General features: G+C 39.9%; 17 protein-coding genes, 2 long non-coding RNA genes and 2 other non-coding genes across 52 annotated transcripts in view; 10 read left to right on the forward strand and 11 right to left on the reverse strand.

Moving 5' to 3' along the window:
• Window positions 1–491: 491 nt before the first annotated feature.
• rerglb (RERG/RAS-like b) lies at window positions 492–11,581 on the reverse strand. The gene is made up of 5 exons (XM_037105936.1): window positions 11,235–11,581; window positions 8,035–8,091; window positions 6,886–6,959; window positions 4,482–4,630; window positions 492–3,724 (listed from the first exon to the last, which is right to left on the reverse strand). Exons 1-5 carry the CDS (start codon window positions 11,284–11,286, stop codon window positions 3,439–3,441), a joined length of 618 nt encoding a protein of 205 aa, XP_036961831.1. The 5' UTR covers window positions 11,287–11,581; the 3' UTR covers window positions 492–3,438.
• Window positions 11,582–20,031: 8,450 nt separating this feature from the next.
• Window positions 20,032–31,017, reverse strand: LOC119023847. 6 transcript variants are annotated; one of them, XM_037106068.1, is made up of 11 exons: window positions 30,895–31,017; window positions 25,457–25,648; window positions 25,105–25,294; window positions 24,609–24,813; window positions 24,332–24,435; window positions 23,819–23,996; window positions 22,999–23,735; window positions 22,398–22,521; window positions 22,037–22,111; window positions 20,992–21,144; window positions 20,032–20,258 (listed from the first exon to the last, which is right to left on the reverse strand). In XM_037106068.1, the coding sequence occupies exons 4-11, from the start codon at window positions 24,774–24,776 to the stop codon at window positions 20,055–20,057; spliced, it is 1,743 nt and encodes a 580-aa protein (XP_036961963.1). In that variant the 5' UTR covers window positions 24,777–24,813; window positions 25,105–25,294; window positions 25,457–25,648; window positions 30,895–31,017; the 3' UTR covers window positions 20,032–20,054. The 6 variants fall into 6 exon arrangements, 5 of the variants coding, with proteins under 5 accessions (XP_036961963.1, XP_036961965.1, XP_036961964.1 ...); XM_037106070.1 differs by having other exon boundaries at window positions 25,105–25,269; window positions 25,457–25,498; window positions 30,895–30,960; XM_037106069.1 differs by lacking the exon at window positions 30,895–31,017 and adding an exon at window positions 30,171–30,528 and having other exon boundaries at window positions 25,105–25,269.
• Window positions 26,952–30,712, forward strand: rpl27a (ribosomal protein L27a). The gene is made up of 5 exons (XM_037106078.1): window positions 26,952–27,034; window positions 27,668–27,731; window positions 27,816–27,891; window positions 28,880–29,054; window positions 30,535–30,712. Exons 1-5 carry the CDS (start codon window positions 27,032–27,034, stop codon window positions 30,661–30,663), a joined length of 447 nt encoding a protein of 148 aa, XP_036961973.1. The 5' UTR covers window positions 26,952–27,031; the 3' UTR covers window positions 30,664–30,712.
• Window positions 28,382–28,511, forward strand: LOC119025192. Its single transcript, XR_005076733.1, has one exon. It is a non-coding gene; the product is annotated as a small nucleolar RNA SNORA3/SNORA45 family (small nucleolar RNA).
• On the forward strand, window positions 29,773–29,902 carry LOC119025193. The gene has a single exon (XR_005076734.1). It is a non-coding gene; the product is annotated as a small nucleolar RNA SNORA3/SNORA45 family (small nucleolar RNA).
• Window positions 31,018–31,358: 341 nt separating the features above from the next.
• Window positions 31,359–34,235, forward strand: akip1 (A kinase (PRKA) interacting protein 1). Of its 3 annotated transcripts, none has more exons than XM_037106075.1 (5): window positions 31,359–31,521; window positions 32,544–32,735; window positions 32,847–32,921; window positions 33,010–33,150; window positions 33,831–34,235. In XM_037106075.1, exons 2-5 carry the CDS (start codon window positions 32,577–32,579, stop codon window positions 33,978–33,980), a joined length of 525 nt encoding a protein of 174 aa, XP_036961970.1. In that variant the 5' UTR covers window positions 31,359–31,521; window positions 32,544–32,576; the 3' UTR covers window positions 33,981–34,235. The 3 variants fall into 3 exon arrangements, with proteins under 3 accessions (XP_036961970.1, XP_036961972.1, XP_036961971.1); XM_037106077.1 differs by lacking the exon at window positions 31,359–31,521 and adding an exon at window positions 31,649–31,833; XM_037106076.1 differs by lacking the exon at window positions 31,359–31,521 and adding an exon at window positions 32,052–32,075.
• Window positions 34,236–34,276: 41 nt separating this feature from the next.
• c8h11orf16 (chromosome 8 C11orf16 homolog) lies at window positions 34,277–39,146 on the reverse strand. Of its 3 annotated transcripts, none has more exons than XM_037106065.1 (8): window positions 39,009–39,146; window positions 37,549–37,813; window positions 37,024–37,386; window positions 36,795–36,913; window positions 36,508–36,658; window positions 35,412–35,634; window positions 34,717–35,112; window positions 34,277–34,520 (listed from the first exon to the last, which is right to left on the reverse strand). In XM_037106065.1, the coding sequence occupies exons 2-8, from the start codon at window positions 37,744–37,746 to the stop codon at window positions 34,297–34,299; spliced, it is 1,674 nt and encodes a 557-aa protein (XP_036961960.1). In that variant the 5' UTR covers window positions 37,747–37,813; window positions 39,009–39,146; the 3' UTR covers window positions 34,277–34,296. The 3 variants fall into 3 exon arrangements, with proteins under 3 accessions (XP_036961960.1, XP_036961959.1, XP_036961961.1); XM_037106064.1 differs by having other exon boundaries at window positions 34,717–35,196; window positions 39,009–39,144; XM_037106066.1 differs by lacking the exon at window positions 39,009–39,146 and having other exon boundaries at window positions 34,717–35,196; window positions 37,605–37,751.
• LOC119023852 lies at window positions 35,534–39,909 on the forward strand. Of its 2 annotated transcripts, XR_005076349.1 has the most exons (6): window positions 35,578–35,649; window positions 36,254–36,326; window positions 36,528–36,873; window positions 37,003–37,098; window positions 38,984–39,171; window positions 39,777–39,909. It is a non-coding gene; the product is annotated as an uncharacterized LOC119023852 (long non-coding RNA). The 2 variants fall into 2 exon arrangements; XR_005076348.1 differs by having other exon boundaries at window positions 35,534–36,873.
• LOC119023849 (nuclear receptor-interacting protein 3-like) lies at window positions 39,909–51,529 on the reverse strand. Of its 2 annotated transcripts, XM_037106072.1 has the most exons (9): window positions 51,396–51,529; window positions 50,671–50,839; window positions 42,525–42,857; window positions 41,022–41,195; window positions 40,846–40,928; window positions 40,624–40,763; window positions 40,452–40,504; window positions 40,251–40,339; window positions 39,909–40,073 (listed from the first exon to the last, which is right to left on the reverse strand). In XM_037106072.1, the coding sequence occupies exons 3-9, from the start codon at window positions 42,690–42,692 to the stop codon at window positions 40,049–40,051; spliced, it is 732 nt and encodes a 243-aa protein (XP_036961967.1). In that variant the 5' UTR covers window positions 42,693–42,857; window positions 50,671–50,839; window positions 51,396–51,529; the 3' UTR covers window positions 39,909–40,048. The 2 variants fall into 2 exon arrangements, with proteins under 2 accessions (XP_036961967.1, XP_036961968.1); XM_037106073.1 differs by lacking the exon at window positions 51,396–51,529 and having other exon boundaries at window positions 42,525–42,753; window positions 50,671–51,028.
• On the forward strand, window positions 44,587–56,690 carry znf143b (zinc finger protein 143b). The gene is made up of 15 exons (XM_037106062.1): window positions 44,587–45,062; window positions 47,187–47,302; window positions 47,689–47,877; window positions 48,074–48,154; window positions 48,930–49,123; window positions 49,444–49,512; window positions 49,598–49,714; window positions 49,895–49,970; window positions 50,295–50,420; window positions 51,416–51,595; window positions 51,723–51,950; window positions 52,873–53,021; window positions 54,266–54,418; window positions 55,099–55,227; window positions 56,313–56,690. The coding sequence occupies exons 2-15, from the start codon at window positions 47,197–47,199 to the stop codon at window positions 56,394–56,396; spliced, it is 1,881 nt and encodes a 626-aa protein (XP_036961957.1). The 5' UTR covers window positions 44,587–45,062; window positions 47,187–47,196; the 3' UTR covers window positions 56,397–56,690.
• Window positions 56,691–57,875: 1,185 nt separating this feature from the next.
• On the forward strand, window positions 57,876–64,307 carry wee1 (WEE1 G2 checkpoint kinase). Its single transcript, XM_037106063.1, has 10 exons — window positions 57,876–58,860; window positions 59,556–59,770; window positions 60,187–60,253; window positions 60,451–60,623; window positions 61,244–61,512; window positions 61,634–61,723; window positions 61,823–61,908; window positions 61,996–62,166; window positions 62,520–62,665; window positions 63,130–64,307. Exons 1-10 carry the CDS (start codon window positions 58,372–58,374, stop codon window positions 63,284–63,286), a joined length of 1,863 nt encoding a protein of 620 aa, XP_036961958.1. The 5' UTR covers window positions 57,876–58,371; the 3' UTR covers window positions 63,287–64,307.
• Window positions 64,308–66,372: 2,065 nt separating this feature from the next.
• Window positions 66,373–93,253, forward strand: swap70b (switching B cell complex subunit SWAP70b). Its single transcript, XM_037106405.1, has 12 exons — window positions 66,373–66,569; window positions 68,992–69,132; window positions 75,976–76,149; window positions 77,082–77,309; window positions 78,916–79,062; window positions 79,354–79,462; window positions 80,165–80,346; window positions 85,430–85,537; window positions 86,424–86,590; window positions 88,231–88,429; window positions 88,904–89,000; window positions 91,363–93,253. The coding sequence occupies exons 1-12, from the start codon at window positions 66,474–66,476 to the stop codon at window positions 91,479–91,481; spliced, it is 1,767 nt and encodes a 588-aa protein (XP_036962300.1). The 5' UTR covers window positions 66,373–66,473; the 3' UTR covers window positions 91,482–93,253.
• LOC119024030 lies at window positions 82,721–134,937 on the reverse strand. 2 transcript variants are annotated; one of them, XR_005076386.1, is made up of 5 exons: window positions 134,615–134,846; window positions 130,669–130,814; window positions 127,565–127,685; window positions 85,394–85,519; window positions 82,721–83,157 (listed from the first exon to the last, which is right to left on the reverse strand). It is a non-coding gene; the product is annotated as an uncharacterized LOC119024030 (long non-coding RNA). The 2 variants fall into 2 exon arrangements; XR_005076385.1 differs by lacking the exons at window positions 82,721–83,157; window positions 85,394–85,519 and adding an exon at window positions 88,353–88,483 and having other exon boundaries at window positions 134,615–134,937.
• admb (adrenomedullin b) lies at window positions 109,539–112,736 on the forward strand. 3 transcript variants are annotated; one of them, XM_037106408.1, is made up of 5 exons: window positions 109,539–109,639; window positions 109,972–110,087; window positions 110,757–110,891; window positions 111,315–111,416; window positions 111,526–112,736. In XM_037106408.1, the coding sequence occupies exons 2-5, from the start codon at window positions 109,984–109,986 to the stop codon at window positions 111,656–111,658; spliced, it is 474 nt and encodes a 157-aa protein (XP_036962303.1). In that variant the 5' UTR covers window positions 109,539–109,639; window positions 109,972–109,983; the 3' UTR covers window positions 111,659–112,736. The 3 variants fall into 3 exon arrangements, with proteins under 3 accessions (XP_036962303.1, XP_036962301.1, XP_036962302.1); XM_037106406.1 differs by having other exon boundaries at window positions 111,315–112,736; XM_037106407.1 differs by lacking the exon at window positions 109,539–109,639 and having other exon boundaries at window positions 109,913–110,087; window positions 111,315–112,736.
• On the forward strand, window positions 114,706–132,567 carry ampd3b (adenosine monophosphate deaminase 3b). Of its 3 annotated transcripts, none has more exons than XM_037106403.1 (16): window positions 114,706–114,957; window positions 118,278–118,346; window positions 123,218–123,440; window positions 123,551–123,722; window positions 124,262–124,427; window positions 126,252–126,471; window positions 126,666–126,795; window positions 127,493–127,687; window positions 127,985–128,116; window positions 128,348–128,511; window positions 129,006–129,132; window positions 129,262–129,425; window positions 130,008–130,128; window positions 130,651–130,824; window positions 130,907–131,017; window positions 131,829–132,567. In XM_037106403.1, exons 2-16 carry the CDS (start codon window positions 118,289–118,291, stop codon window positions 132,003–132,005), a joined length of 2,334 nt encoding a protein of 777 aa, XP_036962298.1. In that variant the 5' UTR covers window positions 114,706–114,957; window positions 118,278–118,288; the 3' UTR covers window positions 132,006–132,567. The 3 variants fall into 3 exon arrangements, with proteins under 3 accessions (XP_036962298.1, XP_036962297.1, XP_036962299.1); XM_037106402.1 differs by having other exon boundaries at window positions 118,283–118,346; XM_037106404.1 differs by lacking the exons at window positions 114,706–114,957; window positions 118,278–118,346 and adding an exon at window positions 119,616–119,912.
• Window positions 134,938–135,773: 836 nt separating the features above from the next.
• Window positions 135,774–142,679, reverse strand: rnf141 (ring finger protein 141). 2 transcript variants are annotated; one of them, XM_037108221.1, is made up of 6 exons: window positions 142,526–142,679; window positions 141,353–141,550; window positions 139,641–139,749; window positions 138,995–139,176; window positions 138,248–138,355; window positions 135,774–138,154 (listed from the first exon to the last, which is right to left on the reverse strand). In XM_037108221.1, exons 2-6 carry the CDS (start codon window positions 141,487–141,489, stop codon window positions 138,004–138,006), a joined length of 687 nt encoding a protein of 228 aa, XP_036964116.1. In that variant the 5' UTR covers window positions 141,490–141,550; window positions 142,526–142,679; the 3' UTR covers window positions 135,774–138,003. The 2 variants fall into 2 exon arrangements, with proteins under 2 accessions (XP_036964116.1, XP_036964117.1); XM_037108222.1 differs by having other exon boundaries at window positions 142,518–142,630.
• Window positions 142,680–146,847: 4,168 nt separating this feature from the next.
• LOC119024189 (alpha-1,3-mannosyl-glycoprotein 4-beta-N-acetylglucosaminyltransferase C-like) lies at window positions 146,848–198,693 on the reverse strand. Of its 5 annotated transcripts, XM_037106715.1 has the most exons (6): window positions 187,284–187,406; window positions 187,118–187,175; window positions 180,281–180,366; window positions 148,869–149,011; window positions 148,622–148,769; window positions 146,848–148,242 (listed from the first exon to the last, which is right to left on the reverse strand). In XM_037106715.1, exons 4-6 carry the CDS (start codon window positions 149,001–149,003, stop codon window positions 147,077–147,079), a joined length of 1,449 nt encoding a protein of 482 aa, XP_036962610.1. In that variant the 5' UTR covers window positions 149,004–149,011; window positions 180,281–180,366; window positions 187,118–187,175; window positions 187,284–187,406; the 3' UTR covers window positions 146,848–147,076. The 5 variants fall into 5 exon arrangements, with proteins under 5 accessions (XP_036962610.1, XP_036962608.1, XP_036962612.1 ...); XM_037106713.1 differs by lacking the exons at window positions 187,118–187,175; window positions 187,284–187,406 and adding an exon at window positions 198,651–198,693; XM_037106717.1 differs by lacking the exon at window positions 187,118–187,175 and having other exon boundaries at window positions 187,284–187,398.
• Window positions 179,007–216,655, reverse strand: borcs5 (BLOC-1 related complex subunit 5). Of its 5 annotated transcripts, none has more exons than XR_005076416.1 (7): window positions 216,109–216,655; window positions 215,262–215,405; window positions 214,391–214,548; window positions 213,428–213,726; window positions 198,651–198,760; window positions 180,281–180,366; window positions 179,007–179,316 (listed from the first exon to the last, which is right to left on the reverse strand). XR_005076416.1 is itself a non-coding variant. In XM_037106719.1 (4 exons), the coding sequence occupies exons 1-4, from the start codon at window positions 216,164–216,166 to the stop codon at window positions 213,493–213,495; spliced, it is 594 nt and encodes a 197-aa protein (XP_036962614.1). In that variant the 5' UTR covers window positions 216,167–216,654; the 3' UTR covers window positions 211,659–213,492. The 5 variants fall into 5 exon arrangements, 1 of the variants encoding a protein (XP_036962614.1); XR_005076414.1 differs by having other exon boundaries at window positions 179,007–179,878; XR_005076415.1 differs by lacking the exons at window positions 179,007–179,316; window positions 180,281–180,366; window positions 198,651–198,760 and adding an exon at window positions 211,659–212,741.
• A 309-nt stretch (window positions 216,656–216,964) lies between these two features.
• smc1b (structural maintenance of chromosomes 1B) lies at window positions 216,965–229,580 on the reverse strand. Of its 3 annotated transcripts, none has more exons than XM_037106710.1 (25): window positions 229,193–229,580; window positions 228,661–228,849; window positions 228,190–228,302; window positions 227,730–227,933; window positions 227,011–227,249; window positions 226,441–226,699; window positions 225,922–226,062; window positions 225,353–225,435; window positions 224,726–224,933; window positions 224,001–224,186; window positions 223,733–223,924; window positions 223,173–223,319; window positions 222,862–222,999; window positions 222,592–222,708; window positions 222,148–222,254; window positions 221,613–221,754; window positions 221,188–221,333; window positions 220,619–220,772; window positions 220,210–220,308; window positions 219,972–220,128; window positions 219,579–219,733; window positions 219,022–219,173; window positions 218,257–218,326; window positions 217,559–217,693; window positions 216,965–217,462 (listed from the first exon to the last, which is right to left on the reverse strand). In XM_037106710.1, the coding sequence occupies exons 1-25, from the start codon at window positions 229,299–229,301 to the stop codon at window positions 217,364–217,366; spliced, it is 3,741 nt and encodes a 1,246-aa protein (XP_036962605.1). In that variant the 5' UTR covers window positions 229,302–229,580; the 3' UTR covers window positions 216,965–217,363. The 3 variants fall into 3 exon arrangements, with proteins under 3 accessions (XP_036962605.1, XP_036962606.1, XP_036962607.1); XM_037106711.1 differs by having other exon boundaries at window positions 217,559–217,669; window positions 229,193–229,578; XM_037106712.1 differs by lacking the exons at window positions 216,965–217,462; window positions 217,559–217,693; window positions 218,257–218,326; window positions 219,022–219,173 and adding an exon at window positions 219,217–219,404.
• Window positions 229,581–230,467: 887 nt separating this feature from the next.
• cpa4 (carboxypeptidase A4) lies at window positions 230,468–235,696 on the reverse strand. The gene is made up of 11 exons (XM_037106718.1): window positions 235,518–235,696; window positions 234,712–234,793; window positions 233,957–234,091; window positions 233,531–233,629; window positions 233,258–233,359; window positions 232,938–233,039; window positions 232,589–232,699; window positions 232,257–232,347; window positions 231,645–231,844; window positions 230,987–231,071; window positions 230,468–230,757 (listed from the first exon to the last, which is right to left on the reverse strand). Exons 1-11 carry the CDS (start codon window positions 235,679–235,681, stop codon window positions 230,570–230,572), a joined length of 1,359 nt encoding a protein of 452 aa, XP_036962613.1. The 5' UTR covers window positions 235,682–235,696; the 3' UTR covers window positions 230,468–230,569.
• Window positions 235,697–250,785: 15,089 nt separating this feature from the next.
• The window catches only part of LOC119025062 (copine-8-like), a 63,827-nt gene continuing 41,372 nt past the window's right edge, over window positions 250,786–273,240 (reverse strand). The window contains exons 7-20 of one of the 5 annotated variants that reach the window (XM_037108373.1): window positions 272,957–273,020; window positions 271,073–271,176; window positions 268,821–268,925; window positions 267,630–267,671; window positions 266,679–266,754; window positions 265,059–265,115; window positions 264,304–264,365; window positions 263,998–264,044; window positions 261,235–261,416; window positions 257,268–257,395; window positions 254,353–254,455; window positions 253,183–253,240; window positions 252,350–252,423; window positions 250,786–251,579 (exon numbers count right to left, since the gene is read on the reverse strand). In XM_037108373.1, the coding sequence (XP_036964268.1) occupies window positions 251,367–251,579; window positions 252,350–252,423; window positions 253,183–253,240; window positions 254,353–254,455; window positions 257,268–257,395; window positions 261,235–261,416; window positions 263,998–264,044; window positions 264,304–264,365; window positions 265,059–265,115; window positions 266,679–266,754; window positions 267,630–267,671; window positions 268,821–268,925; window positions 271,073–271,176; window positions 272,957–273,020 (1,315 nt within the window). In that variant the 3' untranslated portion in view covers window positions 250,786–251,366. Of the gene's footprint in view, window positions 251,580–252,349; window positions 252,424–253,182; window positions 253,241–254,352; window positions 254,456–257,267; window positions 257,396–261,234; window positions 261,417–263,552; window positions 263,558–263,664; window positions 263,673–263,997; window positions 264,045–264,303; window positions 264,366–265,058; window positions 265,116–266,678; window positions 266,755–267,629; window positions 267,859–268,082; window positions 268,221–268,820; window positions 268,926–271,072; window positions 271,177–272,956; window positions 273,021–273,240 lie in introns of those variants that run through there. The other 4 variants (XM_037108374.1, XM_037108375.1, XM_037108372.1 and 1 more) reach the window with 4 other exon arrangements.

Raw genomic sequence — 273,240 nt, forward strand, 5'->3', positions numbered from 1 at the left:
TGGACTTTGGGCTTTAACATTTACATGCACCTTTAACATGCACAAACATGCTGCATAAAAAAACAAAGTAAATGCAAAAACCCAAACAGCATCATTTTAAGTAAGCTTTAAGATTCCAAAAGATGACATTTTAGTCAATTGAAGTTGATTTATTTTCCATTTCATTGTTTACTTTCATTTTTATATTGATTGAGTGTGTAATAGGTCTCATGAGCAGGAAAATCAATGAACATAGAGGGAGAGGACACACATCTTTAGGGTGTTTTGATACCTGTGCTGCCATCTAGTGGAGACTGCAGGAACGTTTTTCCTTTTAAAGGACAAAATCTAGTTCAATACTGCTGCATTTCTCACCTCTCCTGCCCCCAAACCAGTTATTTTTAGCAGGTACACACAGGAAATTCCTTCTTTCTGAAAGCTTTAGAGAAATGCCCCCTCTGAAGATCATCTAATTAAAGTCAAGCTGCTCTGAAAAACTTAAACAGGAATGGTATTAAGCAATGTAACAATGCAACTTTAATTTCCTCTGAAACATCCAATGTTTTTACAGTATATACAACAGGAACATTCATCTACAAAAAACTTCATATGTCAACTTATTTTTCACAATGTGTTACATAACTAGGTTTAAGAAGAACAACAGCAAAGAATAAAATGAGCTCAAGCTCTTGATAGGTGTGTGATTGTAGGGTTTTAAGGCAACGCTCTATGATGAGGTACACAAAAGTGTGAGTAACTACTGAGGATTGAGTAAGGAATTAATCACTTGATAGAACAACTTGACAGTAAATAATTAATTAATGAGTGATTCCTTAATAGATGTGATTCCAGAACTGTATAGTAGATAATGATGGATTACTGGAGAACAGACTGGAAGATACAACATTGTTGAATCATTAGGCAATTGATTAACTCATAAATATCTGAGAATCAACAGAGTGACCACTTTCTTCATGTACTGTCCCTGATTAACAATGAACCAGCTGCTGAGTGGAACAAACTAGCGAGGACTCATTAATTACTAATTGCTTAATCATTAGTTTCTCTCTTTAAGTACCTTCAAGGGAAGTGAAACGTAATATGGAGTAGCTACCCAATAGACTCATTAAATACTAATTACCTAATCATTAATTAATGTTGTATATAATTATGTTTCACTTTGCTAAAGGGTACACAAAAAGGGTAAATAATGATTAAGTAATTAGTATTTAATGAGTCGTGCCACTGAGCGGCTGGTTGATAGTTAATCAGGAACAACTCATTAAGAAAGTGGTATCTTTGTTGATTCATAGGTACTTATGAACTTATCATTATGTAATGATTCATTAATATTGTACCCAACAGTCTATTTACCAGTATTTCTTCATTATCTACTATGTTCATTACAGCTACTCCTGAATAACTGTAATGACTCATTATCTGTTCATCAACTATCAAAGTTTTACCACTATTACAGAGGTCAGAAGTCACATGCAAGAGAATTTTCAATTTTTCAGAATCTGTGAAAAGACCAAATAAATATAATGATAATAATAATAATAATTAAATTGACCAGTTGAAATGGTTACATGCATTGTAGTACTTGTGAATGAATATTAATGATGCCTTTAGTAAGGGCTACCATAGAGAGTATAAGATATGACAGTCATCAGTATAGTAATCTACTATAAACAATCAAAATGGCTTTCAAAGAGTAGCAACAATAAAATATATACACACAAAGTTCATTAAAGTGTCAGTAAAATCCTTTAAAACTGACTCTTTTTTACCTCAGAAAACATTATAGACCTGCACAGCACTGATCTGAAGACACATTTGCTTGCATTATAAATGCAGACAAGATAACAAGATACTTTCAGTAACAACAGGGAGAGTTTGTAACCCAGAGTTCACAATGTGAGCACAGTGGGAGTTTAAGGGGGAACTGTTGATGAAAAATTGGCCCGAGTTGAACGTTTCACTGTCACAAGCTAATCAACAATGTATCCGTCTCCTCCATGTTGTGATTTCTGTTAATGATAAACAGTTGTGTCTGATAGGTGAAAGATGGAGGAGAAGCTGATTACAGCCAATCAAAGCTTCCCGGTCCTCTCCAGACTTCATATGAAAAACTGCAGCTATAAACCAGACAGGAAATAGGCTGGGAAAGTAGCTGTTGACGCCAATAATACGGTTTTACCATTTTTTGAGTATCTGCTATATCAAAACTTGCCAAGCAGTAAAAGTTGCCGCTGAATGATTGGTCTTAGTCTTATATGGTGTTTGGTGAGGAGATATTTACTGATTGTAGCCACAATTTTGATAGTTTTAGGTCATATTTATTCAAAGTTGTGCAATATTTGAGATATTTGTCTTGTGTTATGAAAGGCCCTATGTACACATGGTTCACCTGTTTGTGAACAGTGTGAAAACGTGCAACTAACTGACATTTTCCTCACAATTTACCATTTCATCATTCTTATTAGCCCAAGTAGTTTAATACGTAATTACATAATAAGAATAAGTGAAACATTGTTTCGTGTTTGCAGGACCTTTAAACAAAATATAAATCATAGAATAATTTGATAATAATCAGAAAAGTCAGGTATTTCTTATGTAAGATATGTGGTAAATGGACCACTTTTACACTCTACTGACCACTCGAAGCACTTGACAACACTTGTCACATTAAACCACAGCTGATGGCTGCCATGCAAGGTGCCAACCTGCTCATCAGGAGCAATTTGGGCTTCAGCCCAGGGGTACTTAGACATGCAGCCGGGGGATCTGGGGATCTAACCACCGATCATCCCATTAGTGGATGACCCGCTTCACCACCTGAGCCACAGCTGCCCCATACTGGGAAAAGGGAATTGTGTTCCTGATATTGAATATTTCTGAGGAGCTTGTGGCCCCTTAAAACTAAGCAACTTGGAATCCCTCTTAATGGTTAAATTTACAAGTTTAGATATCTCTTTTTTGTCACTGCACAAATCTAAAAATACTGTCAACAACCATATAAAAAGAACTATTTTTGCCATTTTTAAAGAACAACATGTTGTATAAATCAGGCTTTGAGAGACATCTGGAAAAATCCCTTCGCATAAATGTTCAGAAAAAAGACAAATAGACATAAAACTGTTAAGTTTGGTCTGTGTAAGTGCTCTGGCTCAGAGTATGAACAAAATAAAGCAGAGAATTATATTATGGCCAAAACCAAGGCAACAGAAAGCACAAAACCTGCCAAAGATTTTTTTTTTACAAGACTAATGTTTGTCTGTAGCTGCAGACACCATCCAAACTTTCCCACCCATTGTCTAGGTTGCTCACAGTGTGAAAGATTAATGTGCGCATACTGATCAGTTTCGGACCCTGCATGTAACCTGTTGGCCAGTTCCCTTTATCGTGGGTCCACACACACCGGCCTGGTGCCTCCAGCTGTTGACTTCACTGGGACCATCACACTGACTTCCTCCTCTTGCCAAACACATTGTTGATGAGCTTGGCCATGGACTTGGAGCCGCTGTAGCGTCGTCGGTCGGCTCTGTACTTGAGGTGCTCCATCACCTGCCGGATGAGCTGGGTGAAGAGGGTGGCGATGTCCTGGTAGCTCTCAGCCGCTGAGACCTCCTGGAAGTGACAGCGGTTCTCCTGAGCCAGGCAGCGGCCCTCGTCCTCACGCACCTGCCGGACGTGACACAGATCCTGCTTGTTCCCCACCAGACACACGGGAACCTCATTGTCCCTGAAACACAGACAAGTCAGCAGCGTGGTGAGATGAAGAGGGTGAGGAGCCAAATAAATCAGCTTTTGATTCACTCGAACATAAACACAAGAGTGTTCTCAGTCCTTATCTCCGAGAATTACTGATGGCTGATCTACATTTATTCTCACATTCTTGTCACTGACTAAATAAATCTTTTCCCTCCACGTTATCAGGCAGCTTCACCGCCTGACAGGCAGCCTGATGGATTTTTCCAGCAGACTAGATGTTTGCAGGTTTGCAGTGAATCCTTCACATGTCATCATGAATCATTTATCAGTTTGTGTCTGTCAGGCTCAGTCAGGACTCCCAGCATTCCTCAGATTCAAGACCGCATTAGGAGCCCTGCTCAGCTTCAAAAAAAGTAGAGCAACCATACTCTGTTTTGTTCTGTTTTTCCAGTTACAGCACACTCGGGTTATATACTATAGGCACTGTATATGATTCTTTGCATTTTTCTGTGCAACAGTTCTGAGGGAACATTTTAAACAGATTCTTGTCATTGTTTATGCTTTTTATCCTCCATCTTAATGTAGCTGACCCCTACGAGAGTCACAAGTCTGAGAAAATACTTGCAACCACTACTTCACCTCTGAAGGATACAGTTCATGTGACCTCATCCAGCTACAAAGTTTCTGGAATTAGCTTGAAGCAACAGCTGCACTGACCTTACATCAGCTCCTGTCCACTGTCAGACTCTGAACACTTCAGAATAAAACAAGCTCATTGTGCTTCTGACCCTTTGCAGTTGTCCATGCGCGCCTCCCGGATCTGCCGCAGGATGTTCTTGGCATTGATGAAGGAAGTGCGGTCGCTGATGTTGTACACCACCACAAAGCCGTCTGCCCAGTCCACCGGCTCCTCCAGTATACACCTGGCCTCCGAGCTCTGCCAAGGATAACACATGTTTTTATTTTGATTTCACTGAGCAGATTAAATTCAGGTTCCACAGTATGCGTGCTTGTGTCCTGTATGGCTTGTTTCCACTGGGACAGATTTAATCGAATGTTCTTCCCTTTGTGTTTTTTAGTAGATATCGTAAAAATTTGCTTTAGGCAGAACTGGCTCAGCGGCAGACTGGCAGTTCTGGCCACTGCCTGACACCACAGATGACTAGAATAGAAATATTCAATAGATTTCACCATGGAACCACCCCAGCTGATTACTTACGTTGCAAAATATTTTGTATATTAAGTTTTCGGATATTTTTGTGTTTAAACATGCAAATGAGTATTTCAAATTAAACGCATGGCGGTTTGAGTTTAAGTCCAGAACAGAGACCTGAACTAAAAATGAACATCTAAATATGTAATTAAGAATTTAGAAACAATATATGTAAAATATAACCCCACAAATATGTTAAATGATGGCATTCAGTGGCTTTATATTACAGTGAAAAAAACATAATTCACATCCCCTGAAAGTGTTCATATTCTATTGCTTTGTGAGATGTATAATTTATGAAAATGGTACAGAACAGTTTCAATATGACCTTTAATTCCTCATTTATCTGTTAGTAGACACCAAACGTATGCTAAAAATGTCTTGAACTCAGCAGGGAATACATTAATTTATTGGCCACTTGACTGTTAGCTAGTGGGTCCTAGCAGCTATCAGAGTGAAGTCATTGGTCGTAAAATATTCCTTCTTCCTCATAATTCTTCTCATGTAACAAGGCCAACAGTCCACAACAGCACCCTCTCTCTCACCTAAGTGATCTAATAATATCTAAAGGACTCTGCCCACATATTCTGCACAGTTTTCATTCATATATGTGTCAGAGTGACTTTACATTTTGCAAACAAATACTTAAAACTTCTAAACAGGAGTTCAACATAAATCTAACAGACTCAAACAATCCTTAGAAAATAACATTTTAACACATCATCTCTTTTTTGGCAAGTTGTCATGATAACTACATGGGAAGGTTTCCAGATTTAAAAAAAAAAAAGAAAGAAAGAAAAAGAAAAAGAAAAACAGACTTAGACTCAGTTATTTTTGTTCTGAGAGGTGATTTTAGCCTTTGAGCTCCCAGTAATTGTTATCCCTGCTGTTGTCCGACTTCTTCAAGAGCTATTTTTACTGCTTCTCTTGTTACCCTGAACAACACCAGTGTGCAGGCACGTGCAGAGTGAAAACAGGCCTCTGTGCAGGTGACCTTGAGGAGAAACAAACACTGCAGGAAGGACAAGAGGCCTGAGGACATGTCTGAGCCCTTAAACAATGATGCCTCCGCACTGTAAAAACTCACTTATCCCTTTCTCTTTATTGACTAACAGTTTCTTTATGCAGCGCAGGTCAGAAGGGCAGGACATGATTCTTATGAGGGGCTGATGTTACGTTGAGTCTAACCGACAAAGACAATGATCGGCTCTTGTTCTGCTGAGCCAAGGGGTATTCCAATAAATACTGACTCTGTAGTAAAAAAAAGGCCTCTCAGGACTTTGGGCTCGTTGAAAGAGAGGTAAGCAGGTTATATGGCTTCTTTTCAGCCGCTGGCACACATTGCCTCAGGATACACTCATAAACTTTTTAGACTTCCAACTTTGAGTGCTGGACGGATCGTACACGTGCCGACCACAAGGTAAATACCCGACCATGGTTCATTCAAGGTCGTGACATGTGCTGCAGGCTGCAGAGCAGACTGAAACCAGACAGTTTTATTGTTGTTTTGTGAAACTCCTGAAGCTCCAAAACAAGGAATTATCGTGTTTATCTGTTTTCCTCAGCTGAAGGACTGCATCAAGCTTCTCTTGGCCGTTGGAGACAGCAGGTTGTCTCCCAGCACAGACGATGTTGCTATAGCTAAAGTGATTATTGACTGAGGTCTGACCTTTTCATCATATGTTATCATATTATTATTTAAGTCAAACAAAATGCTGGCATGGGAATTCTGATATGGAAAACATTTGGTGTATCTCCCTGAAAAGACATCATTCTCATCTCAGATTCTCATTTCTGCCTTCCGTGCATTATGTCCGAGGGGAAAGATGCGATGAGTAGATTTCCAGCCCACCTGATGGAATGTCAGAGGAAACCAAAGTACTGAAAACAGACAGAGTCCGACCTCAGCTCTGCTTTTCTAATAAAATGCTCTGGAAATATTACATCATAATATTCAGTGTGTTAGTGATTTGACGCACCTGAGAGCACGGGTCAAAAACCTCCAGATTCAGCTGCCTGCCGTCGATTGACAGTCGTTTATGGTACAGGGAATCTGTTATAGTACCAGAAACACACAAAAGTAAATAACACCATATTATTACCATTGATTCAGTTATTTAATTATCGTTGAATATAGGCTAACCTGGAAGTTAACATCGCCCTGGTTCCCCTGACAAAAAGCCAATGGGATTTTTGAATCGTATCTTGGATTACAAACTCTGCCACCGACAAATGTTTATGACACTTGATAACTGATATGGATTTTCAGAGCTTAAATGAAATCACCAGAAGTGAAAAACTACAATTAAGCTAATAAGTCTATAATTGAACATTTCAATTAAATTTAAACCATTTTACTACACAATTAGAAAACAAGCATGATACTACTTGATCAATGTACAAGTTAGAGTCAGAATAGTTTGTGACTGAAGTCCGCCTGTCTTCAGGTTTGGTGTGATGACGTTTTATGTCCCCAACAGCTTCTGTAGTCTCATTTAGCCACTTGTTAGCAACCACAATTGTAAGCCATGTACACGCTTTATATTTCCAACGTGGGGAATTTACTGATTTATTTTATGCCATTGACGTCAAGACAAGGAAACCTAAAGTGCAATCATTTATTTCAGGGTTTAAGGACTCTACAGCTCTACAGAGTGTTTTAGCACCGTTCAGCACCTGACTCTACTTTCAGGGTCTATTTGCATTATTCCCAACATTATAACATCATCAAAGTTGTGGGATTTAGCGGCTAAAGAGCCAAATATTTGCCTCAGCAATTGGAAGTTGGTGCTTTGATATTGCCTGTTGGCTGATAAAGGTGACTGTTTTCTAACAGCGTTGCAACAACTTTATAGTAACATAGTATGTTAGTATTGTTGTATTTACTACTTGTTTCACTCTTCTAAAGTGAACAAAAAAGTCAATTAGCATGGCTTTAATTAAATAAAATGAGAGAAACCATGGAACAGTGGTAGAGGGGGACTAGAATATGGAATGAATTGTTTTGATCGTCTTAATCTAACTGACTGAATAGCAACAACCACGATGTCTGAAGATTAATTTCATCTCCAGGACCAAAACCAAACCCCAATCAATCCACAATCACCATCAAATCTGGGAACACTTACTGGCGTTCGAGGCATATTCACCGATGAAGCGCCTTGTCAGGAACCGCACAAGTACAGCTGGAGAAACAGATGAAATGAAAAGCAATGAAATGAATCATGGCATCATTACACTCTCATCCCTCACAGGTGGCAGCAGTGTGTGTGTGTGTGTTGGGGGGGTAATGACCCTCATTCACTCCAGCAGGCGCGACACATTGCCAAAAGTCTCTGAGATTGGAGTAGTGAAACCGAAGCCTCATATTAGAGAGGCTGCATGGCTTTTTTGGAAGGTCTGTGTGCATATTTGGCAAGCTGAATGGTTATATTTCCTCCTCTGCTTTGCCTCCAGACTGCGATCTACAAATAAAAATGACCACCGACAATCACTTTCAATTAAGGGCAGAGGTTTCAATTGCTGGCAGCCAAGTTGCTGATGGTGGTCACGGGCGTCTGAGCGGGTTATACAGGGTTATATTAGGCTACAGGGACACGCACATATAGATCTGGCCAAACAAGTTACTCCTGCATTCATTCAGGAAAATTACATTCAAGTTTGAGGACTTTTGGGAAATAATTACAACTAATATCGATATATCTAGAGAACAAAACAACAAAACAATGAGTAGTATTAATATATAAGTGACAAGCAGAGCAGCAAAGAGCAGAAAAATAACCGTGTTTAAATAATAATATGTGTATACACATGCACATACAGCCTCCAGAGGCTCTGGTATCTCCACAGTAACAACTCTGGTTTACAACCAGGCAGCGAATGGAGACGTCCCATTGTTTTATGGAGCTTGAACACAGCACAGAGCCAGTCAGTCTTAACCAGTACCACAGAGCCTGAATACTGATACATCTAAGACCCACAGCAGCAAAAAGGGTCTGATTTCTCCTCCTCCTCTTCCTCAGCAGCATTTTTCACTGAATAAAATCTGAAAAGTACGTAAACTGTTTTCTTCTTTGGAAGCCTTTGAGCCCAAAATACAGATCGTTTTCACCTAACACTTATGTCAACAAAGAGTAAGTGGCACAACTGTCGGCACAGTGCAGCAACATGGAGCCAAGAGCTTGATCTAGATAATTACAGCATAAACAAAATCAGTAGTTGGGAATTTCGGCTCACCTTTGAGATTGATCAAACCTGGACAGGCTAGAGCCGACGTTTGTGTTTTCCGTTTTACAACCTTGAAATCAGCTCCGTTTAAGATGAAATTTAATTTAACAAAGGTCATTCAAAGGCACGGATTCTCCGGAGGCTACAACTGTTAAATCTCAAAGGATGGAGCCAATAGACTGGTTATGTAACATGAAACCAAAGCCCAGTGAAAATAAAGTGTTAGCTCAATTTAGAGCTGTAACAATATCATATTTTTACACAATTACTGTGGACAAAAGAATTTGTAGTAACAATAATATTAAGTTGTCTACCTACACTGTGTCTAACTTTTGCCTGTAGTTTTCATTTGACAGGATTTTGTGCGGCAGGAGGCTACAACACCCCGAGAATCATGCTGCGTTTCATTGTGCTCGGAACTCTGAACAAAACAAACCACTAATGTGGCAAAGTGCTGTGGAACGGCCAGCCAAGTCTGGCAAGATCTGCACAGCCCGAGTTCGCCAACACAAATGACATCACAGCAGTATGGCGGCACACATAGTGAATGATTACTTTTTACCTCTTCATCACTTTTTCGTCAGTGTTGTGTTTGTGAAATGTAAATACAGCTTTGTTTTCTTTTTTTTTTTAAGTGCGCTTCAACTGTTGAATACGCTGCTTTAGTTTCTTGTGAAGTTCATAGACTTTCCATCAAACACCTGTTTGCAATGAGCGTCCATCCAGCTTCCAACTTGCAATGGCACCATTTGGCCCACTGCATCGTCTTCATATTTTTTCCATTTTATGGTCAGTGGCAACAAGCGTTAATGGGCATTACCGCCATCTACTATGTAAATGCAAAAACGGAGAGAAATATAAATCACATAGGAGACGCTGGATTATTTACACAATGTTGTCGTGTGTGGTCTATAATTACCATGATATCGATATCAAAATTTCAAATATAATATGTTGGTACAGTATATCGTCACACCCTACATGAAAACATGCAGCTTTACCAGTTAAAGTTAGCCTGTATGTATGCTTTACTGTGGGACATTGCTAACGGAGCTGCAAGTCGTGGTGTGTTCCTGTCAGCTGACTGTTGGAGCTTTATCAGCATCTCATCTGAGCATTATCTCAGCTAGTCCAGATCAGAGTAGATCCAGCTTACATCTAGAAGGTTTTCTCTGAAGCATTCATACACAATGAGACACTGAGCTGTTTTATCTTCCAGCCTCTTTACATGTTCATTAGCATACAGTAGGTTACACACAGTCACTGCTTATTGAGGAATCCTCTGATAAGACTAAATACTCTCGAAATTAGATTTTAGAAAACACAGACCTAAGCAATGTGTGAGTAATCACTTAATATATTTTTCACCTCAGCAAAGAGAACTTCTTACAGCCAACATCAAACAAAGACTGAGGTTATTACATTTAAACCAAATGCCTGGAGGGGAAAACTGGGGCAAGTTAACTTGGCGTGAGTTAAAAGGTTTTGTCAATTATCAATTAGGTGATGCATAAAAAGTAAGTTTAGCACTTTTTTTTAAAAGCAGGTATCTGTTTAAGGCATTTCTCTTTTAAATAAGTAATTTTCTTTCTTTGGGTTTTGGACTGTAGGATTGTCAAAATAATATTTTTCTATTTATTTAGTATAATTTTGAAATCTGGGAACTTGATGGATATTTTTCTCTATTTTGTGATATTTTCTCTAAGTGATTAATGGAGATAATAGATTAATTGCTATTGAAAAAAGCCATTGGCTAAAGCCTTACACTCAGATGTGATGACCCTCCACAAAGGTCTCAAGACATTATCTGATTGTCATTTGAAATATCAACACCAAAATTATTAAATAAGTCTTACTTTCTGGTAGTTTACGACACTTGTGTTCTTTTTAGGTAAAGACAAACGTAGAGAAGTCGGAAACAGCACTTCCAATTATGCACAAAAAACCAGCCTCATTTCAGAAGCACTGACTGTTGCAGGTAGCAACAAAAAGGAACAGCATGAAATAAACATTTAAAATGGCATCATACATAGTACACAGGTGTCGACAGAAGAAACACAGGTATTTCATCTAAAGCTCGTTGAAATACAAATCACCTCACCTGATTTCCCAGCCCCCTGGCTTCCCAGCAGGGCCAGCTTGATGTCGTTCATGCCTGTGCTCTGTCAGGTCCTCAGCTGGCTCTCTGGCTGACGCTCTGTGTGTGCGTGTCTGGTATCTGGGTTAGCGTCGGCACACTAAATGCTCTTTACAGTCCGGACTGGATGGGAGTACAGGAGTACAGGACTGCCCCCCTCTCTTCCTCTTCAAAGGGCTGTTTCACTTTATAAAGCCGATGGGAGAGGAGATGGGGGGAAAACAAGCGCCCCCCTCTTCTCTCTCTCTGTCTGTCCGTGTGCCAAGTGCTCCTTTACTCTGTCACACCTCTCTTTTCTCTGTTTTCTCTCTTTCTCTCTCTGCTCTCTCTTTATTCTCTCTCAATCAATCTGTTTTCCTTCCTTCTTTCCGCTCTTGTGCCTATATATCTCTCTTTTCTGTCTCTTCCCCCTCCTTCAGTGAGGTTACCCGAAGGTCACGGCTGACTAAACCCATTGTGCTGTTCCAACTCTGGCACTGTAACTGTAGTCTGGCTGCCATCTATGGACATTTGTGTTATCATAGTGTAATGTTATGGAAGCCCATTCCCACCAGGAAAAGAAAAAGATGAACTGATGAAATGTCAGGAATGATGAATATGAAAAATGACTCACACTAATGCAACTTTGTTAAGAAAATATGTTTGTATAAAACTAATTTGCCACAGCAAACAGATTCGGAGAGAAAATGCCCCCTGAGAAAAGCATTTTGGCAGCGCTATGAAGAAATGTTTACATCATACATAGCTGGCAGTTGCAAGATAAAGAATGCATATAGGAAGGATTCACTGACGTGTTTCAGTTGCTAATGATTTCCCTGCTTCAGATAAAATATCCAGGCCTATATCGACTCAAACATGGCTAAAGTTTCTCATGCTAACAATGCTGTCAAAGTCAGTCCATGCTGTGCAGTAAAACCAAGCAGGCAAAGAGTAAGAATAGCCAGGCAAAGTTATGCAGCCTTATACAAAGGCAAAATTTTGAACCAGAATTCAAAATCATTTTCTTGGTCTGATTTTTAGATGTTAAATTGTGAAAGAGCGTTTTCAGTAAAAATGACTTTTTATGTAATGATAAAATGTTATGACTTATGTTACGATACGATCCATCACAAAACACTACGATACAATGTCAAACACTTCAATATAATATGCTATGACATCAAAATATGATGTGCTACAATACGATGCATATATTATTATACAACAAGATATGATACACTACAATTTGATACACAAAGCTACAGTACACAACACAAAACAACGATACACTACGATAACATACCAGACATCACAATATTAGGCAGTTCCGTTCAACAAGTTTGCACATAGGTTAACCTTACAGTTACAGATGTAACACATATTCATAAAGGCTTACAAATTACTCATGACCATAAAACAAATCTCATCTTTTCTTCAGATTCAGTTAGTTGCACACTGATTTTGAGTGACTCAACAAACACCTCTGTAATTGCAAACATTTTTGACTTACTACCTGTAAGTGGGACATAGTTTTAATATTTAAATGTGTCAGGCAAGTTGTCAATGTTCATACTCAGCATTCCAGCAGAACGTTCAGTGATAACAGATTTCCTTTGTTTGTCTAAGATATCATGCAATACAGTGTCCACCAGTCATAACTTGGTATGTACGATAAACGTTTTTTGTTATGGTTATGTTTAGGCACACAAAGCACTTTTCTAGATTACAGAGAGGTTATTGTCTCAGTTAAATATTGAAAGAGTCAACAGAGACTTGAAGCACAAGAGACATTGTGTTTATTTAACTTTCAACTGAAACCAGTTGTCTAGACCACATGCAGGACTTGTGGAAGCCAAGCCCCAGTCCTTGTGTCAAAGGCGGACACTTTGCACTGATTTGGTAAGTAAAATGATAACCTGTGACTTAATATTAATGTTCTTATTTTGTAATTCACAGCTTTTATCTTTTTGGTTACTTTTTCTGTCGGCATTAGTCTTCTATATAAAGTGTCCTCCTTTTATTTCCTCAGGTGGTGGACTGGTTTTTGACTGCTCTGGGATAAGATCTGGCAACTTCCCGCTGAGTCCAGTGTTAATAATCTTCAGGCTTCAAGCGAAGTCATTTTATTGAAACTGGTCGATGTATTTCAGCGAGGGGAAGGCAGTGATACGATGGGGAAAAAATGTTGATGACCTCGGTTATGTACGTGAGTCACAGCTCACCAGACTGAAGCAATATAGTAAAGCTGAGTGGCTTTAAGTGCAGTGCGGAGGCAAAAAACCATGAGAAGGCCGGCAATAAAAAAAAACACTGATTAGAGCATCAGTCATTCTCCTGACATCAAACTGAATCGATTCAGACGAGCAATCCATTTTCTTCAGCTTCAGCCACCACACAAAATGTGGCACATACAGCCAATAAATCATCCTCCAGTAGCTTCGATTTCACACGCTAACATCAGCCAACGAAATGAATATTCTTCAGACTGAAACCACATTTTTGTCCCCCCTGACCCTCTTTGCATGCTCGGTCTGGGCATTTTGGGCCCATTTCCAAACTGGCTTCATTTGATCTGGTATCTGTTTGCATGCAAAGTCGGTGACCCTCTCCCAAGCCTTAAATTTTACCCTCAACTTTTAAGAGGGCTGTCATAACTTGGCTTCACTTCAGAATTTCACAAACACACTGTTTTCAGCCTTCATCTTGGGTTGTTTTAGTCTATTTACATGGTTACTTGATGATCATAATTGCTGGAATGAATACCCCAAAACTTAAGATCTTCATACGGATCCTTTCAAGCATTACATAACCAAACAAGGTGTTTACAGTCTGCTCTAAATACTGTGCATACTTACTCCAGATGTTATTCTTTGTATCAAGAAATCTGTCAATCAGTGTGAGAGTGAAGTCATTCTCCCTTTTTGGAGTTTGTGCCAATCTCTTCGTTGGACCTTTTAAATACTGTACAACAAAAACTGTAATGATGAAAAGAAAACAGCCTGACCACATTATATGCGTCCAAATCCGCCAAAATGCACGGCATGAAGACTGGATGGGCTTTTGAAATGTTTGCAGAGTTTTGCTCTTTCAACCCGGTGATGTTTAGATATCATATACCCTGTAAATCAGCTTGCGTGAGGCAAAATAATCGGTTCCATATAAGTTTTAGGGGGTTCAGATGAGGACTTGTGGAGAGACAAATATTGCATATTGGGGAAATATGTTCGCCACAGTCATGCCTAATCTAAAACCAGTGTGAAGTAAGACTTCTAATCAGCCTTGAATGCTGAAACACTTGAGCTTGCGACCTCAATCATAAGAGCACGAGCATCAGGAAAACAAAATCCTCCAAGAATACAAACATTTTATGAAATCACTTTTCTTTTCATGCACCTCATCAAAACTTCTCAGTGGACATCCCTGTTGTAATCAGGAAAACACAAATTCCTGTGTATTTACTTCTAAGGCGAGCACACAGTGGAAAGCCCAGCCATCCATGGCAGCTTTTAATCAGGCAGAGAGTGAAAGACCGTTTCTTACTGAGCTGATCAACACGTGGCTGCAAAGAGGCTTTCACATGGGACGACGTCATGTGCCCACTAAACTAAACACACCGGGAGACACATTATTCTCACCAGCTGCATACACACACACAAAACCTCAACAAGTCAACATCAAAGGGCACCACAGCACATCGGCAATATCATTACATAACGTCTGTGAACCAGGAATCTGTCTGGAAGCTTTCTGTTTACTCTGTGAAATGAGATTATCTTCCATATGTGACATGGGAAAAGTTATGTTGGGCTGGAGGTTTCCTCGTGGCTGATAGCCAAACACGAGATGCCAGTTAGAAACTAAATGGTTGCTGTTATTAAATGTTGATTACATGATTATGTGGGTAGACTGGGATTCTTTTACACAGATCCTGGGAAAAACAATCATCAGAGGTTTTATTTACATGTGGCTCTGATGTACCATTATTTAATTTAGTTATTTTTAATTGTGCTTATCTTACTTTAGAGTACCTTTCCTCTGACCTGTTTTAGTGACTTTGAGAAAAAAATACTAATAAAAAAATGTGTAAAAAAAAAAAAAAGAAGAAGAAGAAAAAATGCATGTACATATATATGTAGATTCAGTTTTGACATCAGATTAGTTTAACTTGATTTAGTTGAGGCCAGTTATTTGTTTTTTTGCAGCCTAGCTTAGTTTCGCTTTAACGTAACCTGCAGGTAGTGTGTTATAACTTAGCTTAGTGATGTTATGTTGTGAAAACAAAATAGAATAACAACAATGCAAAAAGGTTCATTGTATTGGGTTAGCATTAGAGTTTGGTTAAGTTGCTAGCCTAGTTCTCTCATTTATATCTTAGCCTTAGCTTAACTCACAGTTACTTAGTTGAGTTTCATTTAACTTGTCTCAGTAAGCTGGAAAAGTGTTCACAATAAATACAAAAACTTTTTTAGGGTGAGGCTTGAGGTCAGTGTCTCTTAGGTTAGCATCTGAGTTTGTTAGCTCTGACTTTCTCTCATTTGTATGTTAGCCTAGCTTAACTTAGTTTAGCTTAACTGAACTTATATTAGTGATCTATTAAATTGTTAAACCAAAATTCATAGTGTGGAGCATATTTTGTTGTTTAGTTCATGATAGCTTAGTTCGGTTGTTTAGTTTAGCTTAGCCTTGCACCAAATTTGGTATTATCTGACATATGCTAGTGATTTAGTTGGTCTATGTCGCCTAATGAAAACAAAACAGTCAAATAAACAGAAAGACTGACGATTCAAACATATCAACATGAACAGTACACAACACGGTATAAAATGGTTGCACAAGATACAGACAATGTGACTTGAGTCTTTTAATCATAAAGAATAAATACAACAAAGGTTGACTTTAAGACAAATTTTAATGAAAGTGTGCATGCATGAATTGCTTTATGCCACAACACCAGAAGAGGGTCCTGTTCTTTTTGTGCAAATCATCCATCCAGCAGCTGCAGGTGATGGAAGGAGTGAATACATGGAAAAATCCCAATTAGGTCTATTTGTCTTTTTCCAGAAAGCCAAACAGTGAGGACCGTTGATGTTGTTGCAGGAGATTACGATATATGTGACTTGAGCTGGCAGCCATCAGTCACTTCGACAGAGGTCTCACTTGGTAATTGTTTCAAGGAATATGAGTTAATGTGACTTTGATGTTCAAAATTGCACCTTTAAATACAAAACCCATGTTCATCCTTTGTCCAGGGCCTGTTGGATCAGTTGAAGTCGTTCCTTTCCCTCGTAGTTCACGTAAACATCTTGAACATGTTACTGTATGAACCCTAATCCTGACAGGAACAGGCTGGACTGATGAAGTGCAGAGGCAGCGGCAGTCCGACCCAAAGACATTGTACGACACCCATCGTTCTCGTCCTTGTGATTGGCCCCCGCAGCCCCTTTTTCTTCGTGTTCGTTCTCTCTCGTTTGATTCCCAAATTTGGGCATCAGTCGAGATGTTTCTGAGATGCTGAAATTATGAAGCGAAATGACTGATGACTGATGGTGTTGTGCTGGTGGTCTTTGAGCTGAAGTCTATTTTGAGTTTTATGGCCTCAAAAGCATCCAAATCTCCGTCTTTGGCTGGAGAGCATTCTCAAGCTAAAGACGAAAAATTATGTGAAACATTATCTTCTTTTTGTGTTAAATCCTAGAGCTTTTACACTTCAGATACGGTCAGAAATAGGATAAAATATGTCTTTGCTCAGCCAACTTCCAAAACTAAGTGGTAGAGTGTATATATCAGCTCTGCTCTTACCACTGCCCAAAACAACATCATACACTTATCCCACTCCCAGACAAGATAATTCAAGAAAATACTTTAATGCAATAACTTATCAAGACTGTAAGAGAGGAAATGAGGCCAAATGACCCTGAAAAGTACCAACCGATGTTGGCGGACGGCTTCTTGGAGGAATCTTAAACAACAAAGTGATGAATGAAAAATATCAGGTGTCTAATCGTGGCCAACGCATGCTGTCGTGTTTGGTGTAAACATTAGATGTAGGTGTTATCGCCTAAAGAAGACCACCGTAGCCGGAGGAGCGTCCTCCTTTCTTGTGGGATTCACAGAACTTCAGACAATCTTTCTGATGTTTTTAAATGAAACATCTGCACATTACAAGACAAGAAAAGAGGAGGAAAGAGGGAAAAGAAAAAGGGGGCAGACATGTGACCGAGGTTTACTGGACTGAATGAAGTGGGTTTAAAAGACACAAGAGGGGAATAAACTTCCCTTTGAGAACATCTCATGGTCAATTTCCCTGGTTTTATCTTAACATTAGCCACAGGGCTGCTGGCCCCTGAAAACTCCCTCTCATGTTTCTCTGTATATCTTCATTCAGTGGCTGACAATTTATACATCCTAGTGGATGTAAACACAGATCAAAGACACCGTACAGGCCGGAGTCGAGTGGGTTTTTGCAACAGATTTTTATCCATTTGAACCTCTTTTTATTAGGTTCACGTAGTAAAAGCAGTCTTTTCTTGATAGATTATATTTCATAGGAGAGCATTTTGGCAAAAAAGTATGAGCTGTCCGGTTCAAATAGCAGCCACTTTGTGCTTTTTCCTGTTTGACAAATTACGCTGAGCTGAATCTTGGAAGAACAAAATGTCCTGAAACACTTTTTTTTTTTTCTTTTTTTACAAAAGAATATTATGTTGAGGAGCTGAAAATTGAAAACCACAATCAGACACTGAAAGCAGCAACCCGCAGTGAGCGGACCGCTGAGGAGTGCAGCAGAGTCCAGGAGAAACACAGGCTGTCACATCTGCTATGAATCCACATGAAGGCCGATCAGAGGAGATCCATGGCCCGCTAATTCCAAAGAAAACGTGACAAGAAAAGAGACGTGTACTCTTTTAAATCGTGAATCTGACACCCAAGTTTAAATACTCCAGCAGTTAAAGTTTCTACAGCTGTGAGCATGACAAAGAGGCTGTTTGTGAAAAGACTTGATTTATTGAGAATCTACATATTATGACAAGATATCTTAATAAATGCTCTGGGCTTCTCAGTTCTGATAAGCCGCAAGCAAAAGTTCACCTGTAAACTCGCCTGTGTTTATAAATATTAATGGATTATAAATAAAGAATAGCAATCCATTATTTCTGCAGTTTTAAGAGTGCAGTATGTAAGAATATAGGTAAGTAAATGATGGCCTCTATTTCTTTGGATTATGAATTGTCCAGGTGGCCACTTCTTATATATTGCATCTTTAAATGTTTATAAGTTGTTCAACTTAAATAAACTATAGATAAATACAGTTTGGTCGAGATGTTCTGCAGTCCTTTTTCCAGAAAATTAGTAGTTGGTACATTGGATTTCATGATGACTTGATGAGAGAGCTAAAAAGACACTTTCTTATCATTAATATCAATACTGACATCATTAATAATGATTAAAAACCCTCAATCTTGGTCACATTTTGGAATGTGGAAGGTGAGTTTATATATTTTTTATTATATTACATAATAATACATCATAATATATATCAATAATAGAAATAGGGGTGTATTTTTCTATTTTTCAATTGTGTATTAGTATTTTGTCTTGTATCATTTTTTTTTATACCTATAAATCAATCCCTGCTGTAACAAGTACATTTCTCCAGTGAGAGATCATTGAAGTCTTATCTTGACAAAGGGTGACATCAGAAAGTGCTGGCTTACCATTTTTTCTTGTTATAACACGTCTTTTATTATGTTGTATTATGAAACATTCAGTTATGACACAAAGAACATAACAACCATGTGTCATTTTCATTTAAATGCTTCACATTTTTACTTGTGTGGGTGTGCGGGTGAAAAATGACGCGTGTGTTTTTGAGCGCTCATTTCCTAGAAGCGATTTTCATTTTTATCTTACTGTGGTTGTCGGGTAATTGACTTCAAGCAGAGAGTTAATTACAGAGAGATTCATCAGCTTTAACCACAGCCTGTGTCCCTGATTGACTTGTGTGTGTTAGATACAAGCACGCCCCCTGGTGGAGGAGAAGCACACTGACAAACAACAACAAGCAGGGGAATCGACCTCAAATCTGTTGAAAACATCAGAAACACAATGAAGTTCGAATCGAGAATCAGTATTTCTGCTCTGCTGCCCACTCAGCATAATTCTTATATTCAATCAATTCTCTCGTCATCACTTCGGTGGATTCATTCAGAGATGTCTGTGTAGTTCCCTTTTAGTGAAATATTTATTTAGTTTTTGTTTTGTTTGGAGGGTCATAGACATTGTGTTTTTCTTTTTTATCCTTTTGGGAAATAATAAGAAAAACCTTTGTAACTTAATGAACATCAGCCCCATGTACAAGAACTAAGACAGATTACAACCCCTTTTATGGGGTTGCAGGGTTTGTGCTGGAGCCAATCCCAGCTGTCCCTGGGCGAGGGCAGGGTACTCCCTGGACAAGTCGACAACTCATCACGGAGCCCTCACTGATGGCATGCCAGGTGCCAACCGCACATAAGGAGCAATGTGGGGTTCAGTATCTTGCTCAAGGACACTTCCACATGCAGCTCAGCTCGGCCCGGAGCTGGGATTTGTAGCAGCAACTTTCCGATCACTAGCCGACCTGCTCTACCCACTGAGCTACAGCCGCCCCATGATAAGATGAAAATAAAAATAAAAAAATAAAAAGGTAACAATAAAAAATAAAAGGTACAAAAGGGTTTAACAGCTTTCAGTATGATTTTACGTGCTCTCCGCTAATAAATAGGCATTCACAACCTACAGCTCTGCATGTATTGTTTAATCTAGTTACAGGTAATATTTTTTCCCACTGAACACGAGTCTCTTCCTCCTGTGGGTTTCCTTCCTCTTCCTGCCAAGCCACCGCAGCCGAGCTCTGTCCGTTGTCTCCTGGTTGGCCGATGGGAATGTCCGCTCAGGAAAAATCTCCCTCAGTTTGTTGAAGAAAAACACCTCCAGGTTTCGACCGGCCTGAGCCACCTCTGAGTCTGGCTGCACAGCACAGAGAGATAAATGTATTTTGTTTTTAAAAAAAGATCTGAAACTGGTGTACTGATGAATTATGTGCAGACATTCATGGTCGCCAGAGGAAGAATCCTACTGACTTGTGATGACCTTGTGACTTTTTAACTCTAAGTACCAAAATTTCACCAGATAAATGTCCGTATGGATCGTGGAAGCGTGGTGCAGCAATGACCCAGAAGTTAGCATCACCCTGGTTCCCTCCACAAAAAGCCTGTGGGGTGGGATTTGACAAAACTCATAGACTGTGAGACGAGGGAACTGGACGTGCAAACTCACTTCTGGGTTTCAGGACTACAGACTGGACCACTCTCTTAAACTCACATGTATTTCCTTGATTTCTAATAATCGGTATTGGCCCTGAAAAAGCCATATCGGTCGACCCCTAGTTTTGGGAGTCACTGGCAATCCATCTATTGAGTCTTTAAGGTATGAATACATATTCCAGCATCCAAGACTGCAGACTAAACGCCAGAATCAATATCGAGCCTGAGATTTAATCTTTACTGGCAGATGGACACGGCCTGATTGACAGTCTCTACGTAAAGAAATCAAAGTGAAGTAAGTGGAAAAGTGACCCAGTTTTCTGCTCCATGTGGAACTTATTCCCACAGGCTATAGTGCAGAAATAATTCAATTACACTAGAAATTAGATTAAAGCTGTAAATCCACTCAGATTCCAACGACCTCATGACAAACTTACGTAATTGAAAGTAGCACAGTTCTTGAACATCAGCAGGACGTCATCGACGAACTGCTCGGCGGTGAAGTAGTGGAGCGTGTTGCTCTTGTCCAGTTTCCTGCGGATCACTGACAGGTTGATGGGCCTCTTAATGATCTGGTAGTAGTTTCGAGCCTGGAGCACATTCACAGAGATGCGGTCATCGTGGCAGAGATTATTTTCATTTCAACATCACGGTTTGTTATGAATGTTAAATGGATCATTTTTTATGCACAGTACAGTAAGCCAGTGTTTTCTTAGGTAACTTGTTATAAGTATTACATTCTGACATCTCTGTGTGCTGTCTTAAATGAGGCCAGCAGTTCAGGTCTGCACTGCAACATTACTAAGTTGTTCTTTATAGGTCCCTTTGTTCCTTTCGATCAACGGTACTTGAAATAAAAAGCCTGGAAGAAAGGAGGCCATGTATCAGGATGAACAATAAGTGAATTTGATGTTTGCCACAGAGGCTTTTTTTCACTTTAGGTTCATGTTCAAAAGGAGAAATATTATCTCTTGTATAACATTTGGAACTTTGTAGACAGACATGTAATGTTGATGTGTTACTCAGAAACACCTTGCAGTATTTTTTCTGTGTATTGTATTTTTAAAAGTGACGTCATATAATCCTGATCCTGACGGTCATGACATGAAAATAGTACAAATGGATTATTGGACTTCACAGGATTAGTGATGCCTTTTAAATCACACTTCAAAAATTCTGTTTTAGTAAAAGGATTATATAAATGTTATCATACCATTTCATTTTGAGCATGTCGTCCTAGTTTTTGTATAATTTATTTTATATTATTGTTGGGTATCAAAATGTCAATATTGTACTATAAATTGTCTGATTTTCTTTACTTTGTTGTGTTCCTGAAATGTTTTAATCCTGGCTAAAAACATATGACGCACTTTTTAGCCTTGCTTAGAAAAGTGAAGTATAAATAAAGTTTATGCTTTGTAAAGAATAAACATGTTACAGGATTAAAGGGTAAAGGTCTCAGTGTAAATCTGTTGGACTGACCAGGGGACTGACAGGTTCGTGGAAAGGAGCACTGAGTGTGTGACTGTACAGCAGCAGAGTCAGCTTCTCACACCTCTGAATGAAAAAACACAAAAACACACATGTCACTAAAAACTGCCTGTTCATCCCCTCATGAGCTGATATCGTATCGGAAACAACTGTTGAATGAGAGTTTGCTGCTGTGAAAGCGACAAAAAAAAATGGATTTTCTCACTTTGACTCAATTATAAAAGAACTGTTTGCTTCATGTTTGCTGATCACATAAGCACACCTTAGTCGAGTAAAGACATGAATACTTCTTATAGATGGTGCTCTTATATCTGATGAGTACCAGTCAAACTGATTCCTCTCTGAAGCTCACCCTCTGGTCCTGATTGGACAGTGCATACGGAGCTTTGACTCCCCCACAGGAGTTCATGTTCTCACATTCGTAGGTCTCCACGGGCTCCTGGTCAGATCTGCACAGCGTACACACCCAGTCACCTCTGTAGGACCACACAGGTTTGTCAATTATTCATAGTGAAAAAATACAGTTTCACATTATTTGACAATTTATAATTCATCAGTTGTGTAGCAAAAGCCCGATTTTATCCTGTGACCTATGTAACAAAACTCCACTGTCTTTCAAATAGTAGTGAAAGTCATAAAGCCGCCATATGGTGCATTTAGAGTAACATACTCCTTAATAACATCTGATCTGTCTGTGAAGGACGGTGACAGACCTGACCTAGAATCCCAATGTGTCAGTAGCTGATGAGTTATGAGAGTATGCAGGCATGCATGTAAATGGGCATATAAGTGGAATATTAACTTTTCATTAGCCAACATGTTTTCTTTTTCAGAACGGTGGCTGAAATCTAAATATTTTGTGCACATAAACAAAGTCAGTGATTGTCATCATAAACATGTGTGGTCAGCTGATAAAGGTGTACAAGGCCCGCTGGGGTCCCTGCAGCACTTACAGCGGGAAGCTGGTGAGAGGAGGTATGTGACAGGCCAGGTGGTAAACTTTGGGGCAGCGGTCACAGCAGAGCAGATCTCCACCGTTCAGACACACAGCACAGAAATCTTCACTCTCCATCTCCTCAATACCGGGTCCAGGTTCAGGCTGCTGACTGGAGCAGTCCTCCACCTTCTGTGAGCAGCAGGGACCAGGTTTCTGATCCTCAATGTCGTCCACTTGAACCAAATCAGTTTCACATTTAGTTTCCACTTGAACTAAATCAGTTTCACATTTAGTTTCCACTTGAACTAAATCAGTTTCACATTTAGTTTCCACTTGAACAAAATCAGCTTCACGTTTAGTTTCCATTTGAACTATATTCACTTGTAATCTAGTTTCAGCTTCATCCTCCAGCTCCAGACATGGATCTTGATCTGTCTCTGTCTCTGGATCCAGCTCGATCACCATGGTCTGCTCCGGATCTGGATCCAAATAAAAGGTTTCTGAATCGGTCCTCGCATCCGGGTCCCATTCTTCAGATCCAGAATCAAACAGGATGTACGGCTGATCTGGATTAGATTCACAGTCAAAGCCTGAGTCCTGCTCTGGTTCTCCAGAGGAGGAGGTGTCGGGACAGTAAGGTTCGGTCCAGGAGTTCAGTGTTGAATCTGTTTGGCTGAAATCAGACGACTCTGCTGGTTTGGACTCAGCTTCTATTATCTTCAAAATGTTTTCCTCATTTTGACTGACACCATTCTGCGGACAGAGACAGAGAGAAAAAAAAGTGAGCTCATGCTAATCGCGGACTCACATTAACGCGTGTAGACGTTCATCTTCACCTGCTGATCCAAGCAGAAGGCGTCACGGTGGAGCTTGACTTGTGTGTGGCATGGCAGTCTTACCAGAGACACCACAGGCTGCAGGGATGATAAATAAACAGACTGGAAGTTCAGACGCTCCAAGCTCACTACAGGTATGCAGGAATTACCCAGTATCCTTTGAGCCTCTGGATGAATCCTGTGGAAATAAATGAAGGCTTGGGTGACTTGGGCTGAATCATTGTCTGTCATGTTACCTGCAAGACTGCTCAGCAGAAACATATTTTTCATCGGACATGATGGATTTTTACCTGGACAACATAATGCCATGAAATTTCACAAATTTCACGCACTTTGGGAAATATACTTAATGGTTTAGAGCTTGGCAGACTAGCCTAGTTTAGCCTTAAAACTAGAAACGAAAAGAAAACAGCCAATATGGCTCCCTCCAAAGTTTAATGTAAATGAATTCATGTAAAAACAACTACTTGTGTAATTAGGGTTGACTTGAGTGCTGCGGTTAGAATATTTTACCTTATTCTCTTTAATAAAGCTGCTACATCTTCTACAGGTTGTCTTTGTCGTTTTTCAGATGGAGACGCCGCCCTGCTTTTTCCATTACAAGACTGGTAAGACTCCTTTAAACGAAAAAGGAAACAATAGAAGTTTGATGTCACTTCCATGTTTAATGGAATATCAATAACCATTCAACAATCTCCTTCCACTTCCTTAACACTGTAAAACTCATGCAGCTGTTGTGATAACCATGTTAATCATTAAAGCCTCTTCTAACAGTCTATGTCTGTATTACATGTCTTGCTGCGGGGCTTGGCTCCTCTGCTGCAGTTGCTGGATGTGAAACAGTCTCAGTTTGGATGCCCTCCAGCGCCAGCTGTACTCTAAGCCTGGCTACCAGTGGCAACAGGGTGGCCCTCCTTTGGGGGAAGTAGCCATGGCGCCTGTGAGGCAGGTGTGCCATCTCCAGGAGATCAGGGGCCTCTTGGGCTGAAAAATAGCTGAGAAAAACATAGAAGAAGCTGCTGGTTTGAAATCTCCTGTGTGCTCAGTGTTTGACAGTGAAATACAAGAATCAAAACAAACACACACACACAAAAAACAACGAACAGTAGCAGACGCAGGAGAGTTACCATTTGACTGCCCATTTGTACAAGAAAAACTAACAAGAAAAACCATGTCTCTTTTGAAGTTGATTTAAGTCAAATGAATGATGATAACACAACAAAAATACACAACAGAGTATCAGCATAAAGGAATCAGGTTTAAGTTGCATCATAATCGTATCTTACCTGAAAGTGAATGTAAGCAATGATGTTTGCTTCAGAAAGCCAGGTGAATGTGTCTCCAGGTGGATGCGAGCGGACGAAGAGACGGATGGCACCGTTCCATGTGTTGAGTATCAAGGGGGACACGGACAATCTGATTGGTGGAGAGCTGATCCAACACGGTTGTCCCTGGATATTTCAACACTGCAAGTCACTGCAAGCAAGTGTATCACAAGAAGCAGGTTTCAGAGCTCATCGTGTGAGGCTATTATTTGTCTACACTATCGCCAGGGGATTCCAGGGATAAAGCGACATAGCAACAAACAAAACAATGAAGCACATCCACCTTAGAAAAAATACACATACAGGTACTCACAGGTTTGATGATCCAGTCACGAGTCAATTGTCAAAGTCTTTCCTTCAGTTGGACGTACAAACACAGTTCACTCCCAGTTATTCAGACCAATGACGAGTTGCACGCTGTAAAGTTGACTCAAGCTTTGAATAACAGACTGTAAGTCTATGTAAATCAACTTTCACTCCCTCTGATGTGGTATCACCTGATAACCTGCCGATGCAAAAAGCAGCACAGTCAACCCATTCATGTGTTTAGTATCTTTATAACTCTCCAGTGAGTATATGATTTAGTCCTGTGTTTACCATACTCCACGAAACAGACCCCAAACATGTTATCATATGTCCTGCTGTGCACATTTGTTGGCATGTTCACTTTTAGACAACATCCCTGCCAGCCTGGACCCTCACCAGTATGTATTCAGAACCAATAGATGCACAGAAGATGCCATACCCACTGCCCTCGTCTCAGTCTCCACACACATGGAGGATAAGATCGGCTTCATCAGAATGCTGTTTGTTGATTTCAGCTCAACATTCAATATAATCTCACCCATGCATCTGATTTGGAAAACTTCACACCCTGGGCTTGAAATGGATGCTTCCACCCAGTCAACTGAGAGAGGGCTTAAATTGCAAAATATATGTACTGCATACCAATATTTGTGTCAGTTTTCTCCAAAAGTTAAGGAGCCGTTTGCCACAGATTGTCCTAATATAGTATCCTGTTATAGACATGTTTATATACGTGTGCTTTAAACGTGGCTAAATTGTGTTGTTGGATATCCGCTCTTTCATTCTTAATAGTCAGGTCTCTGGTCTATGAAGCATCAACAAATGAATTCATTGTATTAGGGTGAACAATGAACATGTCTGATGTTGCAGGAAATGCAGCACTTCCAACTTGTTTCTGTCACAGCTGACCTGGTTTATATAAATTACACTGATACACAGGCGTAACCCAGATGAGGTTTCACTGTGCAAATATTAATTTCATCATGAGCTACTACCCGTGAATAGAAGTCCTAGAAGAAGGTTGTGGTGGGAAGAAAGTATCACAAATATGAATAAGCTGTGGATGTCGATAAGGAAGAATGTATCTGAAACAAACACCATGTGTGCTCAGTCATCACTGCATGGGAAAATGTATTTATTCAGTAACTTATATTTGGTCAACATAGTGGCACCTCATAAACATGTTGCAATAACACCAGTGTCCTGTTCACGTGAAAGTAGTAACAGTGGTGGAATAAAACTGAAACAACAACGAAATGGGACTTTCTAAATGATGAGAAATCATATAGCCATGAAAAGATCAACAAGGAAACCAAGTCTGGTATTACAGCTAACAGCAAAGTCTAACAAGGTACTTCAGGATTATTGATTAATAAGCAAATACTAATTTATTTTAGCAAGATTCTTGAAATTATTTCAACATAAAAATAATTCTAAGTCAAGCTGGTGTTGGGTGGCTGTACTTCTGTCAGCCATCACTGGGCGTCGCTGTGGATTTCTGTGCACTTAGTTGCCAAGAGCCAAATCTCGCACAAAACCGCGTGGTTTCCAAATCCCGTTCCTCTTTCAACTAGCCTCCAAGATGGTAGGTGTTGTCATGTATCCCTGTGCTTTCAAATTGGATGAAATCTACTCCCATCCATATTAATTCGTAGAGCAAACTATCATCATGTGGCGGTTTACAGTATATCCTTATCATACGGTCACTTACCGGACGTTATTATCGTCATTTATTACTGTTATGGGTATTTGCGAGCGATTCCATGTATGAGAGCTCGGCTCTCCTGGGCCCATGGCTGAAGCACTAACCCAGTATGGTCCTGTTTGTAGTAACTCGTGTTTTAACCGCGTGTATTATATGTTTGTAGTCTTGATAAATGCGACAGAGGTAGTGGCCGTTTAAACATGCAAACGTATTGTGCCACTCTTTCATGCTGTTAGACGAGCAAGTGCCGGTAAATGCAGTGGAATTAGCATTAGCTTCCCGGGATGCTAGGCAGCATGAAACCAGTCAGTTACAAAGCAGTGCGGTTAAACCGATATTACTTTGTTATAGAGAAGAAACGACCTGCGAATATGTCTTATATTTTTTGCCAATGCCATTAATGTTCCCCCGTTAGATGATTTGGCTAATGTAGCTAGCTCCACGGGCTATGATGGGAGCACGACTGATAAAGCCTACTAGTTATTCTAACTAATATCAAACCTGTCTTGACAGCCTACCAAGAAGACCAAGACCAGGAAGCTCCGAGGACATGTCAGCCACGGACATGGTCGCATTGGTGAGTTTTGGTGGTCTTGATAGAGGTGTAGCTCTGTCTCTGCATTTGTGATACGTGGTTAACCTGAACTTTTCTACCCTACAGGCAAGCACAGAAAGCATCCTGGAGGTCGTGGTAATGCCGGTGGTATGCATCACCACAGAATCAACTTTGACAAATAGTAAGTGCTGCATGATGACATTATGGACATGTGTTGTTTTGGAGCAAAGTTAATGGAGTCCTGTTAGCTTTCCAATGGGCAAACATGCACCTATGCAATACCTGTGGGTTTGACTTAAGAATGGCTGGTTATGGTGGTCAGCTTTTATGTGTGATTGAAAGTAGATCAGTAAATTGAAGTGCAATATGCTCTGACATTGTACAGATGGACGTTTATCTGTAGACTTTCTGACTGATGCATTGTATTGCTGTGATAATTTAAACAGTGTCAATACCGCAGATAGACAGCATTTAGGGTGGAGCATGTAACAAAAAAGATTTCTTAAATGATAAGACTTGTGTATTGTATGTCAAGCACAATAGTATCTAAATGAATGTACTTGGATGTGAAGAAGCACAGCTGGTACTGGTGTTTCAATACTGCAAGCCAAAGTCCATAGTCAAATTCTTTGCATTTATAACCACATTGGCCAATAAAGCTGATTCTGGTTGTAGAGACTCAGAGTCTCATCTTGACACTAACAATTGTCTTGGTGTGCTAGAGTTCTCTTAAAGTGAAGACTGGTCCTATTCACTGACTGGCTCTTTGTAGGCCAGTCAGCCACAAGGGCAGTTACACACTAAAATGCCTTTTCTTTCAGTCAGCTTTAGTCACACTGATGCTGCAGCCACTGTAAATCAAATTGGGGGGACTAAAAAGCACTCAAGGAAATGCGTTTTAAGAAATCATGCTTTGAAAAATGCCATGTTTTGTTTCTAAGCTACTTTTGTCTTTGGCTAAATTAGTGTGCAGTTGGATGCCCTTGTAAATTATGTGAACTCTAGAAAGATTGCAAGACAAGTCACACCAAAATATCTAAGTGTTATACTATATGGAGTTACAGAATACAGCCAGCAGGTTTCAAGTTAATGTCCCTTAGTCGCTGTTAATTTTGCCAACCTGAAAAGACAGCAGTTGACCTTTGTCCGTCCTTCCTGTGTCTCCTCAGCCATCCTGGGTACTTTGGTAAGGTGGGTATGAGACATTACCACCTGAAGAGGAACACCACCCACTGCCCCACCATCAACCTGGACAAGCTGTGGACGCTGGTTAGCGAGCAGACCAGGGTCAACTATGGCAAGAAGCCAGAGGGACCTGCACCCATCATCGATGCTGTGCGCGCTGTAAGTGTTGGCTGATATTTTCATTACTGAATGAATGTTGGTCTCCAGCCGTCACCAATAATAAAATGATGGCAGAGGGTGATTTGGTCAGTTATATTTTGGAATGTTGACTGTCCATGTCTTGCTTTTGCTCACTGTGGTAACACTGAACAAAGCCCCATCTAAGTTAGGCTAAGTTCCTATGAAACTGTAAGTAGAGTGCCGTTTGCGTACATCACCAAACACTTTGCTCTGGCAGTGTCATTAGAATTAAAGTGTTTATTGGACAACAAATGGCATGTGGCCCCAGTGGCTTAATAAGTTGACTTTAAACAAACAAACAAAAAAGCTAATTACTAACTTGAATGTGTAAATTCTCATATGGATTAAGATGTATATTAAAACATGAAGTCTAATATTCTGATATTGTACTGGTGGATATTTATTTGTGGGCTTTCTGGTTGATGCATCTTCTTGCTGTTGGTACTGCCCATTTTGCAGTTGGTCAGTAATTATAGAAAAACAGTGGTGTCAATACCATAGGCAAAATGATAACATTTAGGGCAGAACACTTCTTAAGACTAAGAACAGGATTTGTATATTGTATGTTACGCACAACAGAATCTAAGTGAATTTACAGTGAAGACACACAGCTGGTACTGCTGTTTCAGTACTGCAAAACATACTCAAATTCTTTGCATTTATAACCACATTTGGCCAATAAACCTATATTCTGATTGTAGAGACTCAGAGTCTCATCTTGACACTAATCATTGTCTTGGTGTGCTAGAGTTCTCTTAGAGTGACGACTGGTCCTATTCACCGACTGGCTCTTTGTAGGCCAGTCAGCCACATGGGCAGTTACATTTACAAATTGGACTTCATGGGAACTCAAAGTACATCAAGTACAGTTGTCTGTACAGGATGCACTGTTGAGTCTCTGACATGTGACAAGTGTATTTCCCAAGCTGGCTTTGTTCAGTGAGTGTTTTTGGTACAGAGAAAACTTAAATCTCAAATCTAAATCTGAAATCTTCCATTCTGTTTCTATATTTCTGTCCCTAGTAACGTGGCAAGTTATATTCACTCTTGGTGCACAATTGCAAATACAAACAGGAGGTTAGAGTGAGAACTCACCAATGTATTCAGATATCTGAAAAGGAGTGGCTGCGTCAAGATTTGGGGAATGGTCTTGCATACACCACTGTATATGTGTTGCTAGACATTGAATTTATTTTATGTATGTAGTTGACCCATAATCTTAATAATTTTGTGTCCAGTTCCAGTCCTTTTTTATCAGATGGTTTTCTTTAAAATGCTGTGATGCAAATCTTTCTTGAGCGAAGCAGAATATTGCAACTTAACCTACTGTATGCAGTGTTTTTTTGTTTGTTTTGTACATAGAATTGGCACAGTGGTATTATGTCAGTTAAAATGGTCTTCATGCAGATGTGTTTGGTAGTTATCCTGTTGTACTAATGTTGTGTTTTTAATTTCACAGGGTTACTACAAAGTTCTGGGCAAAGGCAAGCTGCCCAAGCAGCCTGTGATCGTGAAGGCCAAGTTCTTCAGCCGACGGGCTGAGGAGAAGATCAAGGCAGTGGGAGGAGCCTGTGTGCTGATGGCATAATGCTCTTGTCAGTGTTTTTCAAAAATAAAATGTATAAATGGGAACTACATGGTTTGTGTTTTTCTGTCTGTCTCTAATGCATTTGTATGTATGGTGTCATTTATGCTACAATTTTTGTTTATGCGCTGCCATATTTGTTGCAAACATAAGCCCCACTTTGATATTAAGTCATGCCAGCATGCGATGGAAAAAATACTGACATGGACAAAAATATATCGGGCAGTGAGTTACCTGAAGATTGCAGCAGACCTCAGGAGTTTGGATTGACAGTGGTCTGCAAACTTTTTAGCTTGTGGACCATAAAAAGTGCTCTTTCAGCCCCTTCACCCCAGGGTTTGCATCTATAAGCAGTCCAGGCACTGACTTCCCATTCATTCGTTGGGAAGTCATTCGTTGTATTTGACTCTTGACCTTATCATATGAACTAGATCAGGCAAAGAGAAATAGATCTGTTTGTAGTGCATACATATTTTTCTTAGTGAGTTCTAGTGTTCAAAATGGGGACAGGTAAAGCTTCTTTAATGTAGGAGTTGTTTTATGAAATAAACGGCAAAAAGGATTCTTTTTAAATTATTTTTAGGTAATGTCATGATCGAATACCCTTTCAACAAGATGATAAAGGAACACGTCCACGTGACTTTGGATGTCCGTGTGGGGGCGGGGTTTAACATGCAGGACTTCCTGTCCCGTCACTTGAAAACGGCACAGCGGCGGTGTGGAAGCTGAAGTTTTTAAACGAAATGAGGAAAATACGACAACGGCGTGCACACTGAATGAAGAAGCGCCGTGTTCTCTGAGAGCTGGTATTTATGGGTGTCTTTCCGCTCTGAGCCGTCCAGCTCTCCGGAAGTTCAGCAGGTAAACAGTAAATAATCTGCTCGAGGTCTGCTGTCTGCGCGTAGAACGCTAAAGTTCGTGACGACACGTTGATGGAACGTGACGTGTGCGAATGGAACGTTTTAAAGTTCTGTGGTCTAGCTGATGGGTGAAAGTGACCGCTGATCATTTAAAACTGAAAGTGGGCAACAAATCTTCCGCTTTCTACTGTAGTTCAATCGGGCGTTAATCTTCACGCATGCGCTGTGTCTCAGCATTGACCTGTACTACACAACATGGATAGTTGTTGTGTTTGGTCAGGTGTTTTTGAATGAAACCGTAAAACTTTGATGAGTATGCATTGATTCTTAACAGATAATATAATCCATTTAAAATGTCATTTATTTTAATATGAATCGACATTTAATCAGCATAACACTTTGTTTTAAATTAATCTGTTGGGTTTTTTTTTTTTTCAATTAAACGTTTATCGCCATTTGTTTGTTTTTAAAAGTTACGTTCTTTCAAAATGCGCATTTTTAAAAATAAATATATTATAAGACGAAATAAAAACAGCAAATATTCGCGATTAAGAGGCAGGAACTACTCTAATATTTGCATGTTTGCTTAAAAATAGTGTATTTTCAAAACTGTTGCTCATTAGGAGTGAACGATATGCAGTATGCGTTATTTTAATAGATGTTGCCATCAATAGCAGTATCTGTGAAAATAACGATTTTTTTATTTATTTTTTTTTTTTTTTGCATATTGTGCAATTGCGACATGATTTAAGACTTTTAGTAGAAATGTTTATTTTTGCATTTCATTTTCACTAAAATCAATATATACATTGATAATGCTGTTGTGGGGAATCATTTATAATATAATGTGACACATTTTTCTTTTACCCAAAAAATGCCAGAAAAATCCTTGGTTTTGTCCCTTTTAATCCATCTCCACAGCAAAAGTCTAATCTTGTTTAACCTATCTTATCTATTGGACTTAACTGTGAGGTAAAGGAAAAGGAAACTGACTGATTACTCTCTGCTTGTGCCTCCTCTCAGCTGAAGGGCACCTGAGCTTCACTTGACTTGCTCATGGCGAGCCAAGCCTGGCTGGAGTCTTCTCTGCGGCGCTCTGCCAGTCTGGGCCTGGAGGTGCTGGAGCGGGCCTCCAGGCGGAGCGTAGACTGGACAAGCACAGCAGCCTCCCAGACCCCCACTACTACAGATGAGGAGCCAGAAATTCCTGTCAAGGTGGCAGCTTTTTTGTGTGTGTAGTCTAACCCCGTCAACAATTAGGAATCCTTAGCTGTATTTCATTTTTACTCATCTTTTTAAAACTCTCATTCTCTGGTCATTTATTAGAGAGCACGCTCAGAGCTTGATGATGTCTTTGCAACTATCGCAGATTACATGGCACAGACGACCCATCAGTGCAAGGTCAGTGATTATTTGCCTGCTACCCCGTGCTTTCAGCTACAGACATGTAATATGATGAGCTAAAGTGTAAATGTTCTCTGTGCTGCAGAGGTTTTATGAGTCTGGCTGCTGCGCTACACCCACCGACACTGAGAGGAACCACGTGTCCAGGTTCCATACACGGGCAGCAGCTGGAATGACGATGCCTGCACTGTCGGCCAGAAAACATGCAAGGGCTCCGTCCAACAAAGTAACAATAATCTACTGTCCTGTAACACTTTCATCTTATAGGAATCATGTTTATCACCAAATTATGAAATTGTAATTTCAATATTCACTGGCATCTTAGACTTATTTTGGACCTCCAAGTCCAAAAAAATAAGCTGGATCTTAAATTTTCTCAGTAATCTTTGTTCTTCACCAGCCATGTGTTCCATCTTTGCCATTTAATGCACCAGGGGGTTGAAAGTGACTGTGCTAGTAGCAATTTCACATAAGAAAGTCTTTCAGTATCAAAAATATTGTTTATTGCCACTCTAAAAATATCATTTGTATAAGATTAGACTGATATCGGGTCTTCAAGGAAAAATTAAGACTGAAAATACTACAATTGACTGTGAAGGCTCCATCTATCAGTAATGTATCCAAGACTTCTTGAAGCAAAGTTATGTTAGAGGGAACAGTGGATCTCAAAACCACCCAGACACATTTACAGATGAGAAATAACATATTCATATATACATATACATTATTCAGTTTGTATTTTGAGACACATGTTGGTAGTTTTCTTTCAGATCCTATGCGACTGCATATTTCCTGGAGGACTTGTCTGTCTGTGAATCTTCTTTTACTCATTTACCCACTATTCAGCTGTGTTGCAACAAAAAGTATGAATGAAACCTTTCTAAGTTCACATCTCATTCCTCACAGGACCGTGTGTCAGCAGCAAGTGAAGATTTCTTCATCGAGGTTTCCCCGGGGACGTACGCCATCACTGCCGGCCTGCCTGAGTCGCAGCAGCAGACTCAGCTGGTCAGCGTCAAAGCTGGAGAGAGCGTCAACCTCACCTTCAATCTGTGACACCTCACCTGACTCATAACTAAATTGACCAATGCAATTTATGCTGTTTGTGTGTTTATTGACAGTTTTTACGCTGATTATTTTGCAAAGTGTTTCAGTTGCTGCGCATTGATAAGCCATATTTTTATTGCACTTGTGAGTATTTTATTATCTAGACTGTGTGTCCAAATTCTGTCCTAGAGAATTATGTATTTCAGTATTTTTACCTGCACAAATACCATATCAGTGTGTTTGAATAAAGTATTTTTTATCATCTTTTGTTTGTTTTACCAGCCTTACATAGGTATCTGGTGAGGTTTTGTCTTACACTGATGTATTATGTGCAAACAGCAGAAGTACTGATGCCAGAGAAAGGCCGCAGTCCAGCTGGTGGTCGAGGTTTGAAGTTGGTCATTCCAAGAACATCTCTGATGTTTGCTATTCTTCCTTTAGCACCCGGAAGTGGCTGAAACATAGAGCTGTGATTGGGCGAGGCACTGATCTGTGGGACAGGGAAGCTGAACCTTACAGGTTGTGATGTCCTCTTGGGCACTGCACTCCCTGCAGATAAATACAGAAACATAGCATGATGAGATCTCATGGGGCTGCTGATCTGACACAGAGTATCCACCAAGCAGATCCGAGCAGCATCATCATATAAGTACAATTAAATTATTTCAGTCACTGCTGTTTAAATCAAGAACCAGACTACTTTAAAACCAGCATGCATCAGTTTGGCAGTGTCTGTGTTTCCCACCTGGTTGTCTGTGTTGTGGCTCTGAACCAGTTCTTCTCCAGTACCTCCAGGGAGGACGCTGCTCTTTACTCCTCAGCTTCACTGCAGGAGGAGACGTCACTCTGGTCTCACCCACAGAGAGACATGAAGAGGAGGAGGATGGCACCTCAGGGTCACACTTTCTGACATCTGTATCGTTGTCTGCCCTCGCAAATCCATCCAGTCTTCCGCTGCTGGACCTACAGCTACATGGCCGGTGGTTTGTGACTGAGCAGCAGTGAGGTGAGGACTGACACCAGTCTCTGCAGAGCAGCTGAGGAGTGCAGGAGGAGCTGCGAGCACAAAGCCAGCTGCAGCAACGACCAGAGGCTAGTGTTGTGATCTGGAGCTCCCTGACTATTCGGTCATGGTGAGGGGCTGAAATGGGTAAAACCAGAGTGCCAGGAACCAGAGACACACAGTTGTTCCACATCAGCACCCGGAGGCTCCTAACACCATCAACTACAACCAGCAACACAGAGTGATTTACTCAGAGGGGTTGACATTCATTTATTGTTAACTAGTTCTTTTTGCGTGAATAATAATGTTATAATAATAATAAAACAGTCTCCTTTATATAAAACTAACAAAGTTAAGTGTGAGTAAAGTAAGCTCAGAAAAGCGTTACATAACTTGTCACTGTAAGTTGAATACTACTGAACACAAACTCTACTGACCATCTCTGCGCTCTGTGGCGGCCATCACTCTCCCTGGCCCATATCTCTTCAGATCTGGTTCCCATGGCGACAGCACAGCATCACCAGGTACCAGACAGCGTGTGTGAGCGCCGGTGTGGTTCACCATGTCGAGGGAACAAACCATCTGCCTCTGTGAGGAGACGACCCCCAAACTGGTGCTCCCTGGGTGGTCGAACTCAACAACCCAAACTCCTCCGCGGCTCTGAGTTTAAACGTGGTGCGAGGATGTCAACATGCATTTTCAATTGAATGACTTGAAAAGACTTGGAGATTAAGTTAATGACTTTCAGTTTTTAATTTTGGGGTTAGTTGGGTCACAAGTAAGGATGTATAAAAAAGTGTGAAAAAAAAGCATATATTTCAATCATTATTAGCCTAATATGGATCTTTTAAGCCTGAAATCCATCTGAAAAGAAAAGTTCGCCCAAAAATGAAAATTCCATCAATATCACTCACACCGATGGAAAGTCAGGTAAAATTTGGTTTTCCAAAAACAACATTTTTAGGGCTGCACAGCAAAACAGGGTTGCAGCATTTTCCCTAGACATCTGAAGTAGATGGGGACTTGTTTTAAAACATAAAGAAATATTGAAATGGCGTAATCCAAGTCTCAAGAGGCCCTGTGACTGCAAAGTGATTTGCAAATATATCATTTAAACCTTATTTAAACCTGAAATTTTCTTGACATCAAGGGAGTAAATAACAGTTTTTCAAATGAAATGGGTATCTTGGTGCATAGTGAGACTTGATGAGGATGAGACATTACAATTTTTTTTCAGTTATTTTTTAATGTTTTATAAAAAAATCTCCATCTGTTTCAGGTGTTTCAGAGAATGATGCAACACTGTTTTGACACGAATCTCCAGAAACGTTTTGTGGACCTGAAATGTAAGGGTAAGTAGACAATGATTGAATTATCATTTTTGGGTGAACGTATCCTTTAAAACAAGCTTCATGGTCATTGTTTCATTTCAATCAATTGTGCTGGAATGGACACAAAACCAGTAATGTGCTGTTGTCCAAACACCTGCCTGTAGTTATTACAGCAGTCTGTAACCATGCAGGATCCTTTCACCTGTACTTGTTGTATTGCAGTGCCCATGTAGTAGAAGCCATCCACCTCCCTCCTGGCCAGCACTCGGCATCCTGGGAAGAACTCTGGACTCAGGGTTTGACCAGACAGCATGCAGGAGGTAACAGGACGGAGAGGATTACCCAGACTGCACCTGGGAAGCCAAGCAATGTCTCACAAGTCATTGAGCTGATGATTTTTATTGACAGCAACGTTGTACACACAAATAGTATCTTAGATGTATTTCTGTTAGAAAGGTCATAAAATACGGGCCAATGTTGGTGACAAACCTGAGCAGAGGGGCTGAAGTGTTTTGTGGGACTGAGACTGAAGTGGAAGGCCAGCAACACTTGACTGAAGAGAGTGTTGGTACTGTTGATTGGCTTGACTCAATATATAGTGGAATCACCTGACAGCGTGCATGGAATTATTTCAATAAAGCATACAAAATAAAGGATTCAACTTTTAAATAATCCACTTTTTTTTTTGTTTCACCAGCCCTGGTTGGTTAAGCCATACCTTCTCCAGACCTCCATTCAAACCAACTGCAATCACGTAACAGCTCCCTCCTGTGGCTTGCGTCAGACACTGCAGGTAGTGTTGAGTGTTTCTGTCCAGCTGGCCGCCTGGGTCCAGCAGGTAGAAGATGTTCACCGGCCTCCCAGCTGCCAGGGCGGGCAGGGCTGTCAGCAGGGCGTCCAGACGGTCGGGGAGGTCGGTGCAGATCAGGTGGACGGCGTGACATGCGGCATCGGTGAGAGCCACGCTCAGGGCGGACAGGAGATCTCTGCCGTGGCTGCAGCTGATGGAGTGAATCCAGGACAGAGCCATGTAGACTGTGTCAGGAGCACAGGGAAGCATGTGGGGGGACCAGCAGGCCGACTGTACAGTAGAGAGAAAAGATCAGTTATTTCTGAAAACTATTAAGAAAACAACATCATCTACAGTAACTTTCTGTTAAAAATGATTGTCAGAACTTATTGCTGTTTATATTTTTAGTACACTTTGAATATTTTAAACTAAAACGAATACATTGAATTGCACCTTTAAGTTGTCCTTTAAGATGTTGGTGATGTAATGAGCAGTCAGTCCCACCTCACCTTGCCTGAGAATGTCATGATGTTGAACAGAGAATCCCTGAGTGAAGCCTTTGTCAGCAGTGTCTGGATCAGCAGGCGTTTCACTGACCCCAGGACGGGCCTCATGTTCTCTGAGCTGCCCACCACAAAAGTGATGTTGCATCTCTGTTTCCCCAGAAATAATGGAATCAGTGCAGCCTCAGAGGGCGACATTTGCCGGGATGCCATCCCTGTACAACAATAATGTAGAAGAAATGACACAATTTACTTTGATTCTTTTTCTAATGAGATAGTTGGGAGTAACAGGAAAAATGACATGGAAGGCCAGGATAACTTATCTAATAGTTCTTAACAACAATTTCCAGCAACTTGAAATTGTTTTAAACTACAGCAGACACCAAGCTTGAACACCAACACATTATAGGTCAAAGCAGCGAAAACTCCCAACTACAGTCAGCAACTGCAAAGAAATGAAGATGGGGGGAAATCCCCCAAACTTCCTTAACAAATTGCTTAGTGTTATGAGTTGATGAGTTAAGAGAAACTTTCTAAGAATCATGAAGCGTTGTCTATGACCAATTCTTCATTATTTGGGCCTTCTCTTAAATTCAGCATATGTTACACCTTTAGTTATTTATGTCTTGTGTAAAAAAAAAACATTGTGGTCCTTTGTCCCACCAATGTCTGTGTTTATATGCATATAGAAGGGGTGAGATCAACAGTTAAAGTAACAAAACAAGTTTTTATAATTTCTAAATCATATGCATGAGAAATGTAACTCATTATGATTGTTTTAATGAATGAAGTTTAACTATACATTTTACTCATAATTAAAGGGGTACAATGTCGTTTTGGAGAAGAACTCAGAATTTGAATATTTATAGAAGGTAATAATACTAACTCAGAAATGTTTATTTTTCCATAACTGAATACACAAGCTGTTCTCGAAGGAAAATAAGGTCCACAGAAAAGTTTGAAGCTAAAAAGGTGGCAGGGTCTGCCAAATATAAACCTTGCACAGTATGAAGTTGTGTTGTACTTTAAGGTCAGTTCATTTATTCAGTCATGCAAACAAAGAGTTTGTTCAGTTTGTTAGGCATTGACAAAATCAGTCAATGAGGAGCTTTCCCTTCTGATTACACTTCTCCCCCAAAACTACATAATGCACCTTTAAGTTTTGCACGTTTTTAATGTCATTCGATTATTAACTTTTGTCATATAACAGCTGCTGTTTGATCCCTTAATGTGCCAAACAACTACTATCTCACTTTTCTACTGAACCACCATGAGGGTCTAAAACACTCTGCTATCAACGGAAAACACATTTTTTTATACTAATGCTCTAAACAGAGAGCAGTTAAACACACAACTCTTCACGTTCTTTTTCTTTAATTTGTCAGTTAATACACAGAGTGGCTACATTACCTGCTGTTTCTATGCCGTCGGCTGCAGATGACAGCCTCTCCTCACTGTTGATGTCCGTTTCTATGGAGAACGCTTCAAGACTGAGTCAGTCTTCCTCATGGCCACTGGAGGGGCTGTTCACCCAGCAGCTGACCGGAGAGTGTCACCAAACACTGCTGTCATGGTACGGTTGCTGCGGTGAAGTCATAGGTCAGCTGAGCAATTAAAGCTGCTCTCCATCCCTTGAACAGGCAGGGGGGGAGAAATCTCTGCTCTGTATGTGTCATGATTCTTCGTCTAATTAACAGCTTTAATTGGCTCAGCTTCAAAAATTGCTCTCAGAAAGAAAAAGTGCAGATTTTTTCTGTGACGTATAAAGCAAAGACACATTTTTTTTCACATAGTTTGGGATTTTATTTGATATTCAGTGCTTCACTTTGTTACAGTCACGTGATAAAACATACCACAAGTGTCTCTGTTATTCTGTAAACATTAAAAGGCAGTGACCTCAATGTAAAGACACAGTCTGGACTAGAAAATACACTTAGAAGATTATAAAATACAGTAGATAAACAGTTGCTCTGTGCTAAGCTTATTAGCAACCCTCCTTTAACAATCTTTGTTCCCCAACGTTAACTTCCACCTAGAAATGTAGAATACTATGTCTGGAAGAACAACACAAGAGCTATAAATCACAATTCTATTAGAATTTTAAAGTCTACAGCACTACATGTTCTGTTAATAATAATTTGTTTACTAGCTAAACAATACGTACTACTGTCGTGACAGCTAAAACATGATCACACTCGAGGCTACAAGAATGCTACTCATCGGCGACGCTACATGAGGAACTGTCAGTGGCAGCAGCTTCTGTGCAAACTGCTGCCGGTACGTTAAAAAAAAACAAAAAAACAAAAAAAACAGGTGAAGTCAGCACGATGATCTGACTCAAACAAAGTGAATTTATGAGGTGAGAAATCTGCAGTTCCCTTAAGAGGCGTCTAGTTGTACCACAAACTACCGCAATTGCTTTTGGTCACTGTGTGTGTTGTAGGTGAGCATCACAGGTTGCTGAAGTCGTAGGAACTGTTGAGCAAGAACAAGAGCAGAAGAAGAAAAAGAAGGCAAGGAAGAAGGAGGAAAGGAAGAAGAGGAGGAAGAAGGATGACAACACTGGAGTAAGTATCACTTTAAAGGGGACAGCTTATGCTTTCTTGTGATTCTGCTTCTCATGCCTCTCTGTTAGAGGTAATCACATCTCACCTTTCATTGAATGGCTTCTTGACAAATTGAACTTGCTCCCTCACGTTCGTGCCAAACACCAACATCTGCTTTTCAGTGTCAATTACACACTGTGGAAGAGATAATATATCACACATTAACATGACGGTTACTTCTCCTCTGACAGCAGCCACAGACCAAATGTTCACTTGTTTTGTTCCTCCCAGGAAGTAGATGATTTACCTTAAGTTTCTTTAATGTCTTGTTTCCAAGGGACATCAGTGGTCTGTTACTCTCTGCAAATAAATGGAATTGGCAGACAATAATATTATGATATCATACTTAAAAGTGTCTTCAAATCAGTGACTACAGTTGCAAAAATCAGTTAATCTTTCATCTTGTGCTTCCTCCTTACCTATTATAGCAAAGGAGCACATAATTCGGAGTTGCCCGACGGTGAGGCTGAGCTCTCTGATGTGTCCATCGACACAAAGCTTCCGCTGAAACGGAAATCCCTCTGTCTCCATTTTGTTCTCATCGACCAGATCTTTCAAACTATGACAGGAACAGAACGTCACTCATTGAATACTGAAGGTGACCTGATGTAAATCAGATGGAAAGATCACGAACATCTCACCCGAGTCTCTCCACAGTTACTGAGGACATCAGGTTCAGTTTGCAGCCGGTGTCGATCAGCAAGTTCACCTCGTGTCCTAAACACTGTGAGAAGGCAGAGGGGAAACCGATGAGGAAGAAATATGTGTTTCACCCAAAATAAAGCACTGTTCACTGTACTTTATGATACAGACTCACCTTACTGGGCACATAGATGAAATCTTCCTCCTCCTCTTCCTCGTCTTCATTTGAATTGAAATGAGTGCAGCTCAGAAGGATCTGCCCGTTGTTTGGGCTCACCCCGCACATGTTCACCCTCCCCCGGGACATCTTGGTCTCCAGCAGGCGCTTCTGGATGATATGGTGTGGCTGCTGCAATACAGACAAAAACAATACTGTTAGAAAATGCCGCCAAGTCGTCTCATCGCTGTGGATCCAGAAATTTTAAAAAAACAATTCATAATTTATAATAAATGAAATTTCATTTTTCACAATAGGCCTACAACATTAGTGTCATCAAACTACATTATAAATTAATGCACATATTTCTACAGTTGCTTATTGACTTGTCTATATATCTGATAACAATATCAGGATTTTTTTTTTGATCCCAGCTGATTTTGCACATTTTTCATCTATGTGAAAATTGCACAGGCATAAGCACACGGATCCATCTACCCTAAAATGTATTTTTTGAATAGATGTTTAAATTTTATGGCAATAAATGTACTTCAGTATCAAAAGTAGGCTACAAGTAAAAGTAAAATTACACATACATATACTGTATACTATGGGTCAACCTGCTGTCTGCCTCGAATATTATTGGATATTCATTTTGCTTTGTTTTTTAACATGATTGCAGGTTAAATAATTTAATTCAAAAATGTACTAATTCGGCTCTGGTTCAGTATGGAATCTGCACAGTAACTGGACCTTTATAAACGTAGATTACAATGTGCTTTGTCAGACTAGTGAAAGCAGGAAACTCAGGAAGACAATGTTACAGAATAAACACTCAACAGTTCAGCACAAGGAAGCCTCGTCTGAGGTGAGTTAAAACAAGAGGGCAGAACAGAAAATGTAAAAACAAAAACAAAAAAAAAAGGCAATACGAGTCATTACAAGCAAAAGGAATGAAAGACATAAAACAGACAAAATCAGAGAAATAGACAGAGAGAAAAAGAGTAATGCAAGATAGAGGTAAATTAAATGGCAAGATGACATCACATCAGAAGAATTAAGAACAGATTAAAGGATTAAGAGCAGTCAAAAGAATAAAGGATAATAAATAGATTAAAGATAAACAAATGAAAGCAGAAAAAGACACTACGTGAAAGGAATTAAACGTTGAGATAAGTAATCAAATAAATGTAGTGTAAGTAGTTCATAAATTACAGTATATGGAATTACTCAAATAAAATAAATGCATGCCCACTTAAAATTTGCACTCAAGTAAATCTACTTAGTACCCCCACTGCTGATTGCTATATTATAAATGTAAGGCCTACATCTCCCTGTTTAGATGGTTCATAATTAAAAATATGAAATCAATATAAGATGGGAGGGCGGTAGATAAAGAAGGACACAGTGTCTCCTCCATCATTAGCTCACACTCCTGTGGTAAATCCTGTATTTTGGTTGAGGCACGAGCCTAGAAACGTGCAGCAGCAGCCTATAAGAGGCCTGTAATAAGAGGCACACCCCCTGTTTTGATGTCCCGAGCTTCTTCAGTCCATCCAAAGGCAGCAGGTCAGCTGAGTCTTTATGGAGGAACTGGATCGCCTGCTTCAGCCTCCTCTGCTGCCTCAGAGCCGCAGCATCCAGGACCACCGAGTCCCCGCGGGTCTCCGTCCGCATCCCTGTGAGCATGTCTGCGGGTGTGAGAGGCAGAGCGGGCCGGTGTGTGTCTGTGCCTGTCCGGTGCGTGTGTCTAATGAGGGATTCCCGATGGTGAGCTCAGGTTAGTGGAGGAGAGGAGACCCCCCCATCATAGTCAGTAGTGTTGAGGTTAACAGCGAGACTTCCGTTTAAATCCTTCAAAATAAAACTCGAATTAAAAGAACAATCTTTACAGACTACAGACTGCAATCTCAAGTTTTTTATAGTCATTCAACAACTGTGCTGTATAAAGTACCTTAAAATCCTAATTTAATTAAAGAAAAAAACCATTGTGTTAAGACATTACTTTGGTAAAAGTGAAAGTTACCTGTAGAATATTGGCCATCTCAAAAGTCTTGCTCTGATATTAAATACTTAAGTCTGCTAAGTTTTATTGTTAAAAAAATATTCAAATATAACAGTACATGTATAAGTCAAATTCTGAATATATTAAAGAGAAAGAATTAATTATATTTACATGTAATATATATATTCAGCATTTTTCTGATCATCGACTTCAGTGTTTTTATTTTTTATTTGTTTTGTTTTTTTTATCTGATTGCCGATAAAATTAACCAGATTAAAAAACTGGGAACTTTGGCCCTGGTGTAGCATAAAGTACAATGCTTCAAAATTGTACGGCACTAATTTGCTAAATTACGTTTAATCACTGTCCAGTGATCTATTCAAACTCAAAATCTTTGTTAACAGCTGACCAACGGTGGCATGAAAGGTTCATATATATTCATCTTTTGTTTAATGCAATTAAAGTGCTTAACATTGGAATAAAAATACAAGGTACAGTCCAAAAAACATGAACATAAAAAAGAGAACAACAAAATAGGCTATAAATTGTTCCATACTTTTGATGCACATGTAGACCTATCAATACTTGTAATATCATGCATTCACTGAACTATATATCAAATTGTAGCCCTTAGGAAGCAGCCTATTGAATAAGAGCTTTTACTTTGGCGGTTCCATCCTGTCTGTTTTTGTGTCTGATGGCAACTTCAACTTGCCTGAAAATACTGGAACCAATACCTCAGTTTATGGAATCGTGACTCCTTAATAAAAAAGAAACGATGATTTGATGGTGAAACACCAGGATTTTACTGCCAATGAATTTTGATTCCTTTAAAAATGATTAATCAGTTTTTTCACAAATATGTTAAATCTAGAAATACTGACAGAACAAACGATAAATTGAAAGCATGTTAGACAGTTTTATTGGGGAAATTCTGAGGATAACAGAGTCAAATATTATGTTTGCAAAAAGCACATTTGTTACTCTGTTATTGTTATTATGCTCAAATGTTCAATGTGGCTTCTATGGGACTCTTTAAATGAAGCTGCCCACTCTGCAGATTTGCAGTGTATGTCTGCACTTCCAGATTCACAACTACAAGTGTGAGAAGTGACATTATATCTCAGTGATCATCTCAGTAGTATTAAAATATCTCTTATTCCTCTGGTATAACACACCTGTACATGTTTATCAGAATTCTCTGCAATGGCTTTAAGTTAGATGCATCAAGCCAATAATAGGGAGAAAGTCCTTTAATACACTTAGACAGTTACAAAACTCTTCTATTAACCCAGACTACGTTAATAGACTCAGAGCTTTAGAGGTCTGAACACACATTTTTACTCTCATTTGATCATGCACAGGCCTACTATCTATCTATCTATCTATCTATCTATCTATCTATCTATCTATCTATCTATCTATCTATCTATCTATCTGTCTGTGAGTATAATCTTGTTTTGGACTACTCGATTGTTTGTTTCTTTCAGGTGTGAAGCTCTGTAGTCTGTACTGACAGATGTCAGCTGGGTGTTTCAGCCCTCCGAGCCTCTCTTCACTGCATTGCCCAGATTCCCCCTTTTTTTCCCACACGACCTTGTTTTCAACATGGATGCCGAAAAATCTCCCCACACATCGCAGTTTTTGTCGCTGAGGAACACATGTAACAACACCCTGTGGCACGACGCGGCCCGAATTCCACAGCCTCGGTTGACTGTCGTCTAACGCTTAAGTTTAAATATTTATTTTCCACGACGACGCAGCGCATTTTCAGTCAAAAGCCCGAGACAATACGAAAATCGACGCGGAATGGCGTCTGCTAGGGGCCCGGGAAGCTGAATAACAACAACATGTGCTCGAACAGGACGATGTAGGCCAATAGGAGCGGGAGCTGTGGACGCTCCAGCCAATCACCGTGGCAGAATTGCGCATAGGCGGTGCCTCGCGTGGATTGTTTTGCCGTCATACATGTTCCCGGTGTGTGAACATCACGGAGCGTTTCCTGCACTGGTGCATGGTGGTCGAACAGGAGGAATTGTTGGAAATTTTTGGAGGTTAGTATATAAATTGGTTTTTACCCAGTATGCATTATTCCCACAGCCATCTCTGCGAGAGGGAGTGACAGGATGCGGCATGCAATCAAAAGACGAGCGGGGAATACTGTTGTGCCTTAAAATAAAATTGACATCCACCGAGTCAAAATGCTTATGTTATCATTAATTAGCTCATGGATTCCCAGTTCTTGTTTCCTAACTGCGTCGCTAGTTAGACGAACGCGGTCAGAAGCTTCACGGAGACAGCTAGCTAGCTCTACTGCTGTCACACAGTCGGCTTAGATTTCAGATACGCTTCTCTAAAAGCTGTTTTCTCGTTCAAGACAGTCTTCAAGAGGCAGTTTGCTAATAAGCGCCACAAAAAAAGTCGTGACAGCGCTGGTCCGCTTACTTAGGGGCACTGTTAGCATAGCGGCTAACCACCCCACTTCGTTGTGACTATAGGTCTCGGCTGCTCGAACTGTGACCTGTCTGACAACCCAAGCATCGTGTCAGTGTGTTAACTGACCAGCATTAGTAGTGCAACAGAGCCAGTTCTCTACATGTATTAAATAGTGCTTCATTACAGAATTAAAAATGTGGCAAGTCATAGTTGTGCTACACGTTAGCTAGCTAGCCCCAAATGCTATATTCAAATGAACAAGCGCCAAAACATAGCATCGTTGACAGTTGATAAAGTAAGAGCCCTTCCAGGCAGTGAGAACTCATTTGCTCGGAAATATACTTAAATAAAATATATTCCCAAATGTTTCAGTTCATTGTGGGATCATAAACAGGTAGCATCTCTTTCAGTAATATATGCAGCCAGGTAACTCTTAAGTCAAATAAGGTAAACAAAGCTACCTTGTGTGAAAAGCCCAGGAGCTTCAAAACTCTTGAGTTGAGGTAGTCTGGTTTTCATTGTTTAATAAAACTTTTGTCCAATAATATGAACCATGAAAGCAGTCATTATCATGATAAAGGCCTTGAGGTGGTAAATGCTTCATTACGTGAACTTGAGTCCCTGACTTGAAGTGAAGTGTAGTTGTAAATCCTTCATCATTGTGTCTTGCAAATTCTTCAATTTGTGTGTTGGTCAAGTTATTGCAAGGCATTTCTCCACACGTGTCTTTCAGCATAGTAAAACTGTAAACATTGAACTTGTGCCATGAGGCCTCTTGTATGTTGACTTGGCCTTGGAAGTGGCTTGCCTGTGCTGTTCAGTGACAACACCCCACCATCTAACAAGTGATGCACTGTCTTCAGTGCATCACCCTCAGTCACATCTTGCAGAGTATTTACATTCCGAATGTTTGTGTCATTGTTTCTCGTTGTCCACAGAGTAGAACAGAAGAATAGAGTATCTCTGTCATCATTGTTCAACTACTAGAAAATTATGCAGCTTCTGTACTGGAAGCTATAAAAACAGAATAGACACGTAATAGTTTAATCAAAAATCTGTTTATATAGCACTAAAATCACAATAGGTATTTTTTGTTTAATCTCTTTAAAATAACCTGATACATATTAGAACCCAATATGTTAAAATGAAATATGTGAAAATGTTTATGAATACATACCTTGATTTTGATAATGTTACAGTATTGTAGGGATGTGGCTAGTTGTACTTTAAAAAAATGTTAACACAAAGAGATTTGCGAAACTCTTTAGTGATCTGGATATAATCACTATATGGGTAAAGGGAAGTAACGAAATATGTAGAAAAGTCTAGTAAGTTCAAAAAATGTCATCACTTTACTGTAATGCAGCCTTTAAAACCAGGAATAGACAACGCTAAAGCCATATGAGGATAAAATGATATCCAAAATCAAGATGGTACAGTCTCATAAATGGTGCTTTGGCTCAGTTTCACAAAGCCTCGACAAATCAGTAAACTGATCAGAAACTTAACACAGTATCCAGTAGATGTGGGAGTCTCCATAGAAACACAATGTAGGTGAATGTATTAATCACGCAGAACTGAAGTAATTAACAAATATCAACAGACTGGTACGAAACATTATGAACAGTGTCCGGCAGTGGTAAATTGTGCCAAAGCGCAGATGTGTTTTGGTCCGACAGCTTACTGACCTGTGAACGCCAGTATGCATTTTAACCGTGTCTCCTCTTTGTGTGTCACTGCAGCAGCTAAAGCATGCTCTTGGCCCAGATAAACCGGGACTCGCAGGGAATGGCAGAGTTTCACGATGCTGACGGGCAGCCAGTCACTCTCTGTCTGACAGAGGCTGTGACTGTAGCGGGTGAGTTAAGTGTCTAGTATATTAAACAACTGGCCATATTATTTTATATTAAATCTGACCATTTCTTTATCATATGTTATAAAGTTTGCTGTTTGAGTTAATAATGCAAACTTGACAAACTGTTTGTCCCATGCAGAAAAATTAAAATTTCACCATACACAAAAAACAAGATCAAAACACATATTATAGATAACTAGAATTCTACAAGCATATACAGAACATCAGCATTTGAGCATCTACTATAAACAGTGGATGGATAAAACCTTATTGTCTTACACCTGTCCCTTTGGAAAGGCTGAATGTACAATGTGTGTATTGATGAAGATGTAAGACCTTTAGTACAAAGTTGCCATGACAAAGCTAACAGTTAATTTTTTTCTTCCTAGATGGTGATCAGATGGAGAGCATGGACACGGTGAGCCTGCAGGCTGTTACTCTTGCAGATGGATCCACTGCATACATCCAACATGACTCCAAAGGCTCCTTTTCAGATGGACAGATCATGGACGGTCAGGTGATCCAGCTAGAGGACGGCTCGGCTGCCTATGTTCAGCATGTGACAATGCCTAAAGCAGGTAAGACACAAATGGCTTTATCTTGGGGCCGAGATGACAGTATTGGGGTTATACTCTGTTGCCTTGCAAGCAGTAATTTATTTGTAATTCATCTGGATGGCATAGTGATGTCTTGCAGGACAGAAAGCATACATAAAGTTAGCTGCAGTCAAGTAGAAGTTACTTTTGGTGAGGTCTTGCTTTTTTTCCGTTGTAGGAGGAGACAGTTTACAGCTTGAAGACGGACAAGCAGTTCAGCTAGAAGATGGAACAACAGCCTACATTCACACACCCAAAGGTACATTTTTTTCTGTTGTTGTTTTGCTACTTCTATAAAATCTAAAGTGTCTTATACCATTAATTGTATAGTTTTAACTATCACTGCATTAGGATTACAAAAGCTTTGTTATCTTTTATCAGACGATTATTTTTTGTCTGTGATGAAGTTTTTTTTTCCAATTCTTCTTATTTTCCTCTATTTAACATACACAGAAAAAACATGCAACACCACACAACTCAAAATGAGTGGATAAGGGAAAGAATGATATCAGTCTACTTTTTTCCCATGATGCCCTTTTACAACCTTGAGAGAAGTATTGCACCAGAAACTAATTTGGGTCAAAGGTTATCTACCCAGTCAGTTTGTGGACATTGGAGTATGTTTATGAACATGTGACACACATTAAACCCTTATACAGTGTCCTGTAGCTGCATTCAGCTCAAATCTGTTTCTCTGAGTGCAACAGTTGGCCATGGTGGCATTTCTTATGGAGTGAAACCAAAACCCAGTGTTTCATAATTTTCACCATGTGTGTTGATTTATCGAAATTCAAAAATGCTCCATCAAATTAAACAAATAGGGGATAGAAGGGGATGAAGGGATACGATAGCTTGAGGATACGCAGATCTCCTGATCTTGATTAGTCATGTTTTGTAGCTAAGTAGTGTTGTACAAATAAACAGTGAGTTTGACCACCATCATCATCACACCCATCTCAATTTTCAGACTGGATCAGAGCCCAGTATTTTCACTGTTTCTTTCCATTAACATCCCTATCCTTGTTTCTGTACAGATGCGTATGACCAGAGTGGCCTGCAGGAGGTGCAGCTGGAGGACGGCAGCACTGCCTACATCCAGCACACAGTGCACATGCCCCAGTCCAACACCATCCTAGCCATCCAAGCTGACGGCACCATCGCAGACCTCCAGGCTGAGGCGACGGCCATTGACCCTGAGACCATCAGCGTGCTGGAACAGTACACAAAGGTAAACATGCTACATCACTGTACCAGTGTGGCACTAGTATGTCACACAGAATTATCCTCCCATAATGTCTTGATTAGTTTGTGTCGATTTTTTAAATTTTATTTGTTGTTTTGGAATGATCTTCATGTACTGTATAGTCTTTGGAAAGTATATAGACTGTATTTATATTTGCTGATAGTACAGATAAAAACATTTTTTCAAATGTGGATGGATTACATATCTGTATGTTTCTTCTTTCCTTACATTTCTCTTGATGTGAATGTTAATATTTCTGACAGCGTATACTGTAATAAGCACTGCCCTTTTGTTGTGTCTGTCAGGTGGAGAACATTGAGAACCCTTTAGGCTCCTTTGGCAGAGTGGAAGCAGACAATGGTGTCCACATGCGGGTAGTGTATCTTTACTCGATTGTTTCATGACTTTTTAATCCATCGTTCAGGTTTAACAGCAGAGTCTAATTCATGTTTCTTTCAGATTGTGTTACAGGGTCAAGACAACAGGCAAGCAAGGGCCACAAATGTAGGCGAGAAGTCCTTTCGCTGTGAATACGAGGGCTGTGGAAAGCTTTACACCACTGCCCACCATCTCAAGGTAACTGTAGGTTGTTTGTGGTTGTGTGAGCATGTTTTGTTGTGCTGCTTTGCTTCTGCCTACTCAAGTATGGGATTGTTTAAAGACAACGTTCCCCTCACGGCATCTTCATATGATGTTGTAATCTACTTGTCTGCCGTTTCTGCCTCACTAATACAGTTTTGTTTTTGTGTCATGTAGGTACACGAGCGCTCCCACACTGGAGACAAACCATACATCTGCAACTATCCTGGATGTGGGAAGAAGTTTGCAACAGGTAGCTGAGGAGGACTGAAATTTTTGCAGAGATTTCTCATTAACTTTAAGCCTTTAAATAGTTTTTATATAATTTACACAGTGGAAAATGTTATAGTTGCATATATATTGTCAGATATTTTATAAAAAAAAACATTTTGCATGACTTTTAAGTTCGTATTGACTGCTGATGAAAATGATGTAATTACTATGGGGATGTTTTTGACAAATTAACACTTGGGGATGTAAATAAAAATCACTATAATAAATGATCGTATAGAAATAATCATGAATAAGGGCTTAACTAAAAGACATGACTCTGTTTCTTTCTTTATGGTGTTTAAAGGGTATGGACTGAAGAGTCACTCACGCACACACACGGGTGAGAAGCCATATAGATGTCAAGAGTTGAACTGCTGCAAGTCATTCAAAACCTCCGGAGACCTTCAAAAGCACACGAGGACTCACACAGGTACACACCCACATTCCGGACCAATTGTAATTTTGTTGCATCATATGTCTGGAAAAGTGTGTGAATGTGTCATAAATGTGTCATTAGTCTGGTTCAGGGTTTAACTGCTTGTCTAACTGCTTGTTAAACCCTGAACCGTTTGTTACCGTAACTGTTAACTGCTGAAATGATAACCCTCACTAACACATATAACTGATTGTCACAACTGGATTGACACTTCGGTCAAAACTACGAGGTTAGAGTCACGTACCACTGTTTTCTGAAGAATACTGATTGGGGTGCAGCGCCTCCGTCCAGAATAGGCTCCACAAATTGCAGGGTTTTGTTAGCAGTATGTGTTTGTTTGAATTTTTCCTCAGAGCCAGCAAAGTAGTTTCCATTCACATGATCATCACGGGGAGCACAACACTGTGGGGCTGCTTTTTATTTAAAAAAAAACAACAACAACAATATTCCTGCGGTTTATATCTCATTGGTTATTTAAATTTAAAACAGATGATAGTGGTATTATTGTTGCTACCGCTGTCACTAAGACAACCAGATCACGTTCTGTTTCCTCAGGGTAGCAACTGGCGACCACATGAAAAACTGGAGTTCATTTATTCATTTAGTCAATAATTAAGAAAGCAGTAAGTTAAGCGAAAGCAGATAGAAATGGAGCCAGGATGCCAGTTTGACTGGATCGTCAGTTTTACTTTTCCAGTGTAACCAACCTAAATGCAGATGCGGTCAACTTTCTATAGCCAGAATAATACACTAGAGTAAAAAGTTTTCTATTGCCTGTTTACAGAGTAATATAGCTAACAGAGATACACAGAATACTCAGAGTACTTCAGCATGGGTAATGTCTAAAACTGTAGTTATCATTTTCCTCCTCGATTTTAAATTGATTGTGAAACAACATTACAATCCAGATGGATACAATAGGTTTTGAAAAATTATGGGGACATGGAATGATGTTTGATAAACCCTGACATCATGTTTCTCGTCTGCAGGAGAGAAGCCTTTTAAATGTCCAGTCGAGGGCTGCGGCAGGTCGTTTACCACCTCCAACATCCGCAAAGTTCACATCCGAACACACACCGGGGAGCGGCCGTACTACTGCTCCGAGCCTAGCTGTGGGCGGTCGTTCGCCAGTGCCACCAACTACAAGAACCATATGAGGATACACACGGGTGAGTCCTTTTACATCACAGTCTTCAACTAATGTGGTGTTGTATCTGATTCGAGAACAACTTCTAATACTAAAAATTAAATGATGACCTTGCTTTTTCTTGTGCGACTACTTTTCCATCCCTCTAGGAGAGAAACCATATGTGTGCACAGTGCCTGGCTGTGAAAAGCGCTTCACAGAATACTCCAGCCTTTACAAACACCATGTGGTTCATACACCCTGCAAACCTTACAACTGCAACCATTGTGGGAAAACCTACAAGCAGATTTCGACCCTCGCCATGCACAAACGCACAGCCCATAACGACACAGAGCCCATTGAGGAGGAGCAGGAGGCGTACTTTGAGCCCCCAGCAGGTCAGTGGAAATATAACGATATAGAGGAATTACTTAAAGGGCAGTTTTTGATAAAAACTTTTTTGATATTCAAGAGTAAATCAACCTTGAATATCGTGCTGCAAAAATAATTGATTAACTGTTTCAGTCACTTTTCAAGCAAAAATGCCAAGCATTCGCTGGCAGCAGCTTCTTCAATGTGGGAATTTGATGTCATATATGATCGTAACTGATTATATTTAAAGTTTTGAATGTTTTTTGGATAAAACAAGCAGGTCTTTGGTATGTGGAAAATAATTCCCCATACATTTTCTGGAACAAACAACTAACAGTTCATAATTTGCAAAGGAATTGGTTACTAAAAATATTGTATAATTAGTGATTAATTATATATGATTAATTAGCAACTAATTGATAATTGCGAGAATTCAGTCATTTCAACTTCTCAAGTTTAGCTCTTTGGATTCAGTTTGTCATTCTTGATAATAATCTGATTAGCTGGATAAAAACAATACAAAAGAATTGTATTACATTAAGTCAGTCATTTGAAAATTAGAACATTTTAAACCTAATTATGTATTAATTTACTCTTGAAAATAAAGAAAATAAAGAAAGTTGCAGCCTTACTTCAATTATGTTGTCTGGTTCTGTGGGTGATATCAACAAGAAATGGGTTCCCAGAAGGAAACACCAGGTTATAAATGCATGTAGTGAAATGAGAACATACTTAGTACTAACAAGACTACTTAAACATATTAAACAGAAATTGGTGTAAATGAAGCAAAAACATTATGTTTAAACTAAGTACAATATAAGCCTGGGTTTAAAAAAGTGAACAATATGAAAAAGTACACATGTGCAATACACAAAGTGAAAATAAATTATGTTTAAAGAGGAATCTCATTATTTAAAATACTGACAAAAACTTTTCATCTCCATTCAGATGCCATCGATGACCCCAACGTCAGCTACACGACACACGTGGTTGAGGCAGATGATTCTGGCTCAGAGCAGGTTCCCGTGGAGAGCTCAGACATGGTTGGTCAGCAGCATGTTGCCTTGGTAACACAGGAGGATGGAACACAGCAGCAGGTAATCACTAATAGTTCCAAAGATTCAAAATTGCTTTATGCTGTTTGGCTGCAAGTAGGTGACACATTTGTCTTTGATGGATAAGTTGGTTAGGGTCACCACTGACTAGGGCTGTCAGCGAATATTCTAAATTTGAATATATATTTCAATATTTGAATAAAAAATATTTAATTGTGAAAATGAATACGTCAACGGCTGATTTGCGAGTGGGCGTCACTCACTGCTGAAAGTAAGATGCGACAAAAACCATGGCAGAGAGAAAAACAAAGTGGTAGAAAGTTCAGAGAGAGTGGTTTGGACTCCAAACAACCTAAAAAACTTCTTGTTCTAGCAGATTCAGCTTTTTTGGGCCAAGACTCTGAACATGTACAAGGACTCGAGACTTAAGAGTGTTTTTGTTCTTGTTTGTCTGTTTCTTTCAATTATATCCACCACAAGTTTTATGGTTTTTGCTGATATTGAGCTTTGGGTTATGTTGTTGCACCACGTGATGAAGCTCTGTATCAGTACTCTGTACTGCTTTGTAAAAATAGTCTCTAAGAGAATAAATTTCTAATGGAAAATTGCTACAGATTACTTCCATTTTGCCCCCACAATCTTTAACCCTTTAAAGAGGGACCTTGGGTTTTTTTAACCCTAACCCTTAAGACATGCAGAACAACCACAGAGCCACTAATGTGCACTAATTATGAAAGAATATAGTCATATTTTATATCAAATTAAACAGCAGAAGCTGGGCTACAATGTGTAAAAATAACATATTTATATGACCCAAACACAGTCAAAACACTACTCAAATAAACAACTAAGCATCAAACTTTGTGAATCACCCTAATCCTAGAAAATTGGCTTGGGGCTTAAAAGATTAATACTTTTATACTGAATGCCTTGAAAGTCTTCACTACATATAAGAAATGAGTCTGGACAGACATGGATGTAAGCCACAACTTTACTGATTTGCGGAGGCATGTGTGACCATGAGGTGGTAAATCTTGTTTTCTATAAAACTAGATTTTGTTACAAGCCCACTAACCCTACTTCAGGCTGCAACCCATCTTTCATTGGTCTGACTGTGATTTCTTGGGACTTCTGTCTGCTATGCATTTTTTTTCTTAAACAACAAAGAAATTAAGGGTGGATAATTATGAGGTTAATACATTTCAAAACAAATCATGTCCACGACTGAAGACATACTGTGCCAGAAGGACTGATTGTGAAACTGAATGTATTTTCTCTCACTTCAGGTCAGTATTTCTGATGCAGACTTGCAAGCTATGGGTGGCACCATCACAATGGTAACCCAAGAAGGCACAACCATAACCATCCCAGCCCACGAACTGGCCTCGCAAGGTGCTCACTCCGTTACTATGGTAACAACAGATGGCTCAGACGAACAGGTAAACAGAAACACAAGTTAAACGTTATCAAGGGCTTTCCCTCATTGTTATGTTTTTCTGTTTAAACATAGCTTCCATTAACTGAGCTGAGTATTCTCAGAATGTTACAGGAACTCTAGTTTGAAAAGAAATATACTTCGTTAGAACTGATATTTTTAGGTATTATCATATTTTATAGATATAATGTCAGATATCTCCACATCAAAATGTCTCAAAATTACTAGATCTTAGAGGTTAGCACAAAATGTCCAAAATGTTTCCAGTAATGTTCAAACAGAGAAGTCCAAATTTTACTCAAGTTAACATTTCATTTGGTTGCCCGTCACTTTAAAATTAAATGATATGTCTGAGAGTGAAGAAGGAAGTCATTGAATATGAATGAACATAACACGAATAAGACTTTGCTAGCTGATGACGTCATCAAACTACATCTTTTGTTTTTATAGATTTAATCAAGATACCCCTTGTGGCAGAGACGACATACTGTGCTTTTAACTTTAAAAAGTTTAAACTAGACGAACAGCCACACCACGACAGTTTCTTTCTGGCGCCTGCCCATTTCTGTACAGTTGTCAGAAATTCAATTCTTCGTGGTTCACGGCTAAATCTCTGCTGAACCTTCATGATGACACAACTGATTGATCTGTGAACTTTGTGTACAACGTCTCTGTCTCCCTCAGGTGGCCATCATGACACCCGACATGGCTTCTTTCCAAACGGTGGAGGAGGCAGCCTATAGCCAAGACCAGGATGACATTCATCCTGTCACATTACTGGCCACCTCCAACGGCACTCACATCGCTGTGCAGGTTGGTAAACTGACAATATAGGACTTAATAAACTGGCGTGGTGAATTCCAACCTGTGAAACTGTTAGTTCACTTGATAAAAAAGAAGAATTGAGATTTCTGCCACTCCATCAGCATTTGGGTACAGAGGCACAGTAAGTCCATCAGTGATAAGCCTCGGTATTGATCCTACAGAGTCTGCTCGGCTACAGTTGTGCTCTGATCACTGTTTTTGTGTTCTCAAGTACTCAAGTAATCCCTCCCCAGACCCCTCCCTTTTGTGCTATTTGCGTAAACGCTTAACAAAAAAATCACGAGTAGGTGGGGCTCAGCTCAGGGGGTGTAGGTGTGTCGCTGCTCTCCTGCTGGTGCATTTGACTTGGGATCAAACTAAACCAAAACTTGACAACCACATGCTGTGTCAGTTTACATGTAATCCAAATTCAAGATGACCATCAGCACCCTTTCTGCCTTGACACCAGTACAAATGCTTATCAAGAAAAGCAGAAGGAAATTACATTACAATTTCATTTTTTTCTTAATTGTGCAATGACAAACATGACATGACATTTGACACATGACAAAGCTTAAACTAGACAAACATTCACACCTCAACAGTTTCTTTCTGCGACTGCCCATTTTATTGTATGGTTGTTGTCTTTCCTGTACGGGACTAAATATAGGTTGAAAGGGATTTGTAAGTAGTTGCATTCTGATTTTATTCATGTTGTATCTCGCTTATTTTAAATCAGGGCTGCGCATATTGAATTATTGTATTCAATTTAAATAGTGTATTAACTATTCTGGCCAAAAACCCTGAGGGGATAGGATATAATCAAAGGATGCAGGTCGTCCTGAAAAGCACTGTTTTCATTTACCCCTTTCTGTTCTTTCTGTCATGTTAATTACAGAACAAACACTCTTTTCCATCTTGTGACAGTCATCAGTAAAACTCAGCAGCCTTACATTAGTCACAGTCACAGGATGGTATTGTCTTTCGAAGGGATGACAGAGTAAATTACATCAACTATAGTGATCAATGAATGGTTGTTATCAGCACGTCAATCAGTCTTTGATTTATGCACATTGTTTTCTGTTTCTCTGTAGCTCAGTGATCAGCCTTCGTTGGAGGAAGCCATCAGAATAGCATCAAGAATACAACAAGGAGAGTCGCCGGGCATGGAGGATTGATGGACTCAATACGGACTATGATTTAGGATCAAAACCATCTCAACTGGGCTATATCAACGAGACAAATCTTGAGTCTTCCTCCATGTTGTTTTTTTTTTTTTTTGTCTTGTTCCACAAAAGACCTTAGCTTTTATGTGTACATAGGATTTTGATAACTGGAGTTCTGCTATGCTATTTTGTCCCTCGACCAAAAAGATGGGAGAGGGGAAAGATGATTTCTAATGTTTATGGTGCACAGTGCACAGTGCAGTGTACAGCTAATGCTATTTCTAGTAAAAGAAAAAAAAAAAAAAATTGCGTGAATAATTGACTGTTCCTGATTTTTCCTGCTGAAAAGTTAAAAATACCTACAGCACATACAGAAAAGAGATGTTATTCTGTTAGGGTAACAAAACACAAAGGTTAATGGAAACAATTAAAATCAGTTAATGGTATTAATAGTAGAATTAGTATTAATATAAACCCATGCATTTTTATTTATATATTCTAATAAAAACAAGCCATTCTGGAGGGGAATAATTGTTTATTCAATGAAGATATTCTCTTCTCATCCAATGACTTCCCCAAAACTACATGATGCTCATTTAATGCTGGTGGATCAATAATAACCACAAATAAAACATAATATCCCACTTAAAATCAGTTGGTGATACTGAGATATGGGTGGATATATTTACTCACATGGATATGCAATAAAAGTCAAATGTGTTGCATTATTTTGGGGGATGAAAGGTGTTCACAAAACACAGCAAAAAATGTGATGTCACAGAAGAAAAAAATAGTGAAACACTAAAATATCCCAATATACCTAACAAATTGAGTACTGTATAATACAGTAATTAACTGAAGGGGGCATGTAAATAAATTATTTCAAATAGTACTTAAATAATTAATAGTTTTAAAGGTGCACTATGTAGTTTTGGGGGAGACATTTTAATCAGAAGGGAGAGAAGCTCATTGACTGTTTTTGTTTGTTTGTTTGTTTATTAGGTTTAGGTAAAAAAACAAAAAACAAAAAAAAAACCTCTTACTCAGGAGTTAAATCTCCTTGACAATTTTGACAATTTTCAACTGAATGATAAATCAACTTGTTGAGATGAACTTGATTGAGTTTTCAGGTAGAAAAAGTGAGAGAAGTGCAGTTTTTATTCACATTTAGAGGCGGCACTTGGGCTTTTAAACCACTGGAAGCAGATTTATTATTATATAATTGGCTTAGATAAATGGTTCTGTATAAACTGGTGGTTTATACTCCATTTTGACATTGATCTTTGTACGTGTTGCGGCTTCTCTCATCCTGCCGTCTCAATAATGGACGCATTGTCTCGGAGGTAATGTAACTGTTTGACTGCGGCCACATGAAAGATACCCGTTCGCGCCAGTTTGTTGCTTTGCCACCGATGACGTAACGCCTCCCGAAACCTCTCTGGAACGCCCATCTTTCAAAATTCCTCAAAGCGGTCTGATTGGCCGCGCGGGGACATGTGACCAACGGTCGCGGGAAGTCCTTTGCCACGCGCGTGATAGGAAGAGGACAGCGCTTGACTCATTCAAACTTTTTTGTAAACATTGGTTTGGTTTTATTGCGGAAAGACGTGTTTCTGTGTCGCCGGGCCACCGACAAGTTACTGACGGATACCGAAACTCGACTGGAGCCGGTAGTTTTGGTGTTTGTTTTGAGTTTAGGAACAACTTCGGACATTGCTCTCACGGTGAAGACTCGCTAACCAACGTTAGTCCGTGGCCATTTCTCAGCGTTGGAGGGGCGTGTAGGAGTTAGCAAACAAGTTAACGTTTTCTGGGATGTTAACGGACCTTTAATCTATTTACTTTGACTTTTTTAATGAATACCTTTTAGGTAAGGTAGTTATAAGTTGACTAGCTTTGTGTTTTTGCTACAAACGCCACTGCCACTGTAGTGGGGTCCAACCGCGTGATTTTTCCCGTCGACGAAGCCGGGGTTTAAATCCTGAAAATGTCGAGCTACGATCGCCATCGACACGGATCGCCTTCCCCGAAACCTCGACCAATTTGTCAGAAACTGCAGTTTACATCCAGCGATGGCGAGGACGACCCGATTGAGGATGTTAACAACAGTACCGGAGGAGAGTCCGGCTTCACGGAGATGGACTCCCCGATGCCAGTGCGACGAGACCCCGTCGACAAACGGCTGGAAGGGAGCAGCAGCCCCCTGAACCAGTCCGGTGGGGACGACGACGTGGAGCTGTGGGACGAAGAGAGTTACGGTTCTCCGTCTCATCTGCGGTCACCCAGCAGTGTTATCTTCGCAAACTGCTCACCATCACCGAGGAAAACTTCTCGGCTGTACGGAGGGTCCCCGGAGCGGTCTTACGTCCAGGACGACGGTGAAGGATCCAGCTCCCCGATCCCGGACTGCCCCGACACACCTCCACATAAGACCTTCAGAAAACTCAGACTTTTTGACACACCGCACACGCCAAAGGTTAGTATTTGGTGTGATAATCATTCCCTATTTAATTTACGACGTTTCATATAAGAAAAAGGTTTGTTTATTAGTGTTTAGTGGCAGAATTTACTTGTATACGAAACATACGATTTTAAAATTTCTGGCATTGGTTTAAGTGATCTTGCAATAACATTTTAGAATACGATTTCTTCTCTTTATTTCTCAGGGGTATGTTGATAACAAAACAACATTGTAGAATAAAATACCTTCTCTATTTCTTAAGGGAATTTTGATTTTTTTCCTGCTCATGAATCCTGTCAGGTATTGAACTGGAAAGAAATTCAGCAATCATAAGCAACATAAAGCATTTACAAACAAAAATATCAGTTTTTGAATTCCACCGGGATACTGGGATATTTCTGCTCCGTCAGTTACCACAGTGACCCACTTAATGTACCACTGTAAGATTGCATAATGCTCTCTCTATAGTCAGCCAGATGATTTGGTGACCTGGATTTTCATGTCTTGGCATGTCTTGGTCAGTGATTACAGCATTACACTGCATTGGCCTTTACGCATCCAATTTTAAACCTAAGTATTTCACAGCCTATATATTGTTTGCAAATCACACTGATGATCAAGTAGATAATATTTGTTTTTTGGGTTTTGTGAGTTTTCCTCTCTCCTTCTGCTCCCACCTATTAACAAAGCACTAAATCTTTATTTTTCAGAGTTTACTGTCCAGAGCGAGGGGCTCCGGTCCAGGATCCTCCAGCAGGAGAGTTGCCCTGTTCAAGAATGTGGAGGCTTCAGGAAAGTCAGTCACAGACAGCAGCAGGAGACAGCAGACCCCTCTGGTTAACTTTAACCCTTTCACCCCCGACTCCCTCCTCATCCAGTCAGCCACACAGCAGAGAAACAACAGGAAACGAGCACACTGGAATGAGTATGTTGCACAGATGTTTTCTCACTAATACCCTTTATCATTAGAGAGGGATCAAACCCCAGAGATATGCTGTACTGGAAGAGTTGACTACAATCAATATTTTGGCTAGATATTTCCTATCCTGGTCAGTTGGTGTGTAGTCCGTTGCATCTTTGTCATCACACTAGTGCAACAGCTGTTAATCCCACAAACCAAAGCTGTGCTGAACACCTTCACCTGTTATCCTGAGCACAGATCAGACCCATTGTTATAATAACCAGATACGTTAAAGCCGTTGACTAAGGCCAGGGGGTTTGGCTGGGAACCAGGACCTCATGGTTACTGGTGAACTCTGCCATGTGCTTGTGAAGCCCCTAGTGCTGCCCCCTACTGTACAGAATGCTGACCAACATCCCCTATTGTCTTCAATCTTTCAGCTCTTGTGGAGAAGACATGGAGGCAAGTGATGGTGAGGGAGAGGAGGAAATCTTGCCACCATCCAAGGTAATTAAATGTTCATGTGATTTGCAGTGATGATATGTAGGTGGGAATAAAATTACAACATTTTTCTTCATCAGACATAGAATTTTGCAGGATTTGTCACCTCGGTTATTGATTAATCTGTTGGTTTTTCCAACTGGTTGAAAGTAGTGGATCATCAAAAGTGTACATCTGTGGTGAAACTCTTCTTCTGCCCTCAGAGGATCACCATAATGGAAAGCAACATGATGTCCAGGTACACCTCAGAGTTCCTTGAGCTGGAAAAGATCGGCTGTGGGGAGTTTGGTGCCGTGTTCAAGTGTGTGAAAAGACTCGATGGCTGCATCTACGCCATCAAAAGATCGAAGAAACCTCTGGCAGGATCAGTAGATGAGTAAGTTGAGTTCATAACAATATAAAAAGATATTACAGAGGATTATGCCTTCTGCATGATCAATCGAGTAGTTGTGAAATATTCAATTTTAAAGGACGGGGGCTTGTCAGAAAGGCTTTGTTTACTCCCCTGTGGTTTGTGGACAAAAAAGACATCTCAGGACATCATCTTGAGCTGTAGGAAATCCTGACTGACATCACCTTTTTCTGACTTTTATAGACCAAAAATCTAATTGAATAATTAATAAATTATTGATCGCTATTTTCATTCTCAACTTACCTGATTTATGAGGCCATTACCTTCATTTGTTAAATCTTATTTTTGCGACTCATTGTAACCTTTGTAATAGTGTAAAGGTGCTATATGATTATGTGACATTTAGTACATTTCAAAGTTGTAGACATGCAGAATTTAATTCAAACTCTGACTCCTAATGCTCAGTGTAATAGAGTACATAATGCACCCAAAGTCATCAAAGTGCTCCTTTGCATGACTCCACTTGTGCGATTTATAAAAGTTGTTTACTGGGAAGACTGGAGGCACTTTTTTCCCTTCATTTTAACGACTAAACTTTGTTCAGGCTTGCCTTAATTAAAAAGGTCTGTTCCCCTCCTCCACAGACAAAATGCTTTACGGGAGGTGTATGCCCACGCTGTACTGGGTCAACACCCCCACGTTGTGCGTTACTACTCGGCCTGGGCGGAGGATGACCACATGCTCATCCAGAACGAGTACTGCAATGGTGGCACGCTTTCTGATGTCATCTCAGAGAACTACAGACGGCTCAGTTACCTGTCGGAGCTGGAGCTGAAAGATCTTCTGCTGCAAGTCACACGGGGACTCAAGTACATCCACTCGACTTCTCTGGTGCACATGGATATCAAGCCTAGTGAGTAATCATAGTCAGATTAATGTGTTGGAATATGTAGTTGATATTTGTGTAGAATTTGAGTCTTATCATTCATGTTTTCTGGTCAGAAGCTAATGAAATTGTAACGTCTTTTTCCCAGGCAACATCTTTATTTCACGGAAGTCTGTAACCAGCTGTGATGAATGTGATGAAGATGACATACTGACAACCAGCGCCATCTACAAAATCGGTAAGATGCCTTTACAGCTCTGTCATTCCTATTACTGGTATTTTTAAACTACTCACATTAGATGGCCAACTCAAATCTGAACTGTTTGTGCCTCTCCAGGTGATCTTGGTCATGTGACAAGAGTGAACAATCCACAGGTGGAGGAGGGTGACAGCAGATACCTGGCCAATGAAGTTTTACAAGAGGTTTGTCAACTTACTTCAAAACCGCCTCTGTTTTGGACCAAGTAAAGCTTCACAGAGGTGTTAATATTTGTCTGATTTTATTTGTAGGACTACAGTAACTTGAGGAAAGCCGACATCTTTGCTCTGGCTCTGACTGTGGTCAGCGCCTCAGGGGCGGAGCCTCTTCCCACCAACGGAGACAAATGGCACGAGATCCGACAGGGAAAACTCCCTGCCATCCCTCAACTGCTTTCTCCAGAGTTTCTCAGTCTGCTCAAGGTATCAGGCATCTTTCTTTCTTTCTTTCTACAGTATTGGTCTGTTGAATATACATTATACATTTTTAGGGTCCTGGTTTGCCTTCTGTCTGATGTCCCTGTGTTCATAATTATTTTAAAAAATGTTTTGATATTTTTAGATAAAGGTCTACATTCCCTAATGTTTTGAATACTCCTGAACTGAGGCAAATAACAAATGATCAATCTGTCATTTTTTTTAATGGCGACATCATTTAACATAGAGCTTTTCAGAAAATACATTTAATTACAGCTTTGTTGTTTTTTCTTTTCTTTTTTTTTAAAATTATCTCTACTTTAATTTTTCAACTTAATCTTATGTTCTTTATCCCTCAGCTGATGATCCATCCTGATCCAAATAGACGGCCATCAACTTCTGACCTCATCAAACACCCGGTGCTCCTCACTGCTGCCAGAATGAGTGCAGACCAGCTCAGAGTCGAGCTCAACGCAGAGAAGTTCAAGAATGCACTTCTACAGAAGTAGGTTTATAACAGCACAGAGCAAACTCCCTACTCACTACACCCAGGCTGTTTATCAGACATGATTACATGGTTAAAGTGGTTGGACAACTTCTGATGCAAAAAATAATCCTGAATTGATGTGTGTAGACAGTGCATTAACATATGTTCTACTGTGTCAATTTAATCGGTGATCAGTAAAAGTAATGTGCTGCTGCTTTGCTTGTAAACCCCTGGGAAGTGGGATTTTCCTTTCCCAACGGTTAAATCAATAAAGAAAATAGTCATTGGCATCCTTATTTCCTATTAAGGAGATATTTGAAGACTTATAATTGACTTTTTTTGAGACTAGTAAAGTACCTTACATTTTATTGACAAAACAATTAAATTTAAAAGTAATTGCCGTAATTTATATATTAAAAAAAAAACAGTTCTAGGTGTAAGCATCTTATCTGACTTTTTTGACCTTTTGTAATCTTCCTCAGGGAGCTGAAGAAGGCCCAGATAGCCCGAGCTGCAGCAGAGGAGAAGGTTTTGTCCACTGACAGGATCCTGACCCGCTCCACAGTCCAGTCGAACCCCAGAACCTCCAGACTCATCGGCAAGAAGATGAATCGATCAGTCAGCCTCACCATCTACTGAAACTTGAGTCTGCTCTGGCAGGAAGAGAAACACGAAGGCTCATGGACCTTTTAACCAGAACCATTCAGATGAGAGGGTGCCTTTTTGTGTTTGAGGACAACCCTGTCAGTCGTTGTGCTAGGCCCAATCAAAGCTGCAGACTGTTAACCATACCGAAGTGGAACTCATCTCGATAGACTCTAGTTGCCAACATAGTTCAGCCCTTTTCTTCCACAGACTTGGATAAACTCTCATTCCTCAAAGGTAGTTACTGTACCTTTTACACTCTGTCATTCCTTAAGTTTGCATAGACGTCAGCCTCTCTCAATTTCTGTCCTTGCACTTCTCTCGACAAAGCCGAAGCCTGTTGGCAGCGGATTGAAGCCACAGTGAAGCCCTCTTCAGTGTGAATGTACTTGCCGTAGCCGTGTGCACCTTACTGCCTGTCAAATGCCTGATGCTAGGTACCAGAGGGTCTGAGAACTGACGATTTCTGTGTTTGTAATGGAGCACTTTGGAGGCAACATGTGGAACTTGCCACATTTTTTTTTTGTTTTGTTTTTGTTTTTTTGTTTTAAAAAAGAAAAGAAAAAAGAAAGAAAAACCTGCTGCTATTGATGTTTTGTTTGTATCAGGGTTTGGCCAGTTTCAGGTTGGATCGTTCTCGAGGTCATTGGCTCTTATTTTCAATTAGCAGGAGTCCCGTTCAATGCCTTTTTGTTTGGCTCATGCTGTGATCAATGAGGAAATTCATTTTAAAACCAGTGACTTGACTCATTATCTGTGAGGTTAGAACTGATCCGTAGTGTTTGAATTCCCCTGTTGATTGGTGCTGCCAACCCTGCCTGTAGCATTAGAACAATCATTGTCCCGTTCTTTGGATTCTCATGTGTTCCGTTTTTCTTTTCCCACAAAGCTCATCTTCAGTTACTGTTTAGAAGCATTCCTCATCTTTTTGTTCTTGTAACCTCTAACACATAAAACCCTTTTCTGTTGTTGTAACCTGTAAATATGTTCTTTTAATAAATTCTTACCTTCTAAACTTTCTGGTCAGCTCAGTGTGGTGTTCTGTGATGAAGGAACTTACCTTTACTGATACTTTAAATTTAGTTGTAACAATACAGTCATCGTAAGGATCACTCTTAAAGTTGTGTCCTCTGAGCTTTAACTAAAACGCAACGTCAACCTGCAGTTACTTAATACTTAATGTATACATGTACATAAATTGCTGAAATGATTATTTAGGCAGAATGGTAATTATAGATGTAATATCTCAGTAAAATAACCAGTGAGCTAATCAAATGTGAGGATTTTTATGTTTGTGTTTATAATGTAATATGTTTTGGGAAAATTTTTGGTCAGACGGAAACAATTTTAACACATCACCTATTTTCTGTGTGATACTGACTGGATGTTTAAGTGATTAGTTAAAAAAATATATGAATCATTTGATGATCTAATGCTCCAATCATTTTCCAATTGATACATTTGTAGTCGTCAGAACTGGTAAAAGAAGGGTATTATGCTTTAATTTATGTTATGCTTTAATTATCTTTAGGGTAATACTTCATCCTGGACTCTTGAGTTGAGTACAGTTGTGACTAAATGTAGGCTCAGTAAGATTTTCCAATTTCAATATTGGCCATGTTATTCTCAAATTTTGGAATGGCTGACCTAGACCTTTAACTATTATATACATACCAAGAGAAAAGTATACTATGTCACTGAATACTTGGGAGTGCATTAAATCAGTGTGTAGCAATTTATATCAATGTACAGTATATCAAGTGAAGTGGTCTTTCTAAAGTTTATGTTGTTTCCTTTTTATCCAAAGCGTCGGTTACAATTAACTTTTAACCTATAAATACAAAATGTCAACAATATATTGTGATGTTTTCTTACAGCTTAAGATTACTTAAAGCTGTGTTGATCCCTGGGGTACATTTGCAAGCTTACCAGCTGCTACATTGAAGTGATTAAAACAAGAATACGTCATTAAAGGACAAGTTCACCCAAAATTAAATATTCAGTTATCATCAACTTACCATTGTGCAGATGGAACGTCAGTTGAGATTTCATAGTCCACAAAACTTTTCCGGAGCTACACAGAAAAATAGCGTTGCATCGTTCTCCTGAGCAACTGAAGGTGATGAGGACATGTTTTAAACAAAATGAAAACGTAAAATGGCTCCATACAGCTCTCTGACACAGTCCAAGTCTGATCGCCAGAGATATCCCCAATGGATTTGAAAAGACATTATTTACACTGTAGATGTGCAGATAAACTGATGAACTGATGCACCTGCTTCAGACAAGTGTGAGCTGACGCTTTTACCTCAGCAGCTACAGTAAAGATTTTCAAATCAATTTGGGATCTCTGGGCTTCTGAAGTCAATTTGATGTTTTTTAAAATTTCGTTTTTAAAAGGTTTTTAAAAAAAATCTATTTCAGTCACTTTGTTGTGACTGTTCATCATCCGACTTTTCATCTGCATGAGGGTGAGGAGAAAAGACTGAATGACTGTAATCTTTTACTTTTAGCTTCTTTGGGTCCTTTGACGAGGCTTTACTCTGATGGTGACATTTAGCAGATGCAGAGATTGAGATTCAGATCCAGACAACTTTATCAATTCTACCAGGGGCCCATCTTACCTTGCACACATACTAAAACATACAGTGACATGTAGACACAAAGAAAGATGAGAAATAAAATAAAATAATTTAATTAAATATGCTAGGGAGTTCAGTAGAAGAATATATATCTATAATAAATAGATGTTTGTTTGTTTTTTAAAGTTTGTATGCATTGTACAGTATTTTTACACTTTAGTATTAAGTTTAAAAATAAGTTTTCTTCTCTGACATATATATATATATATATACACACACACACACACATATATATACATATAGAAACAGTCCTCCAGTGATCCACACATAAGTCTTGTTGGGTAGTTCTCTCGCTGAGTGGTGCTGCAGCTCTTCAACATAATAATCATGCCGAACATGCAGCATTGTGTGTGTGTGTGTGTGTGTGTGTGTATGAGCGAGCGAGCGAGCGAGCGAGCGAGAGAGAGAGAGAGAGAGAGAGAGAGAGACAGCGGGTCACATGACTTTTCCTCGTCGTGTCCCGCAGACAGTTTAGCCTCACGCAGTCACAGAGGGAGAGTCTCGGCCTCAGACAGGAGTCACAGGTGAAGTTGAGCACCATGTCGCTGCGGGACGAACTCTTAAAGTCCATCTGGCACGCGTTTACAGCTCTGGACGTGGACAAGAGCGGGAAAGTCTCCAAATCTCAGCTGAAGGTAAAAAAAAAAAAACCCAACCCAAAAACAAATAAAAACAACACCGACATGTTTCTGAGGTTGCTGTTCAGAGGATCAGGAAACTCTCTCGCTGTAGCCTCACATCACGTTACCTTTAGGCTCAGATTAAAAAAACATCTTTCTGCGCTTTCTCTATGGGAAAATCAACGGCGCGTGTCTGTCCGTGAACGCAGCACAGACACACCTGTTGGTCGTTTCTGCTGCCGTTGATTCATAGAGCGACTTCTGGATGTCCTCATAGAACACCTACAAAAACAAACCATCAAATGAATAATAAAGTAAAACCAACGAAGGCTAGATGAAGAGATTTCTTTCTGTGTTTCTCAGTAAAACCACCTGCATCACAACAAGAGACAATGAAGTATTTGTTCTATGGTACCTGTTATTTCTTCACGTTCTGTTGACAGTCTTACTCAATTCTTCCTTAGGGTTGAAATCGATGGTTGTTCTTTTTTTTTTTTTTTTTTACTCTGATTTGTACTTGAGTTAATCACTGTTAGTTACATTACAGCACTGAGGGTGAGTAACCAGCCCACAGAGCTCATGTTTGATTGTTTTGCTAACACAACATTAAAGTGAAACTCTCACCAAATTGGAACCTAGGCTTTTTTTGTGAATGTATATGAGTCAAACCTTTGTGTAAAAGCATAATTGTGACGAAAGAGGCACTTTTGAGATTGACCGTATTTTTGACGTGTCGATCCCCGAGTATGTCTGGGCTGCCATGACAACGACTAGAGGAAGAAGCTACTGCTAACGTGAGTTGTTCAAAACTTTCTTTTTAGTCAACTCTGTGTACACAAACAATGTTCTCAATGCTCATGTTCATTATGTAGAGACCCTGGTTATACTGCAAGGCAAAGTTTCATGTTGCGTCGAGCCTTCTTAGTGTTTTAAAAATAGCGATTTTGATGCTAGCATAGAAGTGCCCCATGCACTCCCATTGAAAATGAGTTTGAGCCGAAAATGAAAATACGGTCAATCTTAAAAGTTCCTTTTTAGTCGTAATTAGGCTTTTATGTGAAGGTTTGACTCATATTCACGAAAGTCTAAGTTGCATTTTGGCGAGAGTTTCACTTTAAGCCTCCATGCCAGAGAGTACTCAGGAGCCTTGACCCATATTCATGTCACATACTTCACCTGTTATGACCTTTTATAGGGAAAACTAATAAATGTGTTGTTTGTATGTGGTAAGTCAGGCCTGTATCAGTGGACAGATCACAGCCAAGTAAAACAAAAGTCGACTGTTTTTAAATTTCCTGTGGCTAACTCTCATTATGTATACAACTCTATGACACACCCACGTGTTTCCAGTCAGACATTGTTCAGCAGTTTAAAAGAAATCAACAATAAAGGTCAAGTTCTGAGGTCGGCAGCCGTTCAATATGAAGAAAAAAGAGCTCATCTTTAGTTGTATTATTTAACAGCTTCCTCAACAGACACTCAGCAGTCAGACATGTTTGATGTGCTGAAAGATGTGAAACTCCCTCCTCTCTGACTGGAAGTTAGCCAATACAGTATTCCCCTCTATGTCTACTCATGTGAATGTAACATGCTGTGGAAAGGTATTCTGGGAAAAACACGAAATCACTGACTGTGAAGCAGAAACGTGTGTTCTGGGAACATTTGAGCAACACAGTTATTCCTGCCGTGCGTCCAACTTTGGATGGAAATCTACCGCACATTGTGTTTTTAAATAACTCTGTATATACTGAAGTAGCTCTGACAGTTCCTGGAGCACATCACATTTGAGGAAGTAATTATTTTGTAAGAGCAGGTGAATAATTCAAGTTTCTATTTTAATTTAAGACACTATCACACAGTAGTGAGCAGACAATGGCCGTCTGAAACCACACTGCACTGTTAGCTGAAACAACAGGTGAAGCTTTTGTTTTGTTGCGAGAAAATGTGGATGAAAGAGAAGGATTTAGTTTACAAAGGCTGGGATATCCTTACTTCGGGTCATTAAACTTGTAGTATTTGATTGAACATCCTTGGAACTGTTTGTTGGACAAAACAAGACATCATGTGCATTTAGCTCTTAAGTAATAAATATTTCATATACTCATAATGATAATTAAAAAATGAAAATAAAACAATTATTAGTCATTCCTAGGACTGGATATTGAACTCTGAACTCTTATGGCGCTAACCACTTTTCCTCTGTAATAGCGAGTATTGAAAAATATCCTGTCATTAGATACCAAATTTATCGAGGGAGTTAATCCCATCAGTGTATCTAAAAAAGATGAGGAAATGATGGGGCTCGCCACGTGTATGAGTATTATAATCTTTTGGTAAAATGCAAGGTATCAGTACTGGCATCTAAATGTATTGAACAGTACCCGGCCTTAGTCAGTCCAATAATCCATTAATAAACAAGACTTTCCCATCTTTCCAGGTGCTGTCCCACAACTTATGTACAGTGATGAAGATCCCACATGACCCCGTGGCGCTGGAGGAGCACTTTAAAGACGACGACGAGGGTCCCGTCTCCAACCAGGGATACATGCCGTACCTGAACAAGTTCATCCTCGATAAGGTATCGACACATTTCAGATATTACTCCCAACTTGACACTTGAATATTCTCCCCATGTTTTATTAGTTTTCTTCTGCAGTTCTGTTCAACCCCTGAACACAGTTAAAACCCCTGCCATGGCTAATGCAGTAACCTTAATGAATGAGAAAAAAAGGAATCAATTAATTAAAAATGTATGTTGTAAAAAAAGGGACTACATAAGTATTCACCCCAAGTTCAAGTATTAGTGAATTTGAGACCACCTGAGTGCAGTGTTTCAAGGGCCTGTAGTATAAAGACCTGTGTCTGAGGGTCCAGTCACTGGTTAATCAGTATTCCTGGCTACAATTAGACCATGAAAACAAAAAGAACACTCCAAGCGACACCATGAAAAGCTTATTGAGAAGTATAAATCAGGTGATGGATACAAAAACATTTCCAAGTCACCAAACCGAACAGCCCCAGAGTTCACTTAAATCCATCATTTAGAAATGGAAGGAATATGTACATGTGTAGAGCAGGCAATTAAGATTTGGTTAATTCCTCGCTGTAGTAGAGCACAGCCATCATTTCAGGGAGAAAGTCGACATGCCATTCATCTTGTCTACTATCCCTATCCACTCTGATTTTGTTGTGGGTTCTTTAACCTTGCAGTATTTGAAGAAGGTATTTGTCACATGGGCTGAGTTTGGTTTGAATCTTGCCTAAATATATCATACTGAAGTCATGAGTGATCTCTGAGCCAAATACTGATATTATAGCATTTCATTTGAACTGTTTAAACGTGATTTGTTGTCTCATTACTCAGCAAATCTTCAGTGAAGACAGTGGTGACACACAACAGGAGTTCCCTGATCTTTGCATAGTAATAGTTTGTAGTGCAGTGTGTGACACGCTCAATTGTGTTTAACACTCATTGTGCTGAGCGGAGCTGAGACGGCAACACAAAACCAGTTATTGAACACTGAGTCACTTCATTCAGCTGCCTCTCTGTCCCCCTGTGATGATGTCATAACGGGTCACAGCATGAATGGAGGAGCGGCGATTGTTCAGCCGGGCAGCTTGACAAGTGAAAGAGCCGTTCTCTTATTGAACTCTGACTGTTTGGAATTCTTGTCATGTGATGTCATAACGATGGAGGACTCATTGCTTAGCTGGTGCTGTCATGGCGATGGGTCTGGAATTCTGATGTGTCAAGGTATTATTGATAAAAAATAGAATAGAAAAGAATGGAATAACTAAAAGTTGGCTCTGGTCTCACCCAGGAAAACACAAACATGTCCATAGGATTAAAAAAACAACACAAAAAAGATGCATCACATCAATGAAACAAACAGTTTTACATCTGTCAGTGCATTCATACCTGTAGTGTTCAGCTCATACTCTCATATTTAAGTTCACTGCAACTGAGAACCTTCAGCATTTACTCTAACTGGTTGACTACATAAATGGGATAAACAATTTCAACAATTTCAATTTCAACATTATTTAATGTTGACAAATCACTTTTAAAAGTAATAAATCTACAATGCTTTTAGAAAGGTGCAGAATAAATAACTGTTTTCCTTATGTATTAAAATTTTCTTTATTTGTTTTGTTTATGTTATGTGGTATCCATGTTTGAGCAACAACAGTCTTGATAGTTGTCTGATAGTTTGTAGAAAAGTTGGTAAAGAAGTCGTGTCCCTTCCGGTGGACCACATGGGACCTTATTTTGGAAAAAAAAACTTGGTAGTGAACAGAGAGAGAAAAAAATTTTTTTTTCAATCCCACCTAAATTGGGCTATGAACTACACATCTGATATTTGTCAGTTTAAAAGATAATTTTCAACTGCAACAGTCATGAGAAAGGAGAGTTCTGTGAGCAGCTCTTCAAAGTTTAAGTTACGGCTTTTGGCGAAGGTTCAACGAGTCGACGCTAAAGAGACGGTTGGCTCACATCTAAAGTGAACTCTGAAAGCCTTTAAATCAGTTTTGCAATGGCATTTTAAAATGCAACAACTTGCTCACCATTTGAAGGCAGAACATGGAGAAAGAATGATTACGGACGTGTATTTAATCCGCTGCTCTCAGCAGAGAAGTTAGGCGCTTCATTAGAGACTTAAACTGTTTATGTCGGGACACTCGTGACCTCATGGTGTTGTCCCCTCCATGAATCTGTTAAACAATAAGACTTTCCCTCAGAGAGCTTTTAACAGCGTATTGTGTGAGTGTTGTTTGGAGTAGGTTCTCATGGCCAGCGCTGCTTTCAGTAAGACTGCCAGTCTCAGCAACTTCAGAGCAACTGTTGGGTTTTTTCCTTTTTAGTTCCTCATTCCAGCTTTTAAGACATTTGAAGAAAGTTGTACGATGAGTTTTGCTGCCAACAACATTGCATCACTCTTCTGTGTGACGCACACACATGGGAACATACAGTCTCCTCTTTAAGGCTTTTAAATCTTATTAAACACTGTGCAACATTATCGTATATACAGGATATTTGGTATTTAAATTAAATTCAAACCAAGACTTGTGAAGCAAAAGGAGAGACGTGACGTCATGGGCCAACGTTATTAGCCCCCAACACACGCAGACACACACACACACACACACACTCTTTAACCACACACAACCATCCCCCCCACCCATTGAAGTGGAGGTGACGGGGCCGTGGAGAGCGAGGGCGTCGGTCAGCGCATTCAACTCCTCTCACTCCCGAGGAAACTCCACCCGGTCACACAAGGAAGCTGTACATGTATGTGCCCAAGAGAGTGTGTAACCAGAAACTGAAAATACAGGAAAAAGGACTCCTCCTTTCACACATGAACGGAGCTACTTAAAACTGAAACCCTTCAAAATAAAAACAAAACAACCCCATGTTACTCCTGTGGAATTAACACTGGATGACGCGCATGTGTGTGTCATTCTCATCCTCTCTGACTCACTTCACTCGTCAGTAACAATGCAGCAGAAAATAAAGAGCACACGGCCGATACTTTTTTTTTTATTAGAGGACACAGGCTGACGGACTGTGGGGCTCAGTGATCTGAAACATGGATCACTGACGACTGTTGATTTTGCAGCACAGACAGCGGTGATGGTGAAGATCTGGACTCAGCAATTTGTGGTTTGATGGAGCCTCACGCTGAAACAAACAATCCTCTGTGACCCTGAAATGCCGTGTGTGTGTGTGTGTGTGTGTGCGTGTATGTGTCAGTGTGTGTGTTTAGGAGAGAGAAACCAACTCAATGACCAGCTGCAGACCTGTTTTACTTTATCAGGAACCAGCGTTGTTGTTATCACTACAATATTGGGAGTAAATTCAAATGGACAAGGTCGAGCTTCTCTGCCGGCACCCAGACAACCTCATCAACCAGCATCATCTGAAAGGTTTACGGGCTGTTGTATCAACGGCATATAGTTTTTCCACATTTTCTGTTTTGCGACTGCCTATTTGTCACCTAAAATGCTCTCAGAAACATACCTTAGCATACTATTTAGCTAAGGTTAAGGTTGGTAAACTGTATGTTGCAGCTGTATTGCTATAAAAAAAATAGATATGATTGAGTACAGATATAGTTATTCAGTAAATACATACCACAAAGAGTCAAGTGGTGAAAGTATTGTCATGTTTCTCTAAAAGGTCTCATAGAAACAGCGATTCTCAGTTTTGTATTGATGCATTTATCAGATAATCCAGTGGGTTTCCAGTTATTTATGTAACTTAAGAAGAAGAAGAATTTAAACAATTTAGTTTGAAATCTAAATCACTGTATTTGGAGATGCATGGTTTTACAGGACAGCGATGGTACATCTTCTGATTTGGGTTAGCAGAACTATCGCAGTCGTTGAAGTTGAACGAACAACCCAACCAACAGCTGCAGTTGTTTTGCTGATTTTGTGCTTTCGGGCATTAAAAACTCTTCTCATTTCTCCTTTTTACATAACGTTCATTTCACATCAAGTTTTCATCTGCTCAACACTCGACTCCCCCTCTCTGCTGGTGGTTTCATTTACGACAGAACTTGTCATTAAGTAGCTGATGATCCTGTTCAGCTGGTAACAAGCATTTTGTCCTGCTGCATAACCAGACACCACTTTGTCTCACAGCAGTTTTTTCCCTCTGTGGAGTTTCTGTGTGAGCTGTAAATGCCTCTGCAGGTTTGGGATGCAGGAGATAAGGCTGCAGTTTGGATCCTGAATTCTAATGAACATGTGGCAGTGGAGAAGGAACCGGAGGGGAGGCAGCAATCACAAGGCTCTCATTGTTCTAGTGGTGAGGAACAGAAAAAGAAATCCAGCAGGCCACGAGGACAAAGACAAACAAGACGAGCTCGACACAACAATGTTAGAAGAAGCTCTTTCATAACAAATCTAACCGTCACGACTTCACTACTGTCCCCTCCCCGTCTGTCAGCCTGCTAGCCCGTCTCTCTGCAGACAGTCTGCGCTGACTCAGTCAAAGTCTAACAGCAGCAGGATGATAAAGACTGAACCTGAACATCCACATCCTCACATGAGAGACAGTCACACCACTGAGCAACACCAGGACAGACCAGAGGTGTTCACAGTGACACTCCCCCATCTATTTTTAGACTGTAAACACCACCTGTATGCTGAGTTGAGCCTTTTATTTTATTTCCACAAAAGAGAAACAGCTGCTGTGTTCAGCTTGAATTAATGTCAGTTTAGAGTTTTACCTGTCACCTCGGAGAATTACTGTTAAAATGAAGAAAACTGAAAAACCATAAAAAGCACTGAGACAAAGTGAAACCATTTAAGCTGCATGTAAACAATAAAACCTCTTTAACATCCAGCACAGGCTTCCACAGTCACTCACCCTCAGTTTAGCACAATAGAGAGTTACATCAGATCCTGCGTAGCCGTAGGAAAGTTCACTCCAACTGCAGTTGTTCACTCCGGCTGAATGTCCCTCGCAGCACGGAACATAAAAATAATTCAACTGATGGGCTTGTTTCGATCCCCGCAGTGCTGTTGAAGCATTGCAGTAAAAAGGAAAAAAAAAACAAAATGGCGCCGCGAAGACGGTTATGAACACGTTTCATTTCCCAGAACTTATTCACAATAAAAGCCCTCGTCCTTTAAAAGCTTTTATCTTGAAGCAGCATTACAGGAAACGTTGTGTTTTCACCAGCAGTGACTAAACATGACTACTGAAACAGCTGAAAGACAAGACGCCAAAACGGCAAAACTCAGCAGATGTTTGAAAGTACAAACAGGACGAGAGAAACCAAAGAGATTCAGTGAGAAGCTACAAGTGTATTGAGAGCTGAACACACTGACTTTCCAAAACGCCTTTCTCTCGGGTTTCCTGCACCGACATGAGCTAAGTCTCCCTGGGGAGATGGGTGCTTGTTACGGGTTGGACGCGAGTGGTCACCACGGCCCGTTTTGGAATCGGGGCGACCGCTGCTGAACTCTGCACAGTAAAACTGGTGATGGAGAAGAAAACTGGTGCAGCTCAGTTTGACTCGGTGCTGTCCAACATTTCTGTTATAGAAGTTGGAAAATCTCCTTTATTTGATATTCAATTCAGCCTGACTGTGTTGTCTTCGCTTCAACTCAAATAAACTGTTACAGGAAGTTGTTTGTTGACCACAAGAGCAGAATAACCTCAGACCTGTCACGTTACAGTAAACATGTTTCTTTTGTGTATGTGCACTGCCTTCTGTTATAGCTGCTCACATACCTGACATATCTGATATTATTTATGTTAATGTGTGGAGGACTACATCGCGGTTATGAAAGCAGGTTCTGCATCACTGGCTGCTCAGACCACACTAATGACCGCAGCACATCTCACATCGTTGATTCTAGTAGTATGAGTTCAGTTTCAGGGTTCACTTCACGTTTTAATTGGAGCGAGAGCTGAAGTTGTTGTGGGGGTTTTCTGGTGGTTTGTTTGACGGGACGACTGCCAGCAGGACGAGATGTGCTTCTAATCGGCCTGCCAGCAGTCTCCATGGAGACGTCACTGTTCAGCGGCTCGAGGAGAACATTTCCTCTCCACAGCTCCGATTGTACCTTTTCAAGAGCTTCGCTCACATTTAACTCGAGAGATTTTTATTTTTTCCCCCGAAGGAGACCCCTCTCCTTACACAATTGTTTTGACAAGATTCGTGGCATCTCTCTGGTAAGGAAACAGCATAGAAAGTTGTTTTTATGTGGACATTTACTTCACAAGCCATGTTTTAATCTTTTTTTTTCTCTAACGTGTTACAAATATTTAATGACCTGGCCTGTTTTAATAAAGTAATATCCTAATTTGTACCAATACATCAGACCTTGTACAGGGGTTTATATGATTTATAAGCAGTATGCCATTGATTTAAAAAAAAAAAAAATGGGTCACCAGGTTGTGAAAAGTCCAGTCACAACCTGGCAACTTCCTGAACCTGGCAACCTGACAAAAATTGGTCTGATTAATGGATTATAACTCATCTATAAATGATAGGACATGATTTGTTAACATTTTCAAAGCCACTTGTTACAAAAAAGACAGAAAAGGAAAAGCGAATCATTAGAAAGTGGAGACAATGAAACATATTGCTTCGCAAATTGGGCATAAGGGCCACAGTGGTTTCCAAACTGAGGGTCAGGACCCTCTCCTGAGATAAATGAAGGGATCAATGCTCTCTGACTCACAGCCTAAAGAAATATGAAGCCCATGTATGTCACTTTTAAGGGTTGCAAGCCAACAGTTTGGCAAAATCTGACCAACATGTTATGCTATTGGAGATGTCAGCATGGAGAATATCAGAGGTTTATTCTCATCTTCCTACCAACTGTTCAGCATCTCAGAAAACAAACTGTTCTGAACTTGTGAACTGTGACTCACCAGAGCTGTTGTTCTGTTCTGCTGCAGGTGACAGATAATTTTGACCGTCAGGACTTCAACAAAATGTGCTGGACGCTGTGCTTCAGGAAAAACATGGACCAAAGCCAGCTGTTCATCTCCAACGACGATGCCTTCAAGATCTGGTGCATCTTCAACTTCCTGTCTGAGGACAGATACCCGCTGGTCATTGTCACGGAGGAGGTGAGTGGAAACCAGTATTTTCATATTTTTGCACCAAAAACAGCTTTTTGTATAATAAACCCAGTGATGATACTTTTCAAACTTAGTGCCACTTTTTTCTTCCAAACTTTAGTTTGACCTTTAGCCCATATTCAAGTGTCTTACCTGAACCACGGCCACCAGGGACTAACGTGTAAACTTGCTCAGTACTGGTTGATGAGTCTCTTGGGTCTTTAATCACTGGAAAACACTTCCTCTGAGGTTCCTGGCTATCTGTTAAATAAAGGAAGTTACTAATGTAAATTGAAAAGTTGCGATCCATTTACTCCTGTCAGAAAGAGATAACTACATGTACACACAGACGGAGACAATGTCAGGAAAGTTGAAACTCACATGCTCCTGCCAGACACAAACACAAGAAATGGACAGTATACATAGTCCTGAAATGATTCTTGTAGCGTAAAATCCATCAGCTTTTGTCAGTCTGTCAGGTGAACTTCTCAATGCTACTATGACTCTAATAAATGGGCTTTTGTTCATCTGGAGCTCATACTGGTCAGATATGAGCTGGATATGAGTTGTGCTGGTGTACATGTTGGCGCTTCACTGCAGCAGTAACCAGCCGGCTGAAAGCTTCTGTTACTCAAGAGCAGAAAAGGAAGTTTCCAGCTTCCTGTTCTTTAACAAATGCTGGAAGATTTATTGTTGTTCAACAAGCATCAGAGCTGAATCACAGGAAGATTGTTTGCAAAAGGAATATAAATATCTGTGCTGCAGCCAGCTGGTGTAGAGATGAACAGAAGGAAAAAATACACGACAGGGACAGTTATCTTCAATATAGATTCACAGCTGTATGTTTTCATAATAATAAAAGTAGCAAAAGCTCATTATCATGCTCGTGTTTTTACGTCTTTGCTCTCCCTCGTGTTCTGTGTGTGTGTCTCCATGCACAGATTGAGTACTTTCTGCGTAAGCTGACGGAGGCGATGGGGGGCAGCTGGGTGGAGGAGCGTTTCGAGGACTACAAGCTGCAGCTGAACTCAAAGCAGCAGAGTCTGAACGCCTGGGAGCTCATCAAACTGGTGGGCTCTGGTCACTTCAGTAAAGGCATGGACCGCCAGACGCTCTCCATGGGCATCAACGAGGTCTACCTGGAGCTCATCCTTGACGTGCTGAAACAGGTAGGCTCAGACAGTGTCTGTGAAGGGTCAGGGGCTAAATGCCGTTCCTAGTGTTGTCTAAACTATTTAGAAAGATGAAGGTGACATCACCACCACTCCTTTTCTTTTCCCTGGCCTAAGCAATAATATTCACCGCAATTTGGTTTCTAATGTATCATGTCAAGCACCCACATCCTCCTTTCTCTGATGTCCCAATGCCAAATCAAAAAACAAACCGATAGTGAACCGCAAAGGAGCAGCGTGGATCGTACAGGGACAAAACTTAAGTGCAGCATTTTTTTCTCTCAGCGAACAAACACTTTATCTCAGTGCTCCTGAGCGCACAGCCAGCATCTTTCTGCCTGGAAACATTGTGTGGACACTAGCCTGCAGGCTAAACTAAATGATGAGTATTGGTATCCATACTCAGAATGGGTGTGGCTTAAACCAAATCTGATGGGACTAACCTGAAATGACAGTGGGTCTATATAGAGCTGGTGTATTTATTTATTTATTTATTGGAAAATTATTTAAAGAACAGCTCACAGAACTGAGCTTCAGGTCAATGTTTTGATCAACTGTAGAAGGTAATTTATTAATCATTGTACAACACATGATTGTATGATGAAATGAAAGTTGTTACTTTTACTTAATGTTACTGAAATTACAGAACATACAGTATATAGTTGTTTATATACAAAAATACATAAATATAGTATCTTTTTAATCTGAATCAGAGTGAAGCAACACGATGATGATGATGATAATGATGATGAGACTGCAGTCGGCATCTTTACATCAAAAGTTCGACATCTGAGAAACACTGTCCATCAATTTTAACTGTGTGGGAGCACCAGGCATTGATGTTGTAAACACAGAGTCCACCTTTGCCTCCATTGTAACCCTGCGCTCTGTCGGCTGTCCCTTTCCTGTGACTGGGCATTAGCCAGAAGCAGCAGTAAACCAAGATGGGTTAGCCTGGCTCTTATTCCAACTGTCTTTCTCCCTGGAACAGTCTGGCCGGTCAGGTTGGATGGTGGAAAGACACCGCGGACTGTGATGGTCTCAAAGTCTGCTGCTCTTAATCCAAAACACTGACTTTCTTCTCTAGTGACGATGACAGTATTCCTGACATGAGCAGTATGTGTATGTCTTTTTAATGGCATTTGTTGACTATAAAAAATATAGAATAACAAGGATGACACTTGTTGAATTATTGCTTAAACATAGTCAAGCCTTTGTGTCAGCAGTAAGGTCATGACTAAAGAAGCCTTTGGTTTGACACAAGTATTTCCTTCGTCAAGTCAAATGTTTTACGTCCTTTATGAGAAAACAACTGTGCAGATTATGAAAAGATGTTTTCAGTGTTTGAAAAAGACAAAGAAGGAATCAAATGAAACACAACCATAACAGACAGAGGTGGATTGTCATGGCGAGGAAATCTGAATTAAAAGAGCTTCTTTTATAAAATAAGGAAGTGAGAGTTTGTGGTCATGTGGTACAGGGCTGTATATCTTCTTGTGAAAGCACGAGTGAATGTTACTGAGGTCACACAGAAACAGATACAAGACTGCACCTGCAGCACCTGAAAACATTCATTGTTTTCAATTTGCCTTTGTCTTTGCAGGGCTACATGATGAAGAAAGGACACAAGAGGAAGAACTGGACGGAGCGCTGGTTCATGCTGAAACCAAACTCCATCTCCTACTACGTGGGCGAGGACCTCACTGACCAGAAAGGAGATATCTTACTGGATGGAAACTGCACTGTGGAGGCAAGAGGCCACTGTTGTTATGAAAACTCTTCCACATGTCTGATTTCTTAAACCAGTGTGTGCATGATATCAGCAATATCACCTGCAACTGATACCCTTTATGTCCACAACTGGTGCCGTATGGGGGGTAAATAAAAGTTCAGTCACTGAAAGAGAAAAGTCAGATGGATAAAAAGGAAAAAAAATGTGAAAATGATTTTTTGCGCAACTGCATATTTTGGTGCACTCTTCATGTTTGCTTAAATGTTTGTGTATATATGAGCTGGTATAATCATCGTGTTTCCGCTGCAGCCTCTGCAAGATAAAGAAGGAAAGAAGTGTCTCTTCCTCATCAAGTCTCCAAATAAAAGCTTTGAAATCAGTGCGTCAGACAAGAAGAAGAAGCAGGAGTGGATCCAGGGTGAGAAACTCACAGGCATTAATCCTCTTATTACTCTAACTCTATAATCATTATTTCAGCCTCAACCTGATGTCTCAGCAGATATTTTACTCATGTGTCTCACTCATTCACGCCCTTCTGCAGCATATGCACTTTTGAACAAAGTGACTTTTTTGTCAATGCAGCATCTCAGTGATGGTGAAGAGACGATTTTTCATCTGAGCTACGTCAAGGTCATTTAAAGGTCATTTTCTGGTCTTAAAAGTGTTAATTTGGATCTGAGCCAATGTGTTGAAACACCAAAGTCAAACAACACAAACAAAGTAGCAGAAAGAGGCAGCAGTGTTCCAGCAACTACCATGTTCTGCAAGGTTAAATCCCTAATTTTTTGAATGGAATCTGGTGGCTATTTGCAGCAAATACTTACCAGTGAGAAGCCAGAAGCTGAGAATATTTGGCTTTTTTGCTTGAAAAATGTCTGAAAATGACTAATTTACAATCAAAATACTTTTGTTGGCGATTAATCCATTGATCAACTTATTGTTTCAGCTTTAAAAGCCAGCCAGTGATAGCAGATTTGTGTTTTCCTTCACAGAATTCATTTTGTTACATAATTATACTGAACCGCTGAAGCTTCTCTCCGATTATCTGGACCCTACATACATTCACAGACAGCTTTCAGTGAAACCACAACATACATTTTACGTCTCCTCCACGTTTCAGCCGTTCAGACCTGTGTGAGTCTGCTCCACCAGGGCCGGCCAGCTCCACACCGCGAGGCCCGACAGAAGCGGCGGGAGCTGCGACTGAAGCAGCAGGCCGAACAGGAGGAGCTGGAGCTGAGGATGAGGGAGCTGCAGACGGCCAACGAGGCTAAACAACTGGAGCTGGAGAACATGAGGAAGGTACGGAGAAGACACGCAAACACGCTGAATGTTCCCCCTGCGAATCCAGTCTGTTCAGGAAATGTCTGCTGCAGTAGTTCCATGTTGAAGTATCCTGAATTTAAAATAGCTCAGAGTGGAAGTGAGAAGGGCAGCAGTGATCCTTGACGACAGGGGAAAGATTGTACCTGTGCGTGCCAATAAGATGTGCGTATTAGATTATCCACAGTCTAGTATTGTTGCAGAGATTGTTCTACGTGGTTAAATTAAAAAAAAAAAATCACTAGAGATCAATTATAACAAACAATACACATGATGACAGTGATCAATCTTTGTAGCTAATGTTGTGCAGCATCACATGAACCATACGTTCCTACTGAAAACTAATGGGGGAAGTATATCGGCAGAATAGCCACTAACTGCTGCTAACTGTAGCTGCTTTTACATAGAACAGCTCAGTTAGCTGTGCAGTTAGAAATTTGGGCTGGGAGCTCGGGGACCAGAGGTGTTCGAGTCAGACATGTGACTCATTTGTGACTCATGTCAGTCTCTAAACATTTTTTCAAGGGAAATTCAAGTTGAGTCCTAACTTAGGCTGGTTTTGACCAAATAATTTGGTGTGGTAAAAATGTTTTTCCCATTAATTCTAATGAGAGGAGTCCAGTAGCTGCAGCGGTGCTGGCAGCACGGGACACGGGGACAAAAAGTTTAAAAACCACGACATCACACACACGGAGTCACAATCCCACACCGCGGCACAGTTGACTTGAGTCCAAGTCACATACAGTCGAACTGTAACACATCAAAACATCAAAACTGCTACTTCTTCACATTATATAGTTGATTTTAGTAAATGTTTTAATGCTGCAGGAATTAAAACAGGAATCTTTAAGACCAAGTAAGCGACTACATTTATCTCTATGATAGACTTAATCTTGATTGAACATTACATTTTGTTTTTAAAACTGATTTTTAATTCATTTTCAAACACTGGCAGGCTTTCTTCAGTAATGTGCATCAAGTTGTGGACTTTTTTTTCCCTCTCCATTATCACAGCGTAAAAAATGCAACCCTTTTTTTAAATAACAGGTTTAAACTGCAGTGATTTAAGACACGGAAGTAAGAGATTTAAAACTGACACACTAAAGTACACACAAAGATAAGGGGTCCACAAAAACTAACCCCACTCCCAAAACAAACAACTCAAAACAAACAGGTGGATTAGCATCATAGTCCTGTGATGTGGTGACACCACATCACCATGAACATGTCAATATTAATAATGCTGTAATTGTAACCATGGTGCACCTGAAACACCAGCACATGGTTATCTGTTAAACAAGTGATTAGCAGAAGAAAGAAATCTAAGGGCAAAGCAGGAAGTAGTTTACTGGAGTTTGTTTGTGAATGAAACTAGAGGGATTTCCGCTGAGGGAATTTCTAAAGCTGTAAGATAAAAAAAAGGCACTTCAGTGATTTAAAAACGTTAAGGACAGGGGGCATTCCTGTTCCAGGAGCAGCGTGAAGACAAGTTGTTCCCAGAGTGTATTTGAAGAAGTACAGACAGAGCAGCACTTTGTGTCCTTTTCAAGGCCCTGTGGATATTTAGACTCACATGTTGTCTTTATACAGCTGACTCAGCATCTTTTCTGTTCTACATCAGGAAAGTAAACTGATGGGATTCTTACTCATCTACTGTCCTCTAAGCTATTTTGAACTGTGATCAGACGGCAGCATCATCAATCTTATCTTGACTCAAGATGGCAAATGAGGAGTATCTGTCAGCTCAAGGAGATCAATCTTCACAGACAGAAAATATTTGTTTTATTATCACTGACCACACTTCTTAAGGTAACATTGAGACCAACTTTTGGACCTGTGAGAAAAAAGTGTAGCCCTCTCATTTATCTGTAGGAGGCAGATGTAGAGCACTTCAGTATAATGCAATCAAATATCTGCAAGCACACATTCCTCTGATAAAACCACTGCCCACATGATAACTCTCCTTTCCTATCTTATTCCAAAATGCAGTGTTTGGCATCTGATTAACCTTCAAACTCCCGCAGAGCATCATGGGCTATATTCAGAATGCCAGCACAAATCTTTCAGTTTTTTTGTTTTGTTTCAGTAAGTGTGGATAGCAAAAGCTCACATGAAATGTTGTTTTTAAGAATCTGATCTACATCTGAATCAGAACCACATTTAGAAGTGGTTTGAAACGTGATTTAAGATTTAGATTTCCACAGATGCGTGTAAAGTAAGAACAGGACCATGTATCACACATCAACCAAAAGTTTGCAAAAGAAGAATCATTTTAAAGAGAGATTTTAAATGAAGCTCGAGACTTAGTGTGTCTAAAAGAGGCAGGTAATAAAAGCCCGATCACACTTGAAAAATGACTTAATCTGGACAACACATTTAATTGGACTGTCAAAGCACAGGTTGGCGTCAACCACTGTATGTAACGACTGACAGTGACGTCACAGATATTTTACCAACCAGTTTGCTTTGTCATGATGTTTGCAGCTAATAAAAAACTCTCAAAGCTGATTCAACAACATTCCATTTCAGAGACGTCGCTTAAAATAAACGTAAACTGATAGTAGCATGAGTTGTCTCTAAAGCTCTTGTAAGAGACAAACTCATTTTTCTGCTTCACACTGTTGGTTTCAGTCACACACACACAGTAGTTGCTGCGTTTCACACAACAATCAAAGTAGGTCACCTAAAAACTCTGATGGCTCTCCTCTGAAACTCACGGCAAGCTCATGAATACCAATAATAGATCCAGTCCGCGTTGCGGCCTCTGAATGATGAATGGTCTGTCACCCGCTGCCAAAAGAGAAAAGAAGAATGTGTATTCAGCTGGGGGGGGGTGCCAATATTAGTCTCCATTAAACATGTTTTTCCAGTAAATCTCCTTAAACCGACTTGCACTTGTCTAATGACACTCTTGACTGACTGGTCATGTTTAAATTCAGAAATGAAGTGGATTCCAGTGAATCGAATGATGAAACGCTGCTTCCTGTTAATGAGCTAAATGGCACAAAGCTGAGGGCTGATGTCATGCAGTAGATTTTATGGCTGAGCATTTGAGTTGGATTGTACCAGTGTCCTTTATAAAGTCGTCACTCAGTGTATTTCAAATATAATGTCAGAGATTGTGAAGTTTGTAACCCTAACCATGAAGAACAGATGCATGGGACTATATAGACTAAAGCTGGAATAATTCACACAGTCTTTTTTGTCAAAGTTAAAAAGCTGGACTATATGCATGGTTCTGTTATATAAATGTCAGCCAGTGTGAAACTGCTCACATTTACTCAAGCCTCATTTCTGTTCCCAGTGAGCCGTAAACGATTTGCCCTTAATGACTCATTTCAGTCACCCCTACATACTATACTATATATATATATATATAAAAATAAAGATTCTAGAGTTGAACACTAAACATCCTCCAGTGATTTACCATATAAAATCAAATTGCCTCACAATAAAGTATCAAATTGTAAATAAATATTGCCTGCAATAAAAGAGTGAAAAAATGACAAAAAACTGATGAGTGAAATTTTCTAACAACTGAAACAAAAGAATATTTAGATATTATTCAGACACAGTCTCCTTATATCCACCTTAACAGTCACTCACATCTGCTCTGATGTGTTTCATATGTGTACATTCTCACTACGTGCGTTTATAAATAACAGTTTCTTTGTGGTAATCTGGTACTGAGACTTTTACTACTTCCTGGTATTTGCACCGTCGCTAAACTTTATCAAGGGGTAGACGTACTAAATAGAGAATTAAAAAAACATTTTTAGCTGAATTTTAAATATTTAAAGCATTCGTGAGCTCACAGTCTGATAAATCTCCTCAGAGGATAATATTCTTTATCTGGACGGAAGACACAGTTAATAGGTTACAGTTACAGCACAAGGTATGTTGCAGCGATCTGCAGGGTTGTGACAAACTGAGATGCAGCAACAGTCAGTCATATTAGTTCACAGTGTAGTTGTGAAACACCCAGTGAAGTGGAGAACAATGGTTTGTCTTTGTCTGGGGCAACACTGCCCACTTATAAATGCACAACAATCTGCCATTGAGGTGAAAGTCACACATAGACCGTTTCATGAATGCACAGTGAATATATGTCCACACAGACAGAGACTCAGCATCCCCTTTAGTGGTCACACTGTGCTGCTATAAGTCGAAGACTGTCACAGGCTTGAGACAGTTCGCAGCTGGGTGACACGAGTCAGCATGAGGTTGCTGTGTGAACACAAGCACAAGTTAATTAACTTAAAGAGTAATTTCTCCTGTTGTATTTGCTTTAATGTACAAAACAATACTGACGTGCTCCAAAGTTTTTACTTCAGTTTACTTCACTTCCTCTTAAACTTGGTTTTGATTTCTTCAATTGCTAAAAGCAATCAATTACAGGCAAAGGAAGAATAAAAATAAAACAACCAAAAACAGATATTGACAACGGCAACAAAAATATCACCATCACCCCTAGTATACAGGAAGACAAACTGAGTCCACGCTCCACTAGGGCCCACAGTGTGTTGCCTATCTACAATATACAAATATATAGAGTAGAACCTGACTGATATATTGGTCCATGTTATTGGCTTATATGCGTCAGTTCTATTCAATAGCAAAAAACCCAGATCCAACACAGTTCTTTGTAATCTTACATCTCAATTATTAGACAAAGAAAGACAACCTTTATAGGTTTATAGTAGAAACACTCTGCAGTTTCCTGGCATTACAAAGTTAAAAACTCCATGATTATATTTTGTCTTGGCAGTTACAATTTGTCAGTTCATTTTGAGTTTCCGTTTACTGTTTATTTTGTTTTTAGTGGATACTAGTCATACATTCTCAATTCCTCTTTAGATCTCATTTTGTTAAAAAGGGTTTTAGTTTTTAATAACTGTTCAGTAACTTGTTCAAAAACAGCACATTTGCCTCCTTTTGTGTGCTTTATCAAATATTTCACCTGAATTTGAAGCTGAAATATATGTTGCTGGACAATAGAGGTGTTTTAAAATATACTTTTATCGACCTTTATTTGACAGCTGTCTGTTTCCCTTTTGACCAGGCTCTGGAGGACTCAGCGGCGAACGCAGCAGAAGAAGAACGCAGGCGTCTTCAGACCCAAACTGAACTTCAGGACCGCTACAAGATGGACCTGGAGAGAGAGAAAATGGTATGTCACCCCTTGTCATCCTCATTACATCAGCATATGCAGTGGAGCAACTTCAATTTAAATACAACATCCTCTTTTTGGTACACTGTACGGAGACTGTGAGTTGAGGACAATACTGTAGCTGAACATTTATCAGCAGGTGTCAGGTCAAATCAAACGTGAAGAAGATTCTCAGGCAAAGAGCTAGAAACAGACTTAGAGTTGAGGTACACTACAGCTTGGGTAAAGGTCATTTAAAGCTGAACTGAAAGTTGACTTCAGATGAGTCATTTTAAGTTGTGGTGATGTCCTCATTACACTTTTAATAATACAGTACGTGGTGAAGACGCAGCTATACTTTGCTTCAGTGCCTCTGCTGATTAACATATTGACATGCTCAGTGGACAGCAGGGATGTGGGTGCACCAGCTAACGATGATTATCATCCATTAGTGACTTGATGGCTGGTTTTCATGATATACAACACGAGTTTTATCATAGATTATAGCTGAACCAACTTAAACTTTGACATTTAGAAATTATTCTTATGACTGGAATAATGCAGTGTTTGACATTTTGCTTGATAAAATAACTAAAACAATGAAGTGATCACGCCTAATCATGTCTGTGCCATTTTATAAACACCTTAGCATAGAATCTAATTCTAGATTATAGTGAGATGCTGATGAATCACAGGATAGTGTACTTCACAGTGCCAAGGAGTTACATGCATAATGCACCACTACCTATAACATAAGCTGGGATGAAAGAGTCACCTAAAGGAAAAGCTGATAAACAAAGGCAGTCTTTGGAAACCTGAAGTATTCCTGTAGGAAACTGCTTATTAAGCAAAAGTGTTAATACTGACTCCTAGATAAAGTATTTCTCTGTATTTCCTGGTCCAACAGGTACGGCAGCAGATGGAGGAGCAGGTGGCGCAGAAGTCTACAGAGCTGGAGCAGTACCTACTGCGGGTTCGGGAGCTGGAGGACATGTACGGTCAACTGGAGGACGCTCTGGAGGACGAGAGGCGTGCAAGACAGGACGAGGAGGCTGTCCGCAGGCTGCAGGCACGGTCAGTTTACAAAGAGTGGGCGAGGGACAAATGCTTTGAGGCTCCATGTATATTAGAGATTTTTAACAAAAGACTCAGAAACCAACGAAAAAGTGAATATTATGTTGGCATAAGTCAATTCAGGACATTTAACAAAAAAAAAAAAAAAAAAGTGGGCCAGTCTCACATTACAGCAGGCTTAACTTCCTAGCCTACAAGATATTGTTAAGATTATCGTGCCAGAAGTAGCAATACAGCCACTCATGTCAACTCTCTCTCTCTCAACAGAATATTTCTACACTAGTTGTGGGAAACTATTCAGCATGAAACCGTCTTCCCGTTATTTTTTGAGAGTCACACATGCAGCAAGACATTAGACTTCTGCTTCCCTCTCTCCACCACATTTCCTCCAATGTCCTTCCTTCCTCTCTGCTGACATTTGCCTTCCACCTCATGCGAATAACCAGCAGTGAGCATGTCAGCACCAATGACTGCAGTATTTAAATTAAAACACTGGGTTAAAAAGCAACCATCTTTTAACATTAACATCCTCCACACAACCCATTACACAATGGTTGTCTATCTTCTACCTCACTAAATTTCAACAGTTTCATGTAAAGCTTAGAACAGTAATAGTATAACTGCTGGGGTTACCAATTAAGCAACACAGGGCAAATTAATTATAAGGGTAAGAGACACCAGGAAAAATTAAAAGCCATTATGACAGAATAGTTGCTGAAAGATATGTCATAGCTGCACTGTCATTGTGCACTGAGCTGACCTCATCTCCCCCCCCCATGTTACTGTGGGCAGAGCTCTGTGTGTCCATTTGATTTCCCAAGATGTACAATATGCAATCTGTAGTTAGTTACACAGGAACTGTAAACTTCAACAGAATCTGTTATTGTACTACAGCACCACCTGCTGACAGATTGGCAGGCCACAACCCCCTTCAGTTACAATGAATGTATGCATTAGTTGCCTAATTTTTTTTAGTTGAACATATAAAATATAAAATATTTGAGTTGATGTTATTTATAATTTCAAATTTTGTGATTGTACTGAAACTAATGTTGTCATAAAAAAATGTTGGTTTCTGGAGAAACATATACAGTCTTCATGTACACACCTTTAAAAATATATATATTCATAGTAATACCATGGTTATCACCCACATACAGTGCTGTACTGAGTTCCCTCCCCAGACAGTTTATCAACGATTCACACCTGGGCTCACCTAGCAACCCACGTGGAGGCCAGATGGGTCAACCGCAACCGTGAACCCACAAGTGGCTATAAGACCCTGAAACTCAGAGCTCTGTAAGGACACTTCCACACAGAGTTTAAAGGCCTGCAACTTCCCCAGTTAATTATAACTGAAAAAGCCTCTTGAATGAGAGGTGAAATGTGTTCAAGAATGTTGCCTGCAATACAGCACTTAAACTTACCATGACCTTTAAAAGTGTTTTAAATATTATTAATCGGTGTATGTCGATATTTAGATTATTTAGACAACACTAGTGAATTCATGGAGCTCAGTTAAGGTTATTATATTCCTTAGCATTGTTTAATGTGACACACTAATCCTGGCCCAATACCAGCTGGAAATGGAAGAACTATTATAATCTTTACTGACCTGTGTTGATCTCTGTGTGGAGCAGGTTACTGGAGGAAGAGGCTGCAAAGAGGGCAGAGCTGGAGCAGATCCACCTGCGGCAGCAGCGCGCCATCTCAGAGACAGAGGCTGAGAAACAGGAGCTGGAGAAGGAACGTCAGGCCAAGGAGAGCGCCCTGCAGGCAGCCATGACACAACTGGAAGAGCTGGAGCAAGAGAGGCAGGGAGCGCTGCAGCAGTACCAGGTTGGCTGAGAGCACTCATAGTCATGATGTGGGGACTACCAGTAGCCAGGGGGACTGCAAGAGTGATTGTATTAAACAGTAGGACTTTTTTTTAAAATATAGAAGTATTTTTTTCTTACTGCTATAATGAACAATAACATGTTCTAACAGTAGTAAATAGTGATAATTCCCCATCATTGGTGTTATTTAGGATGTGACAGGGACAGATCTGTCTACATTTACAAAAAAACAGACTTCAGTTCTCGGTAAAGTTGTTCTGTGTCTTTACCACTGGGTGTCACTATATAACCGGTGGATGGCAGGCAGCTTTTTAAACGCCACAGAAAATCATGAGAGGAAGTTAATACTACTACATGTTATTTGTTGATGCAGTACTAAATATGCTGTTCTTAGAACATAAAAAAACACATTGTATTTCATTACTTACTAATCACTGCGGTTTGTTTTTTGTCCGCATATCCTTATGTGAACCAGACGGTGATGAAGAAGCTGGAAGACGCAACCAACAATACAAAGACCTGGAAGCACAAGGTGGCTGAACACGAGGGCATGTTACGGCTCATTCAACCAGGTAACAGCAGCACACTAACACTGTCTGGTTTTTACTTCTATCTCTAAGGGGACCAATGTGAGACAGACTTTGAGGGTGTGGACACTTTGTCCAGTCTTCAAAGGATGGTTAAAGGCATAAGACTGGATTTTAGGGTTTTTATTGTAAAGTTATAATCCTTTTCATTGCGTCAAACTGAGTGTACAGAAGGATTTATTGTCCCTATATGTCTTAAAATCAATCAGTAGAGCAGCCTGTAAAAGAACTCTACCTTGTGATCATACCTTTTTTAAATTCATCATTGATGCATTGTTGTTTCTCTCTGCTCACTCAAATGAACGAGTAAATATCCTGTTATGTATCTTGTCAACAAGCCATCACTTTATCAGACACATAATGCAAGCCATAGCAGTTACTTCCAGAGTCTGCCTTTTGAGGGCAGGACTCAAATTGCTATAGTTGTGCTAACATGCTCCTCAAAGGAATTCTCAAAGATAGTAACATTGGCTAAAATGGGTCATTAAAGCCAGCCACTCCCACCAGGATTTGAATCTGATAACTTTATTGGATAGATATGTTAAATACACCATAGGAGTTTGAGCTTTACCACCATGCTTAGCCACTTTGACCGCCTACATTTGTCACTGTCACAGTCTTTGTAATCAGAACGGCAATAGCCCTAATCAAAAAGGCAAGCTTTGATTTGGGCTTAGCATTAGGTTGCAGCTAAAGTTACCAACCATGAAAGATTTTCAGCTGCCACATTAAAACAACAAACATAACATTGGTAAAAAAACAAAACAAAACAAAAACATAAAAATTGCTCATTGCCATTTCATTGACCAATCGGCTCCTCAAAGCAAAGTACACTCATGGTTACGCACACTGTGATCACAGCAAGTGGCTGTCAGGCATTCTAGTTCAGTGTACCATGTTGGACAACATTGCTGACAGAGTAACAACACCCTTAACGTCTGCAACAGTGCCCGATCCCAGTTAATGTAAAATCAAAAATCAAAAGAGGAGTGGGGGACAACAGCTGTAAGAGAAGTGGCTTTATGGCAACAAATTGTGCAATGTAGCATTGTGGGACCATGAGGGATATGGATGACCACAGTCAGTGTGAGTCAGAATGAACCAGCCATGACAAACTACTGTCAGACTCTCCACTTGATGAGTTTTCAGTGGAGAGTCTGATGGAGTGTTGACAGTCAATAGGAGCACATTTTTGGCCCTCTGACAGAGAGAGAGTCACTGTCACTGATTAGGCAATAATGGCTACAATTCATGTATGACACTGTCTATCTGTGCTGTACGAATAGACAGACTGGTTCAGATAAAATAAAAAATAAAATGTTTTAAATCTTACGGTTGCTCTGCTTTAATTGCATGAGGGAAGAAAAATTTAACACTACATTTTAAAAGACATGGTATTGTTCCTTTAAATGTTTTACTGACTACACGGGACCTACTGAAATGTATTTGGAATCACAGCACTGTTACTGAGGTTTGACAGACTGAAGTCTCACACTTACTCATATTGAAACTAACAGACACGACACACATTTGGCCACAAAGTAAAGTGCTGCATCCGTGAGGCGGACTGTTTCAAGACAAATTACTGTTGCTACACTGTAAACTTATTCCTGTAAGAATAACATACATTGTTATATTTCATCTGATCTAAAGGAGTCAACTGGTAAAGCTTCTGTTAGCCCTGCACAGCTGTTTGCACAGTGCTAAATGTGAAGTTTTTGTGTGACACATTCAGTCTCCCCAAAGCTACAAACTGACTCCTGCTACGAATACATTTAATGGTGCCTTCATCCTACTAATTTCCCAATAGAGTTCATTAGTGAAATTATTGGAGGAGAAATAACTTGGCTCTTTTTAAACCTGGGACTCTCTTGTCATACTGTCTCAGTCAATTATGCACAGGCTGCTCCCTCAAAGCAGCTTACAGCCAAAGAAAGAAAGAAAGAAATCATAACAATGAGATATCTAAAATTCCACAAATTCTGTTGCCTGAAGGCTTCGTATTAAGAATCTCGCTTACTACAAAGCTAACTGACCACGTTAGTACAAATAATATCAGTCTGTCCAAGAGGGTCAAAGAATCTGAAATGGTTGCACAGTTTTAACAGTTCATCTGTAGTAAGTCAAATCATGCTCTGCTCAAACCTAAGAGGATAAAAGGCATTTTTTTGTTTTATCTCAAATGTGAAGTAATAGAAACATTAATGAATGATTTGTCAACATAACACATACTAGTGCTCACTTTTGCTTTGCAGCCACATTTGTATATTTACATCTGTTTTAATGATTAAAAGTTGAAATATTCCAACCGCGATGGTGAAGAAAAAATTGAATATTTTCCATCCAGGTTCAAAGGGACCTACGATGATCACCAACTGGGGCCCAGCCGCCTTTTCTGATGCAGAGCTCAGCCTGAGGGAGAAGAAATGGCAGGAGATGAAGAACCCGCCAACCCAGGCTCAGTAGAGAGCCCCTGTAAACCCTGAACCTTAAACAGAAGACAAGTGAGGACTGCTGGGATGTCCTGGCAGGTGACTGGATTTTCAGTGGAATCAAAATGGGAGATTTACAAGCATAATGTAAGGCATTTTTATGTTAAAGAGGACTGTAAGTAATCAATTACCATCTTTAGTGTTGCCCAGTAAGGCCCACCACTGATAGAACTTGTATTTCCAGGCCTCCAGGCAGGCCACCATGGATGAGGGCTACACACACTCACATTTTTGCATTGTGAACTAATTTTGGCTGGCCTCCAACAAAAATAGTAAGTGAAGAGGTGTTAACAACAGAAAAAATGAATACTGGAATAATAAAAGATTGATCTCCCTTTGTTGCTAAATGTGCTGATTGCTGTATCAGTTAATCAGTCTTGTATAACTGAGCAGCTAAGTATGTAGATTGTAGTGTGTTTTAAGTCTACTGAGGATGGAGTTTTCTTTACAAAACGGTTTACATGGGATGTTAAAAAAAAAAGTAGCTGTAAAGGCGAAAGAGCTCACTTAGTCCCCTCTACTTGAGACCATCTGGGCTACCGTAGGACTAATGGCTGGTAAAGCTACAAGTCAGACACACTGTCAAATATGTAAGCGCTTTAGTTAATAGTTAATAAGCCCCTCTAAGTCTTAAAAAGTGCTTAGTAACATTTATAAGACTGCAACTGTTAATAAACGCATAATGAAATATTTGTTACATTTATAAGCACTTATCAGAAACTAGTTAACAGTATATAGACTGCATAAGTTTTTTTTTAATAATAACATTAAAACCACGTTTGAGTATTGCGTATTATATAAATTGTATAAATTGTTAACAAGTTTCTTTTAAATGTATTAAGTTTAGAAGCACTTATAAGGGCCTTATTACCATTAACTGAGGCTTATTTCACAGACCTTGATATACAGCATTAGCTGAGAGTTGACATGATTAAAATCTGACCAAGTTAACAATATACATAATTTAAATTTGTAGTTTAAGATGTGCAGCTTATTTAAAGTCACAAGTGGAAAAAAGTGAGCAGCACTACCTTTTATCATTTTCTCCAACTTTGTCCTCACTGTCCGTTTTTTATCTATATAATGCACTACTGTTGATCACAGCCTGACCTGGCCGACGTGTGTTTTAGGTTCAGGCTGTAAATTGAATACATGGTGAAGTTGTGAGATCTACAACTCTCCTTCTTGTGACCGTTTTCCTCTCAACACTTGTGGAAAAAAATGTAAGGGATTTTTGTAAATATTTTAACAATGATTTCAATAAAGTTTTGGTTTTCTGTACTGAAGTTAATCTGTGTGAAGGCACCGTCAGTAGCACCTGAGGATGACATGTTTAATGTATGAAGTAAATGATGTTTAACAAATTGCTGTTTAAAAAAGTTCTCTTCTAAAAACAACCTGAATTGAAAAAACATGTACGATTCACTAAATTATTCATTGTTAACAAGTGCTTTTCTTATCTAGTTTGTCTGACCTAGGTTTATAGCTGTCTAAAGATCTGGCTCTTAAACATTTCCTACTTGTAAATTTTGTGTCAGAAATAGGGCATTTTGCTGAAGTCTTGTTCCAAACAAGAGTGCTAACTGCAGATCATTTGTTCTGTGTTGTACTGTAACCATCAGTGCCTTTGACATTGTCATGAATGAACATTGTGATTTATGGTTTTATAAATATACATATGTAAAAAAAAAAACAAAAAAAACCTTAAGACTTAAGTATGTAATAAAACATATCTTTAATAATTTACTGTATTGACTGTATTTTGTCTCGAACTCTGCACTACAGATGCAACAATTAATCCATTGAATTAATTACCAAGAGATAAATTGAGTAATCTTAAATCTCTGATTTCAGCTTCTTCAATACAAATATTTTCTGGGCTCTTTATTACTCTAGAAAGTAAACTGAATATCTTTGGTTTGTGGATAAAACAAGACATTTGAGGATGTTATGTTGGGTTTTGGAAAACACTGACATTTTTCACAATTTTTTGAAACTGTTTACAGCAAACAGTCAGTTTATGGAATGAATAACTGACAGGTGATTTAACAGTAAAGAACCCTGCACTAAATGAATGCAGTGAACACAAATCAGCCCGAACACTACAGCAGACCAATATGGTAGAACGCATGACGATGCATGCCTTCTACACTTTTAAAAACATGTTTGAACCCGAGTTAGACTGTGCAATACTTCATGTTGTCATTTGAGAAATTGCCTTGACCTCATATGTTCACCAGATGGTGTTAGAGTGCCACAAACACAACACCACATCACTACAGAAAGCACTCAGAGACATAAAGAATTTCTAATGGCTAGAGAGCCACATTTACTGACTATAGTAATGTGTGTTGACTGTAGATCATTTGGAGACAAAGTAATTATAGAGACATGGTGACTTCATTTCCATGACTTCACTGTCTAGAGATGGTACGTTCCAAAATAAAACCGATCGCTGTCTTCTGTCTCCTGCGACGCACGATACAGACAATATCAGGCTCATGTGCTGTTCTATAATTATGTAATCGTAATAATGCATAATTCAATTGTCATCCTCTTTTTGTAATGCCTGGTTGATAAAGGACAAAAAGTAATTTGAGATATGGAGCAAGCTGGGAAGTTTTAATTTAGACTAAGAGAGAGTAACACATTCCTGTCAATCACAGGGACATACTACAATATCAAGACAGAACAGTTATTAATTATCAGACTAAGAATTTAGGGATTTTCAATCAATTGATTAGATGACTGACAAAATGGATTACCAACTATTTGATATTGAAAATAAATGTTAGTTGTAGAATAGGCAAAAAGAAATGCCACATAATGGCAATTAATTTTGAAAGACACTGTGATTGCATTATGATTCAGAATAAGTGGGAAGCATCATTTTGCCACCACAATTTAAATTTTCATAGAAAAACTACTACGATGATGTGTACCAAACAAACATTTTCTTACATCTGGAGAACAGAATTTGTAGGCCGGCAATACTGCACTTAATTATAATGGCTCTTTGTCACAGATTTTTATTTTATTTGAAAAATTTGAAACTTCTTGATTTGGATATTTCATTCAGCTACCTAGTAACAAGAAAAACATATAATGTTATTGAGGTTTACAGTGTTTGGGGGAAAAAATGTGATCAATATCTTGATGTTTTGATTTCATTCATGTTGTCAACAACTAGCTGACCACGATCTAGATGAAAATAACAAAACTGTTTTAGTTTTCTACAAACTGGGGAGTTCATTGCATCAGGGCAGATTAGGCTGTAAATCACATGAAACAAATAAAGCAACCAAACAGAAATGTTATTGTGATGAACTAAATGGTTATGTCGGGAGACTACCTGGAGGTTTTGTTTGACCAAGATCTGACTGTCGCACTGCTTCAAACACAATGAGCATCTAATCCTGACAAGATTCAATGTGTAATGTGTGTCACTGCTGCCAGGATCACAAAAAACCCAAACTATCTAAGCGTTATGCAAAACAGACTTCCTTGTAAAATCTCCACTTTTAGATCAGTCCCCCCTCGAATGATCCCCAAGTAAGTTAATTCACTCCATCCTCCCTCTGTATCGTGCAACAGTCGTTAATTTGAGTGAGACGGGACAGACCAAACAAACACACACAAAATGCATTCCCAAAAATCTGCGAGCCAGATGCGCTCGGCACATACCACAGCTGCACTAACATTGCTTTATGCAAGAAGATGGCCTGTCATTAACGTCGAGCGCCGCGCCGGATGTGCTTGGTCAGCCCCCCCAGCCCCCGCCTCCCATCCCTCTTAACCCCCCCCCAAAACCCCCAGCAGCGTCTGTATCCCATCATCCCTCTCTCTTTTAAACATCCTCACACTCATCAGCCTGAGGTTATGAGGCTTGTGGCACGCGTGCTGCATTCCTGGGAGGTGATGCGAAACAGAAATGCATTAAATTCCCGATCTGGAATCCATCGCAGGGGGTTGTGTGTGTGTGTGTGTGTGTGTATGAGGAGCTGTGTGTGTGTGTGTGTGTGGGGGGGGGCGGAAATAAAGACAAGGCGGGGTTAAGGGGTCTCACTGCTCCCTTGAGTACTGGAGCATCTGAATTTACAAAGTGTCTGAAGGCGTCTGAGGAATTCAAAATATATAGGGTTTGAAAGTTTTAGGAATTCTGGGTATTTACAGCGAATGGGGTTCTTGGGAGCCCCAGGGCCTGTGGAGGTTTACGGAGCAGAGGGGCACTCTTGGGACGGTAAAATAAAATGCCTGCAGAACATTTAACTTCCATCACTGTATCGCATACGACAATTCATGGACCCCAAGGGTGTGATACTGCCGTATTAAGAGTTCAGGGAAGCATCTGGCAAGAGAGCAGACAAAAATAGCATATCACTGCATCTTCACATTATAGATCTCTATGGAAGATTAAAAGGTCCCCAGAGAATCTGTGTAAGGGTCAACGACGCAAACAGATGTCCTCCTCCGCCTCATAAAAATGAAAAACACAGCAAGTGGGTCCAGAAAGCAAGGAATTAACAGCAGCATTCCACTTCACACCAACTACAGTGACTATTTACAGTAAAGTCTCAGTCTCGCTGGTGGAATTTCAGCTTCAACCTCATTTCACCTGCGTGTCATCCCTCTTATCCACCAGCACATGTTTCTCTCCATCGCCCTCCTGACATTTCACAACATCACATTAAAGCTGGATTCGTGTAATGTGGGACTTACACCAGTGACTGAAGGTTTTAGTTTAGAGATTTCGTGAGGTTCAAGGGTGCAAGAAGACGGAATTTGGGACAAAGGATCTGGCTCCAATCAGCGCATCTGACTGAGGTTGACTCTGCACCCACAGGAAGGCCGAGCCCGGGGCCACAGCAGGGAAATCAAACCCATCTTTCTCAATTGTTCATTCCAGATATAAATAGCTTTTGACATTGTGAAGAGCCAAGCTAAAGGTGAGCCCTATGCCACTCTGACCTCCCATTTGTATTTTTACCCTCATAGGTCAAAAGTTACTCTGGATAGATGTGGAAGCACATGCACATACACACTTACCTATGCTAAATCATATGCTAATGCATGCAGTGTCCACACTGGATGCAGACACATTAGTGCCCACACTCAGATGAATGCTGCATGCATACAGTCATACACCTAAAAACAGAAGAGTAAGGCATACAACTGAAGACCTTTACCTAAATGTGTTACAGACACAAACAGCCGCAAAAAAACACATGCACTAATCTTTTTCCTTTTTTAAAAAAAATTCAACCCGATATAAACTGTAATAAGTCAGCACTGAGTTGACTGGTTGACTGTGGTGCTACTCTATCTGTGAAGAATGCTTTACGTGACGAGACAGAAAAACTTCAAAAGACAATGTCTCATCCTCTTCCTCCCCCATGAACACAAAAGAATGTGTGGCAAGGCGCAAATATAAAACACAAGTGTTTCTCTGGAAAAAGAGAAAAAACTGCAACCCCCATGGACTGTGCTGTACTACTGCCAGCACATGAAGTTATTCCTTTTTCACTTGAAACCGTCTGACTTACCATAACCAAGCCAAGTATGGAGCTGGCCCCCAACCAGAGCATTGTTTACCGGCATCCTACTTAATTGCACAGAGTATATGACATCGTGCTAAAAATACCCGAGCACAGCAGGCTTAAAGGAAACAAGTCAGCGAGTCAGCGGATCTCCCCTTTACCGGGTGAAAGGCCAAGTGCTTGATCAGGCGATGCCCAGGGTTACATTACCTGCACGCTCCTGTATCATCATCCCTTCAGTAAATACACACCCTTTCTCTTCCTCCAGGATAAATGTGTCATCGAGGTTAAGACTGAAGGTGCTATTTATCACCGCCGAGCAACACAACCAGCTTTGTTCTCCTTTATATAAAAAAGATATATGCGTAAAAGGAGGGAATGGCACCTAATTCTAACTGTCATGAAGTGTAGTGAAGACACAGGCCTGGAGCACTGCCAATCCTCCGCCTCCACACTGACTCCCTAATTGGCTTTGTCAAATTACCACAATTTACGGGGAACATCTTTCTGCATCAACACTACTTACCAACAATGATGTCTAATAAATTATCCAGAATTCTTTGGAAAACTGGAAAGATAGAAACATTTGAAACATCCACTGACAATGTAAAACCCTTTTCAGATGTGCGCTTTCTTAATGTGATGGCAACTTTTTTAGCCACAGCTCATAATATTTTTTTTTCTTATTCTAATTATTTTTGTTTTAACCATTAGTCTTTTGAATCCTGAGTTGATGAGTATGATGAGTATGATTCAACCAACACATATCTAGTTCATTTCTTCATGGAAATTGAAGACAAAAATAACAAAACCCCACAGCTGGTTCAGAAAAACAAAACATATACAGCCACTATATGACATGTACTGTAGCTCGCTGCTACTTCTGGGTACATTTCTAAATTTACTCTACCAGAATGTGATTTCAGTATTTTAATGTGTTTTAGTTTTTAAGGTGATTCAGAAACCAAATTCTGCTCTTCATCTTTGTGTGGTGGGTAACAAATGCCACTGTCCCAGCTTTTATTATTATAGAATTTAACAGGATGAACCTTCATGTCCTGGTCAAACTGAACATGTGTCTGCTCTCAGCTTGAGTTTACCCTCAGAAGATTCAGACTCCCAAAAGTGACCACGAGAATCTTTGATAGTCACAAGTGTGATAGCTGGCTCAGATTTGGTTAAACAGTTTCTCTTGTATGCTCAAATTGTCTGGCACACCACTGATATAATCCTTCTTTGCACACAAATCTGCTATCAAAAATCCCAATGAAATCTATTTTGTGGTCGCTAAAATTGTTTGTTATCAACATACTACCATACCTAAGACTTCCAACATGGCAACTTACAAGCTTATTCTAAGTTATTAATAATATTCTTTAGACATGCGGAAAAAAAATCTTAATTATAATTGACTAGCACTTCCTTTGTATTTGAGATATTCATCAATGTCAACTACATGCATGAATATCCAGCAAAACTGTTTGATAGCAACATATTGACAATTAAAAAGTGCATAAGTGTCCAAACTGAATGTCATGTGCCTAAACGCTATCATTTCGGATTGGTGGTGCAGGACAGAAACTGACATCTGCTAACTAATCTGCAATTATTTTGATATAAATCAACCCTTTCTCAAGCAAAATTGCAAAAAGTTCTTGTTTCAGGAATACTGTATTTGTCATTTTTCGCAGTTTTTGGATGTTTTATAGATATAACAATTATCAAAACAATAATCATTAGTTGCACTAAATGTCCATAATTTGGACATCATAAAAGAGGCAACAGAGTTAGTCAAATAATACTTAAGTGATGAGACAGATGATGCATAAGAAAATGCATTGGGGACAAGTATCCCTTACACTCTCTGTGGTCACTAATAAAGGTGAGAGCCTGATAAATACTCGATTTGTGGGGTAGATGCTGATACCAATATATTGGGGAGTAAAAAAAATCTGATATTGATATATCTGCAGATAAACAATTTGTGGCACCAATTCCTCACAAGTAGTTATCAGTGTGGTTAACACTTGATATGTAACAGACATAAGATATCTTACAATTTAGCAATAATCTGCATTGTCCAAACTGACAGCAACGCACTGAAACAGTAAACTTGGCTGGAAAACACATCAGTCGAGACAGATATATCTTTCATTGGTCAATATAGGCAGAAAAAAGGGGCAGAGAACAATATTCTTTGTTCAAATGTTAACTTTACAAGTTTCCAACACTGTTCTCTCCCATCCACCAGGTGTCAAATATCCCACAATCATTAAGGCTCTCTTATTTTACATGACAGACCAACGGCCCTCACTGCTAAGGTAGATGAAGCCATCCATGTTACATATTCCATGGCTGAAAAGGGCTCAACAAACATTTAAAACCACAACAACAAGGTGAGGTCCTATTTGAAAGAGCCTGTCTAAAACACTCACGTACATTTCACAAGTTACCCAATGCATCTCTCCACTTAATCTGAAAGTGATGAAACATGTCTTAAACTATAAAGTTGTAATGAGGACAATGTGACAGTAATCCCTTTGGCTCCAAAACTGGAGATAAACTCCCAATTTCTAATGAAGTGTTATACAATCATTTAGCTCACACGAGTCCCTGGGTCACATTTCAAAGCGTCTGAATCACTCAGCAGGAAACCAGGGTGAGTGATGGCCAGTGATTCTAGCCAGATTTAGCTTTTTGATCCACAATCAACGCAGCATCGGGTGAAGACTGTGGCCTTTCAGCGTGCGATGCCTCCATGTAAGCAGATGACTCATGACAGCAGAATGCAATAGAGCAGGAAACATCACTTCCAATTACAATGTTAACTTCCAAGGGATAACTATAGTAAACATGCTATTTTCGAAACATGTTTATGGGCCACTTGAGGGACATCCATCTGTTGGAAATAGCGAATAAAATGATGAATAAAGCCCCAAAACATCTCGGAAATGTGCTCTCTGCTTGTTGCCTTGGTACAAAAATAAAGGGGATAAACAACTGTAGGCATTGACCAACATCAACGTACCACTTCGCAATTGTGTCATAAAACAGGAAAAAGTAGAAAGTAGAATGAAGGCCAGTGACAATGTTAAGCAAAGTCCTTTTTTCCATCTTCTACTCTTGTCAATATTTGAAACACATCACCTACGGAACCATGCTTGAATGGAGATGAAAGTGGGTTTTTACCCAGTGTGATGATGTATGTCAGTGTATAGACTGTTGTGTATGGCCAAAAATTGGGTTTTGTGAGGTCACAGTGACCTTGACATCCGGCAGCCAAAATCTTGTCACTTCATCCTTAAGTCCAAGTGGATGTTCATGCCCAATTTGATGAAATTCCCTTGAGGCATTCCTGAAATATCATGCTCAAAAGAATGTAATGGACGAGCAACTCTAAAAAACAACGTCACAACACTGAATAATTAATGTTGGCCCCCAAACACACCACTTACTGTCAACGTGCCATCAAAGCTGTAATCATCATTAGAGTGGCTGTACTAAGTGTGATGAATGTACTAGACACGAAACGGTGAATGTTAAGCAGGGCGTTGCTGGAAAATATAAATGCACTATTCTTGGATAAAATTCTAGATGATTTCCATATAATTAGGCTCTTAAAGACAGTTTGTTACATAAGCATATTTGCATGTCATTGTTTGTCAGTGGACTCACACAGATGTGTTTTCAAACCAAATAAAAGCAGAGTGTTGTTTCTGAGAACAGATCGTAAAGGGAGATTTCTATAAATATTCAAAGGAATAAGAAGAAAGATATTTATTAGCCAATAGCATGAACAATGAACAATATATCTGTGGTTGGTTGACAGTATTGTTGATCAATATGAGTGACTTCTCTGCCAGGTGCAGAGATTTCTGGCTTTCAAAATCCAGTTTCCATCCTGCACCCCACCCACTGGAATGTCAGGACTGTCCAAATCGATCCCTGACGTATTTGCACTCTCAACGCAACAATGAAAGAACCAAGTGAGGAACCAAGATCACCAGGCACGTTAGCTATAAAACACAAATATGCGTCAGATGCAGGTCAAAAAGTAAATTTGGCATGCTGATATATTTCCCTTTTCTCCTCTTCTGTTAAAGTAACCGACAAGGGAACATCTCCTCATTATGAAAGATTGGTTTAATGTGTCATGGGGTTGTAAAAGCTGTGTCTAATTATCATGAAGAAATATTTAACTGTGCTGGACCCTTGTACACTTAAAACTAATAAAACCTTGAAGGGCAAAGTACAGACAACATTAGTAATCACAGGAATCAGTACATGTGTTAGTGGACTAATAGAGTACATGTAACAGCTGCAATTCTCCAGACCACAAATGCCCCTGTACACTCTGCCGTCAGCTTCAAACCAATTTTTCTCTTTACTTCAATTACCTCATTCATGACATTCAAGTGTTCCCCATACATAGGTTTATGTTGGGCGGCCAACCGGGTAAATTGAGACCTGCCCACAAAAATAAAATCCAAATTGCACTCTTTTACCAAACAACAACACAATTTTACAGCTCACACAAGCCATCTGCTCTCCAGTCCCACCCACCTCGTCAAATGCGTGCAATATTTAACTTGGTTTGCTTGATTGGAAGAAGAAAAGAAGAAGACTGCTGGCCTCATTATCGAGATCAAGCCCCTCGGAAGAGTGCCCGTTCCTACTGGCCAAACCGTGTAATTTTCACATAAGCTAACATTGTGAAAGATGCAAACAAAAATGGTGGATAATTGTTTTTTGAGCCTCACAACCTCCACAAAGAATTTGAGCCATTCAGTCCATTAATATTTGGAAGGTCTAGAAAAGCCACATGATTAAATTATTCTAACCCCATTAAAGTTAGCTGGGAGCTACACCCAGAATTAGTTGGCTCGGCTGGCGGAGGTCTTGAGTGCGCATCCTAGTTTTTATTTAAGAAAAATAAATAATTAAATAAAAAGTTAACGAATAGTTAAATAAATAATTAAGACAATGAATTCTGGGTTAAAATGAAAATTATGGCTAAAGAAAATCATTATTAAATCATTAAATCATTATTATTTACAGACCTAGAATGACCTTGTTGAAATGATGGTTCAAATGTCTGAATATCAATATCTCAACAACTATTCAACTATGAAATTGTGTCAGACCTTCATGATCTCCAGAGAAAGATTCTGACTTTGGTGATCTTCTGACTTTCCAGTAGCACCACCATGAGGCTGACCTTTTTTGTTTCTGGTAAAATATTTCAACAAATCTTGGATTGATGTAACTATCTGACTACAGATATCCAAGGTCCCCAGTAGATAGATTCTGACAACTTTTGTAATTTTTGACTTTTGTTCCATCACCATCTTCTGGTCAAATCCGTATTCAGTGAAATATCTTATTTGGAGAGATACTGGATGACTTGTTCTTAATTTTGGTAATGGTGGTCTTGCTCCCAAGAGGATGAAATGCCATCATCATCCCTGACCTTCCATTCAGCACCAACATCAAATTAAGTCAGGTTAATCTGTCAAACATTCATATTGGTTTATGAAACAATCCTTGAAAAACTAATGACATTGACATCAGCCTCATCTGTTATTTGTGTTTAGTGCCAACTGACAAATGTCGGCATTCAAACACAAACTAAGATAGGATGATGAACATGTCAAAAATTATGTCTGTTGAACACAAACATGCTAACACTTCCATTGTGAGCATGGTGATGTTAGCATTTAGTGAAGCCTCACACAGTTGCTAGAGTGGCTGTAAGCCCTTCTTGGCTGGAGTCTTTTTAACACTTCACCAGCTGGGTAATCAAATTCAATTCTGGGTAACCTCTTAAAAATAAGGACAAATGAAACATTTGATTATCAGAGACTCATTAAACGCAACAATAATGGTAAAACTCGGAGACTTCTGAGAAATGTTTTACTACCATGTGACATCTCTGAAGCTAGCCAACATCTGGAGTATGATTAAGTCAAAAGGTATGAAACTATGGGTACAGTATAAACCTCTGAAATCATAACTATTTGTCATTTGTGTTGATATCGGTGTAATTCATGAAACACGGAAGAATAGTACCATTTCAACACATAGACCCCGTTGTTTAGGAAAATATTGACTGTGCTTTTAAACCCGTTACAGAATATCAGATTAACTAACATCTGTGGCTTAACACTGTTGAGATTTCTGGCCTTCAAAAGCCACTTTCTGGTTTGTTTTGGAACAAAGTATCTCCCCCATCCCCGCTGATATTCCTACACGCCACTCACTCACATTTTTAACTGCTTAATAATGGAAAACTGTGCTACAACAGCGCTACTGGCAAATCATTTCAGCCTTAAATGATCTTAGGGTTATAAAAAATTTAACAGTTTCAGCTTTCAGGCATCATTCTATAAATGTGCACATTGTATGCCATCTGGGTGAGATTTACAACGTATCAGAGATTCAAAGACGATTCAACATGACATCTACAGTACACCAAACACTTAAGTGACGTAAAAGATATTAACCTTTGAATCTAGTTTTTGCAAAGAGCAGGCACTCCGCTGTTTATGTGGCAGTTTGGCATCTGGACACTCATCTTTACCACAGCTCAGTTTGTGGTGAAGGATAATAAAACAGATTTATCCTTTGATAAAAATTTAGAGGAGCTTTAAAGTAGCTAAGTCACATACCAATCTAATTCAGTAATTACTCTCATGAAACAGATAAACCAAAGCAACCATGGTTTTACATCCATTTAATCTTTGGCACAGCATGATGGAGTAATGCTGAAGACAAACAGTTATAAAGTCTGTCTAGTCATCATATAAGTTGCATCAATTTCCTGTTGAAAGTATTCACTTGTGTGTTTGTGTGTGTACATACATACAGTATGCCTAGGGGTGTGTATTAATCTGAGTTTAGATTGGAAACAGCATCACAGACAAAAAAAAAAGAGTGCGTTGCTGTGTGTCACATTTTCAGGTGTTAGTGAGGTGATGAAATATGTTCCAGTAAAGGTGGTTTCCGTGATAGGTCCATTGTGTTTGAAGGTTAGTCAGCCACAAAAACACAACACAGTGATTGAATAATGCTACAAGACAAGATTTCACTGGTCTGAAAGGTCATAGAGAGCTACAGCATTCACATTACCAAATAATGTACTGTTTATGTCACATGCATATGCTGATAGAGTGCATTTCCAGGTAACAAAAACAGTCAAGTCATGTTAAACCTGCAATAACTGATGACAGAATAACTGGGCAGTAAGTTTTATGGTGCATTTGCACAGCATAAGTAAAAGTAAATTTTTTTACTCTGTTTTACTGATATTATCTACTGGATATGATCTCAAGGCTCTGTGTAATATTAACGTTGAGAGGTGAAGCGTCTGTTCTACATAAGCCACATTATTAATATAGTTCATAGGTGATTTACCCACTTTTTGCATGTGTTATAAAAATAAATACACATTTTCAGCTCTTTAGATTAGGTAACGCTGCATTTAATAAGGTTTGAGCTACCAAAAACCTCCAGAACAGCTCAAAATCTAGTGTAGATTCTCCAATTTCCCTGAAGTGGTGGGACGAACACAATTCTTGTGAAAGATAGTCACTGATTTTGTGTTTTGCATTGATGCACTATTGGTAGCCTGACAAATCAAGAGCTTCAACTTTGTTGCATCATTGGTCATCGGTCTATGCAATCACCCTGCCACTGTGGACAGCACAGATCTGCAATGTGCCACCATTATTTCATCACTGAAGTAGCTAAGATATATTAAAGTCACAGTAATAAATTAAACAAAAAAATGTGGTTATATCGTACCACCCTTTACATTACAAAAACAGATATATTCATGTTCTACAGGGTCATGGATGGAATGAATCACAACAATACTGGCAGAAAGCTGTACTCTCCAAATATCCATCATTTGACACAAGGTTTACTTTATATTCTGACAAAAGGTTCTGCCCTGCCTCATTTGGCTCTGATGAACTAGTCTCTCAGGACAACTGCTGAGACATTGCTTTCTGAGTTTATGTGCTAGAATTCCCATGGCAAAGTTCTCAGGACTCAAAAGTCCCACATGGTATAAATCTGAAATGTACAGTAATAAGCCAGGTTCTCACTGGCCCGGAACAGAATATTTATAGGGGCGGGTGAACAAAATTGATTCATGTAAGAATCTCAATTCGTATATCCTGCGATGAAGACATATTCACAAAAGTCCCAAATTTACCTTAAAAAAAAAAGTTGCCAGTTGCTATCATTACTTTTATTTATTGACTAAATCATTGCCTTTGTGATACAACCATGAAGTAGGCCTGCATTGTGAATGCTTTTTATGCCTTCACACAGAGACTAAAGTTAATAGAGTGGAGCAGCAATTAGCAGTGGCAAACAAAGAGCAGTTAAGCAAAATGCTAAAAAAACATTAAAAAAATTTAAATCTGTGGTAAAGAAAATAACAAAATCTAGTCTTGTACCACAATGGCCCTCCCTGGAGCTAACAGTGTGGCAGAGAGACGTATAGCTTGAGCTCGACTGATATGTTAGTTGACCAATATTATCAGCCGATATTGGCATAGGTACCTATCTGTTTTTGTGATTTATAAGAATTTGATTTCAACACATTCCATATACTTTTATTAAAAATTTAATAAGTTTTTTCTCACTTTTAGTTTAGTTGACTTGTCTAAGTTTAAACTTTTGCTTAAAGGTAAAAGGAAAGTAGTTTATTGGCACATGCCTATTATGTGTTAGTTATATGTATATATGCTACATGCATCTATGTAACACAGCGGTCGTGCACTGACACCAATGGTGAACTTCTCTGCAGAATGATCAAATTGGTAAATGGCAATCGAATGGATCCAGGATGATGTAATCTGAAAATACAGACATTGCCCATGCCTGGCAAACTCTGACAAAACAGCTGAAGTTCATATCGTTTTGTTATATCTCTCTAACCGTATCCGTCAGGAATACGTGGACTATTGTCTTTCCCTCGGGCAAACAGACATTTTCCACCTGTTAGATATCTGATCCTGTATTCTTCCACAGAAAAACAGCACATACTGTGATTTTCCGTTGTTTGGAAAGGAACTAGACGTAGTGTTTACGTCTCACATTTAAACAAATGCATATCACCCAGTGCATTTGAAGGAAGTATTTTCCTTCTGACCCATGAAGAGCACCATGATAGTACGTACATATCAGAGGAGTAGAATTGATAACATCCCTGCAATCTCTGCCTTTTTTAAAATCTCAGTAGTAATAAAAACACAGTATGAAATGTGTAACTATAAATAGACAATGAATATCTAATAATATCACATAATGGATGTCTGCCAAAGTTGAGCTCACATTGTGTTCTACTGACCCCTGACTGTGGAAATCAATCACAGCTTCATCCTTTCCTCAACTTAACACCTTACTGTCATGATTTCTTGTACATAATTTAAAACGGGGGCCACCAACGTGGTGCCCGCGGGCACCAGGGAGCCCCCAAGGACCACATGAGCAGCCCTCAGGCCTGTTCTAAAAATGAAAACTGAATATTGATATTATTTGTCTCCCAGGTTGTTAAGTCATTGTTGATAATTATTGTGAGAAATCATTAGCGTGATCTGTGTCTTCACATAGATGAGTATCATTAATCATTAATAATCATATGTAACTAAAGGCAAACTAAGCAAATTTGTTATTTCAGAAGAGTGTATCAAACTGGTAGCCCTTCGTATGACTCGGTAGCCATGAAGTAGCTCTCAGTTTCAAAAAGGTTGGTGATCCCTGATTTAAAAGGTATTCTTGCAGCAACAATTCAAGGGGGAAAAGATGTTGGCCTACTGATAAGGATACAATGAACATTTATCAAACGGTGGTGTGATAGATTGTGATCATGAAGACACTTTGTTTTGGAAAATGAAATTCTGTAGCATGAGGTGCGCCACACAGGGCAACTAAAATTTACAACTGGAATGGATCATGTTAAAACACAGATCACTGTTACACCCCTTCTGGGCTATGAAGAAGCTAGCCGTGTTGTTGCCATGACGGCACTGTGTGTATCTATTCAAGGTATCCAACCCTATGACTCATGTGCTTCTTTAGAGCAATCAAACCGAATGTGTCAGTGGTTTTTGTAAAGTCATATCAAAACAGACCTGATGCTGGCACTGAGAGATTTTGCCTACGGACATGATGAGGATGATGATTGTGAGGGTGGTAGTTGTTGTACTGTGGGCTGGGATTGCATCAGCTGTATGCAGGTCAACACAAGTTGCTGGCAAACGTCCAGTATTACTTTAAACTGCCAACTGTCAAATCAGTTCATCAACAGACCAGGATGGTAACTGTGCTAATTCATAAAGTTTCTGTAAATCTTCTGTACATGTACATACAGATTGTCATGTAGTTGTAGTTGTATAGCTGTATGCATCAAGGTGGACTGCCCCACGTAGGGAAATCTAATTTCAATAACGACAGCAAGTCATGCAGCAATTTAATTCTTCTTATATCTATATTGATGTCCCTCGTGTCAAAAAACTTGAAAAGAAATAAGTGATATAGAGCCATGTTAGTTTTAAATGGCAAAAATAACCTGCAAAAAATTATAAACAAGTTTTTTTTTCCCGACAAGACAAAAAAGAGGCATATTATTGTGGGTATTGCTGTGATACGTCACAGATATTTCAAATCACCACACACTTCAAACATTCAGAATAAATTGTATTGTGTGGAACAAATCTATTTAACGGATTCTTAACAATCTGTCCTGATAAAAGACTTGATCAATTATTATCTTCAATTTATAAAACCTTTTTTTGGCTAATGTTATAGCTATTCAGTCTGTGCAACTGTGAGTTGGTTTATCTATTAGATTTAATGATTAGCTGATTAAAAAAACATGAGTGACTTAAGTGACAAAAGCCTTTGACGCTCACAAGTGACTTAAGTGTTCAGTCGAAACTACATTCAAGATGCCCAACTATACCATTTGAATACCAGGAAGCCAGGAGGAGGTACAGGTGTTTCCTGTGGTAATTCCCTGTCCAACAACAATTTCATACAAGCAAAGTAGATAGAAAGAGTGAGTGTAAAAGACTTCTAAGTGAAAACCCCATTAAGTAAATTGATTACATTAGATCAGCTCAGTCCTCTATAGCTGGCAACTGGGCATCACCAATAAAGCAACTGGCCATTAAAAAACCTTAGCAATTAGACTAAACTAGCAAAAGAGCTAGTTAATTCAGCATTGTGATTTTTCACAGCATGATTTCCTAAACAAGACCTTGCATTCAAAAGTTGTATGCGCTTGTTAAAAAAAGCCTCCATGGTAACACCTTACAGACATCCATTAACTGTTTAACAAGTCTTGAACTGAACAAGATCTCATCACAGTTATTAAATTCTTCTTATGGTAACCGCAAATGGGTAACTGAAGGGTTTTGAGTGTGATATTGTATTCAGTATTTCTCACCATTTTCTGACATTGAATTGCATATCTTAAAACATGTCCATTTATCAGTTCAACCAACAGGTGCCTCGCAGATGAGATTACAGATGAGAAGAGATTACACTTGAATCCTAAAATTAACCTTGGGGCCAACTAAAGCAAACTTAAACTCTTGATATGTTTGGGAGCAATATACACTTTTGCAATAGCTCTCATTAGTCTGAAGCTTACCAGACCTTAAAGAGTGCTAATCCTCACAAATGCAGAACCCAGTGCCCTTGTTCAGAATACATAAAAGTCACTACCAGAGGGTGTAAGTAACACTCAAAATGCTTAAACTGGTCATCTGGAGGTTGACAAGTTCAGGATAAAGCTCATGTTCCTATCCTTAATTTTTGCAGTGCATGCAGTTGCCGTAACAACACAGTCCCAAGTTAAATATACTTAGCCTTTAGCAGTGATTTAAAATCACAGATGGCTAACTCACACTGAAACAGAGTAATCCAAAAGCACATGTCCTCTAGAATAAATGGACCTACTGACAACAAAAAACACCCTTAACTGCCTTAAAGCATGCATGCCCATTGTTTGAACCATTTAACTTTACAAAACAACTACGTTCGAGACAAACATTAAAAAAGTAAGACAAAAATATGTAAATAGACTTGGTGCACATAAGTGTCCCATTTGCACAGCCAGAAATAACCTCGGAGAGAGGGGAAACATGTTTTAGGGCAATTTAGAAAAAAAAAACATGAAATGCAAAAAACCAATTCTTTCAACATTTTCTGAAAGAAGAGGAATTCTTTGTGTGTATTAAATTGAAAATGAGATTCACACAAACAAATAAGCACTAGTCACGCCATTTTTGGGACTGCTGACTCAATTATAATCTCTATCTGCATGTTTTTGGTTTGACTCTCTACATGTGGGGTGGATGGGTTGACGTGAACTGTCCCACAGTCCCTCCCACTGGGTCTGGCATTCAGGTACAGCTCCCTCCCTCCCTCTATAAAGCCTCTCACGTTAGGAGTGTAAACTTCAGACTTCAACTCATGGTAAACTCTTTACAGCACTTGAAACAACACCCCAACTCTTCGTAAATAGTATACAGCATATTTGGATGTGCATCATAAATTCTCTACATCACAGTAAGAGGTAAGTGACTTTTTGCACAACTTTATGTTACGATTATGTTTTACAAGTTGGCTTTAGGATTCTTCAGGCATTCAAGAATGTAAATTAATGCCCTGTCAAATTTGGGATTGGAATTTGGAGGACTACAAGTTGACTAAAAATTTAAATGTGTGTGTGTGTGTACTGATGACTGGATGATGGAACCCCAAATATCCATTAGCAATGATTTTAAATTGACAACTGTTCTCAACCATCCTGCTATAAAAGCAACTGAATTACCTGTAAGATGTTGTTGTGGCACCAGTTCAGATCCAACTTCCACAATGTAATTGTTGTATCTTTACCACTGACAGCTACCAGCCAAAATGAGATTAGCCCTGCAAACTGTCATCTGCTGCTGTGTTTTCACCACTGTCCTGCCACTGGTGAAAGGTGCCACAGAGGATCTCAACACTGGCCTGAAAAAAAGGTGAGCTGCCTGATCAACTAGCACTGTGAGAACATTGTGTTCATTCTAAAGAAAAAGCTAATTTCTTCTGTCCTTCAGCACTCAAGCTCTCAATAACACAAGAGATATTTATATCAAGTAATGTCTGCTAGTAAAACAGAAAAAATGAAGAAAATAATACAGTAAAGTCAGAAGATTTCACTTTTACCATAGCTTGACAGACACTGGGTTTCTGAGACAGACACTGATAGATTTGTAAACATTAAAAAACTGATCATGATATCAGCCAATGACTAAAATCCTGGAGACCATGATTGATAAGGAACCCCAACTTCATCACTACAGAATAGTGACAAACACTGAAAATAAACTGGACATCAGTGTTTTCTCCCAGGACAAACTATTCTAAATGCTCTCCAACGAGTCTTTGGCATTTCAGTGCTGCAATCTGTAACCAACATACACATATATAATAATACCAACACATGTTTAATTACCTGATATTGGACTTTGAGTTGGCCTGGTGCTACACGATCCAAGACAATTACTAAAACTTATTGAGCTATGAATTCATTGCATATTTATAAAGTATGATTCTGCATCATACTTTATGTCTGTACCCCACAATTTGTCTCAGTAAATTAGATTCAGTTTCTGCTATTAAGACCTCTTTGCTGTTCTTTGTGGTAGGTTTAGAGTATGGATGCAGAGCCGTATGAAGAGAGACCTGAGCAACAACTTAATGACAGCCCGTGAGCAGCACCCTGACATCCATGTCGAACAACACCAGGATGGGAATGAAAAAATTGTCGCACCTCCGTCAAGGTAACAAGCTGTACTTTCTAAACATTTTTCCTTCTTTTGATGGCTGACAGTGTGGAGATAGATGGGGAACATACGGATTGAGATAAGCATTTGAAAGGCAACAAAAGTCCAAACATGTCGCACCTCTTACACATTGGGCAACCATGACACCCCGACAGCGCTGCAGTTTATTGACTGTTTAAAGGACTCACAGATGCCATCTGGAATTCCCAACTGAAATGTCCACCATGAGAGACGAGACAGATATTTTTGAGACAATGGCTAAATGAGAGCTGTGAATGATCCATTCTTTAATTTACTGAAACATTTACAAGAATTCTGTTAAATCATGATGACACTTTGGATCTGTTTGTTGCCAGGTCAGATTTGACAACCCTGGAAAAAACAAAAATAGAGCATAAGATATTTCTTTTTCTTTCCCAGCTTTGGAGTTAAAATCAGAGCCAAAAGGTTAACATCATCCAAATCATCTGGCTGTGCCCTGGTCACATGTGCATACCAGGACCTGCTGCACCGACTGAGCAAGTATAACAACAGGAACACAGACACCAATGCCCCCGAGAACAAAATTGGTTCAAAAGGCTACGGACGCCGACGCCGCTCACTCCAGGATGTCATTCAACTTGTTCTCCAGACAGGAAGACAAAGACGGAGCACTGAAGCTGGTCAGCAACTCTGCAGTCACAAATGCCCAGGCACAGTGGCTTAAGACAGGAATGGAAAGGCAAAGGAGAATCCTTGTTGGGTTATTTGCTCACCGCAGATGAAGATAAGTCCCCTCAGAGGTTTGATTCCACAGATTTACAACTAGATGTACAGCAAAAAAGACTGCTACATCTGTACAGTCCTTCACAGGAAGACTTGCTCAGGTCACTCTGGATGAAAGCAAGATTCCAATAACAGATACTGTTTGTTCATGCTTAGGCACAGGTTTCAGTTTGTCTGAACAAGTGTATGATTTATGGATGAATTCAGGTCAGGTCTGTGCGACTTGACAAGAATATGTGTTTCTTCTTCAGCTTCCAAAGACAGTTTGGCAGCTAATATAGAAGACAATCCCTGAAGATCTTCTCTGACATACCCGTGAACTGAGGAGGAACTGAGGCTGCGATGGAGGAGGATTTTTTTTTTCCTCCAAGAAACTGACATTACTGGAACCCCAAAACTGCAACAAGCATGATCCTTTCACAAGTGAAATGAATGTAATGAACTGCTTGTGAAGTGCAATTTATACACTATTTAGATAGTTCAAAATATGTAACTATCAGCTTGTATATACAGATATATAAAGCTGCCTTATATTTAAGCATATAACACAGGTATATTTTTATACAACAAAAATACATATAAAACATGTCTTTTTCAACTTCAGTGAAGTATAAGTATCTTAACAGTGCAAGTAATTATCTTGTGTATTCTTGATATTAATTAAGTCTCCTATGACAGAGTTATGTGTTATATCAATTGCCAAGACATTATTGTGGTGATTACGCCTGATTGGAAAAAATAATTATATTATTAGATTTGGTGCAGACATTTGTCATACAGTTTTTTGCAGGAGTTATGGAAAGTGCTTTTGGTATTTTTGGTATGAAGTAGAAAGACGGATGTTCTCATAAAAGTGTTGTGCTGCCATCTAGCTTCACTGAGGAGACATATAACAAGTACAGGCCAAGTTGTTTCAAAAATGAAATGTAGCTTCAACAAAGCACTTCCTGTTGTTATGCCAAATGTTTAATCTTAAAAACCTTTATCTGCTTCTTCATTTGAATGTAATAAATCGTATTCATAATTCAGCTGAAATTACTTGACATTGTTTTTGAATTAAATGAATTAATGCAACAATAAAAAGAACTTGAAGCAACTTTGACGTTATTTAGTGACCTAATATCAAATATTCTGCTTGTGCATGCGTGTGCTAATGTAAGGAGGCTCATAAGACAAACAGTACACTGTATGTGCCTCATCACATTGTGATGGTATGTGTTTGTTTCATTAAGTTCATAATATGTGAACCAATGATGCACATTCCATTCTAAAAATAGTATGAAATTTGTCAGCTGCACGTATTCTGAAATTATTTTTTCTCGGGTCGACATGTTCCTAAATGTTTCAACATTTCACTAAAATGAATGAGGCCTATCTTTTGGCAAAGGCACACCAAGTTTTGATGAATGAAGGGAAAGGGGCAGTATGCTCATTTTTAAACCAGGAACACTCAAATGAGGATTAAACAGAGATATTAATCGCAATGGAATTTGACCTCCACTGACACAACATCAACACTTGGTTCTTTCTGTCAAGTGAAAAAATAGTAGCCCTCAGAAATTCCTGGCATAATTAGATCAGCCTAATAAATGTAGCACACAAACCCATCATAGTTTATTGCTAATCTGTTGGCTTAAGTGTACCTGTAATAAGAAACTAGAGTATAGAAATGCTAAGGTTACAGGTAATTCATTTTAAACTATCAAATATCTGTTTGGCATTGGCCTCAAAAATCCTATATCAGGATTACAGTCACACATTACACTCATAATTACACTCCTGTCTGCATGACATGCATTCAACTCCAAGAGAAATTCCTGCTATAATCTCAAGTGCTGTTCCCAATTATATTCAATGACAATGCACACTTGTGTGACAAGTCTTATACTAATCACAGCCCAATGTATAATGCAAACATTCATCTGTGCCTGTATTTAATGGCAAGTAAAGCAACAAGAAACATTGGATGCTATTTTGGCTGTGGCTGTCCAGTGAAATCTCTGCACTGCTGCTCGACTGTGTGAATTTTCTGCTCTGCATCCCTGTGACTTCCTGGTGATAAGAGTCTTTCCCTGTGTTGCCTTGCTTGCTGTTGTGAACACACATTCACCTGCTGGCTTCTACCTTCATGAGCTGATCGCTTGCTCTCCACTGCCTGTTCTGTCGCCCTTAATCTTCTGAGCTGCAAGTGAGTGTGGACTAGTCTACTGCTCACCCAGCCATTATCCTGCCCGGTTCCGCCTGCTATATCAGTAGATCTGCCAGAGACTTTGTAAAGGGATATTTCTCTGATTTTGCACTTCGTAATCTGTTTTAATGTTAAATTCCCAAAGTCACAATTCCTTTATGCTGCATTTGGGTCCATAGACCATCTGTAACAGTAATGTAACTGTTTCTTATCATAAAGCAACCAAAATCTTTACAAATGCAGTAACTTCAGAGTCACGTCATTGTGATTTGATTTTACCAGTGTTTTTAATTGAAATATCATAACATACTATAATCTTACAGACTATTTTTCCAGAATTATTGTTCCAATGAAAAGGTCTAGCCAAACAGAGGTCATGAAAGACATGGAGGAATTTCCTTGACTGTCCAGATGGTGGTGGTCTAAGCCTTACTCCACCACTCTAAAACCAACTCAAATGCCAGTATGCATAGTACCACTTACTATCATGAATCATTGGCATTACCCTGTCACAGCAACTTGGGCAAAACAAATTTTAGTTAAAAATTTTTTTGTAATGATTCCATATCACCCCGATATCTCTCTAATCTATAGCACTTCACAAGTTTACTTCTTCTTGAATTGTTGAGACTTCCATCTCTATTTATACAGGTAGAGGACACTCTAACTTTTTAAAAGGAAAAAAGTTCCTCAGAATATTTACACAACTATTTTTCTGTAAGTACAGATCTTTATGCAGATTGTTGTGCAATCGTATCCTCTTAAAAGGTTAGACTATGACTGCACAAGGAACTGTACATACATCCTGAACAATGAGGGGTGTGGCCAAAACAGTTTACATGCTGTTTAACAGGGGCAAGTACTGACACGATACAACATTCTTCCAGCACTTCCTCTACTGCACTGTGCACCACTAATGCAGACCACTTCCTCAAACTAACTGAGTGCAGTAAACATCTTTAAGTTGCACAGACTGGCACTGAATGGGTAAAACGGCTGTACCTTTGCATGCCGGAAGAAGCTGCTCTGACAAGAGTCCTGTCCTGTGAAACCTAATAAGGGTCTCTGCAGTCCCAAGAGGTGTTTACATTGTCCACCACCCAGCAAACAGTAAGTACACTGCTGTCACGATTCTTTGCACGTGAGTTTTTCCTCTTTGCTCTTCTTAGCTTGATAGCTCTTCTGTCTTTATTCACGGCTTATCATTTTCATCACTCTTGCATTCTTCCTTGCACCTAACCCACTATGCATGGTGTTACCTACTAAGAGAATTACCATAGCTGTATTTTGCCCTGGAGGTTGATACAGAACAAATGTTCTAAAGTAAAGATGCACATTCAGTTTTACAGATAAAAAATTATCTATGCATGTTAGAATAGTATCTGAATATTTTGTAGTCGTTTCACTTCAGGGGCTATAATTATCATGAGATAAAGTTGTACTGTGGTTAACACTGTACAACTGTTCACACCTAAAAAGTTGCCAGAGTTTTCTCCTCAGTTTTGTTTGTTCAGTAAAATCTATTCCTGTTTGTGCAAATGTATTCTTCTTGTGTTTACACATGCCAAAGACAAGCAAGATCAGGTACATTAGAGACCAGGAATGTCCCGCAGGGGTGAATGTGATGTGATGAATATCACATGTCCAATGTATGGTGTGAAAAACAAGTCAGTGGTGCAGACTACGTGCTGTAAAGATCTGGTGAAAATTGCCTTCCAAAGAGTAGAATTAAATGAAACTCACATTATTTATACTTGTTTATTTCATTACGCTGTAGGCTAACTTAAATGTTAAATAAGTAATTCATTACAAATATTTGTACTTTTTGTCTCAGACGCTGGCTGGTCAATTCAGGCCAGAACTCGCTCTGCAGTTGTGCCTGAACAACAAGCCTAAGCATGTTCCCTAGTAAGTCCACTTGTTATGTTACATGAGAAAAGTGCCCTGCAAGTGGATGTATGCTCCTCTATAGACATTTTACTGCTGCTGTTTTGACTGAAGTCATCACAGAAACGCATCATTAAGACTGCTTGCATCGCCTGTATGTTTAAGTATCTACACTGTTGACCAAAACATCTACTGATCTGAAATGAACACACTCAAGGCATGATGCAGAGCTTGTAACTTTTGAGCCAAGTTGTATTCATTAGTAAACTCATCAACCCCTCAAACGATAGCAGCTGTCACTGTTGCTTTGATGATTTTACACAGGAAAATTTGAATATCTAAATATAACCCTGTTCACGCTGACGTTTTCGGTAAGCCAGTGCTACAGATGCTTCAGACATGCAAAAGAGCTGCGTAACTCAGCCTTGTAATGTTTGGCGTTGTGTACATTCTTCCGACAGTGATCAAGAATAGGAAATTCCATAACCAACACAATGTTTCATGTGGAACTTTCTCAACCACCTTCCAGTCAGCTTGGGATCCCTTTTCTACTTATTCTTCTCTCAAAGTTGAGTACTTCATCAGACAACTAACATCACACAATGTTTAGTCACACTAGTAGACCAGGGGTAAGAGTCCTTCAGCCCAGACTTGATATCAACCTACAGACTGATGAACTGAACCAGCATTGACTTTCATTCTCACTGGTGATCATCACATGTGTCTGAGTGAGGCTGTTGTTACTCACTTTCTGAAGAACCTAAAAAGAAGAAAGAACAGGAAGAACCAGTGCTTTCTGCTATGTGCTGAATCTGATAAACTTGTTCTGTCCAGGCCAGCTCTTTCATCCTGATATTGCAGCTTTTTAAATGTTACAACAAAGGAGAAAATTGTGGGTAAACCCCTAAAGCAAACAATAATTTCCATCTTTGCAAGATTATCATGCAGAAGAAGAAAAAAAGGCCAAAGTCTGGGGGCCCTATTGGGAATGGGCTTTGAAGGCTTTAGCCAAATATTTCCACCTTGTGTCTTAAAATAAAATCTTGTGGCTAAAAATCTTTTATTGTTTTTGTACGATGTGGAAGGTTCTGGCTATGTTGACATTACACCTTGTATCCAGTGTGAAAACAGAAAAAAACACAACAATATTTTTCTATTTTTGATTTACATCTTATAAACCTAAGGATATTAGCATGAAACAAAACCGATTTCTCACATTGTGTGGGAATAATTTAGAATACACAATGTTCCAACATGAATCAAACATTTTAAACTGAATATAAGGATAAAGAATTAAAATGGACACATTTGAGTACTCAATACTGTGCAGAAAATGTGCTTCTGCTGTTTACAGTATTATGACTGAGAGAGGTGTGCGTGTGCATCTGTTTCGTGGAAGGACCTGAACTGCACTTTCATCCCCTAAACTCTGCTATCATTACAAACACATGTTGCGTGGGCAAGCCTCAGAATCAAGGCACTTATCTGAACATTTTGGCAACTTAACACCACTGCAACACCACACATTTCTCACTTGCACTCCCCACCTGCTCAGAATAAATCTGGTCTTTTAAAACACTTGGCTGCATTCGGCTTCTGCCTCATATTCAATATTTATCTAAATTTCTTTGCAATCTGACTTTTCTCACATGTTTAGCCCCAAGCACACATTGCCTAAAAAATAAGGAGCTGAAATTCACCTGATATTTGACAAAGTCTTGTTCCATTGATGTTTTTTCTTTTCTCGTCTGAGAAGCTTAAATATGATACTGGGGTTTTCTGCTTATGTTTAGTGTTTATCAACTGCACAACGCAATAAAATTTGAGGATGTCAAAATTGTAATCAAGACGTGACAAATATTTAATGAGCATGCAACAGCTAACAACAAACAGCCACAGGCTAGGCTAGCGGCCGGTGATGACTGCTAACACATTAATCTTGACGAGAACTAGGGTGTTCTCAAATTTTACTCTGATATTTCACCTTTTCAGAAATAGATAAAAGGAACAGTCTGAAAAAATTCATGGACAAACTACAGTCAGTAGAGAATGTACCTCCACCAAAGCTTTACCCCCTTTGTACTCACTCATAGATACAGACAACCTAAATAGCCCAATTTTCTACATCAAGATCCATGCTATATTACCTGAAAGACAGTGAAAAAAAATCATGAACATGTGCCTTTATCTGAATCAACACCAATAAATGGGGTCTATTCTGGGTGAAACCCATTCTCCATCCAAGTTTTGGGGAAATCTGTTTGGTAGTGATAGTTTAATCCTACTTACAAAAAACCCCAAAACAAAACAAACAAAAAAAACCAACAACAACAACAAAAAAAAGACATAACCTGTGCATAACCTCACTGGTGGATGGAAAAGGACAGTACAACTTCAGAGCCCTTTACTTACTACCTTGCTTTTGTTCTGTGGACTAAAAACCAGTTGACTCAGAATTAATCTCTGGGTTACTTCTCCACCACTCAGCAAACAGTGGATTATTTATTTCATTGTTAATCAGTACTTTTTGTCTTTTGTGTCAGCGCAGATCAAAATGAAGAAACGGGACACACCCCTTAGTAAGCAGCAGTCCACACCCTGCCTTGGGAAAGGTGAGTAAATAATCCAGTGCCTGAACACAGTTCACATGTCATACACAGTATTAAAGAATTATACCTTAGGAAACAACTGTAGTGGGTTTTAACTGATGAGAACAATGTAACAGTAAACCAAGAGGGAAATCTCTCCACTAACCCAGATTATCCACCAAGGTACAAATTTGGACACAACTGTAACAAAAGCCTAGACAAAAAGCTTTGTGGACACATGATTTTATGCCACCCACACATACAGGTTCAACTAGTTTTCACCTGAAATGCATTTTTTAATGAAAGGAGAGGCATCACAAATGTGAGAGCATGCACTTTACAAACAAATACCTGACTGCTTTCAATGGCATTTTACTTTTAACTTCATGTCACAAGTTATTTTGGATGGTGATACTCTTGCAATGGAGATTTTTTGCCATGTACACTCATTAATTAACCACATTAGAGAGATGGTTGAGAATTTACAGCACATGGCATCAACTGGGTTTCTCTTAATCCATACTCACACAGTAAAAACACCCCCAATTTCTTCCTCCCCATTGATGGCTCCACACACACATCAACACATCACCAAAACAGACTTCAGAACTGCAGAAACTCTTATCCACACATTGATCACATCCAGACTGGATTACTACAACAGTGTCCTCTATTGCACATCATCCACAATACTCAAAAAACTCCAGTATATCCAGAACTCTGCTGCTCGCCTGCTCATCCACTCCTGGACAACATTGCTCCCTGTCCTCCAGAACCTCCACTAGCTCCCTGTCCCTAAGCAAATCCACCTCAAAGGTCGCCTCATGGTGTACAAAGCCCTCCATAACCTGGCTACCCCCTCCAATAGTACACTCTGAGTTGCAACCTCTGAACCCCCCCCCCAGCTACATGCTAGCTAAACCACAAAGCCTTGTTTGGGATGTTTGCTTTGGGAAATAATGAATTGTTTTATATTTAGTAAATGACCTCTCTGTCTGTCTTTGGCCAGCTGCCAAAGCTAACATTGTCATTTGGGAATAATTAAGAGTTTTTCAAATGTGCTCTCCCACGGCCCAAATATTAACTTAGAAACAGGTATTTCTTTCTCTCCTCGATGCTGCATCTCACAGATAGCAGCTCACATGTTAGCAGACAGTTGTGACATGCCAGCTCGGATTAGCAGCCCCCTTGTTGCCGTGACACTCTCAAAACCCTAAAATAGAGATAGAGAGGGACACTCTAGACAGCAACAGCTAGCAGCTGCATTATACATACAGGCACCAGGCCATGTAAACAGCAGAGCACATACTGACTCAGGCAGCCGGGAGTGAAAACCCAAGAAGAGACGCACCAGAGATACTAGAAAGACAGAACCCAGACCAGACCACCTTGATAGTGTCAAGAGGATTTAGCAACAATTTAACATGTTCTGAGACACGACCAAAATTGCCGACATAAGAAAATAGTGGAGCCACAAGCTCCTTAAGTACTGGGGAGTCTTGAAGAGACAGCAGACGTTTGAAAGCTGAAAGCCTTGACTCAACAGGCAGAGACTGAGAGAGTTAAACATGGCTAAAACCACAGGAGAAGGTAAGAGACAGATAGAGCTTCCTCTACAGAGCTGTGTACTGACACTGAGATTCAATTTGATGACAGTTACCAGTTACAAAGTGGTTCATTCAATGTTTACGGTCTAAGATACTGAGACTCACCTCCTGATTTAAAAATGCCAGCATCCAGCTCTGACAACTAAACACATTCCATTTTAAAATTCCATACTTTATCCAGATTCAAGTTTCCAGACCTACACTCCAATTTACACTCAGAGGATCTTTCAAACCATATTTGACATCTGGAGCACAAATTGCTTGATGTTTCTTATGTGAATGTCAGAAGTTAACATGTTACCATGCTACCTTATGACCACGCTATTATGTTGCCAGGTACTGCAGCTCATAAAAAAATGATAAACACCAAACCATGGAAACATTCATTAACAGAGCTATAAAGGTATGGTTTCCTTATAGGCAAAAGATGGATTACTTTTCTGATAACCACATCACTGCATAACTTAAATGTTCAGACAATATTAACATTTGGGTGTTACGGCACCAATTGCTATGAAGAATCCACTGCTTGTATTACAGTTTAATTTTAGAAATGCTGAATTTAATATTTTAAAAAACAAACTGAACTAAACTCGAATATTCTTCTCTACTGTTTTCTTTAATTCATACTTATCCAAACTTCGGTAAAATCAAATTCCTAATTTCTAAATACTACATGCCCTGTGAAACAAATGAACTATTAAAAGCAAGCATTGTGCATTACTGAAATATTTTATTGATGCAAGAAGTTGTGGCTATATAAAGACATATTCATCAAAATTGTATTACATATGTTAAAAGACCCTACCGACATGCCTAGACTGCTACATGTATGTGTCAGGTTTCTATAAAAGAGGGATGTAGGTCAAGGTCAACCTAGAAGCTTCTCAGCTGTTCCAGTAGGCAGAGTGTACACACACTGAGAGGCTCGTCAGGAATTACAACCTCAGCAACGTGCTAGCCGGGTAACAGGCAAAAAATTGTGTCAATGTGAGAGCAAATGTTAATGGTCTCATCTTTGAGGCACTCAAAGTTTTCAGACGGATAGAGTTGCATGATGGTGAGTCTGCAGCATAGATGTTTGCTACCTGATCCAACAGTACTGCATATCCTGTCTTGTACTTGTTGATTCAAATACCCCCACATGGATTGATGCTGGAACTGGGTTAGCGACCGACACCAGCTGCAACATAAATATTATTAGTAACAGTGATGACATAGCGATCTGAATAGCCAAACATCTCCACCACTGACGGCATGTTGGAAGCAACACTATTTTTCACACCAGGGGGATTAAGCAAGCTTGCAGAGCTAAAAACCTGATCAAAATATAAATTCACACAGTCTCAAGTTTTAAAAATAGGACCAAGTCATGGGTATGCGAGAGAGGCAGGTCAATACAAATAAACATGACTGTTTTTCCAACCAAAAGGTCAAGGAAACCAAAATGATGGTATGCTAATAACTGCAGATATGACCACAAATGGGTCTGGGTCATTTATTTTCCTTTTAAAGTAAAAGCCAGAGAAATCATAGTCATGTGAATTTGGCTGACTGTTCCCAAGTTTATCTGATTTAGAGTTTCTACACTCACTTATAGACTGACTAACTTGAAGGTTAAATATAGGACATTTGCTGCCATTTGATAAAACACTGGAGCACTGACCTCTCAAACCAAAACAAATGTACGTGTTGCTGTCTAGCAAGGCTAGAATGGCTGAGAGAGAGAGAGTGTGACATCGTTCTCTATTATGCTGCTATATTTATGTTCAAAATCTCATATTTAACCTTTGAAAGACCTGCATGGAAAAATGCAGCAACAATGAAAAGCATCAACTTCAACCCAATCAGCAAACAAAAATTGTCAACCAAGCCATAAAACATACCGGCCGTAAAGCGGTCATTAATGGAAATGGAGAATTACAAACTAATATTTTATAATGCACCGATAATCTGCATGAATATGTCATGCTTTTGGATTTAAAGCAACTAGATTGACTTAAAAATCACTGCACTATTTTCCACATCAATGATCTAAGCATAGTGATGCATCAGCAGTCAAAACAGCTGACTGTGGAAGCAATATGTTTTCTGTTTTCCCTGTGTTGCATTCCATTCCCAGTGTTGGTTTCCTAAAAAGGGTGACCCTTAGTCCCTAGGGGATGAGAGGTCACATTGCCAGTCTTGGACACCTGGGACAGTGATTAATAGTCTTTACTGTAACTTGCCTGACACGCTGGCAGAACACGTAGCCAGCACTGAAACACAAGTCAGCCACTCAAGACATGTTTACTGGTGTGAGTTAGGATGAGGCATTGCAAAACATGCCAGGTTTATCCCTTGACCCCATCATCCCAAACCTCAAGTCATATTTGTAGGTCTCATGTTTGTCTTGCTGGTATTCATATTTACTGCCACCACTAATGTTATTTCTCTTAAGTGCTGCCACATTTCATCGCATCTATGTGATGAAATACAGCGTGTTGACAAGATGCTCATATTCTAAAGCCATGCCTCAAATCTGTAATCACAGTTCCAAGTCCACAAACCACATTAAATTTCAGTAACTGATTAATGCATCCCTTGTTATAAAACTTATTCCACACTATCACAGTGGATGAAGCATGTATTTTCTATTATTTTATTACAATAATGTGCATTTAAATACAGGACTTTTAAATGTGCATGCTACAAAAAAAATGCAATGGACGCCCACTGCCAATAAACTTGTTTGCGTTCTTGTTAAAAATTACTTGGTGTCACGTCCAGCGTCACAAATGTGCCACAAAATGGGTAACATAAGGAAGAATCATAGAGACCAGAGACAATGTTAGAGTATTTATTTTTTCATATCTTTTACTTGAGTCTCTCTTTCAAACTGCCATACGAACCATGTTCAAGCGCTGCTTGGATAGAGACGCATGGAAAAAGGATTTATGCGCCAAGGTCCTCAACCTGAGTATAGCACCCTCTGAAAAGCTACAACAATTAGTGTGTCCACCTGGGTATCATATTTCTATCACAGCTGATCAGAACTGGAGCTTGCAAATACGTGTGACTACTGCAGAGTCATGTGACCTGGCGATGAATGCCAATCTTTGCCCTTTCCTGTTGAAGATGAAAGCCAGACGCTAGGTGGTGTTTTTTGTCCAATGTAAAAGGGGTATGATTTAATCTTTGCCCAGTACCAATGGAAGAGTTTGTCTGTTTTGTTTCTGTTGATTTCCCCACCATCTTGTTAGACAAGAAAACATTCACTAAACCATAAATCTTACTCAACTCCCTCAGAAATGCCACGGCTTTTCCAAAGAATGTCAATGAGCGAGGTGGATGAGAGGGTACGCCTGCTGGCAGAGAAGGTGTTCGCCTCTGCTATGAAAGAGGAAGACACCAAGGATGCTATTGCACTTTTCACTGTGCCAGAGGACTGTCCTATTGGTCTACATGAGGACAGGGAGCGGGCACTGCAGAAGGAGATGGCTGAGCAGCTGTCCCAGGAGGGTGCAAAAAGGTAGTAAATTAAATTATGTTTGACAAAATATGTCTTATGAAAAGAAAATACTTGTGTGAGCTTTTACTCAGTCAGGAGGGTAATACTTGTCTTCTCTCATGTGTCACAAGGAAGAAGAATTTCATGTTGAAGCGTTCGCAGTCAGTATCTTTGCAGATACCCATCGGCAGTGACTGGGCCCAGGCTATGGGACCCTCAATGCCGCCCACACCTGAACCTTTCCTCCCAGAGGGTTTTCCAGACTTCCAGAGAGTAACCATCAGTGGAGATTACTGTGCAGGGGTAAACAGGATTAACACTCTAGCATGCTGATGTGCAACTACGCATAGCATGAACACGAACATGTAACACTGGCTTCACACATCTTCCTGTAGTCAAAAATTGGTACCATTATTAAAACAAAACCAGTGCTATGCACAAATAACAAATACACAAGAAACGACCAGAGTAAACATGACTTGGAAAAGATGCAATGGTCATTTCACACCAGGAAACCAAATGGATGAGATATTGTTCAATTCTTAGCTATACTGTAGGAAAAGACATTTGGCCAAAGTATGTCAGAGGAAAGGCCATGTTTTCACTCGCTTTAAAGGGTTTGTCATCCAGGTGAGAACCTCCAAGATGGCTTCTAGTTGTTGCCTTAAAGGCTGAGTTAACGCTACACCAGAGAGAAGTCATTCTGCTGAGTACCATAGTTTCAATTAATTATTATGATTCTGAAAAGGGCGTATAAGGACAGACTTTGTTTTGAAAGTAATTTCTTGGTAAAAAAAACAAAAAAAACAAAAAAAACTGAACTTTTTCCCTGACTTTTTCAGATCACAGTTGAGGATTATGAGCAGGCAGCCAAAAGTCTCCTTGGGGCGCTGTTCATCAGAGAGAAATACTCTAGATTGGCCTACCACCACTTCCCCAGGACCACTGCCAAGTTCCTCCGCAATGCCCAAGATGAGAAATGGAGGGAGGAGAATGAGATTCTTCCAGGTAGGAGCATATAAAAAAAAAAGGGTCAATACTCCTGCTTTTTCTGGTCCGGTATTGATTCTTACATGCCCTGCAGAATGTGAGAAGCCATTTTGGTAGCCCCTGGTTTCTAACGTAATATTTACATGAATTTTTCCCCTACATAAATGTTAGTGGTACAACTCTTAGACATCTATTAAAGCTTGGGTAGACATCAGAGTTAAATCAGCTGTACAAGAGACTAGAAAAACTGCATTTGAAAATATCTGTTAAGATAAAAAGTTCAGGGATACACTACTTGAGAAAATGAACTTAGTTGCTTTCCACCACTGGTTACTGATAAGTGCTTCTGACTGGCCTCTTCTCAATGGCAGCAGCAGCCAAGGTGTACAGGTGTAAAACTGTCTGGGTCTTTAGATAAAATGGACGAAATGTTGGTTTGCTTGTCATAAATGGCAATTAGCTGAACCTATAAGGACAATAGCCTGTGAGTGGATGGCACTCTCACAGCAAAGACTAGTGAAAGAATTTACACTGAGCGCAGGAATGAGCAGATAGAATATGAGAGACTAAGAAAATACCACTTTACATTCACTACAACAGGTGTCCAGAACATAATAGTAGAAGTTTTTAACTAAAATAAATTACTGCAACATTAATCTGATGTCAAGATGTCAACCTGCTGTTTCAGTGTTGTTAAAACTATTTGACTATTGTACCAGCCTATTCTGAATGGCTCCTTGTATGTGTATCAGAGTTAGTGTGAAGAGTGTGTGAGTCAAGGTCAGTCAAACTATTCCTGGCTGCAGATAAGAGACGAGCTCCAGAGGCTTCTCCTGAGTGCAATCCAGCGAATAATAGAGGGAGAAACAGAATGTGTTGTTGATGAAATATGATTCATGGATATTACCAGAATGAACTCATACGTCCATCAAATGTGCATGTTTATCAGTCAGAACTAGTTATCGTTTCATGCAATTATCAACCATATAATGTAATTGAGATTTTGGGTGAAATTTTAACAGACCTAGGAAAGTTATGAAATATTGTTTGGATTAGGGTAAACTTTTCTTATTATGTAGGAGCTAAAGAAAAGGGTGAGATGAGATAGTTTAAAAAGAACAATGCTTTTTGGCAGTGTGCAGCAAAAAACAACTACATTCTGAACAGAGAAAAAAGAGGAACTGCTTCATTGCTCAACTCTCATCTTGTCTAGTAAAAACTGAAACCACTGTAAGCAAAAGTTGTTTAAAGCAAACAGATGAAAGGATGGTTCCAATTTCAACAACAGAAATAGAATAAATAAATAAAATCAATCTTCCCTCAGTGGCAAAGATGTCATCAACATTTACAAAATAATGTCTCACAGATAAGGGACCCTAATAAACAACATAATTGTTTCTTTACACCAAAGAAACACCTTAAACTCCTGCTTGAGGAGTTTAAGGTGGCAAAACCTGTTTTGTGTAATATCACAGTCCTGACTGAACTAGTGAATTCTGCTTACAGAGCATGTTGCTATCCATACTGCTCATGCTACAGTTGTGATTAATCACTGTTTTTACCTTCACATCAAACTTCTCAGTCATAACATATGCAATGTCCTTGTGTAATACATAATGACTCGGTGCAAAACAGAATAACTTGTGCGCGTTAATGGACATCATTTTCTATCAAGTGTTTATAATGGAAAAACAGCATAATACACAATTTACAATTATGATATTTCACATGATGTTACAACTGTTTCTGTTCATCTTACTCAACAGTACGGCATTCTCTATAAACTAAATGACTATGACTTTTTCTCATTTGTCGTTTTGTTTTTACTTCCAACATCTGTAGACACCTTGCCTCCCCCTCATGAAGGGGAGGATCTGTACTCCATGGAGGGTATTCCTGAGGACCTGAACTATGAGCTGCAGATGAAAGATGGCATAGTTCACGTTTACGACAATGCCGAGGCCCTGAAACAACAGCAGCCTCACAGTCTCCCTTACCCTGACATTGAGACCTTTGCCATAGACCTGAGTCACGTCCTTGCAATGATAGCCGACGGCCCAACGTGAGTATATTATTAACAATTCATTTTTTTTTAACATTTTTTAAACTAATATTTCACACAACACTTAGAACAAGTTTCTGTCCCTGAACTGTTGGGACAGTATGGCTGGCGGTGCTGAAAACTAGGTTCTAAAACTGGAATCTCTTATTTTGTTGCATCAAATGTTGTGCTGATCTTTCATTGATGCCTCACAGGAAAACCTACTGTCACAGACGGCTGAACTTCTTGGCCTCTAAATTCTACCTCCATGAAATGCTGAATGAAATGGCAGAGCTCAAAGAGCTAAAAAGTGTTTCACACAGAGACTTCTACAACGTTAGAAAGGTCAGTTGGTATTTCACTTCCATCTAGTTCACTATGAAGTAATTAACTTATTGTAGAAATTCTGCATTAAAGGGACAGAAATAAAAAATACTGGAGATTTTTTACCTGCAGTGCTATTAATCCATCTAGATGGTTTTGGTGTGGGTTGCGTGGAGAAAAGCAGGCAACGCAAGCTGACTAAGATAACTACCCTAGCAAATGTAAGAGCTCAGCTGAGGAAGATGCTATTAACGTTTACATCCTGCACTGCCACGAGCCTCTTATCCATGATTAGCCACACATTTCCCTCTGCACAGTGACACGGATGGCAGGTTAAGTGTGGCAGAAAGGAAATAGTTCCTACATGAAACTGCTTACAACAAGGTTTGTGGATTATCTTGAGTAACTTGGTCATGATTTCTGGGAGGAGATATAGCTGTTGATCCACGCCCCCCTTTTTTTAATGCTTTTAGCACCATGAGACAATCCTATGTAGTTCCATTATATTAGAAAGAAGGTAGATATCTCTACTGCTGATATGATAAAAATCATTAATACAATTCATTTGGCCGACTATGTGTCAGTGCTTGGGCCAAAGTGCTGTCTCACTACAACAAAGGTTATTTTTAACTTAAGTAAACATTAGGTTTATGGATCTACTGGAACTTGCCCAGTGAATTTGTGCACATTGTCACTGTTTGCTTTCTGTCAAACACAGGTGGACACACATATACACGCTGCTGCTTGCATGAATCAAAAGCATCTGCTGAAATTTATAAAGGCCACGTACCAGACAGAGGCAGATCGCGTGGTCTTGGAGAAGGGCGGTAAGAAGATCACACTCAAGGAAGTCTTCAGCAACCTCAACATGGACCCCTATGACCTCACCGTAGACTCTCTGGATGTGCATGCTGTAAGAACAAATTCATAATTCATAATGACATACTGAATAATTCCATGTGCCCTCCAAGAATCAATTTGTCATTTACAGAAAAGTCACAGTTCATTTCGTTAACCTGTGCTTACTGACACAAGGATGCAATTATGGGTGTTTATACATTTCATATGGTGTTATGCAATCATTTTCTATGCTCCACGCAAGTTCCTCTCAATGTGTAATCTGAAAATAATCAATACAGTCACTACGCTGGAATGAGAATGTGATCATCAGTACATACGATTCACTCTCTTGCACGATTTACTCTCCTAGGGAAGACAAACATTTCATCGCTTTGACAAGTTCAACTCCAAGTACAACCCAGTGGGAGCCAGCGAACTGCGAGAGATTTTCTTGAAAACAGACAACTACATCAAAGGGGAATATTTTGCACGTCTCATCAAGGTATGGTATGACTAAGCACTAATGTCACTTAAAGACCCCGGACACCCGTTCAGTTCATCCGGTCGAATGAGATGAGTTGGATAATTTGTCAAATCATGTTTGTTTGGTTTATCACAAAGTACACTTGCTTTGTTGGTACCTAGAAATTAGAAGGAAGTGAATTTGATCTTTTATCTGTACAGACAGTTGCTTCTGCTTTATCAAGAAAACCTCACCAACTTCCTGTTTCAGGAAGTTGCCAAAGAGCTGGAGGAGAGCAAGTATCAGCATGCTGAGCCCCGTCTGTCGATTTACGGCCGCTCTGCCAGTGAGTGGGAGAGCCTAGCAAACTGGTTCATCCAGCATAAGGTCTACTCACCCAACATGAGATGGATGATCCAGATTCCAAGGATCTAGTAAGTGCTCAGTGAAAGCAGAGGAAAACAATGACAGGCAGGCACATTCCTTACAATAACACCAACACAGTTTCCTTGGCACTAAGGGCTGTGAGTCTATTGAATTATGCTTGGAAGAGGGACATATGGAAAAAATAAATGTCACTGCTGTACAGTTATTGACAGTGAGCGCTAATAAAGGTTAATAATTCATCTTCAAAATTGTTATATTGTTTCCTCTTTCAATTAATGAGCAATGAAATACAGGTAGTTCATTTAGGGTTACTTTTTTTAAATGACATCCTCATAACTAACTAAGAAATCCTGAATAGATAAATTGTAATGCTAGCGTTGCCAAAGCTTTGGCTCTGAACTTGTAAAGTGCCAGCTCGCAAGTTAGGAATAATTAAGTGGCTCGTAAGGCTGTTCTTCTGAACTGAATAAGCAAATAAATGCAAAAATGTTTGTGCATGGTATGGGATGACAAGCTAACTTGATTCCTTTCTGCCTTGCAGTGACATCTTCAGGTCAAAGAAATTAGTACCACACTATGCCAAAATGCTGGAGAATGTTTTCCTCCCCCTCTTTGAGGCTACAGTCAATCCACAAAAGCACAAAGCAATACATGTATTCTTGAAATACGTAAGTACTCTTTGGAAAAAAAAAAAATGAGCAGACACACAAACATCTTTTTGCACTGATGAATAAATGTGCATAATTGTGTAAAATGTATTTTGCAAATGTCCTGGAATTATCTCAACTGTCCTGTAGGTAACAGGATTTGACAGCGTGGATGACGAGTCCAAACACAGTGACCACATGTTCTCTTACAAAAGCCCAAAGCCTGAGGCGTGGACGACGAATGACAACCCTCCCTACACGTACTACCTGTTCTACATGTACGCCAACATCATGGTGCTCAACAACCTGCGCAAGTAAGTCCTGTGCCTTTATGTGTGCAACAAGATTCCTGCGAGGATTTATGCCATCGAATGCTAATCCTCCACCTAGGAGTCATGTTACTTGCCAAGAAAGTATTAACAATAATGTTTATGGTTTTTGGTAGAAGAAACCAATCCACCTTCTGTTGATTTCACAGGGAAAACTTGTATTATATACACCAGTCTGATCTGTAAGAAAGCTTGAATGTAAACACCATGTAAACACCAGCTGTTTTTTAAGAAATGTGGTACTCATAAATGTAAAGGCTGATGGAAGATGTCTGCATTATTTCAGCAGTGCAGACACAACATCAGGGTTTTACTGTTGCCCACCGCTAAATGTGAAGTAATTTAGCTGTGGGCAACAGAGAGCCTTAAAGATAAAAACTGTTGCACACAAAATATTACACTAAAGCTCTCCTAGAGGCGGAAGTACTAATGACGATGCATCATATTCACAGAACTACATTAGTTGGGCCTCCTGAGGCTATCCAGTTGATGGAGCAGACAGTAGTGCATATTTACTCATGTTGTTGTACTACTGGTATTACAGCATCACCATTTGTCCTTCCACAGGGAGCGAGGACTGAACACCTTCCAGTTTCGTCCCCACTGTGGTGAGGCCGGCTCCATCACCCACTTGGTTACCGCCTTCCTCACGGCCGACAACATCTCCCATGGACTCAACCTTAAGAAGGTGCAGTCCTGAATTCATATTTGGGTGTTCACCCCAAAGGGACTGCTTTTTTAATCTTAACTCTTCAACTAAGAAGCAACCACAGATTTGGAAGACACTAGCTGAAAAATCAATAACAAAAGAATACAGGAAAAAAAGATCCCTGTTCTCTGAATTCTGCTCAGAGAAAGTCATTTTAATTCACAAAATTGCTTAAATGTGACATTCATTTCTGTAGGTGGCACACTTTTCTGTTTTCATCCCCAGCTGTTCAATCAAAACAATCTGTGATTACTGCTGATTGAAACCCTAAAATCTATTACTTGAAGTTGTCCATCAATTGTAAGAGCTGTCGTGAACTGGATATAGGTCAAACCATGGTGCTACTGATCACTTAGCAGTACCCCATGAGACATTTATACGTATGGAAAATTTTAATTATTCCTTACACCTAAGATAATTCATTTTCTCCAGTCACCACTCAAACTAATCCATAGCATTACTCATATTACTTTGGTGTCTACACCTCCTACCCCTCCCCAGAGTCCAGTGTTGCAGTACCTGTACTACTTGGCCCAGGTCCCGATCGCCATGTCACCACTGAGCAACAACAGCCTTTTCCTGGAGTACTCCAAGAATCCTCTACGAGAGTTTCTGCAGAAAGGCCTGTGTGTGTCGCTGTCCACTGACGACCCCATGCAGTTCCACTATACCAAGGTCAAAAGAATGAATCAGATATGATAATTTATGTTAGCCCCACAAAGTTCTTGATAATTCAACTGTCTCTGAACTGTTTCAGGAGGCCTTGATGGAGGAGTATGCCATCGCAGCCCAGCTGTGGAAGCTGAGCACTTGTGATTTGTGTGAGATCGCCAGAAACAGTGTGTTGCAGAGCGGACTCTCGCATCAGGTAACTCTTACTGTTTTGCTCAATTAGTAACATAACTGGGTTGTAGGAATAGAAAGATGAAACCTAAGTGTTATATCATAGGCAACTGGACTTGTTTCAGTTCCTTGAGGACGTTTCACCTCTCTGCATTGTAGAATGCTGTACTGAGTTTCCTCCCCAGACAGCTCAACAGCCATTCACACATTGGCTCACTCAGCCCTAGCAACCCACACACATGCCGGTTGGGTCAACGGCCCACAAGAGGACCAAACAACTCTGAAACTCGGAACTCACACCTGTCCTTAAGGACACTCCTACACAGTTAGTTACAACTGAAGAAGCTTCTTGGATGAGGGGCGAAACAAGAAACTGAAACACGTCCAGTTGCCAATGATACAGCACTTACCATGACCTGGATGACTGAGAGCCTTGATCAACAAAGATGACACTACTACATGCCTACTGATTACATTACAGTCAGCTGACATGACTAGCTTTATAAAACTTTGCCGGCGGCCATCAAGCCACTTGACCTTTAGATCCGACTACACTGAATACATTTTAATGAGAAGAACTTCTTAAGTACATTTGCAGCCTCAAACTCCTCAAACTCCAAGTAAAAAAAAAAAAAAAAAAAAAAAAACTTAAAATTATTCAATCACACTGTAAGCTAACCAAGTGGCTGCACATCTTGTCCACAAACAGAGAGATAAAAAAATTCAGTTGTTACCACCCGTGTCCCATGTTGGCTTACAAAGAGCTTGCGAAACACTGCAAGGATTTACGCATCTGTGCAATATGTGCACTTAATTTTTCACCTTTTCACCCACAGGAGAAGAAACACTTCATTGGTTCCAACTACCTTCAGGAAGGACCAGAGGGCAACGATATTCGGAGGACAAATGTGGCACAGATCCGCATGTCCTACCGCCACGAGACACTGTGCAACGAGCTCAGTTTTCTTGTGGATGCAGTGAAGGCAGACGTTGGCACTAGCCCATGCGAGTGATTGACCATGGCAGCACAAACTGGGCCTGAGCATTTTCTCAGTGATGAAGGGCCATAGGTCAGATGCCGCATGCAATTTTTAGGCCAGATTTTTAAAAAGGGGGCTCTTATTTGGTGCAGAAATCTGGCATGGTGAACCATGCAGCATGAGAAAAACTTGATTTCTGAACTGTATTTTAAGCTGTATCTATACATTTTGCCAATCACTGTGTGCCACATTTTATTGTGTTAAAGGTTTATTTTCTTTTTAAGGGTGTGAAGTGTACTCGTGGATTCGGATATATGAATGGGCATCAGCCATAAAATCTGATTTAGATTTGACATATTCACAAGTTCTTTGTAAAGGAACTGATTTTCTTTGTACTTTCCTGTCACGTGCACACACTCATGTTACAAAAGGACTATAGAACAGAAATGTAATGTAGAAAAAAGAAATAGACAGACCAATTTAATGCTAAGTAAGTACGCCTTTTGTGTGAAAAGACTGATTGGAATTATCTTCTTTTTTATGTTTTTCATTTTACATAGTTTTTCATATGTAAATAAAGGCTGCAGAACAGTCAGTGCTTCTTGTTTTTCTTGCGTATGTCCATCACAATACAGTTCACATATATTTAGTCTGAAAGTGGGCAGAACTTTTGAAAATCTTGAAAAGGCTAGTAATGGACCCTCATATTTGGAAAATAAATACCAAGCAAGAGGAAACATTTTGTACTCCACCCACAAATTTCCCTTCGGGCAACAGCTAATGAACGTTTACCACTGATTATCTTGTCGATAATTTTCTCAATTAATCAATTAGTTGTTAGACAAAATGTCAGAAATGTTGTGTTTTCCAAAGCCCACCATGACGTCTTCACATGTCCTGTGTTGTTACCACCCAAATATATTCAGTTTACTGTAATACAGGACTGCAGAAATAAGAAACTATTCACATTTTAGAAGCTGGAATAAGATAATTACTGATAGCTTTTTGACAACTCCTTGATGAATCAATCATTGCAGCTGTACATGGTGCTAACCATTTTTTCCTTAGAAGCACCTTTTTCAAGCATATTGAAAAGGCGATATACTGTCTTTTTTAACTGCATTTAAATTAGTATCCTATACAGTGTTTTAAGGAACCCACCAAGTGTTAAATGTTCATATACAAAGTTCAACTGGTCCATTAGTGAAAGCATGAGACATTTATAAGCTAGCTAGTAACTGGCCCTGGTCAGGGAAAGCTACTTTGTAATGAAGACGGGGTCTTATCCCACCAGGAAAATGTGAACTTGTGACATTTGCCGGTGGTTTGTAAGCAGTAAGCGATGGTTTAGCGCTAATCCCAGTTCAAGTAACCAATGTAGCATTCTCTTTTGGGGCTGCATATATATCTCCCCGGGAGAACTTATGAAGGAATTGATTTGTTGTGAGATCAAAGGTCAGAATATTGTAAATAGAGAATATAGAAGAATATACAGACTTGCATGCAGTATTGCTTTAAGTAGTCGGTGGTTTACTCTGATATATGTATGTCTGATGATTGATTACTCCTCTGTTAAGAATCACACTGTCAGTACCAATTAGTGTTGTTTTTTATGAGTCTACAGATAAACCAAAGTGTGAAAAATCCTAATGCTCTGAGCCTTTCAGTAACATTCACAAAATAGAAGACACTGCAATGTTAGTTTGGTTAGCAATGTGCTTTCCAAATCTGGAAATTCCCTGACAACAGGAAGAAGATGCAAAGACAATGATGAGCTAACCTATGAAGGTACTGATTTGACATAAGGTCGAAGGTCAGAATAATGTAAATGAGTTTATTCATTTTAGAGATAATTTTGAGGTGAGATTTATTTTTTCAGATGGGTACCAGCTGACTCTAGTGTGTGTCTTTGGTTACTAGTTGAATGAGACACACCTGTTTTCATTGGATTTTGGTGGAATTTCTTTTTTAAACAAATATCTTAGAGATTACCCTCAGTCACTGACTGAAGTCGGTACACTGCCTCTAAGTCCAACTATGTGAAACTTTCAAATAAGTGTCACAGAAAGTGGGTATCAATGGACTCCAAGTGGCCCAAACATGCTCCTAAACACCTCCTGGAGGAACTTTTTTGGAAATTGAACATTTGACACAGTCAAATTCCACCTTTGATCCATCCCAGATAACCAAGCCTTCAAAATAACAACAACAAAATAAGAACAGCTTATTCTATTTCTGATCAATACAACTAAATTACAATGACGAGTGCCTCATGCAGAGACAATGTAGATATCCTGAGAAATATATAAAATTCCTGGTAATCATTACTCAGTGCCACGCCATGCTGTGTTTGTGAGGCGTGAGTAACATTATTTCTCTAAACCAATTCAGAGTCCTGAACACAAACTAACATTATTACTGGCTGGTCACTTGAAAGACACTTTTGCAAACCAGTAACCATAAAGACAGAGCTAAGCACCGGAGTTAGCATACAAGCTAACAAGCTAGATTTGGCAACAAGCTAGTAGCTCGATAGCAACATTCTACTGACATGCGCTATTGTGAGTATTACTCTAACCACCGCTACCATAGCCTTGTGGTTAACACATACAATTAAACATATATCAAGCAGGGTTACTTACCTGTCCAGCAGAAAAGCAGCTAACTCTGCCAGCTCTTGAGTCCTTACAAATCCCGCACCTCCCTCCACCTCTGAAATCTGCTAGCTCTGATATTTATCCTAGTTTTCTTTCTGGCTTTTTTAACTTCTTCTGTTTGACATGGGCAATGGTGACGCATTTTTCGACTCTGTTGACGCCCCATCATTGTTTACAGTTTGGGCTTGACCTTGAAAGTATCTGACCAGATAAGGGCAGGTGCTGTGCCTGCAGGGCGGAGGGGCACTGACCAGTGCTGCTTGAGAGAGGGGGCTGCCAGAAGCGTACGCAGGTTGAATGATTGACACTTCTCAGACACGCTCCTTGGCTCTGATTGGTTGTGTTGATCCCAAGCGGTGGATTCTTGCAAATCAAATTACAGCCACTTGGTGGAGCCACAGACAGAGGATTTTTACACCGCTGACCTGTATCTTACTCTACTGTCAGACCATAATGACAATTTTAGCAAATTTAGCAAAAAACAGTCACATATTACAACTTCAACTGTATCTTTTGGGTACAACTCTTCTTTTTTAAAAGCAATATATTTCAAGATAAATATATTTAATTAAATAATATTCTAAATTGCTAGAATTCATAATAACTTTAAATTCTATGACAATAAACTTTATATACATACATACACATATATACATATACATATATGTATACACATATATTTACATATAATGCAAAATCACAGAAAAAGAAAAAAAGTAACGCAAATGTATAAATAAATACATATATAAATATAATTATTAAAGGGCAATAGGAGGATGACATCACATCAAAGAATTAAGAACAAGTAAAAAAGAAATTATGGGCAGTAAAAAGAACACAGGACAATAAATAGTTTGTAGATAAGTAAAATCAGTGAAGGACGTTCTGTTGGCTAGCAGCCACTGGGTCAGAAATGGAAGCCAATAAAAAGACATTTCAAAATATTAAATGGAATTACATATTAGGAATCAACCCAGGTGTGCTATATTTCATTTTATTTTTTAGTTAGATATTTTAATCATAATATTCAGAGAGAGGTCAAGTCAGTATGAAGGTACTGAAATGCAGTAATACAGTACTGGGCTCAAATGATGTATGAAAATAAAATGTGAGAGACAGATCAATCCAACATAAAACAAAGACATAAAGTGCAAAAAGTGAGTATCTCTTTATTAAGGATAATACATTAAGGGTAAATTATCTTTTAGTACACCTCCTTCCATTCAGTACATTAACTTACAATGTGCATATGTAGGATCAGATGCTTTTATAGTAATATACCATGAGAAGTGGCCTCGGAACCAAATTGAACAATTTCCTCATTCTTTACATATTAAATATAATATATACATTTTGAATTCAGAATTTAATCTTTAGTTCAAAGTTAGCGATGACAGTTTCCTACTGCTGCAGCCAGTGGATTGCAGCCTCAAATAATATGTTCCACCACAGAAGTGGTTGTGGACAAACACCAAGAAAGCTACAGTGAAGTTTCAAAGTGCAATTCTTCAGCATCAAAAACCAAAAATTACCTTTGGTCAACTTAAAAATTCACATGTTTATGCTATATAAACTGAATATAAATCAAATGTCTATTCAGGAGAAGGCTTACATAACTGTGAAGTTATTGTCACAAATTCAGAAAAAAGCAGTTAAATTATTCTGTGATCCAACACAAAACTGATCAACTTGCTTAAAGCCACAAAAAATGCTATATAAGCATTCCATATCTTTGAAACCTCAAATAATGCAATAGATTTCAGTAAAATAGAGATTTAACAGTCTACTGAAAATGAAAACCAATGCATTTTCACATTTTCTGAAATACTTCAGCAAGGATCCGGACCTCATAAATCACAACAACATCATCTTTAACTTAAAGTGCTGCCTGTGATTCATGTGATCTGGAAACTTGACCAGAAATTATTAATTAAAAGAAACTAAATAAACTAAAGTGTTTTAAATTCAACTTTGAATCTACAAGAGTTAATTTGTAACTGAAAAGCTGCCTATCTCAATAACTCAGTTATTTGTAGTAATAGGCATGACAAAATAAAACAAAGCAAAGACAAGACCGGCTATTTTTGGAGTGTAAACTACAGTACTTACACAGCAATCAGATTGAAATAACCTCATAAAATTATGGTAAATTAAAAAAATATCTATAAGTAAAAAGATGAGAACAGCATAGATTACAATAGTGGTTACTTCCAACAGTGAAGAAGACACCGCGTGAAGCCATGTCGTTAAAATCATATAAAACTATTTAGTCCTGCCTCTACACCCAAAAGACGATCAGCCTCTATGTCAGGTTCTGAGCTTCATCAGAACATCAGTACTTACATAGGTTCACATAACACAGCTTATAAGGCATGTCATGTGAGATATTAACATGCAGGGTTACATTGCACAGTCTACAAAACAGCCTTAGATGTGGAAAATAAATTTGCTTTTGAAGTTTGACCAGAAACTTGGTGCACTTAAAGCAGAAGTCGACATTTTGGGACCCAAGCTTACAGTGGAAGCAGAGGGAATCGGCTAGCCTGCAACTGTCTACCTCTAGAGCTCACGGATTGACATGTTATGTCTCATTTGTTTGGACCATAGCAGAACCAATACATACAAATAAACACATAACATTAATATGTGAGCTTTAAAAGGTGCTGGCATGACAACAAGCCGTTTCTCCCCTGTTCTGGTTCTTTGTGCTAAATTAAGATAACCAGATGGTGGCTGTCATCTGAAGAGTTCACAAACAGATGTAGAAGTAGTATCGATCTTTTTATATAACTCTGCCCCAGAAAGCAAATAATCTAAAATCCCCAAATATCGAGCTTCATTTTAATGCGAATGTTTATGAATATATGAGATATATTCAACAACCCTCTCTGGATATGATTGTTGACCTCAGCTCACCTTGTCTGTCTCTGCTCAGTCCCAGTCATATTAATATGAAAGGCAACTTCAACTTAGATCCTCTTCTCCCATGTTGATAAACTGGCCTGAAAATGACTGTACTTCTGGTTATTCTGTGTGTTAAATCAATACATTATAATTAGTTAGAACATAATACATATACTGAGGGTATAATCACACACAGTTCCCATAAAGCACCACATTTACAACACTTGGGTTACAAAGAGCATCCTGGGAATTTTTTGGGACATGACAGAAACAAGGCTTCTTTTTTCCTCCCCATCACTAAAACCCTAAGGAGCAGGACACCCTGCTGGTTTCTTCTGCAGTGTGAGCTTTGTAGGAATAAAGAAAAAATCTCCTTCTCAGTGAAAGTGACATTTTGTGTTGCAACATGTGAAGTCTACTTGGTACGGGTCGATTTCCCTTGTCGTCTAATTGGCTCAGTGTGCAGCGTGTTAAGGCCTGTGTGGGTGGCCCGCCTCGTCAGCCAAGTTGAGGATGTAGCCAGCTATGTCGTCCTCTGTGGGGATGTCAGACAGTACCCACGATTCATTGGCAGCAGTCACCTGCAGGCGGCATATCGGACAGTTTCGGCTCTGCCCACTCCTGCAGAAACAGAAGGGAGTGTGCGATAATCGTCAATCACTTTTCTGTGACAAAAGAATTACTGGATTATTCATGCTTGAGCTATCACCTCACCATTTATCAATGCATTTCTGACAGAAGCTGTGTGCACAGGGCAGAATGAGGTCAGACTTTCCGTCCATGCAGATACAACACTCCTCCTCGTCCGTCAGCTGCTTCACTCTGCACAGACACACAAACAAAGAACAGATAAGGTTTTACTTATTTTCCTAAGGAAAAAAGCACAGATTTAAAAGAAAAAAAGAAAAAATGTGTATTGATTGAAATGCCTGATGTCAAAAGAGTCTTGATCGCTTGTAATAAAATCTGCATGAGAAAAATATCATTTGGTCATATAAATGCATGAACATTTTAAAATAGTCCCCTCAGTTCCTTTAATGGATGGGAATACATGCAGGGGGATAAAAAGTCATTCCACAGCAAAATAAGATGCAAAATCCATCAGTTACACAGCCTGTGAGATTTTCAGTAACTTATTTTCGAGTACAGACACAGGTGGTGAGCGGGAATGAAACAAGCAGTGACAGTGACATACATATTATCATCCAGATTTGTAATGGAAAATGTGTTTCATTGTCAAGACTGCAGAAGACAAAGAGTGACATTATCATCATTTATATGGAGTTGTGGAATGATTTTGCCTTACAAGTACAGTCGTGTGAAACACAAGGCACACAAAGGGTCTTTTATGTTGTACAATATATGTCAATTAAACTGTGACTTTCCAACTGAAATTCTTCCTGAAGTTAACTTCCGTAGTTGTGGGTTCTTTGTTTGAGGGACCACTGCACGTTCACCTACCTGCCCATCCACATGCTGGCCTGGCAGGAGTCAGTGGAGGGGAGCGGGGCTGATGGGCCCTCGGTGGCGCCCTCTGCAGCGAGAACCCCAGCAGCCTGGCTGGTGATGTCACGGTACAGCTGGATGAACTGGTACAGGTTCATGATACGTGATGCTTCCACCATGCCGTTCTCTTTGTTGATCTGGGAGGAAGCGAAGGCAACCACGTGACCTGACTGGTATGGTCATTTGTGTGACATTCAGTCACAATCCTACATAGTTTGAAAATAGTTGTTTAAAAAGTGAGTATTTTTCAGCGCAGGTGGCTGAATCTTTAAATTGGGTGATTTTCATGTAGCAATGGAGATTTTCAAAACAGTGCACACAAACAGCAGAGGGAAAGGGGAAATAGGTGCCCAGTGACATACTTTATACCAACAGTCTACATCCAGTTAGATCTCCAAAGGGATAAACTAATGTAACTATGATAAAGAGAACCAAATTTACCCCATAATATCCCTTTCCACATTTTCCCTTTGCACATAAACACGAGATACAGGCTCATTTTCTCCATCTGCATTTATCTTTCTGTCACTCTCACACCAAATTAAAGCTGTGGGCAGATGCTCTTCTTGGCATGTGATGAGTGTGCAAAAGTTGGTCTCACCTTGGTACAGAGGATCCTGACAGCCACCTTCCACAAAGCTGAGGCGTCGGATCCTGGCTGCACCTCAAACAGCAGGTGCTTCTGCTGCCCAGCAGCTAGCTTGGCCGTACTGAGAGGGATCCAGCAGAAAAGAAACAGACTCAGTTAAGCATTCTGCATCGTTTTTACTACTGTGTGCTAAAGCAGTATACAGTACAGCATAGGAATATGGATACACATGCAAACACACACAAAGTATCTATGTCCAATGAAGATCAAAACTGCTGTTTGTTGTTTTTAGTGCGCACTCTGCATTTTAGGTGCTGTTTATTAATCAGGATACTTTGCTGTGATATACGATCTAATAGCTGCATTGATTTGACATTGGATAATAGGAAATGTTAACATACAGTGCATAACCACTTACATTGAGCTGCATAAATTATTGCTCAACTTCAAATTCAAATGACAGCTTCATTTGTAGACAGATAAGGCTTCTGGACTCGCACTGTTTCATTTCACATTTCATGATGTTATTCTGACTTTCTTTTGTCACAACTAGGAATACTTTAACCATGTTATCCTGCTTCTCAGTTACAGTCTCTGAGAGCTAATAAGCTAGAATTAAATTGGCAGAGGCTCGGCCTAATGCCTGGGGAGTGAAATGGGCCAAATCTTACATGGTGGAAATAGTACTGAGTACTGCTAGCTGTGCAGAGGTCTCAATTAGAAGTCTACACTGGAATAAGTTAAAAATACATAACATTCAGAAGGGATGCAGAGATTGTGAAATCCTGGGCCGCTACCAATGCTTAAAATAACAATTTGGCTCATAGCTGGAGATGCACTGATTGGAATATTCTAGGCCAACTCAGATTTCAGATATTTTAAAAGCCTGACCTGTTGATTCCGATTTTCTTTCTGTATAAGAACAAAAATTAACAGCATACACAAACATATTTATGAGCTTTTTTTAATGGAAACCCCTACTGTATGTTTGTAATAAAACATTAACTATGTAATAAGTAATCAAATTAATATTAATCTATGTATGTAAGCTATTTTACTGACCTGCTGCTGAAATGTCTCTATGAGCTTTAGCTGCCTCTTACAAGCATTTACAATGTATACTGGTATATCAATGGCTCTTATAGTGAAAGGTGAAAAAAAAAAAGAAGAATGTCTGTCTGTCAAGCACTACGATTGAAATGTGAGCAGAATAAAAAGTTTGCTGCTTTGGTGCGGACAATGGATCCTTATCCTCATGTGGCATGTGTGTATATATGGCTGGCACAGAATCGGATATCTAATACTGACCAGCTGATCATGGCCAGTCGTGCTGAAAACCGGCCGTTTCTAGTCCTGGTCAACCGGTAGCTCACAAATGGGGCAGCAAATATATGATGCAACACAACAGATAAGCATCAGCCACGGCTTTCACTGACTGTCATCTTGTCAATTGGCTGATAGCAGTCAAAAAGTCGAATGTCGGCTAGTAAATCAGTGCATCCATCACATTCAAGAGTTCTTTGTTAAGTAACCTGAGTGAACATTCCTCAGAGCCAGTTGGTTCAATCTGTTTAGTTCCAGGGCAAACGTGTTCATTCTATTGCCCCCACACAACATTAAAGCAACTGGAAAACCAGCGGCATGTTTGCACAAATGAGAATCTATTGATGGAGAGTTTATTGTTCTTGAACTACAGTATGTGTCATGAACAGACTTTGACTTACACATCGTTAAGTTCAGCTACTCTTGCAAGGAACTCTTCGTAGGTAAGGTAGCCGCTGTCGCGTACCAGTCCGGCGTGTTTCACCAGCTTCTCAGGCAGATGGTTCACCACCGCCTGACCTGAGAGCTGCTGGCCCATCCTGACAGCAGCAGCACTTACAAAACAGCAGTGGCAGAAGGCTCATTCAGTTCTGCAGAGCCTGGTGGGGAAATAAACAAAAGTCTCTCTTTAAAAAATGTTTTTGTTTATATGACAGTTTATCTCAGACACATTGATGAATCTCAGAGCATCAATAAGAATGTAGTGAGGGAGGCATGTTGTTTTTCTAGAGGCTACTGTGTTTGAATAGCTTTTTTATATATCGTGTTTCATATGTTGTATCTAATTATGTTCTGATTTTGTGCAGCTGCTACCTTGGCCAGGTCTTTCTTGTAAATATTAATCAATAATTGAAAAATGATTCCTCTTCATGCTGTAGTCCACACCTTGAGACACTTTGAACCACTGGGCTAAAATACCACTGTAAAACCCAAAGTCAAGTCCCAAATGGAGCCCTAGGGTCCTTGTAAAACCTCTTACAGCCATCCTCGGACAAAGGTGCACAGATCATGTCAACTGAGATAACCAAGCGAAAGTGAAAATTATCTATCGTCTAAAAACACACATCCGGTCACATTTGCTAATGCTGACTAAACTAATGCTTCCTGTTGCAGCTGACCATTTATTTCTACAGCGATGAGGCATCATACCTCAAAAAGAAAAAACGCAGTTAAGCACCAAAATCTTAACGTACACACAGGACGGCTCCTCAACAGAATTAGCTAAATTAGCGTTATGTAATAACTGATGCTAACAGTGCGGATGCTAGATATTTTATCTGTCAGCGTCACAAATATACAAATGGCAGCACTGTTCCTGTTTTGAAAACACAAAGGTGGTTCGTCCAAGATACAATCATTTTAGGTCTAAATCACCAATGAACCTCAATTCAAGCACGATTCGCTAATCTTAGCAACAGCGTCACTTCTTGACAGCAGTTTGCTAACGAGAAGCAGCATTTCTTCACATTCCCATTCAACTGGCCACGATTGAGAAAGACGAAACCGTTCAAAACACAACACAGATAAATGTGATCCTCTACTGTGGCGTGAGAGAAGGAAGCGTACTTTCTTACAGGTCACTCAAATTCGGAGGCAGGAGTTGGGGTCCAAACTTCAGCACAAGCTTCCCTGGACAGTTGTTTGTATTGACACATCACGGTCGCCGGTTGATGACGTCAAAGTCGCAAACGATCCTTTTTTTCCCGTGTTGTTTGTTTTCCATATTACTTATTGTATATCTCCTGTTGCAGACTATGTGTTTTTTATGAATCAGTAATAAAGGAAGCTTAAGATTAAAAAGTCACTCTCCCTAGTGTGGGGGAATTTGCAGAAATGTTGTAAGGATTTAAATGTTTATATTTATATAAATATTTGGTGATTTCAGTTACAGCGTACAAGACTTGATTGCTTAGATCTTCCAACGAATAAGCAGGGTTGGAAGCTTTACTTCAAAAACACATTCTGCTACAGTCACTAATTACCTGTTAAAAGGCAGTTAGTTATGTATTCCAAGTATGACAATCTATCTCGATCACAAACAAAAAAGACCAGAAAAAAGGAATATCAATAAGATGACTTTTATATAATCTCAATAACACATTTGTGTATTTGGTTTCACTAAAGACCAGAGTGAAGTGTGAGACTTGTGAAGTGTTGTCATGTGTGCACATGTAATATAACATTTGTTGTTTCGAAATTGTAATACTTTTTTTTGTCTTCTAATGGCATTTTCTGGAATACAGTTACTTACATAATCCGGTTACATGTGTTCAGTTACTCCCCAAGTTTATGAGTAATAGAGGATATTTGATTATTACTGTATTAGGTTTATTTTTTTCACATAAGTGAAATTTATGGACATGTTTTGTACAAATTATACCATTAAAATAGGCCAAGACTGTCTGAAGAACCAGAACTGTACCAACCGAGTACAACGTCAAAGTTTTTTGTTTTGTTTTGTTTGTTTTATCTAAGTCACTTTTTTATTCATCATATTTTAAAACTTGAAATATTTTTAAACTTGTTGTATTTTGTCACTTCCTGGAGCTGTATTTTGTATTCTCACTGGCACTCTTTTGTTTCTGTTCCTAAATGTCATAGGTTACATTATTTTTGCTATCAAAGGTCTCAATCCTAAATCCTGAACATTATAGGATGGATATAACTTATATTTTCATTTATCATTAGATTACATTTGCCAAGTAAAATATAATTTCTCTTTATATGAGCACTGAAAGTTGAGTACAGTCTGTTTCATTGTTATGACAATCAACCAGTCAAACTGCAAGTTCATCTCAGCATGTGATTACAATAGTTTGGTACTCTGTTACTATGACTTTAGTCATTAAAATACAAACTGATGGAATTTGTCTTTTTAGGTGCATTCAATCATCCAGTCATCCGGTCTGTGAACCATTAACAGAATTATATTAGTAGTTACTATTTAGGCCAGTGCCTTTACCATATAACAATAAGAGCAAAAATGATTGTCTCTCAAATATGATGGTTTTGTGATGGTTGGTTGGCATTAAGTTTACGATCTTTTGCTAGTGGAAGATAATGGGAGACTGATTCAGATTACATATGGCTGCAGGGCATTGAGGGGGCTGCAGGTGGTAAAAAAAACAAGCAAAAACAGGAGAAGGTAAAGATTATAATGAGGAGAGAAATAGCAGGTGAGAAATTGGATACGACTGGAGGGCAAGGAGAGCAGAACAGGCCGCCTGGGGACAAAAATAAGGAGGATAAAATATACAGTAAGTCTGAGGAGGAGTGAAAGAGAAAGAAACTCTGAAATGTGAAGAAAAATCCAAGAAAATGGCCAGCAAAAATAAGGCTCAGGGTGTTGATATGAGGATAAAAACCAGATTAACGTCTGATGCATCCAAATGAAATGTCACTGTAACAGAGTTAGAGAAGTTGGGTGAACTTAGTTGTCTGGCAGGAAGTCTGTTTTTCACCCAAAAACTCATTTTGGGTTGGCTGGAACTGCAGCCAGACCATCTGTCTGAAACTGGCAACCAAAACACCTGAAGGGGACTCACACAGAGAAGAGACTGCTGCACAAACCACACCTGTAACTCTCCGAGACCAGAGGAGAAGGACACGATCTTCCACAGATTCATATTCCTTTTTGTATTGTAAATACTGACAAAATATTGTTGATTTGTTTCTCGTTGTTTCTGTTTACTCTGCATACACATCTGCGGTGCATCTGTTCATCGGAGAAGAAGACTCTATCCTCTGTTGCACTTTATCAAGTTTCTTCCCTTTTTTTTTATTTTTGTCATAGGCTTCGTTTCCCGATGAAGGGTCTAACAGGCTGTTCATTCAACCCCTCGATGCAAATTTGTGATTTTAAACTGTATTAATTAAACTGACTTGGCTCAAACGCCAGATAGCTACTGAAGTACAGTAAATGTCATCTCTTAAAGGAGGAGTTCATCCAAAAAAATTAAAATTCAGACATTATCTTCTTAATTCTATGTCAATGGAAAGTTTGGTGAAGTTTTGTTGTCAGATAGACAATTTTGGAGCTTTACAGCAAACAGTGTTGCAGCTTCTCCTAAACAGCAGAGCGAACAGTTACATTCGTTTTACTGATTGAGGGATTGTCACACTTTAAAACGGAGAAAGCTGATTAGCAGTCTCTTTTTGTTATTTCTTTGTGACATACCAGGAGATGGCAGCAGAGGACACCAAACAGAGTCAACAAGAAGCTAAATTCAGAGAAATGGATGGTTTGTGATAATTCTGCATATAAACAACTTAACTCTTAATTGCATACATATATTCTGCTGCATGATGACGGGCCGAGCTGCAAACTCCATGTGTTCCCTTCACATTTTATTGCAAAACTTTTTGTGTACACTCTTTCAGGAATCAAGAAATAAGACCAGTTGATTGTTGCATTTGATAGTTAAACAAGTTACCTTACAAACCTTATTTTCTTTCACTTGATTTAAGAAATTCATGATTATCAAAGTACATTAAAGGATTCCTTTTTGCATATTCTCACACTTTTATATAATCATCAGGTCCTCAGGCTCGTTCTTCTCATAGCTGTACCTCAACTACTCACAACTCCTGACAGAATATCACATCAAACATCTAATGAAGCCTTAAAACTTTTTTCCTTTCATTATTCATTTCAGATCTTATTCGACTTGAAATGCAGGAAACAGCTCTTTGGTGCAGCACTGAACCCATCGTCATTCACTTTCACACTCAGTCCACGAAAGGCAACTGTTGATTGGATTGATTCTGTTTGAATAACTTCCTGTAATTGTCACCCTGATAATGAGACTGAATTACTGTTTCTTCTCAGTTTGTTATTCTATTTTACAACATTTTGGGGGCAGTAGGGCTGCAACTAGCAATTATTTTATTTCTTCAAATTTGGGACAAGCCTCCGCTTCAGCTGAAGGATGATCTGATTAGATATTGGTGTTCAAAGGTCAAAGGTCACAGTCACTGTGCCCTCACAAAACATTTTTGGCCATTGCGCAACAATTCATATGATAATTGCGATGAATTTTAACACAAATGTCGAACAGGATAAAATGATGAAGTGATGACATTTCATATCCAAAGGGTCAAAGGGCAACCTCACTGTGACATCATAATGTTCTGCTTTTATGGTCATTATTCATAGCCTGATTGGTTCGCAAGGCAGTAATTATAGTTTTCATTATAGATTAATCTGACAATTACTCTTACAATTAATCAGTTAATAGCATGATGTTTAAAACGTCAGAAATCTTCACATTTAAGAAGCTCGAACCAGTAAATGTTTTACATTGTTGCTTGAAAAATGACTGAGTTTGCAACTAATTTTGATTGATTAGTCAACCTTTGATTGACTAATCACTAGCCCAGCGGCCAGGATACAATGTTAGCAGTTAATGTTTCTTCAAACTACAGATACGTACAGGGTGACATTTGTGGTATTCGTGGCTCATCACGTTCACATAAAGCTTTTTAGCTGACTCTCACATCGGGAGGTGAAGATGATCAAACAAGAACCGACGAGGCTGCCAAACAGCCCACTGCAGTTTGAGTCACACCGCTGGATATAAGCACAGCACTGTGGTGGGGGAGAAATAGAAATTTCAACCAAAATAAATGTAGTATCACAGCATAAAGAGATGTTTGGTTTGAACTCATTTTAACTTATTTTGCACAAACGCACTAACTAAAAGCTAACATTCATTTTGGCGACTGGGTCACCAATCAAGTATTATTTCAAGGCAGCTGTTTTAGACATGTGTGACCAGGCTTTAAACATATTGTCTGAACTAAGAAACAGAAGAACATTTTGAAGCATGGACTCTGTAAAAATTGGCCCTTACGTGCTCTGACAAAAGAAAACAAGATAATAGTTGAGTTTCAACAGTTTTATATACAGATTTTCACTTTAGGAAAACAAAAATAAGTATAAAGGCTTCATACCAGACAGATAAGTCATTTTAATACATCACACTGAAAACAAACAGCAGATCTCTGAACAACCCAAGAAAATATGGATTGCTGTGAATCCCAGAAACACGCCTTTCTCAGGAGTAGTCCAAAATGAACTCATAGAAACTGCATCCAAATGTAATACTACACACACAGATGATGATTTAAAAACTCTGACTAACAGGCTGCGTGGTCCATAAACTGATAGTTCTTATAATGACCCACTCTTTCTGATTGGCAGTGACGACTATTCTCACGCACTCGATGTCGAAGCCGATCTTGTGGTCCACGTTGGTAACTTCAATGCTGCCACCTTTAAACTCTCCTAACGTGATGTAGGATGAACACTGCCTCCCCTGCTTAGTGTCCACAGACTTCTGGCCTACTTCCAGTGCTCCATGGTGAAGAATGTCATTTTGTCTGTCCTCTGTGCCTGTCACTATTTTAATTCTGCTGATTTTAGTTGATTTATTAAAGATAATGACAAAGAAATCTCCGGTGCATGGAGGCTTCCCCCAGAAATATTCATCAACGATACTGCTGTAAGCCTTTGTGGCGTCATAGTTCTCAAAGACATTAATGTTCGTGTAAAGGCTGGCAGGAGGGTTGTCAGGAATGTCTATGGAGTCTTCCTCGAAGTCGTCGTCCTTCAGCTTGTTCTCCGCTCCTTTGTATGAAGAGTAGTAGCCCATGTGCTGGAACAGCGAGGGCTTGAAGCGGATCACGTCTTTCTGGGCCAGCAGGCCCCTGAAGTGGATGAGGAGCCAGTCGCAGGGCATTTCCTGGTAGAACATGAGGAGGAAATGAGCCAGACGCGGCAGGTCTTTGGAGTGGTACAGCTTCCCGATGTAGCCCAGCTTGGAGAACTCCAGCATCACCCAGTAGGAACCTTCTCTGGAGGTGATCACCTTCTTCAGCGCCGTCAGGAAGTTCCTGGAGCAGCGCACATCGTCCTCTAACATCATGTAGAAGTGAGAGAGGTTTGTGCAGAAGTTTAGGAGGAAAGCGTAGTCCACATTCTGCTTAGAGCGGAAACGGACCCGATCCTCCGGGTCGTTATAGTTCCGTTTCAACCCATCCAGAGATGGATAGTAGTCCTCTGGAGTGTGGATCACAAGGAGACGTCCTGCTATGATGTGGTGAGCAAACTTCCTGGTGATCTCCTGCACCAGGTTCTCACACCAGACCAGATCAAAGTCTGCAAGGTGGACCACAACCACAATCTCTTTGAGTTCCTCGTAACTGGACTGATCAAAGATGGATTTGATCGTCTCCAGGAGGTAATTCCCCTTTTTCCTCTTCACAGATGACAAACCGATGGTGAGATACTCTGTGAACAGAAATCACTTCAGTCACTTCACGATTAAACAAAATCTTAGAAGGAGATCTACAGTATCGATTGTTTTGTATGCATCTTCAAAGTTAAAAAATTCCATACCAAGAGAAGCTCCTCTCTCCCAAAGAAAACACTACTTTCATGAGCACTCGTGATTAATTCTGTGACTTTATGACATCATACTACATGTGACACACATTTGCATAGTTTATGCCTAGCAGCTACTTACAGCACGTGAAGCTATTCTAGTACAAACCCAAAATAAAATAATGAACCTGAAAATGAGCACATTATGTGTCCTTTAAAATATTTCTTGCTGTTGTGTGATTGAATATTTTTGCAAAAGTTATCTCACCTTGGTATAAATACTTACTTTTACGTGGCAAAGGAATTCCTGCAAGGTAGCGGTACGTCACGTTAATAGTCCCGGAGAAATTAGACAGATCTCTGAATGTGTGGACGTATCTTTCAGAGTTCGCAGGATGCATCAGAGTCTCTCCCAGCTGTCTTTTTTCAGCCTCCTAAAAAAAAAGAAAATCACAAAAACAAGAACAGTGAGTAAAAGCAAAATGCTACGATCAGTAACTGTTGTTTTGCCTCTTGCAGGTGAGCAAACGTACCAGCACATATCCATCATCCATATAGAGGTTGAAAAAGAGCAGGAAGGTGATGAGGAAGCCGAGGAAGGGGAACACGGATCGTTTCCTGAAACACCTCATCTTGTCCACGGACTTCCACATTAGCCTCAGGATCATGCCTCTCGCTGCAGGACGTCAGAGATAAAACAGAAAAGAAAAGTGAATAAATAAATCAGTCAATTTATTCTTTGTGGACATTTTGGTAATGACATGAATATCAATGATAAGATGACGGCTTGGAATGACAAAGAGCTCATCACCTAAATCATGACTCAGGATTGATTCACTAATCAGAGAAGAACTGATATTTTACTGAAACAGAGTGTGATAAAAGAAGCGATGAAAGTATCATAGTGCTGCTAATGACTCAATTAGTCAATTTGGAGAAACAAATTAACACATTTGATGACTACTAAGACTCATTATTTATATAATTCTATAACGTTGAACCACTATAAAAATTCAGTGCTTTCTAGATTCTTGAAGAAGAATTTGCAACTTTCCTTGTTTTGTATATAGATGCTCTGGGTAAAGGTTGGCTTGGGTGGGAGAAAGCTGGTTTAACATGCAACAAAGTTCAAACAAAGTTCAAAGTTGGATTTGAACTGAGGACTGTGTGGTGCAGTCAGTGTACGCCTTAACCAGTTTTCCACCAGAACATTCAAAATGTCATCTTGGCTTGGGGGCTCCGGGAAATTTTTTCTATTTTCTGAGATTTTAGAGGCAAATGTTTAACTGAATGAAAAAAAGGACAAATTGATCAGCAGCAGCAATACAATTTTCTGGAAGAATTCAGGACCTGATATTGAGATACACTGGGACACATCGAGAATCGTGCATTAAAATAAAATCATTTACAGTTGAATGGTAAAAAAAATCAAATAGTGAGGCCTCTACCAGCCATTGGCTTTCCCTGTCTGTTGTATGACATCAGTATGTATCAGAGCTTATTTTTATTTTTGCTGGAAACATCAGGGTGATCAGCGTGTTGAGAGCGGACCAACACAAAGCTGTGGTCTGTAAAACAAAAACAATGAGCTAAAAGGTGCTAAAACAGAGCTGAGAGAAGATGCAATGTCAGATGATACTTCAATGATACTTCCTCTCACTTTACACACTCACACAATCCATTGTTGATGGCAAAACACTGATACTAGTATGGCTTTTATTATAATACTCATCACTCACAGCCCTTAAGTATCATTCACAACGCAAGACTGACGGATATTCATCTTTAATTGGGTTATGATGAGGTGCTCAGAGGGACAGATGTGACCAACAGCACTGACACAGAGATACAGAAGGCTGATTTCAAGGTTTATTATCGGATTATGCAAAATGGATCTAATAATGGATCATCTCGGCCGTTAATCTAACCGCACCCGAGGGGAAACGTCAGTCATCTGTTCAGTTTGTATGCAGCAGTCAAACGAGCCGGATGATGTTTCAAAACTTGGTAAACACCAGCGACATCTCTGGATAGAAAACAAATGCCTCCAGCCCCTTCGGATGTTTACTCATAGTGCTGACAGCCTTTAAAGTAAAAAGAATTACCCTGGTCACTATCTGTCCTATCTGGCACCACATCTTAAAAAGCATCGATCCCGTGACGCCCTCCCCAATTTTGATGTTGCATAACGTGAAAACACCAGCCTTCGGTTTGAGAAGCCACGAACTCCCTGGTGACGGCGACAATTTCGGCAGAGGCCCGCGCATCTGCCGCTGGACCCGACAACTCAACAAACAACTCATTAGTCATTGTGTTATTCATTGCTCGAGTTCCATTTAGCAGAAAAAAGAATTTCCCGTCTGCCTGAGAAGTGAGACATTTTGCGTTTCTGTTACAAAAGAGCTGCACAGTGGCACCTGAGAGATGCAGCGGCAAGAGTAAGTGGAAACACAGTGACAGCTGTGAGTCAATATTATGAAAGTCCTCACAAAAAGCCTCTCCACACACACACACACACACACACACACACACACACACACACACACACACACACACACACACACACACACAGACTCACACACGGTGCATTATGTGAGATAGCAGCCTACAAAATCAGATATTGAGAAGATGCAAGAATACCTAACAAGGCGAAATAATGGCCACATGCTTTCTCTGCGAGTGCAAATACTGCTAAGAAATTAGATTTTTGTTTGCCTCTCTGACTAAATCTACACAACAAACAAGTCTCCCATAGGTCACATACATTTATATGGAAATGAAGGTACGTCTATGAATAAATAAGCACCGTTTGTTGCGTCTGTTTGCTTTTGTTTACAAAGCTGCTCTGCCAAGTTGTGTGTGTGTGTTTTTTTTTATTTTTTTTTTTTTTTTTTTAACCTCTGCAAATTATCAGCACGGTTGCCCAGCGAGCTCATTTCTACAACTGAAGTCATTTTAGATCAGAGCCAGTAAAATAATAACAGGTAGAGGGGAATACCAATAGGTTTCGGCAAAAAAAAAAAAAATGTTATGCGTCCCACTGGAGGGTTTTATCTTCACTAGTGCACATTAACGACAGTCTCTCCAGAACAGAAAATGAGAGGAGATTTGTCCCGTTCACTAATCTTTTCTTTTAAAAATGTAAATTCCACAGAGAAAGGGGGAAATTACAGCAGTACTTAGTATTGGTACGAGCCCAGCTCTCCTGGTTTACAGGTAAATCTTCTTGAAGAAAACTCAAGTCTCTAAAGTTGGGCTGAATTGTGATTCACACAAGCTTCAACAATAGCCTGAGGAGAAATTATGTTTATGGGTACAGGTTAAACTGTCCTACGGCACTGTAGTACTGCAGTCATTCACTGACTGAAGTAGGGGTTATTACTTACTTCAATTGCACATTAAGGCTGCAGCTGAAAAGGTCTCAGATTTTTTTCTCCTTCCACGTCGCTGATGTTTCTTTCGACTCTCCCCACCATACCTGACCCATAGTTTCTGGTTTTAAAAGCTTGCTTATGTTGGTCACGTAGAAGCATCGGCTAGTTGAAAGTTCCCTTCAGTATGTTTAACTTCAGTATTGGAAAGCTTAAAATGTTCCCCTGATCATGGTGCTAGATGGAAAGGTAGAGAAATGAATAGAAATCCAACCATAAGTTGTTCAGTGTGGGCCAGAGTGTTGGACAAAGCGAGGGACGCCGATGTCCCTAGAGATGCTCTGCTAAGATTTATTCATCTACACACCACAACCAAAAGAAGAAGGATTTAGGGAAATCTGAGAAGTATTCCTCTTCACACAAATGTCCCTGGATGGATGATGCCCACAGCCCGATCACTTGTCCTACCAATCATGTTTGGTTAGATGCCCTCATGATGCAACAGCACAATGGTCGTTTTCTGCTTAACTCGTCTCTATAAATGCACTTAAAACTAAACACAGGAAAATCTACTCACCGCTATCAGCAACTTGTGTTCTGCTGTTCTCTGTGATAAAATGTACAATTAGTCTGGATACTGGGAGTCTCCAGAAGCTCCTTCAGAGCCACAAAGGAGATGTATAACTCTTCTCACTAGATCTCATGATGAGTAAACTGATCTCCATGTGTTATATTCATGGAGTGCCTCTTTAAAGGCCTCTGCATTAGACATAATCCAGGGTATTACAGGGTGATCCAATATCGACATTTTCAGTCCATTAAGATATAAACCTCACATCGAGGAAAGCTGCCTCGATGTGAGGGCAACAAGATGCAGAAGAGACAGAAACAACATCAGACGTGTTAGAAATGTCTTTTGCTGCTGTGATTCATGGATCTATTCCAACATCCCTGTCAGTGTGTATTAAAGATATTCTTAAATGAAGACCGACAGCTACAAAATTCAGATTTTAACAGTAATTTTGAAAATTGACGTGCTGAAACCTCACTGAAAGTGAAAAGAGACAAGCTTGTAGCTGAAGGCTTTCAGAGTCAATAACTACACACTGTGAAAGTCTGATTGTGGAAAATGAATGAGTAATGCATAAATTCAAGAACTTCCATTGAGGTGCCCTTCGGCACAGCGCCTTAATCTCCATTTGCGTCAGTAATAGCAGAAGAATTCTCCACCAGTAAGGAGACTATGGTGGTTGAACTGGGAGGCTCCCAAGTGGGAATGTGTGTAACCGTTCAGAATGATCTGCTCTCTCAGCAAAAACCCTCACTGGATAAATTAAGACATAAAAAAGATGGATGGGAGACTTGTTGCTGCAGAGACAAAGTGTCATGAGACTCCACGGTGATGTATCTCTCTGACAGCTGGCTCACATCTTTGACGCAATAAACGCAGAAGAATTTAACTAGCTAATGAATTACCTCTGGGTTGACCATGTGTTGATTTTGCTCTGTAAAGAAGGAAGAGATGTTCGTCAATCTGAGTGCAAGACCCATGGTTTTAAATACTTGAGTATGGTGAGTATGCACCAAAATATATATATATATATATATATATATATATATATATATATATATATATATATATATATATATATATATATATATATATTATCAGCACCAACTTGATCTAAACTGACGTACAGTATAATAATCTAGTTTGTGTTCTGGTGAAAAGCCAAATTCAAATTAAAACGTGACCTGTAGTTTGCTTATTGCATAAAATGTTTTCTGTAACTGTGTTAAAACCACTTCTCTCACAATGTAAGCTGTGCGTCATGTGATGATGTTATTACACAGACAGACTGAAAGTTGGCCTCAATGCCTGGTGCCCCTTTTGGGGGTTAATGGTGCGTTCCATTGCAAGCCGGAGTATAGAGCAAATTCTCTGATGGGCACAGATCAACACTACATGTTTCACAAACAACACTATATGAAGTAAACTCTGTGTGCCGCCACACTGCTGTGATGTCATCTGTGTTTATGTCGAGGAGGTCCAGCTTTATATATCTTGCCCAAATTTCCGACACGGAATTCCGACTTGGACGGCTGTTCCGTTGCACTTTTCCGCGTCAGAGGTAATTTGTACCCAGGTTCCGAGTATAATGAAACGCACCATTAGTGCTACTGCTGTTGCCGCGCCCCCTAACATCCCCATAAGATCCCTACACTGCCCCTATTGTTCATGTATGTATTGCATCTTGCATAGCATCAAAAGAATAAATAAATAAATAATGTGTATATATATATATATATATATATATATATATATATATATATATATATATATATATATATACACACACATACATAAATAGTGCAGGTGAGAGTATCAATCAATCAATCATGGGATCAGTTCACTGATTTTGTGTCTTTTCATGGAATTAATGACAATAAGAAAATATTATAATATTACCACGTGTTGTTTATTATTTAAGGCAAATGTGTCACTTTATTTGTGCTTTTATGAACTCATATGAATTTAATTTGTATTCCTTTTTTTCACACTTAAATCACATTTCTAAACGCCTCGCTGGTGTTTCATCTTTTAATTCTGTACAGACACTGTTGAACTGAAAGCTCTTGTCTCAGTGTATCACCCTGTATGAATAAAAGCAGAAGTTTGAAGGGGAACTGAACTCATCCATTTTGAGTGATGTTCCTTTAGATTTCTTGAGAGTTCAAAGTCCACTGCAACTTGAACAAAAATATGATAATGCCTCTGCAGTAAGATGCTTTCAGTTCTTTTTCAGAGTCGTGAGATGTGCTAGGGAATCTCTGCCAAGGGCTTTTAATGGCTTTTTTTTTAAAATCCCCTCTAGTTTATGAAGTTCACACAGTCTTGTGGAACTCGATGAATATAATTTAATATACAATGCGCGTCTTAGACACTATATCCAGCTATTATTCTCCATCTCCATCCTGCCTCAGCGGGCCTCGGGCAGAGAGCTAATGTGGGTCAAAGCACTGACTGCTGAGGAGAGCCCATCCTCATCACAGTCGCCACCACTGGGACTGTGAAAGCCTTTCATGTTCGTCTTTGACCTGAAAGGTAAATACACTCCAGATGCAATTTACATGTACTGCAGGCCTGCTCCTCATGCGGTGCCACACTTCACAGGGAGAGAATTATGTCTGCTTCGGGCTAAAGCCTCCTTTAATCACGAGTATTGTGCTGCTGCAATTTGTAGGCAACTGGGATTATTGATTACAGTGGTCTGATTATTTCACAACACTGATGATGATGATGATGATGATAATGATGATATGAAAATATTTTCTGGGACTAAAGCAGCAGTAGATGAATGTATTTTAGTTCACGGAAAACAAAGAGCCTGACTGATACATTGACCTGGCTGACAGTATTATTTTTGTACCGATTGCATATTCATAATAATTTTATATAAGTATTAAGTTCGATCAAGGACGTGTCTGCTGTGTGACCTCCTACACAACACTGTAAAAGCGAGATGGCAGTGAGCAGTGTTCAACTGATGGCTTTCACATTCAACTGAAAGCATCAAACTGTCTATTGAGTATTTTACTCAATGTTTTAGGTACGTAGTGTTTGCAGGGATGCTGGCAAGCTCATGATTAAAGGTGATTTTTGAGTCTTCCCAACTTCTCAAGCGCTGGGTCTCCCAACTCGTCAAAAACTGATGTTTTGGGATATTGTGGGACGAGTCAGCCACCATCCCAAAGTGCAAGTTTTTGATTAATTGGGAAACCCAGAGCATCGTTATCTGATGAGTTGGGAACGAGACTTTTCCTTCAAGCAGTCAGCAGGTCAAAGAAATAGCTCCTTACCAAGCTGAATGCGTTACTAATGTACAGCGGAGATAAACAGCATGTAGAGTCATAATATCTTCAAGAATAACTTCATTATTTCAACCAAACCGAAGTTGGTCATCGTTGGAACAGTGGGAAGATAAACCAGGGTGGTTTGGGTGCATTTTATTCTAGTGTTTCAAGATGATCTGCAAGGTAAAATTACTGCTTTTGTCAATGTAGTCTGGTGGCTTTGATGAGAACAATGTGTTGTCCCAAGGCCTCTATCTGCTAAATAATATTAAAGATTACAGCACGCTCATTTACATGCCTTGAATAAGATTTACGGCTTCTATCTTTTTAAGCTAATAATATATTTGACGAGCGTGATCTCTGCTCTTTACCAGGCTTCTTCTCTTTTTTTTCCCATCATGCTCGAAGATGGTGAACAAAACACAAAAAACACAACAAAAAAGCTCTCTTTTGTCTTGTCTGCTGTGAAGCTGACTGTCACAGCCAGCAGATGAACATGATCCACAGGCTATTAGAGCATATACTGTGTACACTGTCGCACAGCTGCAGGGCAACAGTGAAAAGTGACAGTGAAGAGGAAACGCCTCAAACTTGCTCAGGGCAAACCGAAGTTGGGCTTTACTGAATAAGAGCCTTGCAGTTCAGTTGACTTTTGACTTTTTATTGAAATTCGTATCTGGGTCATTTTTTTCAGTTCAGTTATTTTGCAGTCAGATGTTTTGCTGAGTTCTTCATGGCTCATTTTTTATGCATTTCAGTGTTTTATGCGTGTGGCTGACTGAAGTACAAAGTGCAAAAATGAAAAGAAAAACATAATAAGGGACAGATTTTCTAAGCTGTCCAGATTTTTTTCATATGGTGAATAATTGAATACAAATTTGGTAAAGTGATGGTGTTCAAGTGGTCTCTAGTTAGTTTTAATTTTTAAAAGCACTTCAGACATTCTTAATGACTATGGCTCTAGGGAGGGCAGTGTCAGATGGTCACACACTGTGTTTCATACTAGTTATCTAAAAAACTATAACTACAGTGTGAAAACATCCATAGTGTCCAAAAGCTGAATCTATACTGACTTATTAAACTTACTCACCTCGAAAGGTTTTAACTTATTTGGTTGAACATCTTTTGGATTGATTGCCATGAAATTTGGGACAGATGCTGCTCTCAGGACGTTCAGCCCATTCATACCCATGAAAGGTGCTCAGTGGTTCATGGATAAGAAAATACTCAAATATCCTGTGTTGTGCAGCCCATAGAGCATTCACACTAGAGACTTCCCCCAACCTGAGCTGGCTGATTTCCAGTTTAGCGATCAGCTATCCTTTATCGGAACAAATTGCTCCAGTTATGACAGTGAAATGAGTCAAGCCTTTTTGGACCATGGAGCTTTGTGCAGGCATGTCCGCCATCTTGGACAGCTACAGCAACACCACTTGGACAAACTACATGCAGATCTGTGATGGAAACCGAATTTGTTAAGTTAGCTTATGAATCAAATTACATTTGCTAAATGGTATTTCAGACACCAGTGTGCGGTGGCCTGTTGTAGCATAGCTGTTTATCCTTTGTGTTGTGTGTGTTTGGCGACATTGTTCTGTTAATTTCCATGTCAATAATGTGAATTGAACTGAAAAGGTTAAGCATGCTCATCTCAGCATTTAGGGTTAAGGGTTGTATTTTATACAGTATTGAACTGAATCTTATTTAAAGATGTGCAAAACTTCAGCACTTGATTGGTGTAACACTTTTCACATAAATGTTCATACGTTGATCCGATGCTTTCTGAAGAAATGTTTCAAAAAAAAAAAAAAACCATGTACCTCAACATTTGCATAGTCAGAGTTTGGACAAAAGGCAAATCAGGCCAGCAGTGTGAATGGGCAGTGAGAGATATACTGTTGGACATTTCATTAATTTAGTAGAAAACACACTGAACCTCTTTTTACATACTGAGCAGAAAAGCTTGTGTTTGAAATTCAGCAACAGTCTGCTCACCAACACAGCTCCGCCTTTGGCTCGTTTCCCAACCGTTTCTAAGCTTCCTGTATTATGAATATGTAGGGCTGTTACAGTCACAGCAAATCCATATGCAACGCAGAATAATAATGAAGAGAAAATGCTTTCGAAAATGCAATTAATCTCTTAGAAAATGGCTACTCAGGGCCTCTAATGAGATGCCATTTTAATAAGCCTGTGTGTGTTCAACAACAAAGCCATTTGGTAAACAACATTGTTCATTTGCCTGTTGACATCCAAGCAGTGTACAAACCCACATGGACTCTGCTGAGCAGGGATGTGTGTGTGTGTGTGTGCCATTTCATCTGAATGATGCTTTTAAGATATGTCGAATTTTGCAGAACTGACCATGAAAAATATTAACACCTTTCAAGGATACATCCCTTCTGTAACCTTGTGTCTTTATTTTCAGTGGAGTCAGCTCTACACTGTTGTCCAGACGTCACTCAATAAATAAGGAGATGAAGCTGAACAGACTTCATGGCAGGATTTACCAAACACTGTCCAAATAACATGTTTTAGTGATATGAAACAAAATTAAATGTGGACCTGACATTTAATTCTTGACCTGAACAGCAGTTCAGACAAAAAACAACTTAAGCCACTAGCCTTTTTATAAAACCTTTCGTTACATAGTAAGAGGTGGTAGTCACTGTGTTCAAATATTCAAGTGTGGCAGGCGTTCAGGCTAATTCAACACAGTTACACAGAAATGAACACGGCTCTGCCTCTGACGCTGCATCCAGATCTGCCTTATACATTCATGGTTTTGATTTCCTTTCCGATATACAACTGCATGTCATTACTCAAGGAGGACCCAAGATAAAACTGAACAAACAACCCAACCGCCTGAACACTTGTTAGCTGAGTAGATTTCTGCTAAACCACAGAAACTGAACAGTTTCTTTATGTTATAACTTTGGTCGTATTTTTTTATTTATCTCTCGTCACAACGCTGTGCTTATGCTGGTTTCTGCACACCAAAAAAACCACTTGGCTAGGTTCAGTAAACCATCATGATTTGTTTGAAATACCTGTCGTTTATATATAGTTTGTTTATTCAGTCACAGAAACAAAGAGAGTTTGTTGAGGCATAAAAAATACATCTTAAGATCTTTCTTGATTAAGATTTCATTCCCCAAAGTAAAGAGTGCACCTTTAAGTAACCTGATATCACTGTAATGATGTTGTTGTTGTTCCTGGAACATCACAGTTAATGTTGCCTGGGGACCATCACTGAAACCGGCATATCACATTTAATATCATAGCCTAGGGACTTGGGGAAGAAGACTGGAAAAACACATGTATTGGACAAGTTATTATTCAAAATACCCATTAAACATTATACAAGGGACCATTAAACCCAAAACATGAACCTCAACAAGAACCTTTTGTTTCCCTCAAACTAAACAGTGACATTAAACTGAAAGGAAAATGGACAGTGTAATTACAAAATGTTCCAAATGAGATACCAAACCCAGTTTCCTGAGTGAGAGTTCTGTTCTGAACCCACTCTGCAACAATGACTGCACCAATACAGAGATATCAGATACGCCACTGTGGCCTGTCTGTTAATTGGATAAAACATGCGCAGTCATGGGTTAATTTTTAAAACTTTGGTTTTGGAACAACCTTTGCAACAAGGGTGGGATGCTACATCGACTTCAATCCCGTCTCTGCTGAGAGAGACGCATCAGCTCTGCATGCCGACAACCAAACACGCAACGTGGGTGCATGAGTATTTGGCACAAGTGTCGCAGTCGAGCCTGTTCTCATTCATTTTTAATCGGGTTTGCCCCTCTTGTCCAACAGCAGGAAGAGGGTAACTGCTGGAGCCTGGAGTCTGAGAAACTAGCTGGCCCCCTCCACCTTGATGAATAAGTAAACACATCGAACGCGGCAGAGATGCAGTCGGTAAAACTCCCAGCAGGAAGCAAAAAGATTTGCTTTCTTCTGGAAGAAATGCTATTTACTCACTGATGATTCCACAGCTCGCTCCCTCTGAACTCTATCAACATTTTCCACTGAGTCTGGATCCATGCATCATCTTTAATTCTGGCCTGGAGATTGCATTCCAGCACCTCAATCAAACTCGCAGCAACCCTTAATAAAATATATATATAAAAAATCTTGCCTCAGCCTTGATATCTGGCTGTTAACACTGTGTTTTTTTTTTTTCTTCATGAAAATGTTTTGTTTAAAGACAGAGGAGCAGTGTATCAGCGATACTGCCAAAGCTGGAACAAATATAACATATTATTTATTTTACATGAGATTTCCGTGTTAACGTTTAGTCTGTGCTTTTGGATCGTTATGTCGTCAAGGGTAGAGCAGGGTGACAAAGCTGATGAGCTGAGAGTGAGTTTATTCCCACCAATATAAGATATAATGTTAGCAGTTAATGTTTCTGCAAACAACAGACGCGTTTAACGATACAGTTTAACGATGTCAACCAAGTTGTCATACGCAAACACAAAATACAGTTGAGGCTGATGGTAAAATAAAAAATGTCAATGTCATGGTCGCACTAGACTTGACGAAACTAGCGCAACTTATGAAGTGGTAAGATTTAAGCGCCAACACCATGTGGTTATGGTCAGGAAAAGATCCTGTTTTGGCTTTAAATACCTGTTTTTGGTCACACAGCTGGAAATGTCGTGCCGCCTCATTAAAAGCACGCGTTATTGTCATCACAAACACGGCCGCAGGTGTCCCGACTCCATTTCAACAATATCTATTTTTTTGTCGCCACAAGCACGGCTATTCTTTGCCCCGAGGTCTCCTTAAGCTTGTCTGGTGGTATCCTGCTTACAGATATTGAAACGTCTGGGACTCCAGTCAAACTCCACCACCATCCCCTCCAGCTCCTGATATGAACATCAGGTCACAAAGATGCAGTGTGAACTTGATATGACACGTTAGGTAGAAAATGTCTGGTTGACCTGATGAAAATCACTTGGCAAGTTTTTGGAATTTGCTTTAGCTGTATAATCTATTACAGCCAATATCAAATGTGCATGGAACAAGTTTCTTCCTTCCTATGAGTTAGTGCAGTGCAGACTTTCTTGCAAATCAACCTTCACCTGAACACTGACAAAATGAAGTGCCGACTTGACGTTGGTGAAATCAGTGAATGGAAATCAGCGAAAAGAGTAAGAAAACTGTATCATGTGCAAATAGAGGAGGAATAGAAAAGTGATCTGTAGTTAGCGAGTTACAAAAACATCAGCCCGTTAACAGATGAAAGGAGCTTTTACCGTCTCATTAACGCTGTTAATATAAGATGGAAGAAAGTGGCAGTAAAAAGGAAGAAAAAAACAGAGTTAATTGAAGTTGTGAGTCTCTCAGTGACAGCAGTGATTTCTTTTGTTGCTGGGGGAAGACAAGGAATCGCAGCGGGGAGGCAGTGATGCAACTTTCACTTCAAACACTTGATATCAGGCAAAGGCGGCGATCAAAACAAGACTCGACAGCCCACACGACAAAAAACCTTCAGCTGTAGGGGTCTGATTTGTATAAGTAAGTGGAAAATGGCATCGTACTGGCAGGAAACAGCATGAAGTTTTGAAAGCACGAGTTTTCAGCACAATTTACAGCCACAATCGTCGACAGCCATGTCGGCTCCTCCGTCAAAACTGCGGTAAAGAGCCTTCAAAGGGTCAGGGTTGATCCAGTGGGATGTAGCTGTGAATGGGAAGGAGAGCAGAATGAACTCACAGCTTGTTTGTTTTGCTTCCAGGTTTATGAGTGCTTAACGTAATAATCTGCAACATTTTCCAACTTAGTTTTTCGAGCTCCCACAAGTGATTTATGTAACCAAGCATTGATTCAATCTGCGGCTCGTGGAGATTTTCCATTTGCTGTTCTAAACATCAGAATAACTTTTCTGGGAAAATGGTGCAGAGAGGTGGGGACCTTTCATGGAGGACAATAACCACTACAGATAAAGAGCACCACCAAACCTGACAGTTCACGTGATGAAAAAGATGATCCACGGTCATCAGTGTCTGAATGCTGACCATATAATGACACTCTCAGAGCTTTGTTTTACTACTTACTGTTCATCAAACCAGCAGATATCGGTGTGTGTGGCTCTGCAGAATGTCTACCTGTAACTTCTTTATGTATGCTGGATTGACTCACATCCTGTTCTTGAAATGTGGCTCGGCTAAGATTTATGTTAACATGCAGTTTTCAGGCCGAGATGACCCCGGCTATTCTCCCCCAATTAATTTGGTTCTTTGAGAGCAGTTTGAGGATAGATACTGCACATTATATTACCAGTAAATGTGGTGGGACTACTAGCTTTTTTAGGCAAAACATGACTTTTACATCATATTGTACCCATAGTGCTGCTAGAGTGCCGCTCCTCCACATTTTTTTCTGTGAGGAAGTGAGGAAATGAAGTGCTCACAGTCTGCATAATCTAGTTGAAGTTCCATCTCAACAGATGCCAGTAGTCTTTAAGAATAATTTTTTTCCCCTCAGTTTATGTTGTTAAATAGTAACCATAACATTACTGTATACGTGCACGTGTCACACGTGCCTGTGCACGTGTCACACGTGCCTGTGCACGCAGGGACGCATGTCTTTGGTGTGCCCCAGTATTTAAACAATTAGCACGACACCCCGGACTGACTCGGTGGATAAGAGCTTTGGTGTGATACCAGGTTGCAGGATTTGATGAAGCCTGTCTTTGGCGTCCAAATCTTTAAGACACATGATATCTTATGACATTTCTCACAGAGCAGCTTAGGACCTCTTTTTTTTGGGATTGATGATCAAGATTTCACAAGGCTTCTCACATGACTTTTTCAATTTTGACTCTCAGAAAACAGAGAAGAAGGGGGATTGTGGTATTCCCTTCAGAGCAACCAGTAAGCTCTCAACTTTCCTGCTGGTGAGCAAAGTACTGTCTGTTGAGCGGAGCTTAGTTTTGGCTCGCCTGGAAGCAATTGCAGGCTGTTCACAAACTTCCTCCCGTTACAGATCTTTCTCTTGATCCGACTTCTATACCACATGTAAAATCTGCTGTTTGAACAACAGCCTCAGAATCAGCAAAAGTTTGGCGGGTTGGTAACACTCAGTTGGCTTTTGCCAGCTAATCAGTGGGAAGCTCTGGGTGCAGGCAACATGGAAAGACGTTTGACAAGTTACCCTTTAAGATGTTTTCCAAGACAGTGGTTTGGTGGATTTGATTCATCCTGTTGTCAGTAGCTGATACATGCTCAACAGCATTGATCATCATTAAGATTAAATATTCATAGTTTATCTGGAATGTGTTTACAGCAGTGGTGTGAAGTTACTGGAAGCAGAGGTTGTCAGCGTCTGTTTCACACCACCGCGGGCTACAACACATTTCCCACTCATTATTTTTACATCATTATATCATATATCAAAGAAATCATTTACAAGAAGTTTGATTTGTTTCATCTGTTGCGAACAACCCTGCACAACAACAGTGCTGCTTCCAAACCTGAAGCAAAACAAGGAGAATTTAGACAGGAGGGGAAAAGTTTGAAGATAATCAATCAACACTGACTCCAGCATTGCTGAATCCCTCAGAAACACTCTGATATATGTGCTTTGATCGTTCATCAGCAGGCACAACATGGCTGACAATATTTTAAAACTGAGTGATACAGAGGGGGCTTTCAGCAGAGAAGTGGAGAAAAAGAAATCTGTGCTGCTTCAAAGTTAGAGCAGAAATATATATATTTTTTATTCATTTATTTTTTTTTACATTAAACAAGTATTCAAAGCTTAAAATGTTCCTTTTTGAATGATGCAGGAAGTGGCTTGACTGTCACAGGATTTGACTCTGTGTGTCACTGTGTCTATTCAAGGCACGGGTTTAAACCCTCAGTCTCATCATTATGTAGCGTTCAGGAACAGCAATGGGGCACGATGACTAACACGGTCGGCTTTTTCTGTCCAGATGTGTGACGTCAAATCCAAGCTGAAGGGTGGGAAAGTGGCTGATTTGGGCGAGGAGCGGTGGACAGGAGGTGGGTGGTGTTGTGTCGGTGAGGGGGACATTTTGTGAAAAATGGTCACCTTGGAAACGTTAATAGCCTCAGATAACGACGACAACAGTTTCTGATTTGTGCATCTTTAGCCTTTAGACATTTAGCCTTGCTCAGAGGCACATCAGAACATTTCAATGCTGACGAGTGTCAGACAGGGAGAGGACGAGCTGTTTCTCTCCGCTGTTTCGGCTCCATTAAGTTTTACCGGCGCTGGTCTCACTTGGCGTGCTCTGACAGACACTAAAAGGTGGTTTATATGTCAGAGCTCACCGTATGTGAGTGTAAGCCAGCAGTGGAAGAGGCACTCAAATCTTCCTTTTAGGAAGGATGTCCTGCACCGGTTTTGTTAGAGTGTCAAAAATAAATACACGCTGTATGTAGATTTTAATCATGTCAGAAAATTTTAAACAAAGAAGACAAGAAAAAAACAAAACAAAACGAGACGACGAAGGAGACAAGAAGGACTGAAAATGGGAGGGATATAGAAAACAAAAGAGAAACCAATTGTGTGTTTTGCTTATCTCATATCAAATCAGACAGTGTGAATGTAAATGTAAACTTAACAAATTAAAAGTGAAAGTCTCCCTAAATACTCACCATTACTCTAAACTGCATTCAGAGGCAGCATTCGAGTATTAAAATCTGAGCAGGTATACATTATCTTGCAGCTCAATGTTACGATTCAAATCTTCTCCTGATGGCCGCTGACCCATTCAGTTCAGCAGGTGTTGGCTCTCTGTGTTAGGTTCAGGGACTGGAGCTTTTATCAGTATATCACATTTCCACTGCTGCAGAGGGAGTCCTTATTCCAGTAACAGTAAATCTGATCTCTTGGGTCCAACTCATACCCGGACCTGCAGCCATGTGAGACTGTCAGATTGGAGAGTGTTTGTTTTTTTTTTTTACATCTCTCTACATGAGATACATCACTGTGTAACTAAGTGCATTCACTGAAATACTGTACTCAGGGTTCTCCCCAGAAATTTTTAGCGTAGCGGCACACCGTCATCTGGGGGGGTGGGGGGGAATGGTTGCAATCATCGGAACGGGGGTCGGACAGGCGGATGGACGCTCGGTCGTCACCCGCTACAAAGCAGCTAACATTGAAAATTAGTATAGTGGCGGTGAGCTAGCAGTATAGCGGCACTACGCCACCGTTCCATTGTCTGGGGAGAACCCTGTATACTTAAGTACAATTTTGAAGTATCCTGTCTGTACTTTTCATTTTCAGCTACATTATACTTCTATTCCACTTCATGTTTGAGGCAAATCTTGTACTTTTTACTCCACTAAATTTATTTGATAACTTTAGTCACTGGTTACTCTGCTGATTTCATGCTGCATCAGAGCAAAAGTAGCACATTTTTAATTCAGCAGTAATCAGATAGAGATATATAATAATTTTGCTTGTACTTTTGATACTTAAATCTATTGCCAGAAAATGACTTTTTGTACTGAAGTCCATTTAATCTGAGATACCTTAAGATTGATTGAATATAACTCCAATCTAATTTTGATTACCGACATACAAGTATTTTTTTGACCTCTCTGATCACATTCATATTTTACAGGAATTCAATTTCTTTATTCCAAGAGGAGGGGTTAAAACCAGCTGTTTCTTCTGTCTTGAAGACTTACCCGGCAAAATGCTGATTGTGAATAATTAATCAGTTAAGCCAATGAGGTTAATCTAAGAACACTAGCAGTTTGGAGAACGGTTGAGGGAATACATATATACATATATATACATATATATATACATATATATACATACATACATATACATACATACATATATATATATATATATATATATATATATACACATATATACATACACACACATATATATATATATATATATATATATATATACACATATATAGAGACACACACATATATATATATATATATATATATATATATATATACATATATATATATATATATATATATATATATATATATATATATATATATATATATATATATATATATATATATATATATATATATATATATATATATATATTTTAGGTGGGACTCATTTCAGGTGGCTAAAAATATGTCTTGCTGGTACAGCCTCAGCAGTACAAAGCCCTGCTTCCTGACAGTGCTGCACACTGCAGGTAACACACTGACTAAGGACCTCATACAACCCCACATCAAAAGACCCAAACTATCCCTTTAACTCCACCACCTCCACCTCCACCTCTTGATAAAAGGCAGGTCTTCACCAAGTCATGAGAATCTACGACAAGCGCATATTTCACAGAAACACTGACTGCCAACATTTCATTCTGACTCGACTCTGCTGCTACTTTGAGGCCGACAGTAATCCGGTGAACACGCGTGTTTCCCGTTGGTTCTGCCAAAGGACTGACACGCTGCAGATCTACCTGGGTGGAAATTTGTTTGGGAGACCAGTTATGGAGGCACTCTGACTCATTAATCATTCATTGGGCGGAGGAGCGTCTGCTGAGAGCTGATTCTTGGCATTTAGACGAGAGGGAGACTACAGTAAACACATTTTCTGAGTGCTGCTCTGTGGTCCACATATAATCAATTCTCCTGTTATTGCGTTTCGCTTGCTGTGGGGCAATAGGGCGAAGGGATATGATATCACCCAGCACTTGCCAATAATAAAATTCTATCAGCAAGAAAGCACCGGGGGGTTACTGGGAAGTGTCAAGCTAGTCTGAACCACATTTTCAATAACAAACAGCCCTCCTGTGAGAAGTCAACAATGCCCCAAGGTGAGACGCATGCTATTTGTCACTCTGGACGCATGACACTGTGCGAGGCATAAATGCAGAATAGGTGCTATCTGCCCGTGGGGGGTGGGGGCTGAGATTTCACATCTAAAATGAAAACTGCCTGAGACAGAAATACAGAAGTCATTAAGTATTCTCAAAGCCCACCACTTTCTCTCAGCTCTGCAGAAACTGGGGAAATCCGTGTTGAAGCAGACAGCAGCGAAAAACCGGGCGCAGTCTAATCGCCACTAGTTTGGGAGTTACATATATGGGAAACAGAGGGATTTTACTGTCGAGATGCAATGGAAAACGGGGGGAGAAGATGTTGGTCTCCATGGCGACGAGTGTGGTGGAAACATCAGCGGTTGCTCAGTGGCAGAGCGGCATTGAGACACCCAGAATCTTTGTGGCTCTGAAACGATACTGCTCGCTGTAAAATCATCCCACAGCTCAGCGCCGCAGAGAGGAGAGCAGGAGGAGGAGGAGGAGGAGGAGGAGGAGGAGGAGGAGGAGGAGGAGGAGAGGGAGAGGTGTCGGAGCGCACACAGCTCTGATCTGAGGCTCAATCAGCCGCTTAAAAATGTTCCCAATTTTTTTTTTTTCTAACACGACTTGATGATGATTCAGAGATATGATAATAAGCCACAGATTCACACTACCGCTGAACGTGTCCCCGTTCCCCCTTCTAAGTGTTGGAGAAAGAGATGGATTAAGATGGTGTGACAATATTAGGAGAAGAAGCATGTCAGCTACAGGTGACACATAGATGATGATGATGACAATGTAGAACAGCACGGCCTCAAACTCGATGCTATAAAAGAGGGTTTAAAGGGTGAGTTAAGCCAGTGACGAGAATGTAATCGTTATCTACTCAAATCTTCATTGTAGCTGCAAAGCTAAAAGTATGAGCAAACACCACATCTGAAGTGGGTGCAGAAGCTAGACTGCACGTTAGTAGATCTAGTTAGTAAATCTCTTTTCAAATCAATTCAGGATTTTAGGCTGTCAGAGACCTGGATTGTGCCAGACGAGCTGTATTGAGGCAGCTATAACTTTCGCCCAGGTTTTAGGTTGAGGACAGTGTAATGCGGAATGAACGCGCTCCTTGGACAGTCCCATTTCCTGAGTTGGTAAGTCATTCATCCGACTTTGGTGTGCTCATGTCGGAATGTGGGAGAAACATAGACGCCAAAAACAAGTTGTTTTGCATTGTATCGTTTGGAGCGTTTAAACAACACGTTGACTGCTGTACAGTATTTGAGTGACATGGAAGCACAAAGGAAATGATACAATGACTATGCAATAGATAATTTTGACAAAAGTTCCTTACCATCAACCCATTGTTTATTTTTATTTGCCATGTTTCGGCGTCATGCGATGTCAACTCGGGAACCCGTCTACCAAAATGTTCTCGGAGGTGCTTCTCAGAAGTTGCTCTTCACAAGAATTTTCCCAGGAGGAAAAACTGTTGCTGCGATAATTCCGACAGCACAACAATGCGCAGTTATTCCACTGTCACTGCTTTCAAACCAGCTCAGGGAATGTGACAGGTAAGGAGATTTACTTCAGACATGAATAACTTATTATGCTGCGGTGAGCACAAATCAAAGACAGACTGAAAAACATTAATGCAAGGTGGATGGCAGCTGTAGTGAAACACATGGGCCAGCTTTTATAACCTCGGGGCCCAGATGAGGTTCCATGCAGCTCAGAGAACGTGACTCTACTGTTTTGCCAGTATGTGAGGATAAATGATTACAGCTGGGATAACTTCCTCAAGTTCCAAAATCCCGTCCACCGTGCAGTACGCTGGTGTTTGATAAAACTAAACCAACACCGCGTCTGATTCACAGTGGTATCTTATATTTTGCCCACAACATGCAGTCTGTACTGTAGAGTTCATTCTCATTTCACTGTGTTACTCATCCATCTTTCACTTGACATACGCTCAATTTGGTTATCGCCGGCTCGGGGAAAATTTGGCTGCAAGTGAAAGTGTGAAGGCATTTCTTACTCTCTGGACGCTTCCTGACATCGCTGTCGGCTCATATTGATAGAAGATTATTTTATTACACCCAAGCAGAGACGTGAACAGTGATCCAGAAAAACCACACAGGAGCAGAGATTTGGAGGCAAGCCCGAAAAACCCATGTTGTGAATGTAGCGTAGAGAGTGCGGAGAAACAAAACCTTCATTACTCAGGTGCCTGCCAAGAGTGTACCGGGGAAGCTGCTACTATAAGATGAACATAATAGAATGCTAATAAATCCTCTGGAGATCACTCCGAGTTCAAAATGATGTTTCCCAGAATACTCATCAATCAGACAAGCGAGAGGCTGGCTCGCTCTTGGAAGACGTCCTGGTTCAGCAAAGCTTCGCTTCGTATTCAACCCACACATGTTTTTCTCTAATGTCTCGGTTTGATGTAAATAGTCACATTTGAAGGCTGCTGCGACAGTTCTTTAACCACTTCACTGTTGCTCAACCTAGCACAAGCTCTGTCCCGTTCTGTTTTGTCTGGTTGTGTCTGGTTGTGTCTGAGAAGTTTTGGTTTGCATATTCATTGCGAGTGCCCAACATTGATAATGAGTCACGTACTTGCCGTTTAAGAGCAACATCATGTGGAACAGTTTCTGAGTGCAACACCACCATCGCAAACAAAATCCCAGGTCTGCAACAATTTGTCAGATGTAATGTCGGTGCTTAACACGAGCAAAACTCATTACGTCATTACAATGTTATGTGTTGACAGCTTGTATCTTGAAAATACGCATCTAACGATGTGATCCTACCCGGGATTCTTGTGCCGATACTCCGCCTCGCCTCTCTGTCTGTGCGTAAGTTACAAAGGCGAAATGGGGGGACAGTTTCATCCCGCCTCTGATCTGCCACTGGAGGTAGTAACTGAGCAGCTACAGGGGCGAGAGGATGTCTGTGTGAAAGGGCAAGCCGGCAGCGTGGGACAGGAGTGCGGCGGTCTGATGGTGTCCAGAGTGCATCAACTAAACAGATCTTTCACTCATAAATAATAAGCAAAGTGGCCCACACTAAGCAACGTCAAAAGACCAAACAACAGTAATGTGGTTGTAGGTGTCTTCAGGAATAATAGTGAAGGTGTTATTGAAGGTAAATGAGTTACATAATGTTGCTTTAGTGTAAGTTTTAGCCATTCTAGCAACCATGGATATAGAAAGAGAAGGAAATGATAATATAATGATAACACTTTGGTTTTTGATTGAAACAACTATTGGATGGATTGCCATGACATTTGGTACACATATTGTATCAAATCACTGTTTTGCTATAGTTTCGCCTTGTTATCATTTATCTTATTTTCAATAGCTGCCTGTTCTGTCCTCTTTTAGACCCCTTGTTTTTGGTTTGAGGAGTATCTTTTTCGGTGCAGTTGACTTTTTGTAAGCATGTCAAACGCAAAAAAAAAAGACCACTTACTAGCCTTGTCTGTTGTGATGCAGAGTCTTTCAGTTTACATTTCCAGAGTTTAAAGCTGCAGTATGTTATTTGTTTTTTTGTTTTATTAAAACAAGTGTTAAATAGCTCTATATTCCAACAGTATTTACTGTTACAGAGTGTTTGGTCAATACTCATGTCTCTCGCCCCCTACTTATCAAGAAAATTTCTGGCACCCCTGCCCACTTAAGTCCAATCAGGACAGTCTGTCTGGTTGTGAACACATGGAGAGAGGGATCCTCCTGTTTGCTGCGATGTCTGGCGATAAATGCTTCGTGTTCATGTGGTGACACTGAGCGGAGGGAGGGGATTGCTGACTGTAAAGGACAGGCAGGAAGTTAGCTTGTATGATGACAGCTTTAATGGCAGTTCAAACAATGAGCTTTCATGCTAGGTTCTTTTTTTTTTTACGTTTGACTTGATGAAACCATAATGTCTCATTGCATAATATATTTTTCTGTCTCTGTGTAGAAATACTGTCAGAGTCCATGTACCAGAGAGTTTGAGACTGTCATCATGAGGACCTTCACATCATAACGACATGAAAATCATGAGTAAACACTCACTGGAGAAAATCATTCTATTAAATTAGACTATATGATCAAAATGTGCCTTTACATATTACAAAACGTCACATGAAGTCTTTGAGCTATTTATGGAAACTGACCAAAATGAATTGGATTACATTGTATTGGACGTAATTCAATTTAAACTGGATTAGACTGGACTAGTATAAACTAGATTAAGATAGATTAGAAAAAAGAAAGAATGTGACTTCAACCTAAAAGGAAAATCCGATTTCCGCAAAGAGGATAAAATGAAAAAAAACACAACAAACAAATAATAATAATCTGTTGTTTCCACTTTGGTCCTCAAAGACAAAAATAGCCTGTATGGTTACACCAAACACAATGAAAACACTGTAAAAATATAAATGCAAGGCACTAGCTTTTGAATCATTAGCTACTAAACACCATCAACCAATATAAAACATATCAGGATAGAGATTGTATCTGTAATGTCCTGTATCAAAACTTTTCAGAGAAACATTCTTATTGGTAGAGTTTATTATAATACCTGCCTAATCTGGACAAATGACAATGATACCACTCAAGACTTTCATCTATGTCAAAATTTCATTTTTCTGGATGTGATTTTGCTTTTAAAAAGACCAACTGAAGGCAGTGCTCAGTCCCACAGTTTATCTTCAGCCTTGAAAGTGGAGATACGGATGTGCTGGAGGAAAACATTTTTACTTCTGTTTGTTGAATCTCTCTGCTGGCTGAGAGCGGCAGCAGATCTCTCCATGACTGTTTTTCTTACAGAGAAGCTGTTTTGATGAGAGGAGACTGTGAGACTGGAGAAGGACCTCCACAGCAACCTCAGCTACATCAATTAATTTTTTTTAACTATCTGAAGTCACTTTCATTCCCAATCTGAGGACTGCACGGCTGCCTGGAAGAATAATGAGCGGCTGACTCTGCCACGGGTTTACTTCGACTACCAGCATAACAATCCACTGCAGGAAGTGTAAACAATCTTCCCTCTGCTCACCAGATCAATTGTAATTTTGTTCCTGAAGTCGATTTGCCTCTCATATCCCTCTTTTTCTTCAGCTAGTGTATTTATCGAACCCCTGCCTGCATGTAGAAGGTTAAATCAAATCTCATTTTCTGACTGAGATCATAATGTATGATGTACATTGTTTCATAAAAAAACCCTGTTTTTTCCTTCCCTTGTGGGATTGGAGCCGACACTTTTCTCGTTCAAAGACTCTGTTGAGTTGATGCTGATGCAGTTGATGATGGTCTGGTGCTCCAGTGCGATACTTTTTTTCTCAGATGAAGAAAGCCTGAAGTCTCATAAAAGATTTAAAAATCCCAATAAACCACATTCTGAGTAGAAATGGCAAAAACAAACAACTAGAAAGGCACTCAGTAGAGCGTATACCTCCACTAAGGCCCAGCAGTTCCCTTATGTACTTGCTTGTAGATACCAGCCACCCAAATAAACCCAATTTTTTATTTTAAGCCAAAACAAGATCCGTTCCTAACCCTAACCAAACGGTTTTGTTGCCTTAACTTAACAAGACTATAAGCACAGCACCGTCACAACATTATAGAAAATTTAATGTAAGAAAAAGTAAAATTTGCAACAAAAACAACATATCTGTGTTAACTGTACTTAGTAATTTGCCACATTTATTCTATTAAATTAGTTGCTAAACAGCACCAACAATGGACGACTCAGAAATATCTGCTGTTTCGTTCGGTGCCTGGTCTTGTTTTTGGCTGGGATGGTAGAAAACAACACTCAGATGTTTTTTGTCGCATGTTGCCGCCTTCCACGATGATCAAAAGCTTCTGTCAGGAAACTATGAAAATGGGTCCCCCAAAGGTGGGGACACCTGGCAAGCCTGCCGCCTTCAGAGGAGACAAGCTCAGCTTATTAAGACTTGAGGAGCTGTGTGCTGAATATAGCTGCCTGCAGGGACATTTTAAGCACCATCACCTTACACATAACTCAAAAGCGATTTCGAACAAAGCTCACAAAAAGTTGCTGACAATTTGAGTACAATCCACTTTATGTTATGCGTTCCTGCTAAAGCTGACAGACGGAAAATGTCTGCTGCTGTAATATGTCTATTTGACAATGCACAACATTGTTTGCTTTCATGTTCTACTTTTTTTTTTGCACAGTTTTGTTGAGTTTGGTTATTCAATGGAGAGGCTGGAAATCTAAAGTGTATTTTGTCCATTTTTAAGGCCGCTGGGAGGAATGTCATCACTGCACTGAAAGTGTACAGGGCAAACTCAGTTTCCTTTTGAGACTTTAGCTGTGAACTAATTCCACAGAAGTACGTGGCCTTTGAAAGCTGTTTTATTCATGGAGCTTGAAGGCCAAATCAAACATCCTCGGAGACAACAAACTAAAGTTACATTCAATCAATGGTTACAGACTTTAAAGACTAGTGATGCCTGAAGAGGCTGTTATGGTTCACTGAAGGACAACTGTTAAACAGTGTACAGAATAAAGACTGATATTGTATTTTGTACATCGATTATATATATTGATGTAACATCTACTGCATGACTGCATGAGCCGTTTCAGCCAAGTGTCACTAAACTAAATATGTTGCGGCTTATCACAGTGCACTAGGTTTAGGGCAGAAAGCATTATTCGAAAATGCCTTAGCCCCAGGCTAAGAGAGCTTTCCCATCAGCCCTATCCCGTCCCAATCCTAAGTGAGCTAACCCACATTTACCCTTGGGTTTGTTGGCCCTGTCCTGGAGCACTGTTAGCCTCGAGTCTGTGGGGTTGCCCCTTAACACAGACAAAAAGCAGGGCCAAAAGGTCCCAGTGTGAAACAGAGATAACATAAATAATGGACTTTGAGTCATGCTCCTCTTGTCCAATCACATGGCTTCCTCCACACGTTATTACAGTACACATTTACTTTATGTTTACATTGTTGACATTTTGCTATGATATACACAAAAAGGGACTCAAATGCATGACTAAAATGCAGGTTTATAAACCAAAAGCCAGCTTTATGAACTGACAAAGATAGGGAAAGACATAGACTTAAATAAACAAGGGAGTGAAGACTAATAAAAGACAGATGAAACTTATAGGGCAATCATAAAATGTGGGAATAAATGGTAACTGGAATGTAACACATGACAATAAAAATACCCAAATAAAACAGGAAACAACTAACCAAGAAACCCATGACACTTATTAAACGGATACCGCCAACATTCAAATGACTTAAAGCAATAATATTTCAGGAAATTACTTTAAAAAAATCTAACTGATTGCAGGTGGAAACAGCTTTGTTCCTATGTTTGTAGTCGGAAGCTTCCATTCAAGACAAACTAAATGGAACATACGATAGAGGAAAATTTTTCCACCAGTTGTAAGCGAAGCTTGTTGAGGCAGATTTCAATAGGACACTTGACTCAAAGAAAATAAACTCAAAGAAAAGTTAAAAAATGAAAGGAATGCAAAGAGGTCTAGCAGAAGGATGCATCATACAGGGCTACAAGAATCACGTCTCCTCTATTATGGTCTCTATCATGGGGGGCAGGCCAAATGTCAAGACCTCAGACTCAGCGAGCAAAAACTCCCTGACCATAGATAATAAAGAGCTGGGGAGAGAGCAGGTTGAAGACGGAGATGAGTCAATTGCAGAGAGGGAAAGAATGGATGCTGTGACTGAAGGAGCCTCATCATCAAAAGCTTAAAACAGTCAGGTAGATCAGATCACATACTGTGCACGCACCACATCCATTCTGACTTCACAACACGTGCTCAGGGAACTACACACACGACTTTTCATCAATAGTTTAGCCTTGATGTTGAACTGAGGCAGAAAATATCCATGTTGCCTCATCTTTTATGGATTAATATCTTTTTAATTTTCTATACTAAATAAATCATTATTTTTCTCTTGATGTAACTATAAAATGAGGGAGTATGAGTCACTTTCATTCAGAATTTGATTAACCATAAATGATTTTACATTCATATTTAAATGAAAAATCCCTGTCTAGGTCATTGACATTGTAGTGTAGGAATAGAGTATTTAAAAAAAACTCACTAGTCCAGATCTAACCAGCCACTTAAGAGCCAAATTAAAAAGGGTACATTTTAGGTATTCATGTGTATATTTTTATCAATAGTAATTCAATTATTTTTTCATATATAAACTATAAATCACAGCTATATTGGACAATAAACTTCAAGGGTTAAACTGAACAAACAACCATGTCTCTTTACCATCAAAACATCAAGTAGGTGTGAGTGCTTCCTTGACTCAAACTGAGTTTTAATTTAGAGGTGCTCTTCGGATAGGGATTCATTTAGACATACAGTTCACAAGAAAACTACAAGGCAGTCTATTTGAAACCTATCACAATGCATTTATTGTCACAGCATGGTAATGTCAGATGGTCAGGGACTCCCCGGTGAAGGCTTGATGCTGAAATGCATCAGAGTTCGGTGAGTGCCTTGGGAGTGTGCTTGTGCTTTTTATTTCCATATTTTGACTGTTGAATTTGTTAAAACTGCCTTTCAAGAAGCATGTCAAACATGTTGACATAGTCCTCTTAATTAAAAAAAAAAGAAATGGTTTCATTTTTGGTTTCTGTGTGAGATTTATTGTTCTCATAGCTAACGTGCTAACATGGAAGCACTATCTGACGCTCAAGGAGCTTTATTTCCCTCTTAGATTCATTTTATTTGAAGAAATTGTGTGCAAAGGTGAACAAAATGCAATGGAGAAGTTAACAAAATCTAGCAATGTAGCATCTGCTACGAAACAACAACTGACAATCACAATGGAGAAGAAATGCGGAAATCACACTTCTTCTTCTCAGTATTCCAATGGAAAACAAAAGCATGATGACACAAACCATAGCCACAGCAGGAACAACACTGCTACAGAACAGCACGACTGCAGGGTAGAAATGGAAAAGAAGAAAATTGAATTTGAGAGCTCAAGAGCAGGCGGGCAGGAGTCTGTGATGAAATCTTCTTTGGGATTTGTAAAAAACAAGGTAGAAGCAAGCTCTGAATGTCAAACGCTTATCTGATCCAATCACTGACGGGCTTCAGTTTGTGTCAAAGACGAGGAGCGTATCCTCACTAATTAGTGAAATAATCCCTGATCTGAGTCACCGTCACATGCGCAGCACAGAGCATGTGTTGGGAATTGACTTGTGTGCTCTTCACGGTTCAGCAGGTTGCTGATGTAAACGGAGGATTGATAAGCTCCCGTCTGATTGTCCTTCTGGCTCCAAATTGATGGCACACTTAGTGATTACTGAACTGTTAAACAGCTGATTTGTTTATTGCTCATTAAATACCACAATATTATTGCTTCTTGTGTATCTATACAAATTTGTGTTGGTATAATTTGACTGTTACATTGTTCTGTCGGGATTCTCTTCTGGCAGCTATGTTTGTCTTTTTTAATAATATGATGAGGATTACTATTATTACAGTATTTTTATTGGTAGTAAAAGTAGTATTTAAATATAAATGTTAATATCATTTAATTGAGGTAAAACATAGTATAGTATAGTAAATTACAGTATAGTACAGTATAGTACAGTACAGTATACTACAGTAAAGTATAATACTGTAAAGTACTTCACGATAAGTACTCTTACTTACTTTTGGTACCATTTGCTTTTGTTGCCAATACTTTTACTTTAGTAATATTGTAATACAAGAGTTTTATTACAATGGATTTTGCAATTTATTCTCTGTAACTATTACCAGCTGTCTTACTTTCTGCCATTTCCAGCTGACAATAAACTCACAATTTAGACGATATGGAGCAGAAAATTACAATGGTGATAAATATGTTTTTATGTGTATACAAGGAGCTCGGTAGTTGCTTTTGTCCTTCATAAATCCTTCATATACTGTCACTGATTTGAACACATAAGTCACTTAAGTTTTGAGCTGTTGACCGTATCTCCCCCTCAGTTAAATGGACGTTGTTTTTTCTCCTCGTCCACTCGTCTTCTTCCAGCCCCACATGACTTTGTAATAATTACTTTTGCCAACAGAGGTGAAAGTGGATATTTGAATCATTGGACACGGACACTCAGCTCACCTCTTCTCACATCTGATATCATCATACATCATCATTTGATATCGCCAGGAAAAGTTCACCTTCAGTGTGAAGGTGGATCACACCGTGGAAATGTCTGTTTTCTTCTGATGTGAACTCATTCAAAGAGACAAACACCAGGAAATACTGACTCTGACAATATCATGACTGAAGATTATCATTATTACTTGATAATATAACAAAATTGTAAGTAGATTTCTCTTTGGGACGAGATTAGTGCTGTCAAGTGCAAACCCAAATAGCTGCTTTTTCTGTCTGCTAAGCAGCTTAGCTTTATGACATCTCTGTTAAAGGATAAAGTCGCTGTTTATCAAGCTAGACTTGTAGAAGTGATGTTTCCCCTGATTTATAATTCTGCACAAAATGAGATTTTAAACCACTAAGCTGCAGCTCCTCACTGGGTTTGAACAGTCAGATGTTGACTGTTGTTTGTAAGGCTTTAAAAAACAGAATAGACGTTGTTTTGGATGAAGCTGAAAGCATAACAGTATCTATATGTTCTTGACATTACAAGCAGGTTGCAAACCACATTTTCTAGCAGGTTTTATTGACTCGACTATTCTTGGCTACATGTAATACAGAAAAAAACACTCAATAACCCGACCTGATGGCGAGCATAGTTCACTGTTTTTTTTCACTAGCAGACATAAAGACGTGTGATTGCACAGTGAGCATTGCATTATTGAAAGAGGCTTTTTTATCTGTTTTGAAGGCCTTATAATTGGCCTCGCTGGACTGCTATAATGGAGAAGTTGCAGCAGAGCGATTTTTTTTTGCTTTAAAAAGGTATATGCATCCTCAGCATTGATCATGTGTCTGTTCATCTCTGCATATGTGCATATGTAAAAACTTCAACAATATGTCTCTTTTTAATCAAACATTTTGGTATTATGTTTTTTCAGTTGTTTTTTTTTTTTTTTAACTTCCTTCTTCATTGTGTTACATAGGTTCACATCTACAGGAGCCACTCTCTCCCACAGAAAACACTGCCGCTGAACTGCCTCTTCAGTAGTCCCTCCCTTAATTCTGTGCCACCATGTCACACATTTGCATAATCCATGCCTTTTGTCTTGGTAGAAGTGAATACTGACTGGAAGATGAAAACAGAACAGAGCTGACCAGAGACACTGTGAGCAGTGTTGGATCAGGCATGTGTGAGCTGACCAATCAGAGCAGGCTGGGGGTGGCCTTAAAGAGACAGGAGCTAATTCAGAGTGTTTCATACAGAGTGGGAATACAGTGGTGCAGCACTGGACAATATAAGAAAAATGATGCATTTTTTGAGCATTAAAGGGGCACTATGTAGTTTTGGAATTCAAATTCCTACTCAGAAATGTTTATTTTTTTCCATAACTGAATAAGAACACTGTTGGAGCTAGAAAGTTGGCAGGGTCAACCACATATGAACAAAATAAAACAGTATGAAATTGTGTTGTCCTTTAAGGTCACTTTATTCAGTCACAAAAATAAAGAGAGTTTGTTCATTTAGTTTGTTTAGGCCAGAAAAAAAACTAAGAACCTGAAAATGAGCAGAATATGTCTCCTTCAAGATTAAATAGAACAGAGAAGGAGAAAAAACTTTGATGTTTCACTAGTGCAGTAAACTATGTTGGAATTTACTCAGTTATGACAAAAATATATCACATGCATAGTAATACTTCATTTCTGTCATAGATTTGTCTTTTGAGCAACAACACAAAAAGTCAAAATGTCCTTGAGCAAATATCCTAATAATGTGGACAAATTTGAGCAGTATTTCAGAGGACAAATAGATAAAGTATATGATGAACATACTCTCCAGAATGATTGTCTCTATGGACTATCCACAGAGAATATGACTATAGTTAAGTAAAACTGAAGAACGGACTTGGTTAATAAAAACGCAAGATGAAAATAGCAGCCTCAGAATTGTGGCATTTGGACCCCGACCTATTTGATGAAAGATTTAATGTGATTCACGCCTTCAGATATTTATTTACAGTAGTATGAGCCCTCCCATTGGGGACCAGGTCGGTCAGTGATGTCTTGCTCTTTCCATTGAGCTACACAGCACCAGCAGTTTTTTGGCTTGGAGGTGAGAAATCGAGAGGATTATGTGCTCCGCCTGCCAACACAGTCTTTTGATCAGAGGCCAGGTAATATCAGGCAATCTCCATTAATCCTACCATCTCTATCTCCTCTTAGTTCCCCTTCTCTTCTCGGCCTCCCATCTTACCAGGTTGTTATCAGTCTGAGGGATAATTAAGCCTTGTGGGACGGCTGAAGGCTCTCCTCCTCTAAGTTGTGAAAAGTTAGAGGAAGGCAGATCAAACGCCTTTGAAACACAAGAGATAATAAAAAAAACTAAAAAAAAAAAAAAACCTAATCTACCACAGACAACAGACATATTGCTGAAGATGTGTTGCTCTCCTCTGACTCTCATCTTGTACTTCTAGATAAAAGTTCAGTCAAACTCTGGGCAGAGTTTGAAACCATGACAAACAAATTCACAACTAACAGAAAAACAAGTGACAGTTCGATGTTAAAATTCATTAAAAAGTAGAGTTTTATTCAGTAGGAGTTTTGACATTTGTGCGAGTCACAGGCTGTGATAAAAACTCTACAATACATGTCACAGCACGTTCACATTACATTTAATGAACTGACTTTCATTTCAGAAGGCAGAGGGGATGGTGGTGAAGTTAAAGGCAATAAGGCTGTGAAACCTGAAGCAGAGTTGAGAGCTGAGAGTCTAAGTTGGAGCATTTCCAGCAGTGTTTGTGGAGACCAAAACAAGCTTTTCAAGGCAAAACATGACCTCTTCCTTAACCTAGTCCAAGGGGTTTTTGTGCCTAAACCTGAGCAGACCATTAGCACAGCGTTGTGACAGAAGAGAAATGGAAAAGTCAGCCCATAAAAAAATGTAAAGTTGCAACAGAAAGAAACATCCAGTTTGAACTAATCCATGGTTTTGCTGAAACATACTTTACAAACATTTATTCTGGCGATTGGGTCGATTTTTTTACTCCACTCTTGAGTTATTAAGTCAAGCAGAGGTAGTTGCAATCCTTCTTCATTCAGTACCCGTAAAATAAGGCTGACCCCATGAGTCAGAGATTGGATTCACAGTATCAGACAAAACTTACATAATCAAGCAACACAGTATTTCCCCCCCTCCGGTCTATTCAAGTTTACTTTATGTTAAAACCTCTCCCCTCTATCACTGCGAAAATAGCCAGGGATGTTCACGAGAGAAGTAGATGTGATTTTTCCTACTCAGTTTGGAACGTGAACACATGCTGCACTGAGCCAGGAGCAGCTGTCTAGATGAATCTTTAATGCGTGTGTACGTTAGGGTCTCCACAGCAGATCAGAGCACCAAACCACGGGAAACTTTCTGACTGCTAAAGTTGCTGTCATCTAGAAAAAACACATCCCTCTGAATAATTAATGCTGTGAACTCAACATAAGGGATTTGTCAAAAAAAAGTTAAAAAAAAAAACTCTTCGACTTCTGTTCTGTTACCTTACTTTTAGAAAGTGATATAATGTTTTTTAATGTAGGATCTCTGCTGCTTTTTCTTCGGTTATTCTGATGCCTGAATCACCATTTCACAAGGGTGTTTTTAGATTTTCCATACAGTTAAAGCCGAGAACTGACACATTTAGATGAAATGATGACGCAGACCGACAAGTAATGCTGCTGCTGTTCTGGTGATAGGAGTCACGCGTGTACTAACAATCAAAAAGTGCGATCGCCGCTAATTTGAAAACAATGTGAGAAAACACCTCACAATCTGAACACTGAATACTTAATTCTTACCTGCCTGCCAGTGTGGTCAGGTTGTATGTTGTTTCTGGGAGGGTTCTGTGGACTGGCATGGATCCTTACTGATGAAATGAGAAAGCCTGGAAGAGCAAAAGGCATACAAAGAAAAGGAGAGAGGAATATGTGGTGAGGCATTTAGTTTTGTAGCTCAAAAGACTGTAATGCATTTTCACCCACACACCGTCTAATGAACTGTCTGGCCATTTGATACAGAGGAGTGTGTTTTCAGTAAGACTTAAGTATTAGAGTCGAGCGATGAAAGTGATCTTTTCTGAAAACGCTACATCTGACTTTAGACACAAAAACAACCGGCTCATTGGTGACCAACTCTGTCACATGCTGGCTTGTCAACTCCAAATCTGAGCTACTTTCTATCCTCCGGAAAGGTACATTCAGTACTTGACTGCCTTACAACTATTGCAAGGCCACATTTCCTCCCAAAGTACCACAAACTACCTCTCAGGGAATGAGATTACTTCGGCCCGTTACGGTGTACATTTTAAGTGTTGCGAAGATTGGGCAATTTAGTCCGCCGACATATGAAAAGTGACCCGGACTTCATCATCAGTCCATCTGTTAAATGCTGTTATCTGTAAGTGTTGTTATGTTGAGCCACAATGAAAAAAAAAAAACATCTGAACACCAGGCTAATATGCATTTTTTTTTAAGACTTAATTTACATACATTATATAAGATATTATAACTTCTATCCATTTACATCCATTGCTTTTGCTTTTAATCCATTATTAATTATTTATTGCACAAAAACCTTTTTGGCCTGTATTTCCACCCTGCATTACAATGCACATATGTACTGACATTTGACAAATGAAACTTTGAAAAATTTTGATTTGATTTAGTGTGGCGCTGACAGTCATTCTCTTTTGAAAAAGTAAGTAGTCTTTTAAACTCATGGCATGGGCAGTTGATTTACAGGGGAAGATAACACTGATAACAGTGGAGTAGTGCATGTGAAGCAGCCCAAGCACGGACTGGTAATACTTAAGCTTCTGCAATACATACACTCTTAAAGAAAAGCAAGCGCTGTTTCAAAATGTGTGCGAACGATACAGACAATACATAAATAACAATGACTGACTGCATTTAATGAATGAGCTCTGAGCAGGGAAACTACACCCTCTGCGTGATTGCGGTCATACAACCTACAAACTTGGAGGATTGGCTTACAGCACTTGGATTGTCTCTGATGAACTTCAGTTCTACTTTTTTTTTTTTTTTTTAATAATAACAAAGTTAAAGAAAATCTAAAAGAAATAAAAGGGAAATAACAGGTTGCTCTGGAAGAAAACAAGCAACCTGCGGTAATCTCAGACTAATTTGCCAAATGCGGCATCTGTTTATGGCAGCGGAGCCACGCTTGGATTTCGACTTGGATAGGACGCACCTAACATGTTATGCTGTGTGTTCTGTTCGCTTTCAGTACAAGATGCTAAATTGCAGGAGTGAGAGCGCGTCTGGTTCTTGCGAGGCTGCAGGCTTGATTAAAAGTAAAATCCTGGAGCGAGCAGATGGTGGTGTAGACTTTGCTTGTTTTTTTTTAAAAGTATGCAGTCCACCCACCTTCCATATTTTTCACACTTTATTTTGTCCAAGGGAAAGCTGAAAAGGGGAGAGACCGTCGAAGGCCAAGAAAATAAGAAAACATTCTCTCTATTGTTCCAACATGGATTAGACATTTTTGTTGTGTGTGCGTGTTTTGTAAGTGAAGAGAAACGTCACTTACTAAAAAGGTGGATGATGATTTTGCCAGATGGAAGGTAAATATGTTGATTTTAAATGACTCAGACGTGAACCATGATTTGTCTGACTCTTGAGGTTTACTCACACCGAATAACTGAACGACCCTCCCTCCTCAAGAATAAGAATAACAAGAAGAATTCTAATAAGAATATATCTTACTAATTTGTTTATGCCGCTGCCTGACATTTATTCACTGCCAGTGTTTTTTTCAAACACAGAAGTGCAAACATTTGTCAGAACAGAGAGCTTTGGGACCCAGCGAGCAACGGATGTCATGTAGACGTCTCGGCCAGACGGAGCCCCAATTAAGCCGAGTATCTGTAACCCACTTCCAGCCAAAAGAATCTTAAAACTGTTTGGATGGCGTTTTTAGCTTCTGTGGCTCGGAGCAGGTTGTATCTATATCCTTTATGTTTACAGAGTAGATGACCGTGGAAAAGCTTTGTCCGACGCACATACCTGTCATGATTCGGTGTCTTTTTGGTTTTTTTTTTGGTTTTTTTACACCCCTGCCCTTTTTGTGTCTCTTCTGGCTTTTCAGTGTCTCCTCTGTGATTGTGAAGAAAAGGTCTATACATGTATTATATATCGATGCAGAACTAGCGTTACAGCCAGGCAGCAACTACTGCTGTCAATTGATGTGTCATTTCATGCTACAGTTATGTGAATGGATCCATTTGTGTGTAACTTTCACAGTATTATGACATCTTTATTTTTGCCTTTTTTTTTACAAACAGGTAAGTGTATTGTAATGACATCAGATTTCAATATCTTTTCATTATAATGTTATTAAAGATACCAGGGGTGGCGTGTTATGAAATCCTATACTGCACCAATGAGTATGTAATAGTGTATCGTGAGATGATTCTGTAGCAGGAGCATTATTCGATAGGGGAAACTATGTGTGAGTACCAAAATCTGCTGCCCATGTTTTTTAAAGTACACTTAGATAGACATGTGATAACACTGTGAGAGTTATATACAAATGCATCGATTTGTGTAACGGTATAAAACTCCTGGTTGGGTATCCATGCTCTACCTCACACCTAAGACAAAGTTCAGTGGTAAGGTAAGCACAACACTTTGGTTAGGTTAGGTGTGGAAAAGACTGGGATCGTGCGAGAGACTGAAAAGGGAAACACGCTGTGCCTGGTTGTCAAAGTCAGTTTTGAGAATTGTAATATTTAATATATCAGAGCAGCTTGACAGAGACTGAAAATCTTGTCTCTCACTGACCTTTGGTTTGACTTCTCACCTTGCTGCAGTGATGTGCATCGCTGGGTACAGTTGTGAGCGAATAAAAGCACAAGATTTGAGAGTAGACGGGGACACACCCAGATGCACAACACCAATTTTGACAGCATAAAGCCAGACTTCTCGTCAAGGTCAGATTTTGGGCTGTCAAGTGGACTTGTGCCTTTAGCTTTGAGCAATGTACATAACAAGGTCTCCTGGTTGCCAAAGTTTCTGGGCTATGGCAAAAGCAGCGGGAGCCGTGCACATGAAACCAGGGCTGAGAGTTTTAAAAAATGACCGTGTTCCAACACAACTGTCCCTGCATGCTCTTAAAGCTTTACTTCTCCAATTTACTTTTGTGCTTGCTCAATAGTTTGGACGTAAAAAGAAAACGTTGATGATTTGTAAGTCTACCTGCCTCGGCACAAGTTGTTAAATTTGTTTACAAGCTGGATCGCTGCGCCCTCGCATTGTTTCTGCCTGTTTATTGATCCTTGAGTCTGAGCTATTTCAGCCGGATACTGAAACTTGAATTTAAAAGAAGGTGGTTAAGGTTTTGAAAAGACCGAGGCGACCCACTCAGTCAGAGCGAGAAAAACATCATCAAACCTAATCTAAACCTAACATGTCAGTGACACTTTCTCTTCCCACAGAGAACAGGAATGAGGTCAGTCCAGGTAAGAGCCGCGTTCCTTTATTGATTCTCAGTATAAAGTCTATACCAATCACAACAGAGGGGCTGGAGTTAAAGAGAAGCAGACAAATCAATGAGAGAGATCTTTAAGCTACAGGATAACAGCGATGTAGAGAAAAGGGAATGGAGATCGATAAACGAGAGATGACCCTAATATTTTGTACATTCAATCAAAGCCCGTGTCGAGGACTACTTTGTGGGCCAGCCAGCAAAGACAAAAATATCCTCTGGACTTGTCCTTTACAGAGAGAGAGAGAGTGATGGAGGTCCTCGCTGACGGTAAATCCAGCCAGCAATAAATGTAATTTCTAATTTTAAGAGGTCCATTAATTCTTGTCCAGTACCTGTGCCAGTAGTAGTTTTGATGGGGGTCATGACGAGGGCTAACATTAATAACAACTGCCATATTACAGCTGGATGTGGTTGGCGACAGCGTCCCATTTTGACAGTGTCCTCTCGGATATAACATATGATACCATTAGGCGCCATTATAGGTCAAACCCCACGCAAACACAGCTGGGCTGATGGGGAGCAACAGTAAATCACTCTAATCCAACGGTGAGATGAAGGCAGGTTATTCCCACATCGCTGAGGGGACGGGGATTTGTGTCACAAGCTGAGCTGCGGTTTACCAGCTTGAGTCATGATGAAAGCTGTGATAGAGCTCAGCTGTCATTCAGGAGGGCTGAGCCACAAATCTGCGATCACCTGCCTTCTCTACACCTCCGAACACCACCGACCGCACGCTTCAGTCAGCGTGGACGTGACGGGATGCCCCGGGGGGAAAGATCCGGCTCTTAAGCCAGTGTGGCAAACAGAATCCGGGATGCACACATTTTTATACAAGCTGTGTTACGAAAGCAAAACACAACCCAAAAAAAGAAAGAAAAAAAAAAAATTGCAGTGTACAATCTGACATGCAGCCAGAGCTTATTTGCGCAGGATTATCTTTTTTCTTTCTCAGCTCTCGAATAGATCGGGATGATCACCGCTGATGCTGTAACCCTCCTGGTCCCTCAAGCAGAGATTTGACTCATCTCCCTCTCATCCTCTTCCAACCCTCGGTCCCAGTGAGCCCGCCTGTCAATACACAGACACTAAACGCTGCTCAGACTGTCAGAGAGGAGCCGCAGCATGCCTCGCGCACTTTACACAGTCCCACTGTACCGCCTGCGTGAGCACAAACTATCCTTCCACTGCAAGGAGAAATTTAAAGAATGGAGCCTATAGGAGGGGGTGCACGGAGGGAAAGGAGAAGTAAAACTGAACAAGGCAGAAACTCTGTGGAAGTTGTTCACTTTTTCCTCACAGACGACAGAGATGTAAAAGCAGATAAGAGGATAAAACAGAGAGAGATGCAGAGTGAGCTTACCTGCCCACAGTGCAGACACACACACAGGTCTGTGGCTCTCCACCGCTGCTCCGTGCCGCTCCACTCACCTAAATCACTTCCATGACTCACGCAGAGGGAAGATAACCGGCTCTCAGGAAGAGTGGAGTAAACACACGTTGCGCAGGCTGGCAGGGCGCTCGCTCTCGCTGCAGAGCTGCTATCTCTCATCCTTGTTTCTCCTCCTCTGTCTCTTTCTTTGATCTCTCCCTCTCTCTCTCTCTGTCTCTCTGTCTCTCTCTCTCTCTCTGTCTCTCTCTCTCTCTCTATCCGGCAGTGCCCCCCTCTCTCTCCATCTCTGCCACCCCCTCACTCTCCACCACAAGGTGTCACAAACAGAGTGTGTCTGCACCCACTGCCTCTTATTGGCTCTCACTTCTCGCTCTTCCTCGCTCTGCCCCAACACCCTCCCCGCCACCTCTCCCTCTCCCTCTCCCTCACTCTCTCCCTCTCTCTCTCTGTTCGGATTGTCTGCCTTAAAGAGGCAATGCATCGCACCACAGCTGCACGACCACAAGTATGTCCGCGCTTGGGAAAAGCTAAATTTAAAAGTGTGCAGGACAACATTCGCAGCTTTCTGTAAAGATCTCTGTCCTCACTGCATGCCCCCAAATGACAGAAAACCACTAAATGTGTTTTTACTCTGCACGTCTCCAGAAAACTGTTGATCACATGTAACATCTGTATAAGAGTTGGACAGACACGAGTCCATTACTGACAGTCAAACTCCTCACAGCTGAAACTTACAGTTTAGTTGTTATCAGCAGTGTTGGTTGTGACGCGTTACAAAGTAACGTTACTGTAATCACATTACTTTATTCAGTAGAGAGCAGTGTAAGGCATTACTGTTCTGAATGTAGTAATTACATCACAGTTAGCCAAGCCATTTGTTGAACATGAGGAAAATAACTTGACTGCAAGGTGCACACTTTGCCCGTGTTGGAAAACTTCTCTCCACTGCTGGTAACACTACCTCAAACTTAATGAAGTACCTATAGAGACAGCTCGCACACACAAACCCATTTACAACATTAGACACAGTGAAATTATCTGACTGCCGGTTGTTCAAGAAATGGCCTGTGGGCTTAATGGCAATAAAGAGCCTTAAGAACACAGTTTTTTGGATCATTATGCTGAGAACAACACGGTTGTCGGATCTGATGTTTTGGTCACCACAAACATGGCATGGAATCTGCCCCCAGGTCTCCTTAAAAAATATCCGATTGTGATATCACTTTCTCCCAAAGTCTGTTCATCTTGGGTGATGCCTCTGCATTAAGTGACTTGACTGCACCACTGGCTGATTAGACCCGAACTGTCCTCATGTTTGGGCGGAAACTTTTGCTCCAAGAATGGAACGCCTTCTCTGCGCCAACATTAAATCTGTGGCACGCCTCTCTCGTTCAGCTGGTGGCCTTTGAATGATTATCATAAGGAGTGCTTGATAAGGTGGAGGAGTATCACTTGAAATGGGAACAGCAGCACTCATACATATCAAGTGGTTGATGGCGATTCCAGCTCGTAAAAATAGCCGTAAACGACGAATAGAAATGTGATTAAGTGATGGTTTTACTTGGTAAGAATATCACTATACTGTAGTTCTCTATGCATAGACATGCATTTTTCTTTCTTTCTTTTCCTATTTGTCTCTCATTGTATTCTATTTCTTAATTGCCCATAATTGTGTGTTTCGGATGTCTGTATTCAGTATTGTTTCATCTTATTTTGGTTCTCCATGTTAACTCCTTACATAGCCCAGGCGTGGTCTGGGTGTATCTAAGGGATGCTGCAGTCGCTGGCGGGTGCACCTGTAGTTATAAAACAATTATTAGACTAAAACATTGAAATATGCCAATTCTGATATGTTCATATACTTAAAACGGACAGAGCAACCTAATGCAGACAAGTTAGCTTACCGTTTGATATGCCATGTTTGTAGTTGAGCTGTGATATACAAACTGTTGTTTGCAAACTTTGCATTTGCCTTTTTTTTCCATTTTCTATTTTTATAAAAGGCTGCCACACTGCTGATGTCTTTGACATGGTAGAATAGCAATGACTGTAAATGAAACACTTAAAAATCAATAAATATTTAACAAACCACCGGACCTAGGCCTTCTAGTATGTTCTTCAATCTGTTTGTCTGTAGTGGGTTGGGCTAATCCAAAATAGTGAAAACAAGGGGGGTGTTCTGAAGACACACCTGTGAAACAGGGGCGCTCTGAAAACACCCCCATTAGCACTTGGTACTTTCCTCCTGATGAAGTCAAATGCCATATGCAGGACACACAGCATTGGGATGGAGAGGACCGCTGCGTGTTTACCACTGCCATAGCAGCATGTAATTAACACGCCAAAAATTGACCAATCAGAATTTTGGTCGAGCCAGAACGTATCGACCAATAAATCGACCAGTCGACTAGGAGATTACAGCCCTAGTTACAGTCAAGTGTTGTTGAACGGCAGCTTATGTCAGGTCATTTCAGGTAAAAGGTCATTTTTTAAATCAAAAGGGTTTTAAGAACAAAACAATGCCCTTTTTGCTGCATCTATTCTGGAAAATGTGTTGATGATGAATTGAGGAGTCTCACAGCCTGGAGAAAGAAGCTGCTCTGTAGTCTGGTGGTGCAGCGGCACATACTTCTGTATCTTTTGCCAGGTGGCAGCAGGGTGAACAGACTGTAGCTGGGGTGGGTGCTGTCTTTTAGAATCCTTCGGGCTCTGTGCAGAAATTTCACTTCACCGAAGTTGACCAGAATCTGGCTCTGGAATTTAGCCTTCCCTAGTTTCCCTAGTTCCCTAGACTCTTTTCTCTGCTTTTTTATGTCAGGGTGGTGAGTTTTATTTATTTTTTGTCCATTATGAACTTGATAGTAGTGAATATAAAAAAATATACAGTTGTTTCACATAAACAAATGTTGAAACACAGAGTTGAACTGCAGTCACACGCTTGAAATTGAAATTCAGGTCATAAACATGTATTGACAATACATTTAACATGTTCATGGTCTATAACATGTAAAAATGTGAACACAAGTCGTTTGCAGAAACTGCCATCATCTTATCTTGGCTGGTCCAACAGGAACAATTATAATAGCAATTAAGTTTGGATGATACTGAGACGACGACGACATATTGACTAATTTGTTTCAAGCACACACTAGATTTAATTCTAACAGCAGTGAGAAGGATGAGGAGGAAGATTTAACCCTCAAACGTGTAGAGTGGCTCTTCTGGGGGGAACTGCAGGAAGCTATGACAAAATGGCTTGCCAGAAACGTAAGGATTAACAAATCATGTGATGAGAGACAAATAACGAGTCCTGATTTATAAAGGTTAGCTTATTTAATGTTTTACTCTCTCTCTTAAATTCAACTGACACTTCTTTGACTCCTTTACCCATCTGACATATACTTCATATAAATACTGTCAGAGAACACCAGCTCCTCCACTCTTTGCTGATACATTTCTTGTCGATTATCTCCGTAACTTAATATAATGGATTATTTATGTCCATGGTTTCTGCGTAAGGGGCAGAAATCTAAATTAAAAAACAAGCACAACATCAAACTGCCCAGAGTAAGAGGATCCGAGTACTGTGAATGTAGCCTTTAATGATCAGTTCAGACTGGGTCTGTGCCGAAAGAGGGCCAGGAGTCAAGTTGCCAATTTGCAATTATAATTAGCCTCCAAGCCCCTTAAAATGTAGATTGCATATATTCTCCATGCTGCCATGTCCTTGTATGATATTCGTCCTAATTCGGCATGAAAAAGAGATTAATAACAAAATCGCAGATGTGCTCATGTTGCGGGCGTGAAGAGCTCTCAGTGTTGTCGCATTTGTGTATCTGAAGATATGCTGCAGCTGTTTTAAAATTCAAGCGTCCTAAATCATTCAGTTCACACCATGTAACACCACGCACCAACACAGAGTCCCCGCTGTTACAACACTCCTGTTAAGCATTAGCCTAATTCAAGTGCAGCAGCTTTCATGCGAACAGGAAATTAAAGAGGAATGTTGGAACATCTGTCCTGCTCTTATCGGGAACCAGAGTCTCTGTGGTAATCAGGAGTCATCGTATTGTCCTTCTTGTTAGTTTTTTACTTGTGGGTTTTATATGAATCGCTGTCTGCAGGTCTGTTTCCTAGCCTCGAGAATATACAATTAACTTGGTTGAGATTTGGTGTGCAGATTTCCCTGGAGGACACACAGATTCAGATCTGGGATTTGTACCAATACACAAACGGTATTTTTCAGTCTTGTGATGCAGTTATGCACCAGTGGGACGGTTCAACATGCAGAGCTCCATTCTCAGAGGCAAGGTCTTTATCGATGTGCTCCTTTTGGACGGAAAAAAAAAACATAAACACGGGGGACAGATATCAGACATCAAACAAATATTGACAGCGTTGAAGGAAACTGCTGCTCTTAGACATGTCATTAAATGAACATTTTTGATTTCTAGCAGATGTCTGATATTCTGAAAATTATTATGTGTGTTTTTATCATCTTCTGAAGAGGGTTAGGCGCTTCAGGGGTGTTACATTGATCCGACTCAATATAGCTATTCAAATACCAATGATCCAATATACTAATGCAAAGTAAAAGCATCCATCCATAATAATGATGCTAAATTGGACATATTTATTTAGCTTAGGAAAGACATTCATCTTGTTGCGACATTTGTCTCGTCTGCCTGCATTTACATTTTGATGTTTTACCTGGAGGATACCTTTTCTTTTCATATCTATTTCCTATCTTCTAAGCAGCCACTCATTTATATTAATTCCCAACACTCAGCAGAATTACCGAAAGACTCTGTTGCTAGCTCTGCCCTAAAAAAGCTGCAATTCACTCAAGGACGCACCATCTAATATTTGAATCATCTGCAGAAACACAGTGCATTCATGGGCTGTCATGTCCAACCAAGAAAATCAACAATGAGAAAAGGTAGATGCCGTGAAAAAACACAGGGTAAATGCAGTCATTTACTGCATTTAAATAACATTGGTTAGCAGCTGTCAACCCAAATCTTCGATGTCAGGGTGTTGATGCCAACATGGAGAGATTTTAGACCACTACACTTTGACAAAAAGCTAAAGCTAAAAGAATGTATCTTAAGCACATTGAGGTCACTAGTACTTGATTTTCATGTGATTGTGAACTGAGCTGAGCTTGATAAAAATCAATAAAACAAAAGTATGTACGGAAAAACATCAGCAGTAATGTGAAGTGAGTGCAATTTGATAAAGCTGATGTGCTAAAATGTGCAACACCTATTTCAGGTCCTTTTCAGAGTCTTTGAAGCTGAAATGCCAGAGGGATTTTAAAAATATGAGGTTGTTATGAAAAGATATATCACATTCTTAATTACAACACACGAGTCTGAACACTAAAACACTTTTTAAACCGAGGTAAAAATAAAGAGTTATAAGTCTGTGAAAGCACAACAATATTATTATTATTATTCTAATTCATCCATCCCATCTGTCTGTTGCATAGTCTTGATGTGTGTGGGTATATTTAATAGTACTTTACAAAAGCCGTGGTATTACCACATTTTTGTGTATTTGTGTCTTAAAACCAGTGCTAAATGTACCCAAAAGTCACACACAGAATCACATATAAGATTCCTTCCCTATGAATAGTACTTAGACATACACGTAATAGTAGATGTCTTAAGGTTTCTGATATCAACTGTAAAATTAAGAAAAAGTAGAATTAAAAAAATGGATCTGATCATTGGAAAAGTTTTTAATAGGTTGACCTATAATATATTGTGTATACATACATGTAAACATGTGTGCAGTTGTCATGCTTAAGTACATTTATTGGCAACAGATATACTTTTAATACTAACATAATTTTATATCAGATACTTTAAGACTTTTACTCAAGTACAATTCATATGATAGACTTCCACTTTTACCAAAGTAATATTTTAACACAATATCTTTACAATGCTGTGCTCTATGTGGCTACATGCTGTCTACTGAATGGTGGATGTTATTTTATATGCAAGTGTTTTGCGCACTGTATCACTGTCCAGTGTTCATTGGTTTTGAAGCATTTTGCCAAAGGATGGGAGTTGAACATTTGCCAGCTGGCTAACACATGTCTAATTTATGGAAATGTTGATTAATGTGTGTTGTCCTCATTAGCAAAGAAAATGACTTATATTACTTACGGGTAACTTTCCCCAACATTACATTTTAGGCTAAATTAATCCATAAATAATTACTGAGTGTGTAAGTACTATGCAGCGAGAGTCAAGATGGTGATTTTATCAGGAGCCGAGAGCCACTGTCAATGTTCAGTCCAGTCAAATAGAGAACAGGCTTCAGTGCCCAGCAGACCCGTCAATGCCTCAATATTCTCCACGCGCCTGATTAAAGACATTATTTGCACTATTTTGTCCAGGGAACATAGCTGTTAATTCTAATTTCAACAATCTGCTCCTGGGAGCGACTTCATTAAAGGGAAAGTTCCTTGTCAGCTTCTCTAAGTTGCAAACAAGCTGGAACCATTATCAGCCGTGATGATGAGCGACAGTCAGCTGACTATTGATACAACAAGGGAATGCAATTACACATCAGGGGCCTGGTGTGTACTTTAGATATTCATGTGTGCTTTGGAGACAAGCTAAGCTAATTCATGAATAGATGAATAAATCAATTAAAAATTGATGAGGCGATGCAAAGTCCTGCTCACAGACATCTACGGGTGACTGGTCTTTTGGCGTTGCGCTGCATGACCTTCTTCTCTGTGAAATATGAATATGGATTTCCTGCCAGAAAAATCAACGGCTAATGTATCAGAACAAGTCTTTATTAACTGTTTTAAAATTTCAAGTTGCTCTGAGAGCATTTCAGGTCGATAGATGACACTTTAGACCATCACAAATACAGGAGGGGGGGGGGGAAAGATCGAATTTTCTCAGGCCAGGCTTGTCTTGTCTCGCTGATAGTAGATGCAAATGACTATTTCCTCCATCTGGAACACATTAAAGAGAATATCTTATCATATTCAGCTGCCAAACAAAGTTATGACAACTTAGTGCATGGTAAACCTTGCAGCCAGATAGAGAATGAGTAACAGCCACAGTTACAGACACACAAGTGACAAAGGCTAACCTTGTTGTAATGTTTTCATCTGATTCATGTCATCACTGAGTGGATTTTAGAGCTTCAAAACCTCTTTTCCAAGAACGATCTTCCCAGTACACTCTCTTTCTTTCACATTTAAAAAACAGCTACTACTTTAGGATTTACATCTCAAGCAAGCATATATAGTAGTAATGCTCTAATCACAGTTTGAAATGAAAATACTAAAGCGGTGGCTGTCACTTTGGGTGTCACTTTGTTCTAGAAGTGGTTGGGATATAAGGGGTCAGATGAAAAATATACAACAGCACTGACTGCACAAATAACAGCCGTCCATTTCCATCACATCTACAGCTACAACAACACAGCAATAACAATATCCAAATATCACTATTCTTAAACAAAAAACAATAACAGAAGGTATGACATCAACAATGTCAGCTACAAAATAATAAACCAACCGGACCTTTGGTCATTAAGTTAAACTGTGTTGTTGTTTCAATGATACGTACTTCTTTAGTTCAACCAATGATGACCAATGATTCATTCAAAGCACAAGGTTTATCGATATGTGAAAACAATTCAGCTGCAGTAGGTATTGTATTACTTGTGTATTTATCAATATTTATTTTACAACGATAAAATCATTTATTTTCTTTTTTCCTCTAAATCCACACATTTGACATTTTTAACTCTGTATAATTAAAAAAAAACACAGCTGTCAGTCTCATCATGAGGGGCAGCTGTGGGCTAATCAATCATAGACAAGAACAATAATTCACTTGACACTTTTCTTTAAATGAAGAAGCTTAATTTAAATCAACCCAAACTGCATGATGTCCAAGAGGAAAAGGGGAGAAGACAGAAGAAACTATGAAGTCTTATTATGTTCCATTAAATTAGACAAATAAGGTGCAGATGGCTTTTCAAACTAGCTTCAGCTAATTAGCTAATCTGTCCATCTAATGTGATACATTGTGATTTTACAACATATCGCATCTATTATCTAATGAACAAGAACAGTTTGGTGGTTAAGGTGGTGCAGACATGACCCCAGTGTCCCCAGTGTAAATAAGTATTCATATCACGCACACACACCACATTGTTAAAGATTAAACCAGTGACTGATTAATATTTTTGTCTTGTGACTTCTTACTGAAACACAGTGTCTGGTCGGGGCTTTTTGTAAAGCTTCTGATGTCTATGAATTGTAAGCAGCTTCGTCAAAGAGATATTTGCCATCGGTCTCCGGCTATTTCATTTAAATATCTGTTAAATATGTAAAACGTTTATACACCTCATAAAAACGCACAGAATAGACTATCTTCCAAAAGTGAACATAGATTTGTATTTTCTTCTTCAGTCTGGTCTCATAAATCATCTCACCACCTGTCAGATTAATCTTGTGATCTTTGATGGGGGCTTGACCTCTAGTGAGAGCCACTGTCCAAACTACAAAGCAGTTGAAACCAGCTCAGCCTTGACTGACTACAAAAGTGAATTTACTACTTACACATTGTTGCATCAGTATTCACAATCTACTAAAGTAGCAAAATAATACATAAGTTACACAGGCCAGTTCCTGCAGACTGAGTACGTCCTCTTTTCATACTTTAAGTACATTTAGCAGATAATACTTACATACTTTTACTTGAGTAGGACTTTAAATGGAGGGGTTTTATTTGTAATTGAGCATTTTTACAGAGTGGTTTTGGTTAAGTAAATGCTTTGACTACCTCTCCCACCTCTGAAAATAGCATTAATTCCTGATGCGATGAATGATTAATACGGGACCTTGAGCTATGCAATGAGAGCGATGATTGTGCGAGGCAAAAAAAAAAAGTCAATACTTTCCCTCATCTCCCTCCATACATCATCAGATTTCCAATCACAGAGGGAATGTAGTGGATCACAGCCGCGGCGCTGAGAATTTTCCTTCATCTCCGGCGGCCGGCAGCACTTTACATCACCTCCACGGCCCAACTTGAACTCCATCCATTAGCTTGTCAGAAACTTTGAATTGGAATTGATCCCCCTCACCATAATTATTCATCTGTCTCTGTTATTTATTGCTGTGACAATGGAGTTGCTTGCTTCCGTGGAGGGTGTTTGGTTTGATTTTGGGTTGCAGAATCAGAATTCAGACAGCGGCATGTTAGCCCTTGAAACACTAAAAACAAATCTGTCTGGAGCAACAGCCAGTTAAAAAGCTTTTACAACAGTTTGTTTTTGTTTTTGTTTTTTTTGCTGTGTCTGAGTTTACATTTCCCAAAACTGATTCACAACGTTCCAAGTTTAATTAGATATTTAGACAGCTAAAATAAAACAACGAGGATGTGACAGCTGGTTGTTCATGTGGGTAACAGTAGATTGACAGGGAATAAAAGGCGGTGCTGATAATGAAAACACCAAAAATGACTAAAGCACAGAAACAGGATGTAAACGATGATGGATTATGTCACTCGGGGGGGGGGGGGGGGGGGGGGGGGGAGAATAATGAGCTTTAATATTTCATGCTAAGGATGTAAAAAAAAGTTGTAAACAACAAGACACGGTGTCATGGAGGTGAAACAGCTGACACAGTTCAGCAGCACTACACAGGAGGAGGATGAATGGTATTTTAACATGTCTGCCTTATAACAAACTCACTGTGAGGCCTTGACTGAATGAATGAGTGGATAAATTAATAAATGAGGCTGTGAACAGTTTACCTCTTGGATCCAAGAGGCGCTTCAGCTGGAAACCACATTGCCTCAATGTTAGCAAAAAGGCTGTACTGACAGTGGTAAAATAAAGGCGACCTTAAAAAAAAAAAACCCTGTTGGAAGTCGGTGGCAGAAGCACTTGAGCAATATTTGGGCTGCTGCAAGCCATGAGGAATCCCACAAGACTAAATCTGAGGTTACTTTCAGATGTTTACCACGTTGTGAACATGAAATCACTGGATACTTTCAAGGAGGAAGGCTGGGATTTAACATCTGTAAAGCTGGTTATCTTTAGGTTTGCAATCATAATTGTGGTAACAAAACCAGGTGTTTTTGTTGTAACAAAAACAGATATATTAAGCCAAAGCATGATTTTTTCCGAAAACCCTTACCGAAGTGGGTTTAATGCGTAGATCAGAAGCACAGTGGTGTAACAAGATAACACTGTGAACTTAACTTTAAGTAACATAAAGTTGCAACATATACTTTATTTCCTGAAACATGCATTGCCAAAATTTAATCCGACGACCGGATGGAATCTCACGTTGGCACATTTTGCACTAACAACTCAAAACCATTTTAAATCTCCTATAAAGGCACAATAGTTTGATTGTATTGTTTTGGTTTTCTCATGTTATACATATTTAAAAAATCTACTAATTTGAACAGTGGCAATAAAATAAAAGGTTTGGATTTTGCAAATTTTTTGTTGGCGTGACAAATACTTAACAAGACGTGATGAATGACGGTTGAAGGGCCCAACTGGGAATTTTTGCCTTGTGCCCCAACAGCCTCTAAAAGCCCCACCGATAACACATGTTCATTACTGCTTTCTACGTAAGATCACAGTGATATGTAAATTTTTTGACGATCAGATCAGTAAAAGAGCAAATTTAAAGGTTGTTGAGGAGGTTCTTTTTGTATCAGATCCATCTGTTTCCCCCTCATGGTGCAACTCATGGGCAGAAGACCTTAAAGAACTACTCAGATGACTCGTCAAACAAACCCAGGGATTATCTGACCGACTGTCACTGCCTGGATGAATAAATGAATATCCGGCAAATGCGGAATCACAAGAGAGTCTTGAAGCTCATTTAACAAAGCATTGTAGCGTGGCTCTTTCCATTAATGTCCTGATGTTTGACCGACACTGATAAGAACATTAATGTAAAAAACACCCACAAGGTGTCTGACAAAATCACTCTAATGTTACATATTTCCATGTCTTGAAAGGCCTTTCTTTAACATCTCTTTGTTTTCTGCCCACACTATGTAGGCATTTTTCACACCCTAAAATAAATGCAACAGATTGGACGGCGTCATTAACTTCCCACCACTTTGCCTGTGGGACTCATTATGCTGATATAATATTAAATATGTACATGAAATATGAACTTGAAATAAACGTAATGATACATTTACTTAATCACAACTTTTTATAAATATTCCAGGCACACGCTGCAAACAACTGACAGATTCAAATTACAGTTTCTCCATAGGGGTTTGAGTGTTTTCAACCTGCTCTTATGTTTACTTTATCTGCTGTTTACTGACTGCCTAGCAGCATTAATGAGTCACTGTGAATAATCAAAGGAGAAGAACAAAATTGAGAGTTTGAATTCAAAAAGTATAGACAGAGGTGTCAAAAGTCCACACATTCTATTCTCAGCAGACATACAGATACTTGTACTGATTCAAGTCTTTACTCAAGTTAAAGTAATAAAGAAAGTATAAAAGTAAAAGGTATCCCTCAAAAGGACATTTCTGTGCGAAGCTCATGTCATGTTAATATAATTCTAACACTATTAAACTCAACGATTGTTGAGTCTCATTCCCAGGATGTCAAATACCCACATTTTGGATTGGTCAAGCAAAAACTGAGGAAATTAGAAAATCCAGGCAGAGAGCTGCAGGGTCTCTGCAGATACAAGAAACTAATACAGCTTTTCTCCCTTTCTGTCTGCTTTTGTCCTTATATGTCTTTTTACATCTGCTGTACGAGACATGCACTGAGAGGTTGAAATCAGTCTTGTGACCTTGGGAAGGTGGTGTGTAATAACACTAAATAAAAATAATGGATATGAATAAAAGGGCATGTTTTGAAAATATAAGGAGTAGGAAGCACTGCACAGCTATTTGTGTTAAAATGTGAGGAGTAAAACTAAAAAAAGTTGCCAAAAGATAATAAATACTCAAGCACAAATACCTTAAAGATGTACTTATGTACAGTAACAAAGTATTTGTGCTTCACACACCCATGAGTATAGATGAGAATAAAGAGGAGGAAAAAAGAAGAGATGTGGCTGTCTCTGTAATGTCTTGGTGTTTCCAAAGATGAGCTGCAAACACTTGAGTGGACACGTGCTGTTTTTGGATTCTGTTGTAAAAAAGGAATCAATCTGCTGGTGGCTTTGTTTACACTAGAGTCACAAGATAAGTCTGAGGGATCGCGAGGAATTTACCAGGATGGGAAAGCAGAAAAAAAATGGCGAAGAATATATATGTAATTTCCATGTTTTTCTCCAATCTCTGCTTTGCTCCCTTGTGATTTAATGAATAACTTTAACACTCAAGGCTCCTCACAACTGAAAATGAAACTGAATTTAGAAAAACAGGGAATATAACATCACTCTTTAAAGGCAAAAGTTGTTTTTTAATATGATTATTCAGAGAAGGTTTTTTATTATCTGTTCTTCTTGCAAAGGCTCTGACTTTTTTGCAAAGATCCATTCCAGTTTCAAGGCTCTTAAAGATGTCTGTATATTAACTCTCAAGTCAAGTACTCTTGCAGGTTAAGAACAACATAAAGTGCTGGTCACATGTTTTATTATAGATCGCTAAATCTTATTTTCATGTCTTAGCAGTTTTGCGCATCTAAGATTTGCTTACCACCTGTTAAAGGTGGTGCTCTGTGTACTTCATTTACCTGTTTGAGATGCCTAATCCCCAGCAGTCGCTTTGAATAACAAATATAATACATCAGAAATAGCATGAACTGATATTAAAACATCACAAATAACTCAATTTTGATTAAAAGTTCAGAAAGAGTCCTGTAATTCCAAGCTCCAAACTGTTTCCATGTTATTTATATATATATATATATATATAGATATATATATATATATATATATATAGATATATATATTTAGTTTTTATCATAGGTAATGGATGACAGTTCACCGAGTTACAATGCTCCCCTCTATAAACTGCTAATTGCTGTATTTTCTAACTGCCTGCACCATAATTACATGCTTAAAAAGGCATGAAGGGTGGCCATTAATGTCAGCTTTGTCACTGTAAAAGGTGAACGCAGAGTTCCTGTGAGCTGAAACTGTCACCCAATCAGCTGTCGAATCTCCTGCTGTGCTCCTGCTCCATCCCCACAGAGATGAGGTCTGAATATTTCATAACCGATCATTTGAAGGGTTGCACGAGCTCCCAGTGTGACTAAATATTCAGTGAACCGCTACTCACATTTTAACCCGGTGGAACAGGATGAAAGGCGGCATCGTGGACGAGACGTGAGCTGCTCCTCGGAGGACCGGCCAGAACTCCCTCTTGGCTGAATCTCCTGGTCAGATATTCTGAAACCAGATAAATTATTCAGCAATGGATTTAAAGCATCTTTAATAGATATCCAATACATTCATACAGGATACAAAGTCAAACATCTAACAAAAAAAATACAAACACTGCTAAATCTCTGTGTTGTAGACCTTCTTCGAAACATTTTGAGTTTCCTGTATAGAGAACCATAGACCGTATAATAATGAGTGGATCGAGTCACCATGACATCACCCATGGGTGGTGGACAACCATTTTGAAGCCTCGAGTTTGGCATTATTGCCATTGCCATCTTGGTTTTGGAGCCAGAACTGAACGTATTTGGGTGGGATGGGACATTAATTCACAAAATGAACATCATGCTGTGTCGAGGAAACTTTAGAAGAGTGATGGGACTAAAGTGCAGCTCGGCTTCCTTTTTTTTCGATCCGAACCAGACTGAGTCCAAAAGAGAATAACAGAGCCTGACCCAAACTCGGCAGGCGTTCAGTTTTTTTAAAGTCAGAACCCAAACTGAGCCTGAAGCAGTTAAAGGTTCTGTTCAGACCAGTGATTTCGCCAGCTTCCACCAATATGACTAGAAGAGACAGTGTATAAGCATATATCTATAAAAATCAATTACAATTAGGTAAAAACATTAAATATATTGTCACTGTACTATTTTCAATTGAGTACATGTCAAAGACATCCCTGGTCATGAACTAAAAACTGGAGAATGTGGCCTCAAGACAACCACCATCGTCTCTGTTCCTTAAAAATCTGCAGTGTCTAGTCCTAACGACTGCAGCCCTGTGGCTCAAACCCCCATTTTGGTGAAGTGCTTTGAGAAACTGGATCTCTAGCACATCAATTATAACATCCCTGCCAGCCTAGACCCTCAATAGTCTGCTTTCAGAGCATGCAATATCCACTGCCCTCCCCTCAGTCTTCACACACCTTGACCTATGTTTCAGGTGTCTGTTGATTTCAGCTCAGCATTCAATACAATATCCCCCATGAAAACAATTGGAAAACTTTACACTCTGGGCGTGACTGTGTATCTGGATCTTGTACTTCCTCACAAACAGACCTCGGACTGTTCAACCACCTCTCTCAGGGCAACAGTGGATGGACAGTAAGGGTTATTTTATGCTCAATGTCAAGTATGCACGCAGAAACGCAGAAACTGAGCCTTCTGTTCGAACTCTACGTTCATTTCGTCCTTTTCTGCGCATTTTCTAAAAGTCGACGGATATGGACTGACGGAGCAGTATCTCTAGTAGTCATGAGGGGCAGTGTAGTTATTAGTTCAACAAGATATGACAGGACAAGAAGAAGAAGTTTCAAATATGGCACATTGGTCTTACTTTGCCCTTCTAATGGTTGTGTTGCTTAAGATCTAGGCCAACGTGACAGACGCATGGAATATGTGAGCAGTGACAGTTATATGGTTTGAAAGCAGCATCTATTTTCATACATGAAGGGATCATAAATAAGGACAATGTGCAGACAAACTAGAGAAAATCGACAGGATCCTGAGATGTTCCGGAGGACATGTCTCCATGTTTCCCCAGTGGCAATTGCACCCTTGCGGCGGGACCATTTTGTGGCTCACCCTTCACTCTGATCTTGAGTCAAACAGATATCAGTAAAGTGTCAGATTATCATAACACAGGAACAGCAGCCTCATGGTTAGTACATAGACCCTGCAGCAAAAAAACATCTGTGTTCGTGTCGCTATCTTGGTGCAGTTTGCCTGTTGCACTGTGACAGAAAAGCCTACTGGGAAAAACACGATAAAGTCAAGTCACATGACCAACAGAGTTTCACTGATGATCCAGTTCTGTATGCTGGACCTAACACAGCGGAACCATATGTAAATGTAACAACCTCTAACATAACACCTGACCTGAAACAATTTTAACCTCAGCTCTGATTACATTCAAACCTAACAAACAAGCTTCTGTCTTAGCCACAGACTCGAAGTTCTTTTTTTGGTCGTATGGTTTTTGCAGCATCCATTCATTCTGTAACCCTGAGTAGGAATAGATGAATGGATAGAAGACAAGGCTGCATTGTAGCTCTAAGATAATTCATAATGCTTGTGGAGCATCTAGCTCAGTTCACTTACAGAGCATCTGACACTCCAGTCATTCTTGACTCTTGCATAAAACTTTAATCAAACAGAAAAATATGATGTTTTCCCAACATAATGCCGGCTTTCTCTTTGTTGAGTGAGTCATTTATTTGAGGCTTTCCTCATAAAATGAAAAGATGAGAAACTCAGACTGGCTGCTGAAGAATTTAGGCTCGTGATGTCATATACTGTCACATCATAGACTGCCTTTATGAATGATTGCATATTGTTCACTTTGTAACTGAGCATGTTTTTGCCCTTCTACTACAAAACTGCATAGTTTTAACATTAATGTTTACTATCTTATCAGGCAGGGTGATGCTTTCAGGCTTCTTTCCAGCACCCATTGGTGTCCATTCATTTTTGTATGGTGTTGAAATGTTGATATCAGCAACGGGTGTGAACGCCTACAGTTGTGTTTTTATATTATGTGGTATAATTATGTTATATCATGTGGATCAAATCAGCCTACACTTTCAACGTCACCACTGCACTGTGCAACTACAGTGTATTTGATTTCATTATTAGGTTGCAATGTGTGGATACTAAAAAAATACTAGTAAAATCATATAATATTATAAAACACCCTAACCCTGCAATCTATATATATATATATATATATATATATATATATATATATATATATATATATATATATATATATATATATATATATATATATATATATATACACACACACACACACACACACACACACACACATATATATATTCTAATTTCAGAAGAAGAAGGTAATAATGAACACTTACTGCGTTATGACAAGGAATTTAAAGGGCAATGCTGGCAATATTCCATATTCAACAGATGCTATGCGAAGACATCAATGCATTTGTCTGTCTCTCATCATTTTGCTACCATGTCTGTGGCATTTAAACGCAATCATTCCTATTACGGTAAGTGTTAGATCTCTAAAAATGGGTCAGATTTATATAGTTTTTAAAGACAGAATAAAAGTAATAATAAAACATTTGTGGTTAATAGGCTACAAACAAAGAATTACCACCTTGTGGTTTTATGCCCCTGACACCTAGTTGACCTGCTTTTCATAACACTGAGATCTGTGCTTCTAGGTCCAATTTGGTGTTTCCAGGCTTAGAATGGGAGCCATGTTGCTGATGCTGTTTTTGTGAGAGTGCTGTCGATAGTTTTACCACAGGAGAATGCAAGGAGGGTGGAGAGAGAAGTTGTCTATTTCTGCTTTAATAAAAAAGTATTATGTATATCTTATACAGAATTGGAAGTGATCACTATATATGAAATCAGTCAATTATTTCCAGTGAGACACATGCTGCCTTCACCCTAAAGAGACTTTTTACAGAGGTCCAATTGAGCTTCATCACATGGCGCAATGACAATCACCAGCTTGTGCTGAACTACAATGCTTAAAAAACAAAACAATGTTGCTGCAAAAGAGCTACAAATTTCCAAACGTGGTTGCTTCACAAACATCTCCAACCAGGCAGCACAGAAGATCTGGGCAATCACCAAAGTTTCAAGAAGGCCACGCAAGATCGGCACCACCAACTCTTAAACCTAGCTGACTTAATGTGAGATATGGTCACAGTCTCCTGTTCTGTTCCTGAGTTATGCTGTTGAATAATGGCCATTAAAGCTGACCTTTGAACCTTTGGATATTAAATGTCAACGGTTCATCATTTCATCCTATTAGACATTTCTGTAAAATTGTAAGCAGCTCAGCTCATTCTTGAATTATGGCCGTGAATGTGTTTTGTGAGGTCACGGTGACCTTTGAACATCTTATTAGTTAATCCCTGAGTCCAAGTGGGCATTTGTGCCAAATCTGAAGAAACTCCCTCGAGGCATTCCTGGGATATCGAATTCACAAGAATGGGACGGAAAGATGAACAACCAGAAAACATTATGCATCCAGTTACATGGATGCATTAAAAATGTTACGGCCATTGAAAGTCTCCTTGACACACAAACTCTGTGGTCATCTTTCAAATGCAGCAGAAATCACATTATGGTTCAGTGGTGTTTGGCATTAACCCTGCTGAGCACGGCAGCAGAAAATCAGAGGCTGCAGATAATGTGGTGTTGGGGAGAAGGTGATAATGATTTGTCAATGAGTCTGCGTGTTTGTCCACGTTGAGGAAACAGCCAAACGCAGAGGACATTTCACTTCAGGCCAACGCGCTCACTGAGTTCTGTTCTGATCGAACCTTGAGGGTCCTCCAGAGCCTTTCCACCGACATCCACCCACCCATCTGCCCACAGTGTGATTCTGGAACAAAGCATTTGCCTCAACCTCTCATCTGGTAATCAATGTGGAGAGACCACTCAACATAATTGATATAGGATGTGATGATGTTTTTTTTTTGTTTTTTTTCTGCACTCAAGCACACACACATACACAAAGCTGGAGCACCCAGCTAAGTGGAGACTGAAGAGGATGGCGTTGTTGTAGAGGATACATTCCCATTTGCATATGAATAACAGAGAATAATGTATTCCTCCTGCTTGTTATTGTTCGAAGTGAAGCAGTACATGTGTTCCCTCTTAAATGAAGCCATAATGAGCAATTCTGTGCTTGCTGCAATTGTTTGCGATGCATCACCATTGTACTACATTGAGGGACGACTGAACTGCTTAATTAAAAATCATATATAGACCTATTGTATCACTCAAAACTTACATATCATAGAAGTTCAAACAACCGCAGTGATTATTGGGTTTTCTATTTGTGTGAAAAAACTGATGATGATGAAAATTTGATGTATATCGTCAACATGTGAAGCAACAAACAAGATGAGGAAAAAGAGGAGAAACAGGCAGCAAACCAAAAGCCTTTGCACGCCAGAAAAGAAAACCATCAGAGCTTGGGGACGTGAATGAAAATGTCCTACAGTAAGAAACCCTAAGCTGAGAGAGAGCAGAACTCCCAGTGGCTTGTTTGACTCACTCATCTGAGCGAGTCAAACATAACAGAGCAGTGATGGACGTGGCTTGAGTCTCACTGGGTTTCCTCGATGTACTCTCCTATGAATTATGGATGAAAAAGTGCCGGTTTGAAGAAAAAAAAAAACAAAAAAAAACAACCTTTCAACACATACAACCAAAGTGCTGACTTTTTCACCATATTTCCGTGGTGTAAAAGGCCACAGTGTGACCTAAACTAAGTGCTTGGCTAATGACCGTCTCATAATGTCTGAAACCACCCGTCCAATGGCGGAGTGGGAGTGACTGTGTCCGACAGGTTTTGCATCTTTACTTATTTAATGTGTAGGAATTCTGATTTAAAGATAACGATAATAGTCACAGTTTTTGTAGCGTCGTGCACTGACATCAACAAAAACCACAAGGTGGTGAATAAACCTTTCAAACGTTACCACGTCTGTTAACAGTTGTGCCTCACGCGCATCGTCAGCAGTGGCGTTTTTTGTCGTATTCACCACAAGTGAAGCGATTACAAATGTACGATTGGGGTCACTCGCTCAGTTGAACCCTGCAAAATAAAACGGCTACAGCGGCTAGCTTGTTTACAGTCGTACCGTTAGCAAGCAAAAGGGGTCAGTGTTAAGTAACTTCCCAATTAAAGGAAGTAGGTTGCCAGCTTAGAGGTTGTTGTTGATGTCTCACCAAGCAGTGGGGACTTTGACAACTGTACACACAAATAGAGTATGAAATGGGACAATTGGTGCCCAGTGACAGGCGTTATATCAACTGTCTACAGCTGTTAAGTCAGAATACTCAAGCAGTGTTTATCTACCCCAAGTACTCACCAGAGGCTCCGGTTCTCTGTTGTTTTTCCCCTCTTCTCAGTAATGTTACATTCACGAAGTGAGGTACATTTCCCACTCCAGCTCCAGTCAGCAGTCAGCAATACAATATAATAACAGCCGCCAATGGAGGTCACCTCGGTGGATTACAGCTGCAGGGTCAGGTCGATAAAAACAGGAGAGAAGATAAATACACTTTTAATCACAAAAGTAAAAAATCGATCTCTGAGCTTTCCTCTTGTCAGTAAAATTGGTCTGGATCAGAGCACAATCCGAGGTGTTTTTTCCTCCAGAAAATCTGGCTCTGCACCCGACTCTCTCCTCCAGCACTGGCCGACTCCCCCTGCTCCATCCCATCCTCCATACAACGCTCTCTTGTTTTCATAGAGAGCCCCCTCTAGTCAGATTTGACATATTTTACACTGAGTTTATGAACCACTATCAACAAGGATTAGCCAAGTGTGTGGAGGTGAGGAAGTAGGCACGGTTTAAAATTCTCTCTCAAGCTCTTTTTCCATCCTTCATACACCTATTTCCACCATCCTTTGTGTCGACAAGTGCAACACAATGAATGCCTTCAGCACGAGGATGTCTGAAAGTTTTCTATGTGCGTGTGATAGCTTCAAATAAGCCCTCCGTGTTTCCTGCCTCTTCCTGCGCTGTATATTATTGTTTGTCCCTGGTGTTTGTTTATATATATTTTTCTAAATTGTGATCAATTAAATTGAAATCTAAATTTTAAGATAAATTCTATCGTGTCCCTCTCTATGATTCTCTATATTCTGTTTGGCCCACTGTCAAGTTTGGCCATTTGGAATAGTTACGAACACTTCCCTCCTTAAGGTGTAATCAGGATGAAAACAAATCCAATCTTCTTGCATTATTCACACAAGTTAGACCGCTGGACCACCTGTGGCCTCAGTGTGTATCCCCCACAAACACCCACACTGTAGGATTACACAAGCAATTCATGCACTGACCAAGTTCGTGTTTGTGTTCAGCTCAGCCACTAAATGATCTCCGATCTCCGAAGAACCTCCGGCTCTTTCTGCCACTACCCTCCAGTCTCTGCTTTTCAATCTTGGAAACTCTATATATCTATAAAGTAGATTCTTAATGTCCAGGGGTTGTCGCACATTTTTCTGCTCAAGTTGAAACATTCTCAACTTGCGTGGATGGGTCGGCGTGGCCCGGGGCAGATTCTTGTCTCAATCTCTCTCTCTCTTTTTTTTTTTTTTTACTTTTTATGCAATCATGTCACATTTAAAATTCACCTCACAGTGTGAATGATTAGTTCTCTCTTGCACTTGTAGACTGTTGGTACACTTGAGATGTGGGGTCCAGTTATGCATACCACTTCCCTTGTTCAGGTATACTTAAACTCGAACGAGCCTGTGTTGTTCTTCAGTGAGGTTAATGAAGCCTTGAGAAATGTGAAAAAGTGAACCGATATACCTGCCCAATACCTCTCTAAGTACAGAGGTTCTCCACAGTAAAATGTGTTTTTTACAGCACTAAATTACAGTATATTACTGTACTCTGATGAGACACATCAATTCTGGTGTTATAGGATTGAAATTTCTTACCAAATCTTTTTTAAAAAGAGTATTTAATGGGTTGGCAATGGCTCAACACACCTTCTACTGTTTTAAATCATCCTCGCCTTGCAGGCCCAGTGCTGACATGCAGAGTCAGCTGTTTTGGACTTCTTTACATCATGAAATTTACATTAATAATGAATGTTAACATCCTCCATATAAAAAATATAGCTTTTTTCCATTGCCATTGACTTCGTGGGAACTTCAAGTTGTTTCCTGGCTAACCCTCGTCTTCCAGACCTTGCTTTTGACAGCTGCATCACCGGACTGCACTCTTTCCCTAGATGATCCCTCTATAAACAGCAGGGATGCAGCTATGTACTGACAGTCCCCCACTTTCACAAACCTGAGAGCCTCTCAGCCACTCTGGCCAGCTAGCTCAGCTAAAACACAGGTGCCAAACAGAAACTTCAACAAATGACCGTGAACATGGCTCTAGTGAATGTTGGCAGACATTTTCCCAGCATAAACTGGGACAGCAACTGCTAATGGCAGGTTAGCTCTGATTACTTGATGGTCCTGCTACACTGAGTATTGGTCAGCCCATCACACACATCCCTCTGGTCAGTATCCCCCCACCCCCCACCCCCTGGTCACACACTACATTATCACACAAACACACAAGTGCAGTGGATCTCTTGTGCGGTAAAGCAACTGAAACAGGATGGAACGATTGATGAAAAGCCTGGAAATATGGTGAAGTTCTGCTTCTTGGAAATTCCTTGCATGTCTGAATCACATCTAACCAAACTGATTGCTTGGGCTGCAGCCTCTCCTGAGGATTGACTTGGCTCATATTTGCAAAAGCCAGTGCATCCAAAGTTCACGTACCTTTGATTCAACATCGTGACCGCTGAGATGTGAAGAGACATTAAGAAATTTATGGCAGCACGCTGCCGCCTCCCCTCCACACACACACACGTCCCACCCCCACATTATGAGCCAATGTCACCTCTCTTCCATTCAGAGCAGGCAATTCAGACTGATGCTGTAATGAGCTGCTGTTTGTTTGGCTACAGGCTGTCTCAGATGACGCATGATGCTGTCACTCAGATTTCAGCGGCCCCGTTGGCACTGAATCACCATCTGAGTCTGTCACCGCCCCATGTTTGATCAAAGGCAAGTTTTCAAACAATTTCAGCGTTATCTCTGGCATAAAATGTCCTTATCCAGGGTTTATTTTCTTCTTTTTTATTACTGTTGTTAAACCTTTTATTCATCCAGACAAGCCCAGAACATGTTCTTATTTACACCAATGACTAGGGAATTTAACTGTGGGGGAGGATGTGTTACACATCATTCATTTGCCAGTACCCTCATCGCCAATCATTATGTGTTGTTGGCTGCTTTGCTGGAGCAGCAGGGGCTACGTGCCATGCTCAAGGGCACATAAATCACAGTTTTTGACACCGAACCCGACATATCGGAGCTGTACAGTTGAGGGTTTATGTGTTCAATTAAAAGATGAATACTCACAACTAGGAAAAATGCAGGCATACAAAGAAAGATAACTCAATAGTTTTTGGAAATACAGCAACCTGATTCGATTTTTTTCTTTGGTATAAACATGTTTTTGTGGCTTGTATATAATTAAGGAGTTTATTTCTCATTATCTCTACATTCCCACAAAAATATTCTGGCAAAAGCTGAATTGTTTTGACATTTAATGCTTTAAATTTCCACTCTGCTGCCCACACGGTTTCCCCCCTAATTCATGATGACAGGGTGGCTCCAGAGGTACATAATTGTACCTTTCACTGCGTACACACCTATGAGGTAAACAGCTCAAAATGTCAGTCTGAAAGGTAAAGCAAAAAACTGGATCATGATTTTTTAACATCGTTATAAGGTTTATCTCAAGTCCAACTTATTCTCTTTCCCCTTTTTCATTAAGTGCAGAGAATCTATGTTCAAAGGACTATTCTGTCAACCACATCTCAAAGTCTCAACCAGCAAATGAGCAAAAATCCTTTAAATGGGACAATTTCTAAAGTAACGTATTATTAAGTCTGTCCAGCGGGTTCAGACTGGTTTTGGTCAAGGCACAAAAACTGGGAATTAATTAGTCCGAGGGCCAGGTTTTTACTAGAAAAGTAGTTCATATGACACACTCTCCGACCAGTCAGCAATGTTTATACCAGATCCAAACAGCCACATTCGAAGGCAGGGAGAAATTACAGGGAGGTATCGTGATCGTTTAAAATGGGCAAAAGGCATGTTTTAGATGATCTCTTGGTGTTGAACTCGGTTGTTCATGTGAAAAACAAAATAAATATTTGTGTCACGAATAAAAAAAGATAGCTAGAGGAAAAAAAAGTTCCAAGATCTGGCTTTCTCTCACCTCCAGGCCAATCACAGTGTGAAGCGGGTGTGAAATCTGGACCACCTATTTCTAACCACAGGAGAGGGTTCCCAAAGCTATTTGACAGCCCCAAGAGCAGTACTGAGGGAGTCCCTTTAGAGGCCTAAAACTGGAGCATTTTGCAAGACTTACATCTATATATGGTCTTTATTTAATGTTCCAAAAATTAGGACTGTTGACTCAAAAAAACAAAAGCAGGAAAACTAAATAAAAAGATTAAATTACATTACACTGCACACATGTACATGATGTAGAGACCGAACAGCATCCAACTGAATTTGTCCACTCGGAAGTACTAACAGTCCCACAGATGATGTACCGTTGCCCTCCTGAACACTACCAGAGCCGTGGTATTTCAGTGGAAGGACACCACTGGTCTGCTGCAGAGTCTCGGTGTCCTTGAGAGAATGACTGTGCAATGAAGCAACAAAGTGCTTTATTAGATGTCCCCTGATAGATCTGGTCTGAGGTAGAATTCATGTCTCCAGTAAGAGGGATAATGTTTGGCTTCAAGTCAAGAGGGAGGGTCCACAGGGTATCTATCACTTGAGGTGACTGAGTGTCAAATAAAAAAGCAGTGCCGGGTAATTTTACAGGATGAAAGTCAATACAGTCAATACAGGCAATCATCTGAGGGACGCCCCTTCGCTTTTCTTCAAGCTACTCACCGGTACAGTGAGTACAGTGATACAACAGCACTGGGCCAAATGGTTTTAACCTGCTCAGAGCAGATTTGTACATGTAAATTCAGATTGTAGTCAGATTAAAAAACAATTAAGTTAAAGGAGTTGTCAAAATATGTTTCCGCTGGTTGCCTGCTAACCTATCTGTATGATAGGCTAAGTGACTGCATATAAACATGACCATGACATCAATCTTCTGATCGAACTCTCAGCAAGAAGTCAATTGAGTGCATTTTTCCAAAATGTCAACCGATTCCTTTGAACAATTTAGACACTTTCAAGATATACTTTCAAGATATGGGACTGAGGAAATGCATTGTGAATCGTTAATGGACTTTAGAGCACAGGCAGGCAATAGTTCCCAGCAGTTTCTCTCTGCTCCAGAGGCTGAGAAATAAAGGATTCAGTGAATGTTTACAATTCTGTCAAGCTTATCAGAAAACCCTTGGGTTTTAAGAGGTGTTTTCAAATAACAGGGACGGACCCTGGGCCTGGTTAACAAAATGTTTGGTTGAATGGACACGAACAATGTGGAGATTTTAATTCAAAACATTTTTCCAGTCAAGAAGGGCTGCAATCTCTTTCATCTTGAATAAAACTGTCCAGCTTAACATTTTAACCCCCCAAAGATCCAGTTTAATGAAACAGTAGAAAATCCTTACTTTAAGAGGCTTGAATCAGTCATTTAATTTGAAATAAACTCAAAATGATGATCAAAACTGTTGTTCTACGATTCATCTATCTATCAACTAACTGGGTAATTGATTACTAATTCATTACTAATAATTATGAATACATTTCAGCTTTAATTGCCTGAAGAATAACTTCATTAATATCAATTAATTGATTATCAAACTGACTATTCAATTAAATATTGTGGCTACAGATCCAAGCAGCCTGTGAATAATGTTTTTTGTATGACCTCTGACAGACTGTAAACTTCCATTTTGTCTTCTGAATTATGCAACTAAAACACAATTATATTAAATGTTTTTCATATTTCGGTAATGTGCTGTCTGAAAATTCCGCTCTTATCGCAGCCAAACAACCAGCATTGGTCTGAGTTTCACCCTAAAAGATGACAGGGATAAGAAGCCGAGACTTACTTTCATGTCTCCAATTTTGAGTGTGCAAAACAGGAAGGAAAAAGGAAGCAAACCAGCCTTTGATTTATATTCAAATGAGAAGTATACAGGGGAAATTGGATTTCTCTCTCATTTCAGAGAATGAATATCCTGGTGGCAGATCGTATTGTATCATCTTGTGGCGTTAATATCCAGCTCTGAGCGTCAGGAGCTTTTCTTCATTACAAAGACTCAGAGGAACTTTTACACCTCCTCGCCGTGGAATGCAATGACAATTTCCATTTCTTTTCCAATGTTCAAACAATACCCCCGAGGCCGTTTAAGACATTTTTCACTCGTTTTAATTTACACATGAAAGGCAATAACATATCAAAGGAGTTCTTCTTTAAAAAAAAAAAAAAGTCTTTGCATTATATCCCTTATGTCAACAAACTCTGCTAATTCTGTACCTCAAAGCAAGCCAGCCGGAGGACGATCCTTTTGTAGGTGTAAGTGAGCTCAGCATGTGCGTACAGTGATGAAAAATTCAACAACGTACACAACCACTCTAATCAGACTGCACTGACTCCTGGGAGACAACACCATCAACCAGTGAACCACTGAGAAGAGCCACTCTCCATTAGCAGTAAGCCCTTTCTGGGCGAAACCCTTTAGCACATAATTCTGAGTTTGATGCATACATGTTGTAATCCCCAAGCGATACATTCGCCGTCGCCTCACTTCTGTAATGTTACAACTGTCACAAACACACAGGTTGGAACGAGGGGATTCTCAGGATAATGGAGTGCGATAAAGCAAGCCCTAAATAGTTAGAGTTCCAGTTACAGTAAGTTTAAAACTGGACTGAGGTGAGATAGCTGCCACATCTTTCCATCTGGGAAAGGCTAGGCTTAAATGACATCTGACATCTCAGCTAGTTTTCTATATCTAGATACGTATCACTGTCCTGCTGTTTAACCAGTGTGGTAATTCCTGTGTGACCTGGTTCAGGTGGACGATGCCAAATGTAGCTAAAATCGGATGTTCAGATGAGGTGAAGCTTTCTGAAGTTATGGCAGAGCTAATCCAAATGAAAACAGGTTGGCCCAGTCGGCGGTTAGACCACTTTAGATGTTTAAGGTTTGATTCCTCCCGTGTGAACAGCCCTAATGTCCAAGTTACCTTTAGCAAGGCACTCCAGTCCTAAATACTCTCTGAAACAGCTCTGCTCTGGGACTTTTAAATGACTTGAAATGCATGTCAAGATGCTACAGACTGTGTTGAATTTTCTCTGGCGCCACCTAGTGAACATACACGAACCCATACTGAAACAGTTTCGCTTTCTTGATTTTTATTGCAACACTGAAAACTGACCAATCGTTAGTGTTTGTTCAGCAAGATTAGAAAAGAGCTCACTTAGCTTTTGCCCAAGTTTTAAAGTATCTGCCTCTGAGATTTTTGCTGCCACCAAATAAAATTAAAGTGGATTTAATTTTTGAATGTAGTGCTCACAGTATGAAACGGTGTGTTAAAAACTCAGTATTTCTATAACCAATTGTATATATGTTAACTGCTCACAGAGTGTTGTGTGGATAAAGTAACACCAAATGTTGATGAAGGTTTTCGGTCATCCAGGTCATTATATTAAGTGCTGCATCGTAGACGACTGGCCAATTCACTTCTCACTGTGATTCACACACCAAATACGACGATTAATGTAATTCTTGTGGTGGAGGCAGAAATCGCAGGGACATATCAGTCAATACCTGGACAAATAAAACCACACAGACCTCCAGATGCACTTTTTTTTTTTTTAGCATTTGCGTGAACTGGTCCTTTAAGCCTAAAGCGCATATGATACAGAAGCAAATATTCAACAAACAAAGCAATTAAGTTACTTTATCACTTTCCCTTACAGATACCTAAGATATGACCAACTGTTTTTAAAGTGCCACTTTTTATTTGCTTTGAGGATGTGTGACTCTTTGGTATGTGTGATGTTTGTCTATCAATGTGTCAGGTTGAGTTAATGCTGCAGTGTAGTGACAAAGTTGGCAACTTGATAGAACCTTTTCTTTCCATCTCTGCAAACATCTTCTATACCAATCTGATATCTCTGTTGAATTTTTTTTCTTCACTTTTATCGCTCTTTTGCATGCAAATAGTATTGACAAAACTGCTATAGCGAACCGATCCAAATAAATTAAAGTTCTCTCATCACAAAACTGAAGTTGAATAGTTCATGAGAATATTCTGTCCACAAATGAGCTTCTTCTTTTACTTCCAAAGTACAGTACATCCAAGCTCCTTGTGCAATCCAAAGGCAATAATCCATCTTGATCCTCCCCATCAGTCTCCTCCTCAAAGTATCCCAAAACGACACACCGATATTGTTTAGAAAATGAAAAGCTGTCAATCTGCAAACAAGCAAACAGTGAAAGGGATCGCCGAGCAGTGAGCAAGGCATATGGCATAATCACAAGCAACAAATATTTGTAATGTTAAGTGCAAGATCCAAAATCAATCCGCTGCCAGTTCTGGAGCAGCTCTAACCTCCAGAGGAGCAGGAAGGATTTTGAGATACTTTTTATATCGCTCGCAGCCATCTGAGTCCTGCAACACATCTGCACACAGGTCTCTGCACATATGGAGTTCATTCTGTCACAATCAAAATAGTTTGTTCCTCCCCTGCCTTTGGATTAGTAAGGAAGTTCTGTCGCTGGAAGATTGCCAGGTTGATTCCCTGCAGGGAAGGGATAAGTATTCATCTCTGGGCCCTCTACAGTTGGGGTACATTTGATCGCAGCATTTTTTAAGTTGGCAACTGCTCCACTCAAGCAGCTCAGTGGCCAGCAGCAGAAGGTTTCAGTCAAACTCAGGTGTGAATGTCTGTGTGTGTTGAGTAGGTGTGACTCTGCTGATTAAGAGCAGGAGCGTGCAGCCAAACTTACTGCGTCAACTAAAAAGCATAAAAGGAACAGATCATGACCCGGAGACCTGATTAGAGCAGTCTCACTCATTTACACCTTAGCTCTATCTGTAGTATAAAAGCAAGACCTTTTATACCCCTATAAAGACTTAGTATCCCTACAGCTGGACAGACCTGCTTTTTCTGCTGGACAGAGGACTGGACTTGGATAAGAAGCAGTTCTGTTGGCTTTAAAATGGCTACTTGGTGGCAGATTCCCCATCAGGCCGCATGCTAAAGGGCTCCAGGCGCTCACTCTCAGGCAGCATGTTGTTGAGTCGCTCCATCAGAGGCACTGTCTGGTCGATGCCCATCTGGATGCGTCTCAGGATCATGGACATCTCGTTGACCTTCTGGATCTGCTCGGCATACTTAGCGTAACGCTTCTGGCGCTCCTGCATTATGCTGAACAAGGTTTCTACTGACAAGTCCATCTGGAGAGAAACAGGCACAAGAGGAGAAAAGAGAGATTAAGTGCTAAGTGACTTCTGATGACACTCGGAATCATCTCATAGTAAAGCAGAAGCAAAACAGCTTAGATGATTTATCAAATTCTTCTTCACCACTCTAACATGGAGATCATTTCAGTAGAGCATAAGCAGTGTACAGTACAAAAACAAGTTTGCAAATAATAAGACTGAAACATAAAAATATTGGACATTACCAAGTGTCTGCTGTCAACATGTCTCTCTCAAATAAGCCGAAACAAAGTTATTTTCACATGAATGCCGGCTAACTTATGTGTATTTGTAAGGAGAAGCAGGTCATTATCGGTTGTCAGTATCACATATTCTTAATTATTCTCAATGATTCAACCATTCCATATGTAAAATGTCAAAAGTGCCAATCACAAGCCCACAAGACTTCAAATTACTTGTTTTATCAAAACAAATAAAATTGAAAAAATAATTGTTGATGGATTTTCTCTCAACCTACCAGCAAAAATCATCTAAAATCATTAACTGTTAGCTATTGAAACAAAAAAAGTGCTCATGTCAGTGCCAGTCCTTGAACACAATGTTTAATATTTGTGCTTGAGTGAAAAATAACAAACGCCCTACATGCTAAATGTCTCACGCTGCACTTTGGTCTTCTCACCTCTTTGATCCTCTTGACCAGGGCGTTCTGGTCGAAGGCCACGGCCTCAGCACACTGGTGTAGGTGGTCCTGGTATCGGACGCAGAGCTGCAGGACTTGGGCAGCATCCAGCCTTTCCAGACACACAGTGCTGGGTGAAGTCTGGCCACTCAACACTCCTGTGGAGAGTGAAGATCAAATGACTTACATGGACATGTTGGAGCAGAGAAACACTTGACAAGGATGTAGCACTTGATAATTATTGTAATTAGGTTTGCACAAGATCTGACAGAACTACCCCTCCTGCTATTTCAGGAGTGCGCCTACACAGGAATCTTGGCTCATTATACACCTTCCGACACAGTGCTAATGGGCTGCAGTGACATCAGCTTCACTGCACAGAACTTGAAAATGGACTGGTGGGGAATGGTTGAAAATTACATGAAACTCAGTATCTTCATTTGAAAACTTTCATGATGTTAGTCTGACAAGATGTCAGCACTTGGCATTAAATATTATTTACAGAGCAACATTCAAATCTAAATGATTTTCGTCAACACTTACTGCAGACATCGCAGAGGTCGAAGATGCCTTCATATTTATATCTATTTGATGCTGTCAGTGCAGTGTGCAGATATTTATATATTTTCTCTGACTTCTGCTTTGAGGTTTTTTTTTTAATCTATCATCTGTGGAAGATTTTATGAAGATGTGTGCGCCCCACACTCTGAAAACTGAAAAATTGAAATGGCACCTATTCCGTCTGCTGTCCAAAGTTGGTGATGGTGGTTTTATACATGTAAAATTACCTGGATGTACCTGATGTTTGTCTTTATGAACGGTCCCTTAAAGACTTCAAACAACATAAGCATCTGGGAAGCTTAAGAGTTACCTTTCAAAAGTGGCTGAAACGTGGGTATTTCTTGAAGCTTTATAACATCTGGGTCATTGTGGATATTTCGCATTGACTGGGTCCCCTGGGCCACAACCACAATATCGTCCATCTTTGCCTTCTGCTTCGCTGGAGAAGGCACCACTGCAATGACAACAGTGCTATTAGACTCATCAGACAGTCCTTAGCTGACACTATGTAGAAATCCAATCATAAGACTTGCAAACTTGAAAACACTTTTAAAAACTTGTCAAGGATTGCTCTCATATAGTGCTTTAACCTTGGTCTACTTGAATCATCACTGACTAGATTCAAGCCACCTGGGCATTATATTACCAATACATTTACTCAGGCACTATGCTAAAATCAAAATGTGAAGAATTCCCATTGTACTTTAAACACTGAATAGCTTTATCAATTTAACTTCATGTCGGAGGGAATGATTGATTATTTTACTCAACAACAGATACAGAGATCTCTGCAGACTGCTCAACACTAGATGAAGCAATTAAAATATCCTCAGCTTCAACCAGCTACAACTTTAAATGTTGTCGTTGATCTTTATGCATCAATAATAATAATGCCCCCCCCCAAACTAAATATGACTTACTGTTAACACCACTGCACTAATGGAGTTTGAGTGCAGAACTGGTAATTTTTACTTGGTGGTATTGCTACTCCTCCCTCAGGGAGGAAGTGAGTACTTCTCCCACTACATTTGGAGAATAACGGCACTTATCCTACCGATAATCTCTGTAACACAAAACTGCTGATGTGACAATGAGTTCCTGAATGAAAATGCTAAAATACGAAATCAAAATTAAACGATGCTGGCAGTCTCACTCACCCGATGAACTGTAATCGGACTGCTTGTGCTCCGCATCTCCGCTCTGTTCTGCTCCCATGGTGCTAACGCTCGGTTAGCTAGCTAGCTAGCTGGCTAGCGGTTAGCTTCTGTCAACGCCTCCAGAAACTACAGCCATAGACTTTAAATAACGTTATCGGATACAACCACCGAGACACTTCATATGACTTCCTAACACAGCCAATCTGACAACCAGACAACCAAGTCCACACGAAGGGAACTGAAAGTGAGTGCTAACGTCGTTAGCCTCGCAATTTCAAATTAAAAGCTAGCTGCTGTTCGACATTTCCTAGCTAACAGGCTATCAGTCAGTTAGCGTTAGGTTCCGAGTGCTATTTTGCCAATGAGTGATGGCGCTAAGAGCTAAGGATAAAGGATAAACTATTTCAAATTCGAACATAGGACATTGCAGATGAGTCACTATTGAGATTTAAGTTCAATGAGGAAACACTTCCGTAAATATTGATCACGGGGTTGTCCAGACGAGCGCATTACCGCCCCCCACTGCCCCCGAGGTCGATCACATGTACAGTATTTGTATTTATACAGTCGTGGTGAAAAGTTTACATACACTTGTAAATCGTAGCAGGTGGTAATTATAGAAAGGTGTGGTAATCAAACTTGGTTTGAAGCATAGCCTCTCCACTTATTCTGAGTGATAATGATTTAATGATAACAGCTGATACTTGTCTGGGCCCATTTTAATAAGGCTCGTTGATCACCATTCCACACAAACACTCCAAGGGGAAAGTCTAAGGAGCTCAGCATTGATCACTGGAACTTGTTTGGCCAACAGACACCTCTAGATATAATTCACACAATAAAAAAAAGCACCAAGTATTTTAAACTTAAACTTTAATGTTTACGACACAAGTCACACTGAAAAGCATAACTTGAGTACAAAACAATATAATTATCAAATACAAACACAGTAACATTCATCACCTCTAAGAACATGGAACATCCTATGGAGATAAACAACAACCACAACATTAGTACAGTAGTACAGCTGCATTTAAGAACGTCTTTGTGTGGTAGACATAAATGCAGTCAAATGCTAAAAGCTTTCCCCCAAGAATCACTAATTTTTTTCAGCAAAACAGCCAAAAATGAAACATAGAAACCATAATTTGGTGTTTGAGGTTAACTACTTTGCATGCACACAGATGAACACACTGAGAACCGAAGACATGGCCAATGAACACACATGTAAGGGTTTCAGGCAGGTGATTCCAGGCTACACATGTCCTGTCTTATCCTTCTCTTTGTCCTCTTCAACCAGAGGGTAGGGCTGCAGGTCCAGAGTCAGAATGCGACTGAACATGCATTCATCAAACTGTGAAGGAGAGAATACAGCAGTGACTGTGTCATTGTAACACACAAAAATTAAGAGATTTTCTTCAATTTGCAACACAATATAAACGTTTGTTACATCTGAGTAGACTCCCAGCAAAGCGTCAGACTTGGAGAAAAACTCCTCCTTCAGGGAGATGACAATGATCTGCATGTTCCCCCTGGACTCCTCCCTGAGGAAACTGGTCACCTGGATACAAATGAAACACACACACTAGATATGCACAAATATAATCCATGAAAAGGTTAAACATGCACTAATCTTATAGATGGTATTTTAATCACAGACTATGTAACTATAATTCCAAAGAATGCTAAATGCCATTAAGTCCAATTGTGTGATTACATTTACATTTTTTTTCAATTACAGTGGACAGGTTCAATATGTAAGATTTTTAGATGAAAACACTAAAAATTACATACATCAATAGAATGTGAACATTTTTAGGTCTGACTTTATGACATCTATGTTTTGTGTTACAAGGGTATCTATCGACATTGCTAACTGGCTAGCCCTGGCCTGTCATTGTGAAAACACCAACACTACCCTGGTGCTCTGAGGTACCATTCCCAACTGCTAGATGCACAGCTAATTGAGCTAACTAGCGGCTGTTGATATGCTGCTTCGCATTTGTTTTAAGTATGAATTCAAGAAGTGCTGATATACAACAGACAAAGCAGCACATTGGAGAGCATGGAAACAAATAATATTGCATGTTTGCGTATTAAATTGTCTCAGCAGTACCGCAGATGTCCACTGTAGGCCATTAATCGTACCTTGCCAATGTTAGTGTTGTCCAGGGCTGCATCCACCTCGTCCAAGATGAAGAAGGGAGCAGGGCGAAAGCTGAGAGAAATGACATAAACACCAGTGTGCCAAACAGCCAAGAAACTTCATGTCAGAGCCTAAACCATTAAAACTGATGCAAAAGATAATGGTTGATAATATGGGACAAGGAATTAAGTATGAGTCAATACAGGTGAAGAGGCTTTGATTTTATAGTTTGTCATTAGGACAACAGAGAATAAGTAAGAAGCAACGGTAATGAATGAGTCAAGTGTCTCTTCAGAAAAGAGTTCTTTATGTAAAGTTGATGATTCAAAAGACAAGAGGGTCAACATGCTCTCCTGCCTACATAGCTATTAGTCTATTAGCTATTAGTATAATTCATTAGTTTAAAAACTAATCGTTACAAGATAAGTACCTCCAGCTACCTGTTTTTCCCTCCAAAAAGAAACTAGTTTCTCAAAGACATTTCATGGTGTGACAGCTGTGCTATAACTACAAATCCTTTTTATATTTTTCTAGCTGTGAGTGGTAATGAACCAGCTGTCCAGCTATATTAACGTTTACCAAACACAGGTTTTTTTTTTTAGAACTCAGAAGATTGTTTTTCAATCTGTCATTAAAGATGCATTATCATCTTTAGTCTACTCTGGTACTATTACATTCATTACATATCACTAACCTCTACGTTTGCACTCCAATGTATTGTAATCTAATGTAATGTAGTCTGTTTCAGAGTTTGACCCCAGTGTTACCTGTGGATGGCAAACAGCAGAGCCAGGGCTGCAATGGCCTTTTCTCCACCCGAAAGGTTGTCCATGGACATGAAGCGTTTTCCTGGCGCCACGCAGTTGTAGTTAATGCCACCGAGGTATGGCTCATCTGGATTCTCTGCACTCAGAATGGCCTGGAGCACATGTAATAGTCTATTTTGATTTAATTTATTGGAGCCTGTCATTTAAGACACATTTTCTTGTCTGAAGCACCTTCTGCAATGCTCAGTGTCAAAAATAATTATGTATAGTTTACATTGTTGATGAGGGGACGACAGTGGGTCAATTGAATCAAAATATAAGGTATACCTACCAAAGTTAGCATTCTAACCAGCTAGCCCTGGCCCATACCAGTCCAATCTGTTCTGAGTGTGAATTAGACAGGATGCCAAGTGCAGTTAAGTAAGGCTTATGCTAAGATAATTTTTTACAAACATTTCCGTGGATGAGTGAAATAAAATGACAAAAATGCAGATAAACACAATAAATGAAGAAACAATCATGTTTGTGTTTCTGTGGTTGAGGTTTTGTCGCCTCACCTGCGCACTGCTGTTCCTGCATATTCTTTTATAGATCTGATCAATTATAACTGACACATGTTCGAAGCACTGGGTGAAGAGATGGAGGCGTTTGGATTTGACTTGCTCGAACTCCTGACTGCATTTTCTGGCAGCTCTAGTGCTGGCATCAAATGCTGTGGAGGAGACAGGAGGCAAAGTTGAATTAGCCGTTCACGTACCTTAGTTATCACAGAACAACTCAAATGTAATGCAACATGCAGTAGAAATCCCATGTATGAAATGAAATTCTAAACACTGACAGTTCAGAAAATGTGTACAAATTTTGTAAATAAGACATTAAATACACAGCAGATTGATTATACCTATGAAGAGTTGGATTAGGGGTGAAATTAAAAGCTGAGATAAAAATACCTTGTGTCACTCCGTGTAACTTGTCTTTCACCTCCCTCATCTTCTCCAGAGCTTTGAGGTTGGGGGCAGTGGTGCGATGCAGCACTCCCTCTACGGTGGACAGTGACTCCTTCAGCTTTTCCAAGTAGGCCTCCACCTCCTCTTCTGCCTGCAGACTCTGCATTCACACAAATAAGCATGCGTATAAATAAATTGCACTAAGAGAAAATTAGGGCAATCATGAGGCTCCATGTCTCACCCCGAGCTCTGCCTCCAGGCTGGAGTAGTCGATGACTAATTGTGCCTCTCTCTCATAGATGTCAATGGTGGCTGAAGTGCTTTCAGATTCTGTGTCCAACTGCAAAGACATGAATCAGTCCTCATTCATTGGTGACCAACACCAAAATTGCTTCAAGTTCTTTAATTTCTTTAGCTTCTAATAAATTCAGGAGGGGATCTCAGTTGTGCTTACTTTAATGTGAGGGTTTCTGCAGCTTCCTTTTATTACATTCTTCTTTTTGTTTCTAAATGTCCTAATTTGAGCTCAAATTAATATCCAGTACTTTCTAAAACTGTGCGGGACTGGTGTTGAAATGGCAATTCAGAAGGGACAAAGAACAATCTATTATCTATTATGAAAGAGACTTCTACACTTCTTTATGTCCTACCTGCACCTCACTGATTTCATCCAAGCTGCCTGACAGCAGAATGATAGGCAGACTCTGGATCTTACAGGCCAGCAGTAAGTTGTGCCTGGCCAAACGTTTCTGCTCCAAGGCCGTCTCTGCACTCATCACCTCCCGCTGAAGCTTGACCAACTGTCTGAAAGAAAGACAGAGTGAAAAAAAACTTTCCTCATATTGCAGAGACCTACAGAAAGGTGGTTTTCTTGTGACTTAAAGGTCCTCAAAATATCATGACAGATCATCATTGAAAACAGTTTCCGTTAATGATTTTATTGATACTGCAGATAAAAACCATAAATCAGAAAACAATAATACCTTAGTTGTAGTTTTTTATCTGATAAGAGACCTCTGAATCTATTTAGCAGCGATATTTAATCTTCCTATTTACGGTGTGGACATTGCTGTTTTGTTTATATCTAGATCACAGGTATCTTTAAAAGTTTACAAAAAATCATAGGCAGTAAGACACACACTCAGTTTTTACAGGAGGAATGTCAGCAGAAACTAGTTTAGTAGTGCCAGTTGCACTGGAGTATTAGTAGTAAGGTTACTTGTTTATCTCTTGGACGGTCTGGGTTTTCTGGTCCAACTCAGCTTTGGCAGTGACCACCTGGCTCTTCTTAGACAGCAGCTGGTTCTGCAGCTCCAACAGTTTGTTCTGACTCTCCTCCACAGCCACCAGCAGCTTCTCCTCATCCTGAGGGTGAATATAAAAATCAGGCCAAAAAAAGGCTGCAATCTCTGAAAGGTTTTATTTTACATAAGCCATTGTGTCCACAAATGGCTCTGAATACAGACTTATTCTGAAATGTAATTTGGAAGAGTATGTATTCCAGGGGAAGGTGGGTAAAAAACACTTGCCCTATTCATTAGTAACAAAACCTGCCATTCGGACACATTTCAGCCACATTACAGGAGGCAGTATTATCAGAGTAGACTGTATCAGTATCACAGAGTTAATTTTTTAGATGACTACCCTCCTGTACTCAGCCACGGTCCTCTCCTCCTTGTCAATTGTTTCCTCCATTTTATGGAGCTTCTTCTTCTGCTCCTCCAGTTGGTTTTGTTCGTACTCCAGCTGTGCATACAGTTGAGTGCGCTGACTCTCAAACTCCAGCCTGAACAGAGCAACGTGTCACTGACAACTTGTGAACAAATACCATCACTGTAGTACTAACAAAATCATATTCTAATTACACACAAAACAAACGTTACGTGAATGAACAATACAAGTCTTTCAGTGTAAGCAGTAAATGTAATATTGGCCAAATTTTTAAACACTAGCAAAATAGAATTCATGTTCCACTTCATGTTCAGCCTAAAAATTGTTAACAACTTATACTTAAGCACCTCTGTGATTGTATCAAAAAAGCCACTTACAATAATATCTCATGTTTCTAGGTGGTATAAAATCACTCATGTTTAGTACTTAATTGTGATATATTCATCCAAGATTTTTCTGATGAATTCTAGCACATGTGACTGAAGATGCTGGTGTGTGATTGCTGTACCGCTTCTTGTCAAGCTCTGTTTGCTGTTTCAGATGCTCCTGCTCATACTCTCTAATGCTGTCCACACCAATCTCAGCACAGAAGTCAGAAAACACCAAGTCCTCGATCTAAATATACAGATCATATATGTACATTGTTAAGAATGTACTTAACAAGCCAATCGACAGTGGCTGATTTGGCAATTAAGTCTGTCCACTAGTGGCTTTAGCAGGTGACAGTTTATATATTATTCAGCATGCATAGTTTGGCTTTTTTTTAACTCACTAGCCACTCTGTTGTATGCCAAGGGTTGTGGCCTAAAACCCCTGTACATGAAGTGATTTAAGACAGGCAATATTGCACTGAGAATAATGAGGATACATCAACCAGCTCATCAGCATGAGGGGCAAAATTGTTGTCAAAACCACGTGCTGAAATTGGAGGATGCAGTACAGACAGCAGTACCTGGTGTATCTGTTCTCTTATCTTTCTCATCTCTGCATCCTTTGCCTCCACACCCTCCTGCTGCATCTGGATCTCAGACTCCAGGTTTGCAGATTCACTCTCCATACGAGAAATCTCCTAAACATAATTAACAGGACACGACCCATGGCATCATGACCATGACAGTATATCTTGGTATTTCAAATATGTACGGATTCAAATAGCAGTGACAAAGAACACACCCTTAATTCTAATATTACATTTAAGAAAGTCAAAGTTCTGTGACCCTACCGCTTGGCACTTAAGGATGTTTTTCTTCCGAAGGTTTTCCAGCTCAGCTTTGGAGTATTTGAGGCGGGTCTTTGCACCGTGAGCCTGAGCAATGATCTGTTTCAGGTCAGATTCTTTCCGCTTCAACCTCATCAAATCCTGTCACAGGATCACAACAATCTTAAATAATAATTTCAGAACACTTGTGTGTCTCATCCTAAACAGAATGATTCAGTAATACATATACAGTATGTAGATGATAAGGGCAACCAAAGACTTGGTTCAGGTTCTATGATCATCCAGAATAGTTGACGTTTTCTGTGTTGACTCACTCGCAGCTCTGCTGTCAGCTGGTCCTTGCGTTCCTTCAGCTTCATCATGGTCTTCTGGTCCCAGCATTGAGCTTTGGTCCGCAGGTCACTGGAGCCTCCAGAGATCTGACCGGATTTTGAAAACATTGTCCCATCCAGAGACACTGTCTACAGAAAAGACATCTAATTACATGTCAGTAAGCAAGTTCCAGGCTGAAGGTGGTAGTCCTAAATTGATCTGTTAGGTCCACAAGATTTTTAGTGTTGCCTTTTTTTAAGGCAACATTCTTATTTGGATTGTTCAGTCCTAACATGCAAATTGATTTGAGTAAAAGTGGGCAGAAAAATTTTTAGTAATTGAACTTCGACTGAGTTTTACTGAATCATCTCCTATGTTTGGGGTCAATAGCTTAAGAGAACATTTTTGGTGAAACAGATGGAGCCACACTAACAGTACTAATCACCTTTGTCATAACACACACTTAACTGATAAGAAGCTGAAGTGAGCCGAAAAATATCTTATGCATTTGTGGATTTAATTGGCTCTAACTGCAAAATCCACAGTTGAAGACTAAGTTTACCTTATGGCGCTCCTGCCTATCAAAGGCCACGCTCCTTGCTTCTTTCATGGTTTCACACACTAAGGCATTGCCACAGACAAACTGCACAACTTTCTTCAGCTGGTTGGCACCTGTGGAAGCATTAATCTGTACGACATCAACCACCATTTTGGTACCAGGCACCTCCCTCAGTCGCTCACTCAGAGGTCTCACCTAGGCACACAGTAGTCAGGATTATTCACGGCACAAATTTACCTGCTGTTCTTGGCTTATATTAGTTGCAACTCACATCTAAGTAGTCGATGGGCAGGAAGGTCTCACGTTCAGCTCGCTCCTCCTTGATAAAAGTGATACAGTCACGGGCCACTTTCTCTGAGGCCACTACAATGGCATTCATGTAGAGGCCGCACACTTTTGTGACAGCAAGTTGATACTTCTTATGGATGGGGCAGCATAAGTCAGACAGACGACCATACTGGGACAGGAAAAATCAGCTGTCAAAATCAAGTGAAAAGCTTCCAAAAAACTTTCAAGTCACAACTTTTTAACTTAAAAAAACAAAAAAAAAACAGGGGAGCTCCAAACTATGAATGACCAAGTACTAAAGTGGGTATAGCTACAATATATTTTGATGATGCTTGAAGTACAACATTTCTTTTGATTTGTAGAAATAACGTGGAGGTTTATTATCATCTTCAAGAAAACTAAATTTAGCATAAAGGGTGGTTGCTCTCAAGAAGTTGAATATTACTCTCAGGACTGTGCACCATGGCACTCTTCAGGATGCTGATCCTGCTGCTGGAGGAAGGTATTTACTTACTTACCTAACTTGTGTGATCAGTGTCTGTCATATCCTGAGATTTGTTATTTTCAGTGCCATAGATTGACTGTCACCATGTGAGGCTAGTTAGATATCTTAGTTGGCTGACATGTTTTTTGTTTTCCAAAGAAAAAGAAATCCTCAACATGTCTGTCATTGCATTCTAACAGTGATCCCTTCTCATTGTCTCTCACCACACTTTCAGGGTAGAGTCTGCGGAGCTTCTCTAGCAGCTCTTTGCGCTGCAGCTGGCGTCCGCTTTCCTGGCTGTCTAGACGGGCATTCCCCAGCTCCTCCAGCACCTGGCCCAGCTCCTGGTTCACCTCCTCAGTGCGCTGACGGCCCTGCTCTAACTCTGCACTCAGACTCTCCTCCTGCTGACGGTACTCTTCAAGGCTCGAGCTGGAATGTACAGTAACTAAGTATGCTTAGGTTCCTTATGTGACGTTACATCCGCAACAGTTAAATCAAGACCTCCCTAACAGTTAGGAACAGCTATTTCTCCAGGCTGGCATTACACTATACAGCCATGTGGAATACAGTGTGCCCATTAGAGGTAAGATCTTAAGCCCGAGTCCGAGCCCGACCCGACCCGAATTTCGTTACAAAAGACAGGCTTTAATTTGTTATCATAAATCACCCCTCCTCCTCCCGAGCCCTCACAAATAAAATATGAAATTTCGGGTTTGCTTCGGGCTCGGGCCTGCAAATCAAGTTAATTGGTCGGGCTCGGGCTGGGTCGGGCTTTAATACCCGCGGGCCTGGGTCGGGTCGGGCTGGATTTTTTAGGCCCGATCTTACCTCTAGTGCCCATGACATACCTGCAGGTCTCTGTGTACTGCTCCAGCTTCTCTACTCTGCTTGTCAAATCTTCCAGCTGAGTCTGACTGTTCCTGATGGCAGCCTAAAAAAGATGTCCAAGAGCAGTAACTATGTGTAATAATGTATTATATTCTTATAATAACAATGCATCTAATGACAACTTTTTTTCACACTCATAGGGCTGTTTTCAGCTTTGGCAAGAAACATCTGTACACCACCTGGTCAACACAAAAAGGTAGACAGACACAGAGTGTCTAGCTGGTGAACATAGTGAAGCATTTAGCTCCTAAAGAGCCAGAGCTTTGAGCAGAGTTGCTTGTGATCAAAAACAAAGATTAAGGAGAGTAAATATTGGATTTAAATTCATCAGGGGACCAGGGAAATGACTTGAAATCCATCCTAATGTTCCTCTGTAACTCCTGAAAAAGTTCATTATAGCATCCTCAAAGGTGATGATATGCCATTGTTGTGGTCACAACTTGTTTCAACTGCCTCCAAGTAGGACAAGAAATCAGTTATGCAGGATTAAGGACCAACAACAAATTCAGTAGTGTGTCACTGATAGTACCTCCACTTCCTTCTTTCTGCGCTGGTCAAATGCCATCTTCTCGTAGTCTGCTTTGACCTCCCAGTGCAGCTTCTCTGCCTGCTGGCTGAAAACAGCACCCTGCTTCTGAGCCAGCTCCTTCAGCTCTTTATATCGTGCTAGCTGGAGCAAAAACACAAGCAGAAAACACAGAGGGTGTGATGATGTCCCCTTTTGGTCCCTTTTGATTCCTGGAATGTCTTGTTTTATCCACAACTCAAAAATAGTGACTTTACTGTCATAGAGGAGTAAAGAAACCAGAAAATATTCACGAGTACCCAGAATCAAAACATATTGACTTTAATAGTTGCCAACTAATCGATTAATCGATTATGGACAGTGTTTATGTGTTGAGTATTGTACATATTCACATACAGTTAACTGGGTTTGTTAGTTTGGAATATGTGTTGCACTGAATAAAAACATATAGCCTAGCCTTCAAACTCCCAGCAGCTGTAAGTTAAATCATGTTAACTGACTTTTGATTTGAAACACACTCACCTGATCTTCATCAAGCTCGATGTCTCTACCCCTGGAGGCTCCCTTCTCCTGTACCTGCTTCTCATAGTTCCTCCATGCTCTCTCTAGCTCAGTGATTTCTTGCTGATTCTCTGCCAGCTCCTGCTCTTTATTCACAATCAGCCTCTGACTCTTCCTCAGGGCATCACGGAGCTTCTCAGCCTTCTTCATGTGATGGGAGGTGTTTACCTTGGCCTTGACGTACTGGGACCGGCACTGAGAATGAATTTGCTCTTGGGTGCTGAGTGACAGAAAAAGAGGAGATTCACGCTATTTAAAGTTTATGTTATATGCCATTTCCATTAGAGCTAAATAGATCCGATAAATAGATCCGATCATCTGGCTTGAAATTTAAATATCCCTACAGGGAGAAACTAAATAGCTGGTGAGAGACAAATTAAATATGTCTTTACTACTACTAGCTATACTTGATAGTTCTTAAAAATATATATATATTGCTTAATACTTGTTCAATATATTTTTTCAGTTATTATTTTCAAATCATGCTCAAAAAGCGTCTTCAGTTCCCCTAAAAACTAAACAGACACACACCGGATCTCCTTCTCTACATGCTGCTGCTCTCTGGTGAGGCGTCCATGTTCCTTTTTGTGGGTTTTAACCATCTGCTCCGCTTTCACCAGTGTATTGGTCATGGCAGCTACAGCCTGCTGTTTCTCCCTCAGGATGTTGCTGAGGGCGTTCACACCCTTCTCATTATGGTAGAGCTCAGCCAGGCTCAGCTGCAGGCGGTTTTGGTCAAGGTCCTCCACAAGTGCCTGGTACTTCTGGGCCTGGTAAAGCAGGAGGTGTTTTGACCAGTCAACCAGACAAGAAAGCTCAAGAGAAAGTAAGGCAATTAAACTACGGTCTAGTTGATGCTTACTAACTCGCTCATGATGCCATTACTGTTTGTATTCATACATCGCTCATTTAGGATATTCATAAACTTAATTTTGCATGTTTCTCCTACACCAACATACACAGAGACATAATGGCCTGCAACCCAGAGCAGGAGCAGTATAAAGCCTTACCAGCAGAGGAAAACTCAAATTTACCAAAGTTTGCCAAGTTCTTCACATAGACTGAGTGTAACAGTCACAGCACTGGATAAATCATGATTTTGTGGCCTGAGCCATATGAGGTTATATGAACACTGCAAGAACTTAATTTTCCCCACAATGTTAAATATACACTATATAGTACTTATGAACATTACAGATGTATGCTATATATAGGAGTGGGATTACCTTCCTATATTTGTGTGACTTTACCTCTACTTTATCCTGGGACACTTGTTTCTTCTCAGCAGTAGCAGATTTCTTCTTGTTGAAGTGAAACTGAGAGTCCTCTTTGGCCTTCAGCAGGGCCTCTTTCTTCTTATCATACTCTTCAGCATACTCTTTTGATTGACAGATGATCTCAAACATCTTGGTCCTCTCCTTTGGATCCTTCAAAGCTATGGACTCCACTGCCCCCTTGTGAGGAGAACAATAAGTAGCAGCTCTGTTTGTAAGGCATTAACCCTAGCAGCCATTTCAATGGCTTAACAGTGCGCTGCAGGACAGTTTTTAAAGTCAGACCCTACATAAGGCCCCATGGAAACTTCATCATGTATATTTCTTTCACTCTCCTGCATCCTGTTGTTAAATCTCTCTTCAATGTATATGAATGTTTTAGTGTTTACAGCATGATTTTATGCCTATCTACACTAACTTTTAGGACAGTCTTTACCTGAAAAACCAGACAGTTTCTGGCTTTGGTCACAATGCCAATCTTCTCCAGCGCCTCCAAATATTTGGCCGAAGTGACTTGTGAACCATTGATGCGATACACAGAGGAGTCACCTAAAAAACACAATGAACATCAGTAGGTAATAGCTCAAATCTTTAAGAAAATAATAATAACTAGTGGGCTTGTTTCCAGGGACACAAGGAAAAATATGTTTCTCTTTCTCTGGGGATTGCAAAGGTCAGCCAAATTATTTGCCCACTACTAACACTCTACAAATCACTACCCGTGTCACCTACTTATTATGAATATATTACCATGATTAAGGTTATCAATGTCAGTAGTCAGGGCCATAACAACAACAACAACAACAGCAACAGGGCAGTCTAAGTTTAATGTGATTTTAAACATGTCTTGACAATAAACCTGTAACAAACATGTACAGACAGGGAAAGCAAACCCCATTAGACTGACCTGAGACGCTCCGGCAGAAGACGGTCTCCTGTTCGTCATCGTCGCAGTAGCGCATGCTGACGCGGGCAGTGTCGGACACCGGCCGGCCGATGTGGGCTCCGTGCACCAGGTCACTGAGGTGCCTCACCCGGAGCGAGGCAGTGCGCTCCCCCATGGCAAAGCTCAGGGCATCCATGACGTTGGACTTGCCTAGTGTGATTCAATGTGGCACAGCAACGAATTTTAGGCTTCGCTTCTAGCTTAAAGGAGGTTGTTGTTAAAGCTAACCTTAACCCAGCTAAATTAAAGACTTATCCATATTAAAGTCTGCACACATTAATTATTAACACATTCCGTGATACATGTTCTATTGTTTTGAAGGATTCGTCTTCTGAAAAAGAAGGATATGCAAAACAAAATCGACCTAGCAAAACTTTTAATGCTAGCTAGCCTAATATTAATTCAACTTAATTACAACTTAAGCTAATGCTGACAGCTGAAGTTAGCTAGCTTGATAGAGAGCTTGGAAAGTGTCCATAAAAAGTTAACTTACCGGAGCCATTTGTGCCAATTATGCAATTAAATCGCATGAAAGGACCGATAACTTGCTTCCCTCGCCATGACTTGAAGTTTTCTACCTCAATTTGTTTCAAATACCCCATTTTAATCGGTCCTTATGACGAGTCAAGCAGCCAGCAAACATCTGCTGCACAAATGAAGTAAACCAATATGCGGCAGGGCGTCTACAGGCGGGAAACAGGACAAGGTCTCCCCTCTTCTTTAACAAAACACATTTCACTCTCAGTTATTTTCTTGTTTCAATATTAACACGAAAGAAACTGTGTAGGGTCGATGACAGTTTCAAACTACCGCATGTCCTGAAAAAATATTTTTTTTAAATACGTTTTTCTCTTATGAGGAAAGGAGATGCAGGATTATGTCAGCCATTTTTGCAGTAAGAAGAGTAATGGGTTACTGCTTCAAATGGTCCTGGTCCTGGTCCTGGACAAAACGAATTTTTGTCCTGGACAAAAATCTCGTCTTTGCCTTTTTATTTTAGTCCACAGAACAAGGAATGCATGGGCATATGTGATTCATGAGTGTTTATTACAGAATATAAGGCTTCATCATTAAGCCTACGAATTACAGCTCATTTCAGTTCCACAGAGACTAAGGGAGGAAATGCTTGTATTCAAATCTGAAGTCAAGTCCCGAATCTAAATGTGGAAGGCCAGTCTAATTCAAGGGCAGGTCCATTTAAGTATAAAGTCACAATAAACTTGTCTTTCAAGTCTAGATCTGGTTCTACCAAGGTAACAATAGGCCTACTCATTTGATAGCTAAAATAATGTGAAAGCTGCTAAGCAATTCAGCCCTGTTCACATATTGGATATAGTATTTTTTATATATTTCTGTGAGCCTAAAGTAAATACAACTTAAACTGATGTCAGAAAGTTGAAGTGTAGGATTAAGTGGCATCTAGTGGTACAGTTGCAGATTGCAACAAACTGAATATACCTTTCTCCCCAATCCAAACTTAAAACTAAAATTTGATGATGTGCAAAAAGCAAGCACATATTTTATTTTTTTGATTGAATCAAAAATGGGACTTTGACTTAAAATTAGTTAACAAATAGGCATCTTACGTATGTAAATAGCACTTGTACCTCAAAAAAAAAACACAAAAAACACTCTACAGGGTGGATGAGTTGTTAGGCAATAGACATTGTGAACCTGCTAAAATTTCCATGTTGTCAATCAAGGAGATTAAAACATAAGAAATTCTCAACATTGAACAGAGAAACAAAAAGGTGTGCTGAAACAGGGATAGACAGGTTTTGTATTGGTTTATTGGACTTTGGTCAAGTCAGATGTCATCAGCATAGAGTGAATTCTTTTAAAATATTCCCTCCTTCTGCTGTTATGGTGATTAATAGGGATGGTCACGGACGTACTCCATTAAGTGTTTCAGAGCCAGCCAGGTCTCGGAGGCCGTGGGGATGATCTGATTGGATGGCAGAATGAAACCATAGCGACCAGTGTCCCTCAGCTCGAAGGCGTAGGAGTACTTGATGCCCATGTTATAAGACCAGTCAATGCTGCCGCCACTGGCTTGATCTGAGAGAAGGAGGATGAGATAGGAAGGAAGGACTTACTAATTTATATATTGTGCACACTACTTCTTTTTGAGTGTCATATTTAAATCACATTTTTATTATCAATTCAATCAATTATAATTATTATAATGATTGCGAATATACACCAAAGCAGTTTTTTGTCAGTCTGAATTTGAATGTAGGGTGCAGTGAAGTTGCCTGGGAAAACAAGGGGGAAAAAAGCTACTCACAGATGATGTTACAGATGCTTCCAACCTTGTATCTGGTACCATAAAGGGAAGTGAGTTTCTGCACTGCAGCTCTGCCAACAGAGTCCTATAGGGAGCAATGAGAAAGGGAAACAGACTTGAAGTTAGATACAGTGCACAGGCAATAGTCACACAGAAAGGGACACAGAGACGAAAAAGACTAAATGTCATCATTAAATTGAAAATATCCGGAGAGCAGAGGTGAATAATAAAGCAATGTTCAAGGTCCTGCACATCCTAATTGGAGTTTACAAGTCAGACAGTTTTGTTTATATAGCCCAAAACCATGAATTTATCTCAGAGGACTTTATTAAATCTTAGGAACTACATGACTGTTGGTTGATACAGCAGCTTGTCAGTGGTTAAAATGCACATTCTGGAGCAAAGTATTTGAATTTCAGCTATAAAAGAAAGGAATTGTAATCCTGAGTTGTCCATTTAAGGTTGTTCAAGCAGTCTGCAGTCAAAAGGCAGGTCAGGTCATAAACAATACTTGAGTCTGTCATCTTCCTGATAATACATTATCAGACATATACAGACATTTATTAAGAGAGAATTTAGCTTCCTCTCTGATTTGTCTCCCCTGTGTGAGAGCTACAAACAATCTCCGTTTCATGAGAATGTAGAAAAACCAGCTTACCAGCTCAGGCTGATCGGGCACTTTCTCGCAGGAATAGCCATAGGGGTACATGAGCAGCTGGGAGTAGGCATGTACGGAGATGAAGGACTTGAAGTTGCCGTGGCCCTGGATCAGGTTCACCACATTCCTCACCTCGATCTCAGAGTGGGCCGAGGGGCCGTGGAAGGAGTCAGAGCAGGGGTTTCTACTGGCACCAGGGCCTGGAGGGAGAAAGTATAGTGAGCACATGTGTGTGAGACAATGGACATCATAAAAACAACACATACTTATATACAGCACAGTGGAAGAGGGCTCACATACATTATCTCAGCTTAAGTACATTTTTTAGGTATTTGTGCTTGACCTATTGTACTTTTTGCTCATTACATGAATCTGATTTTTTTCTGATTGCATTGGCTTCAGAGTGCATTTTTAAATTAACATATTTTAGTGACAATAAACAAAATAAAACACTGATTTTGATCATCAGAAAAATGCTGAACATTGGATCTGATCATTTGCCAGGAAGATAACTCATAGTATTCAATACTTTCATACTTAAATCTATGTATAATTTACTTTTACTTGAACTTATGATACTTCATTAATTTTTTTTGTCTTTTCTGTACTGACCGCCAAAGCCTGCGTCCCAGTTCCTGTTGGGATCAACTCCACGGCACACAGAGCCGGAGTTAATGGAGCGGGTCTTCCTCCACATACGGTCCTGTACACAGTAAACACAGTCAGTCAAGCACTACAATGCAGGCAAAAAGCACATAACTGCAATTATAGGCATTTGTATTTAAGGATGTAAACCTCACGAAACAGTTTAGATACCTGGTTTTCAGCTAGTTGCACCGGCTCATATCAACCATGTTTTCCACTTAAATATCCACATCACATAGTAAAGCTAAAGTAACAATAAGAGCTGTCCAACATGTTTCCACTGATTGTTAGGCACATACATTAGAGTGGGTGTAAGCATATCCATCAGGGTTGGCCAGGAGCAGCATGTAGATGTCCATGGTGTTCAGGAGGGAGGTCAGGGAGGCATCGGTACCGTAATCAGTGGCAATCTAAAAAAGAATACAAGGGAGTGATTCTCTAGAAACAACACTCACAAGGAAAGAAAGCATGTCCTTCGCGTCTTATGCATCTCAGAGTTAACAATGTCTGCAACAATAGAGAACAGGAAAACTACTACTATTATTATTATTATTATTATTATTATTATTATTATTATTATTATTATCATCAGTATTATTAGTATTAATAATAATAATAATAATATTAATTGTCATTAACATGTTGTACCTTGTTGGCTGTCCACACTCCGGTAGCCTGAGACACCCATTCCCTGGAGTGGATACCGGTGTCGATCCAGATAGCAGGACGCTTGCTTCCTCCGGTGCTGAACTAAAAACAAAATCAACAATAGGAGAACTTGTGCTGTCATAAGAATGGCTGAAAAGATCCATGCATGTGATGTGGTGATGTGGGCAAACATCTCTCATTTATTGGGGACATTTAAAGTGGCTGTAACACATTTAACACATTTCTTACTATGCACACACACACACACACATGCACACACGCACACATGCACACACTGTCCTGTATGAGCTCTGTCCTACCTTGAGCACATACATGGGCCTGTTCTCATATGACTTCCCAATTTCCTGCTTGGAGACCAGGTTGGGGTACTGAGCCACCAGAGTGTCCATCCAGCTGTAGATCTGTATGTGAGACAAGCCAAGTGTTAAAATAACGATAAATTTGGCACGTCTCATACAAAACAAATATACTTGATGTTTAATTCAGAATCTTGACAGCTCTAAACTTTATATCATATAATTTTTTTATCCCAAAAACTGCAATATATATGTGTGTTTGTATAAGACGCGTACCGTCTCCAGACTATGATAGGCTCCAAAGTTGAAGCTGCGGGTGCGGCGCTCCTTCATCTGGTTCATCTCCATCTCAGCTTTCTCTGCATCGAGAAGCTCCTGAATGTGACATAAAAATGAAGAAAAATCAGAAATCTTATTATATTAATTATCTTAATTCTTATACATTTTAATAAATGTATATATTTATATACCAAATAACAAAATCCATACTAAAGCTACTAAATTGCTAAAATGTGAAAACATATGTTCATAAAAAAAGTTTTTTGTTGGTTACAAAGTACTTTTTATTCTAATTAAATACACTCTCTCACACCAGTATGGTGTTTTATTTTGACATATTTGATATATGTCAAAATTATATATATATACATTTTTAATTGGTTAAAAATGATGGCAGTATTCCTGATTTTTTGAACAACAGACCTGAAGGTTGTTGATGAGAACAGAGTAGGCGATGTTGTTGACACGGAGGTACTCCTTCACAGAGCTCAAACTGGAGCGGGGCACTCTGATGTCAACAGGCAGCTCAGTGGAGACTGGGTCAAGCCAGAAGTCCAGCTGGGATCAGACAGAGGACAGAGAAAGCACAGGTTAGACTAGAGAACTTGCATTGAAAATGTTCAAGTGTACTGAGCAGAATGATCATAAATTTAATCATCTGCCAGCGGCTTGTCCTCATATAGATCCAGTAAGCATGAACACATCACAACAGTTGACGACCCCGCAAGTACTCCAGCATGCGAGACAAAGCTTTTTGCAATGACTGAAATCCAATAAATTACCAATATGTGTCAAACTAAAAACAACACACCAAACACAAAAAGATGTTTATCTATTGTACTTGTTAGATTCTGAATGTGCACTAATTTATGCACACAGGAGCAGTGGAAGATTTAATAAACAGAATAAAAAAAGAGGGACGGTTAATGTCTGGATTATTTTCTGTATGTGCAGCAGAGAGTTTCTGACTGTCTCATAAGCAGAGGTGACTGTTAACCTTCAGCCCACGTAAACTCTCAAGTGGATTAATTCTTGGGAGTTCATGAGAAAATGTTTGGCACAAGCAGCTGAGAAAACCTGAACATACGTATGTGTTTGTTCTGTGTGTGTGTGTGTGTGTGTGTGTGTGTGTGTGTGTGTGTGTGTGTGTGTGTGTGTGTGTGTGTGTGTGTGTGTACCTCCCACGCTTCTTGACTCTCCAGGGCCTGCAGCAGTTGGATCTGTTCCTCATTCTGCACATTGACCCTGATGACCTGATCTCTGGAACATCATTTTTTTACATTTAGGATTTTAGATGAAGATCAGAAATTGAGGAAGATTTTAATTGACTCCTAACTAATATAACTGGCAAATAACTGTACAGAACAGCTTGTGCTCAGACCAACAGCGTGATAGTGTCTTGTATCTGCAGAGACCCTGCAGCCCTTATTTTCTCACTTTTTTTGCTGTGCTCGGGACACTTTACCAACCCAAAATGTTGGTATTTGATGTCCTGGAAATGAGACTTGAGAATTACCAACTTTTGGGTGCATTTACAAGCAGCTTGGACAAATCCCACTGATTCTACCTTTAAGTTTAATAGTCTTTGAGTTATATTAATATGATGTGAAGTTAGCTTTTTCTTTTATACTTGAGTACTTTTCCCAGCTTGTACTTTCTTACTTTTACTTGAGTAAAAAAGTGGAATCAGTACTTCTACTTTAAACAGAATCTTTTACATACACAAGTATCTGTACTTCTACTTGAGTAAAGAATGCCAACTCTAACCAAATGATTTACGTGCATTAACCTTACCAGACTTGAACTGTAACGCTGTCACAAGATAATTTGAAAAGTAAAAAGCAATCTAAAGCTTCAACATATCAGCACAACATGAAATATACATATTTAACATATCCAGGTGTGCAGAAAAGCAGGGAAAATCAATGTGAATAAAAACACAACAAACATGTCTTTTTTTCCTAGTGTGCACAGGTAAACTTACCCGATGAACACCCTCTCAGCCTGGGCCGCAGCCACAAGCACCAAAAGCAGCCAGAGACCTCTCATCTCGTCTCTGAGTCTGGACCGTTTCAGAACCACAAATGTGTGAGGCATCAGTTTTTCTACTTTCTTCCTATCATCAGGTGGCAGGTGGACTGTTCCCATACAGGAAAGTTACCTCACTCTACTGATAACCTGACAGCTCTCCAGTCTATGGAGACAGTTATTTTCGGTGACAAAGTTTGCTGACTAAGTTTTATTTTATCTGTCCAGTACTCAGCTGCAGATAGTTGTACTTTCCCCAATTATGTTCCCTTGCTTAGAAAAAAAGTTACCCTGCTACATTAAACTTCTATCACATCTCCATCTGTCACACTGCCATCACAGTCCATGCTGGGCTGTGGTGGTGAAGGCGATAAGCGACAATTTAGCTTCACTTCTGAGGAACAGCTCGTGAATTTGTGCCTTAAAAGAACAAATTCTGCATAATCTCAAATGCTGTTTTGAAAGTGCTATTTGTAAGAAAAGTTTACTTTTTGAGTCTCATTCCCAACTCCTCAAAAGCCGAGGCTTTGGGATTGTAGGACGGGTCGGCCACTAAACCCAGAGCATCATTATTTCATAGTCTGGACTGAGACCACCGCAGCAAAGGGATGGAACACATTAAGAATTTTGTAAAAAAAAAAAAAAAAAAAAACTGAAATCTTTCTTTTCGTCTTCTTCCTCTTTCTAAACTTGTAAATTAAGTTGCGACCCCTCAAATTTATGCCACACCAAGAATCCAAATGAAAGTAACATTTAACTTGTATTAACTGGTTGTCAATGTGTAAACTTCTGTCTTCCCTGTAAACTCTAGTAAGTGGTACTCTAGTAAGTAACTAATTACTAATAACTTTGGTATATGTATATGAATAGCAGTCAATCCAAGATACTAGAAGTAAGTAAGTAAAATATTAAATGAATTCAGCAAGAATTACATTTGTATTTCTGATTCATTCTCATTACTGATTAACTATTAAAAGCTAAATGGTTTAGTAAAAAAAATGCTTGTCAAAATGTTTCACAGCCCAAAATGAAGCCTTTTGTTCAACCCGAACCAAAGGCTCTTTACTTAACCCCTTATCATAAATCATCAAGCAAAACAGCAAATCCTCCAATTGAGATGATTAATTGCTTATCAAAATAAGCAACTAGTTTTCCTTTGATATAGTTGTAGCTCGAATCAGCATCCTGCATGGTTCAAATTTGATGGGTGGTTTAGACTAGACCAGTTGGTTTCAATGAAGGTTGAAATATAATCTGCCATTTTAAATGACTGCTTTGTACTGCCAGCAGTCTGTTTTGACGTGACAAGGCTTCTGTACGTAAAGCCAGGTGATGGTTTAGTGTGGACAAACAAGCCCGTCCAACACACTTTGGATGAACTGGATCACCATCTATGTGCCAGTCCCCCTCACCCAACATCTGTGTTGGACCTCGCTGAAACTCCAGGTTCAGCCAAAATGTGGATAAAAGTCTGTAACCAGAGGAGAGGAAAGGCCATTGCTCCAGCATCTGCAGATCACATATTCAGTCAGTCCAAAATCATAAAAAGATTGACAAACTCTTGCATGTGGGCGCAACAGCCAGTAGATGGCAGCGCAGTCCCAAACATCTGTAATAAGGTACAATACACTAATAATACACCCCTTTTATGGACACAGTGAGTGTCATCGATGAAGCAGGCTGGCATTACCCTGAATCTTAAATTATTGATCACACGGAGAGCCTTTTTTTATCTTGATCAGTGTCATTTTTAGATGAGTGAGTGGGAAGCTCCTTACAAAACGGCACATTACGCATGACTAGAGCTTAAATGATTGGTCAGTTAAAATTGGCTGATAGAGAGAAAATGCCCAACATGTGCAGGTCCAAGCCTCTTATATGTGAGCAGTTTTTTGTTTTTATAATTTTAAGCTTAATGTCTTTTAATCAGACAAAACAAGACGTTTGTAAACAGCATCTTGGGAAATTCCCACATTTCATCCACTGTTCTGACATTTCATAGACAAAATGACAAAAAATAATAGGTTTGTTGCATCATTTTGTATGATACTGTTAAATATACAACAGCCTAAAAGCACATGTTCCTTATGAAAGACATGACAGTTTCTGTGTCAGTCAGTCACTACATTTTGTAGAATGCTACAATACATTAGAAGCCGATCACCTATATATACGTAGCGTATGTGTAATAAATCATGTAGTAACCAAATTGCAATCAAGCGATCCTCTCACCAACTACAAGTACTTGGTAATGTAATAAAAGAGAGTGTGATAAGGACCCAATCTCCAGTCCTTCCTCAGCATTCCCCAGTGGTGCAAACACAATCAAATCTTATTACTTTTAGCAGAGGATTTGGGCTTTGTGTTAAGTTATTCATCCTGATATCCGCCGGTTGATATCAGACTGCGCGCCACGCAGCCTCCCTGCTTCCCATCAGCTGCTGTGACACACCGCCAAACCTCCTCCCTTCTCTCAGAATTAATAAAAAGAGGTTTTAACGTGTCACTTCCCTTCCTTTTCACCCCCAAACAATCCCATGAGACAAAGTGGGACACAGGGTTTAATAGGCGTAGGAGGTTACAGGGGAGGCGGGCGTCGAACTAGGGCTTTCCATCTTTCTCAGTGTGGAAATTATTTATCGCTATTCTTGCTGTGTGCGTCTTAAAGTTTAATGTCCCCCATGAAAAGTGGCTTTACATGCAAATGTGGGTGTAGTGTGTGTTTTTCTCCCTCTTTCCTCTCCTGTCAGTTGCCTCTAAAAGCTATACGAACAAGGCACCCCAACCAGCCTCTTCCACATGACTTCCTCTGCTACACTATAAATAGATCCATTTACATTGCATTTCATGGCTGAGCTCTCTCTCAATATTTCAGAGGCCCAACAGTAAATTGACCATTAATCATTTATTGCTCACTTGTTCATCTCATTTTGCACATTGCACATATGCTCAGATACGACAGCGGATTTACAAAAACAAGATCAGTCTTTTTGATCTGTTCTATTTGATATTTTCTGTCAGTACCAATGACAAAGGTTTCATTTCTGTGTGTGTCATGGGTTATGTTGGTCACCTGAGCACGTTTTAAACACGTGATTCCTCCTTGTGTCCAGTCTGGCGGTCAGATGACAGAGGCCAAGAGAAGTTGGTCACCTGTGACTCCCTTTTGTGGGGAAAAGTCTTTCCTCTGATTCGATTACACTGTTAGATATCAGCGTATGATGTCCAATAGAGAGGCAAAGTCAAGCCCCTCCTGGTGGGCCACCATGGGGCTTTAATTGAATTATGCCAGGAATTACACATATGAGGTTTGCAAAGTTAAAAGATTATTTTTCAACCCAAGACCCAAAACAAATGCTGTTTTCCCAAGATAATTTTCAAGACAACAAGCTTTGTTATCCGAGATAACGAGTAAAGTCAATCTGTAGGTTGTTCTGATGGTTGTTCCCTCTATTTCATTGTAGCTCAGTGTTTAGCAGATCAGCAGTGGTAACTCAGCATGCATACATGTTGTCAAGACCACTGTAGCAACTGCTTTGAAACTCCTGCACCCAGCCCACAGAGCAGTGAGTATGTAATGGTCCACTTTTATGAATCCTATGAAGTCATATTCTGATGAATAGTTGTTTCATTATCTCAGGAAAACAACGGTTATTATCTCTTGATACTGACATAAATAACTTGTGATTTAACTAGTTATCACGGGAATCCAGGAAATAATGTTTGACCTACGGTCTTTAGGGCAAACCAGAAGTGGCCAGACTTCACTTCTCTATCTATTACTTTTGTGACTGAGTGCTATAATCTAATGATGTACCAACCTTTCCATCTTCCTGCTCCATGTAAAATGGAATAACATTCAACAGTGGGTCTGAACAAGACATAATGAGAGCAGGAGGAAAGTGACAGAGACAGACCTCTGATTTAAAACGCATCAGGACATGCGGCTGGACTTTCTGATCTAGTTAGCCTTCTGCCTCTAGTATTGAATCCTAAATATTGTCTGACGCTGTCGAGGATAGAAAGATTCTCTATCATTCTGTGGGACTGACACAGAATATTGATATAATAGCATTTCACATATTATCTCAGAGCAGGCAATGTTTTACATTTTTTTAGCTGGTTATCTACATAAAAAAAAGTAAAATACACCACTAAACAGCAACACTGAACCGTACTGTAAGTAACGGCGCATTTAGAATATATGTCAGTGAGAATGTTAATTTTAACCACTAGAGAAAAAATAGAATACGCAACACGGACTGTTTAAAATCTGGACAGAGCTTTTGGGTTTGAAAAGTCAAGCCAATGTAGAAGAGCCATATACCTGCAAGGGGGCCAACTCACTGGTTTCAAAATTATGTCAGATTGTATGTAAGCTTATGAGAACATGACCCTACTTCTCACTTGATTTATTATCTCCATAAACAGTTTCCTAAAGAGTTCATGGTCTCAAACTCTAGTTTCAAGTCTTCCTTAATACAACACGATGTTCATTTAGTCAAAATGATCCCCTGTAGAGTGAAACAGAAAGAAAAGTTGACAGGCTAAAGGAATGTTAACAGCTGCTAGCTTGTTTACGTCCTTGATGTTGGTCTCAAATTTTGTATTACCAGGTAGGTTTAGTTGTGCCAGGTTAGAAAGGTGTTTGCACTGTTATTTATATTTTTGAATTATTTATTACTACTGTTTTAATTCTCGCTGCTCTTGTAATATTGCAATTTCCCCATTGTGGTACTAACAAAGGACTGTCTTCTCTTCTCTTATCCAGGCGTTTACACTGATGTGTATAAAGATTGTATAAACTGAAACAGAGAAAATCCTCCATGGCGCTGTCACATTTACATGCTCTGCTTTTGCCATCTGAGTCTTGATGGAGCCGTACATCTGGAGATCGCTCTGCTGGCTTGTTTCTCACTATATGAGAACAAGCAGTGAGTGTTGACTTTCCCAAGGCGCAGATTTCAATGCTGAAAATCAGCGTTTTTTTCCTCTTTAATGCTGTTACTTCTGCATACTCAAGATGACATGTCTCCCTGGAGACTAACTCATTACCTTTCCCTCCCTGTCAACCATCCGAGCTAACAGCAAGCTGACAAACTGTCCTTTAGGCTGTTTAACTCGGTCTACATTCCAGCACACATTAGTCTGGTCTCTGCAGAATCAGCCACACTGCTTCACAGAAATCCCCAAAACACGTCCTGGATCCGTTTAAAGCTGCCCCTCATCCTTTTCATCATAACACAGATTTCTCAATTTGATTGAATGATGGGATACTTCATTCTGAGTCTGACTCTGCATCATTGCATCATGCCTTAAGATGTATGTATTACGTAATAGTCTAAGAAAAGACCAGAGCAGCCCAGGAAGGCCTCAGCACGGGTAAAAATAGCATGGCAGGCATAAAACGATCCGGTTATATTTAGCAACACTACCCCCTCCACTTCTAAGAATAGCAGGAGAGATGTTTCATATTCATCCTACGACGAAGCCTCATTCTGGCCAGGACATTTCTATTCCTGTACTTTTTGAGCAGAGTGGACAGACGCTGCCTTCTGCAGGGTTGGTGTATGTTTGTGTGCTGGCTGCAGGCTTTTTGAGGTGCACGTCATCAAAATTTTACACACTACTCCTTATTCCATTACTCATCACCGCCTAGTTCAGCATGCAGTCATCTTGAGTTGATGAGCTTATAAGGGGGAGCGAGGGAAATAAAACTTGTGGAAACGGCAGCTTGGAGACTCAAGTAGCTCCCCGCATCTGCTCAAGTGATATTAGATTCATGCTGAGCTTGTTCAAGTCTGCTTTATTGCTTTACAGTCTCAGTGCTCGATGCAGGTGGTCCCTGTTGTGAGAGAAGCTAGGACGTGTGATTCCCCGAGCGCTGCAGATTAAAAAGTCTATTTTTTGTGACAGATAAAATGAAGCAGGTCTGTGTCTAGCTCTGTGGAAAGAAATTAATTGATCTGCTTTATGAGAAAAATGACATTTCTGAAAGATATTCCCTGGCTTTGTTTAGTTCCAGAGGTTGTGAGTTATTAAATTAGTAAAATTAAATTAGATTAGCCAAATCATCAAGGTAATCTTCTCAGACAAACCCCTCTTTTGTGATTTTTAAATTAAATCGCTAAAAGTAAAAAGCTAATGTTAGGCTACAACACTAGCCTTTTTAAGCTATGTTTTGACCAAAGCATATGAACAGCAAAGAGTGACAAGAAGGAAATGGACAGAAACAGACAGCTTGAACTTCTCTGAGGTTCTGCAGGAAGAAGAAGCTCTGTGTTTTATATCGGTTGTGTTTGTTTTATTGCTCTGCTTTTTTTAAAAATCATGCAGCAATATACAGAAACGCTTCTTTTCTTGTTATAAAGGTGCGACACAAACAAAGATTATCGTTATTACATCACCAAGTCACGATGCAACTTTGGCCTCCCCACCAGCATATGTTCACTCTCTTGAGTGTTTTCGTTGGTTGTGATTTTGTGATATAACGTTACCGTGTGTGTGGTGGTTTGCGTAAAGTACCAATTAAAGTTTCTGATTATAGCTTCAAGTGGGAGGTGACCATAACGATATAATAACACGACGTGAAGTTAAAAGTCACAGGCAGATAAGCATACAGAGCGGATAGCAACCAGTGCTCATTAAAATCTTGGACAGGACTGGAGCGAGGAAGAGAGAAAAGTCTACGGGGCTGTAATTAGCACACTGTCACTTGTTACAAAGCAGCCCACGTTCTTAGCATGTCAGACCCCTTCCCAAGGAGCATCAACCGATTGTTTTGTTGCTATTCTTAAAGCGTGTAACATCTGTGACACAGAATGAAGCAGAAATGCCTCAAGTTTAATGGATAAACACTGGAGTGTGTATTTATAAAGACAGCAGGCTACTACACTTACACACACTCACGCACACACAAACACATCGCCTCTGCATCTCTGAGGGAGGTCGGATCAGCAAACCACCATACAGCACACAGATTTATATGGACTATAAATGCAGACGACACCATGATGTTCTGTTCCTCCTGTCATGTACTTGTTCTTTTTTTGTTTTTTTTTTCTATTCTTTTCTTTTTTTTTGACTCTTGACACTCCACGCGGTGCTAAATAATGAAGCCTCGTTTTCCATAAAAACGTGCAAAGAGTGTCCGTGTCATACAATGACAGAAGTAAAATCCTTCGACCGTAAACTCCAGATGGCTCAATGTGAGAGAGAGAAAAAAAAAACGTCTCGGTACGGTATATGACAGGACGTCCACCTACGTCTGATGCTGTTGTCATGTGAAAGCTTCATAAACTCCAAAGCCTTTCAAAACCCTTCGGATAAACTAGCACATCAAGGAGGTCTAAATATAGTCCTGTTTTTATTGGTTCCCACAACACTGAGACTTGAGAGCTACAAAGTTTTCAAAAGCAGACAGCCACGGATGATAATAACAAACCATAATCACAATAATGCTTCAGCTAGGAGAGTTGTTCTGTTAGGAATCAGCCTAAATGCACTCACACATGAAGTAAAGTTTAGATGATTGACAATACAAAAATACGGGGTAGGGGTGTTGTGGTAAATCTTGATATTGTGTTGATAATACACATACAGTATGTGAATAATGCTGTGATTTAATTTTTTTTAGGTCTTGTGCATCTTTTGTTGATGAGTTCATCTGGCTGCATTTGCTCTGTGTGCAATATATTTTTCGTTCTCTGCTATACTTTGCGTTCCCTTTGCAGAATTGTGTGTTCCCTCACAGTATGTTTTGCGTTGCCTGAATGGTTGATGTTTCCCAGCAGAGATGGGGATTTTGCAAGCACAAGGGGGGAGGATCCCCTCTAGTCAGCCAATGGCAGGCTATTTATCACCAGTATACATCTAGAGAGTCAGACTACTTTGTGATGAGCCACATCACAATACGATGCTAATGCTACGAACAGAACAATCAGTGGAGTTTGTAGCTGGCTTCCATTATTTAAATTGTATAGCTTTTTCCTTACTCCGGGTCATTATGTCTTGAATACCAGTGCAAATGATGGTCATGTGATGTTTGCTGATTGTACAAGTGACAAAGACGAAACTGGGTGTGCTTCCTCATCATTTAATGGTGCATTAAAGAATGAGGAAGGACATCACATATTTGTGATCTGTAATTAAAGGTTTCTGTATTCTGTATGTACAAATGGAGCTTGGGGCTTTTTCCGTTTTTTTTCTTTTCATGGCATTTGCTGACAGTGAGAAAAAGTATGCCTTATGCTTTAAACATCTAATTGGTCTGCTATGGATTTTAAAAGACAGAATCTGTTAAAAAAAAACCCGGTATTGTCATGAAATTGCTTCATTTCTCAGCCACATTTTGAAGCGTCTTTGGAACTGGACAGCTTGTCACCCCATTATATTGTTCTAGTTCTTGAGATCCACACTTCAAAGGTGTAATGGTGTGAAGTATTCCAGTGTGCTGGCTCAGTTTGAACGGATTTTATTGGCAATGTCAGCCAGAACAGTTGCCGACTGACGTGGAGAGTGTGTAACAAGAGAAAATGTAGTTTCTGTTTAAATAAATCCCGCCATACTGATGGACACTGTTCAAGGTACACTATAGTAGCATGGATATTTTTATAAAACGCTTGAAATATACTTTACCTTGTGAAGCACCCAGATGCCCTCATGCTATGGAGGACTGAAACTGCTAAATTAAAAAAAAAAAAATGTTTTGAAATTAACTTGTATTAACCCTCTATTTATGTACTTAGCCAACGGGTTCAAGGACCCTCTCAAAATGCAAGGATTTGTTCCTTCTTTTGCCAAAATAAACTGCTCTTTGAGGGCTAAAGGTGGTCAAAACCCCACGGAACTAGCAGTGAAACTTTATGAGTTTATGATTGTTGGCAATAGACAGGGCAAATTAGTTCACTAGCGCCCCTGAACAGCGTTTAGTTTAATGTACATGCATGAAATTCGGTACACGGCACTTCTCTGAGCTGGATGTTGAGATCCACCTGACGCAGCTTGTGATGTACCACACATACACAAAAGGGTTTGACATGAATATTTATTTAAAGACTTCAATTCTTACAGAAAAAGTCATTTTAAGTCAGTATTTAGTGGCTTCAATATTTCCTATAAGAACAGTAAAACCTGTGCTGTCTTGCAATATCACCAACAATAAGAACTGATTTTAGGTAAATACTATATGTATTAATGGACAAATCATTTTTGAATGGTCTTTTCGTGTAATCACCGGCATCATGCAGAAGCCATGAGTCACTGTTTTGAGATCCAAAACATGGGGGTTATAGAAAAATAACAGTTAATCAGATTAATGAATTTGGACAAGTGAATCATTTCAATTTATGATAAAATACAGATGAGGCTGGATAATGTTCATGCCCAACTGAATGATTCTGCCCCTTTGCAGAGAGCAAGACAGCCCAGTTTTTTTCTGTTCAGATCATGCTCCTTCATATTCGCATCACTTCAACCACTGGGTCTGAGCGAACAATGCTGAGAAGAGTCTGATGAGTGGCTGTGCACGAACGTACCAAAAAAAAAAATAAAAAGAGAAGAAAAGCAAACCAGAGAACAAAAGACAGTCTTCAAAGGAAACATCTGAAGGCATTGCACAATTCCAAGATTGATCAGTGAGATTTTTAAGGCAAAAAAGTTGTCTAAAATAACATAAAGATGTTATATTACTATTTTTTTTTTTTTAAACCCACTGGTTTATCTCTGTTAGAAAAAAAAACACACATGCAAACTTAATGCATGCTATAAAAAAAACCATCGGAATAAAACAGGATATTCATCACGAGCATTCGATTAAACCACTTTGTTAATATTATAAGGTACAGTAAACACCTTTCATGTTGTATGTGTGAAGATTACGTGGGCGTTCATATGGCCATGCTGACACGGTATCGCCTTGGCAGACTGACACAGATGCAGCGATGAGCGGTGGAGGCAGCGAGGTGTAAGCCTACTTCACCGCAGCTTGTTTGTCCACCGTTAGCGCAAAGGGGGTTGTTTTCCCGCCGTGCAATCTCCTACACAATAAATGCTTTTGATTGTCACTCCTACACTGACACAGCCTCAGAGGAACAGTGATTTCACACATTGCAGCCGCACGTGACAAACACATCGGTATTATGGTAATACTTCGAATTCCACTGGGGTCCTACGCAAACAGCGCTTCATGTCCTCAGGGCAAATCCATGCGTGCCAAAGAAAATAAACACACGCTGTCACATTTATACTGTGCATCATAGAATAATATGGTAGTCATGTGGTTGGATGAAGTACATCTAATGATGTCTGTTAAACCCCTCCCCTGAGCAGCGAGCATCCAATCATAGCCTACCAATCATAAAAGTGAGTCAGAACAGCCAAGCTTTGAACTTCTCCACATCAAGTGTAGTGCAATTGATACGCTGATTGATTTTGTAGGAGTGGTGTCTTTTTTTGAGCCTTTCCCAATGAATTAACCAGTGAAAACGTGCAAGAACGGTGTAAATTTGGTGTTGATAAATCCCAAGTGGCTAAATGAGACTGCAGAGGTGGTCAAGGACATTAAATGTGATTACTAGGAACAGGGTTTTGTTACAGCCAAATAAGAGTCTGATCCTACATTTTTCATTATCATACCTATGGCATTTACTATGCCTCCACTTCAATACAATACCAGTGCTGTTTCTTTATTTCCATGTCAGCTACGTGCATCATCAACTGGTAAAAATGCTAACTTTTTTACTAACTACTAGCTTTAGCCCTAGCATTGTATCATGCATGAAGAAAGTGCACATAGAAGACCACTTTCACAAGCTTCCTCTTTGAAAACAACTTGTGGAGCATAGCTAAATTAGCTAGCTAAAGCTGATAGTGACAGTTTTCAAGTTGTGTGAGAACGTAAAGCTTGACAGGCCGGTCAGGGTTTAGAAAACAGTTATTTTGGTTTTTCATCATGATCTGACTAAGAATGTTTTTGGTCCCATTCGTTTAAATGCCAACTTGTTTTTGAACCTGAAAATTGTATATGCGATTGTAAAAAAAATGCGCACAGCTTGAGCTCCGGGACCTGAAAATGTGATCACAGGACGGAAGCGGTTGAAAAAAAAGCTTCTAAAGCTGCTGATACTGAGATAAACATCACGTCTCTGAAACCACTGTTTCTCTGAGCAAACAAGCGGGAAAAACCTGCCATCTTCACTCAACCCTCGCCTTGTTATGTAAGTGTCATGCATGTTTCATACACAAATACATGTACTGGATGTACAGTATAAATGAGAGTGTGGGTGTGGGATGAAGTTGACATTATGTCATGATAAATAAATGAAAGGCCCTGCCTTGTGTTTCAGCAGGAGAGTCACAGAGTCCCGGCAGTTTGCTGCAAGTCAACTCTCCAGAAAACCAACAGTATATACAGAATATATATACATATACATATAAAAAAGACTGTTCCTGCCTGATCTGGTCTGATTTGATCCAGTTTGGTGTTGCTCCAGTCCAATACCAGACTTGAGACCTGTGCTACATTGTGCAATTCAACATCCCCACTGTTGTACGGGGTCCCCCCCCCAAAAAAACAACAACACAGAACAGTACAAAATCTATCAGACCACCTGTCCCCAGACCGAGGGACCCTATTCAGTCAAACTGAAGGACCAGTTCTGCATGAATGAGTCCGAGACGCTACACTTAATATGTCGAATTTGGCAGAACAATGTTGCTACGGAGTATAACGGATCAGCAGGTCTACTTCTAACATCTTGCACTCATGAAACCTACATTAATATCTAACCACTCGCTTATAAAAAAATACAGGCCTGTCATTCATGATTTAAATATGAATAACTTACGTATAAACATGAATAAGGCCTGTTAGTCATGATTTAAATATGATTACAGGCCTCAGTATAAAATGTAATACGTTATATCAGCAGTAAAGAAGCAGCATTACACATACAGTAGATTTGACCAATACACAAAGAGGCAAACATTTGTACAGTGTATAAATATCTAAGATGTTTTACAAGCAGTCTATGATTAGGCGTTCATCAGCCAAGCAGTATATGATGATTTTTGAGGCGCAAGTTTAGAAAAAAGATGTAAACCTCCTTGTAGAATGATTCCTTGACTGAATAGGGCCCAAAAAGTACTGATAGCATCTACAGTTTGTAGTACACAGACACAGTAAAATGTATAAACGCAGTTCTTCACACATTTACATGAGTTAAAAGGGGCCTCTGGATACAGTGGCTGAGTTTGTGCTTTGTGTTAAGTAATCATTTACACATTACTGGTCAGAACAGCAGGGTTGCATTTGAGTTTCACCCTCAAACTTGGCTAAAAGTGACAAGAAGTGCAATTACCTGTTCTGGGTTTGAGTATTTCCCCATTTTTAAAGGACTACTCCTGAAAAACTAAGTATATTAATATTTAACTATGCACCACCTGCAGGCTCTGGAAAGTTTGTAACTTGCTCTTTTGCAGAGAACAGAAACTATGTAAAGCCTGGACTCACAGCAGTTACAATGGATTCCAGTGGTGACCCAGTTTCCAACGTGTCCACTGAAAGTTTCTGGAGCAACACACGAAGAAAAAAAAACAAAAAACAGCTAACAGCTATTTTTGTGAGAACGACGCTTATATGACAAAGAAGAACTGTATGCTGTGGCAGATTTTCATGCTTTTTTTTTTTTTCACCATGAAACTGGGTTGTTATTAACCGTTAATCAGACTTCATTTCCATTTTGTTTCCAATTCATTATTCACAAAAACTGAGCTAATCTGCCTCATCAGGACTGTGTGGGTTTGATTGACAGTGCTGGCGAGACAAACATCGACAAAACTCTCATCACATTTGGATTAAAATGCTGCAAAACAAAATTTAAAAAAAAACTAAAAACCTCTCAGGTGAAATTATGATATCTGCTCAGATTCAAAGATAGCTGTGATAGTTTGGCCCCATTGGACTTCATTCTCAGGGCATTAAACTAGACTCACAATAGCCTGTACAACTGTGTCCATGTCATCCATGTATGCAGCCAATTACATCATTTTTCTGTATTTGTGTTTTTCATTGTTTTTCGGCTCTTCCACAGGAAAATCGGCCCTGTCGCCAGGATATCATGTTGGCAGTCAATGTTTCTGCAAACCACTGATACATTCATGTTTGTAGGTGTCATAAGCTACGTACCATATTGTAAGTGACCCAACTTTTTACTTGACTGGGGACATGGAGGTGATGGTGGTGGGGTTTTGGGCGAGACAGCTGCCAAGCTAGTGAACACAATTCGAGACTGTGTTTCAACATGTTGTAAGTGACACACTGTTGGATATTTTAAGGGCGACCTTTGGAGAATTCCCAGCGATGTTTGCAACGACAGAAAAATAAACATTTCTCTTGGGAAGCCTGGATCCAGTGTTTGTGCCAACAAAAGCAGGTGTTTTTAAACAAGACCTCAGGGCTTCTCCAAGCATGTTTTCTGGCTACCTAAATAGGCGTTTATGATCCTTTAAAAAGAAATGAAAAGTAAAAAATGAAAAATTACAACATAAAGAAAAGTGAGGGTTCAAGATTTCACTGGTTTGCAGAAACGTACATTGCAGGGTTCCAGGGTGCAACTTTTTTGGTCACACATATGCCCCAAAAAAAAAAAAAAAAAAAATTGCAACTAAACATTTGAATTGGTTGCAAATAATGTATAGAAATATGTTTTATCAAACACCAACTGGATGTGTATTTGCATATAAACATATTTTCTGTAGATTATTGTGTACACACTCTCTATGAGTTTATGGTTTTTATAATAATATTTGAGGTTGATGATTTATTTGAATTTGTCAAGCAACAGCACTTGAGGTTAATGCAATTTCTTGCTGCATGTGCTGTGATTCAAAATAATAATCGTTTGATAACTGTTAACCTAATGTGTTAAAAAATGATTAGTGTATTACTGGGTGGACCTAAATGACAAAGTTAGAGGCACCAGTGTAAAAAGTCAGCGTGGAGCCCTACATCACCGACATGTATTCTGGCAATTGGTTTTGGGAAAATCACACCGTTGTTCTTAATCCCAGTCAGATGGACATGGTTGTTTCTCATCTGGGAAGAAACCGTCAGTGAGCACAACACATAGAGACCTATTTCAATTGCTGTAAAAAAAAAAAAAAAAAAAAAGAGGTCAGCCGAGTAGCCGAGTAAACAGGGAAGTTGCCTCTGGAATCCATCCTGACTGACATGAATCTAAGACGAGATCAGAAAGTCGTCTGAGCCACTTTTCAATCCTTCAGGAAGTGAGAGTTTGATGCTGTAAACAGTTGTTTCTGTCGACTATTCCTTTAATTCCTCACGATTAACTAAATGCTACTAAACCTTAGGGGTTGCTGATTATAACTGGCTTTTGCTGCAGCTTTAAAATGCTGTAAGATAACACGCAGCTGCTAAAAGAAAAAGCATCTCTGCGTTCTGACCTGTTGGTTCACTGTCCATCCGTGCACATATTCACAGTATGTTCCTAACATGAACGTGTGAGTCACCTGATCTGATAGCTACCAAAGTGCTATAATTCTCAGTCTAAAGTCTGGCAAATATCTGAAGAATACTTAGTGAGAAAGGTAAAACTGTGAGCTTACCAAAAATCACTGAAACGCCGACATTTTAAACAACCTTTTTTTTTTTGGCAATACTGAACAAAGTGAGAGGTAGAGAGACGTAAAACAAACCAAATAAATAAATAATAATAATAATGCTGTGAAGTATGTTGTTTCATGAAAATAAGGACACGGCACAACACACAGTCAGGTTCGGTAGTAGGATACGTGTTTTTGACTTCTGGGCTTGGAGATCCACATTTCCAGAACCCACGGTGGACACGGTGCCTGTGAATGTTTTCCGACAAAAAAAAAGAGTAAGGCTGGTTCAAGTCCCTGCTGCATTTCATGTGACCAGACTCCCAGGGAGCACAGCTTCCTTTTGAGTCAAGGCAGGTGGACGGAGCAGACGGCGGAGGAGCGTGGGAAGATTTCAGGTAGGTGATGGGTTTGCTCTTAATGGAACATGGCAGTGGTGGTGGTGAGGCAGTGGGGGAGGGGGAGGGGGAGGGGGAGGTGGGGGGTTGTGTGGGAGGGACAAAGCCCTGAGTGCAAGACAACAGTGCATGCTTCTTTTAAACTAGCACATGCTCCATTTATTATTTTTTTGTTTTGTTTTTTTAAGAAAACACACTCTGTAATGAAGAATGTGGCACTAGGGCCTAAACTTTTTTTTTTTTTTTTTGTACAAAGTCACAACCTCCAGTTTCTGCAGCCGAAAAAGTAGGAATCTGAAAGGTTTTTTCACATTGATCGGTATAAATTGAAAAAGATTCTCAGCTCCAGTCCCCGTCAATTTTTGTAAACATTTATCTATTGAGAGAGATGATATTTGTGAAGAGCGGAGGAAGTGGATATAGAAATAGCAAACAGATGAACAGTGTTTCAAAAAAGGGCTTCTTGAGTTTGGACCCTTTTAGTCTGACAGCCGTGAGCGGTCAGTTTCTGCCCTGTTGCAGGGAGGTGATCTCGGACCACGACCCGTCAAAACCTCCACCTTAGTCCACTAAGGGAAGAGTCCCCTCTCCTAAACAGTGGAGAAGTCCCACTGTCTGCATCATGGCTCGCAGCCAAATGTTCTCGGAGTGCGACATGAGAGAGCTGGCGAAGTTCGCCGTGTGCTCAGAAGCTTCCAGTGAAGAGTAGGAAGTAGAAGAAGCAGAGGGAGGAGAGCAGAGACCAGTAGAGTTGACTGGCCAGCGTTGGAGGGAGACCTCAGCCTTTAGATTCGGCTTACCCGTCTCGTGAGGAGGGGGTGGATCGCCTGTGGTGGACAGGGGGTGTAAGGAGGTGGCAAGGGGCCTGGTTTGATCCCACGGGTCCTCATGTAGGACAAGAACTGGTCTGGGATTTCGGCAAGCACTTCCTTAGCCAGACGAGCCATGCTGAGGATGTGGTTTCCCCGCCGGTCGATGTAGTCTCTGAAAGGAACAAACTGTGGAGCAGAAACAAGGAGAGGAGATAAGATGAGATAAGAGGAGAGAGAGGTGGCAGGGAGGAAACTAAGAGAGGACAGAGGAGGAGATGAGAGAGGAGGAGAAGCAACAAGGCCATCAGAGAAGGGGAAAAAAAGGAGAGTAGAGCAAAGGTGATGTGAGGAGAAGAGAGGAAACAAGGAGAGGGAAAGAAGGAAAGGAAACCAGGAGAGCAGAGGGGAGCAAACAAGGCCATAATATATGAGAAGACAAGGCAAGGAAGGGAAATGAGATGAGAGGATACAAGGTAAAGGAGAGGAAACAAGGCCATTAGTGAAAAAGAAACGGAGATGAGAGGAGAAGAAAGCAGACAGGTAGAGGAAAGGAAAGGAGAGGAAACAAGGAGAGGAGAGGTGAGGTGAGGTGAGGTGAGGTGAGGTGAGGAGAGGAAATTGTGGGAATGAAAGAAACAAATGAATAAGTTCAGGAGAAGAGAAGGAAGGAGGCTTGGATAAAGAATCGAAAATGAGCGGAGAAAAGAGATGTCAGATAAAACATCAGAGGAGAGGCGGTAAAAGAAAGGCACAGAGTGAAGAGAACAGAGAGGAAAAGGTGAAAACTGTTTAGAGGAGCGAGACGGAGGGAAGGAGACAGAAAAAATGGCAGACGGAACAAGAGCACAGCAGAGGGTAAGGCACCGTGACCTTTTCCCATTAATCATAAATCCTGCAGTCCTCCGAGGACTTTGTGCTGAGCGAACAGTCTCACAGTCAGTCAGCCGTGTCCGTACCTGAACGATGTCCCTCTCGGCATATCGTCCTTGGGATGAGATCCTCTCCTCGTCCCCGTCCAGCTCGATCATTTCTGAGGAGGGGAGCACATCAGTCACACCGTGTCAGGAGACTCAGGCCGCCATGTCAAAGCCGACATGACACTCAGTTTGTGTGTTTTAATCTCCTGAAGCTGTCAGCGTGCCACTGGCTTACATCTCCTTGGAGTGTTGGTTTGCAAAACGCGGCACGAGTACACAGAATTTGCGTCGCCGAGCGAGAAGCCATCGGGCTGTGAGTTGCACACCACTGTGCACATGGGGCAAACATGCAAGGATATGTGTGAGCAAAGCCAGCGATGTGCACCACGGGGACATCATGCAACCGTGCACTCCGGCTTCATGAGCGTGATAATCGTTGAATCCCGTTGACTTTGCAGGCTAATTGCTCATTTTGAGTGAGCTTGTTTTTACAGAGGACGCTGCTCCGTGAATTGTAAACATGAGAGAGGTGAGAAATGTGGCCAGCTTCCATTAAAAAAAAATAAATAAATAAAAGAAACGCACCACCTCTGTCTGGTCTGACAAGTAAGAATTTTTTACATCCACTTGACCTCCGATTCAGTGGGGGAGCTGATGGAGGGGCATTAAGGGTAAGGAGAATGCAGGAGGGAAGAAAAGACGAGCTGCACGAGGGAGGACTGAACCATGTGGGAGGAGAGATAGGAAGCAGAACGAAGGCGAAAGGATTACTGCATGCAAATAGACACACGCATACACCTACACGCGTACACGCGTACACACGTACACAAAAGCATGCAAACACACACGCACGTGATCTTCACCATGCTTACCGTCAAATTCCGCTGGTCCAACCCCAACTATTATAATTGACATGGGCAGAGACGCGGCCTGTTCGGTGTGGAAGGAGACAGAATAAGCACATCAGAGGCGGGAAGAAGCCGTGTTTGTTCTTTTCACCATTTTGCTATCTTAAACGCCGCAGGCTGTCAGTGAAATACCCCTGCGAATTACTAACTGTAAGCTAACTGGCCACAGAAAGGCTGCTCAATGGCAAAATTCAGAGCCATTGTTAAGACAGACGGGGTTCAACCAATCCCATCTGCCCTCTGCAGCCGGTTTTCATAAAGCCCCCCCCGTCCGGCCGGTTCTGGAGTTTTCTAATTTCATGCATCTACAACTTTGTCTAAATCTCCCAAAGCTTGACAGCTTAAAAATGAATCCATTTACATCTTCCTCTGCCCTGAGCTGCAGCTGAACTGCTGCCCCACGTCGCAATATTGTTTATTAAATCTTAGCGGAGTGGGACAGCAAAGTACAGTTGGAGTGATGAATGATGAATGAAGGTTTTCAGTGTTTCATAACTTCCCCTGGTTATTAGGCCCAAATTGCTTGAGATATGAGAGGCATGGATCCTCCGCGGGCTAGTAAATAATTACTCTCAAATCTTACTTCACAATAACATTACATCACACGGGCATGGGGGGGTTTGAGGCAGCGAGCGCACAGGGCTGAAGACCCTATATATGAGCAAACGCTACACACATCGGCTCTGATTAGAAAGCAGTGTTATTAGAGCTTAACGCAGCAGCAGCAGCGGCGGGGACGGGGCGGGGGTGGGGGGTGACCCGCCGACTACCCCTCTTCTCTCATTAGCGAAGACGAGTGAAAGAGAGAGAGAGGAGGCACTAAGAGAGGAAGACGGCAGCCGATCGGCTTTTTATATTCTCTCTTTCATATCGTTTGTTGGTTCATTAGGATCTCCATGAGTGGTTCAATCACAGCCGGACCTCCAGGGGTCCTCGCATGTTTCACACTAAATTAACTGAATAAATATGAGCGTGACGTACACGGACTGCTGCTGTCCACTATGCTGTAAACCCCATTTGTTCATCCGCTGTGCGTTTACGGCTCGAAACGTCTCTGAAGTCTCGATGAACAGTAAAGGTGGAACAATAAAACACGCAGTTTGCCGGCCGAGAGGGTTAAAACTGGCACGTTACATTCACTATGGACTCCTTGGTCTGCGCCATGTCCGTGATCACGCCGTCAGAGATGATGAGCAGGATGAAGTACTGCGAGCCGTCCATCACTGCCGATGCATACCTGACATAAAGAGAGAGAGAGACGGTCAGATGAGAAGGCAGAAAGCCTGCACTCTTTTAAAGTTGTCATTAACTGACTTCAAACACGAGTTATAAGACATTCTGCGAGAACAGAAAAAAGATATTATTTGGTTGTATTTTGGAAAGTGTAACATCCAATGTTTTGTCCCTTGCGAGGGACAAAAAGCCAGGATAAGCCAGGACTTTGTGGCTTCAGCCTTGACCATTCTGTTTCTCTGTCTCAGTCAAGTTCATCAGCTTCATAATCAAACTGAACTCACTGGAGTTGTCTTGTAATGAATCCCTGTCTCAAACCACATCCGTTGTTGCTCCAATCATGTAATTATGTAATATCCAATATTTGCCTATTACCCCTCAGTGAACACTAAAAACAATCTTATCTTATTGAGGTCAAATAGTCCATTTACAGCGTAAGCAACAGTGCTGATAACTTTTTTATATATCAAGGATTTTAGTACATATCTGCCTTTTACTTTTATTCTGTTATTGGAATTACATTTTAGGTTTATGTATTCTACATGTAAACCCACAGGTGACAGATTTTATTTTGTTGTCAGCGTCCTGTCGCAGTGTCATGTCTTCATTATAATTAGCCAACAGCGAGTTGAAGCTCAGTAGTGAGGCCAACATAAAATGTTATGCTAGCCAAGAGTTTCCTCTCGAGGTCGGTGGGGATATTGTGATGGATGACACTTCCTAGTGCTTGGCAGAGCGAGCATTACTAACAGAGTATGATAACAAGTTACACACCAGCGTCGCTTCCAGGGTTTCAGAAGTGATTCCTAATGTGCGCTAAGAAATAATAATACATTTTAGTAGTTTTCAATCTAACGTCGTTAACCTAGCTCTTAATGAACGCACCCTGATGGCCCTTGCTTGCGTAGGTCACACAGAGGCATTAGCGTTAAATCGAGTCTCATAACCAGTTAAAGCTCCTTGTAGTATGTTTAATATCCAAACTTGATATTAAAATTCCATCTCTCAACAACCATCTCCACCAACTCTAAATTGCTTCCTCGGTCTGCTTGACGTACTGCTGGATCCATATTAGAGGTAAGATCTTTAGCCCGAGCCCGAGCCCGAGCCCGAGCCCGAGCCCGAGCCCGAGCCCGAGCCCGACCCGACCCGGCCCGAAATTCGGGTCGGGTCGGGCCTAAAATGTCAATCATTACGTTCGGGTCGGGTCGGGTCGGGCTCGGGCTTCTCTCTCGCTGACTTTTTTTTAAATAAATATATGTTTATAAAAATGTATACTAAAACGATGTGTGGATACTAAACTAAGGAATACTTGTTGTAAATAAATAATTTGGATAAAACAGAGAAGGCGGCGCTGTAAGGTAATTGCTATATAACTACTACTTAACAGGAGTCGCAGAGCAAGAGCACACTTTGCGCACGGCTTTGCGGACATTTCGTGAACGTAAAATACTATGGGATAAATTGAAATTTCGGGTTTGCTTCGGGCTCGGGCCTGCAAATCAAGTTAATTGGTCGGGCTCAGGCTGGGTCGGGCTTTAATGCCTGCGGGCCTGGGTCGGGTCGGGCTGGATTTTTTAGGCCCGATCTTACCTCTAATCCATATTCCATCCATAATGCACTTATCCTGATTGTTCACTCCGTAGTTTAACTATATTTGTCTGATTCTGCACAAACAAAAGCCAGAAGAAACCGTTATTACGGTGAGTAGTGCTGCTTCTGCTTTAAATAGACCGATATGATGCACACTTGGTTACAGTCAGGTCTATTTTTTATTTTTTTTCAGCTCTAAACTCTTGTAGCAGTTTATGTTTCTGCTACATAAATCGCTGTGACATGTCTGAGGCGATGTCACAGGACAATATTTTAAAAGTGTATGTTAAACCACGCTCTTACGCTCAAGCGGACAGACAATTATGAATCTGACATGACTCTGTGTCACTTCTCTCTTTTTTAGCCTCGTCTTTCCTGGGTTTCAGTCAGACGCGCCACAGAAGCGAGCGCTGAACAATGCAGCTATTCTCAGGCCGAGTGGGCGGGCGGCACTCGGAGAGAGAGAAAGAGAGGGAGATGGGATTTGAAAGCCGATGATGAAAGGTGGGAAAAGTGCTTGTTACAGTCAGTCTTGAGGATCCTGAGACGAGGTACAGACAAAGCAGAAGTCAGGTGCAGGTCGGGAGGTGCGACGCATTACTTTCCATCAGTGAATGTCTGTGTAAACTGGACAAGTGCAGCAGACAGTTTTCTGGCTGCATCTCTACTAGAAGTGTATATCATTTGCATTAAATATTTAACGCGGTGCAGGAGCAGCTTTTTGCATTTGGAATTTGTTGCTCTGATAAAAATTTAACTGCACTCGAGGGCCTATATGTCTCTTTTAATTCCAGTTTTAGTCTTGTGCCTGAGGGGATTCATTTACTGCGCACGTGTGAAATGGTGAGAGGTGTGACTTCTCCAGTTTTTCACCGCACCGTTTCTTCTTCTGTGGTTGAGGATTCTCTGTTTTATTCGTTATGCCTTTGTTGCCTTCTCCTGCGCTCTAAGGCAGCCCAGCGGCCATGATGCAGACTTGTTCCCTCCTGTTTGTGGTTGTTGCACGTGTCCAAACCACCACAGCAAGTATTTACTCCTCTTATGTGACTGGGCTATTAGCTTCTCAGGCGGCTATCAGCCCACACACATGGATGGAATTTCACAAAAGCCAACTGGTCCTATTGGAATGACTTCGGCAGAGCTGGAGATTGGGGGTGCTGTATTCCGTGACATTTGCGTGTTCGCCCGCCTACATGTTCCCACTGTGATTATAGTGGACCTACCTGGCCACATGGTTAATAACAGGGGAGAAGTGGGTGGGTCCGTAGAGACGCACAGATTTGAGACTCTGGTAATAGGCCTCCATCACCCCCTCGATCCCGCTGCAGTACGGATTCTGTGGATTACCGTTCTGCGCAAAAACAGGAAGACAAAAGACAATTACTTAAATGTTCATGTAAAATTGCAGGATCACTCTCAAATCATCCAGGGAGCCACTCAAAGGTGGCACTGCAACCTTTTAAAGACCTTGGGGTGTCTCAGCTTCTTGAGATACGCTTGCAAGAAGGTTGGATTGGATTTGTGTTTAAAGACGATGACAAGATACCCAAGATACCATAAACTGTTCCCTTTCTGACCTTGTTCTCATGGCAGCATGAGAAGAGCAAGACCGGTGAGAACAAGCTGACACTATACTGCATTTAATGAGCGGAGTTCTCATACCAGTCCTGTAATGAGATATTCACGGTATACCATAGAGAGAGCTTTCACTTTTTTTCTTTGATGAGTAAATAACTTTTTTTTTTTTTTTTTTTTTTAATTTAGTTGATTGTATTAATCATTCAGTTTGTGAAATTAAGATATTTGGTTTGCACAAAGGTATGAAGGATGTGTTTCCAAAATGCTTTGACAGACAAGCAAAACAACAGTCAAGCCAAACCCAATGAAGTCTAGTCTAAAAAGAGTTAAAACAAGAAGCTGAAACACAAAATGTGAAACACAAAATGTCAGCGTAAGTTATCACAAGCAAAAGGGATTAAAAGCAATGAAACAGGCACAAAAATTTAGAAAAATAATGCAGAGAAAGATAATACAAAAAAAAATACAATCAAGAAAGGACGATAAGAAGATGACACCTTATCACAGGGACTAAAATATACATAGATAAGAGCAGGTAAAAGAATGAAAGATTGGAAATGAATTAACAATAAAAAACAGAAGCAATAAGTGACGGTAAGAAAATAAAAGACATGACATTAGACATCTCACTCTGTGCTATTATTACAGGCTGACACACAGTGTGCACTTCTTGTACACTAAGATAAAATAAAAGACATTCAGTCTCATTCTGTTGTCTGTGAGTCTGATTATGCTTTTATGTAATTTCTAGAACTCTAAAACAAGCCGGCCTCATTTTACAAAGATCACACATGCTGCTCTCTTTCAGGACGATGCTGTTTGTCTGATGTATCCACGGCCACCTTTCTGCCCTACAACACCGGCTAACAGCTACATCATTGATTTAATGTCAGCCAGCTAATATTTAGAAAAATGTGACAAATATATTCAAGGGCGATTAGAATAACTTCGTAGCACACATTTTAACACTATGCATAAGAGTTAAAATGAAATTGAACACATCGTTTCAATTTATTCAGTGACAACTAACAAGCTAAAAAGAAATATGCAAGGACTGTGCCTCCCTGAAGGAGAAAACCAATATAACATATTTGTAGGTTTTATATCCCTTTATGGGAAAAAAGTCTGGGACGGAATTACATTTTACTTTCAAAAGGCGCATGCTTTGGCTCCAAATTACAGAATAACAGGATTACATGCACACCAACAGACATCAAAAATGCCCACCCTCAGGGCATAACATCAATTTTGCTGCAATATTATCAAAACATATTACCCAGTGTAAAATGCACCAGAGGGTTGCAAGCCCTTCAGGATTTAAAATCCAATCTCACATTAGAAATATTACAGATATTTTAAGGAAACGTTGAAAAGTTTAATTCTTCCGTTGTAGCACTTTGGTGAAGAATATCCTGGGGCGAGACATTTCACATTTTTAACTCTGCATGAGGAATCGATACCAGGCGAGGCGTTCTGGTAAAACCCACTGTAGTGAGACAGAGAGTGCTTCCAACAGACAGAATGTGATAATAATCTGCTGGCCTCCTGAGTGAGTTTGTGTTGGCAGAAGTTTTACAAAAGTTGCTGCAGTGTTTTATGTATCTCTGCAGATGCCACGTCCTTTGAAAAATGTTTAAACTACCGTCTGGTTGACTGGGTTTCCAATATCCAAAAGAAACTCACAAAGTAGCAAACAATACATTATTTAAGTGGGCCATATGTTTGGTGCTTTCTAATTATTTCAGTATGAAACCATCTTGACTGACAACGCTTGGTTGCCCATGAGCATGAACAGTGCACTTGAGACTGCTTTGCTTTGTAAATGGTGCTTGCATAATATCGTCAGATTCAGTGGTGGCTTCCTCCCGCTGCGGCTACACAGCTGCAGCCGTCCTCTTTAAGAGCTGACTGACTTAAATCCTTAATGGTTAGATTAATGCATATGTGCCTTGTCTCAAGGTTTGGCGCTTCTGGGGAGGCTGTTACCCAACGCTGAGCAGCTGTAATGGCTGTAAACGCCTCTGGAGCAACATCTGGAAGTGGCAGCAGACCAGGGAGCGTATTATGGATGGCTGAGGAGTGGTCAGTACGTCTGGAGCCCCGGAGCACTTGACATTGGCACAGCGGCATGGACGGATGGATGGGTGGGTGGAAGATGCAAGATGCAAACTGAGAAAGATGCACAGCTGAAGATTCTTTATCCTAGTGTATATATATATATATATATATATATATATATATATATATATATATATATAAACTAAAGTTGGCTTGTTTACAGGCACAAACCAACCATCTTATTTGGCTTCCATTAGCACAGTGTGCACAGGCTTGTTGGCAACATTTGTTCCTGTTTTTGGACAGCAGCATTCACCACCCACATGTACACGACTGCCTGTAATTGGTCATCTGTGAATAAAAGTGCCTGGTTGCTACATGTGTTTTGAGTTCACTTTCACAAAGTTTTTCTTTCATATAGTTATGGCATGACTTTATGTTCATATCTTGCCTTGAGAAACATAAAAGCAGTCTTTGCTCTAACTGTGATGGACAAGCTCCTCCGGCTGGCGAGAAGGCCATTAGAAGATTTATTCTCTGTGCCATATTCGACAGCAGTGGTGGAGCGAGCCAAATTCTTTCATACCGCCAGTCCTAATCATGATGTTGCTCAAAATTAGCACCACATTTCACATGAGCCCCACTCACTGCTTCATGTTCCAAAGGAAGTCTTTATCTCCATAAATCTAGCTCTGGTTTTACTGGACAGCTACTTTCCAATGATTGCACAGATTTTGGACCGACAACTATGATTTCCAGAGAATAATTTAGTTTGGTGATTCTCGAATAGCAGATCAAAGTTTTCAGTTATCCATTATTAAATATGCCCACATTTGATGGATGAATTGGCACAAAATTTGTGTAAAATGTCAGTTTTATTCTTCTGCCTTTGTTGCCCTTCAGACACATACTTCACCATCAGCAGGTCTTAACTGTAATTTGTTGAATACTGCGGTTTGTGACCAAGCACCTGAAAGAACAGTGAAATTCCCATCCAGCGCAGTCTCACAGCAAAGGCCTGGGTTCAAATAATCAATGTTGATTTGTTGAAGAAACTAGTTATTTCAAGCCAAAACATGACTTTTTGGTGCCTTTACTTTAAAAGTCTAACTGAAGGTTTCATACCTATGAACTTGACAATGGAATGACAACGTGCAGGTAGGAACGGCCGAACATGACACGGACAGGCCTGCGTGGCTTTGGTACCATCTTGTCCTATCACACTTACTTGCACTTCTCAGCACATTTTAGACGAAGCAACATTTTAATTCATCACATAAAATCATGCTGACCTAATTGTTTAGCTCACAGTCTAGTCAGTGCCTGCTTTTAGGAGACTTTTAGCAAATTGTTAGCACTGGACAAACAGTGACAAACTGTTTTTCTTGTTGGTTTTTTTTTTTTTTTTTGGAAATCAATCATGCGCTTTCCTTCAAAGTACCCACAAATGGATTAATGGAGGGACAAATGATTGGAAGATCTGTGCATGTACTGTACACAGACAGGTGGGTGTTTGATGGGGAACATGGTGCGAGAAAGAGGTCGTCTCCTCACCAGGGCAAACTCGTGAGAGACCCGTCCGTCTGGTGGAAGCTTGGCACCAAAGCCCAGCGCAGGAAACATCTTGTCGCTGTCGTAGTCCTGGATGATCTCTCCGACAGCCCGCAGCGCCATGGCGTAGTCATTCAGCTGGTATGGGCTCATGTAATGGAGCGAGGTGGGCTGGGACGGGTTGCCTGGGACCCGAATGGTTCAACACAGTAAAACACACATCAGCATCAAACTGTAATTACGCCCGCTCCCCCCTGGGCTGTGAGTCATATTAAAATAAAAAAGGTGGGGAGTGGATGGAAGAGGGTTAAAACGCAGACTGGAGTTTTAGTTACACAAACATTCCCCCCAGGCACAGCTGCACTGGAGACAGAAATAATCTCACTGGTTGCCTTAAAACCTCAGCGGGCGGTGTGAGGAACCTCAATATTACAGCACAGAGTGGCAACATCAGCTACTATGCTAATAAAACGATGAGCGACAGTGAGCTGCTGACCTACTAAGTGCAGATCAATGATGCAGCATCATATGAATAAAACTACCGATTTGGAAATCAGTCCTCCTCTTTCCTGTCCATAAATGCATGAAGCTGCTTGTCATAAATAAAATACAAACGAGGAATGATAAAAATGGTAAAAATAAATACGTCGAAGTAGTTTCGATGGACCATTTAAATTTTCTTTCTTTTTCTCTTTTCTTTTTCTCAATTTTGAAAGGTCCTGTAGACTGAATTACTCAGTTTGCGCCATTAAAACGCAATATTGCATTAAAGATATTTCTGTTTTCGCACAAGCTCCTCATCTGCCATGCCGCCTCAGGGTTACTTTTTAACCTGTTACCCTACTCGGATCACTGCTCTTGTTGTCACCCATTCATTTTGCAATTCAAGCAACCCATTGTTTCACTACATTTTCAAATAAGAAATAACTGGCTGTTAAATATCACCATATTTCCCTGTTCTTTTTGTTGTCACAAGAAAAAACAAGATGGTAGGAGCAGAGAGGGCAGCATCTGTTTCATTGTTCCATGTATTAACATCGCATGTATTAACATGATGTTGTTACGATTGTTAGCAGTCAAAAGGCTGAGCTGTAGCTGGCTGTCAGTACCCTCCAATTCTGTTTCCTTTCAGAGACTAATTCGACCCTTTTCATCTCAGCAAACAAATGACATGTTTGCTATGAAGAACCCATTCACTTGTGCATGTTGATATCAAACATAACAGATTAATGGAGCTGGGATATTATGTTTGTCATTCCTGTTATGATTAGCCTTCAAAGTGCCAGATTATGGGTCGTAATACAAGCAGCAACGTGCACAAAGAATCGAAAAAGGGGTTTTCCACTTTTGGTAATGCAAATGCACAGACCTTGTACATTTAGTTACCGTTCTCAGTAGCTAACACTGTAACACAAGTCACATTTTAGTGGCAGTAAAGCAACCCCACGCTGCTCACATTGCATTATATACAATAAGCCACCCAAGGAAAAGCCATGTGAAGTTATTTGTTAAAAAAAAATCTGGCTGGCAAAATCACAACATTCACATATGCAGATCTGCCACTCAGTTTGGAAAGTTGGAACCAAAAGCAAGAGGACATTAAATGGATCATTTCAAATAGTCAACTGTGAACTCCTTCAAGATCAATCAAGAATTGAAATAGTCAGAACGTCCTGCTAGTTCTGCTTCGCGTAGATCTGTATGGGTTGGACATATGTAGCTTCACGAGATTTGTCCGTGGATTGACACATATTCAGGATTTCCAGCAGGAGGATGGCTTATGTTGGACTGAATCAGAATGAACTACGGCTCCCATCTCTAGCACGTCAGCCAGTGAAACAGTGTGGCTCATTTATGTGTTTTTAATGTTATTTTGAACAACAACGGCGCTCTGGGGCACAGAGAGATGAGATATATCAGGCTTCACAGACACAGACAACACAATAAAGCAGCTTCCGGTCCTGCCGTGTTTTTGCTTTATTATAATGAAAACACAACATCACCAGCCTGGATTTTTTAATATGCCATAAATGTTAATGGGGTGCTTAGTGGGGTATTACAAAAGCAAGGAGGCAGCCTTTATACGCTGACACAACTTGCATTAAAAGTTTTGCAAATATGAGCAACTGGGGCTCGGAGAACAACTTCCGCTTGGTCCCAACTGCCAACAACAACCAGAAGTAATGGAATTACATGCATAATATCACTATTACTTCCGCCACTCTCAAATGGTGAAATGTGGGACACTGATTTGATCGCGGTAAAGTGAGCCAGTCATCTCTCCTGTGACACAATGATGTCTCCAAAATTGTATTACATACATTAGCTGAAATGAGAGCATCACTCATATGTGACAGAGTCCTCCGCGCAGAATTGCTCATTTTGTTTGTTTCTCGTTAAACTGTTGCTGCTGAAAAATGCACAGCAGTTCACCTGTGGGGCTTCATAAACATGGACAACATGGTGAATTGGAAATGTGATTTTAGAAAATGTGGGTGTGATGACTCTCTGTCTACACACTGAGAAAACAAACTGTACAAATTGCGGTTAATAAAGAACATCAAACTGAGCTTGGACGGCTAATGTTAATATAACTGTCCAACTTTTCAGCTGTTTTGCCCTTTTAAGCGTCACTAGATGAGTAAATTAAAATTGGCCTGGAGGAGTTCACATCAAATGAAGATCTGAGTGCTAACCACCAAAGTTTTATCTGTCTGATACACTTAAGGGATTGGTTTGATAAGAGCGAGGCTTTAAAGCACTTACCATTTGATGCTGTGAAATCAATTGCCACTGTGAAATTAATCTGCGTCCTACAAGAGAAGATAAATCACATCAGGAGTAACGTGGAATCATCAATCAGGCCAGATTATACCACAGCATGTTTCAAAGCATGCAGCAGCGGGCAATTAAGCAGCGGGCTATCTGCAGCTGTTTGTCTTAATATTGGAGTTAGAGGATAAACACGGTGCAGTAATCCTCCCAGCAGAGTCCGCACTACATCACAAGTGCAAGTGAGTGTGGACGTAATGATGCAAGCAATGCTGCTGCTGCCATTTACTGCGAACTTACCCGCCTCGGATGTAGTCCAGGAAGGAGAGCTCGGTGTCCACCAGGCAGGACAGCAGGGTGACCTGAGAGGCGGCCAAGAAGAAGTCTGTTAATGATTCTCAGATTACACCAATCAATCAATCAATCAATCAATCAATCAATCAATCAATCAATCAATCAATCAATCAATCAATCAATCAAATTATCAACCGACCCATAAATCGATCAAACCTTTAAAACAAATCAAAATAATAAAATGATAATGAAGAAGATATAATACAATATTGTACGTAAAAGTTGAAAAAAAAATGTTAATATAACTGAACAGAACAGAAAATAAAGAAAAAAATCTATATGAAATACAGTAAAAAAAGAATATATACATAAAGAATATATATAAATCAAAATAAGTAGATACACTGACACTTTTTGACAATACATAAAAGACATAATGTGTTAATATTTCCAGCTCCTCTCATCTCAATAATCACGTTTCTAAAGTCAGTGGTCAGAGTGTTTCATCTCTCTTCAACATGACGTTCTGAGCCTCGTTCTTTGTTTTGCTTCTTGTTCTCAAGTTCATCCGATTAATTACAAACTCAATTGCATTTACGATACAAACTCATTAGACACCCGCACGTCTACGAGGCTAAACTAGAGTGACACAATTCTAATGACTCCTATTCAGAGCCCAAACTTGCTGTTGGGCATCCGTTACCTTCAAGTTCCAATCGTTGCAGCAGACTTAGTTATAGATGAACAAATTGTTGACTCACCGTCCCTGAGTTAAGGTACTTTTTCTTCTTCTTTCCTTTTTTCTTTGGATTTAGCACCTGTGGAGGAAACAGAAGATTGATCTATTGTGTCTCAGTTAGCTGTGGGTGAAACGACGAGAGAGAGAGAGAGAGAGAGATCCTGACTTATTTCTCCTTGTTCTTCAATCCACCAAGACTCTATTCAGCAGAATACAATTAAATAGAATTTCAGAATACACCATTATTCTGTTTAATACAGAAATGAGTTTCCCTGTTTGCAATATTATAGTCCCTGCTTCAAACGAAGTCTGACTTTAGTTAAATCACTTCAAGCGGCTCTTAGAAATTGCTCATCCTGTCATTCAAACTGATATTTCTATTTTTTTATGATGTTACTTCTGATCAAGGGGATATTTCTAAGGTTCTGAGATTTTCAAACTAATAACACTCCAACCTCACCGAACGCGACCAGCGCCCAGAGGTTTTTTTACACTATGGGTGATGACACAAATGCTCCATCAGTGTTTGCCTACGATCTGTTCCTCAGATGTGTCAGGGTCAGCATTTGTGCTGAAAAATGATAAGGGGCCTCTGCAGATAGAAAAATTCAGAGAAAACGTAGACATCACATGCTACATTACACCCTGCTCTTCCTGCCCCTACAGAAGGTGATTCACGTTCTGCTTCATCAGCACCTTTACTGACTTTTGACCTTCTGTGATTCATGTTTTTCTTACATGCAGTTTCGAGGTTAATGGGGCTGTCAGTGAGTCTTAGAAGACGAAGCAGATGTCACTATTTCAAGGAACTGGTGCAAGATTAACAGCATATACTGTACGTCATGTATTTCACATATGAAGTACAGCATCCTGTTGAATAATCACTGGACTCAGTGTATAACTGTTGACAAATTCCTCCATGTGTAATGACTTGAGTTTTTTTTCACAATTAACGTTTTTATGGACACCCTCCAAATCAATAAAAACCTGCTGAATACGTATGAGGTGGTGAAGCATTCCCAATGGAGAGAAACAGCACTCAAGCTGGATCAAACCGGCTGACCTTGAGTTCATTAGAAATACATTTAAAGTCCGGTGGAGCATCACTTTGAGTACGTGTGAGTCGATGTTTTAGATGAAGCGATCAAGGTGAATCACCATGGGAATTTCTGTAAGACGTGGATCAGTCCTTCGCAAAGATCCGAATTTAGTCTCACTCAAGGTCTATGTTGCTGTCATTCATCTCCACGGACAAACAAACACAAGGAACACTGGAGGATCAACGTATATCCTCGTGTATGCACTTCAGTACATGGGCATGCTAACAGTTCAAGTTGCGCTGACCTTTTGTGAGCTTAGCCAGTTCTTGTATGGTATGGGTTGTAAGTACTGCACAATAAGACGTGATCATATATCACGCCAAAAAAAAAAATGTTTGTTGAGTATTTAGATGCAGCTACGTAGGTTGAATATTTATCGCTGCCTAAAAGGATCCTAAAAGGATAAATACGTTGCACTAACTGCATCTTCCTCTGTCAGAATTTCAATATATGACGTTGTTCACTTAAATTTAACTCTCCTTAAGGACTTGGAGGATAAAGAGCAAGTGGAAGAACAAGTGTGTGTGTGTGAAGAATATCACCTCATAGATGTGGAACTGTGACTGGCTTCTGGACATTTCTCTGTAGCTGGTGCTGAACTCGCCGATAAAGTCGTGGCTGTAAAAAACGAACACACAGTCACATTTCTCCTTCCGACTGAAGAACTTGCAGCGGTGAAGCAGTGCGAACAGAAAAGAGAAGAACAGATTTGATTCATGTCTTTGCAGCGTATTCGCATTGTCTTTAAAGTCTTCTGCGAGGCCCAGGAGAAATCAGGAGTGTCACTATCAAGCTCCGCTGTAGCCGGAGGCGTGGGCGTAGCCACCATTTTCATAATTTCACGGAGATAATCGGGCACATTTGGACATGGGAGCTCAGGGCAAAATGCCCTTGAAATGTCAGAAACAGCCTGTGAAATCACCAATGAGGGCGCAAACTGTGGCCCTGAATGCTGGAAATTCACTCACTTCAGAAGATAAACACTATCTTTATCCCCCGACTGACTCCATTAAGTTATTGTCATAGAGTCAGTCGGGGGATAAAGATAGTCAAGAGACTATTCAAGCAGCATTAATAGTTAATGTATATTTAAAGCACTATGGAGTGTTGTCAAATAGAGATATTTCTCTGCAGTTCTTACTCTGGCAGTGGAAACAGGAGGCTGTATCAGAACAAATGGTTTGAAGTGTGAACTGAGACTATAATCCCAAACGCCCTTCCCCACCTTGCACATAGTAGCGCATGATATCAGTGTCAGGTGAAAATGGTATCGTTCTATCTTTGAATGGCCCGTAGGATAAATAAATAAACACATAACAGAGTTACCATATCGTATGAACATGGTTAATTATAACGTCCACTCTGCCCCTGGGTCTTGCAGCAAATGTATGTGGGATTTCTTTCACAGCAGGAGGCCAATAGAAGATCGACGGAGCATCATAACATTCAATGCATCGCACACATTACAGTACGGATGAAAAGCGTTCCCTCACCCGCCATCTCTGTCCCAGTCGTACACCTCCACCTTAATGCTCCTGTAGGGGGGACAGAGGAGGGGCGAGGGGGCGAAGAGGAAAAACCCATTAAAAATCCAATTAGCACCAATGATTTACAGTCTCTCTGCTTAAAAAGCTGGCAACTGGTCCGTGGAAGGTTGTAGTCCTGAGTGGACGAGGGGACGTTAAAAGGCAGTTTTCTGAGGGTCGTTATCAGTACACCCTGCTGCAAGTCGGGGAAATAAGAGAAGAATTTAAAAAACGATTAGAATAAAATACAATTAAGGCGCACGAGCCTCCGCAATTCTTTTTTTTCTTCTTCCAGAAAGGGCTATATTTTTTCTGAACTTTTGCATCATTTGTGTGAAGGCCTTGAAAGTTAAAATACAATACATTGTCAGTATGGAGCTACATTAAAGTATCGCTGATGTAAGGCAACCATGTTTTTACATTGGTTGGATTTCTGTTGATGCAGCTTGTTGCAGTGTTACTGTCAGTCATTGCAAACATAGTTGGGACAGTACAGTGGTACTTCCATTGTGCCTGGGGGCTCTGTGGCTCAGGAGGTAGAGCTGGTCATCCATTAATAATGCCATTGGTGGTCCATTCCTCACCGCTTCCTGTCTACATGTCGAAGAGTCCTTGGGCAAGACAATGACAAATTTCTCCTGATGGTCATGTCTGCACACTGCATGGTACCTCACTGCCATCAGTGTTTGTGTGGATAAAAGCCATTTATAAATGTAGCTACTGACCATGTCACAGTGGTGTTTATAGAGAAAGATATGCAACCTTCAATAAGAAAAAGCAACATCAACGATTGTTTTTTTTTCCACTGGGTCACTGAGCTGCCTCACCTGAGTTAGTTTGTTCTAGTTAAAGGCGTCAGTACTTGTACTCATGGAACAGTTCAAACATTGTTACAAGGGGCCTCGGGTCTGCAGTACTTTATCTGTCAGCTAACAGGTGGTAAGCTTGGTATTTGCAAGCAAAGCTGCCATGAGATATTACTAATGAGTCAAATCTTACTGACTGCACACTCAGAGACTCAGTGGAATAAAGTTAAATGTCAGAATATGTCGAGTAATTTTATGTCAAATTTGCTCTGTTTTCCATTTATTCTATCAGTCTAACTGTAAACACAGTCAGTGAATTGCTTATGTGCGGTTCCTACTGTCTCTGCTGTACCTGTCATAGTCTCCGTTGCACAGCGCCCTGACAGGGATTTTAAAAGCCTGCCACACTGGATCCAAAGTATTCTTCACCACCTCTGTTTTATGGCAGATGGTGTACCTGCGAGACATACCAAGATGTTAACAGATGACAAAATGTACCTTCAAGTCAAACTGAAATCACCTTACCTGTTATTCCTTTTGTAGTCAGAAATAATGGCAAGGTGTTTTTTAAATGGATCATTGATAGTTCTTTGTTGTTAAAAAGGAGGAAAAGAATATCTCCGGGGAAATATCAGAAATGTTCCTCCTTGTCTCTGCAGCTGACAGAATGTTGGTGTAACACTCTGGCAGCCAGACAGTTTTGTGTTTGTAATTACGGACTTATGTCCCAACTATTCATTGCAAGCAAGTGAACTTCTTTAAGAATGAATTGGAATGCCACCACACATGGGAGAGAAGCTCATATTCTGTTTTTTATAAGAGCGCGGAGCATTGTCGAGACAACAACAGGACCTATAATGCATGATGACAAATAAGCAGACAGAACCGACTTGGCAGATTTTGTTTATCACGGGTCCAGAATGAAAAATGTCAGAATTCAGTGAAATGTTTCTTTGCTTGTAAAGTGATATTTGATACTGATTAATATTAATCAATAAGCTTGATATTGTTTTTAAGCCAAAAAAAAAGCAACCTATTATTACTTCAAGCAAGTTGAAATAGATATTCTGTATTTGGTGCCTCAGCTGTAAATCCAATTTTTAACTTTGGTCACACTGCAACACAAACTTTGATCCTAAGGCTAACTGGAAACGACTGTCCCACATGCACATGAGGCTGGAGATGTGTGGTGCTCTGAGTTTTACAAGCAGCAGCTTCAGTCTTTTAAAATCTGATGAAAGTCTGCAGAGTTGTCATCAGAATTCTCCAGCTGCAGATTCCATTTGGAGCTGCAAATAAATGAGGAGGTTGACCGGCCAGATGTGTGGTTGGTTTTGCAAAATATTTTGTTAAAAGACATAAACCACAATGTTACCAAGGCAGCATGCAAACAATGTTATGCTATATATGATGTCAAACCCGTTTTCACATAAATAGAGCTGTGTTGCATTCATGAACCATAACTTCCAGGGGAATACAGAGCATAGAGTCTGTCAGATATCTGTCGCAAAAGTTTACATTTTTTCCACACACTGGCTGTTGTTACGCATCAAAATGACATGAGCTCATGCATGTGAAACGTGGGGCAGGACGCCTCGTGACACAGTGACAACTCACAGAGCTTTATAGTGAACCACTGTAGCTGCCGAGCTAACTGCTACCTCACTAGCCAGGATTTCCTTCCACTATTCAGTTTACACCGCCCGAAGGTTTCATTCTTTTTGATAAGAAGTTATTAAATGGAGGAAATCAACCTCTCAGAGCTGTCGCTAACAAAGAAATTAGTGCACACACTTAACTCAAAACTGCTCAATGGAAAATTGGCAGGTAAAAAAAATCTGTATTCCATTAAATGTAAGCCAAACTGATGAGTGCCATCATGAAAACAAAGAATATAAAATGTGACGTATAGTACAGAAATGTATGCCGCTTCAGACAAACATTACAAATTAATTTCAGTTGGGCTAAAAGTTAAAATGCCTCTCTGTTATTCAGAATATAATACCAAAAGTGTTTTATAAAGCATGATCTTTGGCTCAAATAACCACTTCCTGTGCTGTTTTTCTGCGGCACCTAGTCTGGCTCTTTGTAGCTGTGGCGTGCTGCTGTTATACCCCGCGGCTGAACATTTAGGCTGCATCAGTAAATACCCAGCTGCACAAAGAGAGAATGTGTGTCTTCACTCAGACGCTGAAGTCGACTTGAATAAAAGCATCTGCGGGGCAAAAGAAACTGCGACCTCCACACACAGTTTTCACTTAACTTCATCTTATCCATCCTTTCCCCCTTTATTTTCCTCTTGTCAACCTCGTCCCATTATCTCTGCTCATCCTTCCCTCTGCTGCTGTCTCCTGTTAACGGCTCGGCGACATAAGTCACATATACAGCATTGAGAATTACGTAACCCCTCACACCGGCAGTTTAGACCATATATCCTCTGTATCGGAGCTTTTTGGAGCATAAAAGAATCACAGAGTCCATGTGCATTCATCTTCACACGCTGTGTACGTGTGTTTTTGTGTGCACAACTGAGGTCGATGCTTTTGTTAATTCAGCAAATTGATGTCCACAAATGCCACGGGGGAAGCTGCTACGTCAACTTACGATCCGTCTTCGTTACTGCGGTAAAAGACGAGGAAGGGATCTGATTTTCCGAAGAAGTCCTTCTTATCCAGCTTGTTGCCACAAAACTGCAGCATCACCGACTCCTGAAGAGAAGGGAGGTAACCAAAATATATAATGTATAAATACACCTTCAGTACACTTTACATCTTAGATACCGCTGTTTGTCTGTCATAACTGAAATGAACAGCTGGCAAAGTTTCAACGTGAATTCTGTGCAAACAAACATGATAAAATGATAAAGAAGTTCACATTGTCAGCAGCTGAATCAGAACTTTTAGGAGCTGGTATTAAAATAAGATTTTCCACCTGATCTAAAACAGAGGCTACAAGATTAAATCGAGACAATCATACAAATTAACAGTATGTTAAGTGGTATGGAAGTGTTTTGGTACAAATAATCTCCCTGTGCTCTAGTTTCATATCTATTGAGCTGTTACTTCGCTTCCCTAGATCCCTTTCGAAAGCACACAGACTGGATATGTGCATCTTTCACTTATCATCTCTACAGTATGTTTAGGAGAAAAATGGCAAAAAAGGAAAACTTGTTTTAGCTTCTCCGAGGGCTACGATACATTGTGGCTTATTGTATACGGTGGAAAATTTTCGCTTCACTGGAAAAATCTTTAAAGCATTATCTTTTCAAACAATAACAAAAAAATGGGGCCAGAATGGTGAGGTTCTTTTTCAGAACACACTCCTTTTTAATCCAAAATGATTGAGTTGATGTGTTGTTCCCTTTCGAATGTAAGAGGGATACAAATACACACAGTCACAGTCTGACTCATCACAAAGTCATGACAACAGTGTCAAGCAGTGCACTGTGTCTTGAAGTGAAAACCAGCCCTCCTACACTGACTGGAAACATGCACCACGAACAAAAGTGGAGTCAACAGAAACAAAAAGTTACTCCAAATCTTAAATGAAGATCATCCATCCATCCATTATCTGTACATTATATGTACGCCGCTTAATCCTCTGCAGGGTCGCGGGGGGGCTGGAGCCTATCCCAGCTGACTTAGGGCGAAGGCAGGGGACACCCTGGACAGGTCGCCAGTCTATCACAGGGCTACACATAGAGACAAACAACCAGGCACACTCTCATTCACACCTACGGACAATTTAGAATAATCAATTAACCTCAGCATGTTTTTGGACTGTGGGAGGAAGCCGGAGTACCCGGTGAAAACCCACGCTGCACAGGGAGAACATGCAAACTCCACACAGAAAGATCCCAGGCGTCCCAACCGGGTAAATGAAGATCAAAACATGTCAAATTAAGCACTGCATGTATCTTATGATGCTTCTTCTGGCTGCTGCAGCAGCTTGCTGGTATTTTTAGACTCTAAGAAAATACGCTTGTGTCTAATTAAAGTCACATTTCTGGAGTTATAGCAATACTACTGTCTGACAATCAATGCCTTTGGTGCATTCTTGAAGAAATGCACTGAAGGAAGGTATTAAGAGAAATGTGAAATACAAAGACGTTGGGACTCAGAACTCAAACAGAATGCGACTATTCGCGAATCCTTTATGACATAAACTGAAGTGGAAACAGTACAAAGACAATATATTTATGTTTTAGAGCTGTTCCTGTGTGACTTAGGTTTGGATAAAACATTTCGGCAGTTAAAGCATTTTAATGACATTCATGGTAAAATCTCTGTATTTTCAAAAACGACACCCAGTTTTATTTATGTTTTATTCTAAGTCTGATTTCAAACTGTGTAGAGCACCAAATATGTCACACTCGTCACTTTGTAAGACATAAAAAAACAGTAATTCGGGCTAATTAGAGGAAATTATCTGAACAGTCTTAAAGTCAAACTTCAAGTGAATCAACAGTGGGTCCAAACACTCTCTTACCCTGCAGTTGCTCAGCTCTTCTGCTCTCACTATGATGGTGCCACATTTCTTCCCTGGGATTCCACTAGGAAAAGAAATTAGAAATTAGAGAGACAAAATAGAAGTTTCATATCTAAATTTACATCATATTCAAGCAGCCTTGTCTCAATCAATTCATGAGTTTGTGACAGGCAGGACAATGGTTTCACACCACAGGGTTACAGTGACAATGTGTCTGAGCGGTTTAGGTCAAAAAAGGTCAAAGTGATGTAGAGGAAATCGTATTATAGCTCTTTTTCAACTTT

The sequence above is a fragment of the Acanthopagrus latus genome, chromosome 8, assembly GCF_904848185.1.
Source record: "Acanthopagrus latus isolate v.2019 chromosome 8, fAcaLat1.1, whole genome shotgun sequence".
Taxonomy (NCBI): domain Eukaryota; kingdom Metazoa; phylum Chordata; class Actinopteri; order Spariformes; family Sparidae; genus Acanthopagrus; species Acanthopagrus latus.

Bases quoted from the DNA above. Each gene is read 5' to 3' on its own strand.
- akip1 (XM_037106075.1), top strand. From the start codon at position 32,577: ATGGCGAGCCAAGCCTGGCTGGAGTCTTCTCTGCGGCGCTCTGCCAGT. The intron at 32,736-32,846 runs GTGGCAGCTTTT...GTCATTTATTAG, and splicing joins AGCCAGAAATTCCTGTCAAG to AGAGCACGCTCAGAGCTTGA. The intron at 33,151-33,830 runs GTAACAATAATC...CATTCCTCACAG, and splicing joins CAAGGGCTCCGTCCAACAAA to GACCGTGTGTCAGCAGCAAG.
- wee1 (XM_037106063.1), top strand. From the start codon at position 58,372: ATGTCGAGCTACGATCGCCATCGACACGGATCGCCTTCCCCGAAACCT. The intron at 61,513-61,633 runs GTGAGTAATCAT...TCTTTTTCCCAG, and splicing joins GCACATGGATATCAAGCCTA to GCAACATCTTTATTTCACGG. The intron at 62,167-62,519 runs GTATCAGGCATC...TTTATCCCTCAG, and splicing joins AGTTTCTCAGTCTGCTCAAG to CTGATGATCCATCCTGATCC.
- ampd3b (XM_037106403.1), top strand. From the start codon at position 118,289: ATGAAGAAACGGGACACACCCCTTAGTAAGCAGCAGTCCACACCCTGC. The intron at 126,472-126,665 runs GTGAGTATATTA...GATGCCTCACAG, and splicing joins ATGATAGCCGACGGCCCAAC to GAAAACCTACTGTCACAGAC. The intron at 126,796-127,492 runs GTCAGTTGGTAT...TGTCAAACACAG, and splicing joins ACTTCTACAACGTTAGAAAG to GTGGACACACATATACACGC.
- rnf141 (XM_037108221.1), bottom strand. From the start codon at position 141,489: ATGGGCCAGCAGCTCTCAGGTCAGGCGGTGGTGAACCATCTGCCTGAG. The intron at 139,177-139,640 runs GTGAGACCAACT...GCTTCCTCCCAG, and splicing joins TCAGGATCCTCTGTACCAAG to ATCAACAAAGAGAACGGCAT. The intron at 138,155-138,247 runs GTGAGGTGATAG...CTGTTTCTGCAG, and splicing joins CAGAAATGCATTGATAAATG to GAGTGGGCAGAGCCGAAACT.
- LOC119024189 (XM_037106713.1), bottom strand. From the start codon at position 149,003: ATGATCCTGAGGCTAATGTGGAAGTCCGTGGACAAGATGAGGTGTTTC. The intron at 148,770-148,868 runs GTACGTTTGCTC...CTTTTTTTTTAG, and splicing joins TGGATGATGGATATGTGCTG to GAGGCTGAAAAAAGACAGCT. The intron at 148,243-148,621 runs GTAAGTATTTAT...TTCTGTTCACAG, and splicing joins AATTCCTTTGCCACGTAAAA to AGTATCTCACCATCGGTTTG.
- c8h11orf16 (XM_037106064.1), bottom strand. From the start codon at position 37,746: ATGCAACATCACTTTTGTGGTGGGCAGCTCAGAGAACATGAGGCCCGT. The intron at 35,635-36,507 runs GTGAAAGGATCC...GTTTAAACTCAG, and splicing joins CTGCAATACAACAAGTACAG to AGCCGCGGAGGAGTTTGGGT. The intron at 34,521-34,716 runs GTGGGAAACACA...ATTTATCTGCAG, and splicing joins GCCACAACACAGACAACCAG to GGAGTGCAGTGCCCAAGAGG.
- rpl27a (XM_037106078.1), top strand. The intron at 27,732-27,815 runs GTGAGTTTTGGT...TCTACCCTACAG, and splicing joins CCACGGACATGGTCGCATTG to GCAAGCACAGAAAGCATCCT. The intron at 27,892-28,879 runs GTAAGTGCTGCA...GTGTCTCCTCAG, and splicing joins AGAATCAACTTTGACAAATA to CCATCCTGGGTACTTTGGTA.
- admb (XM_037106406.1), top strand. From the start codon at position 109,984: ATGAGATTAGCCCTGCAAACTGTCATCTGCTGCTGTGTTTTCACCACT. The intron at 110,088-110,756 runs GTGAGCTGCCTG...TCTTTGTGGTAG, and splicing joins AACACTGGCCTGAAAAAAAG to GTTTAGAGTATGGATGCAGA. The intron at 110,892-111,314 runs GTAACAAGCTGT...TTTCTTTCCCAG, and splicing joins ATTGTCGCACCTCCGTCAAG to CTTTGGAGTTAAAATCAGAG.
- rerglb (XM_037105936.1), bottom strand. From the start codon at position 11,286: ATGAACGACATCAAGCTGGCCCTGCTGGGAAGCCAGGGGGCTGGGAAA. The intron at 6,960-8,034 runs GTAAGTGTTCCC...GTACTATAACAG, and splicing joins TGAATATGCCTCGAACGCCA to ATTCCCTGTACCATAAACGA. The intron at 4,631-6,885 runs GTGCGTCAAATC...TATCCTTGGCAG, and splicing joins TTTTTGACCCGTGCTCTCAG to AGCTCGGAGGCCAGGTGTAT.
- borcs5 (XM_037106719.1), bottom strand. From the start codon at position 216,166: ATGGGAGCAGAACAGAGCGGAGATGCGGAGCACAAGCAGTCCGATTAC. The intron at 215,406-216,108 runs GTGAGTGAGACT...TTGTCATTGCAG, and splicing joins GTCCGATTACAGTTCATCGG to TGGTGCCTTCTCCAGCGAAG. The intron at 214,549-215,261 runs GTAACTCTTAAG...CACTCTCCACAG, and splicing joins GTTTCAGCCACTTTTGAAAG to GAGTGTTGAGTGGCCAGACT.
- znf143b (XM_037106062.1), top strand. From the start codon at position 47,197: ATGCTCTTGGCCCAGATAAACCGGGACTCGCAGGGAATGGCAGAGTTT. The intron at 49,715-49,894 runs GTAACTGTAGGT...TGTGTCATGTAG, and splicing joins CCACTGCCCACCATCTCAAG to GTACACGAGCGCTCCCACAC. The intron at 53,022-54,265 runs GTAATCACTAAT...CTCTCACTTCAG, and splicing joins AGGATGGAACACAGCAGCAG to GTCAGTATTTCTGATGCAGA.
- LOC119023847 (XM_037106068.1), bottom strand. From the start codon at position 24,776: ATGGCACACCTGCCTCACAGGCGCCATGGCTACTTCCCCCAAAGGAGG. The intron at 24,436-24,608 runs GTAATACAGACA...TTTCGTTTAAAG, and splicing joins CAAGCCCCGCAGCAAGACAT to GAGTCTTACCAGTCTTGTAA. The intron at 20,259-20,991 runs GTAAGTTTGTCA...TGTGCTGTGCAG, and splicing joins ACTGTGCTACTTTCAATTAC to CCAGACTCAGAGGTGGCTCA.
- swap70b (XM_037106405.1), top strand. From the start codon at position 66,474: ATGTCGCTGCGGGACGAACTCTTAAAGTCCATCTGGCACGCGTTTACA. The intron at 80,347-85,429 runs GTACGGAGAAGA...CCTTTTGACCAG, and splicing joins AGCTGGAGAACATGAGGAAG to GCTCTGGAGGACTCAGCGGC. The intron at 85,538-86,423 runs GTATGTCACCCC...CTGGTCCAACAG, and splicing joins ACCTGGAGAGAGAGAAAATG to GTACGGCAGCAGATGGAGGA.
- smc1b (XM_037106710.1), bottom strand. From the start codon at position 229,301: ATGGGGTATTTGAAACAAATTGAGGTAGAAAACTTCAAGTCATGGCGA. The intron at 224,187-224,725 runs GTGAGAGACAAT...TTCCTGTCCCAG, and splicing joins GACTCTACCCTGAAAGTGTG to TATGGTCGTCTGTCTGACTT. The intron at 217,694-218,256 runs GTACGATTAATG...GTGCATATCTAG, and splicing joins ACAACACTAACATTGGCAAG to TGTGTGTGTTTCATTTGTAT.
- LOC119023849 (XM_037106072.1), bottom strand. From the start codon at position 42,692: ATGCTCACAGGGATGCGGACGGAGACCCGCGGGGACTCGGTGGTCCTG. The intron at 40,764-40,845 runs GTGAGATGTTCG...TTCCTGTCATAG, and splicing joins GTAACTGTGGAGAGACTCGG to TTTGAAAGATCTGGTCGATG. The intron at 40,340-40,451 runs GTAAATCATCTA...TCTCTTCCACAG, and splicing joins AGACATTAAAGAAACTTAAG to TGTGTAATTGACACTGAAAA.
- cpa4 (XM_037106718.1), bottom strand. From the start codon at position 235,681: ATGGGAACAGTCCACCTGCCACCTGATGATAGGAAGAAAGTAGAAAAA. The intron at 233,360-233,530 runs GTACGCGTCTTA...TCTCACATACAG, and splicing joins CCTATCATAGTCTGGAGACG to ATCTACAGCTGGATGGACAC. The intron at 232,348-232,588 runs GTATGTGCCTAA...TACTGTGTACAG, and splicing joins ATGCTTACACCCACTCTAAT to GACCGTATGTGGAGGAAGAC.